Source organism: Zootoca vivipara, chromosome 16, assembly GCF_965207765.1.
Source record: "Zootoca vivipara chromosome 16, rZooViv2.hap1.1, whole genome shotgun sequence".
In the NCBI taxonomy this organism is placed as follows: domain Eukaryota; kingdom Metazoa; phylum Chordata; class Lepidosauria; order Squamata; family Lacertidae; genus Zootoca; species Zootoca vivipara.
This window is the reverse complement of record NC_142599.1, coordinates 41,229,397-41,475,705: the sequence shown is the minus strand read 5'-3', so window position 1 is coordinate 41,475,705 and position 246,309 is coordinate 41,229,397. Positions and strand designations below refer to the sequence as shown.

Genomic DNA, 246,309 nt, shown 5'->3' with positions numbered 1-246,309 from the left:
ACGCAGAAGCGTGCAAATATGAAGAACCAAAGGTTGGCAAAAAGGAGAATCACCTAGCCTATGGTTGCCATATTTCAAAAAGTGAAAATCCGGCACAAAAGTTGTTAGGCTTTTTGGAGATTTTGAAGGGGTTTCCCTGGGCATTTTAACCGGTTTTCGGAAATTCCACCCGGACACTATTTCCGGATATGTCCTGGACATAGGGCAGCCCAAGCCGAACCCTGTGAAACCCTTTTGCTGGTTGCAGTGCTGCAATACCACCTGCGGGTCTGCTGCAGAGAGAAGGCCCATCGCCCCCTCCCTCTGCCTTCTTCAGACCAAACTCAAAAGGCAGGATCCAGTCTGGCAAGAAGCAGTGCCAGATCCCAGGGAGCAAAAGCCTCAATTGAAGCAAGAGTCCCACCACTAAGTTACCCCAGCCTCCTCCATTGCAGCATCCCATTATTCTTCCCGCCCTGCCCCCCCCCTCCAACCCAGCAACTGCTTCCAAGCACTGCGCACACACACACATTCCCAGAGAAAAATATCCCCCTGAATGCAAACATTGTTTTGCTTCCTGGAGATCTGGAAGAGTTGAGACACAATGAGGACCTCTGTCTTATTTGGGCTAGAAATACTGGCACCCCCATCTCTGGGCAGTGAGAGGTTTGGGGGCCCCTCACAGAGCAGTGGTTCCCACACTTTGGGGGATCAGCTCCCCCTTGGTCCCATAAGCACATCCCCACTGCCCCCTACCCTGTTTGCACAGCCTGCTAAGGAAGAGGATAACACAAGAAAAAGTCAAAGCGTTAGCAATTAGTTGCACATTAATTGCACAAACCACTTAATAAATTCAACAAAAAACTTTATCCAGTGACGCCAGTTTTTGAAAGTCGTGGGCATTTACACCCCCTGAAGCCTCCTTGCCTGATAGCATCGTTCCGATTCATGCTTTTTATAGGGATGGGTTTATGGAAGCCAGGGGGCGAAAAGGTTTAGTAAGCACTGATTTAGTCTAACCTCAAGCGCAGTGCAAAATGTACCAGCTTTTTCCGGAGTTTAAGGACAGTGTCCATTCTGAAAAGCAGGCTGGCAGCTCTTATGAATGCCTTGGCTGGCTCCTCTGTTCCCAAGACAAACCCGTCCTCTCCCTCCTGTGGCAGCTTCTTGCCTCTGGGGCTGCTGGGAGGTTCGGACGTTTCCATGGGGACTGAACCCGCTCAACTCAGAGAGAGGAGGAATAAAATGCAGGTCTATGAAGGGCCAGAAGGGAAAAGGCAAGGGAGAGGTGGCATGATAAAGGTGCGTAGAATTGCCCATGGCCTGGAGAGAGGGGCTAAAGAGATTCTCCTAGGAGTGGTGGGCAGCCAGGGGAGCTGAATGCTGAAAGACGCAGGACAGCGACAAGGAAGGACTTCTTCAGGCAGCGCATGGTGAACCCGTGGAACTCCCTGCCACAGGAGGCAGCCATGGCCACTAACTTGGATGGCTTTGAAAGAGAATGGCACAAATTCATGGAGGAGGAGAGGGCTATCGACGGCCATTTGACCTCTGTGTAAAGCCCTCCAACAAAGATCCAAAATCGCAGAATTGTAGGATCTGAAGGGACACCAACGGCCCTCTAACCCATGCAACACCCTCCAAGGTCCTCAAGCAGTCTATTGATTACCCCAACTTTCATTGGAGGTTTATAAGGAGAGAGAGGGTGCTCACCTGTCGGGGATTCTTCAGCTACGATTCCTGCAGGGGAGTTGGGCTAGATGACTCCTGGGGATCCCTTCCACCACTACAAATCAATGATTCTGTGACTCCGGGAAGAGTCAGGGGAGAGAAGGGGAACCCCTTCCTCTCCGTTTTACTCCCTCCACTCCTCTTGGCAAGGTGGCCCAGAGTTGTGGGTCATGTTCCCACTCCATAGTGTGTGTGTGTGTGTGTTTTACTTTTTCCCAGAGGCCTCTTGTGATTCTCTCCACAGCTCAAGGACTTTGGCAAGAGGCATTTAACATTCTCTATGTGTCCCTGACGGCAGCCAGAAATTAGGTCCTTTCTCTCCCCCTCCACCTTGTTCTTCCTCCCTCCCCCCCATTCAGTTATTCAGTTCCAACAAGCCCTCCACTGAATGACAATTGAGGCAGAGAGCATCTCTGCCCCCGCCCCCCAAGCTTGGGATTTATAATGTGGGTCAAGTAGAAAGGGGGAACAGGACGGTGGGTGGGCTGTGTATCCCGGCTTCCTTTATTGCAGGTTTTTTGGGGTGAGAGGAGAAACACTGCCCCTTTGCAGAAGGGAAGGATCCTGGTTTCTCTTGGCATGGCTAGGAGACCCTGCGAGGGGCTCTCAGGGATTTTGAGGGATGCCCTGCCACCGTCTGAGATGATGCAGGTCCTGCTTGGACCCTGCGAGAAGAAAATGCTGAATTAATTGGGGCCCCTTTGGCCTGATCCAGAAGCCAAGATCTTCTGACGTTCCGATGGAACCGCCAGGGCCAGTCTACTAAGACTCCTGGGTTCTTAGGGGCTTTCAGCCTCTGCAAGGACAGGACCCTGGACAAGATGGGGCCCCCTTTGGCCTGGCCCAGCTGCAGGGTTCCTCTCAGGTTATGGTAGAGCTTCCAGGTACCGAGGCAGTCTATCTGGATTCTTTGGTTCTTTGAGGCATTTGCCACGGTGAGAAACTGATGGGCCACTGGCCTGATCCAGCAGCTCTTCTTAGGTCCTGATGTTCTTATCAACTCATGCGCTTTAAGTGCGCTCTAGATGGATGGCGCAGATGTGGCCTTTCTCGTATAGAAACGCGCTCACACGTGCCTTGGCTTACTTATTTGAGTGGTGCGATGTGTGTCTCTCTCATTTACACACTCCTTGAGGTGGAGCTGAAACAGAGACTGGCAAACACGCAGAGGATGTTGCCTTAAGAGCGCCACGTCCTGCGCCACACGGCTCTCTGTGTCCCCAATGCACATTGCGCACTTGCTCCAGGGTTGCCATGGGCTTTGATCTCAGCAGGCGCCATCCAATCACATCAGACTGCCCTCAAATTCCTCTTTGCGGCAATAATTGGCCCCCACTGGGCTCTGGGCAGCCTCGGCCAAGGAGGGGGAGTCCTTTACGCAACAAGGACCTGGTCTCTGCAATCTGTGTGCGTCTCTCCTGCTGACGCTGCAAATCTTTTTTTGCAATTCTTGCTTCAAGCTGAGGAAGGATCAGCATCTCCTGCCAGGGCAGGAAAGGAGCTGGAACCCTGGAGGGCCGGACTCCCGCCAACCTCCGGCCCTTGCTGGGATGGTCAGCTGGTTCTTCCATGACTTGCCAAGATCCGGCCAAGTCCCTGCAGGATCTCTGCGGGGGAGGCAGCTCAGGGCAGATGTGGGGAGAGACTCAAAACTGCTTGTGGACATGCGCTTTGCTCAAAAACAACAGCACATCACCAGCTCTGCCTCTTCTCAGGGGCAGAAGGAACACACAGTTTATCTGCAAACTGGAAGGTCTGTGCAGAAAAGCTCAAGGAGACCGAAATCTTGACCCTTGACCTCTCCCCACCATGCTTGTGGGTGCCTGGAAGGAAAGGATACTATGATGGCCTCCCTTTGGCCTGATCCAGCAGGCTTTTCTTATAGAACCTCCAAGTCCAGAGGCAGTCTATCTAGATTCCTTGGTTCTATGGGGCATTTGACTGCTGTGAGTTTGGGATATTGGACTGGGTGGTCCCTCTTTGGCCTGATCCCGCAGCCGGGCTCTCCTTACGTTCTTACGTTATAATTAATCGTATAGCTGGCATGAGCAAATTGTTCTCAGGTCTGTGACCTCGTTCCTGGTGGTTTGTTACGCAGCCACCCTCTCCGTCCGTCACCCACTGGCACTCGGACTCAACTCGCAAAACGGACAGGGGACATGTAAACAGAGAGTCCTCGTGGGAATCTGCCACGGCTAATTTTAGAAAAAGAAGGGGGTGAGCCGTGGTCACCCTGGCCCTTTCAGTGTCACAACCGGAGGCCAAGAGGAGGGGGGAGGGAGCATGTGGGGTCTCCCTGCCCCAAGGACGCTGAGGGACAGCAGCACGCCAAGGCTTCCAAGCAGAGCCAGACCATTGGGTTTTACTACCATAGAATTGTGGAACTGGAAGGGACCCCCAAGGGTCCTTTAGTCCAACCCACCGCAATGAAAGAATCACAGCTATTTTCCTCCAATTTCCTGTGTGTTTAGCGTTTCCTTATCTCTTACTCTTTATGGGTGCAGAGTTCAAGGAATCATAGAGCTAGAAGGAACCTCCAAGGGTGAGCATGGTGAGCATCAAAAGAGACTGCCAGATCAGGCCTGTGGCCCCTCCAGTCCAGCATCCTCTTCTCAAAGTGGCCAGGTACCCCTAAGGACCTAGGAATCGAGATAGACTGCCTCTGGACCTGGAGGCTCCATAGGAACCTAAGAAGAGCCTGGCTTATGGATCAGGACCCATGAGGCCCACTCTCCCCCCCCCCTTCAAGCATTGCTGCAGAGCATAGCCATTGTGGTTAGTAGCCATCGCCAGATTTCTCCTCTTCCGTGATTTTCTTGTGGGGCCAAAGGGGTCCCGCCCAGGCCGGCCTCCTGTTATTGGTGTGGCCAGCCGGATGTCTTTTCTGGGAACTCCGCAAGCAGGGCAGCAGCAGAGCTCTCCCCACATGGGATTTGCGCCACAGATGGAAGGAAAAATCAGAATTTTGTACAGGAGAGATTTTCAACTTCCTGTGCAAAGGATGCACTGAAACGTTCCGTCATTTTTTGTAGTAAATACAGCCAAACGAGGCTTGTGGCACCTTTTAGAGACCAGCCCAGGCTCATCGCTGCTTTTGCTTAGCTGCCTCCTTGGGAGACTAGATCCGCAATGTGGCCAGCATCCCTTGTGGCGGCCTCAGATATTCGACTGCCTCCTCCCCTTCCCCCCACTTCTCCCTTATCAGTTTTGCTCCAGCTTTAGAAACAGACCTGCAAGGCCTCCCAGAGTTCAAGGGGATTCAGTGCATAATCCATAGAATCGTAGAGTTACAGAGTTGGAAGGGACCCCAAGGGTCATTTAGTCCAACCCCCTACAATGCAGGATTCGCAAGTGAAGCATCCCTGACAGATGGCCATGCAACTGACTGAAGGAACTCACTGCCGCAGGATCAGGTGATGGCACCAGGTTCAAATGGCTTTCAAAGGGCGATGCTAGAGGTTGGAGCAACAGAAGAGGCACAGGAGTAAAACGAAGCCTCCATGACAGAAGCAGTCTACCTCCAAACATCAGCTGCTTTGGTGGGGTGAGGCTCAGAGAGATGGCTTTTGCCATAGAGCCTTTTACTGCATTCTTAGGGAGTAAAAAAAATCTCCCCAAGGCTTTGCAGGTTCACAAATTGGTACAGGAGCTAAATGGAAGCAGGGCATTTTCTCCTTATATCAGCTTGCGAAGAACCTCAGAAGAGCGTGGCTGCTGGATCAGGCCAAAGGCGGCCCAGGCTCCTGTTCTCACAGTGGCCAAACACCCTCAGGAACCTAGGAGTCTAGGTAGACTGCCACTGAACCTGGAGGCTCCATAGGAATGTAAGAAGAGCCTGGCTGCTGGATTAGGCCCAGGGGGGCCCATCTAGCCCAGCGTCTTCTTCTCACAGTGGCCAACCGGATGCCCCAAAGGGAAACCCACAAGGGATCCGAACTCAAGACCACTCTCTCCCCTCCTGCAACTGGCAGCCAGCAGGGATTGAACCCGGGACGTTCTGTATGCAAAGCAGGTGTTCTCCCTCCTGAGCCACAGCAGCCGTTCCTTGCTGAGCTGTTCTGGGCGTGCAAAGGCTGGGAATGTAGGGAAGAAAGGACAAGCGCCAAGGATCAAGGTTTTGGTTTCCTAAGTTACGAAACCCCGGGGGCTGAGGAAGCTGCCCACGCCAAGGTCAGCTCAAGGACTCGGGGAGGGGAACTCGGGCAATAAGCAACAGCTTTCACGGGATGCTTTCGTCCCTCATTGAGCTGTAGAACTGTAGAGGTGGAAGGGACCCCCAAGAGCCATCTAGTCCAACCCCCTGCAAGACAGGAGCCACGGCTAATGATCTCTTTTCTCCTGAGGGTGTGTGCGTTCAGTGTTCCTGTGCGGAGCCGATCGCTCCATTTTACCTTGGGGACCTTTGGCAAAAATCTGTCACCTCTCGGCCTCCAACTGCTTTCGAATCCGCAACACCAGGCTCACGGCCTCCTGACATTTGGGGCAGCGAATTCTGCTCAGGAAGAGGGCTGGGGAGTCAGGCCTGCCCTCTCTTGAAGTCGGGCATTCAGGAGTTTGGGGTGAGGCCTTCCAGCCTGGGGGTGAAGCCACAAGAAGGGTAGAGGGGCGCGGGAAGTTCTCAGAATCAGGCCCTTGCCCATCATGCCCACTCTGACTAGCAGCAGCTCTCCAGGTTATTGCCATTACCATCATAAGCATGCATACCACAACCTCCTGACCGATGGATTTCTTCTTTTTCCCTTGTCTATTCTTAAGCTCTTGAGGGCAAACTGATAGCTGCTTTTCGTCCTCTGTGAATTTGTCCTGTCCTCTTTCAAAGGATTCTGGGTTAACGGCCATCCCTTCCTCCTGTGGGAGTAAGTTCCACAGTTCAACTATGCGCAGGTCCTGGTTTGGTGCTCTAACCACTAGACCACACACCCTCTCTGGTCTCGTTGCAGGGCGGAGGATCTCGGGCGCTTGGGAGGCAAAACCCCACCAGCAACCCACACACCGAGGGAGCAGCACGTACACGCTGAGATCGCTATGCAAAGGATGGAAAATCTTAGCCTTCCCCGTAGCCCTGGAGGGAGACTCATTGCAGCAGGTTTTTCCTTTCCCTCCAAAAGCATATTAAAAAGAGATTTGTGAGAGAAATAATTCAGCTCCTCAATCCCTGCAGTTTAATTCCTTGTGGACCAGCAGGGGAGGATCAGCCTTTCATTAAGGCCAGGAAAACTTCCTTGGCTAAGTTCTCTCGTCCTTTTCTTCACATGAGAAACCATCTCTAGCCCACAGGGTGCCCAAATTTGCCTTCTGGCTATGGATCTTAGCATCCTGCTTATATATGGCCTGCGTCCAGGATCCCTGAGGGACCCCCCCCTTCCCCCCAGAAACCGCCCTGGTTCTTGTGGTCTATTTGCAAAGCTCTGGGCAGGACCCAAGGGACAAGGTGGTGCCCCTCCCCCTCACATGGAGGGTTTTATTCAGCCGAGGCAGTGTGGTATAGTAGTTACAGTGTCAGGCTGCACCACACTGCCTAGGAGATACCAGGGTTCAAATCCCCCCTCGGCCATGTCTCAGTAGGTGACATCACCCGGGGTCATCACAGCTAAAGAATCGCTGGCAGATGGTCATCCTAGCTCTGTTTAAAAGCCCCCAAAGAAGGAGAGGCCATCACCTTCAGAGGTGGCCCATTCCACTAAGAGCGCCTATCCATCTTCCTGGTGTTTGGTTGGAATCTCCTTTCTTGCCACATTTGAGTCCATGGGTTTGGATCCTCTCCTCCCGAGCAGCAGGAAACAAGCTTGCTCCATCTTTGATGTGGTGACCGTTCAGATCTTTGAAGACAGCCCTCATGTCACCAAACAGTCTTCTCTTCTCCAGCTGCTGCCCCTCAGCCTGGCCTAACCCACAAGGCTCTTGTGGGGGCGGAATTAAGTGAGGAAGGGGAGAACCACATTTGCCCCCTGGAGCTCCTTGGAGAAGGAGGGGAGATAGGAAAGCAAAACTAATTAAATCCTACCCACTGTAGACACATCAAAATGAATGAACCCAAGTGAGCCATGCCCATTAACTTCAATGGGTCTACTCTGAGTAGAACTAGGATTGAGCACAACCCATAGAATTCAGCCGGACCGCCAGATGAATAAATGAAAAACCACCTAATTTTTAATTCTCGAACCAATATGTGAACTTTAACACAGCCATCCTTCGAAATTTGCACTTTTCTGAATTTTGTGATACATTCTCCAACCAATGTAGCTGCATATATTTGGGGAAAGTATGCCTAAATATTTTGTTCACACCCTCGTGAAAATTCATCAGCATTTTAGTACGAATTTCTCCTTAACAGACACATCTTCACACACAATTTTGCCTAAGATACTTTTTGCAAAGCAATTTTCCCAAATGCAATGCATTCCTGGCTGTTGTTTTCAATAATACATGCCTTTATAGGCATGCTTTACCCAAGTGGGTGCATTTTCGCACACCTTCGTCGGCAGGAGAACCGAGCTACAAAATTCAGAGCAGGCAGAATTAGGATTGGGCTTTTTTGTGGGTCGTTTTTTTTTTTTTTTTTGCTCCAGCCCTGCGCTCAGTCTCTGGCAAAATACCTCTGACCTGCCTCAGCCGCCACCGCCTCTCACTGCCATTGATAAGGGAGGGAGAGGAAGGATCCCCCTCATCCCAGAGAGAGATAATAGCTTCCCTCAACCTTTCGCAAGGGCCTCTGATTGATGGCTCTCAGTCCTTATCACCCAGGTAGCGTGATTCCCTCCTGACGCACAGTCCTTGGTTTTTGAACCTAATCAAATCCTTTTGGGGTCCTCGATTGCAGATCCATCTGAATTCTACTACTGCCTTGAGGATTAGGCTATCTCTGTGTGAAGCTTTTGATGGCGCTTATCTTTCCCCACGGCCTTGTGGGGAAGAGGCCTTGACACGGACGGAGGCTGCTTCGTGCCTCAAGAGGCCTTCTCAGACGGCTTCACCAGAAGACACATCAGGCTCATCTCATAAGCCCACGACCCTGCCGGGCTTTTCCTTGCACCGGCTGTGTGAGCACATAACACTAAAACCATGATTTGTTTTAACCATGGGTTATTTCACAGATGAGCAAACTAACCATAGTTTATGCTGGTTCAGGCCAATGGCCCATCTAGCCCAGCCCCCTGCAGGGCAGGAATCTCAGCTAAAGCACCCAGGACAGATGGCCATCCAACCTCTGCTTAAAAACCTCCAAGGAAGGAGAGTCCATCACCCTCTCATGGGAGACAGTTCCACTGTCTAATAGCTTTTATCATCAGAAAGTTCTTCCTAATTTTTTTTGTCGGAATCTCCTTTCTTGTAACTTGAATCCAGTGGTTTGGATTCGTGTTGGAAGATTTCCTGCCCTGCTTATATCCCAACTTTGTTGTCTGAAGCAGCATCGAGATACAATCCGTTGATGAACCCAGAAGTAAATGCTTCGGTTTTCAAATGTGCCTCGGAAGTCGAACATGCCACGCAGCTTTGGCTGAGTGCAAGATCCTGAGTTTTCAGTTTTCGAACGTTTCAGAACTCAAACGGTCTTCCAGAACGGATTACATTCGAAAACCGAGGTACCACTGTACTCAGTCTCATTCACTTCACGTAACAAACTGACATTTCTTTATTCCTCTTGCGTGAGAACTTCTTGAGAGCATAAGGGCAAACGTGTGTTCATAACTCTAGCGAAAGCTCCCAAACCTCTCGGTGTGTGTGCGCACACACAGGACAACACTTGGCATGCTGGACACGCATGTGGGTTCAGACGCACGCCTCGCAACAGCAGCTGCGGAAAGGAAAGGTGTGGCAGGGACCAAGTTGCAAAGAAAGTTGGCATCAGTCATGTGCCTTTGAGACCCGTGTCACAGCTCCCTAGCGCAAGGGGGGGGAATAGAGGGGCATTTTTTACACAGCTGGTCAGTTTCTCCTTGGTCAAGGGACTGGGAGGGGGTGCAGCTTGGCAAGCCTTCCCTGGCAGAGCCAACTGCTGGTGGGCAGAGCCCTCCCGCCTGAGGAAGGGAGGTGGGGTTGCACTGCAAAAGGGGGCTGGGCTCATGGGGCAGGGGAGCCGGGGAAAGCAGGAGGAAAAAGAGGGAGGTTTCTGGGAGGAGGGGCCGGCCTCTCTCTCTCTCTCTCTCTCTCTCTCTCTCTCCCCTCTCAACTGAAGATCCAGTTTCAACAAGTGCATTTGTCCAGAGAAGGAGTGGAGGGAGCCAGCCGTCTATTTAAAGACAGGAAAGGCCCACCCCTCTGAATGTATATCTCCTACATGTGCTCCTTATAGGCCCTTTTGTTGTTGTTGTCTCTCCCTCCCCACCCCCTTTTCTCCCGTCCCCTCCGTCTCCTGCACCAGCAAATATGGGGAAAGGGGTAAGTACCACTGCTTCTGTGGCCCCCAAAGGCCATATCTGGGGGGGGGAGAGGTGGGCTGTCAGGGGTGCAAACAAGTACTGCAAAGGAAAAGTAATGGGGGGCACTTGCAGGGGTCCCTGAGAAGGCCAGTGTGTGGGTGCATGCCTTGTGGGGTTTTGTGGGGGGCAAGGAGGAAGGGCCCACAGATAGAGAAAAGGCAAGGGTTGGAGGAAGGAGATTGGAGTGAATTTGTGCAGTGGAGGCCCCCCTTTGGAGCCTTCTTTGGGAGATAAGAAGGTGCGTTTGTTCCCAAATAAGTGTTTCCATATCCCCCACCCACCTTTAAAAGCAGCTCCATGGAGATTAGCCCCACAGGCAGTGGCTGGGCTGGGCAGATTGTGGTCCTCTCTGGGCGTGGTCCGCTTTGGCAGAAAGGGGTGCGCAGGATCGGGTCCACGGATTGCATTTAATAATTTTAGGTATTGCGCTCATGTAGACTAGCTTGGGGCGTCTTGTTGCTTTGAGTGGAGGAGCTGGGCTGTAAATGTCATGGGGCTGAAATTCACCGGATTCCAGCGGGATGCTTTCTGCTGCCCTCTGTCGTACTTTGGGCTCCTGCTTTGAGTTCAGAAAAGGGTTTTTTGCCCCTGGCCAGGAGGTCTGTGCTGTTGTTCTTGCACCTACAAAGTGTAGCCTTCACTTTGAGCATCTAGTGAGAACCTCGTGGCCGGTGGTGGCGGCAGCTGGCAAAATCTGCCACCCCAGCTGTCAGAAAAAGTATTTCGCTGTCAGATTTTACAGGGTGGCTCACTATGTGTGGCAGAGAGGGGTGCAGGAGAACACAGAATGCCACAGAATGTGTTGGTTTCTCACATATTTAACAGACAAATATAATATTCTGTAAGACAAAAGCATCTGTTGGGGTTTCTTTCTTTTAGACTGTTGATAATTCCTTGGGAAAGGTGACTGCCAACTTTCAGCTTTCACAGAACGGTTTGCTGAGTGTTTCTTTTCCCTGATGCAACATTTGGTGCAATTTGGTGGTTGGGGGAACGCTCCCTTCTCTGCACCCACAAAAACAGATAAAAGAAAAGGCACTCACCATCCTCCTCTATAGATCGCTTTTTCCACAGTCATGGTTACCACCCGCAGGAAAGAGAAAAGGGTATTAGCATTTGTTGACCCAACCCCAGATGTTTGGGACACCGCAGAAGATTCATCTTTTACCTGTGATCTAGCGCAGCTGGGACTCCAGGGGTTCATTTTCAGATGTATAATTCAGTCCAAATGACTATGATCCTGTGTTCTTTGTCGGAAAGGTAGATGGTGAAACATCGCTGCGTAGTCACTCTCCATCAGCTTCCAGGAGGGCTTGTTTTCATTCACTTTTAATCCTCTCCTAATTAAACAAGATCTTGTCCCCGTGGGAAAATCTGAATCCATGTCCAGTACAAGCCAGGGGATGGATTAGTTCGTCTGGATCCCATTCAACATCTTCATTTAGAATTGAGCCATGCAGGATAAGATCCCACAACCTTTCAAAACCACAACTGGAGAAAGACAATAGTTTTTGTTTGGATTCTGAATTGTTGAGCATCGCTGAAAGGTTTTTCAGCGTAACCTTAGGGTCTAGAAACTTGAAATACTGTAATACACTATCTCCTGGCACTTCATGAGAAGCCACCAGTGCAGAGAGGGGTGACAGGAGCCCCACTGGCTGCCCTTCCAGAATGGGGACTGGAGCTCAGGGATTTTGGGGCCACTGCAAGGTGTTGTTTTTATTTTAATGCAGTGGAGACAGAAAAGATACAGAGGGAATTGGAAGAGACAATGGCTGATTTCTGCCCCCTACATTCAGTGGAATGAAACATTGGCTGTGATTCCTGGGGGGTCAGACTGGATGACCCTTAGAACCCCTTCCGACTTTGCACATCTAAGATTCTGTGATTGCCCCTTGTCCCATTTCCATGCACCCTTTTGCCACAAAGCAGGGTGCAGCCAGGGCCAGGCTGTGTGAGCAAACTGGACCCCTGTTGCCAAAAATTTATGGGGGCTTGTTCCCCGATAACCCGCGTATCGAGGGTTTGCCCCTGCATTTCTTTGCACAAAGTTTGCACCAGCAGCTCGGAGGCTTTGTCACAAGCAAGAGGAATATGATTCCTGTGAAATAAAACAAAAGTCTGGATTGAGGTTAGAAAACAGTCATCTGTTTATCAAGCATTAGTTCTGATTTGCAGATCCTCCCAAGTGTCCCTATTTTGCAGGGACAGTCCCGGATTTACAGAAGCTGTCCTGGTTTCTGATTAGATCCCGGAATGTCCTGCTTTTCCTTAGGACATCCCTGTTTCCATTGCAGAAATGTTGTCGTTGTGGAAACCCCAAGCCACGGAGATAAATAACAATAAAACGTTTAGAAGAAGACATCTGAAGGCAACCCTGTATAAGGAAGTTTTAAAACGTTTAAGTTTTTATGTATACTGGAAGCCACCCAGAGTGGCTGGGGCAACCCAATCAAATGGATGGGGTAATAATAATAATAATAATAATAATAATAATAATAATAATAATACATTAATAATGGAATAAAAAGGTAAAGGTAAAGGGACGCCTGACCATTAGGTCCAGTCGTGACCGACTCTGGGGTTGCGTGCTCATCTCGCTTTATTGGCCGAGGGAGCCGGCGTATAGCTTCCAGGTCATGTGGCCAGCATGACAAAGCCGCTTCTGGCAAACCAGAGCAGCACATGGAAACACCATTTACCTTCCCGCTGTAGCGGTTCCTATTTATCTACTTGCATTTTGACGTGCTTTCGAACTGCTAGGTTGGCAGGAGCTGGGACCGAGCAACGGGAGCTCACCCCGTCACAGGGATTCGAACCGCCGACCTTCTGATCAGCAAACCCTAGGCTCAGTGGTTTAACCACAGCGCCACCTGGGTCCCAATAATGCAATAGGATGTCCCTATTTTCATTGGTGAAATGTTGGAGTGTATACAATCCACTTTTAAAGCCATCCAAATTGATGGTCATTCCCACCTCCTGTGGCAGGGAGTTCCATAGTTTAACTATACGCTTCATGAAGAAGTTCTGAGACCCTGGAGGGCCAATGGCCATCAGTGTTGTCAGTACTGAGCTAGAGAGACCAAGTGTCTGACTTGGATGGATCTGCTTCCCACTTTCCTGTGTTTGTGCTCCAAAACCAAGCCTCTTTCGGCCCCTGGCATGAGAGGTTTTGCCTGTGGAGCCTTTCCAAAATCAAATGGTCTCATCACACTTCCTCAGTCACACAGGCAGTGGGAGAGGGGTGCCCGACATCGCTGGACCGGGCCCAATGCCTCACTGGGACTGCCTGGGATCGCAAGAACCAGGCCCAAGAGATGCAAATGTTTATTCAGGAGCAGAAAATAAAAAGAGGACCTCATCGCAATGCTCACGGAAAAGTTCCCCCATTGCCAAGAACAACTCTTGTTTGTGAGGGGTCGTGTTACAGAGAGACCTGGGAACAGGGTCCTGTGTGGCAGTGGGGGGGATGGGGGAGCCCCGATCCTCCCTGCAGGGTCCCCAGCTCCAGCACCTTTTTCACGGCTTGCCCCTTGGTTACCATGCTGACCTCTGTTTAAGGGAGATGGGAATCGACTTCCTGATCGCTTCACTTCACCCTTGATGCATTTTCCCTCGTTTAAAAATAGTTGAACATGGGGCTTCGGAATGGCAAGGCCTGGCCTCACAGCAGGAGGAATGGCCATGGGCCTTGGCTGACCGGCGGCTTCTTGTCAGCTTCTCCATGCAAAACGGGGGAATTGTGAGCAGGTAGTCACCATGCTCTGAAAGCACATCCATTGAAACATGCTGGGAAATGTGGCTTGGCCAGGCACGGAGCTGTCATTCCCAGCAACCTTAACAAACGAAAGCAAAAGCTGATGTGGAAATGTGGAGAACTGAACTTGGGAAAACGAGAAACCCAGGGGGAGCATATTTGTCCACCCTGTAGTTCGACAACTGTTATGGAACTGTCGTGGCCTTTGGCTATTTCAATAAACTTATTGATGATGATATTTGTCCATTCCTAGTTTTTACTGATCATAGGGCAGGTGCTGGAAGCATGGAAATGAGCGGTGCCTGGCCTTTTCTCTGGGAGAAGCAACTGCTTTGCTTCCTCTACCACAACCCCCCTATGCTTTGCATCGCATGGGGTTGGGCCAAATGAGGGTTGGACCCAGGCAGCCCAGTTTTCTCTTAAAGCCATCCCTCGTTCTGCACTGTGTCCCCAGCGATTGATATTCAGAAGCATGAATTCCCCCAGTCCTCTTTTAAAGCCATCCAGGTTGGTAGCCATCGCTGCCTCCTGTGGCAGGGAGTTCCACAGTTTAACTCTGTCCAACATGAAGAAGTCCTTGCTTTTCTCTGTCCTGGATCTTCCAGCTTATAGCTTCATGAGATGCCCACATGTTCTAGCATTAGGAGAGAGGGACACAAATATTTCTCTATTCACTTTCTCCATCGTTCTATAAACTTCTACCATGTCACCTCTCCCTCGCCGTTTCCCTGAAGCAGAAACCCCCAAACGCCACAACCTTTCCTCACTCCATCATTCCCTGCATTGTTTTTGTGCATCGTTTGATCCACCACGCAAGTGTCCATCCTCACCTCAGTCAAGGGAAGGGCTTTGCTCAGGGAGTTTCTGCCTGGCCCAGTTCTTTCTCTCCCTCCTTTTGGGCCAGGATGGGGGGGGGGAGACACACATTCTCACTGTCGCCAGAGGCCCAGAGGAGAGGCGTGCCAAGCCCAGATCCCAGCGGAGGAGAGAGAAGATGTCTCTCTGGGCCCTGAATGCCCAAGCAGGCGGAACAGAGGGGTCTTTCTGCCTCCCTGAAAAGCCCCAGAGGCCTGAATAGGCAAGACTTGGAACAGGAGTGGTTTCGCTCTCTCCCAGCCTTTTCTGTCGCTCTCCAGGGTTCCTCACCGTGCCAAGACATGCCCCGAGTGCTAATGACGTTGGTCCCCTCTTTCAGCACTGTGGAATGGTGTGGCTGGCATCCTGCCCCCCTCCCGAAGTCAGGCCCTGGCAGTGAGTGATGGTGGTGCAGGGAAGGAAGAGAGGTCCCAGAGTCAGTGTGGCATAACGGTTAGAGCGTCAAACTGCAAGGACCTGGGAGAGACAGGGTTCAAATCCCCACACGGTCATGAAGCTCACTGGGGGACCTTTGGCCTCTCAGCCTAGCATACCTCACTGGGTTGTTGTTGTTGTTGTTGGGATTAAACGAGGACTTGGCCCGGGGTGAGACCAGAATTCAAATTCCCACTCAGCCATGCGTCTCCATTGGGTATGGCCAAATTTTGCAGGGTATTCCTCCAGCCCAAAGGCAGGAAATAAAATGCATATATTTGGGTAAAGTGTGCCCCAAAATGCACTAATTATTGAAAATAACATATGAAAAGGTATTCTAGAAAATTGCTTTGCAAAAATGCATATGTTAAGCAAAATTGCAAACAGGCATGTGCAATCTAGGAGTAATTTGCATTAAATGCTGATGTATTTTCATGAGGACTCTTAAAAGAAGGTAAGGGTGGGGAAGAATTGCATTTTGATGCAGAAACGTAGACAACTGAAGACAGAAAAGTGAGAAACTGAGAAACCCAAACCTGCAGATTTGCCTGTTCCTATTTTTGCTAATGCTGGAAGCACAGATCCTTTGGGGTTGGCGAAATGAGCAATGCCTGGTCTCCTTTCTGGGAGAAATCGACAGCTTTGCTTCCACCTCCCAAGAACGTATTCTACACAAGCGGACAACCAGCTGTGTTGGCCACTTTCCTTGTATGTCCAAATCTCAAGAGTTTTGCTGAGGTGGGGAGAGAAGCATTTGGCCGACACCTCCTGTACTTCCTGCGTCCCCTCGGTCCGGAAATGCCGTGACAATAATAGCTTCCCCTGGCACTCTGTCCAACACCGACCAAATAGGATTAGTAGCTCAGTCATGGTGGTGATGGAGGAGGAGGAGGAGGAGGAGGAGGAGGAGGAGGAGGAAGACATCAAAGCTTTTGCATCAGGCCCATTGAAGGCAGGGATGTTTGGCAAAGGCTTTTGCCGTGAAGCCACTGCTAACTGCACACTCAGTGTTCCAGAAGGAAGGTCGTTCATTGCCTGCTTTTTTTTTTGCTGAAAATGAGCTAGAGACTCATGGAATTGGAAGGGACCCTAGTGGTCATCTCTTCTGACCCCCTGCAATGCCGGGATCACAAATGAGTCTTCATTCAGGGCCTGTATATCTCAGAAGCTGCTATAAATGTACCAGATTTGTTCACGATGCTTTTATTTATTTCATAAAATCTATACACCACTTGCTTGTTTAAAAAATGTCCCCAAGAGGCTTACCAAAAAAAGAGAAAACAATTAGGTTATCAACAAGATGATAATTCAAGACTTCAAAACATTAAAACAATAGAAAGATTGAAACTCACACCAGCTCTCTAAAGGACATGTTTTGAGCCAAAAAGAGTACAGCAAACGCTCCTGCTTGATGTCAACAGGCAGGGAGTTCCAAAGTTTAGGTGCTGCCACACAGAATCAAGTTCTTACAAATTCAGTGTGTTAAGGACTTCCCCTGTATTTGAAGACAGTCTCTGGTGCATTGAATGGACGAGACCAAGAGGGGGTCCAATAGTCAAGAAGGTGGTTTCTGCATTTGCTGTAGGGGGAAGTAAGGGGCAGACGGGGCGCATCCACCTGGGAACATAGCCCATCTAGGAGAAGGAAAACTCTGAGCATAAACCCACCAGGTATCCCTGGATCTCCCAACTTTGCAAGCAATTTGGATGGGATCTGGTGAAATGACGAGATGCAGGCGTTTGGGGGTTTAGCAACTGTTTTTTGTTCCTGGAATGCAGCAAACTCAGGTGGAATTTCATCCCCCCTCCCAACATTCATTCTTTCATTTATACCAGGGGTCAGTCAGCAAACTTTTTAAGCAGGGGGCCATTCCACTGTCCCTCAGACCTTGTGGGGGCCAGACTATATTTTGAAAGAAAAAATATATGAATTAATTCATATGCCCTACAAATAACCCAGAGATGCATTTTAAATAAAAGCACACATTCTACTCATGTAAAAACACGCTGATTCCCTGACCATCCACGGGCCGGATTGAGAAGGCAATTGGGCCAGATCCGGCCCCCAGGCCTTAGTTTGCCTGCCCATGATTTATACTTTTCAAGTTTATACATTTTGCTAATTTTATACATTTTACTAATTTTATTCATTTTTCTAATTTTACAACCATTTTGACATTTCAAAACTTGACTTCCTTTCCCCTCTTTCTGCAGTTCCTTAAATTTGTTTTTAATATCTTCTGCATATCCAAATGAACTTAATTTTCTCATTTATTCATCTTCTTTAAATATATACTCTTATAAAAAAAAAACCCCTGCAGGTTGTTACAATAATCCTTCCAATGTTTTTTATCTGTTTATAATTTATCTGTAAATATTCAGTAAACCATTTCCATTCTTTCTTTTTAAAAAATTGTTATCTTGATTTCTTATTCTTCCGGTAAGTTTCGCCATTTCTGCATATTCCATAAGTTTTTGTATACATTCTTCTTTTGCTGGGACTTCTGCTTCTTTCCATTTTGGGGCAAGTCACATTCTTGCCGTTGTCGTAGCGTACATGAATAAGTTTCTGTACAGTTTCAGTAGTTCTGTCTCTTTAATTCCCAAAAGAAAAGTTTCTGGTTTGTTTGTTTTTACAAAGGTTATTTTAAATTCATGTGGGATTTCAAGTCACCTACAAGTGAGGCTGGGTCTCCTGGACTGTATAGTGACACATATGTGCAGGGTGGATAAAACTGAATAATTTTTAAAAATAAAATAAAATATTTTTTTTATTTAAATCAGATTTTTTTAAAATTTAAATTGGATTCTTTTTAAAAATGCTTTTGGAGGAAAAATCTTTCTAAAGATAGTTTTCTATTTAAGTTACATTATAATCCAAAGGCTATTCATCAGGAAATAAGGATTTGTTTTAAGTTTTTCATGTGTGCTAAAACTCAGTCTAAGGTTTTTTTAAAAAAAGAACAGCAACAACAACACGTTTAACTACATCAGTTAACAAACATGGATACATATGCTATAATGTTATTATTTTAGTTAAATTGTTTTAATTTTTGTTAAGGAAATGATTGGTTTTCTCCTTCCGATAAAGTGCAGCAGAAAAGTTGTCCAAATATAAACAGTTAAATTCTTAAAACTACTCTTGAAATTTATTATTCCAAAAATGAAACTTCATCTGGTTGTAAATATTATGATTATATAAGGAAGAGTGAGTCTTTCTGTAAAATAAAAAAGAGAGAGATTTAAATCAAGTCTTACTGACTATTGATTTAAATCGTGATTTTAATCAATTTGATTTAAATTGAAACCACCATGTGTGTGTGTGTGTGTGAAGTTCCAGTTGCAGTGGGTGGTGCAGGACAGAGGAGAGGCCCCAGAGAAGTGGGCCTTGTGTTTGTGCTGGTTGAATAATAGAACTGCAAAGTTGGGAGGAAACCCAGCAGTCATCTAGTCCAACCCTCCACAGTCCAACCCCCCCCAACAATTGCCATCTAACTTCGGTTTAAAATCCTATGAATCACAGAATTGTAGAGTTGGAAGGAACCCAAGGGGTTGGCGTCTGAATGAGAAGTGACTTAATCACCCTTTCAAAGCAACACACAAACCAAAACAGCTACGCGGTTTGAAATTGATGCTTCTCCGAATTTTGCAATGCAGCTCTCCGACCGGGGTGTCTTGCCCATAGAGGCAAGGGGCGTGGGGCGCCAGGGAAGAGGCGGAGGCTGGGTACAGCGCCTCCTGGCATCAGCTCGCCGCCCTCACCCGCCTCACTGAAGCAGCGCCGAGCCCAGAGCCTCCACCTCTTCCCCGCCGGAGGAGCTGCCCTCCGGCCACTGCTAGCCTCCTCCAGACCCGCAAAGCTGCCGGCAGCGCCGTAAAAAGGTCGGCAACTCTGGGAAACGCCAGAGGGATCATTGCACCACGATGCCGGATATACTTAAGACAGCCCTGTTCAGACCAAACTTTATGCGCAAAAGTATGCACATATTAGGTGCAAATGGTAGATTAAAACTCATACTGTACATTGAAATACAGTGTTACCTCTAGTTACGAACTTAATTCGTTCCAGAATTAACCTGAAACTGTTCTTAACCTGAAGCACCACTTTCGCCGGCACACGATTTCTGTTCTCATCCTGAAGCAAAGTTCTCAACTCGAGGTAACTCTTCCAGGTTAGCGGAGTTTGTAACTTGAAGCGTTTGTAACCTGAGGCGTTTGTAACTCGAGGTACCACTGTAATGTCCAGAATGTGCTAAAGTAGGGGGAGTTGCTTGAAAAAATAAATAAATGTATATGTAGTGAAATTTGTGGCTATAAGAAGAATTCATCCAAAAAAGCTGGTAATTTTTATGAGGATTTATTTTTAAAATTCACAAACGGAGTTGAACAGAAGATTGGGAAAATGTATTTCTCCCATCTTTGGTGGGAATGCCCTCGGGTTCTCTGATTTTGGTCCCAAAGTACATTGAGGGTGACGAAATTGACAGATTCCCCCATCCTTGTCTGAGAGCTCTCTGGGTCTGCCAGACTGTGCCTTTTTCCTCTTGCCCACTGGGGATGCTAATGCCATCTTTCTGCACTCAGGCGGGACGAGAGTCTGCCCCGCCGGGGGCGACGGCTGAGAATGGAGGAGGGAAGAAAAAGCAGAAGGAGAAAGAGCTGGATGAGCTGAAAAAGGAAGTGAACCTGGTAGGTCAAGACGCTGTTTGGAGGAGTGCTGGGGTCAAGGCTTAGCATAAAGCCATTGGAAGAGACTGGTCATTGTGGGTCCCTCTAGTCCACAGTGGCCAAGTACCCCTAAGAACCTAGGGGTCCAGATAGACTGCCACTGAAGCTGGAGGCTCCATAAGAACATAAGAAGAACCTGCTGGATCAGGCCAAAGGGGGGAGTCATCTAGTCCAGCCACCTCTTCTCACAACCGCCAACCAGGTGCCCCAATGGGAAGCCTCCAAGCAGGACCTGAGTGCGAAAGCAGCACTCTCCACAGGTGTTTTTCTGACGGTGGAGGGAGAAGATAGCCATTGTGGCTGGTAGCCCTATGAACCTCCACGAAAAGGCTCCTCGGTCAGGGATCTGTTAGGGCCCACAGTAGTAGGCGGGAAAGAAATGAAGTTTCACTTGCATTTTAATGAGGGATGACCTTATTTGCACTTCTCAACCAATATGCAAACCAAAACACAACCAACTTTCAAAATTCACACTTATCCGAATTTTGCAATGCACTTTTCTACAAAACAAACCAGTGTGCAAAAATTCATATATTGGGGGAAAGCATGCTGGGCCAGGGTATGTGTGTGTGTGTGTTAACATATATACTAGCATGCTGGGCCAGGGTGTGGGTGTGGGTGTGAACATATATACTAGTGAAAACAGCATACATTAAATTTGGGGAAAATGGCTTGCAAAAATATGCTCCTTTAAATTGCATAACACAAAAATACTGTACATAAAAGTGAAATTTGTACTAAAATGCTAAGGATTTAAAAACCTCTCTCTCAAAACTGCTGCAGAATTGAAATTAATATTGCTAAAAATAAAGAACAGGTTTTTTTCTCCAGCTAAGTCCTGCTCAGTATAGACCTGCTGAAATGGACGAAAGCAAGTTAGTAATGCCTGTTAACTTCAGCAGGTCTACTTGGAGTAGGAATAGCATCACATACAACTCTGAGGGAACTACGATTGACCACCGCAAGCAGGAAGAAGCCAGCCTTTCCCCTGCTGGGGTGAGGAGGCAAAGTGACGGAGGGGGGGGGCATCATGGAGGGGGGGCATCTGCCCAAGGACCCTCTCTCTGTGTGTGTCCGTCTCCTCAAGAGCAGGCAGGAGGAGAAAGAGGCTTTGTGCACTGACAGCGAGAAGGAATGTCTCTCCTCGGTTCCCCAGATCCTCTTCCTTTCCAAAGACGTTCAGCTCTTCTGCCCCCTTGACTAAGAGCCTTTCACTGCCCCCCCCCCCGGTCCCATCCTTCTTCTCTCTCCCTTGCCAGGATGACCACAAGCTGTCGCTGGACGAAATCAGCAGGAAGTACCAAGTGGATCTGTCCCGGGTGAGTCCAATGGGAGGATTCTCTGCTCCTCTTCGCCATGTACCCTCCATGCCCCTCCAATGCATTTTGCAACTCTTTGGTTTCTGCATGGGGGAGTGGGTATCAGGGCATCCTGGCTTTCATTTATTCCAATGGGTGTGTGTGTGTGTGTTATATGCCGGCCTTCTGACTGGGGCTGAGTTTGCACCAATGTCCAGTGGCTAAATATGCCCAAGTACTTAGGAATCGAGATAGACTGCCCCTGGAGCTGGAGGCTCCATAAGAACATACAAAAAGCCCCCTGGTTCAGGTCAAAGGGGGTCCATCTAGTCCACCGCCCTGCGCTCTCCCCCCCCCCAATTTCCAGCAATACTCAGAAGCATTGCTGCCACCAACAGCCAGCACACATGGCTGCCCTAAAGAATCCTAGGAAATATAGTTCGCTTGGCCCCCCCACAGAGCTACAGTTCCCAGGATTCAGGGGGGGGGGAGCTATTTGCTTTAAGTGATTATGCAGTCGGTGCTTCTTGCTTGCTTGTAGGATGGAGATATTTTGTGTGTTTGACGAATTTTGCATGGTTGGAAAGTAAAGAGCTGCAGCCATTGGCCCCCAGGAAGTTGACTACAAAGGAATGCGGCTCTCGGGCTCTCCCTAATTTCATCCCACAGATCCAATATGCCCTCTCTTTCCCCTCCTTTATCTCCTTCCATGTCAGGGCCTGACCAACACGCGGGCCGCAGAGATCCTTCTCAAGGATGGCCCCAACGCCTTGACCCCTCCTCCAACCACACCAGAGTGGGTCAAATTCTGCCGGCAGCTCTTCGGGGGTTTTTCCATCCTGCTGTGGATCGGGGCCATTCTCTGCTTCCTGGCTTACAGCATCCAAGCGGCGATGGAGGATGAGCCGGCCAACGACAACGTAAGTCTTGTGGCCCCAATAGGATAGGATCCCAACCCAGGCCGGCAGCAGCTCTCCAAGGTTTCAGAGAAAGGACATTGCCAGCCCTACTTGTAAAAGAGGATTCTAGTCCTCATGGTTCCGAATAAAGGGTTGAAATAGGAATGTAGGAAGCTGCCTTATATCACATCAGATAATTGATCCATATAGATTAGTTCTGTCTACACTGGCCGGCAGCAGCTCTCCAGGGTTTCAGGCAGAGGGTGTTCACAGCAGCACCTGGGTGATTATTAATTTATTCCACAAATTTTATGTACCACTTGGTTTAAAAAAACCCAGAACTCAGCAGTTTTTTAAAAAAGAATAAAACAGCAAAATTGTAGGTGAAAAACAGTTTAAAACAACTATTTAAAACATTGAAATTTTTTTAAGATCAACAATAAGCTAAAACCCAGGTTAAAGCACATGCCAGCATCTCTACATGTCTAGGCAGGCTTGCCTAAACAAGAACGTTTTTAGCAGAAGAAGTACAGTGAAGGCGTATGGATGATGTCAACAGGCAGGGAGTTCCAAAGTCTGGGTGCTGCAACAGTAAAAGAATGATTTCTTACCAATGCAGAACTAATGCTAGTAGTGCAGATCAAAGCATATATGTGTGAGTGTATATGAAGTAAGGCAAGTTTGCAAACTGGTCCCAAATGGTGAAGGGCTTTCCATCCCATTAGTAACACCTTGAACTTTGCCCGGTATCACACATGTATCACAGATGTCAGGATAAGGGCAGAGGAGGTCCCCCTCATGCCCTCCAGAAGTGGCTGGATGAGTCAACATGGCTGTTGCCCAGGGAGGGGGAGGACAGTGTTGGGAGTTGGCTGTCCAACAAGCTGCCTGATCTTGCAAGAAAAGTGTTGGGTGGGGCTTAGGGGGGCAACTCACCTGTGGCCTCCCAGGTGTTGCTTGACACCAGCTCCCATCCCCATACCTGACCCGCTGGCCATGTGGACTGGGGCTGGTGTCCCCACATTGGCCACCCCTGATTTCGAGGGACTCCACATCTGCTTTTTAAGCATCGCTCAGATGCCATCTTTCCTGGATGCTTTAGCCGAGATTCCTGCATTGCGGGGGTTGGACTAGATGACCCTTGGGTCCCTTCCAGCTATAAGATTCCATGACCCTCCACGCACAGAGTGGCTGCTATGTCACCAAGCTTTGATATTTTGCTCTGTGTGGACAGCAGGCCTCGGAAACGGACAAAGGTTGTGTTTGCTGGAGAATGTCCCGCCTGCCTTTGCAGCCAGGCGGAAGAGCGAGGGATGAGGGGTTTGGATTCAAGCAGAGCCAGGCACCCAAAAGGTCTTGGTCTCTGTCCAGCACCTTGGGACAGGGTTATCCCAGGACGGGCTGGCCACTCCCTAGGTCATGCCAGGAGCCCCAGCCCACCTGCCAGGGAGCAGAGGGGGAGGGTTCATCCTGTCCCCAGGGTGGTATTTGCAACCCTGCATGCTTGGCCCTGTGTAGGGTTACATTGTGAGATTTCCTGAACAGAAAAGGGCCCTGGGCAAGAGCCTCCAAAACAGAGGAGTTCACACTGGGCAAGAATGATCATGCTGCTGGGCCCCACACTTCTTAAACGGTACTAAATAATCTCCCGACCCAGAGTGGGACCTGTTCACCCGTTCCTACTGGGAGTCTCAGGTTTCTCCCACATTGCAGAGTGGGTTCGGTAGGGCGAGACACAAGACTTCTCTCTCTCTCTCTCTCTCCAAAACAGACTCCAAAATAGCATTTCAAAATTAAGGTGAATCTGCCGGTAATGTGAGAAGGTCCCAGACACGGTGCCACCCAGAACAGGGTGAATGAACCCTGGGGTCGCCAGCAAACTCGATTGCTATTTACTGAGGATATAAACATCAATGGGCCTTGCTATGAAATGGGAGTCGGGGGGCTGGCTGGGCAGTGGGTGTGCCCGCCTTTGCCCCCTTGTGCTGCCGCAGGGAAGAAAGGGAAGCCGTCCATGTGCAGAATGCCGCTTTGCCACACGGTTCCCTTCCCCAAGGGGGGCAACGCTGCCCCTTTTCCGTGGCAAACGAAAGAACGTTATTTATTGCCCACCTGTTCCCAAGGCTCAAGGTGGATCACACATATTAAAGCAACACAGATGAAACACTGTGCCATGAGTTTAAGGAGATGGCCTTAGGCTGCCTGCTTGAGTTCCTCCTAATTCCTGGCATCTCTCAGAGATTGGGGTGGCATGCAACTATACGAAAGCTCACGGCATGCAGGAGATCACCGTTTCAAGAGAATTGGACTCTTAAGAGAATTGAAACAACGTCAATGATAATCTACACAGCGGTTTTTCTTTCTTGTATGTTGGTGGTGGTGGGAGTTTTCTTCTTCAAAACTTTAAATGCAATTTATTCCATTGTCAATGAGATATAAGCATGAACAAGAATAGCAAAAAGGCAGAAATAACAGGAATGGCAAAAGGAGGCAGATTCCCGTCCCCTTAATTTGGTGGCATAATCTGAGGAGACACCTCCTGGTAGAAGTGCTAAGAGGTCACTATTTCCTGCACTGGTAGCGCCAGATAGTCCTGGAAATTAATTCTATTTGTATAAATTGTAGAGTCCCACCACACACAGGATAAAAATGTTATTGATCTTCTACACCTTTGGAAACTGGTTCCATACATTCTGATAGCACAGGCCCTGAAAAGTCTTCCATTTTGTATTTCCAAAGTCATATTTTATTGTTAGGCAAATTGCCCTGGAAACATGGCTGCAAGGGGGCCATATAAACCTTAAATTAATAAATGAGCAAGCAGATGAGGAACCTAGCCGTCCACCGTGGGTTGAGTCTGGCCGTTGGCCCAGCTTGCTTCATATTTTTTACACCCACTGGCTGCAGCTGGTTTCTAGCTTTCCCTCAGGAATTATTATTATTATTATTTTATTATTATTATTATTATTATTATTATTATTATTATTATACACCCTTTCCCCAGACTAGGACTCAAGGCTTATGCAAATTAAAGCAGGCTTATACAAAAAGCTAAAAGCATTTTCAGAGCCAGACATTTGTGAATGGGGAGCTCTTATCGCCAGCTTATTTCCTTTGAGAAAAATTCCCTTTTAAAAAGGAATAAAGGAAGGAAAAGGCTTCCTTCTTCTCTTCCTTCTGACAAAAAATTCCCTCAGCGGCTTAAGAGAGACTCCCCTCAGAAGCCATTTTGGGGTCCACTCTGTGGCAGATAGAAAAATACAGATAAAGGGGGCTTATTCCCTGAGAAATTCATTTATTTTATTCATTTCACGAAATTGATATATCTCTTGCCTATATATATATATATCCCCTCAGTCACCTCACATGAGAGAGAGAGAGAGAGAATCATGGAATTGTAGCGTTGGAAGGGACCCCAAGGATCATCTAGTCCGTCCGTCCGTCCCCGGTCGTTTTTAGATTTTCACTGATATTCACTTTTTTCCTTTCCAGCTTTACTTGGGGGTGGTGCTGGCGGCCGTCGTCATCGTCACCGGCTGCTTCTCATACTACCAGGAGGCCAAGAGCTCCAAAATCATGGACTCTTTCAAGAACATGGTGCCCCAGGTAAGAAGGTCCTGCCACGCGTCTCACGGGTTTATTTTCATAGAATGGTGGAGTTGGGTGGAACCCCCAAGGGTCATCTAGCCCACCCACCTGTAATGCTCTTAAAAAAGAAAAGAAATAAGAATTCGACTCCCCCCCCCCAAAAAAAACAACCCATAGGACAAGGACTACAGACGATATACCCTTCTGGATTCAGAGTTGAGCAACTTGACAGCAAATATCACGCCCATCCCCTCCTCGGCCCCCCAGCTGCCCAATTTCTTTTCATGCCTCCCTTTTTTTCACGTCTAGATCTTGTATTTTAATATTTTCAGCGAAAGGATGGCTTTGAAAGAGGGTTGGAGACTAGAATAGGCGTTCAACAGGCCTTCTCCACTGCCCTCTTGTGGTTGAGACAAGGCGCAATGTCGCCTTATTTATCTTTTAAAATGTTTTCTTAAAAACGTTTTAAAATATTGAAGCAGTTTGCACATACAGGCTAAAGGTGATTTTAGGGCAAGTCTATCACTCTGGTCAAGGCTGCCTCTTTTGTGGCACCTTCAGTTCTCCTACGGATTATTGGTTATTGGTTTGTAATGATCGTAGAATCATAGAAATGTCTAGTTGGAAGGGACCGTGAGGGTCATCTAGTCCAACCCCCTGCAATGCGATGCAGGAATCTTTCACCCAACGTGGGGCTTGAACTCACGACCCTGAAGTTAAGAGTCTCACGCTCTACTGACTGAGCTAACCGTTGCTTTTGTTTTATTTTGTAATTTGTGTTCTCATTTTGTATTTTTATATGGTGAGCTGCCCTGTGATCTTTGAGTGAAGGGCAGCATGCAAATTTAATAAATACTACTACTAATAATAATTCAGTTTCTTTATTCTAAAGCATCCTGGTTTTGCCACCGGGAAGGGCAGAGAAAGTCTTCGCAGCTTCACGTTTTGTGCTTTTAAAAGGTGCAAACTTGGGGGGTCAATTACGGGGTGGAGGGAGAACCCTTGAATGGCATTCACCCACAGCCCCGGTTCCCGACGTGGGGCACACACCCCACAGGGGGGGGGGCGTTTAATTTTTAAGGGGGGCAATTCAAGAATGAGTTATTCATCGTGAATGGCCCTTGAGATTTCCTCCACGTGAACAGGAATTCACCTTTTGAATAATAAGAATCATAGGTCAGAATTTTAGAGATGCTTAGGTGGGGCGTGGCCAAAAAAAGGTTGGGAACCACTGACCTACACCTTTAACATCTTGTGCTCACAGCAAGCCCTGGTGATCCGGGAAGGAGAGAAGAACCAGATCAATGCGGAGAACGTGGTGGTCGGGGACCTGGTGGAGGTGAAAGGGGGAGACCGCGTTCCGGCAGACCTGAGAATCGTCTCCTCCCATGGCTGCAAGGTGAGGGTGGCTGAGAGGGAAACGGCATGGGGAAGGCCCCAGGGTGGATAAAAATCCATTTTTATTTATTTTTTAAAAAATCAGATTTCTTTTTTTAAAAATCAGATTTTTAAAATAAAATGCTTTAGGAGGAAAAATCTTTCTAAAGATAGCTTTCTGTTCAAGCTCCATTACAGTCCAAAGGCTATTCATCAGGAAATAAGGATTTGTTTTAAGTTTTTCATGTGTGCTAAAACTCAGTCTAAGTTTCTTTTTTATTAAAAGTTTAACCACGTCAGTTAACAAACATATATATGCTATAATGTCATTGCTTTAGTTAAATAACTTGTTTAAACTGTTATTAAGGAAATGATTGGTTTTCTCCTTTCGATAAAGTGCAGCGGAAAAGTTGTCCAAATATAAACAGTTAACTTCTTAAACCTCCCAATAATTTCATAATTATCTATCTATGAATTTCTTATAGGATAACCAAATCAGTAATTTTTCATATAATAACTGTAAAAACTACTCTGAAAATTTATTATTCCAAAAATGAAACCTTCCTCTGGTTGTAAATATTAAGATTATACCGACAAGAGTGAGTCTTTCTGTAAAAAAAATGATTTAAATCAAGTCTTACTGACTAGTGACTTAAATCGTGATTTAAATCATGATTTAAATCAGTTTGTGCTCAATTTAAATCAAATCCACCCTGGAAGGCCCAGCAGCGAGGTGCAAAATATAGAATCATAAAACTGTAGAGTTGGAAGTGAGGCTCATCTTGTCCCACTCCCTGCAAAACGCTGAAATAAATTAAATCCTCAAACCTCAATCCTCATGTTGGGGCCATGTAAATGATATAATTTGGCATCAGAATGATTGGTATTAGTAATTGTATTATAATTTGGCATTGTTATAACGAGGCTTTTATTGGATTATTGTAATTGAAAACTAATAAAAATTAATATATATATAGAAAATAAATGCATATGTTGCCTCTCATGGAAGGAAGAGCAGGATATAAATGTTAGGGAAAAGACAAAAAAGGCCACATCGTGCAGCTTTTTCTGTTGTCTCGTGCAGGTGGATAACTCCTCCCTAACGGGCGAGTCGGAACCACAGACCCGTTCTCCAGAGTTCACCCACGAGAACCCGCTAGAGACCCGAAACATCTGCTTCTTCTCCACCAACTGCGTGGAAGGTGAAAGGACCGGGGGGGCTAGGGGGGTGGGGGAAGGAGGGGGGAGCTCTTACGGGGGAAAGAGGCCGAGGAAAAGCAGAGACCTGACCCACCTCACCCCTCCTGGAAGGTCAGAGCTGGGCATGCTAATCTTTGCTGCCAGGCTGCAGGAATCCACCATCCCCGGGGATTCCCCACAACACACTGAATTGCACCCAGACCCTGCCCAGCTTATGAATTCATTAATTCATCTATTCATTTGCTAGTTCATGTCAAAATTGATCCAAGAGCAGAGTGGCAGCATGTCAGAGGGTGTGTGTGTGTGTGTGTGTGTGTGTGTGTGTGTACATATAGTGTATATATATACACACACATATATATGCAAATTTAATGAAGAAATTTGCATGTATGTATGTATGTATACACACACATAAAGGTAAAGGGACCCCTGACCATTAGGTCCAGTCATGACCAACTCTGGGGTTGTGGCGCTCATCTCACATTATTGGCCGAGGGAGCCAGCATACAGCTTCCAGGTCATATGGCCAGCATGACAAAGCCGCTTCTGGCGAACCAGAGCAGCGCACGGAAACGCCGTTTACCTTCCCGCCAGAGCGGTACCTATTTATCTACTTCCACTTTGACGTGCTTTTGAACTGCTAGGTTGGCAGGAGCTGGAACCGAGCAACGGGAGCTCACCCCGTCGTGGGGATTCAAACCGCCGACCTTCTGATCGGCAAGCCTTAGGCTCAGTGGTTTAACCCACAGTGCCACCCATGTCCCCTATAGACACACACACACACATGCAAATTTAATGAAGAAAGAAGTGAAAGAGAAAGAAAGGAGGGGAAGGAATAAAAAAATAAAATGAGGGTGGGAGAGAAAGATCACCTCACATTTAAAACACAAGAACCATTGTTACTGTGGTCCTAACTTTCTTTCTTCCTGGCTGATATTCCCCACAGGATTTAGGTAGGTTTCAAACCCGATTCTGACACGTAGCATCAGAATCTCAGGTTTACCTGAGAAACACAGGAACCAGGCATGCCCCGGAACATAAGACTCCTGTATAAAGAGAGTATGGCTTCTGAGTCAGGCCATCTAAGCTAGCATCCTGTTCTCACAGTAGCAAAAAGCCCCTAAGAACCTAGGGAGCCCACCTAGCCCAGCATCCTGTCCTCAGCACGGCTGAGAAAATGCCCCAAAGGGAACCCTGCAAACAGGATTCAGGCACAACAGAAGTGAAAGAGTTTTTAGGGAAGGGAAGTTTGAGTGTTTAGGGAAGTTTTTAGTGATTGATGTTTTAATGTATTTTTAATCTCTGTTGAAAGCCGCCCAGAGTGGAGAAACCCAGCCAGATGGGCAGGGTATAAATAAATTATTATTATTATTATTATTATTATTATCACAACCCTCTTCCTTCTTGTGGTTTCCAGCAACTGGTATTCAGAAGCATCGCTGCCTCTGACAGTGGAGGCAAAGTATAGCTAGCCATCAATAGCCCTCTCTTCCTCCCTGAGTTTGTCCAATCCTCCTTTAAAGGCATCTGATTGGTGGACATCCCTGCTTCTTGTAGCAGGGAGTCCCACAGTTTAACTACATGCTGCATGGAACACAGGGGCCAGGGACAGGGACACCCTAGAAAGCAGTAACCTCTCCCCGATTTGGAGGCAAAACCCCCTCTTCCCTTTCCCTCCTGTCCTGCGCAGGTACCGCCCGGGGCATCGTCATCTCTACTGGGGACCGGACCGTGATGGGCCGCATCGCTTCCCTGGCTTCTGGCCTGGAGGTGGGCCGCACCCCCATTGCCATGGAGATCGAGCACTTCATCCGCATCATCACCGGGGTGGCTGTCTTCCTGGGCATGTCCTTCTTCATCCTCTCCCTCATCCTCGGCTACACCTGGCTGGAGGGCGTCATCTTCCTCATTGGCATCATTGTGGCCAACGTCCCCGAAGGGCTCCTGGCAACCGTCACGGTAGGTAGACTCAGAACTAGGTTCTGTGGGGCACTGGGGCACTGCGAAAAAGGAGGACAACAATATACAGTGGTACTTCCAGTTTCCAGAAGTCCGTTCTTAAACTGAAACTGTTCTTAAACTGAAGCTTGCTTTTCTTAATGAGGCCTCCCGCCAGGGGCGTCTTACCCATAGACGCTAGTAGCACGGGGCACCAGGGCACCAAGCTCTGGAGGGCGCCAGGCGAGAGTCCAGGGAACACCAAACAAGTGTGCTGAGTGAGCGAGGGTGAGTGCACCACTCCTGCCAAATGCCGGCTCGGTTTTTTTCCTTTTAGCCTGCAGGAACCGAATTCTGCAGGGTGCCAGAAGGCTAAAAGGGGGAAATCCAAGCCGGTGCTCAGTGGGAGCGGTGCACACGCTCTCGCTCGGTGCAGGCCCACTCGCTTGGTGTGCTCGCTCACCCAATGGGTTGAGGTGCATCAGCTCGCTGCCTTTGCCTGCCTCCACCATGCCACGCTGAAGCAGCCACCGTGGCCACCATGGCACAAAGCCGGGAGGCACCAAATCCAGCCTCCACCTCTTCCCCGCCAGAGGAGCCGCTCTCCAGCCACTGCCTGCCTCCTCCAGCCCCTGCAAAGATGGGCGCGTCACCGGCAGCGCTGTCCCATCCCAAGAGGCTTCTTTTGCCGCTGCTGGTGTTCCCTCCCTAAACTCTGGGAAATTTTGGGGGGGGGGTGCCGGAGAGATCTTTGCACCACAGCGCCGGATATGCTTAAGACGGCCCTGCCTTCTGCCGCCGGTGCCCTTCCACCATTCGGATTCCGTTCTTAGACAGGGGTAAAGTTCGCAAACGGGACACTACTTCGGTTTTGTGGAGTTTGTAAACCGAATCGTTCTTAAACCGGACTGTTCTTAAACCGAGGTACCACTGTATCTGTAGGGCCATAAAATGTTCCCCCACATCCCTGCCGTAGAGGAATGTTCCCAGAAAGGAGGCAGCATATGCTTCCAAAAACCAGTTGCTGGAAACCACAGGAGGGGAGACGACTCTGGTGTTCATAGCCCGCTTTCGGGTTTCCCAAAAGGGGCACCTGCTTGGCCACTGTGAAGACTGGAAGCTGGACTAGGTGGGTCAGTGGTGTGATCTAGCAGGCTCCTTCCAATTTTCTTGTGACCCCCTTCCCTTTGCTTGCTCTCCCTTTTAAAAAAATCCCTTGCTTGACCCTCTCCCCGCCGCCCGGCAGGTGTGCTTGACCCTGACCGCCAAGCGCATGGCCCGCAAGAACTGCCTCGTGAAGAACCTGGAGGCCGTGGAGACCCTGGGCTCCACCTCCACCATCTGCTCCGACAAGACGGGCACCCTCACCCAGAACCGCATGACCGTGGCCCACATGTGGTTCGACAACCAGATTCACGAAGCAGACACCACCGAGGACCAATCCGGTGAGCGGGGGGCAGGGGGGAGGGCACATGGAAAGAAAGAGCTGCTGTTGGGAAGCAGGATAGAAGGGGAGTTGGGCTGGGGTGTCCCCATGACCCCCCAGCTTTCAAATCAGGACTGGACCTCTTTCCTCCCTACCCCTCCTCACAGACACCCAGGAATCCAATAATGACTGTCTAAAACACAGTGTGTTCTCTCCCTCCCCCCGAAGGTTAACTCAAATATTTACAGCCCCATCCCATGCTCCCACTTTGGGGACTAATTGTTACCACCTGCCTGAGGAGCCCCACCCAGGGGTACCTGCTCACAGTAGGACTACTTCATGACACCCCTTCTTTTCTCTGAAGATGAAATTCTAAATGTTAGAATTTTCATCCTCAAGTAGACCTGAACCACGAACAATATCTTTACTATAACCATTCTAAAACCAAAGATAACCGAAAAATAAGTTACCAAAGAAGAAATATAAATAGCAAAAAAATAATAATCCATAGCACATACTGCAAGATTAAAACACACCAGTTAAAATTAATCCTCGTAATCCACATAGATTCTAGATCAACAGTCAGCAACTTTATTAGCACTTCCTTTTATACCAGGCATAGGCAAACTTGGCCCTCCAGATGTTTTGGGACTACAACTCCCATCATCCCTAGGGAATTGTAGTCTCAAAACATCTGGAGGGCCGAGTTTGCCTGTGCCTGTTTTATATGAACTGTGTCAAAATCAAAATCCTTAAGAGTGAGACTCCACCTTAAAAGCTTTTGGCTGGAATTCTTTTCTCTAACCAACATAACGGGGAATGATCTGTTTCAAGGGTAAACCACTGACCCCAGAGGTAAGATCGTAGTTTATTAAGGGTCCACACTACAGCTAAATGCTCCTTCTCAACTGCAGCATAATTACGTTCTCTGGGCAAGATCTTCTTGCTGATAAATACAACAGGAGGTAGTTGTTGAAGCACGATGACACCAAGACCGGCTTCTGAAGCTTCGGTCTGAACTACGAAAGGCTTCTTTCGATCAGGTGCCATTAACAATTGAGACTGCAGTAAACTCACAGGTTGATATTTCTTACACAAGTCAGGAAGTGGCATTGCAATAGTAGAAAAGTCAGGAATGAATTGCAAATCCTCACCGTCATTAACTCCTGCCCGGAAACCAATGTCCCCACTGTGAAAGGACGTCCGGATCCAGAATCGGCCTCCACAGTCACTTATGGACTCATTGTTAAAACCATGTTTATGGAAGACAATCTTACTCAGCTATGAGGGATTGCCAAAGAAAGAAAGAAAGGTTAGCATGTTGGAATATGACCTGGGAGACCTGTGTTCGAATCCCCATTCAGCATGAAGCTCACTGGGCTTCCATCTCTCAGCCTGCCTTGTAGGGTCATTGCTGTGAGAATTAAATGAGAAGGGGGAGAACCATTTACCCCCACCTGGAGTTCCTTGGAGGAAAAGGTGGGATATAAACCCAATCAACCTAGCAGTTCGAAAGCATGTCAAAGTGCAAGTAGATAAATAGGGACCGCTACAGCGGGAAGGTAAACGCCGTTTCCGTGTGCTGCTCTGGTTCGCCAGAAGCGGCTTTGTCATGCTGGCCACATGACCTGGAAGCTGTACGCCAGCTCCCTCGGCCAATAATGTGAGATGAGCGTGCAACCCCAGAGTCGGTCACGACTGGACCTAATGGTCAGGGGTCCCTTTACCTTTTTAAACCCAATACATAAGACATGGAATTGTAGTGTTGGAAGGGTCTCCCAAGGGTCATCTAGTCCAACCCCCTGCAATGTAGAAATCACAGCTGAGATCTTATTATAATGATGGTGATGGTGACGTTTAATGCTTTTCATGCCTTTAATGCTTGTATTTACCTGGGAGGCAGGATGGAAGGGTGCTGGCAGATCCCAGGCAGAGCAATTCCCCTCATCCCCAGGAAGTGTGCTTGGAAGAAGGAGCGACCCCAAAGATCAGAGGTCGTGGGGAGTTGGAAGAGCCATAGCTCAGTGGAACAGGATCTTCCTTGCAAGCAGGAGGTCCCAGGTTCAGCCCCCAATACAATGGCATTTCCACGGAGAGCTGGGAGAGACTCTCTGCCTGAAACCCTGGGAAGCCACTGCTGCCAGTCAGTGTGGACAGTACTGAGCTAGAGGGTCCAGCCACCTAGCAGCTTCCTGACAGAGACCCATCTGCTCCCCCCTGCTGGTGGTGGCGAGAAGGGCAAGCCACCCGGTGCCATACTCCGCTCTTCAAAAACCTCTGACACCCCACCCCCTGGTTTTCTCTCTGCAGGAGCCACATTTGACAAGCGCTCGCCCACGTGGACGGCCCTGGCCCGGATCGCCGGCCTCTGCAACCGGGCTGTCTTCAGAGCAGGGCAGGACAAGGTCCCCATCTCTAAGGTACAGTGGGGGCAGCAGAGGGAGGTCAGATTCAGCCTCCAGAAAGCCTGGGAAGAACTTGGTGGCCCGAGCAAGGCAGGGCTGGACCGATTGTTAAACCACCCTGGGAATTGTAGCTCTGGGGTCTCCTAATGACTCTCTGCACCCTTAATGAACTACAGTTCCCAGGGATTCATTGGAGAAAGCCATGACTGGCTAAAGTGGTATCATAGCACTTTAAATGTGAATGTGGCCCTACAATTCCCTGGGAAGAAGGGTTGGCTGTTGGGCCACTCTGGGAATTATAGCTCTGGGAGGTGGACTGGAGGGGCTCTTAATGACTCTCTGCACGCTTAACAAGCTACAGTTCCTGGGATTCTTTGAAGGAAGCCATAAACTTTTTCAAGTGGGTTGGTAGCTCTTTACGTGAGTGGTGCAGATGGGGCTAAGACTCCACCGAACCCATACTTACTCTCTTGTTTCAAATTGCACCACTGCATGTGGAGCCAATACAGGAAACTTCCCACCAGGCCACAGTGTGGGGGCCGGTAGACCTCCTTCCCTGACCCCCTTCCTTCCTTTGCCCCCCCTCTCTCTGCCAGAGGGACACGGCTGGGGACGCCTCAGAGTCCGCCCTCCTGAAATGCATTGAGCTCTCCTGTGGGTCCGTCAAGAAGATGCGCGACAGGAACCCCAAAGTGACTGAGATCCCTTTCAACTCCACCAACAAATACCAGGTTGGGTGTGGGTGTGGGTGTGTCGGTGGTGGTGCAGTGGTTAGAGTGTTAGGCTAGGACATGGGGGAGATGAGGGTTCGAATCCCTGCTTGGCCATGAAGCTCCCTTGTTTGTGACCTTGGGGGGCAGCCCTGCCTCTGTCAGCCTAACCTACCTCTCACTGGGCACATGGGGGGTGGGAGTGGGGGTGCTGTCACAGTCTCCATATCCTTGGGGCTACAGGTGGTTTTTGGAATGAGCCTATTCCTTTGCTTTCAGAGTTTCCCAATTTTATTGTGTATGCCCCTATTATTATACTGCTGGGGTTTGGCATTTTTTTAAATAAGGAAAATCCCTAAGCCACTGTAGGGACCTTTCGACTGAACAGCAGGTTTTTTAATAATAATAATAATAATAATAATAATAATAATAAATCAAGTTTGTAAGTTAATAAAGCAAGTCTTTGCTTTGCCTGGAGCTCAGAGGCATCAGTCCCCAAAGGCAGACTCAGAAGAGCTCCATGAAACAAGATCAGAATGAACGATGCCCCCTTTTTAAACTGGGATTTCTCACGCTAACTGTTGCCTGAATCTGTTCATTCAACCCAGTGCTATGAGTGAAATGGCTGTGAGGGTCCACTAGAGGGGGCCAGAGCTCACCTTAATGGCAGAGAGGTGTTCAGGGCCAACAAGAAAGACCTTCAGGAGATGTCTGAAAGTCAAAAGCAAGAGGGTATCTGCCGCCCCTCTGCATGGGAGCAGCAACCCTCCTCTGTCACACAGGAGACAACTAGCAGAGCTCCTTTGCAGTCTTCAGTCCACACATGCATTTTTCTCTCCATGCATTTTCATCTCCTGGATTCAGCCTGAGAGGAATTGCTGAGGTGGCGTTCCTTGCACAGCCGTCACCTCTGAAGCCCGGAGGAAGCCGGGTTCTCCTCACTGGGCTTTTAAGACCCACTGTGAGCTGTGTTTTCACTCTGGGAAAACTCTGTGCTCAAATGCTGAAGTGCAACAGGAGCACAGCCACGTATTTCACGGCAGGGACAAAGGGCATCACGGATGCCGTGCAGAGGAGCTCTGCTAGTTGTCTCCTGTGTGACAGAGGAGGGTTGCTTCTCCCATGCAGAGGGGTGGCAGACACCCTCTTGCTTTTGACTTTCAGACATCTCCTGAAGGCCTTTTTAGACCAACAAGCTCTCTTTTTTGACCACTCATTTTACTGATTGTTTTGTAATGTTTTTAACTCTGCACAGTGCCCTAATATTTCAGTACATAAACAGTAGCATAGAAATCCTTTTACAAATATAAGTTGGTTTTATTCAGGAACCCCAGGTAAAGGATCCCTGGCATTTAGCCACCCAAGAGCCCCTTCCGCTTCAGAATAGACCTCCACTCAGATATCTCTCTTCCCCACTTCTCCTTCCCGCTCCAGCTCTCCATCCATGAGCTTGAAGACAAGCCCAACGGCTACGTCCTGGTGATGAAGGGAGCCCCTGAGAGGATCCTCGACCGCTGCTCCAACATCCTCTTGCAAGGGCAGGAGGTGCCCCTCGACGAGGAGATGCGGGACGCCTTCCAGAACGCCTACCTTGAGCTGGGGGGGCTGGGCGAGAGAGTGCTGGGTGAGGAGGCCTGGGAGGTGGGTGAAGGGAGTGGGGTTTCGTGAGTGAAAGTGCCCCAGCGAGGCAAGGAAAGCACATGATTCATGTATGTGGATCTCTTGACTGGAGTGTGACGACTATTGTGAGAATTTAGAAACTAACAGCAACTTCTGACACCACGTTGCACTATTGCTCGGGGAAATTATGGCAGAAATCGCCAGCATTTGCTGCTTTGTTCTGTGCCTGGAACCGAAATCATTTCGCTGGACACAACCAGCATTTGCTGTTGTTGTTTTCAATCTGAAACAATAAGTCATTGATTATCTTTCCCTGCACTGTGTTTCATAGAATTGTAGTGTTGGTAATCCAGACCAGCCCCCTGCAATGGAGGAATCACAGCTAAAGAAGGATCCATGACAGGTGGCCGTCCGACCTCTGTTTAGCCCGTTCCACTGTTGAACAGCTCTTGCCATCAGAAAGTTATTACTTTGCGCAAAAAACAAAGGGTGCATAACAGAACAATAATGTAACAATAACATATTTAATTACATTTTTAAAAAACCCGCTACTGTCGACATCAAGGCAGATAAAGTCATTTTATTGACAGAAGGCCCATTCTGCCCAGACACTGAGGTCCAGCGCTGAGGGCCTTCTGGCAGTTCCCTCACTGCGAGAAGCCAACTTACAGGGAACCAGACAGAGGGCCTTCTTGGTAGTGGCGCCTGCCCTGTGGAACGCCCTCCCATCAGATGTCAAAGAGAAAAACAGCCACCAGATTTTTAGAAGACATGTGAAGGCAGCCCTGTTTAGGGAAGCGTTTAATGTTTAATAGATTATTGTATTTTAATGTTCTATGGGAAGCCACCCAGAGTGGTTGGGGAAACCCAGCCAGATGGGCGGGGTATAAAAAATAAATTATTATTATTATATAAGGCAAACTGCAGCCCAATGGAAACAGTGCTGAATGTGGAGAACCGCCTGCCACTGCAGACCTCCAAGGACAGTCTGCAAGCACAGGCATATGACCCACAAGAAAAAAGACACCCCCATCAGCAGGCGGGTTATGAGATGCAGAGGGGGGGAAGGGGCTAGGAGCTGGGTTGAGCTGCTTTCTCTGTGTTGGAGAGCAGAGTGTGCAAGCTCTTGGGCGTAGGAAGGGGGGCGGTGGGGGCGGTCCGCCCCGGTGCCATCCCAGAGGGGGGGTGACAAAATCCCCCCCTGGACGGATTGTGCCGCTGCACCATGATGGACCCCCCCGGGTGTCGCCACATTGTGATTGGCCCCCGCCGGGAGGATTGTGCCATCGCGCTGCGATCGGACCCCCGCCAGGAGGATCACAACACTGCACCGCGATTGGACCCCCGGGAGGATCACAACACCATGATGATCACTCCCGTGGGCGGATTGCCCGCTCCCGTGGGTGGATCACCCCGCCCTGGGTGCACGCCGCTCTGGGTGCCCGAGCGGCTAGTTCCGCCACTGTTCTTGGAATCTCACTCTCCCTCGGTCCATCTCCGCAATCCCACAGGTTTCTGCCATTACAACCTCCCCGAAGACCAGTTCCCACGAGGCTTCAAGTTTGACGCGGACGAAGTCAACTTCCCCACCAGCAACCTCTGCTTCGTGGGGCTCATGTCCATGATTGACCCGCCTCGGGCGGCTGTGCCGGATGCCGTGGGGAAGTGCCGTAGTGCCGGGATTAAGGTCAGCCATGCTGGGGAGAGGGGCTCCGTCTTCTGCCCTCCCTCTCCCCACCCCATACACCCCAGAGAAAGCAAAGCCAGACTAAGACCTGGGGGGCGAGGGGGCGAATCCCCCACTTGGGTGTTGGCCAAGGAGGACTTTCTTTTATCTCTCCTGAATCTTGCAACCTTGGGCTTCACTAGATGAGAGTTTTGTCCTGATTGCTGCCTCTGCCCCTCCCCCCCCCGCAGGTGATTATGGTGACTGGCGACCACCCCATCACCGCCAAGGCCATTGCCAAGGGGGTGGGCATCATCTCTGAGGGGAACGAGACGGTGGAGGACATCGCCGACCGCCTCAACATCCCCGTCAACCAGGTCAACCCCAGGTAGGCCGGCTCTTCAGCCCCGGGGCAGCCCCATGCTTCTCCCTCTCCCACCTCCTACAACCAGGTATCTCGTGGGCTTCCTTTGCCAATGTGGCTTCTTCCTCCCCGCCCACCCCCTCCCTGTGGGAATTTTGTGGGTAACAGGAGAGGATATATTGATTCACATTATCCTTCCTAACTCACGCTAGCAAGTTTCTTCATATAGCAGAGTGCAGAGCTGGAAGCTGGTTGCAGGCTCGTTAGAATCTCTTAAGATAATAAGCAGTTCAATCTGGCTTGCCCAGATTGGGATATGTTCTATTATTCTTGGTAAGACCCCTTTGATCCCTCCTAAAAGAATAAAGACACAACAGTCTTATTCATAAGTAGCAAAAGAAGTTTACTCATGATCAGGCAGAGCACAGTGTGATCCCTGAAGGCAGACTTAAGGCTTGAGGTTACAAATACATAGAAATTGATTTACCCCATATGGGAGATAACCCAGAGGGGAAGCAGGAAGCAGGCAGGACGGAAAAGAAGGGAGGTGGCTATGTGACTTGGCCTTTTACCAGGTCTGGAAAGGTCACGCCCACTGACTGGTCACATGCAAAGGAAGGATGTTCCAGCCAGATCTAACAGGAAGTTCGACTGGCTGGGCCAACATCCCCTGCATGTCCACTCTAGCAAAACAAGGAATGTTGTACTTGACTGCTCCCAGTGGATTACATCCCACACTCCCCTCACAGAGAGGCCAAGGCTTGTGTGGTCCACGGATCTGACCTCAAGGACATGACCTCTGAGCACCTGGATGAGATCCTCAAGAATCACACAGAGATCGTCTTTGCCCGTACCTCCCCACAGCAGAAGCTCATCATCGTGGAAGGTTGTCAGAGGCAGGTGAGCAAGATGCTCTATTTTCATTTTTCCCCAGGTACATAATAATTTTATTTTATTGTTTAATTTTCCCACCAATGCTCTTTGCCAATTTGCAATGGGAACCCTCTCTGAGTCCTTCCAGGACCTTGCTGTTACAAGCCTGGATACCTGGATGCTAGTAGAAGAGAACTCATTACAGGTTAAGCTTCAAGTTAATATTTTCTCCCGTCAAAAGATTGAGGAGAGTCAGATCCAGACATTTAGAGACATTTCCCCATGGGATTGCTTTATATGACCCTGTGATGATCATCGGAGGTCTTTCTTCATGTGCCTTCTCTACTAGAGATCAGGAGAGTGGCAACGTGAGAACGGGCCTTTTCTGTGGTGGCTCCCCATTTGCAGAATGCTTTCTCGGTGAGGCTCACCTGGTCCCTTCACTGCATAGCTTTAGATGCCAGGCAAGAACATTTCTCTGTCACCTGGTCAATGGTTCATTAAACCATCTTTGGCCTTTAAAATGTGTTTGTGGAAGGAGGGTTATTGATTTGTTTCTGTTTTATTAGGTATTTTGTGGTCTTATTTTGTATTTTTACGTGTGAACTGGCCTGTAATCTTCAGATGAAGGGTGTAAAATGATGATGATGATGATGATGATGATGATGATGATGATGATAATAATAGGTTCAATGCTTCCTGAGCCACTTTCCCACATGTCCAACACATCAGATAGATCCTAGCATTCTGCATCTTCTCCAAACGTCTACCACTGACCCCCATTCCCCCCTCCTGTTCTTCAGGGGGCCATCGTGGCAGTGACCGGGGATGGGGTGAACGACTCACCCGCCTTGAAGAAGGCCGACATTGGCATCGCCATGGGAATCGCCGGTTCCGACGTCTCCAAGCAGGCTGCAGACATGATCCTCCTGGATGACAACTTTGCCTCCATCGTTACGGGGGTGGAGGAAGGTGGGTGGAAGGGGCCAGGGGGCCCTGCTGCCACTCCTTTGCCCATCCCTCTAACCCCCTTGCCCCATATGTGCCTACCCAACCGATATATCTGCAGAACTGGCACTGCAGCAGGTGTGGCACAAGACCCTCCTTTCGCTTGTGAGAACTCGGCCTTTAGAGTGGTGGCCCCAGGGCCAGATTTATGTATAAGCCAAACAAGCTATAGCTTAGGGCGCCACTCTCTTGGGGGCCCCAACAAATTTAAAGGGGGAAAACCTGGATGTACATTTCCAAAATATAAGATAAAAAACAAATAAAACCAACATAGAGCAACAGTGTTTTGAGTTGTGTAGGCTCCATACAGCATATATTCAACACAAAAACAGCCACAATTTGTTGTTGACAAAGGAGTAGCTTAGGGCCTCATCAAACCCAAATCCGACCCTGTGTGGCACCCACACTTTGGAACTCCCTGCCTATTGATATCAGACAGGCACCTTCACTGAACTCTTTTCAGCACCCCCTAAAAACATTTTTGTTTAGACAAGCCTGTCCAGGCTTGTAGAATTGCTGGTGTATGTTTTCATTCGTCTTTTGAATGTTTTAAAGAGTTGCTTTTACTGGTGATTTTATTATTTCGTTATCTTTGTAAACCACTTTGACGGTGGTTTGTTTGTTTGTTTACAATTAAGTAGTTTATAAATTTTATGAAACAAAGAAACAAACAGCGCCTGCATCCTCTGCCTGGCAGGTCGCCTGATCTTTGACAACCTGAAGAAGTCCATTGCCTACACCCTGACCAGCAACATTCCAGAGATCACCCCTTTCCTGCTCTTCATCATCGCCAACATCCCTCTTCCTTTGGGCACCGTCACCATTCTCTGCATCGACCTGGGCACAGACATGGTGAGGCTCACCAGGCCCAGGGGGGGGGGGCAGGATAAACCCACTCGCCTGGACTTCTCAAAGAAGGCTGCATTTAAACAAAAACTTGTGACACATGAGCCAAGGAAAGGTGTACGATTCTATACATAACCTGAAACAGTGGTTCCTAGAGTGGGCAGAGTGAGCCTTTTAAAAGAGGCCCCGTGGAACATGTGTACTCTGTATCCACGGGGCCTCTTTTAAAGGACTCACCCTGTATTTCATAATAGCTCATTCCGGTCATCTACAAAACTCTGAAATCGAACCCTAGAGCTTGCAGAAGTTCCTGTGGAGGGTGAGATGCTGCTCAATTGCCTGCCCTGAAAAACCCTGTGTGGATTTTCAATCAAGAGCACCTCTCTCACAAAGATGGGGACCATCACCAAAATGTTATCTGTGGGGCAATGGAGTTGCCCCCCCCTCCACAGCCTTATTCCTGTTTCCAGTTCTTGCTGCCCCACTGAAATTCACACCCTGCTGCTGCTCCTTCTCCCTTAGGTGCCGGCCATCTCTCTTGCTTACGAGGCTGCCGAGAGCGACATCATGAAGAGGCAGCCGAGGAACCCCAAGACGGACAAGCTGGTGAACGAGCGTCTCATCAGCATGGCCTACGGGCAGATCGGTGAGGGAGGAGACCAGGGTTCGAATCCCCACTCGGCCCTGAAGTTTCCTGGGTGTGAACTTGGCCAGTCACTGCCTCTCTTAGCCTAACCTACCTCACAAGGTTGCTGTTGTGGGGACTAAATGAGGAAGGGGGCCAGGGAGAACCACCCACGTCACCTTGAGCTACTTGGAGGGAAAAGGGTGAGGTATAAATGTCACAAATCAGTGGTTCCCAATTAGCTAAGTGTTGCAGACCCCCTGTTTTTTAAAAGCCAAGCCATGGACGCCATACTTTGGGGGGGAGGATTGATATTTCTGTGGTAGCCACAGACCATCCCGCTGGGGTCTGCAGATCACCAATTTTGAACCACTGTCCTAAATCAATATTGCAGATGGGGCACTACAGAGTCAGAGACAGCTGCCAGTAATACAACAACATTGTGTAATAAAAAGCATAATATCACTAGAACGTAACACTATGACCAAGCTGTTAATTTAGCATCTATCAACATTTAAGCAAAATAGGGCAGGTCAAGAAAAAGAGAGTCCAAAGACTTCACACCCAGGAGTAGCCCCAAAGCTGAATGCCTTCGTAAGCTGTGATTTAGCTGACTCCTACATTGCAGAGGAGGGTGGACTAGATGACTCTTGGAGTCCCTCCCAAATCTATAGTTCTGTGATTCTATGAACTTCCACACACACACACACACACACACAACCCACCACACACACACAATATTTTATGCTGAGCCAAAAACTTGTTCATCTCTTTCGAGTTCCTTATTAACTTGAATTCGCTTAATGATTTGTTTTTATATTTTTCTTGTCAACTCCTTACTCAAGGTTCCTAGGGCTTGCTATGGGGAGGCAGGTGGAAGCAACCCTCCACCGCCCACCCCATAGCCAACACAGGCAGCCTGTGTCTCTCTCTCTCCTGCTGCCACTGTCTTCCCCTTCTGCCGCTTGTGCCCTGGCCCAGAAGGGGCAGGCCAGCCCTTGAGTTCCCCTTGCGCTTCCTGCTGCCAGAGCTTTGCTCAGGTGCCCCTCGAGAGGAATGACTCTCTCCCACCCTCCCTCTCCCCTCTCCCCCCAGGGATGATCCAGGCCCTTGGGGGCTTCTTCACTTATTTTGTCATCCTGGCCGAAAATGGCTTCCTCCCCTCCACCTTGCTGGGCATCCGCTTGGACTGGGACGACCGCTCCAAAAACGACCTGGAAGACAGCTATGGGCAGGAGTGGGTGAGTGGGGAGCCCTCTTCTCGTTGGGGGGAGCCTCTGCGTGAAGATGCAACATAATCCCTGTCCCTCATTTTTAAGATTTTTTTTTATGCAGCAGCATTTACATTCTGGAGCTCCCTGCCTATTGAGACCAGGCAGGTGCCTTCTCTCTACTCTTTTTGTCACCCGCTAGAAATATTTTTGTTTAAGCCTATCCAGATGTATAGAAAGTTGATGCATGTTTTAATCTGTTTTTTTCTATTGTTATTTTTAACTTTTTGAAAGTTTTAAATCAGGGTTGTTGCTCTTTTATAGTGATGATTGCTTTGTCTTTTTTGGAAACAGTTGGGAATTTTTTAGCTGTGATTCCCGCACTGCAGGGGGAGTTTGAACTGGGTGACCCCACAGTTCTGTGATTCTTTCTCTCTCTGCAGACCTACGAGCAGCGGAAGGTGGTGGAGTTCACCTGCCACACGGCCTTCTTCGCCAGCATCGTGGTGGTGCAGTGGGCTGACCTCATCATCTGCAAGACCCGGAGGAACTCTGTCTTCCAGCAAGGCATGAAGTAAGTCCCAGCCCCACCAAAAATAGATACACCTCTGAACTTGGAGGTCCCGTCTACCTCTCTTGGGATGTGGGTGGCGCTGTGCCTCTTGGGCTTGCCGATCGGAAGGTCAGCGGTTCGAATCCCTGCGACAGAGTGAGCTCTCATTGCTCTGTCCCAGCTCCTGCCAACCTAGCAGCTCAAAAGAACACCAGTGCAAGTAGATAAATAGGTACCACTGTGGCGGGAAGATAAATGGTGTTTCCGTGCGCTCTGGCTTCCATCACAGTGTTCTGTTGCACCAGAAGTAGTTTACAGGGCCGTCTTAAGCATATCAGGCGTCGTGGTGCGATGATCGCTCCGGCGCCCGGCCCCGTTTCTCACCGCAGTGGGCAGGCGGGCGCAGTGTGCAGTGCCGCTGCAGCAGGCGCAGCCACGTGGTGCCCCCCTGGCGGCGCAGCACCCTGGCGCCCTGCGCCACCCAGGCTTGCCTTAGAGCCTGCCCTGGTAGTTTAGTCCTGCTAGCCATATGACCCGGAAAGCTGTCTGTGAACAAACACTGACTCCCTCGGCCTGAAAGCGAGATGAGCGCCGCAACCCCATAGTCGCCTTTGACTGGACTTAACCGTGCAGGAGTCCTTTTTTTTACCCTGGTTCATAGCCAACTAATCCCTGATCATAGAAACCTAGAACTGTGGAGTTGGAAGGGAGCCCTAAGGGTCATCCAGTCCAACCCCTGCAATGCAGGACTCGCAGCTAAAGCACTCCTAACAGGTGACCATCCATCGGAATATAGGAAACTGCCTTATCCTGAGTCACACCCTTGCTATACATCAAGCTCAGAATGGTCTGCACTGACCGGCAGCAGCAAAAGAAGATCTTTGGGGCTTCACGATATGAGCAGGACCAAGCTGGAGGGTGGAGCGTGCCTCTAATGGTCCTCAGTCCTCCTGAGTTCCTTCCTTGTGACCACCCCCACCCTCCTCTCTCTTTTCCCCTCCAGGAACAAGATCCTGATCTTCGGCCTCCTGGAAGAGACAGCCTTGGCCGCTTTCCTCTCGTACTGCCCTGGAATGGGGGTGGCTTTGCGCATGTATCCACTCAAGTAAGCTCCCTGTCCAGACCTGGTGGGGCTGGATCAATGGGTGGGGAGGTGGGGCTTTGTCTCTGCCCCTTACCCCTCCCTAGAGCAGAACTCAGGCTTGTGGAGTTTACTAGAGCCCATTTATTTATTTACACAAATATTAGTATACCACTGCATCATAAAAAATGCATCAAAGTGGTTTAAAATGCAAGACCACACAATAAAATCCATTTTAAAAAATTAACAACAGACATCAAATAACCATCGTGGAAAGATGTCTTCTTAAGCGCCTGCGTTAGGTCCTGGCGGAATAGAAAAATGTTTTCAGTAGAAGATGTTAAGACAGAAGGCATGCCTGCTTAATCTCTAGTGGCAGGGAGTCCCACAGGTCCAGACTGATGACGGTGCTAAAAGGCTCGTTTCCCTTGTTGCCACATACAAATGCCGGAGAAATTTGCGCAGAAGTGGTAACAAATTTCCATGGAAGATTCACAAATGTGGAGGGAGCTGAATTTAAGATTGGCCAGAGGAGAAAGTGAGAGGCTTTGAAACCGGCAGATCTGCCCGTCTCCTGTCCTGCCCCAGCACTGCGCTCAGGAGCTAAATCCTCGGCTGGACCCACTTCTGCCCACTAATCCCTTTAAGAGCCAAGTTCTTGAGGCAGCCCCACCTGCCAAGCTCTGGCAGGGCCTCAATGCCAGGAGGAGGCAGCTTAGCAGCCGCTGATCACCGGCTGTCGGCCGGGAGAAAGCAAAGAGAAAAGCTTGTGATAACCCAGGAACTCACGGGTGCCCATGGAAGCTGAATGATGGAAATCTCAGGGCCGATAAACGAAAGTTATTCTCCATCCCGTGTGTGGTGGAAGTGTGGAACTCCCTCTCGCAGGAGGTAGTGATGGCCACTGACCGGGATGGCCCCAAAAGAGGCTTCGAGGCTTCAAAGTGCTTCTCTCCCTCCCTCTCTCCTTTCCAGGGTCACCTGGTGGTTCTGCGCCTTCCCGTACAGCCTCCTCATTTTCATCTACGATGAAGTCAGGAAGCTCCTCATACGCCGCTACCCTGGTGGTGAGTGTCTCGTCCTGGACCCCCCCCCCCAAGGAGGATGTGCAGGCTTCCCTCATGGGCTCCCAGGAGGCCGGGCTGGATGGGTCCCCTTCTTAGGCTCCGATGGGCAATTTAAGGGAGGATAAATCAACCAGTGGCTACAAGCCACAATGGCTACGTCCTCCCTCCTCTGTTGGAGGCAGGGTGCCTCTGAATGCCAGGGAACGCTCAAGTTGACCTGATCCAGCAGCCAGGTGCTCCATACGGAGGGCTCCTGTGACAGCAGAACCTCCATGCCCAGTGGCAGTCTGCCCTGAAAATCAAGATAATGGGAGAACACAAATGGAGAGGTGCTGTTGCCCTCACCTGGTTGGCCTCTGTGGGAGCAGGAGTCTGGGCTAGACGAGCTCCCTTGGGCTTAATCCAGCAGCTCTTAGGATGTTCCTATGGAGCCTTCAGGTCCAGAGGCAGTCTATCTCAATTCCTAGGTTCTTAGGGGCTATTTGGCCCCTGTGGCACAGGGCTGTGGGGCAAATGGGCCCCCTTTGGCCTGATCCAGCTGCTGCAACACTCTCCACACACACTAAATAACTCTCCTCTCTCTCCCCCCCCTCTTCCTTTCCCAGGCTGGGTGGAAAAGGAGTCCTACTACTAAAGCCAGCAAGCCAAGCCCCCCTCCCACTCACCTGGGAGGTCACCACCCCTTACAACCTGTAGTCGAAAGCAAGACGATGTAGTCGGAAAGAGGCAATAAAAGTTAATTTAACCTGTTCTCCAGGCCTTGCCCTTGCTGTCCCTTCGGAAGAGGAGACCCTCAGGGTGCCAGGAAAAGTGGGGAGTCTCACACCTCTTGCAGGCTGGAAGTGGGGGCTGCGGGGGCAAATCAAAATAATCTGGCAGGTGTCATGTTTGGGGTCACAGCGATGGGCCTGTTGAAACCCAGTGGGTGGGGAGCTCATCGAATCGTAGGGTCATCTAGCTCAACCCCCTGCAATGCAGGGATCACAGCTACTGATTCTGTTCCTTAGGCAGGCCAACTGCATCCCAGGTGAATGCAGAGCAGTGTGTGCCTTCTCCCCGCCCCGCCTGCCAGCTGCTGTTGGCCCCAGTCTCGTTCCTAACTGCCCCAGGTGCTAATGGCACAGAAAGGGAATCTGGGCTGTCGGTATAAAAATAAGACTCTAGATCAGCAGAAAGGGCTGAAATAGTGTCAGAGCTCACTTAAGCTGCAGGGGCCCAAGGCGGTATTTGTGGCTGATTAAAATAACAGCAGCTGTCCCCGGCCAAGTGCTGCATCGAGAGTTAAAAATAGCCCAACCGAGGCTTCACTGGCCTTAAGGGCTACGTACTGCAGGATGGAACAGCCAAGGCGGCAGCGGCAGCAGCAGCAACAGCAACAGTGGCCCTCGACAGGTCCAGGCATCTGGGCTGCACTCCACAGGGTTCCCTCCAGACATTGTGCAGGGTTGGGCTGGATGAGCTCTGGGGCGCCTCTTCCCACGCCACTGTTGTGTGATCCAAGGAAGAGGAAAACCTCTCCGTTTGAGGGGAGCAAAGGGCTGTAGCTCTGTGGCTGAGCAGGTGCTGTTTCTGAAACCCCCGAGAGCCACCTGCCAGTCAGTGCAGGCAACATGAAGCTAGGTGGACCAAGCTGTGTTTGTCTCCTTCTGTTCCAAGGTACATGCACCCCCACCCTGCACAGAAACAATTAAAATCCTTATAATGAGATACAGAGGGGGGGGGTTGCATCATTTGCAGAGCTGCAAACAGAATTGTTATTTATTACGTTCCTTTCTTGCATATCTCTGGGGAAAGCATTCCGCAGTCAGGGAGCCACCATTGAAAAGGCCCGGCCTTCATCCTGCCACCCTTTGGGCCTGTTTGGAGAACTTAGTAAGGCCTGGGACCTGCCCCCCACCCCCAAGGTGGCAATGATGAGGAGCCCAACCAAAGTGTTTCAGCAGAGCTGCTGGAAACTGACAAATGGCCCCAGATACAATCTACAACAATGAGGCCTAGCATCATGTGCGACAGATTTTAAAGAAAAGCAGTAAACCCTGTGGATTTTACAGAAGGTGTCACTGTGGCCAGAGTGTTTGCACTGTGCAAAGCGTCTCCCACCCGAGTGATTTGATTTCTCATAATTAGAGAGGTGAAAGGTACCCAAAGGGCCATCTAGCCCTGGAACGCAGGAGTCACAGTTTACCAGCTCTCGAACGCCGGCCTTTGTCTGTTAAGACTGAAATGTATCTGCTGTCTTCAAAACAGCAGGAGAAGGAATTGCAGGAGCCAGGGGCCTCCACCGAGAGAGGAGGAGGCTGAACTCCAAAACAACGCTTATTCCACACAACCCAAGAGCCCCTCGCAAAGGGATGGCAGGTAGATATTGGCAAACACCAGTGCAGGGAAGAGTTTGTTCCCCAGGCTGATAACAAGACTAGCCAGGAATGTGGCAGGCTAAGACAGGCCGGCGTGGCTAGAATCAGCAGTCAGCATGTGGTCAGGAACAAACTGCGACCAAACCTTGCAGGCAAACATCAGCATAAATATTGGTACCTGCCACCCCAATCTCCAAGTGGTGAGAGATTCCAGGGGTCCCAGCGCTTACTCAGGTTCTGTTTCCTTGGAATGAGGTTCAGCAGAGACTGTGCTGTCTTTAGAATATCTGGTTTTCTTTACATATATATATACCACCCAAGCGTAAGATGGAGGGGCTGGTGCTTTCTCCCCCAGGAAACACAACCCCACTTCTGACACCAGCGATGCGCACCAGCCCAGTCTCTGAGCAGCGAGAAAGTTCAGGGGTTCCAGTTACTTACCAGGTTCGGTTTCTTTGCAATGAGGGACAGTGTGTGGTGTCTTTAGGATGTATGGTTTTATTTGCACATATATACAACCTGAGCACAGGGTGGAGGGCCTCACAGCATCAACACTCGAAAAGAGCTTGCTTCTCCATTAGTCACTGCTTTGGAGCAAACAGGTCTCTGTGTCTCCAGTTTCCAGCCTGCTCTCTGCTCAACTCTCACACACAACACTGGCTATCACTCTCCTACTCAGCAGGTAGGTTAGTGGAGGGTGGGGGCAGGGGAGGAGAAAGACCCATCCATTTCGCCCTGTGGCACAGAACATTTTTGGTTATCCTAGTCTTGGTTGCCTAGCTAACAGGGCCAGTGGTCAGGGATCAAGGGAGTTGTAGTTCCAAAACATCTGGAGAGCCAAGGTGGTTGCCTATGCCTGGCCTAGATAAAAGGGCTGGACATTCCCAGCCCTTCCTGGAGATCCTGTAGGATATTAACCTGGGTCCTTCTGCGTGCCAAGCTCTCCTCCTGAGATGTAGCCTTTACCCTAAGCATAAAGCAAGATTCTGGTCCTCGTCGTTCTGAATGAAGGGTTGATTTAAACAGCCACTTCAGAAGCTGCCTTCCCCGGAGTTTGGCAGACTGGTCCTTCTAGCTCAGTACTGCCTGCCTACACTGGTTGGCAGCAGGGGCTCTGCACCTGGGACACACTGTGGAAAAGCCACACACCCCAGGCCACCAACTCTCCAATCCCCACCCCAAAAAACAAATCCGCTTTGGGTACAAGATGTGCTCTGCAGCCAGGGAGGGGCAGAGGGGGGTGCCTTCTGGAGCCAGGAGCCTTGGAGGTGCTGACTGCGGTGAGCCCAAAATAGAGAGGGTGGCAGGGGTGGGCCTGCAAGGCAGAGCGAAGGTAGAGGGAGAGAGAAGGAGCCAGGCAGGAGGGGGCCTTGCTCAGGTTTCGTTTGCTGGAGGGGCTTAAATATCCACCTGGGGTTAAAAATAAGGATGCTCGGGCTCCTGCAGGTCATTTGAAACCAGCCTTGGCTCTGCAAGGTGTGGAGGGGGGGACAGAGGGGTTGACAAATTTGGGGTGGGGGTTGGATGGGAGGGCCTAGAGCCTGCCGGGTGGGTGGGTGGGTGCTGGACATTTCCAGGGGGAGGGTATTATTTATTTTCTTTGGGCACTCTCTGTGGCAAAGGCACCCCCTCCCCAAAGTCCCCAACCCCAGTTTCCTGTCTCAGTCTTGGTTGGTTGGTTGGTTGGTTTCATAAAACTTTTAAACCTCCTCATTTAAAAAACAACAACAACTCTCAAAGCAATTCACAAAAAGAATAAAGCAGTGAAATTGTCAATCTGAAAAACAGCTAAAAGCAAGTATTTTTAAAACATTTAAATAATATATGCGTTAAAACACATGACTGGATATAAAGGTAAAGGCACCCCTGAACGTTAGGTCCAGTCACGAACGTCTCTGGGGTTGCAGCGCTCATCTCGCTCCATAGGCCAAGAGAGCCGGCATACAGCTTCCAGGTCATGTGGCCAGCATGACAAAGCCGCTTCTGGAGAACCAGAGCAGCACACGCAAACGCCGTTTACCTTCCCGCTGTAGTGGTACCTATTTATCTACAGTACTTGCACTTTGATGTGCTTTCAAACTGCTAGTTTGGCAGGAGCTGGGACTGAGCAACGGGAGCTCACCCCATCGTGGGGATTTGAACCACTGACCTTCTGATTGGCAAGCCCTAGGCTCTGTGGTTTAGACCACAGCGCCACTCGTGTCCCTGCCACCCACATGATTGGATATAGGCTTTGCCTAAACAAAAAATGTTTTCACCATGCACCAAAAAGAATACAGCAAAGAAGGCGTCTGGCTAGTGTCCACAGGCAGGGAGTTCCAGAGGGTCATGCAAAAAGATCCGTTTCAAAGAAGCGTGGAATGAGGCAATCTTGCAGGTGGGCCAGTCCCAAGCAGTTGAGGGGTTTCTAGACAAACACCTTGAACTTGGGTGGCAGCATTGGGTAATGGGAGGTGGCTGTCCAGCAAGCTGCCTGATCTTGCAAGAAAAGGGTTTTATGTACGAACTCCTTGAACTTGGCCTGGTATGGCACATGCTTCACGCATATTGGGAGAAGGTCCTCACAACTACTATTTAAAACATGCAAAAATATTAAGATCAACAATAAGCTAAAACCCAGGTTAAAGCACATGTCAGGATCTCTACATGCCTAAACAAGAACGTTTTTAGCAGAAGCAGTACAGTGAAGGCGTATGGATGATGTCAACAGGCAGGGAGTTCCAAAGTCTGGGTGCTGCCACACTAAAAGAGTGATTTCTTACCAATGCAGAACTAATGCTAGTAGTGCAGATCAAAGCATATGTGTGTGAGCGTATATGAAGTAAGGCAAGTTTGCAAACTGGTCCCAAATGGTGAAGGGCTTTCCATCCCATTAGTAACACCTTGAACTTTGCCTGGTATCACACATGTATCACACATGTCAGGATAAGGGCAGAGGAGGTCCCCCTCATGCCCTCCAGAAGTGGCTGGATGAGTCAACATGGCCGTTGCCCAGGGAGGGGGGAGGACGGTGTCGGGAGGGGGAGGACGGTGTCGGGAGTTGGCTGTCCAACAAGCTGCTTGATCTTGCAAGAAAAGCGTTGGGTGGGGCTTAGGGGGCGACTCACCCATGGTCTCCCAGGTGTCGCTCGACACCAGCTCCCATCCCCATCCCTGACCCCCTGGCCATGTGGACTGGGGCTGGTGTCACCACATTGGCCACCCCTGATCTCGAGGGACTCCCCCATCTAGCTTTCAGAAAGGGGTCCCCCGCCCCGCCCCCTACCTGCGAATGCTGCCAGCGGGGCCTGAACCTCAGTTTTTCTGCTTGTGAGGCAGGTGCTGCACCATGGAACTACAGCCCGCCCCTGCTGGCCCTGCGTCACACCACCAAAGCGTCACTCTTCCTGTCCAGCCCAGCGCCAGGCGTCAATCAACGCGGCGGCTGGGTGCAAAGAGGAACAGGGCGAGGGCCCAGAGGCAGTCAGCTCCCTGCGTTTAGACCTTTGATTTATGGCACCCTGGATTCCCAGGCCTGGCGGGTTCCTTGTGCTGCTTCATCCCCCGTCCACTGAGGGCCTCGAAGTCACGGGATCTTGCTCTCTTTAAGGACCAAAGAAGAGGCCAGGGCAGAATTAGTCTGCATTGTATATCTGTGGCTTGCAGCCAGACTGGCTGTCACCAGAGGATGGGGAGAAATGTGGGACTTTTTTCTTAGTGTCTAGTTTAAGAAGGCCTTGTTTATTTCAAGGGAAACATTGAGTCATTCGGTACAAACAAGTGGACATAAGAGCCTGCCGGATCAGGCCCAAGGGGCCCCATCTAGTCCAGCCGCCTGTTCTCTCAGTGGCCACCCAGATGCCTGTGGGAAACCCGTGAACAGGATCCAAACACAAGAGCAACTCTCGCCTCCTGAAAACTCTGTTTTCCAGCAAATGGCACCCAGAAGCATGGCTGCCTCCGACAGTGGCTAGTAGCCTTCGATGGCTCTCTCCTCCTCCATGAATTTGTTCAGTCCTCTTTTAAGGTCATCCTTGGTGGACATCACTGTATGCTGGGAGATGGGCTTCCATAGTTTAATTGTGAGTTGCACCATACCTGCCAAGTCCTGGACGGAAAGATCCGGGATCGGCAGCGCGCGAAAACCGGAAGTTGCGCTTTGCCCTTCTATGGGCACCAGAAAATGGTGGCGGCAGCGCCGGAAGTCGCTTCCACGGATGACCGGAAACACGTAAAAGCGACTTCCGGCGCCGGCGCCACCATTTTCTGATGCCCATAGAAGGGCAAAGCACCACCGGAAGTCGCTTTTACGCGTTTCCGGTCATGCGCGGAAGCGACTTACGGTGCCGGCGCCACCATTTTCTGGTGCCCATAGAAGAGCAAAGCGGCACCAGAAAAATGGCCGCCGGCAGAAGCCGATTTAAGGGAGAATATCGGGATTAAAAACTAAACGGGAGACCGCCGGCAGCTATGGAGTTGCACAAAGAATAACTTTATTTTATCTGTCCTGAATCTTCACTTCATTTGATGTCCACCAGTTCTAGTGTTATGGGAGAGGGGGGAAAACTTTTCTCCGTCTGCTTTCTCCACACAATGAACTTCTATATGTCATTTCATTTTTCATTTCACTTTTAATTTGCATACCGCCTTCCTATATTGCTATACAGTGGTACCTCGGTTTACAAACACATCGGGTTACAAACACATCGGGTTACAGACCCCACTAACCCGGAAGTAGCACCTCGGGTTAAGAACTTTACCTCAGGATGAGAACGGAAATCGTGCGCCGGCGGCAGCGGGAGGCACAATTAGCAAAAGTGGTACCTCAGGTTAAGAATGGTTTTAGGTTAAGAACGGACCTCCGGAACGAATTAAGTTCGTAACCTGAGGTACCACTGTACACAAGGCCATCTACAAGCTGAAGAAACAACAAAATAGACAGCAAAGACCACACACCTCACAGCAATAACAATGTCACCTCTGCGAATTTGATTTTATTTGGCACTGCTTGCCTGTGTACAGCCTTTGCTGATAGCCCTCTTTGCTTCTGTAGACACGATATCCCCATTCTCTGCACGAATCTTGCATCTTTAGATGATCCGAAGTAAGATCTAGCCTTGCATTATGGATCTATAATGGCAAACCGCCACTTGCTTCGTTGTGAAATGCTTTGATTTAGTCAATAATTTCTCAATAAAGGCCTAAGCCACGGGTGAGAGCGCCCACCGCGATGTCATTTCGCCACTTTGCACAGAAAGAATATGGAAGCACCCCAAAGCAATTTGCAGGTGCCACTTGTAGGAATGGCCACGACGTACCAGGACTCCAGTTAGCCTTCAATGCTGGTGGCTTTGCAGAAATAAAATGGATCAGGCCCGAATGCTTTGCTACATTCTCAGATGGCAGAGCAAACAGGCACAGCTGTGAAACTGAGGGGGGGTGGAGAAAGAAGGGGTGCTGGCACCCAGCCACGCTTCTCCCCTCTCGCACCATCCCCCCTGCTGAGCACCCAGAAAGGCCCCCCCTCCCTCAGAGAGAGGGGGGCTCATCACTCTGTAATCTGAAGGCAGCTCCAGTTACCTTGGCATCTGCTGACATGCCAGCCTCCGTCTTGCAGACTGGGATGGGCGAGGAGAGGAGCCAGAAAGAGATTCCTTTTCCAACCATCCCCTGCTGAAATGGAAGGAATGGACAGTGTGTGTGTGTGTGTGTGTGTGTGTGTGTGTGTGTGTGTGTGTGTGTGTGTTTCAAACAGAAAAAATCATAGAGTTATGCAGTTGGGGTTCCAAAGGCTCATCTAGTCCAACCCCCTGCAATGCAGGAATCACAACTAAAGGATCCCTGGCAGATGGGCATTCAATCTCCAATGAACTGGAGAGTTGAAAGGGACCCTGGGGGTCAGCTAGTCCAAGAATACAGGCCTGGAATATAGGAACCATAGGAATATAGGCTCCTTTTTATTTTTGTGTGCAAGAGAGGGGAATAATCTCAACATGCCTTTGCAGAGCTGAGATCCGGCAACTTGGATAAAGAATCTCCCGTGAACTTGGTGATCTCCTTTCCTGGTGAGACCAAATATTCACATGCGCTGTGCCGTCATTTCAGGCTCAAGTAACTGGTTAGGATAATCCGGGTTAATTCAAGTAATTTGGGTTGTCGTACATTATTGATATTCATTCTTCTTGTTGGTAACTTTCCTGTTTCATTCCCCTCCCCCTTTTTTTTTGTAAACCACTTGGAGATTTGTTCATGTTTTGGCAATCAATTTGGTGTACAAATCTGACAGGGGAAAATGAATAAATGAACAAAACAGAAACAGGAGAGGTAAATGGACGGTGTCTGCTTCTTCGTCCCCCTTGTTCGAAACGGAAATCAATCTGGCGAATACGATAAACATTCACTGCTGTTGCTGCTTTGCAGCCCACAAATATCATGCAATTGATTATGTTCCACTTGGAATAATGTAATGAAAATGTAAGTTATGTAATCACTTGCAATATTTTTCAGTCCCCTTTTCAGCAGCTGCAAGTTGAAAATTTCATTCTTAATTTTTTATAAAAAAAAAATGTGGGGAAATTGCAGAAATGTATTCTAAGGGGTGGTTAGGTCTGTATTTTTCCCAAAAAGTATGTGCATGTTACATTGCAATCCTATGTGTGTCTACTGAGAAGTAAATCCCATTGACCAAAAATTGTCCAAAGGCGCTGCCCCGCCCCCACCCTCCAAAAATGCTTTTATTTGCAATTTCTCTGGATACCTTTAAGTTGGGCGGTAATTCTAGGCGATACCAAGACCTACTTCTTCTCTGCGTGAGAAACCTGCGCCTTTTCCAGCAGGCCAACATTTCCCTTTCTCTGGCTCAACTGCCTGAAAAAACCGCAGTCCTCAAAGCCAAGCAGCTAGACCTCTTGAAGGCCCTCTCCCCGCCCCCTCCAATGGAGCACAAGATGGCTTCAGCCGCAGGAGGGCTGACTTCTCACTGTGCATGGTGGCTCTGTGTGGGGACGTTGCCTGTACAGTAGCCTCCCCTGACGCAAGCGAGGGGCGCTCTCCAACAGAGCGGATCCCTTTACACCCCTGGCTGAGGACATTGTCCCTGAAACCTGGCATCCCTCCCCATGGAAGAGGTGACGTCGGCTGGCTGGAAGAAAGGGAGGAGGAGGAGGAGGAGGAGGAGGAGGAGGAGGAGGAGGAGGAGGAGGAGGAGGCTGGTGGTGAGAGGGGCTGCGGGGAGACCATTCTCAGAGCTGGATGTATACCCAGCGCACAGCCTTATCCGACCACCCCTCCGTGTAATTCAAGAACGAGAGAGAGAGAGAGAGAGAGAGAGAGAGAGAGAGAGAGAGAGAGAGAGAGAGAGAGAGAGAGAGAGAGAGAGAGAACCTTCCCTTCTGGGCCCCGTACAGTATCTCCCCCCCCCCCCCCCCGCACCCAACACTCTCTAATTTCCCTGCCATCCGCATAAGTCCATCTTGATTTACCTCCGACTCATCGTCTCTTATTTTTAGACCTCCTCCAAGCCTCCAGGCCTCCGCCTTCCCACCCAGCCTCAAATACCTCCCCTCCACCCCCCTCCTTAATATGGCAATAAGGAAAGGCCGTCAAATATCAGCCTTGGAGAGAGGAAGACCTGGCCAAGGTGAGGCCCTGATAATAAACCAGAGAGTGAACAGAGGCAGGTGGTTCGGTCGGGCAGGTGAGGGTTCGGAGGCTCCCCGGACCGGGATGCAGGTGGCTGTTGGGCAGGGCGGGGCCCCTCCAGCTCCCATATACATATATAGGCAGGGAGCAGAGGGGTGGGGTGTCTCTTGCGGGCAGTGCCAAATGCCTGGGGATAAGACAGCCCTCCATCTCCGGGGCACCTCCCCTCCCGGCTGCTTTTATGGGCTGCCCGTTGGTCCCTGCCTTTGCTTTTGACACCCCTCGCCCCTCGGAGAGGTTGTCGCCACCCTGACGGAGCAAGGGCCCCCCTCGGCCAACTCTCCGGGCTGCCTGCCTGTGTCAGCAAAGAACCCAGACGTCCTTGCCCCCCGGAGCCCCCTGCCCTGACAGCTGCCTTAAAGGCAAAGGCGGGAGAGGGGGAGGAAGGGAGGAAGAGGAGGAGAAGAGGGCCACCTCTCCTTGCACAGCCATCTTCCAGGGGTCAGGTTGACTTTCTGCATTGCCAGGGGAAGGACGAAGGACCACTGCCCCCGGAGAGCCCAGAGGGACGTCTCTGCTATTCAATCTCCTTCTCTCCTCCTTCAGTTTGGGGCTTCCTCTCCCGGGAAGGTCAAGCAGGATGAAGTGGCTCGGGGTAGCCCTCGTGGCCTTGCTGCTGGCCGCTTTTGGCCCGCTGGGCCGGGGCGATGACGGGCTGGATTTCCCCGAGTACGATGGCATCGACCGGGTCATCGACGTCAACGCCAAGAACTACAAGAACGTCTTGAAGAAGTACGAGATCCTGGCTCTGCTGTACCACGAGCCCATCGGGGACGACAAGGCATCCCAGAAGCAGTTTGAGCTGGAGGAGCTGATCTTGGAGGTAACGACCAGGGATGTGCTGGAGGGAGGCGGCTGGCAGGGGGACACAGATGTCCCCCCCCCAGGAAACTCTTGTCCCAAAACAGCCATTTAGCAAGGAAGGGCAGCAGGCAACTCAGGTTATGGAAACGGGTGAGGTCAAGGAATTTCAGGAGCTTGGAGAACTCTGTGATTCCATATCTGTGAATCTATGGCTTGGGTGGTGCAAGTGCTGGGTGGCAAAGGGGCAGATGTCCCGGGGGTATTATATTGGGGGGGTCCCCATGCTGTAGATCGTGGGGGAGGCTACCCAAAAGCAACAGCATTCAGCTGGTTTGCTGAGTCCTCTGATTCTGCAGGAATTTTGCACCACCTGCCGTGTTATGTGGGAATTTCTACCACGACAAAACCCAGCCTTCTCCTCTCCCCCCCGCTCCCTCCCCAAACCCCAATGATGGGTGGGATGCAACCCCTCCTTCTCTGATCCTTTCCCTGAATCCGTCTCAGGGGAGGAGCGTGGATGTGTGGAAGGAGTTGCAAGATCAGGGGAATGGGCAAAGAGGGACTGTCCCTCGTGCTCGGCTAAACTTTTGGGCTGGTTGTTGCTGGGGCTGTGATGCTGGCGTCCGTGGAACTCCACTGCCTGACCCACCTTGCAAGGTTGTTGTTGGGGGGATTCCATGAGGAAGATGGAGAACCACACAGGCCACCTTGAGCTCCTTGGAGAGAAAATGATGGGATACAAATGCAATAAATATATACTCATAAACCTGGGTCAATCCAGCAAGGGGGTTCTCTTCATTGTGTGTCTGCCTTGTGAATGGAAGGCAGGGGCAGAAAACCTCTTTATTATTATTATTATTTCATAAGATTTATATGCTGTTTCATGGGTTTTGTTTTTTTTTAAAAAAAGAAAATGCTCAGACAATCCTGACGACTGTTTGCCCTCTGCAACCTGTCCAAGCTTAGGGCTACAACTTCACGTGCGATACACAAGCATGCCCACCACGTGCGCTGCTGCAATCGCACCTCTGTGCAAATCTGGGGTGCAGAACCAGGCGAAAGAGATTGCCTCCCCCCAGGCCCAGATCTGCAAAAGCCTGCTCAGGGCTGCATCCCCCTATCCCAGACAGAGTGCCATGCACTTCTCTCCCAAGAGACGAGAGCAACAGCCGGGGCTAAAATTGCCATCTCCTTAATTGGCGCCTTCGGAGGGCTGCAAGAACCTTCTCCTCCTCCTCCTCTCCAGAAAGGCAGCCCTGGAATAGTTTCCTTAGGAATCTTGCCTGGGGGGCAGGAAAGCAGGGAGGGGCTGAGGCCAAGGGCTGCCCAGGGAAGGGGCTGCAGAGGCAGCCAGCGCAGGTCAGTGGAACTTTCTAAAAATGGCCCCAAGGAAGGAGGAGGGAGAACAAGACACATTTCAGAGATGGTCTCCATTCGGGAAGCGTCATTTTGGCATTCCTCAGACTGCAGCAACTTAGCGGGGGGGGGGGCGTGAAGGTGTTGGGTGACCCAAGGAGGGAGGGGTGGGGTGAGAAAAGGAGGTCAGTCAGAAGTGGGGACACTTAGGAACAGGAAACTGCGGGCAATCTGGTCTGCCGTGCAGCTGGAAGGGATCGGAAGGGTCTGGCTTAGTTTTGCAATAATGGGCCATTTAGAGACAGAGGGGGAATTCAATTAGGTGCCCATTTAATTCAGTTTCTCAACTGAATTCTCAGTTGTCAATTCACAACCTGAAAAGAAAGCGTCATATTGGAATTCGCACTGCTCTGAATTTTGCAACGGGTTTTTTCCAGCGAAGCAATGGTTCTGAAAACCACATTGACTGGGGTAAAAACCAGAGGAAGAAACGCAGAGAGCTAGTGTGGTGTAGGGGTTAAACAGCTAGATGAAGACCTGGCAGGGTTCAAATCCCCTCAGTCAGGAAGCTCCCTGGGTGACCTTAGGACAATCACAGTCTCTCAGCCGAACCTTCCTCACAGGGTTGTTGTGAGGATAAAATGGAGTGGGGACAGCTATGTACACCCCCTTGAGCTCCTTGGAGGAAAGGTGGGATAATGATAATGATAATAATAACAATAGTAATAATAGTATGCTGCAGAAATTCACACTGAAATTGGGGTGAATTTTCAGAAATTCTTTTTATTTTATTTTTTAAATGACATACGGAGGAGGAAATGTGAGGAACAGAAATTAAAACGAGAGAAAAATGAAAAAGTTATAAAAACCAAAACTGACAAGCTGCAACACCACCACTTAGTGCTGTTTTGTAATCCCCAAGTGAAAAGGATGACCACTTAAGACGTCACCCCCCTCCCCCAAAAAAGGAATAAAAACTACACAGATTTGCATCCAATGTGCATATGCTAATGTAGCTATAATTGCTATAATTTAAGAGCCTGGCTGCTGCCAAAGGGCTCCATCCAGTCCAGCCTCCTCTTCTCACGGTGGTCAACGAAATGCCTCAATGGGAAACCCACAAGCAGGGTCCGAGCGCAAGAGCAGCTCTCCCCTCCTGTGGCTTCCAGAAGCTGGCATTCAGAAGCATCGCTGCCTCTGACCATGGGGAGCAGACCAGAAGCAACCGGTGGCCCTCTCCTCCTCCATGAATTCCTCCATTACTCTTTTAAAGCCATCCAAGTTGGTGGCCATCCTTGTCTCCTGTGGCAGGGAGTTCCACAGTTTAACTCTGTGCTGCCTGAAGGAGGACTTCCTTTAAAACTTTAATAGGGAGACAATGCACTTCAGCCCAGGGATGACAAAGGCTGCTGTCCAACTGCTGATCCGGGTTGAGGAGCAACATCAAGGAAAACACACACACACATACAGCTGTTCCCTTTCTTAAGGTCCATTTATCTTTAAACGGGACTTCGACACAGCTCTTCAAAGACAGGGGTGTCCTCCGTCAAGCAGGACACAGGGCCTCCCTATCTAGGCTGCTTGGGGAGGAAGGGAAGGGTCTAAATTCATAGAATCATAGAGTCAGAAGGGACCCCAAGGGTCTTCTATTCCAGCCCCCAGCCATGCACTAAATAATAATCTTGGCCACAGGGCTTTCGGCTGTACTGGCTGGGATTTTTCTTCTCCCAGAGAGTCAAAGGTGCTTCGATGTATAAACCCAGGCATCCCCAAACTGCGGCCCTCCAGATGTTTTGGCCTTCAACTCCCATGATCCCTAGCTAACAGGACCAGTGGTTGGGGAAGATGGGAATTGTAGTCCAAAACAGCTGGAGGGCCGAAGTTTGGGGATGCCTGTATAAACCCAATGCTTCTGTCTCAGTCTAATCCAGGGGTCAGCAACCTTTTTCAGCTGTGGGCCGGTCCACCGTCCCTCAAACCATGTGGTGAGCTGGGCCAGACTATATAAAAGCACACATTCTACTCATGTAAAAACACCAGGCAGGCTCCACAAATAACCCAGAGGTGCATTTTAAATAAAAGGACCCATTCTACTCATGTAAAAACACATTGATTCCCAGACCGTCCTCAGGCCGGATTGAGAAGGCGATTGGGCTGCATCCGGCCCATGGGCCTTAGGTTGCCTACCCCTGGTCTTAAACCATGACCAGATTTCGAGGGTTTTTTAAACCCTGCAAAAAAAAAACCCACCAACCCTGCAGGACCTCATTCTCATTGGTTGTGAAATAAGGTGAGGTGACAGTTGTCCTTTGCCACCAGATGATGATGATTATTATTATTATTATTATTATTATTATTATTTATACCCTGTCCTCCCTGGCCAGGGCTGGGCTCAGGGTGGCTAACACCAAATATAAATTACAATAAAATGTAATACAAAACAACAACAACAAACAAACAAACAAACAAACAGTTAATTAAAATGCAGCTTAAAATGCAGCCTCATTTTAGTAGTAGCCCATAAATCAAGACCATAAAGGGAGGAAACATCAGGTGACATCTCTGATTCAGACCGGCCCCCAATGGAGCAAACAAACAGGAGAGTGATGGTTGGGAGACTTTCTGGACACACAGGCAGCAGCCCCCAGGTGGCACCAGGGAGGAACACAGTGCGAATTCTGAGCAATAGAGTTCTGATTCTCCTTCATTGCAGCTTTGGGGGACAAACAAAGGGCTAGGTGGGTCTTTTGTGGCTCACAGGCACTGGAGATCCCTGTGGCTGACATCTCCAGACAGAGGGGCATTGAGTGGCAGCCAGAGGCAGCCAGAGGTGAGGCCTAATCCCATCTGACTTCTTTGTTTATTGAGACAATTTATATACCACTTAATTGCAAAAATCTCTAAGTGCGTACAAGGGATGAAACTCAGGGGAAATGGAATTGGCTAAAATTATTAAATCAGGCTTCAGTTAAATTGCCTGACATTTTCTTTTCTAAAGTCTTCAGTAAGAACCAGAAGTTCAACAGGGAGAGTGCGCCAGTGTGACCTCGGCTAGAATTTAGTCCCACAAAGACAATTGCGGTAGCTGTGGTTCCTGCAAGGGGTCGGAATACGATTCTATGGTTCTATGAGTGCACAGGGCATCTGAGGCACAGTCTCCCCCAAGAATCACAGTGATTGGCCAAGGATGTAAGGGATCGGGTGGTCCTTGAAGTATCCTGGTGAATTAACACAAGACTCTTGAACCTGGCCTGGTCCCCTATAGGCAGCCTTCCATGGGAGCTGCATGCTGTGGGCAGACTGTCTCCCCCCACTCCAGGCGCAGCTGGGTTCCTCAGGCTTTCCGAAAGGACACCCTCTCCTCCCCTGCCCACCTTGAAGCCTTCTCCCTGCAGAGAGACATTCCAAGACAGCTTCCGAACGCCGTCATTGCTTCCATCCCTAAATATTCTCCGCTCCCTGGCACTAGCCTTCAGAGGAGAAGGACGATATTAATTCCGGCTGGGTTATTGGAGTCACCTTTAACAGGCTTCCCAGAACGAGGCCTGCAAGGTGGAGACAGATCACCTCTGCCTGGGCTCTGGACAGGGCGGATGTATTCAAGAGATGGAGATCATACAATCATGGAGTTGGGAGGTATCCCAAGGGTCATCTAGTCCAACCCCCTGCAAGGCAGGAATCACAGCTAAAGATGGCAATGCAAGCCCTGCTTAACCCCAACGAAGGAGAGTCCGCCCCCTTCTGAGAGAGGCCCTTCCACTGTCGAGATGCTCTTACCCGCAGAAAGTTCCTCCGAATGCTGAGCCCTTTCCTGTAATTTGAATCTGTTGGTTCGGGTTCCACGCTTTGTTCCTGCTATTCTTTGATTTCTTGCAGCGCTGCTGCAGGGTAAACATGAATTAATATTTTCCTAATAGACTCTCAGGGAGCCAATGTTGGCCAAAGACATTTTCTGCCTGAAGCCCAGTGCTAATAATAATAATAATAATAATAATAATAATAATAATAATAATAATTTATTATTTATACCCCGCCCATCTGGCCAGGTTCCCCCAGCCACTCTGGGTGGCTTCCAACAAAACATTAAAATACAGAAATCCATCAAACATTAAAAGCTTCCTTGTCATGACTTGGCACTAAGTAGCTTCCTCTGCCCATCAAGTTTAGTGATGCCAACACCGGCTGGAAGCAGCTCTGCAGTGTTTCAGAAACAGGGGACATCCTACTGGATCGAGCCCAAGGGAGGCCTTCTAGCCTATCCTCCTGTCCTCATCACAGTGGCCAAATACCCCAGAGAACCTTGGAATTGAGATAGACTGCGTCTGAGACTGGAGGCTCCATCAGAACCTAAGAAGAACCCGGCTGCTGGATCAGGCCAGTTACCTGATCCTGTGCTCACCATGGCCACCCAGGTGCCTGCAGGAAACCCCCAAGCAGAAAACCCCAGTCTCAAACCCCAACCCTATAAGAATCTTTACATGGTTGCCCTTTTGGATTCCGAGCTGCCAAGCATTTGCAACATGTTCTCTGTTTGGGCGGAGGCATCTGGGATCCAACACTTACTGCCTTCAATATTTGTCAACCTTTCAGAGCTGATATTCAGCAGGATTCGATATCCAGCATTTTGTGTTTGACGATAGCTGCCTTCCCACGGAATTCAGCGTTTGAAAACGTTTGAAACCCTGACAGATTTTTATTTTATTTTATTTTATTTTTTGCTAGTTGATTGCTAGTTAGTAGATATATGACACTGGAGACTGTGCCTGAAAGGAAATTCCTGCTCTCCTTTTGAAAACAGGGGTTGAAACCGAACAACCAAATAACCATGTGCAGAGTGTGTTTTGCGCATCCCTGGGTAACGAGTCCCTCCAGCCAAAACACACACGTGGGGCAGCCTGTGAGGCTTCCGAGTCAAGTGGTATGCGGCTGCCTGACTCCCTGAGCCCCAGAACCTGCCTGTTGAGAGCTTAAGCTCCCTGAGGAAGATGGACTTGGCAAGGCCAATCCATTTGCCGGAAGGGTGTCCTGCCTAGCTTCACAGCAAAGGGCCCAGCCTCTCCCCTTTTCAGAAATTACCAGTGACTCTCGGATTTTGTTGCATTCGCTAAAAAGCTTTACGTAATTGCATTTTGAATAAATGTGTAGTTAATTCTATTCTGTTTACCTTCCTTAGCGGCTTGTGCAAACTGCTCCTTTTAAAGGGTAGGGTTGGGGGATTTTTGGAATGAGTTCATGGGACCAAAAGGACAGATTTGGACCCTCTGAAAAGCAGCAGCTTCCACAGCTCGCAAGGATGGCAAAAGTCCAAAAGGGCGGCAAGTTTTCCTGCAAAAAGCCTTTCCCTCCAGCGTCCGGGAGCTTGTTCATTCCCATCTTCTCCCTCTTCTCTCTCTCTTTCTCTCTCGATTCGTCTGCCTGCCCTCCTGTTGACTCTTTCTCCTAGTTAGCAGCCCAAGTCCTGGAAGATAAAGGCGTGGGGTTTGGCCTGGTGGACTCAGAGAAGGATGCAGCGGTGGCCAAGAAATTAGGTAAGTGCCTGGCAGGGAGGGTGGGCTGCAAGGTGCTGCTGGAAAGCAGGTTGAGGTGGTGGGCTGGGTGCGGGGAGGTTTGCTGCGGACCAAAAGGGCGTCTGGCTACCTTTTCCTCCAGGAGGGCAGCCTTTTCTACACTTTCCAGATTGGAGAAACAACATCAGCAACAGGCTGACAACCGGGGGGAGAAAGGGGGTGAAGCAGGAAGAGCCATAGCTCAGTGCTAGAGCAGCTGTTCTGCATGTAGAACATCCTGGGTTCAATTCTGAACAGCATCTCCAGGTAGAAATCCCTGGTCCGTGCAGACAATCCTGAGCTGGGCAGCCACACCTGTCTCCTCTGAGTATTAATCTCCGGGTGGTGCTGGGGAAGAGCGCCTGCCTGGAAACCCCGGGAGGTGCTGCCAGGCAGTGTAAGCTGTACTGAGCTAGAGGAGCCATGGGGCTGGCTGGCAGGAGAAGGCAGGTTCCTGTGAAATGTCAGTGGTATGCCAACCACCAGGGGGCGGCAGAAGCTCAGAGATCCCTGCAGAATACCTTGAGCCATTCATATACAGTACTGTACTTATAAACAGGATTCTTGCTGCTTTATGGAATTAGAGAGATGAGTCCCCGACCCAGAGGTGGCTGTCAGCTTCAAGCAGTCCTTGCCAAGCTGGCGTCCCGCAGATGTTTTGGACTACAACTCCCATCAGCATCTGCAGCGCCTGATTTATGGCGCAGTTCCCCAACAGAAAACAAAATTGAGATGATCCAAAATTGAGAAGATCCATTTTGGCTCAAGGGCGCCATATTACCACAGATTACTCCCAAGCCCCTGGGCTGATGGGAATTGTAGTTCAGAAGTTTTAGAGGGAGCTGGGTGGGCAAAGACTGGCCTAGAGTATGTGTCCCCATGGTATATGCAAGGTTGAATAGCCCCCCCCCTTGGCCCCCAGCTCCTCTCTCTCCCTTTCTCTCTCTCTCTCCTCTGCCCCCTATACCTTACAGCGGGGGGTTGGGCTAGATGGCCATTGGGGGTCCCTTCTCAAGCAACAGTTCTGTAATTCTATGTCTGTCTCCCCTGTGCAGGCCTGGGGGAAGAAGACAGTGTGTATGTGTTCAAGGATGATGAAATCATCGAGTACGACGGGGAGTTTAGTGCCGACACTTTGGTGGAGTTCATCCTCGATGTAAGTCCTGGGCCTCCTCTTGCCCTGCTTTGCCCCACGGCCTGTCCATATTGGCTGAAATGCCCCCCTGCCTCTCAACGCCTGGGGGGCTAGGGAGTCCTGCTCGCCAGGGTGGAAAAGTAGTGTTTGTGTGTGGACAGAACCCTAGAATTATTTGCGTGGCTGGAGCGTAACTCCCTGGCTATGCACACTTTGGCCTCCAAGCCTGCCCACTGCTGCCCCCTGGAGGGTTGGTCATGAAGGAATGCTGCCCTTGAGCCCCCAAAAGGCTCCCCACCCCACTGCAAAGCCTTAAACGGCTTGATCGCTGAACAAGTCCACCCTCCCTGTAGGAACTAGCCAAGTTCTGAAATTGACTTTGAGGGGGACCCTGTTTTGTGGATGGGGGGGCAGTGGATTGCTGGGGAACAGCCTTCCAAAGATGGCCTGCCTCTCTTGCTCCATCGCTAAAGCCACAGCACTCGGATCATTTGGATAAAAAATGCTCTGGTCTGTTGGACAGTGGAACAAACAGCCTTGGAAGGTCAAGGGGTGGGTTTTATTTCAATACAGGGGGTTAGACTAGATGACCCTGGGTATCCCTTCCAACCATGATTCTGTGATTTTGGTGCTGTGATGCCAACGGTCTGATCCTTCCCTTTCTCCTTCTCTCTCTCCAGGTGATGGAAGACCCAGTGGAGTTCATTGAAGGGGAACGTGAACTCCAGGCGTTTGAGAATGTTGAAGACGAGCCCAAATTGATTGGCTACTTCAAGAACGAAGACTCGGAACGTAGGTGCCTCTTTGGGCCAATGGGAAGGGGGGTGCTGGTCCCCCCAAGAGGCTCTGCTGAAATGCACCCCCCCCAACACAAACACAAACACACATGTAGAAGCACTGGACAGCTCTACCAGTTGGACTGTGCAGGCAGGCCATCTCGGTTGTGGTGGCAGGAGATGGAGGCAGAAATGCTTCTGAATCTCAGCTGCTGTGAGCCAGAGGAGAGGAAGAGAGTTCTTGTGCTTTAATCCTGCCTTTGGGTTACCCATAATGGACATCTTCTTGGCCAATGTGAGGCCAGGGTGCTGGGCTATATGGGACCTCCTTTGGCCTGATCCAGCAACCGGGCTCTGCTTATGTTCTTATGGGGCCTCCAGGTCCAGAGGCAGTCTATCTCGATTCCTAGGTTCTCGGGGGCATTTGCCATTTTCAACAGGTAGACTGCAACTGGTCCTGGAGGCACCACACGGCTGTATCTGCCCCCTAGCCATGGACAGATCAAGCTTCTCAAAGCACAGCCAGATCTCATCATAATGTCAGCCTTGCCAGTCACACAGAAAGGCAGCTGTCCAAGACATTATTATATTTATCTATTAAACCAATTAGTGACTTCTCCCCGCTACCCTCAAAAAAGTAACTCAAGATGGCTTACAACCATGAGATGAATCTGGCTGCTGGAACAGAGCCCAAGGGGTGGGGCATCTCGTCCCGCAGGACAGTGGCCAACCAGGTGCCCCAAATGCAAGCAGCACCTGAGCGCAAGAGTGGGAAGGGACCCGAGGGTCATCTAGTCCAACCCCCTTCTGCAATGCAGGAATCTCTGCTAAAGCATCCCCAACAGGTGGCCATCCAACCTCTGCTTCATACCCTCCAACATTTCTCCAATAAAAATAGGGACAGCGGGACATTCCAGGATCAAATCAGAAACCGGGATGGTTTCTCTAAATCAGGGACGTCGCTGGAAAATAGGGACACTGGGAGGGTCTGCTGCTTAAAGGCCTCCAGTGAAGGAGATTCTGCCACCTTCCGAGGGAGTCTGCTCCACTGCTCCAAGGGAGACTGCCCCTGCTCCACCATTACAGATCTATCCTTCTGTTGGTTCTGCTCCTGTGGGTTTTCTCTGGGAGAGACACAGCCCGGAACGAAACACACAGTGCTGCACATCCACCGTCTTGCTGTGATGGAAAGGAGTGGAACAGAAAGGAGTTCTGTTTTTAAGAAACAGAACGCAGCCCGGAGTTAAAAGTTTGCAGATTTGCACTGATGCCTCGTGTGCTCCCAGACAGCTCCCATCACCCCCCCCCCCCGTCTCCCGCCAATCCCTGCTTCGGGGCCGGAAGCCCCGACCAGCTGACACCCGCATTAAACCAGCTTAACATGTCAGCCCTGTGACCCATCACAGCTCAGCAGCAGAGGGAGAAGCAGCCACTCTCTCGCCTGGGCGGCAGGCCTGGTGTGCGACTGGGGACACAGGGCTGCCCTTGAGGGCCTGGTCTGGGGGCAAAGCTCTGCGGCTGGACGGCTGATGGTGACAGGCAATTGCAGGACTTGAGAACTGGGAGGGACCCCAAGGGCCATCTAGTCCAGCCACCAGCAATGCAGCAATCCAGTGCTCCAAAAACTGCCCTGCCTGCCTGCCTGCCTGCTGCTCAGCTGGGCTCAAGGTTCTTGCATTAATTCAAAGTTTGGGTCCAGGATGCTTCAAGGACTGCCTGCTCCAGGGGTTCCCAAGCCTTTGGGGGAAACTCCCTGCAATGTCCTATAAACTCACCCCCAGTCCCCCCCCCACTACCCTATAAGAAGCATTATTCAGAACAGCGGATTGCATGTCCCACTAAGGCAGTGGTTTTAACCAGTGTGCCGTGGTACCCTGGGGGGCTTTGAATGGTGGTCAGGTGTGCCGGAGGCAACATTGACCTCTGTCCCTCTTTCCTCCTCTCCCCTCCCTCCCTCCTCTGACGCCCTCTTGCGTCTCTGCCTCCTAAAGACCTACACAGCTGTTTTTTTTCCCCCAGGCGAATAGTGCCTCTGGGGCTGGCCAGGGGCTGCTTCCCAGGCCCCTGTGGGGCAGTGTGAGGAGGCATCTCTCTGGGGCGGGGGCCAGAGGACTCCCAAGGAGAGGGGAGAGAAGGCAGAGGGAACCCTCCACAAGGGAGGGTGTTCAGAAAAGGGTGAGGGGCTGCCAGCTCTGCAGGCCAGGGGGGAGCTAACTGGGCTCCTGAGCCCCACAGGGGGGGCTACAGAAAGAACGCAGTGGGTCAAGGGAGCCGTGGACTCAAAAAGGTTGAAAACCACTGCACTAAGGTAATAACACAGTAAAATTCAGCAATCAATTGTACATTTATTCAAAACCCGATTCAAATGATTTAATTTGCAAAATGGATGGACTGGGTCCTGTGAGGCCAGCTTTCCAAAGTCTGAGAGTCATTTAAACCTCCAGTAACACCCCCCACCCCACTGGCTCTTAGCTCCCCCCACAGGTAATCCCACTTCCAGGTTCTTAAGGGTATTTGGCTACTATGGATGCTGGACTAGAGGGGTGATTGCAGGGGGCTGGACAAGAGGACCCCTGGGGGCCCTTCCAACTCTATGATGCTACAATGGCCTGATCGACTTATGTTCTGATCATAGATATTAATAATAATATCAGCCAAAAGCAGGCAGGATCCCCTCGCTCACACACACACCATAGCAACCTTTCAGCCTTTGCCACCCCGGAAACAAGGGGCTGATCCCATTTGTTGTTGTTGTTTAGTCGTTTAGTCGTGTCCGACTCTTCGTGACCCCATGGACCAGAGCACGCCAGGCACTCCTGACTTCCACTGCCTCCCACAGTTTGGTCAGACTCATGTTCGTAGCTTCGAGAACACTGTCCAGCCATCTCATCCTCTGTCGTCCCCTTCTCCTTGTGCCCTCCATCTTTCCCAAAATCAGGGTCTTATCCAGGGAGTCTTCTCTTCTCCTGAGGTGGCCAAAGTATTGGAGCCTCAGCTTCAGGATCTGTCCTTCAGGGCTGATTTCCTTCAGAATAGATAGGTTTGATCTTCTTGCAGTCCATGGGACTCTCAAGAGTCTCCTCCAGCACCAGAATTCAAAAGCATCAATTCTTCGGCGATCAGCCTTCTTTATGGTCCAGCTCTCACTTCCATACATCACTACTGGGAAAACCATAGCTTTAACTATACGGACCTTTGTAGGCAAGGTGATGTTTCTGCTTTTTAAGATGCTGTCTAGGTTTGTCATTGCTTTTCTCCCAAGAAGCAGGCGTCTTTTAATTTCGTGACTGCTGTCACCATCTGCAGTGATCAAGGAGCCCAAGAAAGTAAAATCTCTCACTGCCTCCATTTCTGCCCCTTCTATTTGCCAGGAGGTGATGGGACCAGTGGCCATGATCTTGGTTTTTTTGATGTTGAGCTTCAGACCATATTTTGCGCTCTCCTCTTTCACCCTCATTAAAAGGTTATTTAATTCCTCTTCACTGTCTGCCGTCAAGGTTGTGTCATCTGCATATCGGAGGTTGTTGATATTTCTTCCAGCAATCTTAATTCCGGCTTGGGATTCATCCAGTCCAGCCTTTCACATGATGAATTCTGCATATAAGTTAGAGAAGCAGGGAGACAATATACAGCCTTGTCGTACTCTTTTCCCAATTTTGAACCAATCAGTTGTTCCATATCCAGTTCTAACTGTAGCTTCTTGTCCCACATAGAGATTTCTCAGGAGACAGATGAGGTGATACCAGCAAGTTTGGAAAGCTCTGCAGTGGCCAGAGGATTGGAGAAGATCAGTCTACACCCCAGTCCCAAAGAAGGGCAGTGCCAAAGAATGCTCCAACTACCGCACAATTGCGCTCATTTTGCACGCTAGCAAGGTTATGCTTAAAATTCTACAAGGCAGGCTTAAGCAGTATGTGGACCGAGAACTCCCAGAAGTGCAAGCTGGATTTCGAAGGGGGAGAGGAACCAGAGACCAAATTGCAAACAGGCACTGGATTATGTAGAAAGCTAGAGAGTTCCAGGAAAACATCTACTTCTGCTGATCCCGTTATTTCCCCCTTTCCAGATTTCAAGGCCTACGAAGACGCGGCTGAGGAGTTTCACCCATACATCGATTTCTATGCCACCTTTGACAGCAAGGTACGTAGCTAGCAACAAACACCATCTTGCTTTTGCAGACAGCAGGGGCAGCAAAGGATGGGGCAGGAAACTTGTGTTGAAAGGAAGCTTGCAAGTTGGGGGGGGCATTGTGGCATGAGAAGTTGTGGGGGGGGGGCAGTTTGCAAGTTTCAAAACAGGAGCAGCCAACCCACCTGAGAAACTGATTCCTGCATTGCAAAGGGTTGAGGTAGATGACCTCTGGGGACCCCTCACGACTCTGCAATTCTAGGATTCCACCCCTTCTGATGCTCCTCTCTCTCCCCATTGCAGGTTGCAAAGAAGTTGTCCCTGAAACTAAACGAGATCGACTACTATGAGCCTTTCATGGACGAACCAGTCACCATCCCAGATAAACCCAACAGCGAGGAAGAAATTGTCCAGTTTTTGGAGGAGCACAAGAGGTGAAGAGAAAATGAGGAGGGGGGAGGGGGCATTGGAGGAGGAGGAGCCCCCCCCCCATCTGCCTTCCTGGCTCTAGACAGAGGCACACACAAGCACGCACATGCATGCGCGCGCACACACACACACACACTCCCCACTGAAACAGGCAATTCTTGCTCTTTCTCCCGGCTGACTGCTGTGGATGGAGAGGAGAGTCATCCGTTGCCATGGCAGCAGCAACACCAAAGTCCTTCTCCTGCTGCCATGGCAACTGCACATTTATTGGCTGAGATTCCAAACCCCAAACAGAGAAGTCTTTGCAAACAGGGGCTGGGCTGCAGGGGGGGGAGATGCGTTTTACGGGGTGGGGGTGGGGTGGCATTGCTGTCCATCAGAAGCATCCCCCAGCCAGGCCTCTTGCAGTCAACACTGGCTGGCAGCAGCAGTCAGGCGGGGAGGGGGGCCAGTCCCAGTCCTCCTTGGAGATGCTGTCAGGAATTGAGCTACTGGGCTGGCTGCTGAACTGCAGCATCGATGAGGCGTCGCCCTTGGGGTCCCCTGAGGACAGCCGGCTGGTTTCTGGAGCTCAGGAAACAGGTTGCACCTGCAGCTCTGGCGCCCAGTGGAGGTTCCTGTCCTGAGCTACAGTTCCTGCACTGCACGACCCTCGGGGTCCCTTCCATCCTGCAATTCTGCGAGAGGAATAGCCCAGGGCTAAAGGGGAATAAGGCAAAATGGCGATCAGTTGCCCTGGGGGGTGTTTCAGAAGCCCTAGGAAAAGCCAAAGACCTAGGAGAAAGATCCTCCCTCAAATCACCCCCTCTCTTCCCCCTAACTGCCATCCCCACCACCGCCAGAGCACTTATGGGGAGGCATACGCCCCACCCAACCTCCCCTCTGCTTTGCTGCAGATGTTTCCGCTGACCCTAATCCCCTGGGATTAACCGGGAGGTTTCCTAACCCCAATCCCTCTCCTTCTCTCTCTCCCTCTCAAACCTGGCACAAACAAGGAGCATTTTGTGGCATAAACACCCTTCTCTGTCCTGGGGAGGGAAAGGGGCTGTCTCTCACTTTTGGGGAAGCAGGCCCTGCACCCCTTTTCCCCTCCTCATCTTGGGGGTCCTGTTGGTATGCTTCATGCCCCTGTTTCTCACGCACTCCCCACCACCACCACCACCAATGGCATCTCCATCCAGCTGCTTCTAACACTGGGCAGACGAGGGGCTGTGCGGTTGCTATGGCAGCCTGGCCTTTGCGATTCGCTCACGGGACCAGATTAGGCCTGTTTTGCACGGGGGATGCTTCTCTGCCTCTCTCTTGCTCTCATCCCTGGCATTATCCCTGAACCTCGCTCTGACCCCAAACTGACTCCCCCCCCCCCGGCTACCTGCGTCAAAAGGATTTGCTCAGACTTTTAAGGCTGCATACTCACCCAAATGCATTTTAAAAGCACATTTTGCAGATACAGTATGGGGTCTTTTGTGAGAATATAAGAAGAGGCTGGCTGCTGGATCAGGCCAAAGGGGGCCCATCTAGTCCAGCCTCCTGTTCTCACTGTGGCAAACTAGATGCCCTAAAGGGAAATCCGGAAGCAGGACCCGAACACAGGAGGAACTCTCCCCTCCTGCGGTTTCCAACAACTTGTATTCAGAAGTATCGCTGCCTCTGACTGTAGAGGCAGAGCAGAGCCATCCTGGCCAGGAGCCACAAATAGTCTCCTCCTCCATAAATTTGTCTCATCCTCTTTTAAAGCCATCCAGATTGGTGGCCATTGCTGCCTCCAGTGGGAGGGAGTTCCACAGTTTAACTATGTGCAGCGTGAAGAAGGACTTCCTTTTATCAGTTCTGAATCTTCCAACACTCAGCCCCCACTGAGCACTGGTGTTATGGGGGGGAGAGAGAAACTCCCTTCTCATCCACTTTCTCCAAGTCACGTATAGAATCATAGAATTGTAGGGAGTGACCCTGACGGTCATCTAGTCCAGGGATAGGCAAACTAAGGCCTGGGGGCCAGATGCGGCCCAATCACCTTCTCAATCCAGCCCGCAGATGGTCCAGGAATCAGTGTGTTTTTACATGAGTAGAATGTGTGCTTTTATTTAAAATGCATCTCTGGGTTATTTGTGGGGCATAGGAATTTGTTCATTCCCCCCCCAAAAAAAATAGTCTGCCCCCTCACAAGGTCTTAGGGACAGTGGACCGGCCCCCTGCTGAAAAAAGTTTGCTGACCCCTGATTCTAGTCCAACCCCCTGCAATGCAATAATTTTACCAGGACTGGCCCACCCATGAGGCAAGTTGAGGCAAGAGCCTCAGGCAGCAGAATCCACAGGGGCAGCAGATCCAGCCTCCAAGGGATGTATTGCCTCCTCCTCCTCCTGCTGCTGCTGCTGCCTCCTTAGTCATTGTTCTGAATTCAGGGCTGGTGGCCTAGAGATGCAAATTGTACCAGGGAGAACCGCTGAGCTGTGGCCTCTTCTCTCCCCGCCCATGGCTGATTTTTGGCCTTCTCCAAACTCGCATGCATAGCCGCCTATCCAAACAGCTTTCCGGTCCGGCAAAGGTATTTGCCACCCACTCACAGCCCCAAGATTTTTGCTGCCATCTGCAGATTGGGTTAACTGAAAGATGAGGCTCTGACAGTTCCTTCCGATGATTAACAGGATTTTGCAAGGCAGAGTTGGAGGGGAGTTGCAGGATTTCAACAGGAGCTCCACTGAAGATCATTTGGACCGGGAGCATGAAAGGAGTTTGCGTGTGTTTCCCCCTCTTCCTCAAACTCTCTCTCCTGCCCCTCTTGTCTTATAGGCCCACACTGAGGAAACTTCAGCCAGAAAGCATGTATGAGACTTGGGTACGTCTAGGGGAAGCCGGGGGGGGGGGGGGGAGGGCAGGAGGGGAGAAAGAGGAACACCTCTGGAATTCTCTGCATCCAAACCTCTCCCTGGATTTGGGGGTTTCAAATTTCCTGGAGTGCTTCTGCAGATGTGTTGCTGATGCACCTCACACACACACACCCCATATTAGCTGGAAGCAGAAATAATTGAGAGGATTTCACACAGCATTTATATCATGCAGCAATGCCCTTCCCTGTGGCCAAGATATTTCTAATAATGTCTACTCACAAGTATAAACAGAACTGTTTTTCTATTAAGGAATGGGGTGGAATTGAGCAAGACATATGAGTGATTAAGTATTCCACTAGCTACCTAACTCCCCCCTAGGTGACAAAACGGACATGGGGCAATTCAGAGAAAATATTTTCAAGGGGAAATTGACCACTAATCCCCCAGCCAGTACAAATGCCAAACTTTCTTTGCTTTTATAATTTTATGATGATTTTAATGATTTCATTGTATGGCCCCATGCTATTTGTTTAATGAGCTGGAAATTTAGAAATACCAAGATGTCTCTTTTCGTGACTTTTGTTCTCTGTGTGTGTGTGCCTTTCTTCCGCCGCTACACCACCAAGGTACATTGATAAAACACGGTGATCTCGAGGCCATTGTAAGTGAGATCCCTGCAGCCTCGTTCATTCAGAAAAACGTATACCTTGCCACCCCACCCAGCTATTCACAAAGACACACCAAACGGCCTCGCCATAAATAATTCACCCAGGTGCAAACAGCACAAAAGCAGCAACTTTTGTGCAAACTGATACGGCTGTGTTGCCCAGATGAAAATGACCAACTTCTTTTTGTTTTGAACTCATGGACGTTTGTTCCAGCTCTTCCTTTGCCCTATGGACGTAGGTGACAAAACCTTCCCGGAGCTTGTCATCAAGTTGCAGATGTGTCCCTCAAAAAACCTCCTTGCCCTGTTGGTGTGGGAAAGTGCCCTTCATCAAGGAGTTCTCCTGCGAAGGAGAGCTGTACTTGAGAGTCACTGTGAAGAGCACTGAGTGGCTAGTGCCTGGGATGTCACCGATTACTATGCATGCTCCTGCCCAGCTTGCGTTCCTTGCAACAGGACTTGCGCCATGGGGCCTCGTGGTCAGTGTCTTTACCACTGGTAAGACAGAGGCCATGAGCAGGGATGCTGGAGAATTCTGACATAGACAAAAATGGGAGCCGAAATTGCGAATGTTTGGTGGAAATTTGTCCGGCAAATATGGGAACAGAGTTTTGAGTCCTAGTTGGGATTTGAACTCTGGTCTCCCAGGTCCTCTAACCTCCACACCACATTGCCTCTTGATACAAGAACAGAAAGCTATGCTTTCTTACACCCCCTGCTAGTGAGTAACATCTCTCTCTCTTTCCCCCTCTCTTTGTCCCTCCAGGAGGATGATATGGATGGCATCCATATTGTTGCTTTTGCAGAGGAAGACGACCCTGGTGAGTTGCCCCGACAGAGAATGGGGAGCAGAGCTTCATGGCCGGGGGGGGGGGGGCTTGCCTGCATTCCGGCATGGCGCCGTCTCCATTCTCTTCCCCAATGGTTATTTTCCCATGTTTCCACATCGACAGTAACTAAAAAACCAGGAAAGGAATGTGGTAAATATTACATTAGAAGGGGGCATTCAAAACATATCATAAAAATGCATCCAAACTAACAATTGAAAGAAACAGAGGAAGAACTGATACACAAAACTTTAGCTTGCTGTGGCTACAAAGGTAGCACTCATCCTACACCCTAAATTTAAAGCACTCTTATTCCACTTTAACAGTCATGGCTCCCCCCCCCCCCCAAAGCCCTGTCATGTGGTGAAAGAGTACTCTAAGCCCTTGGCATGGATGTGGAAACCACAGCAGCCTTCCAAGAGAGGAAATGATTTTGATGGAGAAGTTTGATCAAATCTATCAAGTGATTCTCCTGTCCGTAACTGGGGCAGATTTTGCCACGAGACTCTTTGGATTCCTGCCGTCTCTCTTTGCTGTTATCCTACTGGAGCCCCATGGATGCCACGTGGGGAGGGAGGAGCCATCTCAGCGGTTGCCTGAAACTGGGTTGAAATGGTGACTCTCTTTAGGAAGGGCAGGAGATGGGTGGGGAGGGCCTTGATTTGTGGGGGGAGGCCTTTGCACGGGAAAGCTGGCAGACAGGACACTGGCTGCCCTCTGACCTCCCTCTCTCCTCAACACTTTCTTGCCACAGATGGTTATGAGTTCCTGGAAATCCTGAAGGACGTTGCCCAAGACAACACAGACAACCCAGACCTCAGTATCATCTGGATCGACCCTGAGGACTTTCCACTGGTGAACAGGCAATTGTGCTCTTTAGCGGGGGTGGAGGCGTGGCTGCCAAGGGCGCCATGGCTTATTCTTGCTGCTATGGCTGCCACCAACGCCCCCCTAAGTTGGATTAGACCCATTTCTTGGAAGAAAGCCACTACCAATGGCCGGTGTCCCCACCACCGCTTTGTGACCCACCCACCCTCCACAAAATCTGCCTGCAAGTCTTTGTGGACCCTCATTCCCCTTTCTCTCTTTTTCTCTCTCAGCTGGTCCCCTACTGGGAGAAGACTTTCGACATTGACCTGTCCCGGCCTCAGATTGGCGTCGTCAACGTAACGGATGTAAGTGACCACGGGCACAGGAGAGACGGGCACCTCTGCCGCTCTTGCAGAGCCCAAACCGGGCTCATGCCTCTTGAGAACGCCTTTGTAGAATTTGTAGGGAAGTGTTTCTGAATTCCAAGATGGGAAATTCACCGGTTGTATGGCAAACAAGCTGTTTCTGGAAGCCCCCATCAGAAAAAAAAATCCCCAGTACGCAACGAAGCAACATTTTAAGGTTCCTGCCTTCAAGGCTGTGACTCCCAGAGCTCCCCCTCAGCCCTTCTTTCAGATAGCTCTGTTATAGACAGCGACAGAGGTCAAGACATTCATGCAGGCAGAGGCTGGGAAGTTATGGGGAAAACGTTATCTGAGAAAGAGCCCGGGAGCCACCTCAGTCACCTGCTGTATGTTTCCCTTGACACCAGGGATGAACTGGGCTGGATTTAGGTTTGATGAGGCCCTCAGCTACCTAAGGTAATGGGGCCCTTGATATGCCCAGCTGTCCTTTGTCAACAACAAATTGCCGCTGTTTTTTGTGTTGAATAGATGCTATATGGTAATATAATTTATGGACCTAATAGGTATCTAAACCCATTTGCACATGTGGGCCTGCAACCAGTTAATGCAGAATGTAGGCACCCTATATATAGAAAGGAGCAAACCAGTGATATTTGAGGGAGCAGGCTAGCAGGCAGGGCCCATAACTTACACCACAGGAGGCTACACAACACAAAACACTGTTTCTGTATGTAGGTTTTATTTTATTTGTTTTTTATCTTATAGTTTGGAAATGTACATTCAGTTATTTTTCCCTTTAATTTTTTTTTGGGGGGGCAAGAGAGTTTAGCTTATATGTAACTTATATGTAGCTTAAACAAAATTAAAAAATTATTCCAGTAGCACCTTAGAGACCAACTAAGGGACCCAGGTGGCGCTGTGGTTAAACCACTGAGCCTAGGGCTTGCTGATCAGAAGGTCGGTGGTTCGAATCCCTGTGACGGGGTGAGCTCCCGTTGCTTGGTCCCAGCTCCTGCCAACCTAGCAGTTCGAAAGCACGTCAAAATGCAAGTAGATAAATAGGAACCGCTACAGCGGGAAGGTAAACGGCATTTCCGTGCGCTGCTCTGGTTTGCCAGAAGCAGCTTTGTCATGCTGGCCACATGACCTGGAAGCTATACGCCGGCTCCCTCGGCCAATAATGCGAGATGAGCGTGCAACCCCAGAGTCGGTCACGACTGGACCTAATGGTCAGGGGTCCCTTTACCTTTTTAAGTTTGTCATAGGTATGAGCTTTCGTGTGCACAAAAGCTCATACCTATGACAAACTTAGTTGGTCTCTAAGGTGCTACTGGAAGGATTTTTTAATTTTGTTTAAGCTACATATAAGTTACATATAAGCTAAACTCTCTTGCCCCCCCCAAAAAAAATTTGTTTTGACTGTGTCAGACCAGCACGGCTACCTACCTGTAACTTATATGTAGCTTGTTTAGTTTATATGTAAATCCGGCACTGGGATGAATCAAACACAAACTGTTTTGTGACTCCTGCGTTGCACGACCTCCTGGGGTGCCTTGCAATGCTATGACAAATACAAACTTTTTCACAGTCTTGGGAAAGTTCATGGGAAAGCTCAGGGGTGGGGGGGAAATCAAAACATCATACATATTTTACCCCCAAAAAATATCCTTCACTACACCCTATATCCTTTCTTATCTTCAGAACAGATAAATGTAAAATATTTAACCTGCACAGAACATCACAAATCAGTAGGATGATCTCCAGCTGAATTTTGCATTCCCCCCCCCACCCCAGGCTGACAGCATATGGCTGGAGATGGACGATGAGGATGACCTGCCCTCCACAGAGGAGTTGGAAGACTGGATTGAGGATGTGCTGGATGGAGACATCAACACAGAAGATGACGACGATGACGATGATGACGACGACGATGACGATGATGACGACGATGACTAGAGGCTCCCGTTCTTTGTGGAAGGCAGAGCCTGCCTGTGGAGGTCCACCTGTGTCACACCTGTCCCCAGAGTGTCACTCAGGGGGCCACAGGGCCTGGCGCCTCTGGCCGACACGAAATTCAACGCTTTGCCACCAGACCCTAGCAAGAACGTATTTTTATATTGATCCTATTTAAGTCAAGGGCCCCCATCCTGTACTGAACCCCACGTGTTCCCACCCTCCCCCGAGGACCCCGCTCTGCCCTCTGCCACTGTAGGGAGAAAACGGGGTGCCCCATTTTCTCCCTACAGGGGCACCCCCTGAGCCCTCTCTCCCCTTCCCGCCTTAGGCTCGCCAGGTGTCCTTCAGGCTCTGGTCCTGAAGATGCTGCTTCTGCATGGACCATCCGTTTTCCCTGGGATGCTAAGCCCAGCTCAGATTTTCCAGGGTGGATGCCAGCAAGGAGCAAGGCTCTTTGCCTGTTCCTAACCCTCAGCATCCTGGTTTATCAGGGAACTTGATGGACCCCCAACTCAGCACAGGCAGAGATGTGTGTTGTCGGCCCAGTGAATTTCCCATCATGCCTCTCTGTGTGCTTCCCCTGTGACATCCACTCTGACTGCCAAGGGCTGTCCTGGCAGGGCATCTTTTCTGCCCCTGGGTGTGGGTGGGTGTGAAACCAGGGGCCTTCTGGATGCAGAGCAGATGCCTTCTTTACCATCTCTTCCCAAATGCCTTCCTCTTCCTCACACCATGACACAAAGGAATAGCTCCCGCCTTCTTTGCTAGCATCTCTCTTGGACTTCGTTAAATCTATCACTCACGTGGCTCTTGAGTTTCTGCCAGGAAATGCCTCCCCAAATCATTTCATCAGTTAAACTGAAGAAGGAGGGCAGAGATCAGCCAATAACATTTTTGGGGGGAAATAGAAACAAATGTAATTCCTGGGCTTTGGAGATGAATATATTTGGGCTAAAACTGTCTTGTTAATATTTCTGGAGCGGGGAGACAATCAGGGAGGGTGGGGGGACAACCTGTTCAGCACTCGGTGGGGGTGACACAATGTACAATTTGTATATTTTTCAACAACTTTGTACAGATCAACCAAAGCGATTAAAAAAAAATCAAATAACAATGCTGGTGAAATATTATTTTCTGCCCACCACTGCTACCCTTCTCCCCCACCCCCCAAAATTGTCATAACAATGATGGCATACCATAGCCGCCCATCAGTTATTATGGAGAGCAAGGGCTCAAAGTCCCGAAGGCAAAAAGGACGAAGGAAAGGAATTTATCCTAGATAATGCTTCTTCATAAGAAAAAGAAAAAAGAAAAAGAAACAGCATTATTCAGAACCACGGTTTGCACGACCCACTAAGGAAGATAATAACACAATAAAATTCAAAACAGAAGTGACAGTACATTTATTCAAGACCCAATTAAAATGGTTTAGTTTAATCCATTTAACAGAACTGATGAGCTGGGCCCAGTGATATTAGCTTTTCAAAGTCTGATAGTCCCCTACTCCTCCAGCAACCCACCCTGGCCTCTTAGCATCCCCCTAGGTCAAGGGGGCAATGCCACCCACTTGGGGAGCCCCTGCTCTGGTCCGAGTGCCCCTTGCGTTCGGCACCAGCTGACCCTTATGGAAAAGATAAACGCAGAGGGATCACCATCGTCAGCAAAGGCAGTTTCGTGCGCACATTGATGGGTCCATATGAATAATGTATGCTAAAGCAACGGAATATTCAGGCTCAGAGTCCCAAGTTTGCATCATGTGCTCCTTGGAAATGAAGCAACGATCCATCATTCCTACAGCACACTAAAAACTGTCTCTCGCTCACAGCAAATAAATAAATAAAACTTTATTCGCATTAGCCAATGGCCATAGCAAAAATAAAACATACCAGTATACACAGAAAAGGAAATTTGATATAAGAGCACAATTTAAAGTCCTGAATCAGCAGTCAGTTAGTGGCCCTTATTCTGATTGCCCCTGCTATGAACCTAGCAACCTTTGCTGCTATCTGCTCATTTTGATCTGATAGAAGAAAGGACATTGTGGCAGTGGTTGAGCCCCTGGAAGATGGTCACTACGAGTGGGGTGATGATCTCGTTCCTCAGGTCTTTGTAGAGACTGCAAGACAGGAGGACATGTGCCACTGATTCAGTGCTACCAGGCGGGATCTTTTGGAATCGACCCTCAAGTACAGCGGATGGCAAAACATCCAGTCTTGCAAGTGTAAAAGCACGTCTCTATTGTGGGATAATAAGTTTGTGCAGATATGGGGCCAGAGAATCAAAATGGAAGGGTGGAAGATGAACATACCCAGGGCAGAATTTCCTTATAGTGGCCAGGTTGTTCTGATGCTCGGTATCTTTTAGACGTTGTTGGCCAATTAGACAGTTTGCTTTGGTAGGGCCCATAGTGAGTAGGTGTTGTGGGGCTAGGCCAAAAGAGTGGAGTTTTTGATAGACGGTTTTAAGCCAGGCACTTTAATGGGAGTCTTGAAGTACATACTAGGGATAGTAAACCTGGGGGGGGGGTGAATTTAGGCGGAGCCAGAAGTTAAAAGTTCTTTGCCAGGTCTGTACTTCTATAGTCATACCTCATGTTGCGTCCGCTACGGGTTGCGTCTTTTCAAGATAAGAACGCGGCAAACCTGGAAGTGTTTACTTCCGGGTTTCGCCACGCGCGCATGTGCAGAAGTGTTCTGCGCGCTTCGTGCATGCGCAGAAGCGCCGCTCTAGTTATGGACTTTTCCGGGTGCGAATGGCACCCCGGAACGGATCGAGTCCGTAACTAGAGGTACCACTGTACTGAAGGGAGACTTGCCTCCAGTCGCAATGATGTGTTTGGAACGCATGGCGGTACAGAAAAAAAAATCTGCCTTAGAAACTTTGATTGAACAGCTTCCAAAGTGCTAAGGTGGTTCCCAGTCCAAATCTGAGCCCCGTATTCCATAGTAGCTGTGCTAGGGGTTTAGCTTGGAAGACTTCTAGGGCTGGTGGTATATGTTTGCCACCCTTTGTATGGAAAAAGCGAGACAAAGTCTTGACACTTTGGGATGCTTTTTCTTTTGCACATTTTTGGTGTGCTCCCCACACCATGACTCTGTGGACTGGAAGATAAGGCCCAAATATTTGAAAGCTTTGACCTGTTTGATTGGCTGATTGTCCATACGCCAACTGTGGGGCCTATATTTCTTGAGAAAACCATAACTTTGGTTTTCTGATAGTTTACGACCAGGTGTTCTCTCTGGCAATACACTGAGAATTCTCTTGTCAGTCTTTTTAGGCCTAAGAGGACCGCATCATCAGCATATAATAGTACAGAGATTGGTTTTGAGGCCAGTTTAGGGGCATGGAACTCTGGAGATGTTAGACACTGGACCATGTCATTTATGTATAGGTTAAAGAGTGCCGGAGCTAAAATGCATCCTTGCTTGACTCCCTTTGTGGCTGGTACAGATCCTGTAAGTTGGCCATTTGTAGAGCAACACACTTTCAGCTCAGTGTCTTTATAGAGGCAGTTAATCAGATATAATAATATTTTGTCTATGCTTGAGGTGTTCAATTGAGCGCAGAGTCTTACTCGGGAGATTGAGTCAAAAGCAGCTTTCAAATCAATGAAAGCAGATACAGCACACTGCAAGATTGCTTGGCATACTTATCTATGAGGTGGGCTAGGACGAAGCAATGGTCTATAGTGGATCTGCCTTGCCTGAATCCTGCTTGCTCTTCCGCAAGGATAGCCCCAACATCAATCCAGTTGATTAATTTATTATGGAGGTGTTTTGTGTATAATTTACTAACTATAGGTAAGAGACTGATAGGTCTATAGCTAGCCGGATCCAATGTAGGGCCCTTTTTGACTCCCTCACAGCAAGATGCTGTGGGCTACCCTGGTGGAGGCGGTGGGTTGCGGTTACCCCCATTTCACAGACGGCTAAAAGAAGGCAGAGATTGAGAGTGAGGGGTGGTCTTCAACAATGTGCAAGGGACAAAAGAACATCAGAAGAGCAGCTGGATCAGGCCAAGGGAAGCCCATTGAGTCACAGTGACAGGACCTAATAGGCAGGGCCGGCCCTAAGGCAAGGCTGGGTGGCGCAATGCGCCAGGGCGCCGGGCCGCCAGGGGGCACCGCGCTGCTGCACCCACCAGACAGCCGTGCTGGGAAACAGGGGGGAGGGCACCGGATGGATCTTTGCACCACGGCACCAGATATGCTTAAGATGGCCCTGCTAATAGGTATCTCAAGCCAATTGCACATAACAAAGTATGTATTTTATCAAAGTAATTGTTGAACTGAAATACAATTAAGAAGTATATTAATAGTGAAATAATTATTAAGCTCCAACTTAAAATGATTGGGGGCCCATTACCGGTACTTACATCATAGGAGCCTACACAACACAAAACACTTGCTGTATGTAGGTTTTATTTTATTTGCTTTTTATCTTCTATTTTGGAAATGTATATCCCGTGGTGTTTTTTCCCCTTTAAATTTTTTAGGGGCCCCCAAGAGAATGGGGCCCTAACCTATAGCTTGTTTAGCTTATACATAAATCCGGCACCTGTTTATGATAGAATCTCTCTCACACACACATACCCAGGTTGGCCTCCCTAGGGCTGGGGCAGACCGTAACTCAGAGGCAGAGGGCCTGCTACAGACTCAGGTTGAGGAGGAGGCCTCCATCACTTGCACACAGGCAGCAGGCAAAGGGCATCCTGCCCCTCGCTCTTTTCAGGTGGGATTCAATCACATCCAGGTAAACTCAGGTTGAGCAGTTAAAGTTGCCTTGCAGCCCTTAAGAACACAAGGAGAGCTTGGCTGCTGCTGGGTCCGGGCCAAGGGAGCCCCATTGAGTTCAGCATCTCATTCTCACCATGGCCAAAGACCCGTGAGAATCCAGGACTCTAGATAGACTGCCTCTGGACCTGGAGGTTCCATAAGGAGAGCCTGGCTACTGGATCAGGCCCAAGGGGGGCCCATCCAGTTCAGTGAAAGAACCAAAAGTGATATCCTCTCCCCTCCACACCGTTCATTGCCAACTCTCATTTAATGTAAACTTCTCTCCGCCCCAATGACACTACAAATGAACATAATGGTCAGCGGTCTGGACATCTTTTGCTGCAGCCACAGAATAAGGTCTGTGGTTTTAAAAAGAAGTCATTTGAATCTTGGGGGATTTTTCTTCTGTTCTCTATTCTGCAGCCCGCCCCCCCCAACAATGTTTACATTAAAAATGCATGTGAAACATTGCCAGTCTATTAATACCAAGCCTTGTAAAAGCCTTTTATGCCCTTAATCTTGTGGTGTGCCGGCGAGGCGCACAGAGGAGCTGAAAGATCCCCCGAGATCTATTTCCTGGGGAAGCGGGGAGGGCTCTGGAATTGGATTCCATCCTCTTTTTTAAAAAACAGAAGAGTTAAACTTGGGAGACATGGTTTGTGCTCTTTGCCTAGGGAAAAGGCATCACCTGGCAAAAGATTCTTACACCAAATTAATTTGCAGGGCTTCTCCACCCAACCTTCTTCCCAATGCCAAAAGGTTTGTGGGGAAGGGGTTAGCAACATACCCAACATGCCAAAAAAAAAAAAGGACAAAAGTCCAAAGCCCTAAGAAGCCCCTGGTAGCTGTCATCATTTCTACACTTGCCTCTGAAATAAAACCACCTTTGCAGTGACTTTTCTGCAGGTGTGTAAAGATGGAGCAGGAAAGCTGATGGAGAAACATGGTCCTTCCTCTCTCTTAACACTAGAACTTGAGGGTGTCTGGCGAGGCTGGATGTGGGGACATTCAGGACAGGCAAAAGGAAGTTCTTCTTCACGCAGCACAAATTTAAACTGTGGAACTCACGCCTGCAGGAGGCGGTGGTGGTCACCACCTATGTGGCTTTAAAAGAGGATTGGACAAACCCACGGGGGCGGGGGGGGCTATGAATCTTGAAAGGTTCTTGAGAATCCCTCTGTGGATGGAAACTTGCCACTTGATCTCAGGAAGTGCAATTGTAAGAGCTGATCTCATCTCAATCTCATGGCCAGCCACAGGGTGATGTGCACAGGGAAAGAGTGGGAGGGAAGAGGCCCAGGCTCACTCAGATCTTGAGTTCCTCCTTTCTTTCTCAAGTCACACTGAGGAGGTTTCCTGGCTGGCAGCACTGAAGGCAATAACTTAACATGGGAAAGGTCCACTCACCCCCGGCCCCTGAAGCTGCATCAGCTGATGGGAGAGGGAAATAGCCCTCCTTTACTCACAGACTCAAGACCAAATGAAAAGGATAGGTTGGTTTAAAAAATAAAAATGATCTGCTTTTCATTCCTAATGGCATTCAATTCCGGCTGCTCTGCAATGTGTGATTTCCAGATTTGAAATGAATTGTAAATCATTTGGGCTGAAATTGCATTCAGAGGTCAGAATGAGGCCCATCCATTCACCAAAGTGTTATTTCGATCTAGGAGGGCAAACTAGGGAACAGCTCCAGCTATGACCACCAGGCATCCCAGGCCAGGGGAAGCATAAGGCTATCGATGGCTATAAGCCACAGCGGCTCGGCTCGGCCTCCACAGTCAGAAGCAGCAATGCTTCTGAATTCCAGGTGCTGGAAACTACAGGAAGGGAGAGAGGAATCGTGCTGGCGGGCTTCCCATTGGGACAACTGGTTGGCCACTGCGAGAACAGGATGCTGGACTAAATGGGCCATTGGCTTGATCCAGCAGGGCTCTTCTTAAGGTCTTAACTTTGAGATATATCAGGACACACTACAAATGGAATATGGTTTCATTCTCCTAGCTTCCTCCAGCTGGTGGATTTTGAGCAAGCAAATGGAAGCCAAAATGAAACTTGTGCCCAAGCATTTGGGGGTCACATGTACGCCTTGACCAAAGATGGGGGAATATCTGTGGCCTTTTGAATGTTGCTGAACTCCCAACTCCTACCGTATTTGACCATCCTGAAGCTGCTGGGAGGTGGGAGTCCAACAGTATCAAAAGATTCATAGGCGTCCCAGGCCCACACATTCACTCAATCAAACTTTTACTGAATATCCAGCAAATAAATTGTATTTGACGCCCAATGGCATTTTAGTTCAATACTGAATAATACTGCACAGAGGCCATGCCATGTTATTTGTGAAAGTTAACATGCAACAGCATTCAGCCACCTGACTGTGTTTGACAGCTGGCATGCATTGGTATTTAGTATTTATTTATTTTACAATTCTCTTTCCTTATTTCTTAACAGCATGTTTAGGCTGGTGTGAAATAGTATTTGGTATTTTTGACTATATTTATCTACAGCAGTCATTTGCTGCCCAAACACAACGTGCTCTTTGGATGCCAAGCAACAAAGCATTAAAAATACAGTAACTGTCATGGAACAATGGAAAACAGTAAAGGAAGCCCTGCATGAAAAATTTAGCAGCAGGGAGCGGAGAACCATAGAAGATGCAAAGAGGTGGCTAAAAGCATAGAACAGATCTAAGATCAGGTGGATTCAGAAGTCTCTCAGTAGGCTGGGCATCTTCACCTGGAGTCATAAAGCCGCTGGATCAGGCCCAAGAGGTGGTGGTGGTCCTGGTGGTAATCTACTCAAGCATCCTGCCCTCACTCACAGCGGCCTTGATAACGATCAGCTCTTCAGGCTTGACATCAATCAGAGCAGATGCTAAGTGGTTGAATGCGCACGCTAAAAACGAGGTACCATTTCACGCTCGGTCTTGTTCAAGCCACTTCTGCAAAAGTTGGGTTTCTCTTGGCGACCCTGAACTAGATGCACCCCCAGGGTCTGACTCGGTATATGACTGCTTCTGACGACTCTGTCCCCAGCAGAGGGCAAAGGGGCCGCCATCCGAAAGGACCAGGGTCGTCTTCCCTAACTGTTTACGGCTTATTATTATTATTATTATTATTTTAAAGAAGGAGGGATGGGGCGGCGGGAGGTGATGCCCGCTGGCTGCACTTCTTTCTACCGGCCAGGTTGGGGCGCCTGCCCGTCGCCTGACCCCTCCAAAGAGCCCTTTCGGCTCCGGGGGTCGTTTGGCGAGACGCGCGCTCTGCTGCTGCCGCTTTCCGGAGCGTCACGTGTGAAAGGGGCTGGTTTCGGGTTCCTGCTTTTCCAAGCCTCGCGCATCAGCACAAAAAGCCAGCCCGCCTCCTCCTCCTCCCCGCTCTCCGCGGCTCCCCCCGCTGACATCACTCGGCGCGGAGGAGGGCAGAGCAGGCGGAGGGTGGGGTGACCCGGAGAGAGACGCCCAGCGCAAAAGAAGAAGCCTCGCCGCCGCCGCCGTCGCCACAGCCGCGCACAGACAGACGCTCGCCCGCCACTGCCGCTGCCGCCGCCGCGACGCCCGGCTAGAGGGGCGCGTCCCGTCCAGGAGGGCAGGAGGACGAGGTCGCCGCCGCCGCCGCCGCCGCCCGCTGTGCCCAGGGGGACCGATCCTGCTCCGGCGCTTCCTGCCGCGGGTAAGTCCAGCGCATCTCCTCCGGCCAGCCATCCCTCGTGATGGGAGAGAGAAAGAGAGAGATCCCTCCGTGCGCTCTGCACATGGCCAGAGGCTCGCCCGCGCGCTGGGGGGCTGAGCGACAAGGTCGGGGCGGTGCGGCTGATGGAGGGCTGGGGCGATGGGGAGCCCGGGGCGATGATGGGGACACAGAGAGCCCCATTTCCGGGACGCGCCCAAGGCGGGGAGCCCCCTTCGCCGCCCGGCTCTCCTTCGCCCGCTGAGGGTGACTCAAACCCAGATCCCGGGCTGAATCATGGCTGCTTCCTCTTTGGACGGCTGCCCTGGCAGATTTCTGGACAGACCTCAGCAACCTTCGCCGGACTCGAACCAGCGAAGCGCAGGACTGTCCACACTGGCAGGCAGCAGCAGCGGCGGCGGCTCTCTCAGGGCAGGGAGATGTCGATGGAGGGGGGACAAGGGGGGATTTGAACCCGGGACCTTCTGCATGCAAAGCATTTGCTCTCCCGGCTCCCAGGCCATTGCCAGCCACCTCTCCCCTTCTCCCCCCCCCGTTAAAAAAAAAGCCCAAAGTGAAACACATCGTGCAGACAAAACTCTCAAAGTACTAACAGCCTTGAGAGCAAGCCAGAGCTCAACGGGGCATTGTCCCTGCTGCCTAGTCTAACTCTTTAGCTCTTTCTCGCCCCCCTCCATTTTTTTTCCTCCCCCTGCAACCTAACTCTGCCCAAGGTGCTCCAGAGCCACCCAGAAATTGAGAGAAACCAAGCATAGGGTGGGGCTCCTCCGAGTTTGCCACTTTCTCCACAAATCTAGGAAACGTAGGTAGCCGCTTTCTAGTGAGTCGGGTCACTGGCTCCACCTGGTTCAGTGTTTCCTACACGGGCTGGCCTGGCAGCCCCAGCTCTGCAGCCCTACCTGGAGATGCCAGTGGGGATTGAGCCTGGCATGGTCTGCAAGCAGAGCAGGGGCTCTGCCAGGGAGCCATGGTAGACCTTCTCTACTCTAGAGAAGGCCCAAGAACAACAGTGATTCCTGCAGTACAGGGGGTTGGACTAGATGACCCCCGGGTCCCTGCCAACTCTACAGTTCTATGGCAGGCTAAACAGAGCCATGGAAGAAAACTTCACAAAAATGGAAATGAGCCACCAGCGCTCTCAGCTGCGTGCAGATATGAACTTTGGAGTTTCTGGTACCTAAACTCTGATGATAAACGGCCAAGCAAAGTCCTTCTGTAACGGGGACCAGCCTGGGTATGGCTGTGGAGTGTGGGATGTGGGAGAGATCCGGGTTCACATCCCCCGCACTTAGCCTAGCCTACCTCATGGGGTTGTTGTGAGGATGGTGCTCTGGAGAGGGGAGCCACACACAAGAGCACCTTGAGCTCCTTGGAGAACAGGCAGGATATAAATGCAGTCAGTAAATGGGGGTGTCCACCCTGATCAGAAGGAACAACACCCAAACTTTCCCTCCGCTCTCCATGCCCACAGCAGAGCTCAGGGTCTCTTGGGCCTGGATATCCCTAGCCAAGAGAGAACTTGAAGCAGATCAGATGGCCATCCCTCAACTGGCTTCAGAGTATTCAAGGGACTAGTCCTCAAGCTGTTCATTCAGATCAAGCTTCAGTTCTTTCCCTGGCACAGCATTCCTCCTCCCCCACCCCCAGGAGCTCCTCCTCCCCACCCTGACACCCTCCTGAGCATCTCCTTGCCTTCTGAGGTACCAACTGAACATGAAAAAGCCTTTGTCTTTTGACATCCTGTCATGGGCAGCCCTGAGGTGGGACTGTTCTTTATCTAACCAACTTTTCAGTTATCTTATGTTCATTTTCTGTTTTAGCTGCAATTACGTGTGTGCGTGTCAGTGTCTCGGTGTCCTGCTGATTTGCAGATTTGTTGCCTCCTTTTCGATGCTTAGTTGATATTGATTGACAGGGACGGTGGTTACCGCTTTGCTGGAGTTTTGCTGTGGCGTTGCAAGCTATGTTTGGATACTTTTGCATCTCAGGGAGTTGGCCCGGGTCACACTTTTGGGTACCTTCCAACCCCACAATGCTATGATTCTGGGATGATACCTTGTGCCTCGGAGCGGGGAAGGCAGCCACCGCGATGTGCTCTCTCTCCACATAGACGGAATAAATAAATCATGTTGGGTAAATGCACCCTGCTCTGGCTGAAATGGGCTCCTCTAATAACGCTTGGTCAGAAGCCAGGGCCTTGCAGGATCAGGCCAAACGGTACATTTAAGCCAGCATCTGGTCCTCAGGAATGGCTGGACAGGTGCTTCTGTGATGCTTTGCAATGTGGGCCACCTTAGGCTCATTTGGCAGGAGACTCCCTTCCGTGCTTGGAGAAAGTGGATGGGGAGAAGCTTTTCTCCCTCTCTCATAATACAGTGGTACCTTAGGTTACGAACTTAATTCGTTCCGGAGGTCCGTTCTTAACCTGAAACCGTTCTTAACCTGAGGTACCACTTTAGTTAATGGGGCCTCCCGCTGCCGCCACACCACCGCTGTGTGATTTCTGTTCTCATCCTGAGGTAAAGTTATTAACCCAAGGTACTACTTCCAGGTTAGCGGGGTCTGTAACCCGAAGTGTTTGTAACACGAGGTACCACTGTACTAAACTCAGGGACATCTGAGGAAGCTCAATGTTGGGAGAATGAATTATGGGAGAGCTGAATTATGGAGTTCACTCTCCCAAGAGGTAGTAGTGATGACCCCCAGCTTGGAAAACTTGGAAAGAGGATCAGATCAATTCCCAGAGGAGGAGACCAGCCGCAAGGGTGGCTGCGTTCTTCCTCCACCATCGGAGCCATCGTGCCTCTGAATAATACCAGTTGCTGGGATCACACAGCTCTTGTGCTCATGTCACAGGAACATAGGAAGCTGCCTTATCCTGAGTCAGACTGTTGGTCCATCTAGGTCAGTAATGTCTACACGGACTGGCAGTGGCCCTCCAGGGTTCCAGGCCAGGGTCTCTCCCAGCCCTACCTGGAGGTGCCAAGGATTGTACTGCTTCCAGGCTTCCCATGGGGGAATCTGGTTCTTCGCTATTGGAACAGGATGCTGGACTAGCTGCGCCCCCTTTGGGCCTGATCCTGTTGGGCTTCCCCCAGGGAATGTGGTTGGTCACTATAAGAACAGGGTGCTCGACTAGATGAGCCCCCTTTGTCCTGATCAACAGAACGGCTATTCTTACATCTGTAGTGCGAGGGTCAGTAGCTGATGTTGATCTTCTCAGACTCCAGCGCCCATCGTTCCTGACCCATTAGCCAGGCTGGCCGTGGCTGATGGGAACTGGAGTCCAACAACATACAGAGTGGACCATGCTGGCTACCCCTGTCTGGAGTGAATCACTTCCAAGGACCGTGGCACAGTCAGGATGGAGAACATCATGGAGCCGGGGTGGGATGTCCCAACAGAAGAAGAAGGCCACTTGAGCCATCATGGCTACAGGCAGCAGAGGAGAAACACAAAGGATGTTAGCAGAGCAGGTGGGCTTGCAAAGGATTGTCTCGGGTGCGGCTCAGGCTGCCTCGCTAGCATCCCTTGAAGTCATAAAAGCATAAGGAGAGCCTGGCTGCTGGATCAGGCCCATAGCCCATCTCATCCAGCATCCTGTTCCCACAGTGGCCAACCAGATGCCTGTGTGTGAAACCTGATTTGAGCACAAGAGCAGCTCTCCCCTCCAGTGGTTTCCAGCAACTGGTATTCGGAAGCATTGCTGCAAAGCCACCTCTGTGAATTGCCTTGTCCTCTTTTCAAGCCATCCAGGTTGGGGACTGTCCTTGCCTCCTGTGGGCCCACGTGGGTCATTTGCAGAGTTGGGGTGGTTTTGCCTCTCCCTTGCTGCGCCGTGGCTTTTGACTTTTTCAATGTCCGCGCTGCAAAATCCACGTGGAAGCAGAGCTTCCCAAGCAAAGGGGCCCATTGTGTCCACTGAGTCCAGATACCATCACGCTTCGGACAGCGGCGTTGGAGTCTTGCTAGACAATGGGCCCCTTCAGACAACCCAGTCCCACGAGAAGCTGCTGCTGCAGAGTCATTGCTGTATGTGTTGTGGGGGGTGGGGGGGTGGGATCTGCTGTCATCTGGGTCCTCCAGAGAGGGCACACTTTGTCTTAGTTGCCATCTGGGACCATCTTAATAAACTGACTTGCAAGTTATCACTGTGGCTCCCTCCTGCCGTCCTGCTGGAGGCTGTAAACGCCTCTGAACACTGGTTTGTAGAAATCGCAAGGAGGGGAGACGACTGTTGAACTCCAGTTCGGCTTTTGTGGACTTTCCCTTAGGGCAGCTGGTTGCTCCCCTGGGAGAACTGGACTGGATGAGCCCCCTTTGTCCTGACCCAGCCCCCAGCCTTTTCTGATGTTCTTATATTGACTTCTGCTTGCAGGACATAGTTTGGGCTTTATTGCTTAGTGCTTAGTCTTCATTTAGGTCTGGAGGTAGTTTTGTGGGGGCTGTTGTTGTCACACCCTCTTGTGAGTTTGGTGTTCACCGCAGGGTGCTGAAATAGGTGGGCCTTTGATCTGAGCCTGCAGGCCTCCTTTTATGTAAGGGCTTTTGTTTAAAAATTTTCACACGATGCACCAAAATTCTCCAAAATGGTATCTTTAAGGAGTAGGCCAGTTCATTTTTACAACAACTTTGTTGGGTGGTAAAGTTATCACCCCCATATTACAGAGAAGGACAAAAGCAGACAGATGCAGGGTTCAAACTACGAGCATCCTGGTTCACAGCTCACACCCTTAACTCGCTTTCCCTCAAATAATTTGTGGCCTTCAAGTTTTTAATTGTGCTTTCCCAAATGCTGTCCTGCCCTTCTAAAGCCAAGTTGTTTCAGCTTCTCGCACACCCCTGGCAACTTGGGGCGACCACTCTCAATCTCTTCTGCCTCTCTCTAATCTGCCCTTTGAGACTCTGTAGGCCACATGCGCCCCTCACTAGCCCCCAATATTTTTGTCCGGCTGGGATGTGTCCTTGGGCACTGATCATGCCTCTTTCTGGACTGGATGGAGGATGCAGAGGGAGGGATGCCAGAGTGTGTATATGGAAACTACCTTCCTATAGAAGGGGGACATTCACATTCCTTGCCCCGCCCACATTCACATTTCCATCTGGCTCCACCCACCCCTGGCATGTGGCCCTCAGAAGATTGCCCAGAAGAGAATGTGGCCCTTGGGCTGAAGAAACCAAGAAGCATTCAAAACTGACCCTACTTGTTGCATGGGGACACCTCCCTTCTGATGCGCCAAGGCCAGGTCACAGCCTACCTGTCGCCTACCTGTGCTCTCCCCAGGGAGGCTCACCTGTTCCCTGAACTGCATATTTCTAGGTGCAATTGATGGCCTTTTCAGTGTGTTTGCTGGAGGGGAGGGCCACTGGTTTTTGTTTCATATTTATTACGTTACGTACTTTGTGTTTTCATTTTGTATGTTTATGCTGTTCTGCCACTTGCTCTTCAGATGGGGATCGGAATATAAAGTTGATAAATAAATAAATATCTCCTTTCCTCACCTCCGTTCCTTCATTCGAAAGTTACTGCTTTCAGGTTAAAAAAAGGGGGGGGAGGCAGCCTTAAGATCTCTCCACTTGATTGACACCAGCCAGCTCAGAACACCACTGATAGCAGGCAAATAGAGATGGGTGTGTGTGTGTGTGTGTGTGTGTGTATATATTCCCTGTGTGCGTCATTCGGCAATTATCCTTCCCCCCTCAGTTGAATTTTATCCACATCCTTCTTACGATACTTCTGAAACCCTTCTCTCTCCCTGCATTGCTTTGGACTCACATGGTTTTTGCATCTCATGGCAAAGGCTGTCATCCTTTCTGCCTTGCCTTCCTTCAGATCCTTGGTGGATGTGCTGGGAGGTGCAGGTGGCCGTGTGTGTACCGGGCAGGTTGGCTGCTCTCCAAAGTAGGAACATCCTTGATCATTCACGTTCAGCCTCTTCCCTTTCCACACACACCCCAGGCAGTTTTGTGCCTATTAAAAGGCTCCCAGTTACTCTGACGGCTTCCAGTAGTCTTTCATCCTTCCTTCCTTCCTCCGGGTTCTGATAGTGGACAGAACGTTTTCACCTCCGCTTGGCTTTCAGAAGAGCTCGTTCCAAGACCCCCGTGGCCACTTCTGCAAGCGAACTCCACTGTGCAGGTAACTCAAGCACACTAAAGCCCTCCCTCATTTCTGAAATTCATAGAATCATAGAATTGTAGAGTTAAAAAGGTACCCCCAAGGGTCATCTAGTCCAACCCCCTGCAGTGCTAGAATTGCAACCGAAGCATTCATGACAGATGGCCACCCAACCTCTCATAAAAACCTCCAGTGAAGGAGAGTCCTCCACTTTCCAAGGCAGTCCCTTAAATAAGTTTGTTTTCTGTTGCTGCAGAAGGCAGGACCTGAACCAGTGGATTCAAATTGTAAGAAAAGAGATTCCAACTGAACATTATTAGGAAGAACTTTATGACGGTAATGGACAACCTTGGAAGGTGGTGGACTCTCCTCCTTTGGAGGTTTTTCATCAGAGGTTGGATGGCCATCCTTCAGGGGTGCTTTAGCTGTGATTCCTACTCTATGGGGGTTGGACTAGATGACCCTTGGTGTTCCCTTCCAATTCTACTATTATATGCTTCTGAGTTGTGATTTATATGATGCAGTGTGGATCAGCTTCATTGATAAGGAAAAAGGCTGAGGGGCAGCTCTGTGTGTGTGTCTTCCTTTGGATCAGACCCCCATCAAAAATACATCATCACAGTTAATAAACGTGCTTGCAGAATCCTAAAAAATATTCCAGGGCATTTTGCGAGATACAACTTTACAAAATGTGCATGGTCTCCCCCCCCCCGCCCCCCTTAACTATTAAGGCACTTGCATCATCTTGACAAAATACTAAACTAGAATTACTTACTTACTTCCGACCTCATTCGTTCCCCAGATTTTGGACTAGGCGCACAATTCAGATGTTCCTGCTCCTGGTTCCCCTAATATTCCAGGACAGGGGTCAAAATTTTTGGGAAGAAAAACAAGCCAGTGTGTTTTGCCACAGGAGAAAAATGAAAACCTGGGTGGCAGGGAGAGTAGAATTCAGTGTCCTTCCCCCCAACCCCCATTCCTAGTGCTTAATACCTGTGGGATTAGAAATGTCTGTGGCTGAGAGGGTGTTAGCACCCACGAAACCTCCTCTTGCCTGGCAAAACCAGGATAAAATGATGCAAAAATGAGAGGGAGGCCCTGCAGCTCAAAGCTAGCTCAGAAGGTCAGCTGGAGGCTGGAGCCGTCTTGGGCCAAAGTGCTGCCCTTCCTGGGATGCAGCCTCTCAGTTGACAAAGCTGCGCATCAGAGCTGGGTTTTTTCTTCCTTTTAATGGGAGTGTGCCAGATTGTTTGAACTGAGCTCGTCCATTTAAAAGTCAGCTGCTTATCTAAGTCCAGTTAATAATGCTGAGCCGGACTTTATATGCATCCCAAAGCCCTTGACATATATATACAGTATAATGACAAGCTGAGATAGGCCTCTTGCAGAAGAGGAGGAGGACGAGGAGGAAGGAAGGAAGCCATCATAGCTCAATGGGGAGAGCATGAAGAAGACCCCAAATTCAGTCCTTGAAAGCTTCTTTGGGTAGGGCTGAGGGTGTGTCTTCTGAAACCCTGGCGAGCCTCTGCCCATCAGTAGAGACAAAACTGAGCTAAATGGGCTCAAGGGCCCTGACATGGTACAGGGAAGGTCCCTCTGTTCCTGTTTAAATTAGCCCTTTCTTCAGAACCATGAGGACTACAGTCTTAGTTTGTTTTTAAAGGGAACAGCTGCAAACTCAGTGACTTTGCAGGCAGAACACCACATGTTCAATCCCCGGCTTCTCCAGGCCTGAAACTCTGGCAAACTGCTGCCAGTCAGTGTAGACATTACTGAGCTAGATGGAGCAGTGGGTCCAACTCCATATAAGGCAGCTTCCTAGGTTCCCATTTATGCTTCAGGTCTGGGTGTGAGGCTTGCTGTCACGTTCAGTGTGGCGGGGGTGGTTCTTTGCACATCTGGAAGATGACTGTGTCACCTCCCATCACCCTGTTGAAGGTGCTTTTACAGCTCAGGGAAAAGGGCAGGCAGCCACAGCATCTGTAGACTGTAGCATCCTGAATTAAGGGAGGGAGGGATTCCCGTTGCAGCCAAGGGGTTGTTTGAGGCCACCACAAAAGAGCTGATCTTAAGCTTGAAACCAAGACTTGCTCTTTAACCAGGCTGCTCCTCCAGTTGTGAATGCCATCCATGTAACTTGTGTGAATATCAAGCAATGGATTCAAACTTCAAGAAAGAAGATTCCACCTAAACATTAGGAAGAACTTCCTGACAGTAAGAGCTGTTCGGCAGTGGAATTTGCTACCAAGGAGTGTGGTGGAGTCTCCTTCTTTGGAGGTCTTTAAGCAGAGGCTTGACAGGCATATGTCAAGAATGCTTTGATGGTGTTTCCTGCTTGGCAGGGGGTTGGACTGGATGGCCCTTGTGGTCTCTTCCAACTCTATGATTCTATGGCTTGTGTCCAGGAACCTGGGAGGATTTCTTTCATGTGTGTGCATGTTTTCGTCTTTAAATAAACAGCCCAAGTTTCTAGCTCGTATGGCCATCGAGATTAGCCTGGCCGTCTCAGATGAAATCTGGGGAGGCTGAAGCGAAGTTTCCAGTGGTCAAAGTGTGGTTGTGTCTTCCTGCCCTGCATCTATTTGCTGCCCCCTTCCCCCCACCGCACCCCTCTTTCTCTCTCACACTTGAACCTGAATCCATAAGTTGTGCAAAAGGAGCAAATATGTGCAGTGTTCTTGAACAGTTGCAGAATCTGGTTTCGGTTTATTTTCATTTTCTTACTTGGGGCTGGGAGCAGGGCGGGAAGCTTTGATGCGCAGTACACAAGCCTTCCCAGCCCTGCCTCGTGCAAAGCACTCTTCTTCCAACCACATGCTGAAACATTTTGATGCCGTCGGGTGGGTTTCGAAGCAAGACCGCCCCTTTTGTGAGCCTAGAAATCACAGCAGCAGCCCTGCTTTGAACCCATTTAGTTGCAAGCCCGTCTCTCCTCACCAGTCTTCTCTCCCCCCCTTCCATGTTCTTTCTCTCTCTGTGTGTGCATCTCCGCTCCTCTCTGTTCCCTTCGAGCGAGCGAGTGTCACCCCTCGTCAGAAGCCCTTTGCATCCAGGTGCCTGTTCTGCCCTCCCAATAGTCCCTGCGGAGCTGTCTCCCGGACTCCTTCCTTCCACATCTGTTTGCTCACCTCCCTGGCTCCCAGACCCAGCTGTCCCTAAACCTTAGCGGAGCTGCCTGTCATTCATGGGGCTGAGTTCATTTTGCCAAACAGCGACTGGCGGCTCGGGCAGAGACCGCTTGCCATCGTCCCAGCCTCCTGCCACAACTGGAGTGTTGCATGGATTTTAATCTACCCTCAAATACATCCCTTATCATGTTTTATTTAGATGGAAACTAGTGTCTGCCTCTCAGGACAGGCCAGCTTCCTGTTCTCACAGTGGCCAAGCCGGATGCTGGCCACGGGAAGGCAGCGAGCAGGACCTGAGCACGGACGGGAGCAGTCTCCCTTTCTGCAGTTTCCAGCAACTTATGCAGAAGCATTGCTGCCTCTGACAGGGAGACAGAGTAGTCACTGTGGCTGGCAGCCATCACTAGCCTCAACCGCCCCGTATCCTTTCCTTCAGGCACCCTCTCCAGGATTTCTTGTATTTTATCAACCATTTGCTCTGTACAGCAGATTAGCCAACAGATGCCAGAGAAAGAATCTCGTACATGGCAGAGCATCTCCAAGAGCATCAGGCCCTTCCTCCTTCAACAGCACTTGCCTCACGCTCAAGAGCCATTTGATATAAGGGCAGCCACCTGGCTTCATCTGTTGTCATTAGCAGGAGGCTGTATGAATACCAACAAAATGGGCTTGCTTGTCCTTGATTGGGTCTCCTAGAGAGTGGTTTGTTGTTTTTTTAAGATCTTCACTTGGCTCATCAAATATTTGTTTTTGGAGATTTTCAGGCTCAGAAACTATAGGAAGAATCCAGAGCTTAATTCTCTTCATTTAAATGAGGATATATATATATATATATATATATATATATATATATATATATATATATATATATATATAAAATCAGGACTGCCACACATAACAGAATGAGAACACATAGAAGTGCAAGAAGGCTCTCTTACCCAATTCTTCCTTCTTTTTCCAGTTCAATCCCAGAGTCCAACTCAAAATGCACGTCACTCACCCAGAAAGTGTAGTATAGTTCAGGCTTTAAGCCGATTGTTAAGTTGGTAAGCAACTTGTGAGAACATAAGACTCCATCTACAAAAGCTGAGGCTGCTGAACAGGCTCTTGGGCTTGAGTATTGTTTGGGGCAGGCATCGCCAAACTGCGGCCCTCCAGATGTTTTGGCCTACAACTCCCATGATCCCTAGCTAAGAGGACCAGTGGTCAGGGATGATGGGAATTGTAGTCCAAAACATCTGGAGGGCCGAAGTTTGGGGATGCCTGGTTTAGGGGTTTTTGTTGTTCCTGTTATTGATATTAATTTTTTTGTATCTTTATATTAGATGTTGTTGTTAATTATATGGAAATTCTTTCAGTTGGTTTGTGTACTTTTTGATGCTTCACCTGTTGTTCATGACTACTTTTTATCTTTGTAATTATTATTTTTACATTGTAATCTACCTTGAGCATGCTTTTAACTATAGGGAGGCGGCGTACAGACAAAGTTATGCATGTGTTGTCCTGGGTAGAGCTGAAAGGGCCAGACAGAAAGGTCTCGAGGGCCACATTTTGGCCCAAGGCCTGAGGCTTCTCCACTCCTGCACTACAGAATGAAGGCAGATTGCATTTATTTCACAGTTACACACACTTGGGGTTTGTTGCAGAAGGCTTTGCGGAAAAGGGGTATAAAGGAGGGATTTGAAGGAAGTCGCAGAGGTGATGCCACACAGATGCTCCTCTGGACCGGTCCAGGCATTGGGAGGGGGGTGGAGAGGGGAACCAAGGAGAAGTGTGCAAGTTTTACATGTTGCATTCAAGAAATTTGCAATTCAGCAGGTCATAACCTGCTTTCAAGGCAGCCTCACCACCCCCTAAAAGCTCACAGAATACCCCAAGGGCAGAGGCTGGCAGAAAAACCGGTTGATCCCCAGGTTGAAGTTGACCAGCAAGGATGCCTGACTTCCACTTGTTTAATAAGAGTAGCAACAAAATAATCATTTTCTCCCCACACCTGCAAATTATATCACTGAAATGAAGAAAGCTTGAGGGGTAACCAGGAGTGGACTGTTTTTTTGTTTGTGAGTTCCATTCGTCTTCTTGTGCTCAGAACAAATTCCTGGACTTCATTTGGGGTTGTTGTTGTTTTTAAGGATGTATGTCTTTTGCACCTGGCTCGGGTTGGTGGATCCTGAGATTCTCTTGAAAACAACAAAGCAGATTCTGCGAGCCTGGAAGCTGTACTAGGGAACCCGGAATTGCCATTTTGAGTTGTGGCCCAGCTATCTCGCTTGCATCGCTCATTCCTGAGCTGGCCTGTACACACACAACACACACACTCTTTCCTACTCCTCCCCCAGCAACATCCCCCTCCCTCAGTTGCCAGGGTGGAAAACAGCTGGACCATTCAGCATATCTTCTGAATTGCGTCTGTCTCTGGGTGTCAGCACCATCAGCCAGCCGCTTGCCATTGTCTCGGGATTTGGGTGCTGGGGCGAGCTGGACAAAAGGGCTATTGTTTGGGCACTTACCCTGGTATCCCCCTGTCCTGCCTCGCCTTTGTTCCATCCCTGAATATTCCTCTCTCTCTTTTGCACACACCCCAATGGCTTCACAGCAGCCAACCGGACATTCCATTGCATTTCCAGAGGTGGGGAGTGGAGAGGGGGTTGAGAGAGGACAGAAGGAAACTGCTAGGGTGCAGGCACAGCCTGGGTGCAGGAGGTGGGCTTGCTGCTGCAAAAGCAAGGAGCATTAAAGGTGCAGAAGTTAAATAAATAAATAAATAAATAAATAAAGGCGGGTAAAAGGAACTGTGGAAGTAATAAAGGAGACCCCCAGGAAGAACAGGCTCTAGTGCATAAAAGCCTGATGCGATTCCCATCTGTGTGAAGGAAATGTGAACTTGCCATTCCTTTCCCTCTGCAGAATGCTGGGATCTTGCCGCTCTGGGGTTGGGTTGAAATGCTCCACATCTGTTGGGAAAGGAATTCTGAGCAGGGAGTTTGTGTGTGTGTGTGTGTGTGTGTGTGTGTGTGTGTGTGTGCATGCGCACATGAAGCATTCTCTCTCTCTCCCCCTTTGGGAAGGAGCCCATCTTTTAACAGCCCAGCTGTGCAGAACTGAAAGATGCCTGCCGCCTGGCGCCAAGCCAGCCCCAGAAAGAGGAAGCGTGGCTCTCAGTGCGCCCAGCTTCCCATCAGATCGCTTTGCTTGGCTGTGTCTGAGGGAACCGACTTTGCAGAGGAGAGGGTTTGTTTGTTCTGTTTTATTTTTAAGAGTCTGAAAACAGGATGGGCGAAAAGGAATGGCTCTCTGTTGAAACTTTGGGCTTGCTACAAGCATACATTAAGAGAGTGTTGGACTTGAGTGGGGTGTATACAACCTCTCCTCTCTCACCTGCCTAAATTCTGCCACATGCAGCCCTGATGCTGCACACCTTTAAAAATGTTCCTGCTTTGCATATTTTTATTTTAGTATTTCATGCGTTTTTATCCCAACTTTTTCTTTCTTCAAGATGCTCAAAGTGGCATACAGTATATGGCTTGTCTCGCCTCCTGAATGCATCACCCACAACAATCCTGTGAGGCAGGTTAGGCTGGGAGGCAGGGACTGGCCCAAAGGTACCCAATGAACTTCATGGTGGAGCAGAGATTCGAACCCCTGCTCTCTCAAGTCGTAGTCGAAACTCTCACTGCTACACCCCACGGGCTCTCTGACGGCACTGATTCCACCAGAATCACAGGGCAGTATCAACATATTGCAGCTATAATCCTGTTTATGAGAGATCTCAACTCTTTTCTCAGTTCCTGTATGGGGTGCAGAGGGGTGTTTGTGTGGGTGTCTTACATCATAGATCAGGACCAGATAAATGGGGTGGGGGAGAGAGAAAAGGCCTGGTATGTGAATGCCCTGTGCCCCCCCCTCTCAAGCCCCAGAGCCAGCCCCTGCCTGTTTTGCAAACAAGGATGCTGGGAGGAGGATACGGCGGGCCGGATCCACAGTGGCTCAGCATCCTTTCAACTACATAGCTTTTCCCAAGTTTCTAATTTTAATGATGGGCGGCGGAGAGGAAGTGCAAATCTTATTCAGGAAAAATAATGGGTCAGCTAGGAATGGGGTGAGGTCCAAGAAAGCTCAGGCTGGATTTGCAGAGAGGTGAAAGTTCTGGTTGCCGACTGGAGATCTGGACAACAGTAGGAGATTCCGGGGGCCTGCCTGCTTACACTCGGGGGCCGCCTCTGTCTTGAACCAAACTCTGGCAGCCCTGTCTGTCATTCCTGGAGTTACTTTCTCCTCCCTTCCAGGAGGTTTTCAGCGATTACAAGGAAGTCTTTCTTCACTCAGCACAGAGTTAAACGATGGAACTCACTCCTGCAGGACGCAGTGGTGGCCACCAACTTAGATGGCTGTAAAAGAGGACTGGGCATCTGGTTGGCCACTGTGAGGCTGGGCTAGATGGGCCCCCTTTGACCTGACCCAGCAGACTCTTCTTATCTTCTTACAATGATGGATTTGGATGTGGGGAATCCAGCTGCAGTGCCTCATTCTGGTTTCTCTTGGCCAGGCCTACCTCACAGGGCCATTGTGAGCGTAAACAGCACTCACAAAGAAAGCAGAAAACAGCAGAGATAGGAAACGGACTGAAACTCAAGGCACACAGAGACCGCCACGGGGAAGGTTGCCAGAATCAGTGTGTGCCAAACACTTTATCGTGGTGCCTAATAGGATACGGCACAGAACTGGGCACATTTGTGGAAATTAGTTGTGGATGAGACACAGGCACTTTGGGGCAGCAAGGGGTCTGCGCTGCCATTGGCACGGCCTGCCTCCTAACCCAGATTTCCTCAGAGGCAAGATGCAAACAAGCATAGCTAATCCCAGGGGTTTCAAAATGTCATAAAAACGAAGCCTCGGAAATTTATTAGATTGCTTGAGAGCTGTGAGATTAAACACACAAACAAGGCTGGCCTCCTGCCTCCTGATCTTAATGGGTGTTCGTTCGGGTTTTTTTAAAGGGGGGATCTCAACCTACAACCCCCCCTCTAGTTCTTCTTCCACCTGACACCTGTGGGTAGCAATGGAGAGGGAGAGGGAGAGAACAAGGGAGCTGGACAAAGACAGGATGAGGCCAGAGGGAGGGAGGAAGGAAACTGGGGAGGGGACAAGACCCAAAGCTGTCTGTTGGCGTTCCTTGTGCTGCAAGCGGGTTTCCTGAATCCCAATTCCTGTCCTGACATCCTGGGGTAGATTGTGGGGTGGGGGGCTGTGCCGCACCCCAGCCTGTGAAGGAAGCCCCTTCCTTTCCTTGCTGCTGTCTCCCTCTTGCCGCCGCCGCAAACATCTTACGTGAGGAGTCTGGTCCAAATGGGTCATCTTGTTGCGGAGTGACTGGCAGCTCTCATGGTAACATGCTAAGCAGACTGACTGACTGAGGTACGGATGGACGGAAGGCTGTTTCAAGATGGCCATGCTTGTTTCATGGAAGGAGAGGCCGTCCGTCAGCATCTTTGAGGGATAGGGAAATACGAAAGGTGCCTTGGGAGGAGTAGATATCGGCTCCATCTGGCTTAGTTTCACATGGCCAATGCAGTGCCCTCTCGTTTGATTGTAACAAACAAACAAACAAACTCAAAGCAGTTTACTAACAGAATAAAACAAGAAAATCATCGGCAAAAACAACTATTAATCATTTTTATATTAAAAAAACTGGAAACAAATTAAAACACACATCAACATTCTACAGGCTTGTCTAAACAAAAATGTTTCTAACAGGCACCAAAAAGAGTCAATAGGCAGGGAGTTCCAAATTGTAGGTGCGGCTGCACTAGAAAATTGGTATCTTAGCAATGCAGTTCCGGTTCTGCAGATCAAAGCAGTTGAGTGGGCACATTTGGAGTAAGCCGATCTTGCAGGGTAACTGGTCCCAAGTTATGGGCTTTATAGACTAATAGTGACATATTGAACGTCTACAACAGGAGTCGGCAACCTAAGGCCCATGGGCCACAAGCAGCCCATGGGGGGTCGTTTAACCGGCCCATGGACCCCCGCCGCCTGCTCAGGGACCCCGCTGCCCACTCAGTCGGCTCCTGTGCGCTGTGCTAAACCGGCATGGAGCAGAGCGGGGACCGCCTTCTGCGACGCTGGCCGGTTTCCCATTGGCTGAAGGAAGCTCTTGCAGCCAATAGGAAACTTTTTACATATCCTCCGCACCAGAAGGATCACCGGAAATAGCATTTGCGCATGCGTGCGTGCGCACTCCAGCCCACCGTGGTGTCTGCAAGATCGTGAACCAGCCCAAGCCACAAGAACTTTGCCGACCCCTGGTCTAGAAGATGGTGACGGTGGTGATGATGATGACGACGAAACCTTCATTCCCTACCCTTACTGTCAGCATCCCTTGGAAGTGATACACAACATTTAAACATTCTTGCGTCGGATTAAACCACCTCTGGTTTCAGGAAAATGCATGGCAAAATCAATTTGTCAGTCTTCAAGACTCGTGGCTTCCTCAGTGGTAAATGACGCTTTTTGTTCCATAGCGTGGTTTGTGATTTTCTTTGCATTCAGTCCGGCTTGTGCCTCAGTGACCACGTGCAGACGCCTGCCTGCTTAGGAAAGAGGGCAATCTTGTTAGGCACCCTCAAAGCCCTGGCAAACAGACAGCAGCCAAAGGGTTAGGAAAACTGACCACTCTGCACTTTGACAGAGAGGCCACTGTTTGGGGGAAAGGCCGGAGGGGGGTTGCTGATTGTAATGGGGAAGGGTGGCAGGGAGAGGGGTCAAAGGCCGGCTTGTTTAACAGTCATATTGTGTCTCAGATTAAATTACTGCTTCATGGAGAAAGGTCAGAGGTCTTCACCCTCCAGATAAGGCCAAGGGAATGACCCCTGCCCCAGGGATGGTGGCCAAGGACTCAGCAACAGGGGTGGGCCAATTCTCAGCAGAAAAAGTGCCATCCTCAGCAGAAAAAGTGGGTGGGGTGGGTGGGTGGGCTTGGTGTCTACCATAACAGACCAGTAGAGATGTGTAGTTGCTTCTGCCCTGCTGCATTTATGACCTTGTGGACATCCTATGAGGCTGAATGCTGGAATATTTGGGATAAAAGTGATTATTATTTTTACACAGCACATAGTTAAACTATGGAAGTCTCTCCCACAGGAAGCCATGAATGGCCACCAATCTGGGTGGCTTTAAGAGAGGATTAGGCAAATTCATGGAGAATGGTGGGCCTTTTCTGTGGTGGCTCCGTTTGTGGAATGCTCCCTCCAGGGAGGCTCACTTGGCACCTGTATTACATATATACAGTACTTAGCTGCCAGGCAAAAACCTTTCTCTTCTCCCAGGCCTTTGGCCAACAAACAATGGCCTTTTAAACTGGGGGGCGGGTATTGTTTTTGTTTGATATCATGGTATGTTTGTGCTTTTATATTGTAAAACTGTGATTTTCGGATGAAGGGCGGCATAGAAATTTGATAAACAACAACAACAACAACAATAAAAAGTAATCACAATAGCCACGATGCCCTGCACAGTTGGAAGCAGCTTTGCCTCTGAATGCCAGTTGCTGGAAACTACTGGAGGGGAGAATGGCCATTGTGCTCTAATCCTGCCTCCTGGTTTCTCTTTAGGGCACCGGAGTGACCACTCTGAGAAGAGGACACTGGGCTGGATGAGCCGTTGGCCTGATCCAGCAGGCTCTTCTTATGTTCTTGACTTTTGGCATTTTAAAACTGCTTACACACCCATCCTGCAGTCAGTGGGAGAAATAAAGATGGGGAACATCTGTAGCCAGCCAGATGTTGGCCCCCAATCTCCACCAGTAGGTCCAGTGCTCAGAGATGAGGATGATGATGATGGGAATTGTAATCCAAAAATGTCCCTGACTCCTCAGGATTTCAGATTTAATTGGAAATGAGATGTGCTTTGAGTTGAGAGACGAAAGGGAGAGAGAAGGAGATTGGGGGGGGGTAGGAAAGGCAAAGCAGAAGTGAGAGTCATAACCATGTCAAGCTTAGCTGTTGCCATGGTGATTTCTCTTGTTCTTATAAATTCAAGCTGTATCACTTTCATTCCCCTCCTCCCCATCCTGCACTGCTCCTTACCCCACCCCGTTTCCAATTTATGCACACTCTTAATTTCTGGGCACGCATGCTCCATCCTTTACCAGTACCAGTTGCTGGAAACTAAAGAGGAGGGGAGAGTTGCTCTTGTGCCTGAATCCTGCTTGTGTTTCCCACAGGCATCTGCTTGGCCCCTGTGGGAACAGGATGCCTGGGCTAGTAGGGTCTTGACAGGGCAGTTCTTCCATTCCTTCCATGCGTAATTTGGGACTAGCAGTTTTAAATCCACTCTCCAAATTGCCAAAGGGGAAAAGGGGGTTCAAGGCAGAGAACGAATGGTGCCTCTCCATGCCCACATTACGTGCTGGCTTTTGTCCCACCCCTCTCCCCCTCCATTCATGTGTCAGTTAAATCCCCGGCCTCATTTCAAACCACCATTCTCTATATAACAGGGTCTATTATCTGCCCTTGCATCTGCAAAACCCTCTTCTTCTCTCTCTCTCTCTCTCTCTCTCTCTCTCTCTCTCTCTCTCTCTCTCTCTCTCACATACACACACACACACATGTCCATAGATAAATTTTCTTTGTGATTGGTCTCCAAACTTCCCCTCTTGCTGCTGGTTGTCTGCCTGGCTTCTTCTCTGGGCATGGATAGCTCTGCCCTGCCTGCCACAGTCAGAAACCCTATTACCTCTGAATACCAGTTGCTGAAAACCTGCAGGAGGGGAGGAGAAAGTGCTCTTGCCCTCAAATCCTGCTTACAGGGCTTCCCTTTGGGGCGACCGCTGTGAGAGCAGGACGATGGACTCTGTGGACTCTCATTGGCCTAATCCAGCAGGCTCTTCTTGTGTTCTAGAGTTCCTGTCTGTAAAATGGGCGCAGCTTTTATCCCCAGCCCTCACCCCCTTTATAGAAATTACTTTGACTGTCCTGTGTGATTTGGAAACAAACTCCTAGTTCTTTACCCATTTGCCTGTCCTAATCACAAGAGCAAAAAGTAAACAAACAAACATCCCATGCAGATTCTTGCTAAAGACATCCAGCTCCCGAAGATGGTGCAATTTTTTTTAAAAAAAAATAATTTTCATAAACCTTAGATTTGTTCCAAATCAGTACCTTCTGAATACCAGTTCCGGGAAACTGTCATTGTGAGCTCTCAGGTTCTTCTTGCAGGCCTCCCATTGAGGCAAATGCTTGGCCACTGTAAAAAGGATGCTGAATTATGATGGGCCCCCTTTGGTCTGATCCAGCAGGCTCTTCTTATTACTTTAATGACGATGGTGGTGGTGACAATTATGATGTCAGGAGGGAAGGCAGATTATATTCAACCTAAGCTATGAAAGCTCCTATTTCCCTACCCAGCCACCCCCAACTCCAGCTTTCCTTCTTTTCTCTCAAGTCTGTGAGAAAATATTCTTGGCAGGACACAGGGAAAAATAATTGCTCTCATCACAATTCTTCCCCCTCCCTGCGCTGCAGCCCAGCTGCTGTGTATGCAAAACTACTTCTTTTCATGAATGAACCCCCTCATGCATATTGATGAACTGTTTTGCATATGAGCCATGAATGGAGGCCAATTTTGGTTTTTTTGGTTTTAAATTGCAAATGTCTGGTTGAGTCTTCCCATTTGCTGGCAGCTCCTGGCTGCCTTGGTGTTGAGCCTGTGAGGGTTGCCTCCCCATGCACCCCATAATAAAAGGACTTGGGTTACGTCCACACAGGACATTTAAAGCATAGTGCATGCACAAATGCACTCCCAAAGTATCCTGGGATTGTAGTTTGTTAAGGGTGCTGAGAATTGAAGCTCTGCTAGGGATAAGCTACAGGGCCTAAGGAATGGGGGGTGGGGGGAGACAGCTATGTGTTCTAAATGTGCTGTGGGGAAGGGACCTTGTTCACAGGTGCTGGAACAAGGCACAGTTCTTGATAAACCATCTTACCAACTGGAAAATGGATGAATAATTGCAGCTGTGTTGTGAAGGGAATAAAAAGACAGACAACACCTTGTGCACACTAAATATGATAAAGAATTTTGGGAACTACAGCGGTACCTTGGTTCTTGAACTTAATCCATTCCGGGAGTCCGTTTGACTCCCAAAACCATTCAAAAACCAAGGCGCAACTTCCGATTGGCTGCAGGAGCTTCCTGCACTCAATCAGAAGCCACATTGGATGCTCGGCTTCCGAAAAACGTTTGCAAACTGGAACACTCACTGCCGGGTCTGCGGCATTTGGGAGCCGATTTGTTCAGGAGCAAAGCTGTTCAAGTATCAAGGTACCACTGTATTGTGGCCAATAAAAAAAGAGGATGTATGAGACCGAGTATAGGACGGTATATAAATTCAATAAATAATAATAACATACCGGTAGTCAGGCTGGGTCCAAAACTTGCCCGTGGACAGAACATCACTCCCCAGCACTCTGTGACGTTGCAAACAATTTAGCAAGCCCTGTAAGCCACCTAGCTGGTGGCTATCATGTTTCCTTTGCCACTCAGAAGCATGGGGGAAGAGCTGTGGCTCAGTGGGGGAACATTTGCTTTGTACACAGAAGGGCCTGAGTTCAGTCCCTGGTGGCATCTTCAGGTAGGGCCGAGAAAGACTCCCTTGCCTGAAACCTTGGACAGCAGTTACCAGGCAGTGTAGACCAGGGGTCAGCAAACTTTTTAGCAGGAGGCCAGTCTACTGTCCCTCAGACTTGTGGGGGCCAGACTATATTTTGGAGGGGGGTGGGAACGAATTCCTATGCCCCACAAACAACCCAGAGATGCATTTTAAATAAAAGGATACATTCTACTCATGTAAAAACATGCTGATTCCCAGACCATTTGCGGGCCAGATTGAGAAGCAGATTGGGCCACATCCGGCCCCTGGGCCTTAGTTTGCCTACCCATGGTGTAGGTAGACAATGCTGAGCAAGATGGACCAATGGTCTGACTCAGTATAAAGTAGCTTCCTTATGGATGGGTTTGTAACAGTGACACAGCCGTGGGAAGGAAAAGGCGCAGCAATTAGCCGCAGAAAGCTTCGTTCACGGAGAGAAAATGAGATACTTCGACTGAGTTTTGCTCGTGACTTTTGGGGCCTTTGCAAGTCATGGAAGCAGCTGTTTCGGTCCCAAAAGAGTGTGTGTGTGTGTAAAGCAGGGAGAAATTTAATGCATCATCTTCTCCTTTGCAGACTTCTAAGTTTAGAAACTCACCAAATGCCTTATTAAAAGAAGAGAGTGTGCATGAGAGTCTTGCAGCACATTATTAAAGTCTAAAATTGCAGCAGAATCTTCCTTGCTTCCAAGGATGCAAATTTTAAAGCTCTGAAATTTGCCACCCCAAATCCCTTGCAGGCCTGTTTTTGCCTCTTTTTCAAAAAGCCCCCACCAGCTGGTGGGAAACTTACAGGCCAGCAGAGAAACAGACAGACAGAGAGGCTTAATTCTTCCAGATCCTCTCAGTGGCTGCTCTACTTTACAATGAAATTGAGAAAGCCAAACGAGAAAAGCCAATTCACACTTATTTTTAACTGAAAAGGAAAAAAATGGCCCTATCAGGACAGTGTGTTAAGATTGTCTGCCTCCCTTTGAAATGTGCGGAGATCTCATTATCCATCTCGAAAAACTAGAACTGCAAACCAAGAACTAGAACTGCAAAAGGGGTCCTTACAGGGAGCCACACGCAAGTAACTCAATTCCTCACCAACATTAGGCTTGCGGATTTAAGGCTGTATACAAAATTATCTCGTGGACATCATTGCATGTGTCATCATTCTAGCAACCTGCCTGGCCAGGGTTAAAATATTTTTCAAATAGCCCATTGCGAAGTATTTTACTCTGTGAGAACCTGGCAAATGATCAATGATTGATTCTTAGGTAGTTCTATTTAAGGGGTGTGGGGCATTTTAAAAAACAATTCCCTATGACTGCTATTATTATCACTCTTTTAAGTCTGAGGCCATTCCACAGGCAAATGCCTTGAAGCTCTCAAACAAATTAAATAAGGTTCTTTAAAATTAAATTATCCAGTCGTGTAAGACGATTTGTATCTGTCTTTTAGTGTTTTCCATTGACTCACAATGTTCCCTCCGCCCACAACATTTCTGGCTGCGGGCCAAGTTAACTAAATGGATGCTAAGTAATTGAGCATGCAAGAATATTTTGCTCCACATCCAGAACAACATACAGGGCCTCTTATATGACTCGGAAACATTGGTATCTCTCAAATTAAGTGAGCTGAGTCAGGACACTTCCGATTTGCAACTTGCTTTAGCTCATGAGAGCAATTACAGACTGTCCCCTGTGTGAGCGCTGATGTCTGTTTATATCCTCCTTTGCTGGTGACTCTCCTCCACTGACCTTCCTTTCCCATGGGGGATGCATGGTGTCTCCATTAATTAATGCTACGGGATCCTTTGCAGGAGCTGAGGGAGGGTAGCTCAGAGGCTCTTAGAAATCCCCTCATTCAGAAATTGTTGGTGTCTGAGCGCATGGTGCTGTTGGAGGCAGGGCCGGCTTTAAGGCAAGCCCAGGTGGCGCAGGGCGCAGGGCTGCCAGGGGGGCACCGCCTGGCTGTGCCCGCTGTAGCGGCGCTGCGCCCGTCCGCCGCTGTGAGAAACGGGGCGGGGGGGGCCGCCGGAGTGATCATCGCACCACGGCGCCAGGGCACCCGACATGCATAAGACGGCCCTGGTTGGAGGAGTAGGAAAGGGGAGGTGTAAAATCCAGGCTGTGGAGCAAGAAAGGTCTGGGTGAGACAATAATTATTAATAGGGCTGCTATATTTGCAGGGTACTCCCCTCCCCTGAAGATTAATATATTCCTGCTCTGACTTTCAGGGGCCCTGTAGTGCTTAATTAGACTATGAAACTCACTTCCACAGGAGGTAGTGACAGCCCCCAACTTGGATGGCTTTAAAATAGGATTAGTCTTAGAGTGCCCCCCCACACACACACTTGGGGGTCAGGATGCAAACCCAGTTAAAAGATCTGCAATAAAAAGAGAAGTGTCCCAGTCAGCTGAGGGTAGCAGCAAGCTCTACCACTGATCCTGCAGGCAGCTTCATCAAAAGAACCTCATCCAGAAGATAATGGGCAATGATTATGTCACTTGCTTTGATAACAAGCCATGATAGCAAATGACATCCGTATCACCAGCATTGTAAACCTAGATAGGGCTGCAGTTTTACCATACGTTACATTGACTGTGGTTACTGGCACACAGATTCGTTTCGCAGCCTTTGTGTACTTCGTACAAGATCACACATCCTACAAGCTGCTTCTGTCGGTGGCCCATCTTTTGTTGGAAGAGCTGGGACAGATAAAAGAATTTCATCAGACACAGTACATAGTTGAACTGCGGAACTCCCTCCCACAGGAAGCAGTGATGGCCACCAACCTGGATGGCTTTAAAAGAGGACTGGGGGGGGGATTCATGGAGGGGAGAGCTATTGATAGCTACTCTCCATGACAACTAGGCTCTGCCTCCGTGGTCTCAGGCAGCAATGCTTCTGAGAGTGCTCTTGAATCCTGCCTGTGCATTTCCTGAAAGAGACATCTGGTTGGCCTCTGTGAGAACAGGATGCTAGACCCTTTGGCTCTTCTTATCTTCTTATTGCCACAGCCTGCCCAGGAGTGGGTTTAACAAGGAGTAAAGCTGTGTCGCAGGAGGGATGTGAAACAGAAGGAGGAGGAGGAGGAAGAAGGCACAGCTTGTCTGAAAGCACCAGCACTTCCTCAGTAGCATATGACGGGCTGATCCTTGAGTTGCGGCTTTCTCTCTGTGTGTGCCTCAACTGTGGCGTGTTAATAGATCGGAACTGTTAGAAACACATGTTTAAACACACAGGCGCGCACACTGAGTTAATTGGCTGCATGGGGGACACAGCAAGCAAACATGTGTTCACCAGGCCACTAGTGTTTCTGTCAACGTAGGCATCGGAGCGTAGATTTTATTACTACAGGAAGGGCCTGACCTACATACAGGCTCCGAAACCCCAAATTTAAAAAGTGAGGAGGAGGATAAATAGTTATTTGGTCTATTGTTACTTGATGCACTGCATTCACCAGCCTTTGCAATAACTGGCTTCAAATAGGTTACTGACTTGAAAATGACAAACATCTGGAGTGCTGAAGACATGATTATTATTCTGTACGGAAGCAACTCAGTATTTTCTGCACTGACTTGCTGGTGGTCCTCTGGGGTTTGAGGCAGGGGGTACCGTAGTTCCAGCCCTACCTGGAAAAGCTGGGGATTGAACCTGGGACTGGCTGCATGCAAGGCAAATGCTTTACCACTGAGCTACAGTCCTTCCGCCAAGCTGGAAGGACCAGCTTTGTGTATCTGGCATAGCTGTGATTCCTGCATTGTAGCAGGTGGGACAACATGACACTATATTCTATGATCTCTAATGCATTTTGAAAACTCTGATTTTTGTCTTCCAGTCTCTGTGTTTTAGTCTGTGCTAATATATATTGTAAAAATCTGTGGCTTAGGGCATGACATACTTTGGGCTGCTGGGTTTAGAGCACCTTCTGGTCCCTTTACGATTCCTCCCTCTCCTCAGTAGCCCTGGAAGGGGAGACACAACAAATCAGGGTCTTACACTATTTGGAGTTATTTCATCAATATCATTTCCCCTTCTTATGGACTTTTGGGTCATGCTACTTGTTCACATATACATAAGCGGCATGCATGTAAAATCAACTGAGTGTACAAGTAAATAAAATAAAACCAAGCAATGCTTCCTTTCCCCCCCCCGTCCCCCCCCCAATGTACTATTTCCATCCAGATATGCAGCAAGGTTACTGGAACAAGCTTTCTGTAGTGAAAAATGCAAAGAAAGCATTGGATGCACCCCTCAGGCCTTGTCCTTACTCAACCTCTTAGTATTTCCTTCCTCCTCAAGGCATGAGTGTGTGAGAGAAATTAAAGTTGCAGGGGCCCCTAATGCAATGTGACTGGGAACTAGCCTCCCCTCAGACTGCATTTTGGAACCACCGTGGAGATGTCAAAAGGAGCCCTGCAGACCCCTTGAAAGCTAGGATACTTTGTAGGGTGTTTTCCTGCTTTCTAAAGAAAACCCTTGATTTGCAAAATGTCTCTAAGCCAAGAGAAGCTGTTTGTCCATATCTACAAGCCAACGGCTGCCCTCAGTGTTCATAAACTTGCTTTTAGAACAAAAGGACTTGCATGTCATTTACCAAAAGGAAAAATATTTGCACAGAGCAAATATTGATAATAAAATAAATAGTTATTATTTTTCTCCTGATTACAGAAACGTTGGGAGTTTCCCTTCCTGGAGTGCAGTTTTCCCTCATGAATTTAGGGGAAATGGCCTTTTCCACAAGTCATAAAGTAAGGAAGCCTGGCTAGAAGCTAGCCTTCCCTCAGAATATATATTGGAGCCACTCTGCAGATGCATTTATTTCTTTATATACAACAGCCTTTCTTCCAAGGAACAGGGAACTATATTGCTATCAATACAGGGTGCCCCCCCCTGCTTCCTCCTTTATGAGAAATCTGCCTCTCTTTAAAAAAACAAAACAAAACACTTCTTGACCAACAAAATAAACCCCCCTCAGCTACCTCTCAATGGCATCTGAGAGAACTATGGTAAATACAGTAGTGATGTCTGGCACGTTGTGAGTGGAAAATAACCTCCCCTCAGAATTCATTTTTGAACCTTTCTGTAGATAAAGGAACATGAAGCAAGGCCGCTGCTACTTATTTCCTAAGAAATTGCAGTCTCAATTTTTTATCTCCTTCCAACAAAGTTTTCCCCTTCTATAAATGGCTTCTGAATCTTCAGCCCTTCATGCTCTATCAATTAGTTCATGTTCATTAAGGGCTAGGCTGCTGCCTTAAGAATTTGCAATACTTTTTATAAGGAGGAAAGTGTTCTTCTCCTTTTGAAAATACTCCATCGAATCTACCTGTATCTACAGTGTGGATAAAATAGCAGGAAGCAAAGCCACCCTGGAAACTGCTAGAACTGTGCTGCTGTTTTCCTGAGGAATCCCCCCCTCTCTCCCCCCTCTCAACCGAATTCCCCTCTTTCCCTCAGTCTTAACAAAATCCCCTCATCTGCCTCTCCCATCTGCCCTGAGTGAGGGAGCTTGCATGGCAAAGCCTGTCGCCTTCTGTCTGGGAATTAACCTCTCCTCAGGAGCCTCCATGTTGCATGGAGCCCCCTCTGCAGAGATGCAGGAAGATGAAGTCAAGTTAGGCTGCTCTCCATCCCACCCAGCTCCTCTATTTCTCCTTTCCTGAGGAAATGTCCTCTTTTTAAAAGCCTCTTTTTAATGTCCCTAAGCTGAAGGAATTTGTTCCCAGGAGACTCACGATCACATGCATCTAGAAGAAGGCAGGGAACTTGCTGAAGGAAGTCTAGGGGCGCTGAGGGAAGCCATTCTATGTTGTCGCTGGAAGGCAATGTTTTCCCTCACCCATCAAGTGAAATTGCCACTCAAGTCATGAGTGTGTGAGGGAAACACTCTAACAAAGCACTGTGTGGCCAGCAAATATGTGCCTCATTTGTAGATAAATAGTAATATAAATAAATTGGAAACAGGCCAAACAATCCATCCACTACCTGCTTGCTGTTTTCTTGAGGGATTTCCTCATTCTTTTCCTTCTAATCCTCTAAACAGAGGGGTAAAATGGCCTCCAAGGGCTGAATAAGGAAAAGCCATCTTGAAAACAGGCTCCCCACCCCAGCTTCTTATTTCCTGGTAAATTATCCTGCTTTTTGAATAAAATTTCCTCTGCTCTTCAGTCTAACAAAACACCCCTCAGCTCCTTCTCCTTCTCTATGTTATGAAATTTAAACTGAGTAACTGCGCTGCAGAAAGCATGCTGAAGAGACTACATGTTCTGCACATAATAAGTTACATCAACACTACAAAACACAACCCATCCAGTGACCCACCCACCAGGGTCCTGAGAGAGGTACACAATGCTCCTTATATACTACTGTATATCCAATTGCTGGCGCAGCTTAATTTACACAACCTTAACATCACCTGCTGGACTGCCCCACAGCTGCAAGACTAGGTCATGACATTTACTTCTGGCTTTTAAAGAGATACATATCTTGTGAAACAATAATGAACCTTAAAACTTAAACCATTCAACACTCTATACTGTATGTGCATTTGAGAGAAGAAGAAAGTGAGAAGCCTGGTGTCTCTCCCCTCAGCATCCATATTGGGTGCCATGCAGAAAACAGGATCATAGAGTGAACTAGGCGGCTGTTGCTGCTTGTTTATTAAGCATAAGTTCTCCCTTTTTTTAAAGGGAAATTCCCTTATGCTGAATAGGCTTCCTCGCAAGAAAAGGGAAAACTTGACAGCTATGACAATCTTTGAAAACGAGAAGGCGAAAAGCCCTCCTCCTTTACCATTTCCCCCTCTAAGTAAATCCCATCCCTGGCTCCACCTTTTCAAGCATTCCCAGCTGATTCCTTTCCACAGGTAGCCTAAGAGTCAGTTTTGTTCTCAACACCTTTGCATCCTGCCAACACCATTTGGCGACTTGTTACATAATATCGCACCATCAAAAAGTCAGGAAGCTGCCCTGAGGAGGTTGCAGGTGTAAAACTGGGCACAGGGGAGGCAACAGAGAGGGACTTTGTCCCTTCCCCTTCATGATTCCCTCCATTCCTACAGTGTGCAGGTGTGTCACGCAAATGCTCTTATAAGGGGTTAGTTTAACCTCCGGCTTGCTAGTAAAACTGAATTACTGGTCTCACGAAATGATGCATGTCTAAAAAGTGTGTCACCAATATGAAAAGTCTGGAAAGCTCTGATCTAGACTAGAGCATTTGTCTGGTGGTCTGGAACAAGCAAAAGCATTGTGATGGGACCTTCAGTGGGCTGCACTAGGGCAATACCACCACTATTTTAATTTTCTGAAGCTTCTTTTAAAAGGGGATGCAACAATTTCCTTGAGAAGCAAAGGGGTTGATTAACCATGATGGCTCCATGTTCAGAGGAACCTGCAACTCAGGCATGTGTGGGCTAGCTGACTTCTTGTGGTGGGCTTCTTTGAGAACATGGTGCTGAATTAGATGGAAACGCTTGACGCCCCTCTAGTCTAATTCACTGTTAACGTTGGTTTCATCGGATGCAACTTTTCATCTCTTCCTGACCTGGCACATTATGTGTGCTGAAAATTCCCCCATTGCTCACAGAATTGGATGAGTCTTCCCTTTCTCCAGGCCTGGTCACCTGAGACCAGGTGTGCCTAACCTGGAGCCTCCAGATGTTAGGGGAGTCCAGCTCCCCTCAGTGCTGGTAGCCAGGGATTGGGGGAACTGAAGTCCAGCAACATCTGGAGGGCCACAGGTTAGGCACCCCTGTGATAGAGAGAGAAGGAAAAAAAGAGAAAGATGGATGCACACACTAAAATAATTTTAAGTGGGTCCCCATGTTGCAAGTTGGGATTGAGAAGTGGGTTTTGGGTCTCGTAAGTCCTCAGATGACCTAGAATTATTTTTTCACCCACAATTCCACAAATCTCTCCACCCCACCCCCCACCCCGGTTCCTGACAAATCTAGGCCACAAATCCCCCAGTACTCCACATAGACTAGCAAATTATGTCAACAAGAATCCTAAGAGCTGAACGTGGAGATTTGGAGGCTGCATATCAGTATTAAGTACAAATCCAGTATGCACATGGACATTTGCACGATGGGGTTGTGCTGAATTTTAATCGTCATTGTGTCACTTTGGTGCCTCAGGGCAGAGAGGCAGCTTAAAAAAAATACCAGGCCGAAATAAACAACAGCAACAGGATTTCCTCTTTGGATCAGAGCACTAAACACTCTGCCTACAGCAGGGACCTCTAGGAACATCACCCACATACCATTTGTTTTAATTGTTTATTACTTAAAAGAAAGAAAAACAACCTACCACCCCACCTTCAAATTTGCTCAGGATTATATTCATGGCCTGCCCCATCTTCTTTTATCCTCACAACAACCCTGTGAGGTAGGTTATGTCAAGCCTGCATGACTCTGGTCTCCTCCCTCTCCAGCTCACCACACAGGAGCTCACTGGGGGTTGCTAGGGAAAGGTGCTGTTTCTGTTAACAATCCTGTAAGATTTAGTTGTGTGAATAAGGAGGTGAGAGAATGAGCAGAGCTGGAGAATCTGCATTGCTAGAGGTGGCAGAAACTCGCAGTGGCAAAGCTGCACATTCCCCCAGACTGCACCTTCTCTAGGAAATAAGCCTGCCTCATGTCAACGGCTCTGGCATGCAGCCGCTGGGAATCACAGCTGCTGTGCTCAGGTCTTGTTTGTGGGCAAGCTCCCTGGCATCTGGCTGACTACTGTGGAGACACAGGATGCTGGATTACGATGGGGGGTGCCCTTTGGCCTGATCCAGCAGCCAGGCTCTAGTTCAGGTGGGTAGGACTCAAACCAAGGGATTCGAATTATAAGGAAGGGAGGTCCAGACTAAACTTTCTGACAGTGTAATGGACTCCCACAAGAGAATGAGCTCTCCTTCCTTGGAGGTTTTGAAGCAGAGGTTGGATGGCCATCTGTCCTGGATGCTTCAGTTGAGATTCCTGCATTGCAGGGGGCTGGACTATTTGACCACCAGAGGTCCCTTCCAGCTCTATGGTTCTGTGTTTCTAAGGGTCATCTGGTCCAACCAACTCCCTCCAGTGCAGAAGTACCTCCCAGGTAGCCCTCCCATCCTCTTAAACCAGTGTTGTTGTTTTTCTGCCCATGCCATTAGAAAGCTTCAACTGCTGCTTCCAGCAGCCCCTTCTAGGCACAGGAGCTGTCTGTAACCAATTTGTTTATTGGCAAGTTGGTAGCCCCTGGGCCTTCACTCGCTCCCTGCCATTATCCCCAGCTTGCTTCCTCCTTTCTTCATGCCACCCAGCGGGCCTGGGAAATGGGCAGCAGGCCCAGTGTGGGCAGTTTGTTATTCTTGAAGGGTTGCTGAATGCCCGTGGCACAGAAAGAAAGAGAGAAGGGGGGGAAACAAGAAAGGTGAGGGAGCCAGAGAAACGGCATGAATAAGCAAGGGAGGGAATATACATGCCACCCCTACCCCCCCCCCAGCCCTTGGAAAGGGCATAAAGTGGGGCAGGCAGAGAAAGGAGCAGCCCCACACCACAGCACCCCACTTGCTTGCTTCCTCCCTGCCTGCCACCCAGAGTGCAAAGGGGAAGGCGTAAATAAGTAGCATGGAGTGAGGGGGGAAGAGTGGAAGGACCATTTGAACCTGCTGGAGCCAGGATCTCTCCCCTTTTCTATCAGTGATTCATTGTTTCGGGAAGGGGTAGCCATCTGGGAAGGCTTCTTGCTTCAAATGAACAGCTGGAATTTCCTCTTCCTAAGGGAGGACGACAAGAACCCCAAAACAGGACAGCCCCCCCTCTCTCTCCAACAGGGGTCCAGAGGGTAGGATGATGGCCCATCTTTTCACCGCCTTCTCCTGCCCAGTGGTGCCCCCCACCCACCTACAGCAGCCAGATGAACAGAAAATGGTTAGGGGTGAAAAGCTCTGCCTCTGATTATTATCTGCCATGAAAAGCTCTGCCTCTGATTATTATTTTTTAAAATTAAAACACACACTCACACACCCAGGAGCGGGTGATGCTGGCTTTGGCAGGCCCACAGAACAGAAGAACGAAATTCACCCCCAAGGGAAGATCAGTGGGAGTGGACTGGCCCTGCACACAGTTTGAACTCTGACAGAGGAGAGAGCAAGAGCAGAGACTACGAAGGGAACCATGTGGTGGTGGTGGAGGCAGCAGCAGCGGCCAGTGCCATCATGGTCATGTCTTATTGATATTGCCCACCCTGGCTGGCAGCATCTCTCCAGAGTTCCAGGCAGGGTTCTCTCCCAGCCCAACCTGGTGATGCCTTCAGCATCCAAGGCAGATGCCCTTTGTCTGAGCTGTGGTCCTTCCCCAAGGGGAGGGGGAGGAAGGGCTGTAGTTCAGTGGCAGAGCACCTGCCTTGCATGCGAAAGACCCCAGCTTCAATCCCCAGGGGCATCTCCTGGTAGGACTGGGGAAGCCCCTTCCCAGAAACAGGAGAGCCTGTGCTGACAGCACTGAGCTAGATGGATCCCAAGGGTCTGACTCTCAGTATAAGGCAGCTTCCTATGGGGAAGGAAGGAACAACACACCAGGGGGCTGAGGGACAGGAGTAAACTATGCCAGCCTCCACTGTGTTGACAGGGGCTGATCCAGGGAGCTCTAAGTCCAACCCATCTGGACTGGCAAAGGCTGCTCTAATCAGTGGAGGTGGCAGTCTTTTTGCCTGCAAACCCCTTGTGCCCAGAAGGCTGATTTATGACAGACCTCTGGCCCATAGGTCCAGAATGTGTGTGGGGATTATGTGTTGTTATCAGTGTAGATGGCCCTGCCAGGGTGCCCAAGGCTGTTCAACATCAAGTGGTGATCACAGGAGGAGAACTCACAGGAGAAATACAGGCACGGGCCATTATGCAGAGTTTAGGGTTCATTTACAGCAGCCCAGGTCCCAATTTGGCCTGTGAGGCTGTTCCCCACAAACCACTGCCATTTGCAATGTCTCATGTACAGCAGGAACAGAAGTGGCCACAAAGGAACAAGCGAGAGCTTAAAGTAAGTTTCCGGCGGTCCCTTTGCAACCTGCTCCAGTCTCAACCCACTTCTGCTCCTGTCCAGACGTTGCTTCTCATTCATTCATTTGTTCACTGCATTTACCTATGGCTTTTCTGCCAAGGTGCTTAGGGCAATCTTCAATTTGAAACAATGGTGACTTCAAACCAATAGTCACAACACAAGATTTAAAACTGGAGGGAAGAAGAGATAAATGGGCCAATTTATTCAGGTACCAATTTAATGGTCTCTTTCTCTGCTTCCTGGGCTGCTGTTTGTATGCACATGTGTGCTGGAGTGGCGCTGAAGACACATAGCTCACATCCTTGAGAAGAGTTGGGAAGATGTGGGAGGGGGCTGCCTCTGGGAAGCACTAATGGAGAGAGAGCTTTTGTTGCACTCGTCTCCTGCTTCCCATCTGTATCTGGTTGACCATAGTAAGAACAAAAAGCTGGACTAGATGCCCCACCCCCTTGGGTTTGATTCAGCAGCCAGGCTCTTCTTAGGTGCTTACGTTTTCAATAGGGTGTTATAGAAATGACTACAGAATGTGCCCCTTGAGGGAAACACTAACCAGGGGGTGGCACTCTGGAAAACAAAACAAAAAAAAGGAATAAAATTTGTTTGTGGTTTTGTGTGTGTTGGAATGATTAGCTGTGCCCAGGGCACGGGCTTAATTGCGCAGCAGAGAATTAATTAATGAGTATGTTCTGGTCGGAAAGGGCTCTGAAGATGCAGGAGATTGATGGTGCATGTTGTGTCGCTGTGCAAATACTTGAGATTTGAGGCTTGCCAGCCAGCCAACAAATCTCATACAATTGGTTGTAGATTTGGGTCACTCATTGAAAAGGGTGGTGCAATTGTTCCTTGGTAGGCCAGGGTGCCATAGCTCTGTCAGGCTAATTTGTGTGAATGCTTGGGGGCAAAGAATGTGTGCTTTTGTGTGGGGGTTTGTCCATGCATGAATTGTGCTTTTTATAAGGGTGCAATAATACCATCCTGTATTTTTATCGTACACAGTGATGAAGTTTTAGGGGATAATCACATATAACATGGCTTTATTCCTTTGTTGTGTAAGAATGTGGTTCTCCAGAGAGGTGCAAAAGCTTGTGTAACTAAATTCGTTCCCTGCAAGGTGATATGCATTCTGGAGCAAGGCCCTTTAGGCTGTGATAATCCACTTTTCTTACTACTCCAGATCTTCCCTCACCTGCTGAACAAAAGCTTCTCTATCTAAGTCATGGCGGCATTTGTTTTTTATTTTATTTTTATTTTTTTAAAAACACCCTCAAATGTTAGTTAATAACCAGAACGAGCATTGAGGTCGGTGGATTGAGAGCTTCTGCCTTAATCTGACAAACACTGTCTGGAAATCCAGCTGCTGTATTTCCCAAATCCCTGGATAATTAATCACTGGATTTGAGCAGAATTAACAAGCAACAGCAATGAGATAGCAAACAACAAATTGGACTGAGGCAGGCGGGGGGGGGGGGTTGGGGGAAGTGGAAGGTGTGGTTCAAACCCATTCTTTTCATTGTATACTATAGAGTAACAAATCAATTACAGTACAGTAGTTCCTCCTGTACCAGCAACTTTACAACACCCAGAGAGAGGGGGGGGGGGGAGAGAGAGCGAGAGCACAAAACCTGCTGGAAATACGGTAGTAGTGACAGTCCTGAATGCTAAAAAATCTATGTTTTCTTCTCTCATGGTAGTGGAGGAACCAAAATCATTTACAGTCATAACTTGGTTTTCGAAGTTTAGTTCTTGAACGTTTTGGCTCCCAAACGCCGCAAGTGTTCCAGTTTGTGTTCCAGTTTGTGAACTATTTTTGGAAGCCAAGCGTCCGATGGGGCTTCCAATTGGTTGCAGGAGCTTCCTGCAGCCAATCAGAAGCCGCACTTTGGTTTTCAAACGTTTTGGAAGTCTAACGGACTTCAGGAACAGATTCCATTCGACTTCCAGGGTACGACTGTAATTTCCATTCTACACTTCAACCAGCTGACCTTTGACTCCTGAACCATTCAGCTTGTCCTAGACTACTCCTCTGGTTTCTGTCTCCCAAATCAGAATCGGATTTGGGCAGAGTGGTTTAGTTTTCCCTTCAGAATTTGTCAGCACCCTTTGGGATGTGTGGTTTTTTTCCCCGAGGAGTGGGGGTGGCAGGAAGCATTGATGAAATTAGGAGTGCATGTGCTATGAGTAGGGACTAGCAGTTTGAAAGCACATCAAAGTGCAAGTAGATAAATAGGTACCGCTCTGGCAAGAAGGTAAACAGCATCTCCGTGTGCTGCACTGGTTTCACCAGAAGCGGCTTAGTCCTGCTGGCCACATGACCCAGAAGCTGTCTGCAGACAAATGCCAGCTCCCTCAGCCTATAGAGCGAGATGAGCACGCAACCCCAGAGTCGTTCACAACTGGACCTAACGGTCAGGGGTACTTTTACCTTTACCTTATGCTAATGAGTAGGGGCAGGGAGAGGTGATGCTTGGAAGGACCACAGAGTTCTCCTATTTGAATGCAACTAGTAAACACTTCACAGTACCTGTTGACATTTGTGGCACTAAAGGCATTTGAAGGGTAGCAGTTTATTTCGCTCCCTTTCCCCCCCTCCCTCCACAGTTCCTTCCACCCTGAGGCCTGTGGCTGGAGATCCCTGGTAGAGACCCAGCTGTTGCTGCAATAATACCTCCCGGCCCCCTCCTCTTTTTGAAATAAGTTCTCATTATCCACAGATGAGCCCCTCTCTCCAAATCCAAGGCCAAATTGCTCATTGTCCCTGAACTGTCAGGGATTCTAGAAAGCCCTACAAAGCTGGGTGATGTCTCTGTCTGGGAATTATATTTCCCAGTGCCCTCATTTTTTAAATGAGGAGGAAACACACACACTAATCTCCATTACCAAGCCATTTATGCAAACAAGCTCAAAATAGGGAGGGGAGAGGTATTCTGCCTTTCATACAGATGCAGAAGTGCTTTTCTCTAGCTAGGAGGGCAGAGTCCAAGGCCTTGATGTCCCAGCAAGCATTCTAAAGCTCTGTGCTGTGGTTTGAGTCTTTAATGCATAATAAAATCACAACACATGCCAAGGGCTGTCCTTTTTAAAAATAAAAGCAGGCAGCAGAGCCAGCCCTTCCATTAGGAGGTTGAGTGAGGTGGCTGCCTCTGGCGGCAGATGTTGATGGAAAGCAGTGACATGTTGGCAAATAGAGCTGCTTTTGCCCCCAGAGCCAACCCTTTGCCCTCTGAGGTGCAGTGGGGAGAGTGCTGTCCGGTCATAAATGTTGAAACAAGAGCCAGTGGTCAGTCTAGTTAGCTGCTGAAGGGGGGAACATTTGCCTCCAGCAGAAAAAATGTCTTGGGCCAGCCGAAATCGCAGTCCATAACAAAACCCTGTTGGAAAAAACGTTAGTGGTATTTTTATGAATTGTCTTCAGGATGTGAGTTTGTGGGAAGCTTTTTGGTTCTGTTATCTTAGAAATTCTCCCAGCTCTTTCCAGTATTTGTCAAAGGAAAGCAGATGTTCTTGTTTTGCGTGTAATAGAGAACCAGGAGCACATGCATGCAGGGGGTGGGTGTTGACATTCCTTTTTGGGGCCTGGTGGTTGCACATTCCAGTCTCCCATAAACCACCATTCCAGAAGGGAAGTCTCTCTTCCACACCACACTAAAAAGTGCATGCTTGCGTCAGGACGCCTCATAAATGGCAGGACTTTTCAGAATGGCTAAAGCTTCACAGATCAGCAGCAAATCAATCTGAAACGAAAACAAAAAACCAGGCAGCCGGTATTCTGCCTGGCCAAATAGTTCCACTGGGAGGATCAGCATCAGTTTAATGATATTTGTTGTGTGCTCTACACTTGACGGAGCAGCAGGGAGTGGGGGAAAGATGTTCCAGGGCAGAACAACCTGAGGTTGGTTTCCTTTGGGTGAGAAACAGCCAGAGGGAAAGACTGTGCGCTGGAGAAACAAAGTGTCTTGGGTTGCCTACCAACCTTAAACTGACCTAAGCCATAGCTGCCAAGTTATCCCTTATTTTAAGGGATTTTCCCTTATGCTGAATAGGCTTCCTCGCGAGAAAAGGAAAAACTTGGCAGCTATGACCTAAGCAAACACTTAGGGCTCATCTAGATTTTTGTTGGCCCTGCTGTTTTCCCTTCGGGGAAAACCAACTCCTTACTGCTGAATCGAAGCATACATTGATTGGGTTTTTTCCCGGATTGATGCTTGCTCCGATTTAGCGCTAAATAGTGGGTTTTCCAGGAGAAATTGTTGGGGCATGTGACAAGTGGGAAACGTCTGGGCCCTGTGCTTTCGAGGCACAGAACAAGAGGAAGTGTGGACAATCCCTTCAAAAGGCTAAAGAGGAGGAGGAATTTTATCAGAGAAAGTAAAAAGACCTGCCACCAATTCCAGGCAGGGTGAGTTGCGGATGACTCACCACCCCTTACCACCCCGGAGAGGAGGCAAAAGGTTTCTGAGGATCCAATACCTAGTGTCATTCCTATCAGGAACATCCCACAACAACATCTGGCAAACTAGTGTACCACTTCTTGCAGAGCTACATTTTCCAGCTTCCTTACAAGCCACAGTTCCCAAGATTCTTTGGGTGGGGAGCCGCATACTTCAAATGAGCTCTGCAATGCGCGTGGTCCACAGCCTTCTGCAATACTGTGGTATCTTGGTACTCAAACAACTTGGAACCCAAACACTGCAAACCTGGAAGTAAGTGTTCCAGTTTGCGAACCTTTTTCGGAACCCTGTTATGCTTCCAATTTGAGTGCCACACTTCCATTTTGAGTGTTACGCTAAGGTCTGTATGTTTTTGCTTTTTATTTTGTGTTTTTGTTTCTGCTCTTTGTTTGTTTGTTTTTGTGATTGTGTGGAACCCAGTTCAGCTACTGATTGATTAATTGTGTGACTGCAGTACATTGTTTATTGCTTTCATTTTATGGATCAATGGTCTCGTAAGATAGTAAAATTCATGTTAAATTGCTGGTTTAGGGGTTGTTTTTAAAAGTCTGGAACGGATTAATCCATTTTGCATTACTTTCTATGGGAAAGCGCGTTTTGTTTTTTGGAATGCTTTGGTTTTGGAATGGACTTCCGGAACAGATTAAGTTTGAGAACCCAGGTACCACTGTACAGTACTTGATTTATTTACAAATGCAGAAGCATAATGAGCTTGGGGTCTGTGCAGTTGTATGTCCTTTCTCTCCCAGACTTGGAAGGGGACGATTGCCAGCTATCTCCCAACAGAGAAAACATAAATCTTGAGGCTGCTAACAAACCATCTCCCTAGCTAAGGAAGGTCAGTTGAGAACACACTAAGCCGGCTGCAACAATTGGCACACAAAGTAGAACAAAGAAGAACCTACCTGGTTTCCAGGCACACTAGGGAAGAAGAACAGAAACACAGTATTTGATGATAGAAAGCCAGATTCCAGGGTGGAGCACAGGAATTCATCACTGGTCATTCCAGGGCCCTTTGACTCCCTCAAGTTGTGGACTAGGGACCAGAGAAGGATCAGGATTCAAATCTCCACTCGGTAACAAAGCTCATTACCTCACAGGATTGTCATGAGGTTAAAATGGAAAGGGGAGAACCAGGTATGCCACCTCGAGCTTCTTGGAGGAAAGATGGGATCTAAATGAAATAACAATAATAATAAACAGCTGCATCTGCAGCTTCAACTGAGGGATGTGCAGAAGGTAGTTAGGGATCTACTGGTGGGTCTCTTGGGTGATTTGCACCAAGTCAGCAAGGGTTTCTGACTCCCAGTTGTTTCACAATGACTCCCCCACCCCACCCAAATGCTGCAGAACTGAAGAAAAGCTGGGTAACCATAAGTGGATTTTTAATTTATTTTTGAATGCTGAAGGGTTCAAGCTCTGTTCACTTCCGGCAGTCCAAGCCCACTCCTGGGCTCAGGGTCCTTTCATCCAATGTGTGTGTGATTTGCAACTGGCTCCAGTTGGTAGATATCAGGTCCTAGTAGACAGATCCTGCAAGCGTGACGTCTTGCCTACCCCTTTATATAACTTGCCCTGTTCCCCCTTCCTCACACCTTGCAGAGATGGCAGAATACAGCAGCCTTTTGGAGGAGCTGGCTGAGAACATCACCAACGAAGACCTGGACCAGCTGAAGTCGGCCTGCAAGGAGGACATCCCCAGCGAGAAGAACGAGGAAATCACTACCAGCAAGGACTGGTTCAGCTTCCTTGAAAAGCACAAGAAACTGGACAAAGGTGAGCAGGGCTACTGGCCACGATGACTCTGCTCTGTCCCCACGGAAGGAGGCAGAAATGATTCTGAATGCCAGTTGCTGGAAACTGCAGGAGGGCAGAGGGCTCTTGTACTCAAATCCTGCTTGCAAGCTTCCCATTGGGGCATCTAGTTGGATGCTGGACTAGATGGGCTGATCCAGCAGGCTCTTCTGCTGCTCTTATGAGAAGGAGAAGGAAATGAGGAGGAGCAGGGGAGGAAGAGAGTGTGCTCAGCCCCAGGCCCCTTCCGCACCAGCCTATCACTCAGGATGGGAGCCCAGGAGCCGGGGGGGGGGGTTTGCTGAGGTGCGGGAGAGCAAAGATCACCCTCTGCGTGTCCCGCACATGCTGGGTGGCATCTTGTGACACATCACATGGCCAGGTCCCCTCAATGTGTGGGGGGGGGCAAGTTGGCACCCCTGGCTGCACCCTAGCCTATATCTGAATCTGTGGGATCAAAATAAACATGGAGAAGAGGGGCAGGGGAGAATAATTTGTACACCTAGACATGCCTATGTATCAATAAGCAGCTCAGCCCTCTCTCACCCCCACTTTCACCCTGCTTTCCTTCCAAAGGAAGGAAGGTAAGAGCAGCGGAATCAAGTTGAGTGACTCAGAGCTGGCAGGCTTGAGGTTCCATGAGGGTTGGGGAGCGGGGAGGAGCAGCCTGCCAGCCTGCCTGCCTGCCTGCCTGGCCGTGACAGCTCCAGGCAAGAGGAACGGATGGATGGGCTCCTGGGAGAACCAGTGACTCAGCAAGGCAGGTCCGCTCAGGGTTCAGATCTCATTCAAGGGCTTGACACTTCCAGACCAACAAACCACTGCATTCACTTCTTTGTGTTCCCAGGAGGGAGGCTGGGGGTAGGGAGATGAATCCCTGGCACCCGGCACCATTTGACAGGGCAGGAGCGCAGTGAGAAGGTGTGGATGCCGTGTCCTCGCAAATGAGTTGTGCGACAGAACCAGGAGCCCAAACCACCACCTCTTTCAGGGGCCCCAGTGCAACTGTGGGGGTACCCATTACAAAAATGGGTGCATGTTTGGGAGGTGTGCGTATGGCTGTAGGAATGAACAGCTCTCAGAAGAGATTACGCCAGGTGTCACACACACACACAACACTCACCAACAAAGGGGGGGGACACCCTCTCATGACCCTAGAACTCATGGATGAAGCTGAACATTGGAACATTCAGGACAGATAAAAGAGAGTCTTTCACATAGTTAAACAAGGGAACTCACTCCTGCAGAAAGCAGGGATGACCACCAAATTGGATGCCATTAAAAGAGGATTGGACAAATCCACAGAGAATACAACTACTTATTACAACATTAAAAACAGTTTAAAATCCTCTACAGTGGTACCTCTGGTTATGAACTTAATTCGTTCCGGAGGTCCGTTTTTAACCTGAAACCATTCTTAACGTAAGGTACCACTTTAGCTAATGGGGCCTCCCGCTGCCGCTGCACGATTTCTATTCTCATCCTGAGGTAAAGTTCTTAGCCCAAGGTACTACTTCCGGGTTAGCGGAGTCTAACCTGAAGTGTATGTAACCTAAGGTGTTTGCAACCCGAGGTACCACTGTAACTGTGAAGAATGAAATCACACAAAAATAGGGTGAGCCCTAAAAATGCACATCTCAGGTGTCAAGGGCCAGGGTAAAAAGTTGTGTCCTCAGCATTCAACAAAAATAGTATGGTGACAAACAAGAGCAGGTAGCATCAGAAGCTGCTCTGGGCACAGGAGGAGAAATATTGAAATATATCTAAATATCGCCCTCCCGCATTAGATGCTCTTCACACCCAGACCCAGCCTGCAACGCCCTGCATCCCAGCTCTCTTCTGCTCTTGTGCAGATTTGCTGGTCTCTCCCCCCACCCATCCTGTCCACTTCAGCCTTCCAGGTTCTTGAGCTGAGATCACCACCCCCCAAACACACACACACACGCATGAACAGCCACAGAAGCTCAGGAAGGCTGAGCCTTACCTGGGTTGAACTTGCCTCTGCCCAGCCCCTTGCAGAGCCAGGCAGAAGCCCGGGCCAGGTAGATAATGTGGCCCTTTTTTACCCTGTGTTACTTTTTTTCATTTTACTGATTGTGAATATGCTGACCGAGGCCCCCTTTGGAATCGGAGGCCCAGGTCAAGTGGACCATATGCCCCCCCCCTCTGTCTGGGCCTGCCTCTGCTCTTCCCCTCCCTGTGGTAGCTGTGGAGGAAGACTACAGATGGTGCTGTGTGGAGCTGGATGATGTCATTTTGTGCTGCTTCTTTTTTTAAAAAAAGTTGTTTTCTCAAGGCAATGCAACCTGCTGTTGGTTGGTTGCCTTCCTCTCTCATATACACACACATACACCTCTGCACTGGTCTATCTGCCCACGCGCCAGCATCATCGTGAACAGACTCACACTGGCATGCTGTGCCCACGCAAGGCAGCCCTGTGCCTCCAGAGAGGTTCACAGTCGTCAGTCACACCTTGAGGAAAGCAGCACCAACACACACACACTTACACACATGGTATGTTACAGACACAAAGAGTCAAGTTAAATTCACACGTAGAGAATGGAACAGGTGTGGGATTAAGGTGACGATTAGCATGAAACAGTGGGCTGCTTTTGACATGGTGCCATCTTGGGGGGGGGCTGGGGGGAGAAGGAGAAAGAGAGAAGTCCCTGCGCTGATTGTCTGCATGGAAATCGTGGAGGGGTGCAAGAGGCAGGGCAACCCAAGCCCTTTCAACTTTGCGGGCGGGCCAAGGCAGGCACAATTCAGCCGATTTAACGGACAGGGCACTTGCTGCTGCTTCCCTGCTTCCTAACCGCCTGCACCTGACAACAGCTGACCTCCTTCCCTGTGCTTATTCCTGCGCAGACAACCTCTCCTACATCGAACACATCTTTGAGATCTCCCGCCGCCCTGACTTGCTCACCATGGTGGTCGAGTACCGCACCCAAGTACTGAAGATCACCGAGGAGGATGAAGTGGACACAAAGCTGACCCGTATCCCCAGTGCCAAGAAATACAAAGGTCAGGGGCCTCTCTGCTCAGCACCCACATGCACTCAGCCACCCCCTTCCCCCACCCCACCCCGGCAGCTGCACCTGGCTCTCACCACACCCCTCCTTCTTGCATGGAGACCCTGGGGCTGGGGGCTGGTTGGTCCATGTCTCTGGCTGGGGGGTTGCCCATCTTTCTCTCAGCCTATCTCAGTGGGATGCAGCTGCTCAAGAGGCTCAGCAGGCTGGTTTTTAGGAAGTAGGAAGACTTACCTTTCTCATCCGACCTTGAGGGGAGAACTTGGTCCCCTCTCCCTTTTTCAGACCCATTTTGAACAGCTGGAGAAACCTAGCTTCAAATATCTAGCCTGAAGAGCAGGGACATGCTCCCCACATCTACCCAAGGGCGATGGGTGGTGGTGGTGGACAGAGGACTGTTTTGTCCAGAGTCCAACAACAACACCATCCCCAAACCTCTCTGGCTCACAATGGGCAAGATGCAGCAGTGGGGGAGATAAATGGTTGTGCAGGAAACCTTTCAAGGGAAGAGTATTTCTACTCTGAGGTTGAAGATGGGCAACTAGGCAAAAGCAGGTAGTGTAACTGTCCCTTTCATGACTAAGGGCGCCAACTGTACAGCTTTCTAACATGTTGCATTGTTTACAGGAAGAGGATGGGAGAGGAAGCAACAATTTGCGTTTGCTCTGCTCTGTTCTGAGGCAGATTTGTATGCAGCCCAGAAGTAGGGTTCTGTGAGGCTGAGTGGCTCCTAGTTGCTAGTATACATCATTAGCTGAGAGGATACCTTTGAAATATTGAGTTTAATAATAGTAAAAAAGATAAGCCATTCTGTTAATAGTCACGTGTATTTAAGTGAACAAACAGGCCCCCCAAAGAGGGCTGCATGTAGGGTGCCTCGGACCCTAAGCTCTCCACTGGTTCCGTCTTTATAGGGACTGCATTTAGGTATTAAATCTGTTAAATGTCACTTGGAGACCTCAAAGTCCTAATACTAATCATAGAAATTAGACTGGGTAGTAGATTCAGGCCACAGTTTCTTCACAGGTCCTAACAAGCTTATGGAACTCTCTGCCACAATATGTATTTCTGGCCACCAACTCAGATCTCTTTAAAGGAGGATTAGGTGAACTCCTGGAGGATAAGACAATCCCACCAGGTGACTCATAAGTCGTTCTCATGTTGTCTCCTTTCCTTTTCTCCTCGCAGACATCATCCGGCAGCCCTCCGAAGAAGAGATAATCAAACTGGCTCCGCCACCCAAAAAAGCTTAAAGTAGGGGGGAGGGGGGAGGAAGGGAGCAGCTGGGAGGAGGATGACCCCCACCCCCACCCCCTCTGCTCCACTGTGCCCTGACGTTTCCAGCTGCCCTTCTCTCCTCTTCTGGCTACATCCTGCCCTTTCTCTGTGACTATCCGCATGTCTTGTGGGACTGGGGTGGGGAGCAGCCTTGGCCACTAATTGAGTCTTAATTCCAACCCCCCTCTCCCCAACCACTACTCCCAACATACATATCCCCACCTTCCCACTGACTGGTGTGGGTGAACCCTCAGGAGGGCTGCTGGGACGGGGGGGGGCAGGGGGCTGGAGGACTGTTGCTATGCAAACATGGAGCCCACCTCTCCCCCAATGCTACTCCCTCCCTTCCACGCCCCCACTGGGAAGGGGCAGACCCCCAAGTTTAACACCCCAACAGAATCAAGAGCCTTGGCCTGTTGTTGTTCTTGTTCTTGTTGTTGTTAAGCAGGAGGTGAGGATGGGCAGAGGAAGTTGGATAGGGGAGATGAGATCAGGTGGGTGGGTATTTTGTATTTAAAAAGCCACTGGGAGCCCTCCAGTGCAGAACCAGCACCAGGAGCTGGCATTAAGGCATCTCTTTGCAGGGGAGAGATGGGGTGTGTGTGTTAGAAAGGACTGGGCAATGGGGGGGGGAGATGGAGAAGGGTTAGGAAGAAGTCACAGCAGCTTTCTATTCAACACTTTCCTTGTGAGGCTGCAGTGGAAAAGTGGGGCCTGAGGGGGCCCCTAGTTGCTTAGATGTGCTGGGGGCACCCCTAGGGCCACAGAACAGGGCCCTGCAGCTCCTCCCTCCAGAATTGTCGCCCCGGCCACACCCTGCATTGCTCTTGCCAGTAACCCGTGAGGCTGTGCTACCACTCTGACACCTCCAAAGTCAGCCAAGTCTGGCATTACGGCAGTTTAAGATTTTGCTGACATCCCGGCTCAATGCACACACAGAACGAGCGGGGCACTGGAGATTTGCACAGCTCAGGCCACGGGACGGGAGCCACACTCCTCTTCAGCCATGCAAACTGCCAAGACTTATTTTGGCTGAGCCACACATCCTAAAAGGGTTGGGGGGTGGGGCAGCTGGTTACAGAGGCGAGCTGGGGAGGGAGGGCATTTTAATTTTCTCCCAGGGTGTTATCTCTGAGGTGGAGAACTAGGGTGCTGGGGTCCCAGGGCAGGGAGAGGGGGACAAGCAGAAGACAGGAGTTGGGGGGATACAGCCTGAGAGAGAGAGAGAAAGAGAGGAGGGAGAACAAAAGTTTGTGGGGAGAGAGCTGGGTTCAGTTCAGGGGTCTGCTCCTTCCCTGCCAGTCTGTGCTAACGCCGGGGTGGAAGAGCAGGCCTTTCGCCAGGAGGCAAGCTGGGGGGGGCACACACACACCAGCCCACTCCCACTGGCCTGCCAGCCTGCTTTCCTGCCCCCCCCATTGACTTTGTGCCTTTCCTTGGTGTTGGTCGTGCGGCCGCCGCCTCTCCTTCAACTTGCTCCGTGGGTGCCTCTTCCTCCCTTGTCCGACCTTGACCCCCCCTTCCTCCTTCCTCAGGGGACTGACTTGGTACCACTTCTGCCCCATTCAGTCCACCCACCCCCTGCCTGCTGGCTCCCCTTGAGTGGAGGGCTATTTCCACAGGGGGCATGTGGGCAACCCTTAAACGTCGCGTCTTTTTCTTTGCCGTGGTTTCTACTCAGCTCGTGGACCGCCTTGCTGTTCTGCTCAGTGGCTGCATTGTCATAGATGGGAGTGGGGGCCTGGAGGTTTCCTCTTACCCATGGGGATGGGGGGGACCGTTGAGGGTTTCCCTGTGGAATTGCCTGCCTGCCTGCCTGTTTGCCCTCCACCCACCCAGGATACAGCCTGATGTGGAGGGTGGGCCTCTTGATGCTCCCAGGTTGCAACAGGAGCATCTCTGAAGCAACCAAGTCTACCAGCACCCTCCCCCCCTGCCTGGACCCAAGACAGCCGGTGACACTGCTTGCATGCACTCATCCTGCATCCCTGCATACCATCATCAAGACACCCATGTCTTAAGTAAATCAGGGAAGTCCGGAGGGGCCTGGCCACATTTCTGCTTACAGAGAAATATGTGTTGCCTCCCCCTGCAGCACCTGCAGCCCCCTTGGGTGCCAAGCAGCTGCCTTGAGTACGTGTGTGTGTGTGTGTAAGCGGGCTAAAATGTTTAAGGAACAAGTGTGGGGGGGGGACAGAAATCCACTTGCACCAAGGAGGAAAGTGGGATTTGTCGGCCTCTCTGTCTCCCCACACAGTTTGTTTCCAGATGGAGCCAGATTAAGACAGTCTCCCTGCCTCACATGGCTGCTGGGGGTGTAGAGGAGGCGGAGGGAGGGAAGCGGGGGAACGTGACTGTTTCTGGGCGCCCAAAGCTGTGATCCTGGCTGCTGCGTTCGTCTCTCTGCTGCAGCTTCCATTGCACATATATTGCCATTAAACTAACTGCACCTGTTCGGGGGGGGGGGAATGCTTCTCAGTTGTTGTTTTTAAAAAGAGACCCACCACCACCCAAACAGTGGAACTTGCATCAGACTGCAAAAGGAAAATATATATATATATATATTATTTAATTAATGCTGAAAAACTGCGCTGTGCATCCTGGTGTTGTTGGCCAGGTAATATTTCCTCCTCTTTTCTCCCTGGCCCCCTACCTTCAACCTTAAAGCGAGACCACATGTTCCTGCCCTTCCCCCTTGCAGGTAGTATTGTGTTCTTTTGTGTTATGTATCAACAGGTGGGCTAGGTCTGTGTTTTTTACAAGGCATCTTGTTTAGGTCTCCCCTTCCCCACCCCCCACCCCGGCAGTCCCGCTGCCTCTCTACCCACCACACACAGCCTGAGCCTTGCCTTCAATCCCCACCCCCCCACTCCCTGGGTCAGGATCTCGGCTGCAGTGGCTCGTTCCTGCCCGACCAGATGCATTCCTGGCACAAAACTCCCTCGGTGTGTGTTGGTGTGCAATGACTGTTCAGAAGTCCAGAGAGCTGGCAGAAAGGGGGAGTGGGGGGGGGGAAGGTTCCTCCGGAGCAGGGCAGGGGGTCAGCAGCGGAAGAGAGACAGGCAGTGGCCCCAGTTCGAGAGAGGCAAGCTGCCGTCACTACAACCACTCTGCACCCCCCTGCCTTCAGTTTGGCATGGTGGGGCCTTGCCTCCAAACGGCATCACAAAGCACCTTCTGGCAATTTGAGGTTGGCCATGTAGATCTGGACGCAACTCCAAGGGCGTATGGCAAACTCAGCTGGGCTCTCAGCACCCTACTTGTTACGTTTCTGGGGTGGGCCAAGCCTAGAGAAATGGGCCAGAGCACAGCTTCCTCAGAAGGCGGTGGACTCTCCTTCGCCGGAGGTTTTTAAGCAGAGGTCAGAGGGTCATTTGTCCTGGATGCCTTAGTTGCAATTGAGATGTAGGGGCTTGGAGTGGGTGTCGCTTCTCATTCAGCAATTCCATGACTCTGTGGAGGGGGCTTCTTAAAGCTATGAGGAGCATTAGCAGAGGGGAGTGCTCACTCTCAGCTAGGGGCTTCAGGGACACTGGAGAGGGCTCTGGGCTGCTTGCACTTGCTTGGTGCCCTCCTAAGAGAAGCCTTTGTGTGAGGAGGCGTAGAAGCACTTCAGCAAATGCTGCTAGAGGTGCAAAAATTGCACAGGAAGGGAAGGGGCTGCTACTGCCGCCTTTGCCTTCTTTCTCTCCCCCTGCGTCCTTCCAAGGTCCTACAGTAACAAAAATCAGCTCCAGGAAGCCTCTGCCTTCTCAGCTGTCCCACCCCACCTGCTGCAAAAGGCCCCAAAGCCAAAACCTCGGCAGAAGGGTGGTCTCTAGTTCAGCTGGCCTTAAGTATCCCCACACACCCCTAATACACACACTTCTGATGTTTACAGCTGAACAGTTGGTGGTGGTGATGTCATTGCAAATTAGCAAATTGGCAGAGGGTAAAAATAGTGTCAAAAAGAAACAGGGCGGGGGGGGGGGAGGTTGGAATTTAAAAGCGAACAAACAGCTCAAAACAAAGCGAAGAACAAAGGAGCTGATTAGGAGGCAGCTCAGAATCACAGGATGCAGAAAACACTTTTTTGCTTTGGGGCTAAATGCCCACCACCCTTGGCATGGCCAAGTCCTTCGCTGCTCGTAAGGGCAGCCCTTGCTTGGTCTCCAGCTGAATACGCCTCAAATGTTTTGCAAGCCCAGTGACATTGCCAGAGAGAGGGAGGCTCTCTGCTAGGTCAGGGCTGGGGGTGCGGGTGGAGACACACATACACCTGTGTGGCCCTCCAGCTGTGGCTGCACCACACACACACACACACACACACACACACACACACTGGCTCTCCAGGATTTGAGGCAGGGGAAATTCCCAGCCTTACTGGACACTGCTGGGGATTGAATCTGGGGCCTTCTGCAAGCCAGGCATGTGCTCTGCTGCTATGCCACCTATGAGCAAGGCCCTGCACTGCTTAAAAGAACCTCCTCCCATAAGCCACTCCTATATAAACACACACACAAAAGCAACTTTGCACACAATGTTAATTTAACCACAACACTTTCTTACCTCCAAGATGAGCACAAAGAGGCAACTTCCATGCAGACTGAATGTTACCAGTCAAACCACCTCTGGTGTCTCAGATTCAAAATTCCAGGACACGGTCAGGGTTTTTGTTTTGTTTTAATAGTACAAACCCGCCCTCTGTATTACGTTCAGGTGCATGAATTGTAGTCCGCTGCAGCAGGAACAAACCTCCAGGAGCCAGAACAGGGGAAAGAAACACCCAGGCACAAATCCTGCCTCTCTGCCAGCTCTCTCTACTTCCTCCCTCCCCAGCTGTCCCTGACCCCTGATGCTCAGACCGTGCTAACTGTGTGTACATATATATTATAAATATATGTATATTAAATATAATATTGAGTGTTTAGTGTTAACTTATTCTCTTTTTTTTGTCAAGTGGACCAAAAAAAAAAAAAACCCACAGCAAACAGGAACTGTTAACAAAGTATTAGTTTCTAACTCAACACAATTTTTGATTAAAGTAGTATTTTTTTGAACAAAATGATAAATAAGCATAACTTCAGTATAGCTGAAGTTGGCTGGCCCAAGGTATTTAGCTTATATACAATTTGGCTAAGCCAAAAATACACAGTGGAGGGATAAGGACTACCTCGAAGGGTTGTTGTGGGGATTTACTGAAAAAGGCAGTATTCTCTGTAAAGTCCAGATAAAAAACAGGCCTCTCTTGTGTTCACTCGAATCAAGCAGACCTATGGAAAGTATTTACCACCACCCCCTGCAAGTAAATGAACTTGGCAGGTTGCGGTTCTTTACTCGTGGGCTGAGATGCCCCTGAGCCTTGTTTGCACCATGCTCTGCTATGGATTCCTTCCTTGGAGGTTTTAAAAGAGAGGCTGGAGGGCCACCTGCCAGGGATTCTTCAGCTGTGACCCCTGCATTGATGGCTATTGGGGTTCCTCACCACACTATACTCTGCTAATGAATAGCTTTTCCTTTCCTTTGCCAGTCTTCCTCACACACAGCCAGATAGCCCCCCTCCCCCCCCGGTAACACCACCCTCCATCACTGTAGCCACTGGCGAGAAAAAAATCTGTTCCAGACTGCCATTCATTTCCCGCTGCCAGGCATAGGCAAACTCCAGCCCTCCAGATGTTTGGGACTACAATTCCCATCATCCCTAGCTAACAGGACCAGTGGTCAGGGATGATGGGAGTTGTAGTCCCAAACATCTGGAGGGCCGGAGTTTGCCTATGCCTAGGCCAAACACTGCCAACTTCAATAAATGAAAAATGTACGTTTAAAAAACGGGGAAAGCCAGTACTCCCAGGATGGCCAATGACAAGGAAGTGTGCCATGGGTGCTAAATAAATGCCAGAGTTTTGTGGGTTAAGTGTTCCCAATGAAATCCGGGTTGGGGGGGGGGCAGGGTTTGCTTCCACTGTGCTGGATTGGGGCAATTGTCCAGATTCAGAAAACCACTGAAGCGAGTGTGTTTTAACAGTCGAGTGGAAGTGATGGATGGCAGTCTCACTTTCTGCCCAGCAGAAGGGAAGTTAAAAAGGAAGCAGCTCTCAAGGAGAGCCCAAGTCCTGCATTGACAGGGGGTCTGGACTTGGCCGCCTGCAACCCACCCACCTGCTCTCCAATTCCATGTTTCCAAGTCAACACGAGGGGTCAGGGGTCTCCACAGCTCCCACCCACCCCCCCAAGATCTTGAGTTGCACCCAAATTGGTGCCCCTACCCCAAGAGTGGATTGCTGGCTTGCACTGTTCATTCCTACCTTCTCCTGTAAGTGGCGATGTTCTTCGCAACTTTTTTTTAAAAAAAGAAAAATGTTTCTTTAATCAAAACTTGTCATAACGGGAAAGTTAATTTTTTAAGGGTTTTTGTTTTGTTTTTTTAGAGTAAAGGAATAAAATCTCTGGCTTTGATTACTCTCCCCTGATCCCCACCTTCGAATTTTCTCTCCAAAATGTAATGAAAGTCATTGTGCTAATCATGGAAATAAAAGTCAAAGGTATTGTGTACGTGATGACTGTGTTCGTTTTTTAAAAAACAAAAACAAAACACCTTCTCCCCTCTCTGTTAAGCAGGTGGAGGTTGGAGGAGGAGAGGGAGACAAGGGAAGCGATTGTTCCTCCGGAGGGCTCCCTTGCAGCCAACAGCAGGGAAGCCCCCCCCCCCCCAGTTCCTGGGTGTTTGGTGCAAGTAAGCTAAGCTTCCCCCCTACACTCAAGCTGGAAGAGGAGGAAGAAAATGCTAGGCAGCTGGCAGGCACTGGGAGGGGTGTGTGTTTGTGTGTAGGAAGAACAGTTCTCACAACCAAAGGGGCCACATCACCATCCCTAAAGATAACTTTTGGAGGGTTGAGGGCTGCATCTGTTGGATGGCTGCCTGTCAGGGATGCTTCAGCTGTGATCCTTGCATTGCAGTGGGTTAGACTAGATGACCCTGGGAGGACCCCTTCCAGCTCTGTGATTCTAAAATTTGATTGAGGCCACCTGCCACACACTCCTTCCTTCGCCTTTACTGTTGGGCATTAATTTATTTTGGGAATGAAGTTGCTCTCTGGATGAAGCCAAAGTGTTCAAGGCATCTTACTCTGATAAAGTGAGGCAACTCACTCTTTCACTCCCAAAAAAGCCGGCCTGAGGCTCTCTTTAAAATGAGGGGCTAGTCTGTTTGACCCCGTGAAGTCACTGGATCTTATTTAGTAGGTGGGCATGGCTACTGAATCCTCCCCTACTATTCAAACTCTGCACTGCCCCTATGGGATGCCATCCCCCCCCCCAAGCAAAACCAAACCAGGATTTGAGGCTTAAGAGTTCAACCCCTGGCTGCCTGCCTTTGGAAAGAAGATCTTGATATTGCTGATGCCAAAGATGCCCTTATCACAAAGGGAAGATGCTTCAGCAGTTTGGCTGACTCAAGGAGCTGCATGGGGGACACAGAAGTGCTGGCATAGCCAGCAAAGCAAAAAATAAAAAGGTGATTTGGGAAAGATGGGACAAAGGCAAGGAAGGGTCAGGAGGAAGCAATGAGGGGCACACAAGAGCCCCACCTCCTGTCCCAAGAAGGGCAAAGGCAACCAGCCCCACTAAGCCAAAGCGGAACCAGGCAGGCCAGGAACCTCTGGCCATGCTCCCAGGGGACCCTTTTCACACACAGCCAGGCCTGTCTCTCAATTCATTTATTGCATTTATATAATATATATATATTTAAACTTTTACAATAATTTTAACTTGATAACATCCAAGTTTTAATTTGGTTCTTGTCTTGTTTAATACATATAAAATTAGGCCTCTAAACAGCGATGGGAGGGGGAGGGCAGTTGTTTTCAAAAACAAATAAGATTATTTTTTAAAGGAAAGGGAGCGGGGGAAATGAAACACAAAGAACCTTCGGGCAAATTGATGGGATCCCACGAGAACCCCTCTTCCTCCTCCACAGGGCAGCAATGAGCCCCCCTCCCCACCGCTTCAGGCCAGAAAGGGGGGGGGATCTGGCCCATTCCTCTTCTCTGCATTTAAACCTCTCCAAAAAAAAACCACCAAAAAACCCTTTACTCTCTGAAAAGGTTCGGCAAAAGGGCGTCCTAGGCGGCCAAGGCAAGCTCTAGACTGCAAGGGGGGGTGTCTTCATGGCGCTAGAACTCTGCTGAAGGAAGAACACAAAAAACAGGAGGCGGGGGGAGAAGAACATCCCCCTCTAAAAAAAATGTAATCAGAAATAAAGCAAAGAGTCCAAGTTTGCTCATCCTGGAAGCAGGCAAGCAAGGGTGCTCCTCAAAAACGGGAGTGGGGTGGGAGAAAAAAGCACAAAACCTCCAAAAAAATGCCCCTTTGGGGCTCACACCAACATCTTAAAGGAAAGGAGGAGGGAGGCAAAACCCAAACTCGGCTCACTCCAAAGGAAGCTTCACAGGGAATGGCGGGGTGGGGTGGGGCAGCAACCAAGCCCCTTCCCTCCCACTCCCCCCACCCCATGCCTCTGGGGAAATGGGGTGGTGGAAGGGGGCAGGCCTCCGTCCTCCCCATGCCAAAACCAAGGCAGAGAGAGGGAGGAGGGGAAGAGCAGAAGGGAATCCCAGCATGTCAACGCTGGGCATCCCGTGTGTCGTCGCCCCCCCCACCCCCCGCTGGTCGCTCAAGCAAAGTCCAAGTGCAATTAATGCCAAGCAGGTTGCCCCTGGGGGAGGGCAAGCGACAAGGAGGGTGGGTGGGCGCGAGGGGGGGGACTTTCCTTGGTGTTTCAGTAAAAAGCAGGGAAGGGGGATAGATGAAAATTCAAAGTGGTGGGCATTTTGTTGCCGATTTAAGTCTGCACACTCTTTACACCCCCACCTTTTCCTCATCCTCGGAGGGGGGTCTCAAGAAGGCATGCACTGCACCCGATCCGGGCCTTCCTCGTCATCGTCCGACGTATCAGAGGAGCTGGGGGATTCGTCCGAGTCGCTGTCTGTCGCCCCTGTGCCTGGATCTCTTCGGCGCTGAGGGGAAGAGGGGGTGGGGGGAAGAGTAGGGGGCTGTGACCATATCCCATATTGGAGGGGGTGGGGAAGAGCAGAGGGGGCTCAGCGCACTCAGTATCAGCCCGTCACCAAAACAGGCTCACCCACGGCTGCGTCATTCAGGAATGGACTTTAACTCAGCAGCAGGACACCTGCCTGCATGCAGAAGGCCTCGGGTCCAAACCCCTGGAGAGCAGCTGCTGCCAGTCAGGGTAGACAGTGCTGAGCTGGATGGACCATTGGTCTGACTCTGCATAAGGCAACTTCCCGTCTCCCTATCACCCATTGGGGGCAGTGAGAGGAGCCCCATGCCCTCCCAACTGACCAAAACCCCCATGGGGTGAACTTCAACACCCCGTTCCCAGTCTTCCAACACACTGTCCTCCCCCCCTGCCCCCCCCCGTTCAGCCTGGCTTGTCCGCCCTACCCGGTGGTGCCGCCTCTGTCGGAAGTGGTGCATCAGGAACCAGAGCAGGTGGCTCTCGTACATGTCCGTGTGGTGCAGGCTGTCCTCATCCCGCTCCCGCTTGTTCTTCTTTATCACCTGAGGAGGAGGAGGAGGAGAGGGTCACTTGGCTGCCCAGGACTCATTAAGAACCTAAGACTCCTGCATGCAGGGGGTTGGACTAGATGCCCCTTGGCATCCCTGCCAACTCTATGATTCTAGGCCAAGAAGAGCCTCTGGATCAGTGGCCCGTCTAGTGACGAGGGGCTGCCTTTTATCTGTCCTGAACCTTCCAATGCTCCGCTTCATTGAATGGCCATTGGCTCCAGTATTGACAAGCTTCCCACAAGCACAGGAAGCCACAGGAGGCCTCCCAGAGAGGTGTGGAAGGACGACCCAAACCACCTCCTTCCCAGCCAGCGTCCGTGGCCCTCCAGACATCATCAACCTCCTTTATTATATATACCCCACCCATCCAGCTGGGTTTCCCCAGCCACTCTGGGCATCTCCCAACAGAATATTAATAATATTAATATTAAGAATAACAATGCGATAAAACATCAAACATTAAAAGCTTCCCTAAACAGGGCTGCCTTCAGATGTCTTCTAAAAGTTGGGTAGTTGTTTATTTCCTTGACATCTGATGGGAGGGAACCGCCAGAAGGCCCTCGGAGCTGGACCTCAGTGTCCTGGCAGAATGATGGGAGTGGAGACGCTCCTTCAGGCCTACTGGGCCGAGGCCGTTTAGGGCTTTCAAGGTCAGCACCAACACTTTGAATTGTGCTCAGAAACTGGGAGCCAATGTAGGTCTTTCAGGACCGGTGTTATATGGTCTCCTCTGACATGCACCATCACCCTCATCTCTGGCCCCACTGGGAGTCCAACCAAAACTGGAATGCCACCCCCACCCCCCGGCCATGCTAGCTTCCCCCAAAATGCAGGGCAAAGGAGAGAGGGTCTTGGCCAGCAAGGGCCCTGAGTCTCCAGGGGCTGAGAAGGCGGCCCTCACCTCCTTCAAGCCAGTGAGCTGGGTGGGCACCTCTGCCGTCGGGGCCCAGACCTTGACATCGTGATCCAAACCGCTGGTGGCCAAGACTGGGAGGTGAGGGTGGGGCTCCAGGCAGTTGACCTGAAAGAATATCCAAAAACTTTTTTTCTGGAGGGGGGTAGAGGGAGTTGTGGCTGTGGGTTGCCCCAGAAGCAGCTGAGAGGGCAAGAAGATAGCAGAGTTTGCTTCAGGAGAGAGGTGGGCTCTGAACCCATTTCTTCCAGGAGGAAACAGGACAGGCCTTCTGGTTGCCACCCCCCTGAATTCTACCCACCCCCTGAACAAAACCTGCCCAGCTGTGCCCCCTCCCAGTCCAAGCAGCCCGCCAGCCAGCCAGGCCCCTCACCACGCCTCCTCGGTCGCCTTCCATGAACTGCACCACCTGGCAGGATGACTTCTCCCACAGGAAGATGTGGCCACAGTCACTGCCGCTCACCACAAACTCGCTCTTGGGGCCGTAGAAGTTGACGCCCTTCACTGGAGGCAGAGAACTGGTCTCGGTGAGTGCCCAGCAAAGCCGCTGCCCCCCCAGTGCCACCTCCTGGCAAGAGCACAGCAGCCCCCCTGCACTAAGGGGACCAGGAGACCCTTCCTCCCCCTTGCATTTCCCTTCCTTCCCTCCTTCCCAGAGGAGCGAGTCTCCCTTGCTCAGGGGGCACCATGGAAGCTGTGACTCTGGGCCCTGCGGCCATCAAGGGGGCCATGTGGGGAGAGAACAGGGGCAAGGGCTGCTTGGGGAGAGGCAATTTTGGAATCCGCTCCTCACTTGCTTATCTGCTTGGTGCCTGGCAAAATCCATCTCATTTTGGCCAGCACTTAGAGAGAATGCATTTATAATTACATTTACAGGAACACTACAACTCACATGTGATTTACTTATGAAACTGCAGCTTTGTGTGGGTGGAGGGGAAGTAAATGTGGGGAGGGGGGAGAAGTCAGAAGGGCCCCCCTGAGATTTCATGGGAGCCACCTACAGCCTTCCAGAAACCTCAATCTACCCAGAGTCCAGGAAGGTTGCAGGCCATTCTGGGTCGACCCGACTTTGTGCGATTTCCCCTTTGCATGCAGCCCCTCGCTCGCTCTCTCCACCCCCCAGAACATAACCCTCACATAAACTGTGAGCCTACTGCCTGCATGCATGCATATATATATATATATATATATATATATATATATATATATAAAATCAGACTTGCCCCTTCTTGGAAGTTTTCAACGTTAGCAAAAGCGTGTGGGGTTTGAGCAAGTCTAGGCCAGGCGCTCTGTCAGCCCCACAGGCCATTAAGGTCATGGGGCCATTTCCCCCTGCCAGGGGTGGGGGTGGGGGGTGGGGTGGGGAGGCTGCTCCTGCACCTGTGGCGTTGTTCCGATGCCCCTTGTATCTCTTCAGGTACTCGGCTCCGTCACTGTGGGCCGAGTTGAAGAGATAGATGTCCTCGTCGTTGTAGCTGGCCACGAGCTCTGCAGCAAGACACATTGGGGAAAGCTCAGTTGCATCTGGGAAATGGCAGGAGGCACGATCTTTGGCCTGGGGGTGGGAATGGAGATGGCAGGGAAAGGCTGGCTAGAGATCCTAAGATACGACCTCCAAGCCTTCCCTGGGGAGGGGGGCACTGGGCTCCATTGCGCTTCCTTGGCCACGACACCCTGGACGGTTCCTCTTCCAGGCTCTCCTGGTCAAGGGCTGTTCTGGCACCCCACACAACGGAAGAAGAGCCACCCAAGCTTGGTGGCCGATCCCCCCCCCCCCCGGGAGCTCCCCTTCTGCCCCACGTACCTGACCCATCGTGGCTGTAGACCAAACAAGTGATGTTGGCTTTTGAATCGCTGTTCACCTAAGGAGGAATTGGGGAGCAGAGAAAAGCTCAGCAGAGCGCCTTCCCAAAGACCCTCCAGCCATCGCTGGATGGCGAAGAGCCACGTGGGCTGAGCACAGAGGCAGCTTTTGCACATGGGGCAGGCAGGCCAAGATTTCAGAGAGAGGCAGCCCAATCCAGCATCCCATTCGCTATGGGGGGGGGGGTGTTCCGTGGGTGCATCTGACCAGCACCTATGATGATGACACGAGGCTGGACTAGGTGGGCCTCCCTTCAGACTAATTCAGCAGTCAGGAGCTTCTTTCTTGTGTTCTTAGGGACCCTCCAGTGCCAGGGGCAGTCTGTCCAGATTGCTCAGCTCTTTGGAGCCTTTGGCCACTGGCAGGATGGGATGCTGGACTGGGCGGGTCCCCCTTGGCCTGATCTAGAAGCCAGGCTCTTTGGATGCCCTTCAAAGACTGTGTTCCCGCTACCAGTACCACCACAAGGCAGGGGAACGAAGGACAAAGACCCTGGCAGGAAAGAAGGAGCCTGGACCTCAGGAGGGCCCTTACCAAGTGGTGAGGGCAGAACTTCTTCAGCACACCGTTGTTCTCGTTCTCATTGATCTTCCGCTGGTCGTAGACCCTGGGAAAAGGCCAGAAGGGAAAAGGGGGTCAGCTTGCACTTTTAAGAAGGAAGGCCCTACGCAAAGCAGCAGCCTCGTCTACTCCTACATGTGTCCCCCCACTTATGCAGGGGTTACATTCCATGGCCCCGTGCACTTAACTGAAATCATGTCATGTGGCCTGTCTTCCCCCACCTAATAGGGAAGGCGCACTCATGTGCGGCGCCAGGGCTGTTGTCTGTAAGTTGCTCAGGGCTGCTGCCCGGCTTCCCTTGCTCACGGCATCCCCCCCCCATCCCTCCCATTGCAGTGAGCAGGTGGCTGAGAGCGACTTCCAGGCAGCCACCCTGAGCCATTTCAATTTATTTATTTAAAAACAAATAAGGCAGGACTGTATTGGGAGGTTTTTAATGACTAATGTTTCATTATGTTTTTATATGGAATGGAAGCCACCCAGAGTAGCTAGGGCAACCCAGTCATATGGTAAAGGTAAAGGGACCCCTGACCATTAGGTCCAATCGCGGATGACTCTGGGGTTGCGGCGCTCATCTCGCATTATTGGCCGAGGGAGCCGGCGTACAGCTTCCAGGTCATGTGGCCAGCATGACTAAGCCACTTCTGATGAACCAGAGCAGCGCATGGAAACGCCGTTTACCTTCCCGCCGGAGCGGTACCTATTTATCTACTTGCACTTTGATGTGCTTTCAAACTGCTAGGTGGGCAGGAGCAGGGACCGAGCAACGGGAGCTCACCCTGTTGCGGGGATTCGAACCGCCGACCTTCTGATCGGCAAGCCCTAGTCTGCAGAGGGCACGGGAGGAGGGAGATGTGGGTGGCCAAGAGGGTGGCACAATGGACCCAACAACCAGCCAATAAGCTTCCCTCCCCTCAACCCTACAGGCCCCAGACAACCAGAACCCCAAAGTGGGCCAATGCCTCACCGCAATGCCAGCCATGGCAACGGCCTCCCCTGCCTTCACTTGAACAGCGGGGTTCTGGGGGACGGGGCGATGGGCTCAGTGGTCCCTGAGATGTTGCCAGGCGAGAGGGGGTCTCCCCCAGGGAAAAGGGACAGGCTGCCAGCTCACCTGACATACTCGTCTCTGCCCCCCACAGCAAAGTGGTGGGTGTTGGCCGGGTTCACGTAGATGGTGTAGAGGCCAACCTTCTTTTCCTTCTCTTTCGTCACAACCAGCTTCCTGAAGATGCAAATCAGAAAGAGAGGGGCGGGGGCTTGAGTTCACCTCAGTGGCAGGGTGGAAAGAGCCTCCTCACCCCCCTCCTCGCAAGTGGTTAGCATGTTGGACGAGGAGCTGGGAGAGACCAGGGTTCAAATCCCCACTGGGCCATGAAGTTCCCCAGTTATGACCTTGGGCCACTCACTGCCTCTCAGCATAGGCTACCTTCACAGGGTCCTTGTGGGGAGAAATTAATGTCTGCCACCTTGAGCTCCTTAGAGAAAGGTGGGCTATGGAGATAGAAGGCTAGAGATACACGCACACCTCCCCCCACAGCTTATGAGTCCCTGGTGTAGAAAAAACTACCCGCCCCTTCAGGCTCCAGCATGGAGACCCCAATGGACCCAGCCGTCTCCTAATCAAAAGTGGCAAGGAGTTGTTTCCTGGCTCCAGGCTTCAAGGAAGAGAATCCGGGAGGAGGGCCCTTCTGCACCAGTTCCAGTGGATCCAGGAAGGCAGAGCAGGAGAAAGACAGCCGCCACTCCAAATGCTCGGCAGCCCAGAGGTGGAAAATCTGAACCCAAATCCCCCCCACCCCGGAGAAGAGCATCCCTAAAGAGATGCGGGACATGGAGGATCTGGCTCATCTCAATGGGAGCACTGAAATCTGAGACAAAATTTTTTAAAAAAAAACCACAGGAGAGGGGCGGTGTGGTGAGGGGGGTGGTCCTCATCTGGACAACTTATTGAAATGAAACCAGCCCAGCTTTAAGACAGAGGAGCCCAAACCGTGGCTCAAGAGAGGAGAGCAGGAAGAGGTTGGGTGGACTGATCTAGAGAGGGAGCCCCCCCCCCAATGAGTGTAGAACAAGGGGGGGCTGGGGCCAAAGTAGGGAAAGGGGCAGGAGAACTACTGAGGGGGGGCAGACACTTACGAAGCTGGCCGGTCTTGTCTCAGGTCGATGGTGAAGACCACAGCGTCTTCGCCAGCCGAGAGGAAAGTGCAGGGGGAGTCTGGCTCGAGGGCCAACTGAGAGAGAAAGAGAGAGAGGGGCTGGTTTGAGGGGGGGAACTGCAGCGAGGCCTCTCTCCATCACCCCTTGTGTGCCCCCTCACAGCATTCCCTTGGGAAGCCCCTTCCAGGTCCAGCACTGAGTATGAGGACCCACTGGCCAGCCTATCCCCAAGAAGCTGCCAGGCCAGAGCAACTTGAGGGCCAAAGACTTCCTGGCAAGATGGAGGCACTGTGGGTGAGCAGCTCCTGGGTCTGAGAAATTGGCCAGCTGCCTACTCTGGATGGGGCTCCCCCTCCCTGAAGGAGCAGCTTCGCAATTTGGGGATCCAGCTTCTGGATCCAGCACTGTCCCTGGAGGATCAGGGAGCCTCGGTGGCCAGAAGTGCCTTTGACCAACTGCAGCTGGTTCGGCAGCTACGGCCATTCCTGACCAGGAAAGCCTGGCCACAGCAGTTCATGCACGGGGCACTTCAGGACTGGATCACTGCAAGGCAATCTTTGTGGGGTTTCCCTTGCACTTCATCCGGAAGCTGCAGCTAGTGCAGGATGCTGCAACACAACTGCTGATGGGGTGAGGCCTTTCCAGCATGTACCGCCTGTGCTCTGAAGTTCAAGGTGTTACTTGGGACCAGTTTACCTGCAAGATCTGCCCACAGGTGCCCACACAAGCGCTTCAATCAACAGAAATGGCACTACTAGACGTGCCACATAATACCAACACCAGGTTTGTAAGAAGTCAATCATTTAGTGTGGCAGCACCTACCCTTTGGAACTCCCTGCCTATTGATCCCAAGCAAACACTTTTGCCACCCTCTTTTCAGGGCCTGCTAAAAGCATTCTGTTTAGACAAGCCTACCAGGTGATTAGAAATTTAACCCTGTTTAAGTATTTCAACTTTTGTATGTTGTACTGTTGCAATTCTTTTTATTTTATTGTTTCATCTTTTTGCAAACCGCTTTGAGGTAGGTTTTTTGTTTGTTTGTTTTACAATCAAGCAGTGTGCAAATGTTTATGAAAGAAATAAAAATAAATAGAGTAGGGAAAATCACCCTCCAAGCTATAAAAACTTCTCTGAAGCCTTTTTGCAAGGCTAGACTACATCCCTTCCCAGCCCTCAGTGTCACTGACATCAGGCAGGGCCTGATAATTTAGGGCTCCTGGGCAAATGGCACCTGTGAGAATTTCCCCTGGCATCCATGATGCCCCATAGCACCCCACATCACTGCTCCCTTGCTCATGAGCCCCCCATCAAACACTGGGGAGACCTGAAAGAGGAAGATGGAAGAGTGCTGCTCTTTCCTACTCCCTCTTTCGTCTCTAAGGGGTTTTTTCCAAGGCTCACAGAATTGTAGAGATGGAAGGCACCCCAAACTCCTGTGATGCGGGAAATCTCAACTAAAGCATCCATGACAGATGGCCGTCAGGTCAATTCTACTGGGTTGAACCTTCCTCACCATCCCTTAGGAAAGCAAAGTGTGCAGACGGGCCCAAGCTCTAGCCCTCTCACTTTCTGTGGGACTTTCAAGGGCTCCCTGAAAGAGAAGCCTGTGCCACCTCCCCCAGGACTAGAAGCCCACTGTCCGGCTGCCTCACCTCCCTCCACCCCAGCCAGCCCACTCACCTTGTGCGACGCCCCTTTGTGCTGGGCCACCCGCTTGGTGGTCTTGCAGCACTGGGTGGCGGAGAGCTCGGCCACGCGGACCTGGCCGTCCCGGGCGCACATGGCGAGGGTGGAGTCCCCGCTGTTGGGGAGGAACTTGGCCTGACAGGACAGGAGAGAGAGGAAGAAAGGAGGCCCTGAGGCTGCAGCTTATAGACGAGACACACACACACACACACACACACACACACAAAATGACCCGGGAGTGCCTCCACCCCCCAGCCAGCAAGGGGTCCTTCCAGGTCACAGGAAGCACAGCAGGGGGAGTGTGACACCCAGGGAGGCAGAGCTCAAGGCCTGCCCAGGAGCAGCTGCTAGAACAGGGAAGGCACCTAGCAGGAGTGTCAGCCCGCGCCCTCTCCCAAAACCCACCCATCAGCAGTCCAAATGCCTGGAAGTACTGGTTGATAAAGGAAGGGGCCCCGTGGGCTTAAGCCATGGTCAGATTGAGCCCTGCCCCACTGAAGAGCACAGGGCTCCCTGAACGTCATGGGAGCTGTATGCGAAGCTGCCTCTGAAGATGGCTTGGAAACTTTAACTGGTGCAGAATTTGGGTGCCAGATTGCTCACCGGAACAAGGCAGTCTGAGCATACATTCAAAGTGCTGGTTTTGACCTGCAAAGCCTTGAGAAACTCAGGACGCCAATACGTCATGGACTGCATCTCCCCATATCGACTGACCCAGATCCTCCTTTGCGCGCCTCCTCCATGAGAGGCCCAGAGGGTGGCAACACAAGCACAGGGCCTTTCCTGCAGGGGCTCAGGCACCTGGCAAAAACATTCCTCTTCACCCAGGTCTTGAGCTGCTAATTCATCAACGGACTTTCAAATGGCCTGCTCCCCCTTTTACTATTATAATACTATGAATTTTTTGCTTTATGCTGTAACCAATGAGTCACAAGGTTGGGCGAAGGAGCCCCCCTCACCTGGAAGACGTTGCTCTTGTGGCCGCTCTCAAACTCCAGCACCGGCCGCCGCCGCACCCAGTCCCAGACCACCACCTTGAGGTCGTCGCTTCCGCTGGCCAGCCAGGTGCCGCGCTGGTTAAAGTGCAAGGTGTTGACGCAGCCCGTGTGGCCCTCCAGCCCATACTGGAGCCGGAAGCGCTGCACAAAGACCTGGGCGCCGCAGGCCTCGTGGACGAAGCGGGCGCAGGAGCCCAGAGCCCTCTCCCGCAGCGCCTGGACCGCCTGCCAGCGCGGCCGGGGCAGCCCCGTTGTCTCCGAGGCCACCCAGTCCTCCAGGGCCCGCTCATCGTCCGAGGAGTCCCGGTCCCGGTTGGGGCGCTTGCGCTGGGCTCGCCGGCGGGACCGCTGGGCCTCAGCTGCCTCCACCTCTTCTTCCTCTTCCTCCTCCTCCTCTTCCTCCTCCTCCTCCTCTGAGGGGGAGCGGTCGTAGGTGCGGTTCATCTCGTTGATGGAGTAGTGGCCCGTGTCGTCCATGCTGTCCGAGTCCTTCTCCTCCGCCGAGCTCTCCGTGTAGGTGCGGTTGGGCCCCACCTCATCCCCTGTGAGACTCAGGCTCAGGTCGGAAGCCTCTACCTCGACCCCGGAGGACGTCTCATGCCCCTCTGTGGTGCCAGACATCTCTTCCGGGCTGCTGGATAAGCTTCCTGTGCAGGGAAGAGAGGCACCTGGTGATGCCGCAGCAAAGTGCCCTCCCCACCCCAGGTTTCCGTTCCTATCGGAACTCCTGCTAGACTGCTTCAGGCAGCACAAGTCTGGGACTGCCCCCAACACCACAAAGGGTTATCAAACCACAAGGGGATAGCTCAAGAAGCAGCAATCATATACCCTTGAAAACATTCCTTCTATCGGGGATGGCCGTCCTCTTCCACCAAGCGCACAGCTTTGGGAGGGACGCGCATGGAGCAGGGAGGGGTCACCCGCCAGATCAGCCGAATCCACCCTGGTGATCAGTGGGGTGACAGATGCCACAGCCACATTGCTCTCACATCCGCTCAAGATGCAGTGACAGTTCTTTTTCTGGCATCCTGCCTACCCCTCTGCACCTCAGCTTGGAGAAAACCGCACCATGCTCAATATCTGTGGATACTCACAGAACTGTAGGTTTGGAAGGTACCCCCATGGTCATCTAGCCCAACCCCCGCCAATGCAGGAAAACTCCAAATGGAACTGAACTGGATTACCACCATGTCTCTAATGTGGGGCTACCCTCAGGGTTGGTCCAGAGGTCTCAAACTGTGGAGAAAACCAACTGCCAGCATGTAACACCTGACTTGTGGGATTTGCCCTGGGTGCCGTTCGTCTAACAGGCCAAATTCAAGGTGCTGGTAATAACGCATGAGGCCTTATACAGCCCAGCACCTGGTCATCTGAGAGACTGCCTTATCCCTTATCCACACAACAAATCAGGGCAGTCTGTGGGTGAGTTTCTCCTGCAAACTTGGAAGATCTCAGAAGCTCCTTCAGCCAGTACCTCAGAAGAGCAGGGCCTTGAGAGTGGCTGCCCCCATTCTGTGGCACAACATCCCTGCCTAGGTGCTCAGTTTTTGCCCCAAGAGCCTTTCCTTGCAGGATAAATGGGTCTTTGTCATGACTATCCACCTGTTAGTCTTGTTTTAAACATCTAAAACTGTTTTCTGTTACCTTCTGTGTCAATCGAGAGGGTGGTTTAGAAGGCGATCAATAAATCATTGCTTTGCCTTAAAGAGGGAGTCATCTCCACACCGCTTGGGCTGAGTCAGAGTCCCAGCTCCCCAAGTTGGTCAGAAGGGGCTGAGCTGCAACCCAGACCTTGCCGGGGCGGGGGGGCGGGGCTAACTCAAAAACCTTCCCCTTTGCTCCGGCTGTGGGGAAAAGCTGCTGGGGGAGAATGGATCCACTCCCTCGCTGCCAGCTGGATCCGCAGAGCTGCCAACACTCTTCCCGCCCACCCGAGACACGTCATGCCGCTCTGCTTGCTTGCCCTCTGTGCCACCAGGCTCCATCTGCTCGGCACGAACTCTGCTGGGGCTGACACTCAAGAGCAGAGCAAGGCTGCCTCGTGCACCCGGTCGGGTCCATCCAGCTCAGGACTATCTGTCCTGACAGGCAGCAATGACTCGCTGGGGTTTTAAGCGAGGAGATCTTTCCCAGCCAAGTGCTCTGCCGTTGAGCTCCGAAGCTTCCCTTAGAAAATAAGCATTCCCGTTCTCGTGGTTCTGAACAAAGCTCTGACTTAGCTGACACTGCCTTAAACTGAGTCGGGGACTCTGGGGCTTCAGGCAGGGGGTCTTCCCCAGCCCCAGCGGGACTGAACCCAGGACCTTCTGCATGCCGAGCAGGTGCCCTGCTGCGGAGCTACGACAGCCCTTCCCCAAGGCAAGAGAAAGAGCTGCACAAAACTCTCATTGTGCTTGCTGGAAGGTGGGCAGAGGAGGGTGACCGAGATGATGAAGGATCTGGCGACAAGGCCTTGGGAGACGATGTGATGATGAAGCCTCATGAGGAGCGGCTGAGGGAGTTGGGGATGTTTAGCCTGGAGAAGCGAAGGCTGAGGGGTGGCATGGGAGCCATCTCCAAATCTTTGGAGGGCTGCCATGTGGAAGACGGGGCAAGCTTGTTTTCTGCTGCTCCAGGGGAGGAGACAAGAAAGGTGATTCTGACTCAACGCTAGGAAGAATTTTCTGTTTGATAGTGGAAAGGGCTCCCTTGAAAGGTGGCAGACTCTCCTTCGTTGGAGGTTTTGAAGCAGAGGCCAAGGAGGGGGCACCTGTCAGGGGGTTGGACTGGATGACCCTGGGGGTCCCTTCCACCTCTAAAATTCTATGATTTGTGGAAAGGATGGCAGCAAATGGAGTACTAGAGACAGAGGGGTGCTGCCTGCCACAATTCCAGTGGGGAGGACCACCAAGATTGAAGGCCAGACTGTGCCCCCTATCAGCTGGAGGGCAGATAATAGGACAGAACTGCTTTGGGGTGGGTTTAGGCACAGGGAGTATGAGCAAGGGGACCCACTGGTTCAGTGAGGGGGATATACACGCCCCTAGGTGGGCACCTATTGCATTCACCACCTCCACTGTGGAGCCAGATCCAGCAGCTCTCCAAGGACCTAGCTCAGGAGCTGCTGGTACCACCACACAACTTGGGTTTCGAAATCCAGAGCCAAAGAGATCATGTTGCGCTGCCCAGCCCTGGTCCTGCACTCAGGAGTGGGCATGTGCCAAGCCCAAGGGAGGGCTTTTCTTTTTCCACCCCAGCCTTTGCAGTTCTGACTTCTCCTTCCAACTCTGCATCCACAATGGCCTGAAACACGAGCTCAGAACCTCCCTCTGGGCAAGCTGCGAGGAATCCTGAGCTCACCGTACAAGGTGGGTGGGAGGGCTCTTCTCCTGTGCCAGAGACGCACAGGCAGGCGGCACTGCAAGCATGTGTCGGGAGTGTTTGTGGAAATCTAGCCCATGTGCAAGTTGTGGGTCGTGCAATTCAGGGGCCAGCATATTTAAGAGGGAGGGAGGGTGGGGAGATTGTTTCTCCCCTGCCCTCCCCCCCCCCCGCGCTCCCTCCACCCTGCTCCTCTTACCATTGGGTAAATCTGTTTTCCCATCCGTGCTACTTCCTGCGTCTGACATCGTGTTTTCTCGTGAATTCGCCCTGAGAGGTTTAGTAAAGAGAGAAAAGGAGGAGGCTGTAAACATCGAAGCCAACAAGGGGTACCCAACTGTGTGGAAGAAGCCTCTCTGCATGGGGTTGAGCCTCTGCTGGGAGGAGAGAGGGGCACAGCCTGCTGAAACTGCCCCCCTAGGCAAGGCTAAGAGGTGCTGGCCCCCAATGGAATAGAGCAGGACCCCAGAGGCAGGCTGATCTGTGGCCCCAAGGAGGATCTGGACCCTCTCCCCCCTCCAGCTGGGGGCCATCATCTGTGCAAGGCTCCCTGGTCAAAATAAGGGCCCCGGCTCCCCATTTGTTCCCAGGCCCCGATCCAAAGGCCCAAGGATGGCCTCGGAAGCGCTTGGGCATTGTTTGGGGGCAGGGCATCCCCTAAATAAACTGGCCCACCAAGAATTTCAACTCGGGCCTTCCTAAAGCACCCTCAGAAGTACGCCTGCTTGGCGGGGAAGAACTGACTAGCTGAAAAGCCGGAGCAACGGTTGTGAACGTGAGGAGGCCAGCAGGAGCTGTGACATCGCAGCCATTCCCCCTGAAGTCCCCCCCCCCAAGACCCTGGGCCCAACTGCCCTTCCCCAACGGTCACTCTGTCTGGCACGGAATGCGAAAGACCAAGGGGGCCTCCAAGCCTCTTGGAGCAGGACGTTCCCTCGGCACACACACAAACTCTCCCATTATTTCTCTGATGAGATTGTTTCCTCTTATGTGGTGAGGCAGCCAAACCCCACCCCCCACCCCCAGCACTCCTGGAGTGCCCCTCCAAGCCCCCTGGCTGGTTCAGCAGAACTTCTCTCTCCCAGAAGCCTTCTCACACTCAAGTTCTCTCAGCAATAGAAATGTGGAAGCTCCAGGCCAGAAGGTCCCAAAGTGGGGTGGGGGTGGCACCCCCCTCGGGGGGCAGTGGGATTGCCTAGGGGGTGCTAAGAGGCAAAGGGAGGTGTTAGAGGGGCAAATGACTTTTGGACATTGAAAAGCTGAAATCACTGGATGAAATTAAGCCAGTTTCAACTAGATATTGAATAAATTGTGACTTTTTATTGTGACGTTACCTTCCATAGCATGTTGTGCAAACCAATATTCTGAATAACACTTTTCTATAGGGCAGGGAGTACTGGGGATGAGTTTATGGGCCAAGGAGGTTTTGGCCTAAAAACATTTTGGGTCCACTGACTGCTCTGAAGCTTCCTTTCTTATTCAAGACTTCGGATACCTAAGATGCGTGTTTGGAAAACCCTGGAAACTGAGTCAGGCCCTTGACCCGCCTTGCTCAGGACTTTCTGTGCTGACCCACGGCGACTTCCCTGGGTCTCTCCTGGTGCCACCTGGAGGTGCCAGTGGCAGCTGACTCTGGAGGACCTTCTGCCAGAAAAGTAAATCTGCTCTGCGCTTATGCGCCTCCCCTGAAAGTGCACCCTGTCAGCTGTCACTTTTGCATTAGCATAGCAGAGATGACAAGAGCCTGGGAGGGAGCAAGGCTGAGGGCAGGCCCTGTGCCACCACCTCCTCCTCCTCCTGCACCCGCCCACCCCCCACAGCAGTTTCCCACAAAGCAGGGGGTCAGGTGAGTCATCACAGCTGCCCATCTCATCTTCCTTCAAAAAAGGCCCTGGTGGTGCAGACCAAGTGCCAGGCGCCGTCTGCAAGAAGAGGCACACACGGTGGAAGACACAGGCCCATGGCCACCTTGCCTGGCACAGTTCCTCGCATTCTCCAAAGGGAGGACATGCCCCAGCTCCTTCTCTTTGTGGGGGGCTCTGCAGGGAAGGTGTTGGGGGGGATACCTGTGACCAACTCCACAACTTCCAGGAACTGCCTGAGAAGAGGTTGAAGGCAAGAACTCCCCCCCCCAGCATATTTTGTTGTTTAGTCGTTTAGTCGTGTCCGACTCTTCGTGACCCCATGGACCATAGCACGCCAGGCACTCCTGTCTTGCACTGCCTCCCGCAGTTTGGTCAAACTCATGTTCGTAGCTTCGAGAACACTGTCCAACCATCTCGTCCTCTGTCTTCCCCTTCTCCTAGTGCCCTCAATCTTTCCCAACATCAGGGTCTTTTCCAAGGATTCTTCTCTTCTCATGAGGTGGCCAAAGTATTGGAGCCTCAGCTTCACAATCTGTCCTTCCAGGGAGCACTCAGGGCTGATTTCCTTAAGAATGGATAGGTTTGATCGTATAACAACACAAGAATGGAAGAAGGGCCTGGCTGCTGGATCAGGCCAAGGAGGCCTACCTAGTCCAGGCTCCTGTGCTCTCAGTGGGCAAATACCCCTAGGATCCTAGGAATCCAGATAGACTACCTCTGGACCTGGAGGTTCCATATGAACATCAGAAGAGCCTGGCTGCTGGATCAGGCGGGGCGGGGGAGGGCGACGACATCTAGTCCAGTGTCTGACCAGATGTCTCACAAAAGCAGGACCTGGGAACAAGAGCACTTTCCCTTCCTGCAGTTTCCAAGAAGATGTTCAAACAAGCAGCTCCTCAATGCCAGACGCTCTGAGCTCCAAGTGCCGGGTGTTACCTAGAGAGCCCTAAGCAGCTATGAGCCAGGCTACCTGGGACCTCCGCATGAGCCAACCCGAGTGTTACATTCTGCCACAGATGCTCCCTCTCCCACCAATATCTGAATGACCAGAGGGTGGCACCTTGCCATGCACTGTCTGCAAAAGAAACCCCCAAAACAGCTGCTCTCTCCTCTATCTTGCTGGCCCCAGACACAAACGTCCTTTGCCCGAGACTTCCGGCATGCATCCTAAAACAGCCAGCTTTCATTCTTTCATTGCCAACCTGGTTTATGAGGAGGCAATACTGCTGGTGCAGCATTTATTATATACAGGAGTACCTCCGCTTAGGTAACCCTCTGGTTACATAAACTTCAGGATACGTAAGCAGCAAACCTGGAAGTATTTTACCAGGTTTTGCCGTGCACGTACGCGCAGAAGCAGTCCTCCAGTTGCAAAAATCCCGGGATCCGGCCAGATCTCCGGAATGGATCCCGTCCGCAACCGGAGGAATCACTGTATTGAGATTTTATCCCGCTCATGTACAAAGAATGCTCCTACATTTGCCAGCTAAGTAAATCCATAGCTGGCAGGAGAAGCACTATGTTAAGCTACGAGGCATGGGGGATTGCTTGCTTGTTTTCTGAAATAAGAGGCCCACCAGCAATCGAGAGCAGGCAGAGGGAGCAGCCCAGCTCTTTGGTGCCTGGCCACAAACTCTGGAGACCGGGGGGGGGGGGTAAGTTCAGAGTGAGGTCTAAGGCAAGTAACTTGGGCTCAAGAAGACAACAAAGGAAAGGAGGTATCACCCGGCTCTGAAGAGGCTCCCGCTGGCCTATTTGCCAGAGAAAGTGGCTACTGTCTGGCTGATTCACCCTCTTCTACAGGCCCGGCTGTCACGTGGAAATGAGACTAAGATGGGCATTGGATGGACAGAGGCTGGCTGGAGGGCAGGTGACTAAGGGGCAGCACAGAGAAAGGCAAAGCAATCATAGAGTTGAGAGGGCCCCCAAAGTTCGATTAGTCCACCCCCTGCCATGCATGAATCGCAGCTTCCACCTTCCCTGGTGAAGAGCCATGTGGGTCAACAGACACATGTTTTTCCACAGCCAATGCTGGGGGGAGGGGGATGAATGTCACAGACAAGATGAAGTGGCCCTTTGTTTCAACTGAAACTAATCCAAAGTCACAGCATCCGAAGACGCCAGGACCCTCTTGAGCTGACCTGCAGCTCCTCCTTTGCCCCTCCCTCTTTTTGTCTGGGAGGGGGCGGGATCAGTGGAGCCAGTCGGCCAATCCCCACAGCGGCTGGGTAAGCTGGGACCCTGGACACCTTCCCTCTGAAGAAGTGCCAAAGGAAAGCCCAGAGGAAAGTTGGAGGGGGGGGGAGGGAAGCTATGGCTTGCGCAGAGAGCGATTACAGGTGGTGAGGCATCCTGGCTGGGCCCCAGAACTGCTCATAAGCAGATAAGGGAGGGAAAAGGGAGGAGGAGGAGGATGGCCACTCAAGGTCACCAGCCGCTCTGAGGGCTTTTGGCTGCTGGAAGAATTAAAAAGGCCCAACCAGGAGCCCTGGCCTGAGGTGAAGGAAACAGGGGAGAAGGGGAGCATCCCACAAGGCAGCAGAGGCCAAAGCCACGCTCCCCTCCCCAGAATCAAGGGCAGGTGGGATTCAAAGCCCCCTCTCTCCTGAAGGCTCCCCCCACCAGGGGAGGTAGAAGCCTGAAATCCCTCCGCCATCACCTCCACCAGGCAGCAGGAGAGGGAAAAAGAGACAGGGATGGGGAACATTCTCAGCCCAGGGGCCGCATTCCATTCTAGGGAGTCTTCTGGGGGCCACGTGCCAGAAGTGGGCAGGGTCAGAAGCAAAAGTAGGCGGAGCAACAAACGCAAATTGGCCTTTAGCAAATACTCACCGTGATCAACTCCCACCCAGAAACCAATGTCCCCACTGTGGAAGGACATGTGGATCCAGAATTTGCCTGTACAGTCACTTACGGATTCACTGTTAAGACTGTTTTCATGGAAGATAATCTTACTCGACTACGAGGGATCGCCAAAGACTTTCTACATGCCCACCTTTCTCTACCCTCCATGCAGGCAATCGAGAGGCCTAGGGCATATTTCAACCAGGCAAAGACACTCAAGGAGGGTGCAAAGCACAGGTCGGTGAGGGCGGAGTCCCAGGGGCTGGACGGAGAGGACCGGGGGGGGGGGTGTCCCTGAGCCTGAGGTTCCCTATCCCTGCTCTAAGGAATAGCACCGGAGTTTGCTTTCCCCCCTCTTCGCTCCAAGTTCCTTTTCCTTTTGTGAATTTTAGATCACAAGCCTGAGGACAGGGGCCATCTTATCACCAGTATTTGTAATTCACTCTGAGAACCCCCTTTGCTGAAGATTGGGATATAAATGCTTTAAAAAGGTAAAGGGACCCCTGACTATTAGGTTCAGTCACGGACGACTCTAGAGTTGCGGCGCTCATCTCGCTTTACTGGCCGAGGGAGCCGGCGTACAACTTCCAGGTCATGTGGCCAGCATGACTAAGCCGCTTCTGGCAAACCAGAGCAGCGCACGGAAACGCCATTTACCTTCCTGCCAGAGTGGTACTTATCTATCTACTTGCACTTTGACGTGCTTTCAAACTGCTAGGTGGGCAGGAGCAGGGACCGAGCAACGGGAGCTCACCCCGTTACGGGGATTCGAACTGCGGACCTGATTGGCAAGCCCTAGGCTCTGTGATTTAACCCACAGCACCATCCGCATCTTACATAAATGCTTTAAATAAGCAAAATAGGGAGGAACCCTAGCAAAATATCACAGAATTCAACACCAACAGAATTAGTGGATTACAGAAAACATGCACCAACCTGGATGGCTTTAAAAAAGGACAGGACAAATTCACAGATGAGGAGAAGAGGGCTATCAATGGCTGCTGGCCATAACAGCTGCGTCCAGCCTCCACAGTCGGAGGCAGTGATGCTTCTGGATACCAACTGAGAATGCTCTTGTGCTCTCATCCTGCCTCTGGGTTTCCCACTAAGGCATCTGGTTGGGCTAGATGGGTCACTGGCCTGATCCAGCAGGCTCTTCTTACACTCATATGACTCTACTGACTCAGGATTCGGTAAGAGCAGCATCACCAGTGATGGGGCTTCTCCTGAAGGACACACTTATCTGGAAGGGATGCCAGGCCTACACCCAGCAACACTGGACACTCAAAAGTTCTGCTCACTGCTTTGTACTCTTGGGCAGGGACTAAGGAACCTCAAGGCAGAAACTTACCTTTCCCCGACCCCCTTTTCGAGCAGGACTAGATCCAGGAGCTCTCTGGGAACTGGCGCTGTAGAACTGACGTCAGACTGGGGAGGAAAGCAGAAGATGGAATTTGAAGTGGGGCGGTTTCAATCCTGCTTTCCTGAAAGGTCTCCACATGAGTGCAAATGATCTCTTTAGTACCAGGATTAAGGGGGGCTGGTGGAGAAACAGGTAAACAGTCACACATTTATTTGTCTTTGGCAAGCAAGACTGGCCTCCAGGCAAGAGAGTGGAGTTGCCTCTCTCAGCTGGAAGACTCCTCCTGCATTGCAGGAGGTTGGACTAAATGGCCCTTTGGGCTCCTTCAAAAACTACAATTCTACGATTCTATGACTTTCAAGGCTCAGGCAATTGATGAGCCACCAATGATGCACCTTAGCACCCCTGTTGCTACAGGGATCAAAAGCGGCTGTGAGGGCTCATTTTGCAAATAAAGACAGGAGGAGAAAGGTAGAGAGTGAAATTCATACATATGGTTAGAATGAGTCTTGTGACACCTTTAGGATCAATAAATTTACAGTGGTGCCTCGCTTAACGAATGCCCTGCTTAACGAAATTTCCTCTTAACGAAAGGTTTTTTCTAGTGGAGGTTGCCTCGCTAGACGAATTCGTTTTACGAAAAATTCGTCTAGCGATTCGCGGTTTCCCATAGGAATGCATTGAAATTCAATTAATGTGTTCCTATGGGCAAAAAAAAATTCAAAAAAATTTCAATGCATTCCTATGGGATTCGCTAGACGAATTTTTCGTTATAAGAAAAGACCCGTGGAACGAATTAAATTCGTCTAGCGAGGCACCACTGTACAACCACACCTAATTTACCAGAGTTTTATTTTGCCTGTGTATTAATAAGTTTGGAGTAGCAGATAACGGATTCTCTTGCTCCCTCCTCCCTCCCTTCCTTGATACTTGGTTTCACTGTTGCATTGCTTTGAACTTTTCCCTTTCTTAAGCGTACAGTACTGTAAAAGCAACAGACGCAAACACACAGTTTTTATATATAAGCATGTGCAAGCAAAGACACGTATGTTTAAATATCAATGCTCACTTATGGAAGAGTGGCTGGAGTAACCCAATCAGATGGACGGGTTATAAATAATAAAATTATATTATTAATACTCTGGTTTCTCTTCAGATCATATAAATCTTTTGCCTTGTTAATACTATTTGGTAACATCTGCACAAAACGAATCGGTTCAAATGAACTAAAGGCCCCACTGAAAAGACTGGAAATTTACTGCCTTCCAAATCATTTGAGATGCACATTTGTTTATTTTTAAAATAAATGGCATTTCAAAAATATTAATAGTCTGATTGACATGCAAAAAAATATTGAAGCAGCGTGCAAAAAAAGAAAGAAAGGAAAAGAGGCATGCAAGTCCCAGCAACCAAAATAAATCAGCATGAAAATACATTCCGGGCTTCACAGGACATGCTCAAGAGCAGCGTTTCTCAACCGCTGTTCCGCGGCACACTAGTGTGCCGCGAGACGCTGACTGGTGTGCCGCGACGTGCGGCGACGAGAAGGGCGATTTGCATTGTCACGTGCCTGGCGGCCGCCAATATACAACACTAACCCGCCAGAAAGGAAGCCAGCCGGGTCACGACACGGAGCGAGCACAGCTCTCAACAGCCACCACCACGGGAGACAAACTTAAAGAAGCTGGCTGGATGAGCTCAACCTGAAACTTGCTGAGCAAAGGATTGTGCTGGCAGAGAAATCAGCGGCTTGTGAAGCCTTATTACAGGAGTTTGCAACCAACACAGCAATTGGCAAGTGTTTCTTACAGTCATAATTATATAGTCAATATAGGGTGGCACAGAGTTAAATTTTTAAACTTTTTTAATGGTGTTGTGCCTCGTGATTTTTTTTCATGGAACAAGTGTGCCTTGGCCCAAAAAAGGTTGAGAAACACTGCTCAAGAGGAACGCTGGACTGGCCCTCCCAGTGGAAGGAGTCAGAGACCTCCTAACAGATGGCACCATTTGGTGCCAGGGTGCCACATAAAATGATTATTTATCTAAATAAGTTATCTATATTATAGTGTGTGCACACGCTTTTTAATGTATCCATAATTGAACTTTACAAAGAAGTGCAGTGAGAGAAAGACAGGATTATACAGTTCATACAGTGTCAAACTGACTGACCATGGGGACCAGACCCTGCCTCTCAGCCTGACCTACCTCACAGGGTTGTTGTGAGGATAAAATGGGGGAGGAGAGGCCTTAAGCTCCTTGGGTGGAAGAAGGTGGGATAGAAATGTAATAAATAAGTGTATTTATGTAGGACATAAGTGTAATGAACTAATTAAAAAGATAAGATAGGAAAAAATAATATAAGCGGACTTAAGCTAAAGATAAATACAATTAAATATGGAAAGCTAAAAAGGTAAATATAAACCTATGATAAATATAGAGAAATGATAAATATAGCTGACAGAAAGATAAAATATAAATGGACAGCTTTAGCTAAAATGATAGAGATTAAATACAGGAAGATAAGTACAGATAAAGAAGACAGATGAATAGATAAACAGAAACTAACAGAGATAAACAGAGGGAGGTGGCATAGATAAACATAGATATCAGTGAATAAATATAGATATAAATACACAACAGAGATGAAACATAAACTGAGATAAAGTTAAGAGGACTGATGAAGAGAGACTGGCCCTGGCTTATTAGCAGAGATGTAGCTTTTTAGGCCCCACCTCATTTTGGCGACTGTAAGTGGCTGTATCCCGTTGTGTTTTAATTGTTGCGACCTTAAGGGCAAGTGAATAAGAATAGCGACCACGGATAACCACACGCGCCAACGGAGAGAAGGGGCAAATGCCAGGAAAAAACACAAGCCAGGGAAGAAGAAGCGAAGCAGAAACGGGGGCAAACGCAGAAGAGGCCCAAAGGAGCAGGAAAGGAAGGCAGAGAGAGGCAGGCGAAAGCCAGGCGCCCCGAGGAACCCCCAGGGCCACGCAGGGGGGGCACCTCCGACGCCTAGGGAAGAGAGATACGTATAAACGGGGGAGGCCCCTTTTCGACTTCCCCCGGCCTCTTCCCCCTCCTTTTTTTGGGGGGGGGGCTCTTCATGAAAAACGCCTCTTCTCCTCCCCTGCCCGCTTCCTTCACCCAGGAGCGGCATTTTCTCAACCCATTTGGGGGGGAGGGTAAAAGGAGGCGGGGGGCAACACACCAACAAACAAACAAACAAACACAACCACCCTCCTCCTTTTTGCAGGGAATCTTCTATGGCGGGGGAGGGGGAGGGGCGCCCCCCCCGTTTTCTGCCCTTCCTTCCCTTCCCCCCCCCGCCTCAGGGGAGGCCCTGGTTCTTCTGGGGAGGGGTGTCCCGGTCCCCTCAGTCGCCCTCTGGGGGTGCTCTGGGCCTCCCACGGGGGGGGGGGGACAAGTGTTAGACACCCTCTCCCCCCTCACCTCTGGAGGCCGCTCCACCTCCCGCCTCCAGGCCGGGGGACCTCCGCCGCCACAACCTCCGGCGCCGCCATCGGGCCGCCCAGCCGCGGATGCTCCCCGGACGCCGCAAACCCCGAGGAGGGTTGTTGTTTTTTTCTTTCTGCGCTTTACGGTCCCCCCGGCGGCGACGACACTTTGCGACACTTCACAAGCCACCGACCCAAAAGGAGGCGGGGGAGGGAGGGAAGAGGAACACGCACGCGCAAGGGAAGTACTTCCGGGTTGGAAGGGGAGAAGCGCCGAGAGGAGCGCGCAGAAGGGCTCTCAGGGGGAGGGAAGGAGGGACATAGAGAGGCGCGCGCAGAGCGGCAGCTCCTCTTACAGAACACTGGCTGGGTAGGGACAAGAATCAAAATAAAAATATTTGGTCCTAATCAAGATCCTGCCCAGGTGTGGAATATTTGTTGTTTAGTCGTTTAGTTGTGTCTGACTTTTCGTGACCGCATGGACCAGAGCACGCCTGGCACTCCTGTCTTCCACTGCCTCTCGCAGTTTGGTCAAACTCATGTTCGTAGCTTCGAGAACACTGTCCAGCCATCTCGTCCTCTGTCGTTCCCTTCTCCTAGTGCCCTCAATCTTTCCCAACATCAGGGTCTTTTCCAGGGAGTCTTCTCAGGAGCCTCAGCTTCAGGATCTGTCCTTCCAGTGAGCACTCAGGGCTGATCATTAGCGGGTGCCATAGCAGAACCCAAATGTATTTTGCCTCTTTTTATTCATTTCAATGCAGTTATCTCTGCATTTACTAGAAATCATTTCATTCGGGTAGTTACAATCTAGGTTTTGTAATGTCCTTTCCCCCTCTTGCTAAATTCCCACCTGGTAAAGTTTGCTTAGTAACTTCAAATCGCCAATGAAATAGTATGTTGAAGTGAAAGAGTGATATTTACAACATGAGTATCCTTGTTATAGAAACGGGGGTTGGCTTTCATAGCCCAGCTCTCCATCAAAGGCCTTAGGATCCCTTGAGGTCTGCCATTGGTCAGAGGAATAGAGACAGGAATCAGGCAGAATCAGGACTGGCTGCTGAGCCTGACCCAAGGCATGCGTAGTGTAGGGTGTGCCATGGGGCCGTGGCCCTGGGCACACAATTTTCAAGGGAGGCGTGAACCAGGTGCCCCCCTCCAGGTGCCCCTAGAGCGACCCAGCCTAGTGCTCCCCTCTGCCTGCTAAGGACTGTGTCAGCTGGCTGGGCTTCCCCCAGCGTGGGTGAGCAGTCAGATCAGCATGGCCCCGCTTTGCTCCAGTGGGTGGTGAGGTCCCTTCAGCAGTGTTGGTGACAATGGCTGAGCTGGTGCCCCCTGCCCGGTGCAGCCCCCGTCCCGCGTGCCTGGCTGCCCAGGCACTGGCAACTGACGCTAGGCTGCTGGCCTGATTCTTCTTGATCTGCTGCAACAGTCTCTTCTGAAGGGAGAAAAACTGTTCTCTATCCACTTTCTTCATGCCATGTATAACTTTGTAAACTTCTCTCATGTTGCCTCTTTCTTGCCTTTTCTCTAAACCAATAACTCCCAAGCACTGCATCCTTTCCTCCGAGGGGAGTCACTCTACCTCCTTGATCATATGAACGGTCCTTTTCTGAACCTTTTCTAGCTCTGCAACATCTACTTCAGAGGTGAGCCTAACGTCATCCAACTCTGAAAGCAGGGAGGGAAAGGAGGAGGGAATATTAGTCTCACACAAAACATGGTGTCTGGAGTAAGCCTCGACTACACACACACAGTGTTTCATCAAAAGAAAAAGCAGGCAAGCAAAAAGAGGTCCAGGATCAGCTCTTCCACCTTTATTTTTAATAATTATTCTTACATACACACATACACCCCCCTCCCTCTGAGGTTCTGCCAGTCTCAGGAAGGAGAGCAAACATAAACCCCAGAGCCCACCCCACCAGTCCTGGCAGGGATGAGGACGACATCACCCACCCGACTGGCCTCTCCTGGCTTTCTCTCTGGCCAAGCCCAAGTTCCCAGTGCCAAGATGGAGAGGCAGATCCCCCCTGGACCAAGAGAGGGGCAGTCTTAACCAGAGGGGCAGGGAGGGTTAGTATTAAAAAGCAGGAGTGGGAAGAGAGGGCACTCAGCAGCTGTTTGGGGAAGGGGCGTTTTCAATGTCCCCATTTAAATCAGTGCTTTCCGAAAATTGGCATCCCCATTGGGGTCAGGTGGGGCCGCTGGACACTCCCTCTTCTGCCCTGCCCAGTGTGGAGGGGATTCTGGTCCAGCGCCTACCACTTCTTGCGTGGCCCAAAACCGTCACAGAACTTCGAGGGAGCGGCACCGGCCAGCTTCCAAAAGGCAGCTTCCGAGGAACTCCAGGCAAAAAAAGTAGGACCTGCTGTTAGCGAGAACTGTAGGCCTAACACGGTGGCCCCTTGGCGGGTGCTGTCTCCTCTGACCCCTTAGCACCCCCGCCTGTCACCTGCCACCTGCCTGGCTCCCTCAAGAGTCAAGCAGGGGAGCAATTGACACACACAGCGGCTGAGCTCAATCTGTTAGTTGGTCCAGGGAAGGAGAGGGAAAGTGGGGGTGTCTCTTGCACCCCCACATACACACACACCCCAGGACCCCAGAGACGGCAGCAGCAGCAGCAGGCCATGTCCATTTACATCCCTTGAGACTTTCTGAAAGCCTCTAACTTGTATCATCCTATTTGGATTTTTTGTTATAAAGTTCCCCCGCACACATACAGAGACATATTAACACAGTCAGCCCAGCCCTTTTTAGGCACCTGGTGATTGAAGAAAACCAAAATAAAAGGAGGTGAGGGGGAAGAGAATCAGCCCCCCCCCAACCCCTGACACAGTAATGCTCTTCTGGGGACCCCTCTGCCGCATTCCTCCCAGTCCACTCGCTCTGTGGGGAGGAAGTCACATTATCTGGCACTGGTCTCCTCCTCCCGAGCTGGCTGTGTCTGGCAGATTCATTCCCTCTAGGTCGAAGTTCAGGCCAGGTGGCTGCAGGAGGAAGATGGAGAGAAGGGGGAGATTAGCTGGCATCCCTGCATTGCAGGGGGTTGGACTAGATGACCCACAGGTGGCCCTCACAATTGTACGATTCTATGGAATATTTCCTGTTGTGCCGGAAGGCAGGACGTTAACCAACAAATTGCAAGAAAGGAGATTCTGACTAAACCTTAGGAAGAACTTTCTGAGAGCAAGAGCCGTTTGACATAGGAATGGGCCCTGTCTGAATGTTGGCTCTCCTTTGCAGGAGGTTTCCAAGCAGAGGTTTGTTGGCCACCTGCCAGGGATGCTTTCGCTGTGATTCCAGGGGGCTGGACTAGATGGCCCTGGGGGATCCCTTCCAACCCCACAATTCTTTGATTAGCTTGCAGGAAGGAAAGGCGTGGGCAGAATTAACAAGGGAGCTGTGGTCCAAGTACATCTGGAGGAAGAATGAAGGAAATGCAGGCAAAACAGGGGAGAAGGAGAGAGAAAGAAAGAAAATGGCCGCCACCTGCTCCCTGCCCAAACTCACCGATTCTCCCGCCAGTTCTTTGGGGGGGTGCCCGAGGTCTTGGAGCTGGAAGGCAGACAAAACAGGCAGCGGCATCAGCAAGGAAACCATGGCAGGGGGCTCAATTTCCTGCCCCCCACACCCTCTCCCCCAGCCCCCCTACCCACCTGCTGCATGAGGTCCAGGACCACCTCGAAGCGGGCCTTGTGCTCTGTGTCCCCGTCGGTGGGCAGCTCGGCCTCAAACTGCTCGCAGATCCTCCCCATGATGCTGTGCTGCTCCTGGTACTTCTCGAACTGCTCCTGCGGCAGGGAGTCACGGTGGCTCTGCAGCCATTCCGGGTACTGGGGGAGGAAAGGAGGGGAGGTGGGCCAAGCTGCTCCTACATAGACGGTAGGAAGCCAGCCTTGGGCTCATCTTTTTCAGGACTGTCTCCACTAAGTGGCAGCAGAGGCTCTCCAGGGTTTCAGATGGGCATCTCTCAACCAGCCACACCTAGAGAACCTGGGCCCTTCCACTTGCTCTTTAGCACTGAGCGATGGCCCCTTTCCACTAAAAATGGAGCAGGTCCCCAGTGCTCATGGTTCTAGGTAAAGGTAAAGGGACCCCTGACCGTTAGGTCCAGTCGCGGACGACTCTGGGGTTGCGGTGCTCATCTCGCGTTATTGGCCGAGGGGGCCGGCATACAGCTTCCGGGTCATGTGGCCAGCATGACAAAGCCGCTTCTGGCGAACCAGAGCAGCACACGGAAACACCGTTTACCCTCCCGCCGGAGCGGTACCTATTTATCTACTTGCACTTTGACGTGCTTTCGAACTGCTAGGTTGGCAGGAGCTGGGACTGAGCAATGGGAGCTCACCCCGTCGCAGGGATTTGAACCGCCGACCTTCTGATCGGCAAGCCCTAGGCTCTGTGGTTTAACCCACAGCGCCACCCCCGTCCCTCATGGTTCTAAAGTTAGACCATAGAGCCCATCTACACTCCTCTCCCATTCCTGCTTAGGATGCCAGGGGCTGATCCTGGGACCTTCTGCATTCAAGACAGGTGTTCTGCCACGAGCCACGTCCGTTCGCCCCCCTCCCCCGCTGTGTGCCCTTCCGCCTTACTTTCTCCGTGATCTCCTTCAGGGAGGGGTAGAGCACGTCTTTCGACAGGAGGTTCTGCATGATGCTTTGCATGATGGGCAGGAGGCTCCCTTCGCCGTCTCCTTCCTCCAAGCCGAGGCCTTCCATGGTCTTCGCAAGCTCTTCCTCAGAGACGCTGGAGTTCTGTGGGAGAAGGGGGCGGGGGGGAGCTGTTAAGAAGGTGGGGCGAGGAAGCCAACATCTTCGCGGAAGGAAAAGGCAAGCGGTGGCCTCCAGCCCTGCCGGCTGTGTACTAAGCCCACTGCCAGAGGGTGCCCCATAGGAGGCAGGGATGGCCACCAAGTCGGATGGCTTTAAAAGAGGATCAGGCCTATCCATGGAGGAGGAGAGGGCCATTGAATGCTAGTGGCCAGTCAGGGTGCTTCCGATGGCCAGTTGCTGGAAACCCCTGGAGGGAAGAGGGCTCTTGTGCTCGGATCCTGCTCTGGCTGTTTCCCTTGGGGGCATCCCAGCATATATATTCTCAACAGTGGCCAGCTGGGTGCCCCAAAGGAAATCCCCCAGGTGGGACCCTGAGCACAACAGCAGCTCTACAGTTCCCCACCACCTGTTATTCTTGCTCTTGGGCATGGAAGTTCTGCATAGAGAGCCTGGTCTTCTGGATCAGGCCAGCATCCCATCTGCTCCCAGACTCCTGTTCTCACAGCAGCCAACCCAATGCTCCAAAGGGAATCCTGCAAGCAGGCCCTGAGTGCAAGAGAAGCAGCAGAGCTCTCCCCGCTTGCAGTGAGGGCAGCAACTGGGATTTGCTGCTTCTCACGCCCCGAACAGACGTTGACGAAACGGGGTCTGCAGAGTGGACCCGCCGCTGGAAATGCAGAGGAAGCGTTTAGGAGAAGCAAGGGAGGCAGGAAAGGGTTCAGGGGTTTACCTGGAGGTCGTCTGCGTTCTTTGCCAAGCCGCTGAGCGTCTCTTTCAAGCAGGAGGTAAACTCCTGCTGGGAGCTGGAGTCACTTCCTGCAAGAAAGCGAGGGAGAAAGTGTTTAAGAGACCCTGGGAGAGGAAAATGCATTTTGTTTCCAAATGAAAAAAAAAATTATTTACTTATTTAGACCATTTCTGTACCAATTAATATGTTTTCTTAAATATTTAAATCTCTTAAGTGGTGTACGGAAACCTAAAGCAACGATTGACCACTTGAACGACAATTTTTACAAAAATATAAAGCCACACACACCTTTATATATGCGATTCCTTAGAAAGTTGAAGCAGTTTTAATCTGATCTGGTATTTTAACTTACATATGTTTTAAAGCACTGTTGTAATTTTTTTCTTGATTTTGCTGTTTTATTTTTTTCAGTAAATCGCTTTGAGGCTGTTGTTTGTTTACACAATCAAGCAGTGTACAATTTTTATGAAATAAATAACCCAGCGCCAGTTCCTTCCGTTTCTGACACACCTGCCCTCTCGGCCTCTTGGTCTCACCCAGGAGCCTTAAACGGGATGCAACCTCACCGCTCCCCCTTTCTTTATTTTGAAAGGGCACCAGAAATCCTGCAACAGGAATTTGGAGATCCCAAGGGGCTGACACTCTCTTGAGGGAAGAGGGGGTTCCCACAAAACATCCATGAACTGCCATGGCAAGGGTAGCGATTCTGTGCTGGCTTGCCCTGATGCCCCCAAATCCATCCATTGGGAAAGTTGCTTGAAGTCAGGCAATGCCGCCATTCTGACTCAATGTCAGGAAGAACCTTCCAGGGGTGAGAGCCATTGGATAGTGGAGCAGGCGACCTCGGAAGGTGGCGGGCGAGATCCCTTTCACTGGCTGTTTTAAAACAGAGGCTGGATGGCCATTGTGCCAGGGAACCTTTAGCTGTGATTCCAACTATACAGTTATGCGATTCTACGTGTTGTAGCAACAACAATAGCAGCAGCAGCCGCTCCTTCATTGGAGGTTTTTAAGCAGAAGTTGGAAGCCCACACAGCATTTTCAAAGCAACACTAGTTTGAACTCACTCAGCTGAGGCTGCGGTTAGAAAATGCATGGATCTCTTTGGGGCGTTGCGGTATTTTTAGCTAACCAGTGGGAGTCCGGGTATATGTGTGTGTGTGTTTTGAAGAGCATTCTTTTCAAAGAGCCCCTTTCAAAGTGTCAGTTTTAACACATTTTTTTGTATTTAAAAAACGACATAGCGGCAAGATCTCTTGATTGATGTAAAGCATCATGAAAGTTGCTGGGTCTAATGTTTAGATGTAGGCCCCTTAGCTTTGCTTTACAAATGTGTGATGCTTAGGGTGGGTGGGAGAGCACCCCCTCGTTGATTTCGAGAAGCGTGGAAGTCTTCATTTTGAGAAGACCGGGGTGTGAGTGTGGGCTGCTGTCCTCCAGAGGCGGTGGAACTGCACAACATTTTGGGGCGGTGTCTCATGGAATTGTGGAGTTGGAAGGGAGCCCCAGGGCTCATCTAGTCCAACCCCCTGCAATGCAGGAATTTCAGCTAATGCATCCCTGACAGATGGCCATCTAACCTCTGCTTAAAAACCTCCAAGGAAGGAGAGTCTGCCACCTTCCGAGGGAGACCGTTCCACCGTCGAGCAGCTCTTACTGTCAGAAAGTTCTTTCTGATATTTAGTCAGAATCTCCTTTCTTGTAACTTGGAGCCATGGGTGCGAGTCCTACCCTCCAGAGCAGGAGAAAACAAGCTGGCTCCATTTCCCATGTGACAGCCCTTAAGATACCGTATATTCCGGCGTATAAGACGACTGGGCGTATAAGACGACCCCCAACTTTTCCAGTTAAAATATAGAGTTTGGGATATACTTGCCGTATTAATAAAACGACCCGGCGTATAAGACGACTCCCGACTTTTGAAAAGATTTTCCTGGGTTAAAAAGTAGTCTTATACGCAGGAATATACTGTATTTATTCTGCAGGCTAAGCATCCCCAGCTCCCTCAACCATTCCTTGGTTTCCAGTCCCTTGACCATCTCAGTCACCCTCCTCTGCACACGCTCCAGCTTTTCAATATCCACCTCCAACAGAGGTGCCCAGAACTGGACACAGGACTCCAGGAGGGGTCTGACCAAGGCAGAATAAGCAGGACTATCACTTCCCTTGATCTGGGCACTACTCTTCTCTTTCTATCAATGCCCAGCTGGAGGGACCCTGCCTGGCTTTCCCCTAAGAAGAGGGGTGAAGAAAGAGGAACTCAAGAAACTCTCTCCTCTCCCCAAAAGCCACTCGCTCACCGACTCTGCCTGCTGCTTCGGAGAGCTTCTGGAACTGCTCCACAAGGTGGGGTTCCTCCTCGGCCAACTCCTTCATGGCCTTCTCGAACTCGGCAGTGGCCTGGGAGGCCAGCTCGCTATCAAAGAGGTCCTGGAAGAACTTCTCCTGTGAGGCAAAGAGTGAATCCTGGGAGGAGACCAAGTGAAATGGGTGAGACGAGCAGGGGGGCTCAGCACCCCTTGGATTTAAACCGACAGGAAGCCCTGAGTCTTGCCACCAACCCACATTAATAGCCCACAAAACATTTGCCTAGGCAGCTGGCTAAGTCCAGGGCAAAAAGGAAAATAAATAAATCTGTTCTTAAGAACTTTCCTGTCCACTCGCCTGGAAACAAAACTCACTCGCCAGAGGAGAGCAAGGCTAGGAGCTTTTTAGGAGCTCAAATCAGCGCCACACTTGGCCCTCTCTGACATCCACACAAGTTCTCGTGTGGCCAAATGGGCCCATTTTACAGAGTGGGAACTGCAAATTGTTCTCAGGATCCAGCTGCGGATTCAAGAAGCTCTAGGCCATTTCAGCCATGGGGAGAAGTAGCAATGGGCAGTCAGAGGTCCTGTCCACCCCCTACCCCTGCCGAGCCAAGGCCACCAAGATCCATCTCACTGGGAGCAAGGGGCTGCCCTCTCTTCCCAAGCTGCCCCACACGTCCCCACATTCCGAGGTGGGCACTCAGGTTGCCTGCCCTACCTTGGCAGCATCGCCAGGCGATTTCTCAGAGACGGCGGCAGTTGAAGGGGGCGGCGGTGGGACTGGCTTGGCCTTATCAAAGTCATCGAGGGCACCTAGAGAGAGGGGGGGGAGAGAAAGAAGAGTGATGATGCAAGGCAGCTGGGGGGCATTATTGAAACAGCCACCCACTCACGAGGGAGCGGACGTGAGCAGGTCTGCACCTCTCCTAAATCCAGAAGGCAAGAGAAGGGCTTCTGTGCTGGGGAGCCAGGGGTGGAATTCCCCCAAGGACAAGGCACTTTCTGGGGGCTTCCCACCACACAATGGTGCAGGAAGATCACCCCCCCCCCCCCGTGTTTCCCCAAATGGGCGACACCACTCCCTGGGGTGCACTGTAATGATCCAGGTGGGCAGGAGCAGTCTTGGGTGCAATTAGGGAGGGGCTGTGTATAAAAGTAAGGGGGCGGTGGAAGAATAAAGAAAGAATAAAATTTCATCTGTTGCGTAATGACACTTACCGATGTAACATAAAGTCAGTGGTTACTTTATTTTCCAAATGAATACACAAAATGCAAGTTATAATGGATCAGTGGCCAAGTTCGCCGAACGTTGCCACGTTTTAATAAATAACGTTATAATTTCAAGCTTCAAGGTGCCTAATTTACAACGTATTTCTTCACTACATTGTAGGATGTGGGTGGAAATATAGATACATAAAATAATTTGTCACTGCATCTCTGTCTGTTCGTTTAAAGAAGGCAGATTTCAGGGCCAAATCCGCTTCCAACCTACTCCTGAAAATGCCCAGTTCCTGAGCAGAGTCTCCTTTTCCAGACTCCACCTGGGAAGGAAGGAGCAAGTGCCAGGAGCTGTTGTGGGATCAGGGAACAGCGACACGGAGGCAAGGATCCTGCCCCTATGGAGCTCAAGGCAGATCCTGGCTCCTGTTTGCCTAACCAAAGTGGGGTTTTTTAAAGAACAGAAAGCCCAATCATTAAATTTAGCAGGGCTGCTAAATTACAGAAAGTCTGCCACCATCATCTCTGACATACTAAAGTCCTTATGAAAGGAGATAAAAGTTCAAAACAGTGAGGCAACTGACAGAAGAGAACCACCTCCACACTCTTGCCTCACCGAAGAGGATCGCTCCACATCAAGCGTTATGTCATTAAGTTGAGTAACATCAACAATCCGTGTTGAATAGGGGCAGGGGGCGCTGGGCGAGGTCCTGGGAGAGGCCAGGGTTCAAATCCTCCCACTCCGCCATGAAGTTCGCCAGGTGTGACCACAAGGTTGTTGTGGGGAGTAAAGGGGAGTGGGGGGCAAGGCACGCCACCTTGAGCTCCTTGGAGGAAAGGTGGGTCTAAATGTATACCACAGCAAAATGTTGGCCCACAACCTGTTGCACATCGTATTTTACAAAGAAAGGGCAAGGCACAAATGTCAGAAAATACACGCCCAGATGGCATTGCGAGTGCCAGTTGCGAATGAGCCCCCCAGCCAGGAGGGTCACCTGCCGCTGCAGAGGAGCCTGAGTGCAGCCTCACCCCCCTGTGCCAGCCCATGCAGAAACCCTAGAATGGTAGAGTTGGAAGGGACCCCCAAGGGTCATCCAGCCCAGCCCCCTGCAATGCAGGAATCTCAGCTAAATCATACATGACCGATGGCCATCCAACCTGTGCTTAAACATCTCCAGGGGGAGTGCAGCATGTGGGGACAGGGAGGGGGGCAGTGTGTCCAGCGATGAGAGGGCATTTATTCTCATTTGGGGAGGCGGGGCAGCGTTTTCGACTCTACCTCTTCCTGCTGGGATACTATATAGTATAAGAGATCATCCCATGTGTACACACACCTATACAGGCTTCTAACCAGGGGCATATGAAGTGGGCAGGGGGGAGAAAGAGAGAAATAAGCAGCGTATGGGGCAGCCCCTCTTAGGGAGAAATGTGGGGAGTCTCTTTAAACACCCCCGCAGCAAGGCTTCTCTTTGGGATGTGTGAACAGGGGAGGCATGTGCGGGGGGGGGTGAGCTCCCCTTTCAGATACTTGGGGGGGTGGAGAATTGAGGAGGCAGAATCTCCCCCCACCCCCATTTACACGCAACTGCTCCTCCAAAGCAGCAGGGGAGGCCTCGCAGGCAGCAGCACCAAGGTCAAGGTCCTTTGCGGGGTGGCTGAGGAAATGCGGGGAGGGGGAGGCTCTCTTTCTACCTCCTCCCCCTCTTCATTGCAGGGGGGAGGCATGAACAGACCATTCTCATTGCACGGCCAGACACGGGTGTCGCGACCCTGGTCGTGTGAACGGGGGGTGGGAGGGAAGAGGGCAGCTCCGGGGTGGGGCTTGGGTCTGCGTGTGACTTGGAGGGGGTCCCCCTCCACCACCCCCACCTCGGGGTCTCCCCTTTCCTTACTCTCGAGCAGCTCCTCCAGCTCCGCGTCCTGCTGCTGCTGCGGCTGCTGCTCTTGCGGGGCGGGCGCCGCCATGTCTGCCGGGAGGGAGGCGGGGAAGCCGGGCAGGAAGCCTCGGCCTCCTCTCCTCCTCCTCCTCGGGCGGAGCCAGCCGGAGCCTCGCCTTCCCTTCCGCCGGCCCTCCCTCCGCTCCTCCGTCGCAGCTCCGCCCTCCAGGATCGGGGCCCTTCCCCCTTCCGCTTCTCCAGGGCTACATCCAGCCAGCCCAATGGGATTACTCTGAGCAGGGCTTTGGGCCTGGAGAGCGCGTGCGCACACCCAGCCTGCAGCTTCTCAGGGCGAGCCAAAGTGGATGATTATACTGGGAAGGAATCGTAGTGTTTGCAAGGGACCCCCAAGGGTCATCTAGTCCAACCCCCTTCAACCGCGGGGGTCGCAGCTGAAGGATCCGCTTGGACCAAGAGGCACCCGGAGGGAGGGGCCCGTGTCTCCCCACGTTGCAAGGGGGTGTCTGGATGGGAAACACGCTTATTTGCAGTCAAGCCTGAGTTGGGGGAGGAGGGTCAAAACCTCCCAGGACTTGATCCCAGGGCTTCTCCGCTTTCTTCTTTCCTTGCCTTTCCTCTAAGGAGCTGGGGGAAGAAGTGGTAGCCACATTATATATTCCCAGCAGGGGCACCTTCCTCCTCCTCCTCCGGACAGCCCTTTGCCCAAGGCATCTTCATCACCACCTTCATCTTCATCACAACCAAGAGCTCAGGGAGAAGGGAGGGACTCCCCCCCAACCCGCCTTTGGGCACCTCCAGCTGTGTGCTTTTAGGGTCACCCCCTCTACCCCATTCCGCCGCTGCAAGTTACTTCAAAAGTGTTTAAACTCCTGGTGGGGCGATGGAAGGAATCCTGATTGAAAACGCATTTGTTGTGGTTCCTTTTCGGCGCCCCACAACGCACCTCGCAGGCAGGGGGGATCCCTGCAGAGAGAGCACCCTGGAAGGCTGCTTTGGCAATGGGCAGCCCACCCTGCAGGGGTGGTGCTGGGTCCTTTGGAAAACAGGCAAGGGTGCTGCTCCCGCGCCCTCCGACAGCCAGCGGGGCTTCCTGCAGCCGCTGCCAAGGCTTGGTTGCCACGGCAAATGCGGCCTACTACTCAAGCCAAAGCCTGAGCCCAGTTTGGAGGGGGCTGCCCCGGGTCCCCTAGCTGCTGAGGCAAAGGGGGGGCCTGTCACCTGCTCCCCCCAAAGTGGGCACAGAGCCCCCAGGCTCCCTCCTCAAATCCTTCCCCTCCAGGGAGACCCTCTCACTTATCCCTTAGGACTCTTCCTAACAGCCCAGTACACCCACGTTGAGCCCCCTCCCTCAGTTAGGGACCCCACTCCCACCTCACATATCCTCAGTTGCCCAACGTGCATTTCCGGCCCCCGCCCTCTCACTGCAGTCCCATTGTACCCCATTGCACCCCCAACCCAGAACAACCCCTAGAGAAGAGCTCCCCCTTATATTGCTTGCCTCCCCACTTCACACTTGGAGCCAAAGGCAGTGGAGGGGGTCCTGTTACTGTCCTTTCAGCTCTTTACCCGCTGGGATCCAGCTTCCTCCACTCCATTTTTGGTGAAAGGAAAAATCCGCACAGACGGGAGGTCAAATAATATTTTACTTTCCCCCAACTTTTCTTAAAAAACAAAAAACAAAAACCACAAACCTTTACCATCGAAAGGAAGAAAATAAAATTGGCTTTTAGCGGATTGAACAGCAAACAGTCTGGCATCTTTTTTTAAACATATATATATATCTATATATATATATCTATATATAATCTTCTATGCCTCATCCACCTGTTTCAGCGAGCGGGGGGGGGGGGGATTTCCAGGGGTTGCAAGGGACTTGCAGCTGGAGCCAGGAAGGCCCACCAGGAATCTGCACGGCCCGGCTAGGCTGGGTTGGGGGGTGGCAAGCCTGAGAACTAAGAGGGTCGCCTGCCCTCTGCTTCAGCCCAAACCCCTCCTGCACCGTGGCAAAGTCAGACTGGCCACGGGAGGAAAGAGGCTCCTCCGGGCGACTGGGGAGAGAGGCAGATTGTCATAGCACCAGCAGGCGCCCCCTCCCCAAATAAAACGGCATGAGGACCCAATTTGCAAGGCAGGCGGCCGACCTTGGCGTCACCACACCACAGCCCAGCCCTCTCCCACCTCTCACGAAGAGAGTGCCAGAGCGAAAGACAGCGATGCTTGTGGGGTGGAAGGCAGCCACTCTGCCCTGAGAGGGTTTGGTGTGGGGGCGCAGGGGAGGGAGGGAGGGAGGCCGTCGCCTGCCTGATCCCTTTGGGCTGCCATGGCTCTGAGAGTTGCAGTGGTCTTTGCTGCCCCCCACCCCCACCAACCCAGTCTGGGCTACAGGGGCCATGGGCCTTCTCCATCTTCTAGATATCCATCAGGGTATGGAGGCATAGCTTTAAAAAAAAACCCAACAACTTTTTCATATATTTACAATAACTCAATGCATATACATACATATTTATATCAAATAAGGTCTGGAAGCAGCTGGGACCTCTCTCCAGTGGAGGCGGGATCTTCCACACCATGGAGAGAAAAACAAAATAAACAAAATGGAAAAAGTGCAATTATACAGAATATATTTCCAGCTTTCATATACATTGGAAAAGCCAGTCTGTGGGGTGCATATGCAGGTGTGCATATGTACACGATTGATTCAGCCGGGCGGGGGGAGCAAATGGAGGCTACCCCCTACCCAAAATGGAAGAGACATGCAGGCAGAGAGAGAGAGAAGCGGGGGGCTCTCTCCACCTTAAGCCCCCCCCTCAAAAAAAAACCCTCCGGGAGCTTGGCTGTCCATCCTGGGAAGCCCCTGACGGGGAGAACTCCACAGATAGTCTTTTTTTCAGGGTTCAGATTAATCCAGCATGTGCTTCCCAGGGATTCCAGTTTGTCTTCTGCTCCATCACAGGTTTTGCTGCTTTTTACGTTGGCTGCTACAGGACCCCGACCGCCTCCTCAGTTCAACCCAGAGACCTCGAAAGTGGGCAGGGAAGAGGAGGGAGCAGTGATCTGCCCGTGAGCGAGTCCGCCTGCCTGCCTTCAGTCCATCCAGTTGCAAAATGCCCCTTCCTAAAGGGTCACCTCCTGGGGGCTGTCTTCAGAAAGGGAGATCTGGCCTGGAAGGGAGAGAGAAGCGGGGGGAGGGGCACTTAAGAACTGCCAAGCACAGCAGGAGTATCTCCCCCTGGTCGCGGAGCCCCCAATCTCCTCCAGGTGGAGAGAGGTGTCTGCAACAAAAGGGGAGGGGGAAAATGGGGTGCTTCTTACCAAAGGCAGCTGCTGCCTCCCCCGGAGATTGTGGGAAGGGCAGAAGGTCCTCACTGCTGGCCCTGGAGACTCGGCGGCTGTCAGGCGGTGGCTGGCTCAGCTCCGGTGGCACGCAGCCCACTGGCGTGGAGCTGTCTGTAGTAGAGCTGCCGCTCAGGGACTGCAGCAGTTCCTGGTGGGCCTTTTCAACATCCTACAAGAGAAGGACCCCAAACCGAGAGAGGGGAAGGGGCCATTAGGGATGCCTGAGAAGAAGGCCCACTGGGCTTATTCGATTACATGTTCCACGTCTTTTCCCCCATGAGGTCCTCAGTTGGGGCAGGGGGCTCTTTTTCAGCCCAAGGGCGACATGACTGGCAAGGCTAGAGACCACCCTCTGTATCAGCTTTGATGCTCCCCCCGTCCCAATGCACATAGGATTCATTCGCCCAGCCCATTTCAACCCATTGCCCTGTCTCTCACAACAGAGGCCACATGCAGGTGGCTGAAAGCTTTCCTGCTGGTGATAGAGCACCAAGGGTTTCCTTCCCACCCCCCAAACCCCACCCTCTCACCTTTAGCCTGGTGAGCTTCAGGGAAAGCTGCTCTATTGTCTGGAAGATGACGTCCACATCCCGGACCACTTGGTTGGAGGGGGAGAGATCTGGGGCAGCGGGCGGGCCTTCCAGGTGGCCAAGCCAACCTGTTGCTGGGCTCTCCTTGGCACGGTGCCACTTGTGTGGCGGCCTGGCAGGAGGGGAGCTCTTTGGTGGGCTGGAAAGACAGACTGGCTCCACGGGGCTGGGGCTCCTGGCGTCCGGCTGGCATTCCTCGGGACCCGCCGGCAAGCTCACGTAGAAGTAGTTCCCTGGGGGCAGGGAGATGGAGGGGAGCCTTAGTTGGAGGGAGACATGGAGGCACAGAGCAGATAAGGGAGGGGGAGAAAAGAGAAGGAATGCCCACACTGGGGAAGAGCCACCATGGAGGGCAGGCAGAGAGCACCTGCTTTGCATGCAGAAGGTCCCAGGTTCAATCCCTGGCAGTATCTCTGAGTAAGGCAGGGAAAGATTCCCTGCCTGAAACTCTGGGGAAACATGGCGGTTCATGTGAACCAGTAGCCTGACTCGGTGTAAGGCAGCTTCCTATTTAAATCACCCCCTCTGGACTGAAATCTTACATTTGTTTTAGAGAAGGAGCTGCCACAATCTGAGTTGTAAGGGGACCTGCTTAGAGTGCAGAAGGCCCCAGGGCCGCTCCCTAGCCAACATCTCCATGAAGAGTTGCAGGCTGTCTCAGTTCTGAAACCCTGGAGAGCCATTGCTGCCAGCCAGTGTGGGCAACACTGAGCTTGATGGACCCCGCAGGTGTGCCTTGGCCAAGAATCGCTGCCCCCCCCATCCCATACAGAGAAGCAAAGGCCAGCGGGAAGAAGGTTGAAGGACCTTCCACACATATCAGCCCAGCCACAGTGCCTGTGTCTGACTTCAGAGGGATAGGAAGGGGGAGGGGGAGGCTGCACTTGCAGAAATGGGGCTGGTGGGGGGAGGACAGAGGGTGGAAGTGACAGGTGGAATTGGGCTGGGGGACTTAGTGGGATCTGCCTTTGGAAGGATGTAAAAGAAGTGGGAAATGGCTAGGACGTTCTGCTGCTTTTGGTACACGCAAAGTTGTGACACGCAAATACTGAATAAACAAAGGCGTCAGTTCAATACTGGTAGTATAAGGAAAGTGTTGGGGATCCTGTCAGGCAGGGATTCGGGGGGTTGGGGGAGTTTGGAGTGTTGATGGCAAGTGAGGATTGGCTGGCAGTATGAATGTTGAGTGATGGGTGCCAGTTGGGAGTTGGTGGCAGTTGGGAGTTTAGGTGGAGCCGGGTGTTCAGAGAGAGAGAGAGAGAGAGAGAGAGAGAGAGAGAGAGAGAGAGAGAGATCTGAGAAAGAGATCCTGCCAGACCACAGTCCCACAGGGGCCGAGCAGGGCCTCCCTGCACATTGCGGCCACCCCCCAGACACACACGCGGCCCCAGGATCCCCTCCATCTCCCCATGCCCTTCCCGTCACCAGGCAGGGGAAGAAGGGCTTTCTTTACCATCCTCATGAGCTGCGCCTCCAGCCTGGCTGCCGTCTGTCAAAGGCAAAGCACCGTTAGTTCCCTCCACCTCTGCTGCGCAAGAGGAGACACCAGGGGTGGGGGGCGGGGGAAGAGAGAGGGGGGGGAGAGAAGCGTGATCAAAACCTTGAATCACAGGAAGTGCCCAGAACCCAACAGAGAACACCCAGGAGGAAGTGCCAAGATGGGAGGGCCGGGGTGGGGTGGGGGGAATAAGAGAAACCTAGGAGTCAAGCGCATGCAGGTTAAAGCTAAGAGAGGTAAGAGCAAGCTGCACCCAGGAAGGAGAGGAGAAAGGAGGCCATGATCCGCAGGCCCCCTGATCCCAGCCCCATCACCCTTTTGCGATGTCTTCCTGCACGCTGCTGGTTCAGGGGCAGGGAGGTTGGTTACTCTGCAGCCTCTCAGGCTCTTGGCGGATGGATTTTCCCTAGTCTTCGCTTCTACAGTGCTCAGGAGCTCCCTGGCTGTCTGAGGCGGCACAAACCGCCTCCATCCTCCAAGGCGGCCCAAGCAATCCTAACGGGCCAGGAGCTGGCACAGGGACCGGCTGGCAGCTCAGTGCCATGCTTGGCCCTGTTCTTCAGTCACAAATATTCACCCTGGACCTGCATCAGCTCTACCCCAGGCAGGGGAAGCTCAGGGAGGACACCCCACCCCACCCCTCCCATCAACCTCTTCACCAGGCACATACTCACACACATCCCACACCCCCGGGCAGGAGTCACAGACGTACCTTTCCGCACTACTTTGTAGCTGCTGCTGCCGCCACCCTGTCTGTCACTTTCTGCAGCAGCCCCTTGGCCGGAGGAGGGGTCTGTCGTCCTCTCATCTCCATGAGGCTCTGACCCTTCCCCTTCCTCGGTGCTCTGGGAGCCTTCAGCCTCCGGCCCAGCACTGCCCCCCTCTGGATCCGCTGCTGAAGATTTGGGGAGTTCCACGGCTCCGCTGCTCTCCACAGACTCTGGCGGCTCCTCCTGGCTGCCCGAGTCCTGACTGGCCAGCACAGAGTCCCAAGGCTGGCCAGCCCCGACCACAGAAGGGGTGGGGGTCAGGTCCTCCTCGGGGTCAGCATCCCGGCAGGGGAGGAAGCTGCGCAAGAGGAGGTGCCGCAGGGTCTCCACTGCAAGGTGAAAGAGAAGGGAGAGAGGCTCGTTGTTTAAATCCCCCAAGTGGGCTGAAGCCAGCCTCTCCTTGGTCCAGGGAGGAGAGGGCCTTAATCTTCCGCCACCATGTTCAAGGACCCTTTCAGGGCTGAGAGGAAGTAGGACGGCCAAGGAGAACAGTTGCAATGATACTCAAAGGTAGGGTTGCCATAAAAACCAGGACATCCCCGGAAGTTGTTGCGCTTTTTTATTTACAAAACTTGTCTAAGATCTAGGATGAAGCGCAGCCTTTCACAACCGCCCCGCCCCCCGGATGTCAATTCCACCTTTGAAATCCAGATATGTCCTGGAAAATCCAGACATATGGCACAGGATGAAATCAGGCCAAAGGCTGCCCACCCACCCCGAGCCTCTTCCATCCCCCAATCCCAGTGCAAAGACAGACACATAAAGGAAGAGAAGCAAGCTGGCTCTCACCGTCCTGCAAGGCTGACTCTGCCAGGCACCCGGGAAAGGCAGCCTCCGGAAGTGGCTGCAGCTGTTCATCAGGCCCAGGAGGAAGCTCCATCTCCACAGTGGGGAATGGCGACAAAGCAGGACACAGGCCTTCCTCATCCTGCTCCTTCTCCTCACTGCCTCCAACCTCTGGCTCTTCCACCAGTACCAGGGGCCTCTCCTCAGCCAGGGGGTCAGTCGGGGTATCGTCTGCTGGGGGGAGGAGGGGGAAATGGGAGAGAGAAAGGAAGTTTTGGAGCCCTGAAACAGTCCCCCCATACATGCCCCAAAGACAAAGAAGCCTGTTTGTGTGTGAGGGGGAGGTCCTGGCAACCAACAGAGAAGATTCCCCCCCAACATCTTCCATAGGGAGCAGCTGGATACTCCCAGAATGCCTTGCAACCTGCTGGACCTTGGCTGCTGAGGCTGAGACTGCCCCCATCACCACCTCCACCCCAGGGCAACCGCCAACCACTCACCTGAAATGTCCTCCTCCTGGGTGGACACAGAGGTGCTTGGTGCCAGGTTTGGGGAGATGTCAGCATCCTGGAGTACTAGGCTGAAGAAGGACAAAGATGTCCATAAATGCAGCAACATGGGGTGGGGGAGGAATAGCCCATCTATAAAATCCCCATTTTCATATCCCAAAAGTTTGCCCAGAAAAGCTGGAGTGAGAAAACAGCTTTTGACACACTATTGGCTGCAACTCATAGGGCAGGTGTGTTTATTTGAGGTGGGGAAGAAGATGTGGATGTTAACGAGGAGGTACAATTGAGGGGCATATTTTGCTCATTTAATAAGGATTCACAGCCTTTTTTTGTTTAAAGCACATGCTAAGTGCATCTAACTCAGCCTCCCTTTGCAGTTCCCTGCAAAAGGTCTTCTGTCTTGAGGAGCTGGGGGGGGGGGTTGTGGTCCACCCTTACCTGGAAGGAGTCGCTGGGTGCAGCGGGAGCTCCTGGGAATGCCGCTTGGCAGGCTGTGGGGCGTTCCGGGTACCACTCTTCACCGCTTCTTCCAATAGTTCCATCCACCTGCCAAATAAAGGTTTTTTTGGGGGGTGTGAGGGACAGAAGTTACAGGCAAGTCCCTCCCATCTTAAGTAGCAGCTCGTCACCCAGCGCGAGTGCTAGTGGAGAGGGAGAGGTCTCCAGCGGAGACTCAGGAAGTGGTGACCGAGGCTCTGGCAAGGTAGCGGAGCCCATGCCCAGTGTGGGAAGGGAAGTGGGAGGCAAGGGAAGAAGGCCGATCCCGCCAACCCCGGAATTGCGCAGGAAACGACGGGGGCGGAGATTCAGTATGCCTAGACTACTTTGCTGGAAGAAAACACGCGAATCTCCATTCGGAGGTTCTGACCCCTAACAGACACCATGTACATAGTACTGTTCTGCACTGTAAATAATCAACACTAAATAAAAGAATGAAAAGACAACGCCTGAAGGAGTCGTTACTCTAGAGTAGCCGCTACAGCGCCTGTGACAGGGGGGAGGGGAGAAAAAGAAAGACTCTCTAAAAGCCCCAAAAGAGAACAGAGTGCCTTTGATTTGCCATCTTGAAAGGCAGGGGGACCCCACATTTATTTCATCAGCATCTTTTAATACAGAACAAACGTTTCCTAGAAAGTGGGACATTTACAGAAAATATCTTAAAGAACATTGTAAAAATGTGAATTCTCTGGCTGGCTTAGGATGACCCCTGTATGAACATAGAAAACCTTATTCAAGCAAAAATTTGGGGAAAGTTTGGAGTGATAATGAAAAGTGTGCTACTCGAAACCTGGGACTGGAAATCATAATAGAAGTTGTATTGTAAGAAGTTAACTTTTTGTAATTTGTATTATCCTTTGGTCTTTTCTTTGTTGACCGTTTTTTCTTTTTATATGTACAGATATATATATACACACACACACGGGCAGGCAGGCAGGCATGTTTTAACTGAAACTACTTTTAACTGCTTTTAACTGTAGTTGTTTTGAGGGAGGGGGTGTTTTGTTGCTGTGGGGGAATTTAGTGTTGTTACATTATTTACTAAAACTCAATTAAAACTTCTTGGGGGTGTGGGGTGGAGACAGTATGTTAACTGTTCTGGAATGCTTTGGTTTGTAGAATCATAGAATTGGAAGAGACCACAAGGGCCATCCATTCCAACCCCCTGCCAAGCAGGAAAGACCATCAAAGCATTCTTGACATAAGCCTGTCAAGCCTCTGCTTAAAGATCTCCAAAGAAGGAGACTCCACCACACTCCTTGGTAGCAAATTCCACTGCCCAACAGCTCTTACTGTCAGGAAGTTCTTCCTAATGTTTAGGTGGAATCTTCTTTCTTGTAGTTTGAATCCATTGCTCCGTGTCCGCTTCTCTGGAGCAGCAGAAAACAATCTTTCTCCCTCCTCTATATGACATCCTTTGATATATTTGAACATGGCTATCATATCACCCCTTAACCTTCTCTTCTCCAGGCTAAACATACCCAGTTCCCTAAGCCGTTCCTCATAAGGCATCGTTTCCAGGCCTTTGACCATTTTGGTTGCCCTCTTCTGGACACGTTCCAGCTTGTCTCCTTCTTGAACTGTGGTGCCCAGAACTGGACACAGTACTCCAGGTGAGGTCTGACCAGAGCAGAATACAGTGGTACTATTACTTCCCTTGATCTAGATGCTATACTCCTATTGATGCAGCCCAGAATTGCATTGGCTTTTTTAGCTGCTGCATCACACTGTTGACGCATGTCAAGTTTGTGGTCTACCAAGACTCCTAGATCCTTTTCACATGTACTGCTCTCAAGCCCAGGTGTCTCCCATCCTGTATTTGTGCCTTTCATTTTTTTTGCCCAAGTGTAGTACTTTACATTTCTCCTTGTTAAAATTCATCTTGTTTGCTTTGGCCCAGTTGTCTAATCTGTTAAGGTTTTTAAATTGTCTGTTTGCCCCCCTGGGCTCCCTGACTCCTGACTGATCATGCTGCCCACAGGCCAGTTTGCATTTTAATCTCCTGCTCCTTCCCACCAAAAGGAGATGGGGGTGGGTGGGTGGGTGGGAGAATAACAGATAAAAATATTACGTGTTTTTTTCTGAAGAGCTCGAAGCTACCAGTTCGTAGATCTGGGGTCCCAATTCAGAAGTGCAAATGATGAAGAGGGCTCGCTTATCTGTAGAGAGGAGAGAGACAAGCTGGAGGGAGGGTTGACCCACCAGAGCTGGCATGTGTAGCTTCCCACCTCTGAATGAGGGCTAATGGGTTTATGGCCTGCTTTCCTACCTGTTGCCACAGAGCGGATGAGGACTGCGTTCAGTTTGAGGACAGGGCTGAATGTTTGTTTGGTGTCCGAGGAGCCCAGGGCCATCTTGCTGTGGCACTTGAGAACCAGCTTCTCGTCCTGTTTTTGCAGAAGTACCAGGAGGTCTTCAAGGAGCAAGACGTGAAGATCTAAGAGAGAGGGAGGGAGGGTTGGGGTTGTGAACCGGCTTTGCGCATCCTGATAAGGATGATGTTTTTCTGGAAGATATTCAGGATTCATTTAGTTATTTGATTTTCCACTCTTTATCAAAAGATCCCAGGGCGGTGTACAACATTAAGAACCCATTTTTCGGAGCATAATAATAAATACATAATAAAAAGCATAATAATAGATAGCATAATAATAAAACAATAATAATAAAAAGTTGTTGTCCCCCCACAGCTTTAACAGCCCATAGATTATATAATGGCCAGAGGCCTGGGTAAAGAGGAATGTTTTTGCTTGGCACCTAAAGACATGCAATGATGGTGCCAGGCGAGCCTCTTTGGGGAGAGCATTGTGCAGATGGAGCCACCAAAGAAAAGGCCTGTTTTGTTGATCTGCTAATAAGTAGGTGGGTGGGAGGACCACTTTGCCTTTTGTTTTGAGAGTTGTACCTCTAGTTTGAGCTTAATTCGTTCCATAGGTCAGTTCTTAACCTGAAACTGTTCCAAACTATTCACTAATGGGGCCTCTTGCTGCCACTGCGCCGCCAGCACACAATTTCTGTTCTTATCCTGGGGCAAAGTTCTCAACTTGAGGTAACTCTTCCAGGTTAGCAGAGTTTGTAACCTGAAGCGTTTGTAACCTGAGGCGTTTGTAACTCGAGGTACCACTGTATTGCTAATCTTGTTCATTACAGTACTGTTTACAGGGCTTCTGTTTTTCCGTAAGATCTACATTATATGAAATTTTAACATACTGTATTATATGATCCACCACTTCCCTCCCTGCTACAGCATTATACATGTGCAGATACTTTTCTTTGATGTAAGTCTGACAAGGCCTGTCTAGACATAGGACAAGGGAAGGTCTATCTAGCTCAGGACTGTTGCCACTGATGGGCAGCAATGGCTCCCCAGGGCCTCAGGCAGGGAGATACTGCCAGTGTGGATTAAACCTTCTGCATGCCAAGCAGGTGCTCTGCCATGGAGCTATGAGGGCCCTTCTGAAGGCTGCTGATCTGGGAGAGCCTTTTAATCTGTGGCCTGTTGTCCTATAACTTTAAATACTATTATGTGTTTTTAGTTTATGAATGGTTTAAATTTTTTAAAAGACTTCTATTGTTTTAGTCTTTTGGTAAACCACTTTTGAGCTTTTTACAACCAAGCAGTGTATACATTTTATTAAATAAAACAGCTAATTTTATTAAATTCAACAGCTAAAGCTTTGCTTGTTTTAGGGACCATGTTCCAAAATTGCTTGGTTCTGTTAATCTTTTCAGAAGCTGTCTCTTGACCCCTTCGCTTGGTTGATCTAGTTCAGTCTTGTCTACTCGGGTTGGCAGCAATGGCTCGCCAGGGATTTTCGGCTCAGGGATCTTCCTACAACAGAGCCACAACTCCTCTGCACTTTTGATTACTGTTTTAATCGGAAAGTGGGATATAAATTAGAAAAGTCAGCTGCAGAGGAAGCGCACACAGGCTTTCACTCTGAGAGAGGCTATGCCACATGCATGTGAGCACATCCATGGACTGAGAGGAGCTGTTGTTTTTGCCAGCCACATACCCACAGTCTTATCCTTGCTGATCCGCCAACTCAGAGGGCCCTCGTGGATCATGCGACGGCTTCGGAGGTCGAGGTTCTGGACAGCAGGGGCAGAAAAAGGCAGCATTTTGAGGAGATGAGCAGGATAAAGCCAGGGATTCAGGTGCAGGGTGAAGGGGTTGTACCTTGAATTCCGCTGCCAGCGGGTTGCTGGTCCGCTCCAGTGAAGTGGCATCTAGGCGCTTCTGGTAGACCTCCAGGCGCTGCTGGTTTTCTGCCCGCTTCACCGCCTCATTCACATACCGGAGGATCTCTCGGCACTGGTCCCGGGCCTGGCAAAGCTTCTTGTGCTCCAAGGTCTCTCCTAAGCAATGAAGGTGCAGAGTGCATGTGAGAGAAAGATGGGCTAGCAGCCACTGGCAAAATTTGTTTCTATTTTTGGAAAACCTGGGAGGCTGCGTTTGAAACACACGGGGTGGTCCCAAAGTGACTTCCACTACAATCTAGAAACAGTGCTGCATTAAAAAACAAAAGGATGCCTGAAAGACAGATCAGCAGCAGCAGTAGCACTGATACATGATGCAAAATAATCCTTGTTGGTTAATATGAAAACTGGCTTCTGAATAGCACCCATGCTCTACAGACACAGCCCCACAGGGCGCTGATGCACAGTGCACACACACCACCATCATCTCTATGTATGCTGACTCACAACATCAGAAAGCTGACACAAGTTTAAAAAATGCAGTACGATCACATCTTACATGGAGGGTTGTTTCCAATAGCTCCATGTATACACAACGATCGTGTACGCCCAAATCCTTGGAGCTGTTCCCGCAGCTCGAGTGAGACAGCAAGAACCCCCTTCTCCCAGAGGCCACAGGGCAAGTGGGCCTTGCCCAGCAAACGAGACACAGAGCTGAAAAGCTATTTTCGTGCTGGGTAACCCCAAGCAGACCCGGCCTTGACTGGATTTAATTTGTGCAATTTCAAACAGCAAGTTGAATGCGCTTAAGAGGAGATTGTAATGTGTGACATTTGAATAGGAAGAGACGCGGGGGGGGGGGGGGGAATGGACTGCAAAAGATTCCAATGGGAAAGAAAAATCTACTCAATTACAAAATAACGCAAGAGATGGAATATGCAATAGGTCAAATGAAGATAGGTAAAGCACCAGGACCAGACGGGCTCTCAGCAAAATATTATAAAGTTTTGAAGGAGTGGCTAGTAGAGCCATTGAAAGATGTGTGTAATAACATTTTAGGAGGGGACCAAACACCCGATACCTGGAAAGATGCTTTTATAACTCTGATACCGAAGCCAGAAACGGACAGAATGCAAATGAAGAATTACCGCCCCATCTCCCTGTTAAATGTGGATTACAAAATTTTTGCAAATATATTGGCTGCAAGATTGAAGAAGGTATTGAAAGATTAGATTCATCAAGATCAAGCAGGCTTTTTGCCTGCGAGGCATATGAAAGATAATATTAGAAATATTATTGATATTTTAGAGCGATTAGGGGTAAATATCAACACCAAAGCAGTATTAATGTTTATCGATGCAGAGAAAGCTTTTGACAATGTTTCTTGGAGTTTTATGATACAGAATATGGAAAGCATGGAGGTGGGGCAGGGCTTTATCAATGGTTTAAAAGCAATTTATTCTGACCAGAAGGCAAAGATTATAATAAATAACATAGTTTCAGAGGAAATTAGAATTGACAAGGGCACCAGGCAAGGGTGTCTACTTTTCCCCTCTACTTTTTATAACAGTCCTGGAAGTTTTATTGAATATGATTAGGGAGAATGGGGAAGTGAAAGGAATTATAGTAGGTTCAAAGCAATATAAGTTAAAAGCCTTTGCTGATGATCTAGTATTGACTTTGCAAGATCCAGAGACAAGTGTAGTTAGTGCTTTGGAAGTGATTCAGGAGTTCGGACAGTTGGCAGGATTTAAATTAAATAAAATAAAGACTAAAGTCTTAGGCAAAAATTTATCAATAGAGGAAATTAATAGATTACAGAACATTACAGGGTTGACATTTGTGAAGAAGGTGAAGTACCTGGGGGTGAATATGACTGCAAAGAATATTAATTTGTTCAAAAACAATTATGAAAAATTATGGAAAGAGATAAAATATGACCAGAAGGATGGTCAAATTTGAAGTTATCCCTTATGGGCCACATTTCTGTTATAAAAATGAATGTATTGCCAAAGATGTTATTTCTATTTCAAGCATTACCTATTGTTGATAATGTTGGTTGTTTTAAAGAATGGCAAAAGATATTATCAAAATTTATCTGGCAAGGGAAAAAACCAAGAATTAAATATAAACTTTTAACGGATGTTAAGGAAAGAGGTGGTTTTTCCCTACCAGATCTGAAGTTATATTATGAAGCAGCAGCCTTTTGCTGGTTAAGAGAATGGTTTGCGTTAGACAATGATGACATACTTGACTTGGAAGGACATGATAATGCGTTTGGATGGCATGCATATCTATGGTATGATAAAGTTAAGGTTCATAAAGGATTTAAAAGTCATATTATTAGAAAATCCTTGTATAATGTATGGATTAGGTATAAAGATTTGTTAGAACCAAAAACACCCAGGTGGATTTCACCGACAGAAGCTAAGACGCAGAAAAGATTGAATATGTCAACAAAATGGTTGAAATATAGTGATATTGTAATGGAGGAAGGTGACCAGATGAAGTTAAAATCTTATGAGGTGTTGAAGAGTAAAATAAATGATTGGTTACAATATCATCAAATTAATGAAATGTATAAAATGGATAAAAAAGTTGGTTTTCAAATGAAAAAGTCTAAATTGGAAACGGAATCGATAAGATTCAAAAAGTAAGAATTTGTCAAAAATGTATAACCTATTGTTGGAATGGCATACAAAAGATGAACAAACAAAATGTGTTATGATTAAATGGGCAAACGATGTAGGACATAACATCATGGTGGAAGATTGGGAAAGGTTATGGAAGCATAATATGAAATTTACCGCATGTACAGTGTTAAAAGAAAATTTGATGAAAATGATGTATAGATGGTATCTGACACCGGTAAAAGTAGCAAAGATTTATCATAAACAAGATAATAAATGCTGGAAATGTAAAAAGCAAGAAGGAACCTTCTTCCACATGTGGTGGATGTGCCCCCAAGTGAGAGACTTCTGGGAAAAGATTTATAATGAATTTAAAAAAGTGTTGAAAAGCACCTTTGTTAAAAAAAAACCAGAGGCCTTCTTACTTGGGATAACGGGAAATGAAATACCTAGGAAGGATGTTACTTTCTTTTTGTATGCCACAACAGCTGCAAGAATTCTACTTGCAAAGAATTGGAAGAATGAAGAATTACCAACAGTGGATGAATGGCAGAAGAAGTTGATAGAATTTATGGAACTGTCTGAGCTGACCGGGAGACTCCGGGATTGGAGTGAAGTAGCAGTGGAAGAAGACTGGAAGAAATTTAAAATTTATTTAAAGAATAAACGTATAATAGATTAGAATTAGTGGAAGTGAGGGAGATAAAATAGAGGTTGTAGATAATACAATGGTGTGAAATAAGTATTGATAGAAGTTAAGGACAATTTAATTAAGAAGTAAGATCTAGATAGAATATAAAAGGATGAGATATAAAAGATTAAAGAATTAAGGTATAGTTAAAGTAACAATTAGAATTTATATAAGATTTAGAGTTTACTACGGAGGATATGTAAAGAATCGCAGAATGAGGTGGAATGAGGAAGTCAATAGATTGGAAATAAGGTTTGTTAGAATTTTTGTTTTTGCATTTTTTGTATTTTTTGTATTCTTGTTTTTTCTTTTTTATGTTTTGTAATTTTTTTGTGTGTTTTGTATTTTTGTATGTTTTGTTGTTTGAGAAAATCTTTAATCTTTAAAAAAACAATAAAAAAACAAACATGAAGAGAGAGATACCATCTGTGTACTTGATGATGTTCTCCAGCAGCAAAGGGTACTTAGTCAGCCGCTGCATCTCTGAGATGATGAGGTCTTTCAACTGAAGGCGGCGGCACTGAGGGTTGCTCTCGGCTTCCTGGGAAAGGCAGGGAGAGAGAGAGACAGCCTGTGTTTCTCTGGCATGCAGAGACAGGAGAGGGCTGGCCACTGAAAAGTCCCTTCCTCTCCCATCTCCTTCCTCCCCCTCCATTAGCTGCCTCCTCCACATGAGGGTGGCAGAGGCCCCACCATGAGGATACCTGCATGAACAGCTGGAAGCGAGTCTCCTTCCGCTGCTTGGTTTTGATCAGCTCAAGCGCCATGGACTGGTATGCGCAGAAGCGGGCAGCCATCTGCTGGAACTCCTCACGTGCAGCCCCGTCAAACTTGGGGGCGGGGGAGAGGGCAGGGAAGAGAAAACACTCCTGGGTTAACCTCAGGCAGGTCAGGAGCTCACCTAGTGGCCCCAAGGCAGCTGCCCCCTGGCCAGCCCACGAGGTCTGGGATCCTCACCCGTGAAAGCATGAGGTCCCCAATCTCTTTGACGATGGGCCCTTCCTCTCGCAGCCTCTTCATCGATTCCGAAAGAGAATCTGGAGAAGGGACATGTGGTGGGGAAGGATGGTGAGGAAGGGAGAAAAGGTAACAGAAGGGGATGGAGTACGGGCCTAGTTTTAAACTCCACACAGTCACTCTCTAGTTTCAGTGCCAGGCTCTCAGCAGTGGGCAGACAGCCTGCCTCAAAGCCAGCCATTTGGGGTCCAGCCAACATCGCAAATGGGATCAAGACCACAACCAGGATTTCCCTGCCCCCTCCGCCCCGTGAGATTTAGCAACTGCAGGGCTCTTAGGCTTTGTTCCAATTCTCCTCCTGAGGAGGGGGCTTGTGGAGGGGAGACCCACTCTGCCTGCTGTAGAAACCACAGAGGGGGGGGGGCTGGTCCAAAGGGGCTCCAACTGAGCAAGAGAAGCAGCCTTACTGTGGATCTCCAAGACCTCTGGGAGGTTGGGGAAGAGGAGGGCCAGCTCCTCCCGGGAAAGAAGGCTCTCCTTTCTCATGCGTTGGTAGAAGAGAACGTCCAGGACACGCAGGATCCGCAAGTGAGAGCCCTCTGTCACAAACAGCTCTGCGGAAAGAGCAGGAGAAAGGGAAAAGTTTTGATTTGTTCTTAAGAGATTTGGGTTGTGACGTAAACCTGCTCTCCTCCTGAACAAAAGTGTGCCATTGGTGAAGTGATGCATTGTTCAGTCAGACCCCTGGTCCACTTGGCCTGATGGTTCCACTCTCTGCTGGCTCTCCAGGGTCTCAGGCAGACCCTGTTCCCTAGGGTCGACCCTGGGACCCTTTGCCACTGAGCCATGTGGCTCTTCCCCAGCCCGGGCGCCAGTACAGAGCTAATGGCTCTGGTTACCAGGGCAGCACACACACCCCTCATTCGTCTAGGGATTCCTCTTCTTTCTGGAGACATTACAGCACCCCTGAGGGCCAGGAAGCCCACCTCCCTGCACTTGGCTGCCTTGGCCCTACGTCAGAACGTTAGAGCTCACCAGGAAAGCCCCCCACTGCCTTAATTTAAGCAAGTGTAGAGCCCCCACCCCCACGTCTTTCTGATGGCGGCCACAGGGAGACCCTCCTCACCATTGATGACTTCCTGGCGGTCGATCTCCCGCTGCGTCAGGGAAGACACGACTTCACGGCCGACGGTGTGTTGCCAGTTTTGAGAGTCCAGCTCCAGGTCCAGGTCCGAGAGCTGGATGAGGTCGTCCTCCAGCAGGTGGGGCAGGAAGGAGTCGGTGCTGAAGCCCAAGTTTGGGGACTCGATGCTTCTGCACCAGTGGGTTGGAGAGAGACAAGAAGGGATGTCAAAAGACGGTCTCTGAGAAAGGTCCTCCAGCCTCATAAACTGGGCCTTTCTGGAGCTAATGGTGCATAAGAGCTTCAGAGTTCGCTTGCTGATGCAAACGAGAGCCTAGGGATGCTCCTTCCCACTTCATCTTTTAGCTCTGTGTGCTTTTCAAGGCTCAGGTTAATTCTGCTGGATCTGAATTGTATCCAGAGCCTTTGGGAAAGTGAAGTTTGCACATGTGCTCATTTTCTCTCGTCCTGTCTCTTGCAGTTGGGTGTTCTGATCCAGGGAAGGAGCGAGGGAGGTGCCAAGGGGCTCACAGGCCTAAAAAGGTCGGTGACCCCTACCCTAGTTCCTTCCTGGCAGCCCATCAGTGGCAGCCATCTTGCAAGAGGGCCTCTCTCCCAACACAGGGTCTTTATAGCCCCATTATGAGCCAGCTGGACCCAGAAGTCTCTTTCATGTTGCAGGACGCCTCAACTGTGAGACAGAGAGACTCTTTTTTTTTTTTTTTAAATATTTTTATTAATTTTCCAATTAAAACCAATTATATCACATTCAATATTTCAAATTATACACATATATATATCAATCAAACCGAATGTTATGCCAAATCATCTAAATAATTTATTTTTGGGTTCCCATGCTTCAAGAAATTGGGAATTCCTCGCAACTGTCCACTGCCGTCTTATTTCTAAAGTTCAAATCGTCCTCCAAGCTCATAATATTCCAAATCTTCCCCTTACAGTCACCTAGATGTTTTCCACTTTCATCCGATTGTTCCAGCTGCTGAGATAAATGTCAAACGAAGTTTCACAGATGTTCTTTCTCCTGTGTGAGTTAATCAGTCCAGCCTCCCCATAAATCTTCTTAGTGGAGCTCCCTGTTGCGACGGAGTAGCAGCGCCATCTTAAAAGGCTCAAATCACTTTCATTTTCTCTCATAGCCATGAAGATTTACGATTTATTTATCTTTATAGAATTTACAGCTTTTTCAGGCAGGAGACCCAAACATCCAACCATGAACTCTTGGTAAATTAATGGATCTCCTTGCCCTATAGCTGAACTTAGCTTCAGGTCGCTGCTCCAATTTAAAGTGCGTCACAGCTCATAAATCCTCCGAACGCGTCCAGAACTCCTTCCGTCTGACTAGGGGGGGGCTTTTCTCATCGGCAACTTCACATCTTTAAGAAATATGTTCAGTAACAACAGCTAACAAAGTTCAACTCACACAGTCTTTTGCTTCTCTTTCACTCCAAACAAGCCAGGACATCGCGTCCGGGAAGATACGAGGCAACAATATGAAGAAAAAATAAAAACTTGCTTCCCTTATCGCTCCGTCCCCATCAATCCTTCTTCCAGATGCCGTACATTCTTTGACTCCTCTCGCTCAGCAGCATAAAATTCTCAGCAGTAAACAGCGCTTCTTCCCCTCCTTCTGAAGTATGTCCATAGATTTAAGCCTAATTATCTTCTTTAACCATGGAAATCCCCGCCATGCAGATTAGCGTCCGGGAGTCCTGGCCGTCGTAAGTGCTCAGCCCAAGCTCCCCCCACTCCAAAAACAGTCGGAGTGGGTCTGGGGGCATCGCGGGCCAGCGGCCCCTCTCCGTAACCCCCGGAGAGGGTAGGGGGTTGCCATTTACTCCCCTAGCAACCGCCAAATTCCTTACGAAGGTCAGAGAGATGGAAAACAGGTCCGCCATTCCTGCAGGCGGAAACCGGAACCGAGACTCAACTAAACAAGCCTCCAGTTCAATTTCTGCTCTGGGGTCTCTGCCCCGGTCCAGCGATGAGAGGGAATACCCCACCCATGCATACACAGGACCCCCATGACCAAGCACAAGACAGTCATGCCCTCTTCCCCCTGCTCCTTTGGGTCACCAACAATAAGAAGATGAAGAAGAAACACCTAGAAAAGACATTCTTCCTACCCCATGGAAGAATGCCCGTTTCTCCTCGCCCTGGCTGCAAGGGTAGCTCACCTGCGCCCCATTTTGGGAGTGTACGGCGGTGTGGGGTTTTCCAGAGACCTGGAGGCACAAGAAAAGATTATAAATGGTGAGCCCCACAAGCTCTGTGTTTAACTCCCTCACGGCTGTGGGAAGGGACCCATCCAGCAAACACTGAAGACACTGAGCGCAGACTTCCCCAACCAGGTGCCCTCCAGGTGTTTTGGCCTCCAGCTCCCATCAGCCCCAGCCAGCAGGGTCAAATGGCACAAGGACGATGGCTGGGCTGATGGCAGTTGCGAGTCCAAAAGACCTGGAGGGCAGAGAGTGAGAAGAGTGACCACTTTCCTTTGCAAACAGACAGAGGGCTTCTCAAAGGAAGAAAGGCAAGGAGGGGAGGGGGAGAAAGGCACCCGATGAAGACAAATGCTGCACATCTTAATTAAGGACCACCTTTCCCCATATAGGCCCACTTGATCGTTTTGATCTGCATAAGGCTCATTCTGCACCTTTAAAGAACTGGTATCTTACTGTGGCAGCTCCTACACTCTGGAACTCCCTGCCCATTGAGATTAGGGAGGCACTTTCACTGTGTTCTTTTTGGGGCCTACTAAAATATTTTGTTTGGGCAAAGCCTACCAAGACACATAGAAACTGAAATGTATTTTAATCAGCCATTTTAGCTTATTAGGCACACTTTTAACTTCTTATTTCATTAAATTTGCTTTTTGTAAACTTGTTTCTAACGCTGATTTTTTTTTAATGGGCCATTTTAAACGTGCATTTTATACTCTTTGTAAACCACTTAGCAGCTTTATTTTAAGTTGGGCAGGATGCAATTTTTGCAAAATAAAGTAAATGAGAAGAAAGCTGCCTTAGCTGCTCGGTTAGTAATTTATTTACTTTATTTATTTAGCAAAAACTGCATCCTGCCCACCTGTAAATAAAACACTGGTTTACAAACAATATAAAAGAGGCTGCTTAAATTGTGTCATCCTGGATGCTAATGTTCTCTTAATGTTGAATGTTAATATTGGGAGACAGATAAAAAAAGTCCTTCATGCAGCACATAGCTAACCTATGGGATTTGCTCCCATTTGAGGCAGTAACGGTCACCAACTTGGATGGCTTTAAAAGAAAGCTCAACTAATCCATGGAGGAGAGGGCTATCAGTGGCTCCTAGCCAGGACAGCTCTGTTCTGCCTCCCCAGTCAGAGGCAGCCATGCTCCTGAATCCTAGTTGCTGGAAACCACAGGAGGGGAGAGTTGTTCTTGCCCTCGGGTCCTGCTTACAGGTTTCCCTTTGGGACATCTGGCTGGCCACTGTGAAAACAGGAGGCTGGACTAGATGGGTCCAGCAGGCTGTTCTTATGTTCTTAATGCTTATGTGCCAAACTTGATGCATGGCGCAGAACAGCAACCTTCAAGATGGAACAATGATAAGTCACTTCTAAAAAGATGCCCAGCAAACAACAGAATTTATCTAGAAAGTGTTCAACTTTTGCAAGGTGTTGGAATGAGTACAGAAGGTGGCATTAGACCTTAAGGAGCTCTCCCCCCCCACCCCGCCCACCCAAGGTGCTCAATTTTCACCTGGCAGAGAGGCTGGACGCAGAAGATGAGGCCGACTGGTGGAGGCGGGTGGCCTCAGCAGCGGCGTCCATATCTACATCGCTGCGGGAGCGAGGCACATTCTCTGCTTTCCGCAACCTCTTGAGCTCCTCCCGGCCCTTCAGGCTCTCCGACCGGCCGAGTTTGACCTCCGACCTGGAACTGAAGCCATGAGGGAGAGAAGGACAGATGAGGACTGGGAGCCCTGGAGCGTCCTGTGCCCACCCACCCCTTGCAGGGTGTTCTTGGCCCCAGAGGAGATGAGTGGAGCCCGTTCTCCTACCTGTCCGACTCCAGGAGGTCCTCAGGGAAGCTGCCGGTGGAGAGGCGCTGCAAGCCAGGCTCCTGCGAGTCGTAATGCTGGTTGTTCTCAAAGTGCTGGATGATGTTCCTCACGTTGCCGGGTTTAACTGGTCAGAGCAGGAGGGAAAGTCAAGATGTTAGAAGGCCCCAATCCCCACATAGCTGCAGACTTAACTGGGGGATGAGGGGGCAGACACCAGGGTCTGGCCCAGGAGAAGGTCCAAGGCAGCTGACTGGTGGCACTGTGTAAAGGGAACTGAAGCATGACACTTTTTTGTGGGGGGGGGTAGACTTGTATCCAATGCCAGTAGACCCTCTGCAACTAATGGACATGAACAACTTGGGTTCACTAATTTCAACTGGTCCACTCTCAGCAGGCCTTGCCTGGATAAAAGCCTGGAACTCCTTAATTACACAAACACACTCCGCTTCTACACAGCTACTCATGGGATGAGAGGGCCCTGCCTCTGCTCTCCCCTTCACCTGGTTGCTTCCCTTCTCACCATCCTGAAACTCTCTCCCCACTTGAAGAGGCTCGGCTTAGGGAGGAAACCTAGGTGTGACTATGGATTCCCGCAAGGGATTCCCACAAAGGAGGAACCCCATGGCCTCAAGCCCAGCCCAGTTCCAGGGCCCCCCAAACACCCATTGGCAAGAAATCAAAGGGGAAGAAGGGCTGTAAGCAGAATGACATCAAGGGGACATGATCTGAATGACCAGCTCTGAAGGAGATGGGAGGGGAAGGGGGAGTGCTGCCTTCAGTTCTGGGGAAGAAGGCGCAGTCTCCCCACGGTGAATGCAAGGGATGGTTTGCACACCTTTTCCCAGGCAATCTCCCACAGCAGAAAGGGCCCCCTGAGGGCAGTGCCAAGACCAGGGAGGAGAGGAGGCATCTGCCCAGCCTGCCATGTTCCTCACAATTGCATGGCAGAGGAGGGGATGTGACACTAAGCCAAAGTGTGCTGTCCTGGGCACAGAAGTTAGGCAAGAAAATGGAAGTGTGGCTTTTGCATGGGGATGGAGAAGGAGATCCTGAGCGATTAAATCCAACCCATCCTCACAGAATAAGCGACAACAACAATTTCAAAGGCCTTTTCTGGAAAAAGATACTTCCTCGCCAATGTTTTTTTAAAAAAACAAAAACAAAAAACGACAACACAGCAGCAGCAGCAAGGTGGGGTGGGGAGGGGGGATGAGCTGGGAAGGGGGTCAGGGAGAAAAACCAGCAAGGGTGTGTGTTCCTTTTGTTTTTACCTTCAACAGGGGACAAGGGGACATGAAATGCTGAAAAGAAAAACAAAAAGAATGGAATGTCAAAATCAATGTCAAAATCACACTGATGAAAAAGACAGAAAAAGGAGGAGTAGTAGCAAGGAAAGAAGGAAGGAAGGAAGGAGGAAGCCCGGCTGAATCCACCCCCAGAACACACTGCAGGAGGGGGGGGTGCTTAGCACCATCACCCCATGCCCTCATGTGCCTCTGCCCCTGGTACTCACTGCTCTGGGAGGAGCTTTTGGGCTTCCCAATGTACTTGAGGATGGGGTTCCGCTTCTTGTCCTCCATGGCATCTTTATCCTTCTTGGTGCTGCTGCTCTGTTGACCCAGGAGAGAGAGAGACACACATACATACATACACACACAGAGTGTGTATTAGGAGAGGCACAGGACACACACACCCTCCGCCCCCCCCCCCCCAGCCTGACCACCAGCTCACCTTCTTGGCCTTGGGGAAGAAGGGCAGCCACTTGTCTTTTTCTTGTGCCTGTGACTTCTCCACGACGCTGACTGGGCGTGCCTCTCGCGGACGGATCCCCACATGGCCCATGTAGGTGTTCAAGGCGAAGCTCATGGGGGCGCTGGGGGAAGGGAGAGGTGTCAACTGAGCCCCACAAGGGGAAGGGAAGAGGCTGCTGGCATCAGGGCATTGCAGGCCAAGAAGGAAGCCAGTGGGAGGGAGAAAGGCAGAGAGAACTCAAACTAGAGGGCACTAAATGGTGCAAGACCCCTAACATCAAGAGTGTGACAGCTGTCCCTGGTGTTGGACAGGCTGGCTCTGCTCTCTCCTGATCGCCTGTGGGGACACAGAAGAGAAAAGCCCTTCCTAGAGAGAGGGTGGCACAGGGCTGGTGCTCTGCAGCTCTTTCCTGAAATGCTATGACTTTACTGAACTGTATCCATTGTTTTGATGAATTTGCTCTTGATATTTGCTTTATTTATATGCTACTGTGTTTGATATTGTAGCGATTGCAGTGTTTGTTTTTTGAAAGCTATTGTGGTCATTGTTGAGCTGCTTTCAGCTCAATGGTTGCTGTTGGAAAAGAGCGCTGCAAATATTAAATCAAGTCAATGTTTTAAAAAGTGTGTGTGCGCAACTGCAGCTCCTTCCAAGGTTGCCCCATAAGGACACCCAATGCATTCTGGAAGGGCACCCAGGAAATGTATGTACAAACACTTCACCAGCGACAAAAAGAGCCATAGCAGCTCCATGGCGAAGTACCTGCAGAAGCAAAGTCCCAGGTTCAGTCCCCACTGGCAGCATCTCCAGGTAGGGCTGGGAACTCTGCGGAGTTGCTGCCAGTTAGTGTGGACAATACAGGACCAATGGCCTGACTCAGCAGGAGGCAGCTTCCTATAACGGAAGGGATGCCTGAAGAGTTACTGAAGAATAAATGGAATGAACTTCAGCAGGTTCACCGAGAGAGGCTCAGTTCCTAACTGATGTGTGGGTACCCAGAAACCTAAAAGGTGGAACAAACCCTATTAACTAAACTTTGTGTCTCCTGGGTGCTTTTCAGCCAAAGAAAGCCTCAAGGCAGCTGACATGACACATACGTAAGATAAAAACCCAGAAATAAAGCAATATGCCATATGAAAAGTAAAAGGGAGCAGGAAAAAGCAGGATCACTGGCAGCCTCTCAGGGGGGCCCTTGGCATTCTTCCCACCTCTTAAACAGCCTGACCTAGTAGCCCTGGGGGGCTGAGGTTCGAGGGAGACACTCACCTCCTGTCCTCTTCGTATTTCGATCTGGAGGAAGGAGACAAAGGAAGGAGGAGGAGGTTAAGATGCATCTTCACTTCCTACAGCCTCTCCTCCTCTGCTTATAGCCCAGTCGCTTCCAAGAGATGGCTCACAGGGGGTCCACATGCCCAGGCAGGAGAGCCTCTCTTGCCCATTAGTCTATATTGCAAATCTGCCTTCTTCTCTGTACACTGGTGCCCTCTGGATGTTGCTGGGACTCACATCACCACCACCACCACCACCCCTGACCACTGGGCCATGCTTGCAAGAGGTTGGGCAAGCCACAGGGTCAACCATTCCACTCACCATGGGAAGGCACATTTTTTATCCCCAGGACTGCCCTATCCTATCGTCTCCCACCTTGAGACCCACACACAGGCACATAACCCTCTGCTGGCAAGTCTCCCTGGGGGAAGATCCCTGCCCCCCGTTCCTGAGGGGCCCAGCCCCACCCTCACCCTGCAGCCAGAGGGGCTGCTTGTCCCTGTAGTTACACAGAGCCTCAAGCTTGGCAGAGCACCACATGCACAATCCTTCAGGCAGGAGGGGGCTGTGGGGACAGCACATCCTATGCCCAGCCACTATGGCTGTCCCAAATTGGAGCAGGACCCTCTAGAAAACCCACTGGTGATTCCAGGACCTGACAAGATTAAAGGGGTCACTACTTTTACCCCTTTGTGTTCTCCAGTCAGAGGAAGGCCTCGGCCACCAACCAGGGCAGGATCACTCCTCTCTCTCTCTCTGAGGACACTCCCAATACACCAGCCACAAAACAAGCCAGCCTGGCTCTGAGCCACAACTTCCAATCACCCTTCATGATTCCCTCCTGCTTTATTGGCATTAACTCAATAAAAACGGGTCCTTAAAGAAAAGCAGAAGCCGGCTGTCAAAGTCTCCAAGAGCAGATGATGAGCAGAGCAACAGGCAAGAGTCCCAGAAAGTTTCCTATATGATATCTGGAACCTTGCAAGGCCCTCGACACACACATACTGTATACACACACATTAATGCTGCAGGAAAGTAGTCTCAGGTGTGTAATCTCAGATTACACACACACTCACAGAATGTCTCCAAGCTGAGCGATCTGCTTCTCGGCCACCTGGCGCTCCTTCTGGGGGTCTCCATCAAGGTCCATCAAGTCATTCTCCCCGTACAAGCTTCCCAGGCCCATAGTGCGCTTGGTCCTGCAAGGCCATAGAAGAGTCCCAGGGCAGGATGAAGACACTCCTCACTCTGATCTTTCATTCATAACTCTGTATCCCACCTAACCTGCCCCCGACCCAATTTCCCCAGAACTCAAGGCGGCTTAGAAGATCTAGAAGTAAAGTCAAGTGACCCAGAGGAAAGCAATGCGACACCTGAGATGATGCCGTTTCATTCCATTTGGCCTCTCTTTTAAAGCACAGAAGAGGAACATTTGCTGAACAGTTTTGCTTTTTAAAACAGCTCCAGCTGGCTGGAAGTAATCGCTGTCAACTTCCTGTCTTAGAAAGGGACACTTCCTCTGGGATTCCCGCTTGCATGAAGGAGCATCAACCCCGAAACAAAACTTTCTTCTGTTCTATTGCAGGTGGAAGTGGGTACCAACTAAGGGGTTCACGTAAGACACACAAAATCGCATCAAAACTACTCAAAACTGGAGCAGTGGATTAAACAAGTGAGCTGAAGTCGACAGATTAAATTAATCAGCATACAAATGCACTTCACAGTAATTTTATTTTCGTGTTTTGGAAACTAAGAGGGAAATGCACAGATAAGTGTGTGATGATAAATGGCTAATGGGAAGATGTATAACCACCCTACACACACACACACACACACACACACACACACACACACACACACGGATGAATGCTCATTGCCTCAAAACTGCCCTGTAAACAAATCCAAACGAAGGCTCAGTAAAGACCTAACCCTGAAAATCTCAGCTCCGCCATGTAAGCCTTGGGCAAGCAAATCAGGCCGAAGGTTGAATAAACTATTTGCCTATAGGAACCTTCTGATTCCCTTCTGATACGGTGTGTTAGTTCTGCCCTCCAGGCCTTTGGGCTCGCTGCCCACAATCCCTTCACCTCTGCCACCTCCAATTTTTCTTATCAACATACGGTACTTTCGCAGCCGTAGCCAAGGAAGGCACTGGGCCATCTGAGCTCACCTGTAATCCTGGATCTGCTCCTGGATCTCAGGCATAACGGCCTCCTGGGCCTCTACAAAAATGCTTCGGACATCCTCCCCGTTCCGCAGACAGGAGTCTGGAGGAGCCACAGGTGGGGGGGGGAGGAGAAACAAGTCTTATGAAGGTGCGACAAGGGGGAGGCCTGGAGGCTTCTATAGACAGGAGGAGGGAGGAGGGAGACTTTACAACAGGGAAGAACATCTCTGACCCTCCAGGTGCTGCTGGACTCCAACTCCTAACAGCCTTGGCTGATGATGATGATGGGAGCTGGGAGTCCACAGCTGCTCCCCCACCCGCTCTACAGCCTCCAAGGAAATGCCTTGAAATGCCTCATAAGAACACAAGAAGAGCCTGCTGATCCACAGGGGGCCCATCTAGTCCAGCACCCTGTCCTCAGTGGCCAGCCAGGTGCTCAGCAGATCCTGAGCACAACAGCATAACATAAGAACCACCCTGTCGCTGGATCAGGCCAGTGGCCCATCCAGTCGTTCTTGCAGTGGCCGACCAGATGCCCCAAAGGGAAACTCTCAAGCATGACCTGAGTGTAAGAGCACTCTCTGCTCTCCTGAGGTTTCCAGCAACGGGGTATTCAGAAAGCATCACTACATGCTACAGAGCACAGCTTGTTTCCAAGGCCCTTTTGGGTATGGGCCAGTGACATTTTGTTCTTGGGGCTGATCTGTTTGCCCTGACTCAAGGGGCACACAGGAAGAGAAGGAAATTCCTCACAAGCCATCACTACATGTCTCTGCTCCTAGATTTCTAAACCTGAAAGGGTCACAACAGCCCTTTTGCTCATGTGCAAAAGAGGTCAAACTCACCTATCTCAGCCAACAATTGATCAGAGACCTTGACTCTCAGAGGCTGAGGAAGGGAAAGAAAAAGACAGCATTGACCCATCAGCAATGGGTCTCCCGAGGCCTCTCACATTCCACAACACCAGTGCAATCTGGTACGTGATGTGGCTGGGGGTGGGGGAAAGGAGGAAGCCCTTGGCTGCCACCCGCCTGATCACTCACCGCAGTTTTCTCCAGGAAGATGTGCCAAATGTCCTTCCCAAGACCCCGGGCTTCCTTGGGGCTCATCTGCTGGCAAACATCTGCGCACAAGTATAGCAGCTGCCGAGGAGAGAGAGAGGAGGAAGGAAGAGGAGAAAAAACACCGCATCAGAGTGAGAGGGAGAGGATGAAGAAATGCCTACAAGAGAGCCGAAAAGGGTGGGGGGGAGGGAGGAAGTGGGCCTGGCAGGGCATCCTCGGTATGGAGTTGCCATGGGAGCCCCCAGGGAAGACACCATGCCGAGTCCAGGATAAATGGGGGCATCTTGCCTGGCTGGAAATCGAGGTGGGATTGCGGGTGGGGAGGGTGTTTCGTAATTCTTGCACGAGCAGGAACTAACTGTGGCAACCACAGCAAAGCTCATTTTACAGGCTGCAAGAATTACGAAGAGGCTGCTTTCTACTGGGTCTGACCAATGGCCCATCTAGTTCAGTATTGTCAACACTGATTGGCAGCAGAGGCTCTCAGGGAGGGGTAGCCCTGACCTGGCAAAGTCAAGGATTGGGCCTGGGATGTTCTGCATGTACCCCCCCACCGAGCCTCCAGAAATGAAGGCTGCAGTCTTCATGGCTCTAAATAAAGAACTGATTTGAAGGGGAACACAGAAAACTGCCATCTACCAAGTGGTTCTCTGGGGTCTCCATCCTCCTTTTTAGTGGGATGAATCCTGCTCACAAGGCACCCCATGTTTCACTTTGGTCTCTTCATAATGTGAGAAAGAAAGTTATCTCCCAGTCTGAGGCAACAGTGAGGGCTGGGAATATCTTAATTTGAACATACACCTTATAAATACACAGGCTTAAGGCACACAACTAGAAAACTGCTTGCCTGTCCATCAGCCCCCAATCTTCATGTCGAGAGCATATTCCACACATAGGTTCATTTGCCCTATGGAACCTGATGCCTGGCATGCAGGACACCAGGAGCCAGATTTTTACTAGCTTTCCTTTGAAAGACAAGCATCTGGGTCTTCATGCCTGTGGGAAAAAGCTGGCAGAAAGCTAGCTAGCTTCTTTCCTTCCTGTTGTAGTGCCTGTTCCTGAGAACACAGGCTGGATGAAAAAAGTCTGACACAAACACCAGCAAGCTCCCTCCCACCTTCCCGACACATCCCAGGACCCCCCCCCCCAATCTCCATGCAGCCCAATGGCACGTTCCCCTCATCTCTTCCCACTGGCTCTGGCCCTTGCCTTGGGAAGGATGAAGGGTAAAAGGAAGAAAGGAGCCCCCTTTGGATCATACCAGAGGACTCGGGTCAGCCTGAGAGAAGATGTAGCGCAAGAAGACGCCCAAGTGCGCCAGCCGCGTCTTCAGCCTCCCTAAATCCTGGAAGAGGGAGTCACACTGTGGGGAGAAGAGAGGAGAAGAAACACACTCAGTGGTTACTGGATGACAACACTGACCCTGGCACAGGGGCCACACTGACTGCCTATATGTTCCAGAGTCCACCTCAAAGTGCTTGTTTTGGTCCTGCAAAGCCCTTCATTGCTCAGGACCTCCAACATCTAATGGGCAGCCCAGACTTTGTGTTCATCATCATCATCAGGCCCTTCTCTGTACCCCCTCTGACTGAGATCCAGAGGCTGGCCTTTTCTGCTGCGCCATCTGCCCTCAATCTTTGCCCAGGGAGGTCCTCCTGGCACATACCTTACCTTAACATCCTATCAGATCCATCCTATCAGAGTCCCATTCAGACATGCAGATTCTCCAGGGCTTGAGAGGGGTTACGATCTGACATTGGGGGGGTGGCCTTAGAGAGGTACTGTATTCTTAAACCTGATAAATGTCTTTACATAGTGTATGTCAGTTTCCTAGAGGCATTTTGCACTTGGCAGCTAAAATTAATAATAATAGTAATATTTTAAAATTCTGAATAGGAGATGCCTTGGGCCAACCAGCCAACCCCATCCTACCCTACTATTAGAAGGCCTGTTACCGCCCCCACCCCCCAACCAAGAAAGCAGGAGTGAGCCAGGGATGGTGTTACTACCTCATTGTTGAAGTATCCCGGGTCGTAATCTTCCTCTGGACCAATGATGAGCGGCCTCAGCATCCGATCCGAGCCCTGCAAAGAGTCATTTATCAGGGTGAGCCACATCATAAACTGCGGAGGAAGACCCACACGACTTATTTTTTTGGGGGGGGGGTGAGAAGCTGAGAATAGTTATGTCTCAGCTTCATTATCTAAAATTGAAGTTTCAGAAGGAGAGCAAGCTAGTGTGCAAGCTATATGTGTATTTAATGGTCTCTGATGGGTAAGGTCTGTATTCACTACTGTTGTTTTAGAAATCTGAAACGGAAAAAAAAAACCCACCCAGAATAATACTCCCCCCCCCCGGCAAAAAAAAGAAATGGAAGTTCCTACCCACCTTGTGATCATGGGGTGGGTGAGAATCAAAATCCCAACTGAAGGGTTGAGAAGCTCAAGAGGCTCAGAAAAGCAGGAGAGGCAGCAGGGGTAATTTTTCAAGGGGTGCTTTTAAAAATGGGGAAGTGTGTGGGGACAGGAAGTCTGGATCCTCACCTGTTCTGCGGAGGGGGAGAATGGCGTGTCTGAGCCCTGGCGCCGATGGTGCTGGAACATTCTGGAGGTGATGACTGGGGAGGTGTGGGGGCTGTCCAAGCCGGGGTCAGACAGGACCGAATTCCGATTCAGGGAGATCTGCTTCAGGAAGAGAAATTACATGACTGAGACCACACACACGCACACACACACACACACAACTTTCATTACCGGCCCAATGAAGCAGAAGCCCAAGCAATCCCTTCAGCACTTGCCTCGCTGACAGAGGGGAACCGCTCTGTGCCAGAATCCATGCCGCTGTCCCCGTCCTGAGAGTCCAAGGAGAGGCGCCCTGGAGAATGCAGAAGGGGGGCGGGCACAGTTAAGAGCTCTGGCAGAAACTAAGAAAGCTTGAGGTGGGGCCTCCAAACTGTATTTGGCAGGAGAGATTCAAGAACATACCAGAACATAAGGAGAGCCTGGCCGCTGCTGAATCACGTCAAAGCGGGTTGGACTAAATGACCCCTGGGGTCCCTTTCAACTCTAGAATTCTGTGATTCTATGATCTAGTCCAGCATCCTGTCAACACAGTTCCTTAAGAACCTAGAAATTGAGACAGACTGCCTCTGCACCTGGTGCTTTCTCCTTCTCAAACCACTTCCATCCCAGAGAGGAACTTTCAAACAACAATGAGCAAATGACTTTGCTTATTTCCTCTTCCCTCCTAATCCATTTTCCTTTTGTGCTGAGTCTTTTTAGATGGCAAGACTGAAGCGGGGCAGAGACAGACAGTCTTGCCTGTAAGGTGTTCTGCAGTGTGTGTGTGTGTGTGTGTGTGTGTGTGTGTGTGTGTGTGTGTGTCTGTTTTGGGTTGAAGAGTGGGATAAAAAAATGTATAAATGAATTTTGCACACTTGTCTTCTATGCCAGTGTTTCTCAACCTTTTTTGGGCCACAGCACACTTTTCTATGAAAAAAAATCCCGCGGCACACCAACTCTGTGCCGCCCTATATTTAGTTTAGTTTGGAGGGGAGACGTACCGGTAAAGCATGCCGCTGAAGAACTGCTGCGCGGTAGCCAGGCGGACCCACCAGGCGCAGAGCCTGCGGAGCGAGCGGGGACAGACCCCAGGCGGGCAGACACGAGCGCGCAGCTGCCGCCGCCTCCCTCCCAGCCACCCCAGGCAGCCGCCGCCGCTCTGGCCCAGCGAAGAGAAGCCCTGCGCAGCCTTCCCCGCCTGCCTCCTCCTCCCCAGGAGGGCGATTTACATTGTCACGTGCCTGGCGGCCGCCAATGAACAACGCTGACCCGCCGGAAAGGAAGCCGGCCGGGTCACGACGCGGGCACTCGCCTCGCGTCGTGACCCGGACGGCTTCCTTTCCGGCGGGTCAGCGACGTGACAGTGCAAATCGCCCTTCTCGTCGCGGCACACCAGCCAGTGTTTCGCGGCACAGTAGTGTGCTGCGGAACACCGGTTGAGAAACGCTGTTCTATGCATAGGAAATTTGTTGTTTTTTCCCCCCATTGTGTTCCCTAAATGTAAAAGAACAGCAAATAAGGGAGAAAGCTCAGCTAGCCCCGACCCCCTTGACACACACAAACACACACCATTTCTGAAAACAAGGCCCACAAATCAGTGGAAACCTCCTTTGCTGCTTGGGAGGAGGTAGGGACAGTGGCTGTCTGGCCCTGGCATCAAGTCCCACAGGACAACTCACCATCAGTGACTCGGGAACTGCTGAAGTCACCGAATAGCCGGGTGGTGGAATCCTGAAAAGGAAAGAGGTTGAGAGCTCAGCACCAGATTGACCCTCCCTGTAAGAATGGGGGGGGGGGGTGAATGGAGAAAAGCAACACTGGGATCAATCCTAAGACTATCGTAAGGGCCCAGCTTCCAAAGGAGGCCTGTCTAGTTCCGCCTCCTGGTCTCACAGTGGCCAAATGCCCCTAAGAACCCAGACTGCTTCTGAACCTAAGAAGAGTCTGGCTGCTGCTGGATCAGGCCAGCTGTCCTTGTGGTGGTTGACCAGGTGCCCCAAAGGCAAAGCAGGACCTGAGTGCAACAGGAACACTCTCCCCAGGCATTTCAAAATTATTATAGAATAATTACTTTAGAAGGGACAAAAACCTGATGTGGCAAGACGCATACCCCATTGGGGACTAAGCATATTGTTCTGTGGCTGCAGAATGCCAACTGAAATTCGGGGGAGAAAAGCAGGGCACCAGGAGGGAGGAGAATGGGATGGAGGAGAGTGTGGCTGGCAGCCGCCTGCAACAGGAGCACGGCATCCCACTCTGTTTGGATGGAGCATGGCGTGCTCTGTGGGTGGCACAGGAACTCTCACGTAGTTGGCAAACAGCACCAACTGCCACTGTCCACTGAGCATCGCCAAGCTCAACCTGTCACAACCTTCACTCATCCTCACAGACAGTCCACGCTGCCCCAAGCAGCCAGCACCCCTGCCCCCTCTGCAACATAGCGCCCACCCCCCAGCCACTCACTCACCAGAAACCCTCCTGTCTCTTGGCGGATCTTGAGCTGTAACTGATTGACTCTCCGGCGAGCACCTTCAATCTGTTCCTCGATCAGGGAAGCTGGATTCCGATTGTAGGCCTCGTAGCAACGCTGCTCCAGGGTAGAGGGCAGATACCAAGATTATAGGCTGCTTTTTAAAAAGAGAGATCCAACTGGTGGCCGCCATCCCCCCCCCCTTGACTGACAGGGAGCCAAGGTTGTCCAGTAGATTTTGCAAAGGGCTAGCAAAACATAAAGCATTGGCCAACACCATCAATTCACAAGAGTGATGGCCGCCATCCCAGTTGTTAGAATTGGTTGAGACAAGAAGGGCAAGGGCTGGCTTCTGCAGAGACAGAAAACCCCTCCAATTTGCAAGAGCGTGGCAGTAAGAGAAGGGAAACGGCAACATGGTTTGGCTGCTTGCTTCAAACTGGGAGAGATCAGGCAAGTTGTGGGGCTCCAACTCCCAGTAGCAGCAGCAGCAGCCAGGATGGCCAGTGGTCAGGAAATCCAGCAACATCCAGAGGCCTCAATCCTGCCTGTATCCCATCACCCCATAAGCACTGACAAAGCCCAAAAGGGCACTGTGGCTCCACAAGAGAGCTCAGTGCAGCAAACAAGGAAGGGGATCCCATTCCACCACAATGAACTGCTCTGCTGCGGGCAAGACTCCAGGCTCAGGAGGCAAGCAAAACCACCATGGTAGGTCCAGCAGAGCCCCGCTGCACTCCACTGGATGGACCACCTGCCAGAGATTCTTCAGGTGTGATTCCTTCACTGCAGAGGGTTGTAGTAGATGACCCTTGGGGGGCCTTTCCAACCCTTCAATTCCAAGATTCTATGATTCCTACCTGCAGCTCTGCCTCCTCCTGCCTCAGCATGTTCCGGAGAATCTGTGTTGCGTGCTTCTGGACTTCTGGATCCTAAGAGTTTTCGAAAAGCCCGAAAGGGGGGCGGGCGAGGTCAGCTAAGGCTGCCTACAGCCTCTGCACTGCCCTCCAGCCCCTTGCACAAGACTCCCCTCTCATACCTGCAGTGGCTTTGGCCCTGTGATGCGCTGCGGTGGAGGAAGTGGGGGCGGAGGGGGCGGAGGAGGGCATGCCGGTGTGACCTGAGGAGCCCCCGGCTGGTGCCCATCCTGCTGGGAACCCAGAAACCCCACGGAGGGAGGAGGGGAGCCCAAGAGGGTGAGAGCGACGTAAGCACCAGCTTGGGAGAGCAGTGAGGGGGGGAGATCAGGAAGAGACAAGACAGACAGAAATAGTGTGTTAAAAACATGAGCCGTTTGGCGGTCTCCGTTTCCCTGAACCATAATCCCCAAATTTCATTTCATTTCAAGCATCTGTAGAACTGAGATACGAGGCAAAATGTGTGCAAACTAAGCATTTCACAACAACAAGAGTCTGTTGGATCAGGACCCTGGCTCATCTAATCCAGCATTCTGTTCTCAGTGGTTGACCAGCTGCCCCAAGCAGGAACTGAGCACAAGAGCCGTCTCCCCTCCTGAGGTTTCCAGCAACTAACATTCAGAAGCAAGGCTGCCTCCTGCAGCAGAGAGTTCCATAGTGGAACTATGCACTCATTTTTTCACGAGCCTGCCCCCCTTTTCTGTCCCCCAAAGAAATTCCCACAGGTGCCCATAGGGGTCTTCAGGACCCTTGCTGGGGAGTTTATTTAACCTTCTTGCCAAGGGCACCCACACGGGCACTCCCTGCCCCCAGAGGAGGGATTCTCCAGAAGGGCTGGAAGCCGGTGCTTTAATTCAGGGCCTGCCGGCATTACCCACTCACATTTTATGAGCTTCACAACTTCCAGGTGGGAGCTGTTGGTCACCATCGTCCCGTTCACCTGGCACAAGAAGGGAGGGAATCAGAGGGTGCTGGAGAGACAAAAGGCTCCCTCAACCCACCCACCCATATGCCCCTGACATCTTAAGAGAGATGGAGGTCTCCTCTTGGACACCCAAGACCAGTCATGTCCTCAGAGCCAACCTGGTGCTTGCTCTGGGGAGCAGCTGGTTCAAATCCCTGCTCATCCATCGCAACCCTTTCTGGATGACCTCGGGCTGGTCACTCCACCTTGCAGTGCAGTTGTGAGGGGAAGGAATGGGATTAAGGCAGAACAGACACCACCTTCAGCAACTTGGAGGAAGGATGGAGAGCAAATGAGATGCAAATCATTTATCGGGGTAGTAATTTTTAGGAAGGGACGCTTGCCCAAGGGAGGGAGGTGCTCAGGAGCATGGCAGAAGGGGTTGTTTTTCTACTTGGGTAAGTTCAGAACTACTCACTTTGACAATCCGGTCACCCTCCTGAACGCCGGCCTTCATGGCGGCCCCCCCTGTAGAAACAGCAGCATAAAACATGATACAGGAGACAGACAGACAGACTTTTGAGATTATGCCATAAATAATCTGCAGGTGTTGTGCTTTTTTTTTTCCCCCACACCATTTGGGTGTTTATTTTGCTAGCCACGATCTTAAAACAGCAGCTGAATTTGAGTTCATGATCCTGGCTGTAAAATGGACATTAAACCATAGTCCTTTAAGGTAGAACAACAGGATTACTCCCATGTTGATTACTCCCATGTTGCAGAAGGGGACTGGCAGAGGCTGCCAGCTCATTTTCCAAGTTAAATTCAGTTCCTGTTTCTGTGGAGGGTTGAGCCAGGGGAAGGAGGCAGGGGCATATGAGCAGAGGCCAGGGCCCAAAGCCCACCCCCAACCCCACTGCTCACCTGGCCGTACAGATTGCACCAAGACGATTCTGTCCCCACTGACAGTGAAGCCAAAGCCATGCTGGTCTTTCTGGATAATGACGCAACGCTGGACCAAACCTTGGAGGAGGAAGAAAACAACAGAAGACCAAGAATTATTAGGCTCTTCCTCCGGCAAGCGCAGGCAGTTCATGTGGCTCCCTGACATTTTACTCTCATAACAACCCTGGAAGGAAGGCTTGGCTGAATGGCAGCGACTGTTCCAAGATCAGCAAGGCAAGGCAGGTCAAGGCAGACATGGAGAATATAGGATGCCGACATGTGTTTTAATTGGTTTTTAGCATATTATTGATTTCAGTCATTTTCAAAATGTTTTAAATAGCTGGGGGAGGGTTAATAATGGGTTGTTGTTGTTGCTATATTTATTTATATGCTGGCTTTTTCCTTAACATGGGGTCAGGGTGGCTTACAGCTAAAATAGAAACAGCTAAAAACATACAGGGTGGGGGGAAGGGGAACAATCATTAAAAACCAAACTTCACTAGAATATATCTATATTCAGTGCTTTTTTTAATGGGGGGATGCAGGGGTACGCATACCCCCAAACATTTTGTGAATCTTTGTACTTTTGTCCATTTACTGCATTTATTTTTCCCGATTTGAACTACAAAATGCTGATTTTCTTGAGTCAAAATGAGAGTATCCCCTAAACATTTTTTTAAAGAAAAAAGCACTGTCTATATCTATATACGGTATGTATATTTTCTTAGCTCTATTAAAACATGCAGATCATTACAATAAAAACAGCACAGCACCAGCTGTGTCAGTTCCCATAAGCCTCCCGGAATAAGAAAGGATTCACCTGCCAGTGAACTGACGACAAGGAGGGGACCAGTCTGGCTTCTTTAGGGAGGGAGTTCCAAAGTTTGGGAGCAGCCACCGAGAAGGTGCCCCCCCAAGTGGGCCTTTAAGGGTGGTGGGATGGAGGGAAGGGCCTCCCCCAAAGATCTCAAAGCCCAGGCAGGTTTGTATGAAGGAATACAGGCCTTCAGATAACCTGGACCTAAGGCTGTATAGGACTTTATAGGTCTTCACTAGCACTTTGAACTGTGCCCAGAAACAGGCCAATAGCCTGAGGAGCTGTTGTAACGAGGGAGTTGTACACTTCCAAAAGGGTTACAAAGGGTGGGTGTGGGTGTGCCGCCAGCAGGCGTATTCCCATGCTGGGGTGGCCCTGCCAAGAGCCAGACTGCTTGAGAGCCATGGCACCAAGCGTGGCACTGAAAGGCTTCCCGGGGGAACAGACCTGATTTGGTGCAGCTCTGAGAAGCAGCCAAGGGAGACCAGGGAGACCCTCACTGCTGCTGCTCTTCTTCCTGCCTCTCCTCCAGGAGCAAAAGGGCTCACCTGTTGTTTCGCTGGAGTCAGATGGCTGGCGGCGGTGGCCAGGAGAGCGCCGTTCTGGAGCTGAGTCGCCCAAGGAAGACAGGCTGCTCAACCTGCAGAGAGGCAGAGAAAGAGAGAGAGAGAGAAAGAGAAGGAAGGGACTGAGAGAAGGAGCAAAGCAACTGGGAATGGGTTGCAGCAAGCCAGCGACTGCCATCCTAGCGCCCACCAGATGTTTTGGACTGGGCTGGTGGGAGTTGCAGTCCAAAACATCTGGCTGGCCATGGTTGCAACAGGCCACTTCTGACCCATTGTATATACCTTGGCTGAGGGATACGTGAGACGAATAGGAGCCTAGTACTTTGAAATAAGCAGGTCCCGTTCCTCCTGAGCAGAACCCCTGCTCCCTTAAATTCAGCACTAAGATCTCCTCAATGCTGCAGGAAATGTGCCAGCCCATGTGGAAACAGGGACTATGCAGTTTTCATCACTGGGGCCGACGCTTCTCCTCTCACTGCTGCCCCAAGAGCAGATGATGGAAGTGGCTATCCCCAGATGCAAGGCCCCCCCCCCGCCCCAGCCCCTCCAGAACATGAGAGAAAAGAGGAGGTTCAAAATGCGTCCCCTGGCCGGCCCACAGAGCCTTGAGATCACCAGCCAGGGCATCTCAAGGCACCTGAGGATTCTTGGTTCTTTATGGAAGTTTCTGAGCCACGTGGGGCCATTTGGAATGGCCACCAAGACACCCAGCTGAGGGATGGTCACCTTCAACCTCTGCTTTCCCTCTGACGTCCTGTGGCCATGGCTGCCCTTCCCTGTTGTTTTCTGCCTCTGGCCTGGCCAGGCCTGGCCCCTAGGGACAACCAGGGCCGCCCCAGCATTCATGGCCAACCCCCACAGGGAGTTGATGCAATGCAGCGGACTTCAAAGACCAGTGGAAAGCGGAAGGGGCAACCACACGCACGCACACTTCTGATGAACAGAGGGGAGCCATTCCTGGTGGTTTTACATGGACAACCAGTGGTGGAGGGGTCGAGGAGCCATGAACATGTAACAACATGAGCAGGAGGAGGGGAAGGGGAAGGGCGTGCAAGCAGCCACATTAAACACACACACACAGCAAGAGGCAGAGGAACATCTGACATCTTACCAGGCTGCAATGGGGCTGATGAAAGGACACATGACAAAGCAGCGATGGGTGGAGACAGACAAAAACAGACAACAGCGGAAGAGTTAAGTCCAGCGATTGTTCCCCTCTTATCAGCTCTGTGCTGGTGGATTTAAAACCACGGCCAAAGGACCTGGCTGCTGGGCTGGGAGCAGGGTGGGACCACTGCACCTGCCCACTTCAATTGTTCCCAAAAGACCCCCCGAGATAGGATCATAAACAGCCCCCTTCCCATGTTGTTGGGACTCCAGCGCCCAACATCCTCATCATCCCCCAACCGTTAGCTGCCTTATGCAGAGAGGCTATTGCTCCATCAAGCTCAGGACTGTCTACCTTGACTGGCCATGGCCTCCCAGGGTATCTCCCAGCCCCACCTGGGGACTGAGCCTGGGACCTTCTGCATGCAAAGCAGGTGTTCTGCCCACTGAGCTGCGATGGCCCTCCCACCAGCCACGTGGGCTGCAGGGGATGATGGGAGTTGGCATCGCAGCTACATAGGGCAGGGGTCGTAGCTTCCACAACCCTGTCCGAAAAAGAGCATGGCAACCAAGGTCCTCATCATCATCAAGGGCACCCCTTCCCCCCCCTCCATGTTGCCATTTGTGCCTATGTTTCAAAGCCACTTCTGGCCCCAACTCTTTCTCCCCATTCCAAGCTGCCAATACCTGCTGAGCTCTGGAAAACAATACACATCTAGTCAAATGAAGCCAATTGTTATATGCATGCTCTGAAATCTGCGTAACTGATGTTCAAGAGGACATTTTAGGGAAGAGAGAGACACTCACACCTCAAGTCAAGTCTTGGGCTTTTAGGGGGTCGTATGAGAGAGCTAAAAGCAATTCAGGCCATACACGGAGATGATTTTTAATAATAATAACAACAACCACCACCCACAGTTGCTACACATCATAAAACAGGGAGGAGGGAACATCTGTGACCAATCCAGATGTTGCTGGAACTCCATCTCCCATCATCCTCATCCCTGACCATTGGCAGGGGGAGGAGGGCTGATGGGAGTTGGGAGCCCAGCCAGTTCCCCCCCCCGTCCCTGCCTCAAATCGTTCTGCATCCCAGCTGCTCCCATCTTACCTGGGCAGGTGAGGGTGCTTTTTACTGGCTGGTCTGTTGTAAAGGAGGGGAAGACAGAAATTGACCCAAAGACAGGGATTGGCAGAGAGACCAGGCAAGGCGAAAGGAGAGCGTGAAGGAAACAGAGAAAGAGAAAGAGAAAGGAAGGAGATGTAGACATGAAAAGGGCACAACCACAACAACCACAACACAGCAGCTTCCAAGACACCAGGCTCAAAGGCCCAATCCCTTTGCTTTAAGGAAAAGCTCCTTTTCCAGCCCGAGGGCCGCATTCCTTTCTGGGCGATCTTCCAAGGGCCGTATGCCAGCAGTGGGAGGGGCCAGAGGCCAAAGTGGGCATAGCAATGCATTTCAATTGTGCCTGTGTGCAGTAGCCTATTTTCTACACACACTCACAATCACACTGCATCCTGGCAAGCAAAAAGCATTAGGAGAGTTCAAGGTCACAATTCAGGCTAGGGAAAACACCCAAGCAGGGCACAAAGCAGGGATAGTCAGAGGCGTGGCCTAGGGAGAGTCCTGAGGGCCAGAGAGAGAGTACCAAGGGCCACAAATGCCCCTCAAGCCCTTCTCTAAGGGAAACACTCCCTTTACAAAGGAATTACCTTGGCTTACGAACTTAATCCGTTCCGGAAATCTGTTCTTAAACCAAAGTGTTCTTAAACCAAGGCGTGCTTTCCCATAGCAGCGGGGTACTCAATTTACAAATGGAACACACTCAACAGGAAGCGAAATGTTCTTATTTGAAGGCAAAGTTCACAAACCAAAACACCTACTTCCAGGTTTGCAGCGTTGCAGTTGTTCATAAAATAAGGTGTTCTTAAACCAAGGTACCACTGTATTTAAAAACAGACTGACAGCCAAAATGCCTTTGAACATGTGGAGGTTCCTTGTTTGCACCTCTCTCTCTCACACCCACACACACCCACACACCCCTTACTGTTTCCCGACACTCAATTAACACAACATACAGTTAGGTCCCTGTAAAACCAAGATTGACAGCTGTTGTTTATTCCAGTGCTGAAGTAACCACACATGTCTACGGTGTAAAGATGTTTTTTTGGGGGGGTGTTCAAGGCAGCTCAACACACCATTTTTCTAATTGCTACTTCTGTCCACTGGGCAGCCCTCTGCAAGATCAGGCATGCAAAGGAGCTCAGTTTCACATTCTCCTGCACTGCAGAAAAAAGGCTCCCTGCATTGGGCTGCATCTTCAATGCTGGCTGGTAGCAGGGGGTGGCGGTGATGGAAGTTGTGGTCCAAAGCATCTGGAGGGCACCAGGCTGAAGAAGACCGGGCCACCACACACAGCAACCACCAAACACAGCACAGGAAGAGAGAGGCAGAGAGAGCCTGGTCACAGTGATTCAGGAGAACTTACGATAAGCCCTGGTGGATTGGGCCAAAGGGGGCAAATCTAGTCCAGCATCCTGTCCTCACAGTGGCCAACCAGGTGTCTATAGGAAGCCCACAAGCAGGACCCGAGCACTACAGCACTCTCTGCTGCTGCAGTTTCCAGCAACTGGTATGCAGAAGCATTGCTGCCTCAGCCATGGTGTCTTGTAGCCATTGATAGCCTTCTCCTCATGCATGAATTTGTCCAGTCCTCTTTTCCTGCCATCCCTCGGGAGGGAGTTCCATAGTTTATAACTATGCACTGCACAGAGAAGGACATTATCTGTTCTGAACCTGCCAACATTCAGCTTCACTGGTCTGCAGGTCAAAACTACCCGTGTTTCTCATATTATAAGACATGTCTTATATTTATTTTTTCCTCAAAAAAACACACTATGGCTTATTTTCAAGGGATGTCTTATTTTTTTCCTCCTCCTCCTGCCGCGGCCGGCATTGCTGCTGCGCCTATCACTATGTCTTATTTTCGGGGTATGGCTTATATTCCTTGAATGCTTAAAAATCCTGCTATGGCTTATTTTATGGATATGTCTTAAAATATGAGAAACAGGGTAGCACAGCTACACTTCCCCTCAGCCCCAGGACAGGTTGGGGATTTCAAGTCCAGAAAACCTGGAGGGCACTGGGTTGGGTAAGGCTAGTAGTCTCCAGCAATAGAGGCAGTGATGACCAGCAACCTAAAAACCTCTCTCTGTGTCTGCTCTGGTGGCGCAGGAAAGGGAATGGATCCCCTTGCCAAAAATGCCAAGGGGCTGCCAGCCTGGGTTGGCTTTGAGATCTGGGCACAAGAGACTTTGACAGAAGCAGGAGAGGGTTTTTAGCAAAAGAGAACAAGTCTTCCAGCAATCTGTGGTTTGAGCCTGGAGGCCAGGAATTCCTGCTTTTGCTACCTGGGTTTGACCCCAGCTTGCTGTGTGGCCTTTGCAGGGGGTGGAGGGGGAAGGGGGAAGTACCTTTGCTCTTATAGGGGGGGCAACAACACCCCCACCCATCACCTCCTGTGAAAATGGGAGATAAAGATAGGCATTATTTCCTGATCTTAGAAGGAAATAATTACCATCTGGAGAGAGAGAAGCCAATGCAGAGATTGCCACTTGAGAAACAAGCTCCAGTATAAACACAGTCTAGGTAATTCCAAGGCTTCCACAAGCCTCTCCACCCTCACCCTCCCCAAAAAATAATTATTATGATATGTAAATGAGCACAAACGAGAGCTTATTTGGGAAAACACATGGTGGTGGGAGACAAGGCTGGCAAATGCTAGATCAGCAGATGCAACCGCCAACAGAGGCAAAAACAGAAGCAAAAATGGGGGGGGGGCAATGCCAAAAAAAGAGAGAGAAATTAGCAGGGTTTGAGAATCCCCTCCACAAAAGGACAGAGAACCAAATCAGGGCAAAACGGCAACATCCCAACAACCAGTAAGAGTCTGTGTGTGTAAGAGAGAGAGAAATCTCTCTCTCTCTCTCTCTCTCTCTCTCACACACACACACACACACACACACACACACATGCCCCACCCCAAGGAAAGGAAAGAGGCGCTCAACCCTCTTGCTTCAGCAAGCACATTTGCACAACACGGAATGTCTTTCCGAAACCACAATTACAGGCATGGAAGGAGGCAAAGGAAGGTAATTACATCCTCGTTCCATCAGATCAGTGTTCCCTTTGGACCACCTCCACACACAAACACACACATCTCCCCCGTTTTCCTCTGTGCTTTATTTTTCAAGTCTGCCTTTGCTAAGAAGCTGAGGCCACAAGCCACTGCACTGCGATTTCCACTGGCTTCCCAGCCGGCAAATATTCACTACCAGCCCGTCCCTCTGCCACCTCTGCAGTGTTGGTGCTCACAGCCCTCCCTCTTCTTTTCCCCTACCTCCCCGGCCCCCGGCAGTCACCACATTGGACCTGAGAGCACATCAGCACCCCTCAAAACACTCAAGAGCAACACCCAGTCACCCACCTATGGAGCAGTTTGGCAGGAAGGGAAAATAACAGTTCCCCAAAAAGAGGAACTCCTTCTTGGCACAAACACAGAATTTACTTCTGGAACTCAATGCCACAAGATGCAGTGGTGATCCAATGGCCCTAAGGAAGGTATTGCCCTAAATATGAAATTATCAACCGGAAGCCCCTTTTGGGCAGGGACCTGCCCTCCCATACTTCACACATTGCTGGGACTGAAAGAATGAGCTGCATAATTGTGATGATGATGATGATGATGATGACGATGTTCCTTCTCTTCACTTCAGCTCCTCCTCTAGGCCTGCCCTGTATGTTTCCTTTCCACCAAAGAGGCAGCTGTGTGGGTGTCTGACTGCAAGGGTTGAAACTGGCCCACAACGAAGGGCAAAAATGGAGCCTCCAGCTGCAGGGGCAGTGTGCTGCAGAGAACCTGGAGGAAGGCCAGGGGTCAGAAACAGGATATTGCCCTCAGGCACAGCAGGACTACAGACGTGTGAAGAAGGCCAGTCTCAACAGAGCAAGAGCCTGAAATTGAGTTGAGGGGCTGCTAATGTCAAGTAATCGCTGCCCCCTCCCCCAATTGACAGATCCTCCTCCAGCTTGTTCCCATAGAGCCTGACTCGTTTTCAGTGGCAGCCCCAATCAAGGCAAATATTTTGTAGCAAGCCCTACTTTCAAATTACACCCCACCACACAGACACAAAAGCCTGCTCTTTATTTACAAATAAATAAATAAAAATTTATAGATAAATAAATAAATAAATATTTATTTATTTATTTACAGCTTTTAAAAATCATGCCCTGGCAAAAAGACCGGGGACCTGAGAACAGTTTGCAAATATCAGTAGCAGGACAGTCCGTGCCCACATCAGGCTAACAAACCTAAAAACACACAACACAAAAGTAAGTAATTTTTATTTATACCCCGCCCTCCCCGGCCAGAACTGGGCTTAGGTCAGCTAACACCAATAAAATTACAATAAAATGTAAAAGAAAAAGAAAAAAACAGTTAATTAAAATACGGGTTAAAATACAATTTAAAATGCAGTCTCATTTTAGTAGTAGCCCATAAATCAAAACCATAAGGGGAGGGAAACATATGGGTCAGACTGAGTCCAAACCAAAGGCCAGGCGGAACAGTTCTGTCTTGCACGCCCTGCGGAAAGATGTCAAATCCCGCAGGGCCCTGGTATCTTGTGACAGAGTGTTCCACCAGGTCGGGGCCATGGCTGAAAAGGCCCCGGCTCTGGTTGAGGTCAGTCTAATCTCCCTGGGGCCTGGGATCTTCAGGGTGTTATTATTTGCAGACCTTAAAGTCCTCCGTGGGGCATACCAGGAGAGGCAGTCTCATAGGTACGAGGGTCCTAGGCAGCATAGGGCTTTAAAGGTCAAAACCAGCACCTTAAACCTGACCCTGTACTCCACCAGGAGCCAGTGCAGCTGGTAAAGCACTGGAATGAATGTGATCCCGCGACCAGGACCCCATAAGGAGCCTCGCCGCGGCATTCTGCACCCGCTGGAGTATCTGGGTCAGCTTCAAGGGCAGCCCCGCGTCGAACGAGTTACAATAATCAAGCCTGGAGGTGACAGTCACATGGATCACTATGGCCAGATCGGGGCGAGAAAGGTAAGGGACCAACTGCTTAATACTGCAGAGATGGAAAAATGCCACCTTTGCTGTGGGTGCAACCTGCGGCTCCATGGAAAGGGAGGCATCGAAGGTTACACCCAAGCTATTGACAGAAGGAAAAGAGATTGGGGAAAGAAGAGGGGGAAAGCCAACTTGGGTATTCATTCTTAGTTCTTGGAGTGACCAGCCAGAATGGAAACTCTGCTGAGTTCAACTGGAAATGAGTAAAGCTGCAGGGAGCAGCGATAAAAGGGCAGATTAAAACCAGCCCAGGTAATGCAACTGCCTGGTCATCTTTCTCAGGTGTGCATCCCCTCCCCCCACCTCACCCAGTCCTCAATTTTCCTGCATTTCCTCCCAGGGAGACGTGTCAGGATGGGGGTGGGGGAAATAGGGAGACCCACACCGAAGGACCCTAAGTTGTCTCCAAAGGGCAGGCAGAAACTCTCTCTAGCTGCTCTGCAGCCAAGAGGGGAAAAGGACAGAGGCACCAAGGGCACCTCATGGAAGATATGGCATTAAAAGATGTATGTATGTATGTATGTATGTATGTATGTATGTATGTATGTATGTATTAGAGAAGGCTAATAAAGCATTGCCATCTCAGAAGGCAGAGTGGAACAAAATGCTGCAATTAGGAGATTATAAGGGGGGGGAGGCAGGATCAAGTCCTCAAAGTGGGTCAACTCAGGGAAAGAGAGAGAGAGAGAGAGAGAGAGAGAGAGAGAGAGAGAGAGAGAGAGAGAGAGAGAGAGAGAGAGAGATTTGCAAGTGGCTAAATGTAATCTTCCAGCTCACCACACAGAACTCATGCCTCACAGAAGGGGAAAACGGGGGGGGGGGGAGCACAATTTCTCTAACTAACCGGGGTTGCCTCGCAAGCAGAAATAGACCAGCCTGTCAATCTCCAGACCAAGAGGAGTGTCTTACAAGGCCTATTAATAGGGTTTTAAACACACAGACACACACACCTACCTCTGAGCTTCTAATATTCTAATCTTGTAAACAAAATTAGCTAAAATTGGCTGCTTTAGGGCTGAGAAGAGTTTGGAGACTACCAGAGACACTAAGAACGTAAGAAGACCCGGGCTGCTGTTGGATCAGTCCAAGAGCCCGTCTAGTCGAGCCTCCTGCTCTCACAGTGGCCGGCCAGATACCCCAATGGGAAGCCCACATGCAGGACACAAGCACAGAAAAGCACTATCCACACATTTGCAATACTTTCTGACTACAAAACCAATCATTCCTATGCATGCATACGCAGACAGGCGGAAGTTGGGTTCGAGAAAGCAGGAAGAGGGGAAACTGCCTTATCCAGTTACAGTTCTGGGTCTGTCTAGCTCAGTGGTCTGCAAAGGTTCTGAGAATATCCAGAACCCCTTTTAATACTGTTTTAAGTTGCTGGCCATCAACACAATTCACGGAAGCAAATGCCAGTTTTAACTGTGTGCTTTAGGATGCATTTCGCAGTTGCGACGACACACAGCCAAGCCTAAGAACATAGAAGGGCAAGAAGAGCATGGCTGCTGGATCAGACCAGTGGCCCATCTAGTCCTGCATCCTCGTCTCACGGGGCAAACCGTGAGCCCCTTTTGGAAATCCCTCTCGCAGGACCTGAACACAAAAGAAAACTCCTGCGGGTTCCAGCAACTGGTAGCCAGAAGCACGACTGTCTCCAAGGCTAGCAGCCTTCTACAAGCCTCTCCTCCATGAATTTGCCTAGTGTTCTTCTAAATAAATCCTGTGGGAGCAGGGTTAGAAATTCAGATATATAAGCAAGGCGCCAAACGAATCCTTAAACCCGGGTTACAGCTGCTGAAACAGAATGCCTAGCTGCCATTTTGGGGCCAGGTGGGTCAAAAGTCTTCCTTTTCAATAGGACTTTTTGGTTCCCGAAATTCATTCTGATTGAGCAGTTAGAATATCTATACAGTATATATAAAAATGTAGAAGGTCCATGTTTGTTAGGCCGCAACCTTCTCCGAAACCACTTGCTCAATCGCGTTCAAATTTGGCCACAGCGTCACATGGGGATATCCTAGTGTTTTCATGCGCTAAGATTGCCCACACCTGTGCCACGAAAACCAGGTAAAACCCACTGGTTTGAAACCCTGAACTCAGAGGGCTGGGGAAGCTGGGAAATAGAAGGCAGAAGAGGTTGCAACACAGCACCCTCTAGCGGTGGCTACACTGGTACTAAAGCTAGAAAACCTTGGTTCTCTATCGGAGGCTACACTGGTACTGCAGCTACTAACTAGGCCGAATGGAGGCTCGTCTTTACAGACTAGGCCGAATGGAGGTGGGGATTCGCCTGGGTGTGGGTTGGGGGCAGGAGGGGACGGGATAGGTCATGGATCGGGACAGGGTGGGGGGAATCACAGGGATGAGCCCCAGCAATGCGTGGCCTAGCCAGCTAGTCACAAATAGAATTCTACAGGCTGTGTTGCTAGTGTGTGGAAATATCCCAGATCCAAGGCTCCCCAGGCAGGCACTTGCAGACGGTGGAGGCGCCAGGTGGCATCCTGGCACCCGGGCATCTTCACTTGGTTGCAAGCGGCTGATAAGCCAGGTCCAAAAGGTGCCTGGCCAATGTCAAACGCTGCGTGGGAGTGGGAGGTGTGGAATGGGGAAGCGGCTTGTGTGGAGTGATGCTACGGCTCCACCACGGGAAATAAAGACAAGATGGTGAGGAAACCGGAGCTCCTGGCCGGAGAACGTCACTGAACTCTCGCTTGCTTGGGTGGAGGGCAGAGAGGGGTGTACGACTAGGTGAAGGAAATAGGCTACAGTACACAAAGAGGGATGGAATCTGTGGTCCCACGCCCTTTGCCTCTGGCTCCACCCACCATGGCCCTGTGTGCCCCCCCCCCCAAGAGAACGTGGTCCTCCAACTGCAAAATGGATCCCTATTAGAATACGGTTGCTGGAGAAAAGTCCATGCGACAGAGAGGGTTCCTCCACGTGTGCATGGGGCAATGGATAGAAAGAGGAATATTTCCACTGGAGGCCTCGGCCAGTAACTGAGACAAGAGAAGCGGCCCTAGTCGCCAAGAAGCTTCTGTCCAACTCCGCTTGACATTCAGAGAGATAAAGCCGCCCCCTTCAGCACCACTGCCCTTGTCCAGACAGTTAATCTGATTTCCTGTGCGGGATGGACGGGGGCTGATTCCGCTGTGGCGGAGGCTGCTGCTTCCTGGGAAGGTTTAACTCCTGCAAGGGCAGGCGCCTCAGCCCAATCGCTTGCTGTCAATCATCTGAGAGAGACTGGAGGAAGGAAGGGGGCGGACTCCTCTCCCTCCTCTGCCATCATCCTACTGTCAGATGAAGCACCCGTCAGCCACGCACATAGAGGGGATTCCGCCACCCCCTCCGTCAGAGAGCCTCTCTAAACCCTACGCCAAGTTACCACAACTTTTAAACAGACAAGAGACACAGCTGTTTATTTCTCCTTCCACCGGGGGGGGCACTTTCTTGTTTCACAACGAGTGCAGAACGGATCCCAGGGGCTGCTCTCCTACAGATAACTATAAAGGGTCCACTTTCCACATTAGACAATAATTAACTAGTTCTAGCCACTAATGATCAGGGCCAGGACAAACTCCTGACCAGTGGCCCAATATGATGTTAAATTATCTTGTTTTTTAAGGCATCAAACCTTCCCAAATCTGGTGACCTCCAGTTGTTGCTGCAGGACTCCCAACTCCCACCCTCCTCCTCCCTGACCCCCTGCTCCAGCTGTCTGGGACTGGTGGGAGTTGGAGTTCTGCAACATCTGCAGGACCCCATGTGGGCTACCTGCCCCCACCATCCAATGGCTGCAGCTCTAGCCATGTCAATTTCAACCTGGTGGTCCCCAGATCTTGCAGGCCATGCTGGCTGCTGGGGGCAAGTGCAACTTGCAGTCCAGCAACATCTGGAGGGCTAAAGATGTTCTCCGTACTCCGCAAAGAAACATCTGTAATTGCCAAGCCTCAGCACAAACCCTATCCGTGCAACCTTACAAGCGTGGTTTGCGGAGATCTGAGACTTTGCTTTCACCTCTTAAGCTGGTAAAATGCACATCAGATTATGCAAATATACACAACGCTCAGTTCACAATTCTATACCCACTAAACTGGGAATGAGTGCCACTGAACTTAATGGAGCTCACTTTTGAGCCGATCTATGAGGTCCCAGCACAAGCTACAACCACATAAAAATCACAGAATTATAGAGTTGGAAGGGACCCCAAGTTATCTAATCCAACGCCCTGCAATGCATCCATGAAAGCATCCATAACAGACGGCCATCCAACCTATGCTTAAAAACGTCCAAGAAAGGAGAGCCCACCACCTCCCGAGGGAGACCATTCCAGTGTCGCACAGCTCTTACTGTCAGAAGTTCTTCCTGATGTTTAGTCAGAATCTCCTTTCTTGAACATGAATCCATCAGTTTGGGTCCTAACCTCCAGAGCAGGAAAAAACAAGCTTTTTCCATCTTCCATGCCACAGCCCTTTAGATATTTGAAGGTGGCTACCATATCTCCTCTCAGTCTCCCTTTTTCCAGGCTAAACATACCCAACTCCTTCAACCATTCCTCATGAGGCTTGTTTTCCAGATCCTTGATCACCTTGGTCCCCCTCCTCTGCATACATTCCAGCTTGTTAACATCCTTCTTAAATTGTGGTGCACAGAAGTGGACATGGAACTCCAGGTGTGGTCTGACCAAGGCAGAATAGGGTGGGACTATTCCTTCCCTTGATCTGGACACTAGACTTCTGCTGATGTAGCCTGCAATTGCATTAGCATTTTTTGGCTGTTGACTCATGTTAAGCTTGTGGTCCACAAAGACTCGTAGATCCTTTTCACATGTACTACTGGTAAGCCAGGTGTCCCCATCTTATATTTGTGCAGCTGGTTATTCCAGACGAAGTGTAGACTCTTACATTTGTCCCTACTGAAATCCATTTTGTTAGTTTGGGCCCAGTTCTTCTATCTGTTAAGGTCAATTTGAATCCCAATTCTGACATATGTGGCATTAGCTACCCCTCCTAGTTTTGTGTCATTTGCAAATTTGATGAGTGTCCGCTCAATAAAGGAACACTGAACAACAATGGGCCCAGGACAGAACCCTGCAGAACTTTTTTCCAGGATGACGATGAGCCATGAATGAGTACTCTTTGGGTGTGGTCAGTCAACCAGCTACAAATCCACCTAACAGTTACCTCGTCCAGCCCACATTTTACAGTGGTACCTCGACTTACAAACGACTCAAAAACCGAATTTTTCGACTTACAAATGGGGCGAATGGCCGTGCGCTTACGATTTTTCCGACATCCGAATGGAAACTGTGGCGGTTTTAGATAAAGTTTTTCAACTTACGAATTTTTAGATGGGGCTGCTTCAACTTACACATTTTTCCATTTCCAATGCATTCCTATGGGAAATCGCGTTTCCAATGGCGCTTTTCGACTTACGAATTTTTCGACCTACGAAGGTGCCTTCGGAACGGATTAAATTCGTAAGTCGAGGCACCACTGTACTAGCTTCTCCGCAAGAATATCATTGAGGACTTTAACCTTACTGAAATCAAGATACACAACGTCCACAGCATTCCCCTTATCTACCAAGCTTGTAACTCTATCCAAAAAAGGAATGAGATTCGTCTGGCATGACTTGTTGATGAGAAACCCATCCTGGGTCTTAATAATCACAGCATCCTTTTCAAAGTGCTCACCTGTTTTAGGACCTTTCCTGGGATAGATGTCCAGCTCACCAATTGGTAGTTACCTGGGTGTTCTTCCCCCCCCCCTTTTGAAGATGGGAACAATATTTGCCTACCTCCAGTCTGCAGGAACCTCACCTGTTCTCCAATAATTCTCAAGATTATAGGCGGAGGCTTTGAGATTACACCCGCAACCTCCTTTAGATTAAAATCAGTGAAAATGCTTGAAATATCAGAAGAATAGGGTGGGTCAAAGGCCAGGGTAAAAAGAACATTATGTTATTATTACAACGGAATAGTAAAAAATGCTGAAGCAGGATTGCTGACAGGAGTCACAAGTCTGCCAGTGGATGGAGGACTCCACCTCTGCTCTAAGATATGCAGTCACTGATGCTTTGTTACTGATATATATTTCCCCCAACAAGCGGTTTATTAAATGTTCTAATAAAAATGAATGATTTCATTTCTATGCCCCTCTATATTTTAAAGGGGGGGATTTCAAAAGTGGTTTAAACTCATTAAAACATAAAACATCCAGAATATAACCTAGTACATTTTGCTTTCTCCATATTTACCTACCTATTTAATTTATATAGCTGCCCCATAGCAGAAGTACTGCAGGAAGCCAGGGTGCTGTAGTAGGTAAGAGTGCAGGACCAGGACCTGGGAGATTATTACTATTATTATTATTTCATTATAAAAAATTGTCACCTAGACATTCTGTTATGGCGACCCAGATTTAAGGTGCCATTTGGTGTTTAGCTTCTATATCCACATTTCTAACACTGCTAACTCTAAAGGAACCCTCTCCATCTAAGGACTAAGACTGGGCTGATGAGAGCAAGCGGTATCTGGTGTTTCCAGTCTCAAAGACAGAGCAAGGAAGTTGGCCAGGGTTAAGGAGGGCCCCATATAATTAAGAAGGTGGTTCCTCCACTCCCCACCACCACCAAAAAAACCCCCACCCATATAGGATGCTTCCAGTTGCTGGAAACCAAAGGCAGAGAGCTCTTGTGCTCGCATCCTGCTTGAAGGTTTCCCACAGGCATCTTATTGGCCACAAGATGCTGGACTAGATGAGCCCCATTTAGCCTGATGAAGCAGACCCTTCTTGTGTTCTTATGAAGATAGGAAGCTGCTTTTTTCAAGTCCCTCTAGCTCAGCCTTGTCCCCACTGACTGCCCTTGGCTCTCCAAGGTTTCAGGCAGGAGTTTTACACAGCCCTCCCTGAAGATGCCCTTGGGGACTGAACCCGAGACCTTCTGCAAGCAAAGCAGATGCTCTACCTACCACTGAGTTACGACCCTTTCCACTGGAGGATAAATACTACTGGAGAATACATAATTGGGATTATCATCACTCTTTAGGACCAGGCCTCACAGACATGTTAATCCTCAGATCAGCTACCAAAGCAGAAGGAAAGCGCAGGATGGGTCCTTCTGCCATTGGTCAAGGACTAGCAGCCCTTGGGAGACTGAGCCCACTGTCTCCCAGGGAAAATGTCACAGCAAATGGGAGACCAACCTAGCCCTCTCCTTCAGCCAGAGGAGTCTGCCTCCCCATTTCATGGGAGAAAAGACATGGGCCACTTGTCTTCAGACCATGGAGAAGAAAGCCTGCCGCTCTCACCATGTCCATCAGCCAATGGGATGTGGATTTGTGCATAGAAGTTATTACCTACAGCCTGCATTTTTTTTTATTTTCTACTGTGCTTTTATGGGTACGAATGTTTTACTGCAAGTTTTACAATATTGTTAAATTATGTTGTACACTGATTTGTTATGTTGTGTGAAAAAGCAATATATAAATCCTTCTAAAAAAAAACCAAAATTTTAAAAATCTATTATACAGCTGCATGGAATCCTTCCTCAAACAGACCCATCATGAGCGGGATTAAGGCAAGATGGGGATCTCATAGGGTACTTGGCACAGCAAACTGCTTTCTGGTTTCAAGGGAAGTCATAGTACCATGGGCGTAGCCATGGGGGGAGAGAGGGGCAGCTGCCTCCCCCATCAAGTAAATAAACAAAAATACTTAACTGACCAATCGTGTCACAGATAGCTCCCTCCCCCAACATAAGGCCTGGCCACGTCCATGCATAGTACCACTCTTATCCTGCCTTGGTCAGACTCCACCTGGAGTCCTGCGTCCAGTTCTGGGACCCCGTTTAAGGATATTGAGAAGCTGGAGTGTTTGCAGAGGCAGGCAACCAAGATGATCAAGGGTTTGGAAACCAAGCCTTATGAGGAACAAGTTGGGTATGCCTTAGAAGACAGAGAGGATAGGATAGCCATCTTCAAATATCTGAAGGGTTGTTACATGGAAGAGGGAGCAAACTTGTTTTCTGCTGCTCCAGAGAGCAGGTCTCGAACCAATATATTCAAGTTACAAGAAAGACAATAGGAAGAACTTTCCGACAGTAAGAGCAGTTTGACAGTGGAAAGGAAGAATGTGGACTCTCCTTTGTAAGGTTTTAAGCAGAGGTTGGATGGCCTTTTGTCAGGGATGCTTTAGCTGCGATTCCTGCGTTGCAGGGGGTTGAACTAGATGATCCTTGGGGTCCCTTCCAACTCTAGAATTCTATGATTTCTTGCACCGCCCCTTTTGATGCTGACTTTGCAGTGCTGATGTCACTTAACCACGTCTTTTAACGTGACTCACTGCTGTAAAAAAACCATGGAAAAGCAGGGTACAGAATATTTGAAATAGAAGATATGGATCTGCAAACACTTCCGCCTCCCGTTTGCCAACACTGACCAACATCAGGTGGGTGTGGAAGAAGAGTAGAAGGCAAACCCCCAAGCCTTACTTTTAAAAAAAGCCTTCGTGCCTTCCCACCCCCAAGGCATTACAGCGTCACAGACCAGGGGTGGGGAACCTCTGGCCCACAAGCCAAGTTTGGTCCAGCTGCTCCCAGACAGTGTCCACCTATCCCTCGCCCGAGGTGAGGTGTGGCTGGATCCATGGGGAATCCAATCGCACAGCAGAAAGCAGGCCTGAAGTCACCACCCATCAGATGTCATGGTGACCATCAGCGAACAAGCGGGCAGCCCAGGTAGCCCATCAAACATGGCCCACGAGGGCTGCCAGTCTGATTAAGGTCCCCACCCCGCCAAAGGCAAACAGACGTTTATAAAGGTGAGTAGAAATGTGCTAGTAACATTACCACCAGCAACCATCAGAGGCATTCAGAATTACAGTTACAAAAACATAAGAGCCTGCTGGATTAGGCCACAGGAGGACCACCCTGTCCAGCCTCCTGTCCTCACAGGGGTCAACCATCATGGGAAGCCCACAATCAGGACATGAGCCTTCCTTTCCCCTTCAATTACTCATTTGTGGGGGCTCTTTCGGTCATGATGGTGGGGCAGGATTTATATACTCATTGTCCTCATATCCCGATCTTCCTCTTGCCAAGGTCCAGCGAAGCCAAGAACCACCTTGAAACACAATGCAACTATCACAAAACAACAGCTAACATTATTACAAATCAATCAGTTTGTTAAAAATATTTATCACTAGCTGCCAAAAGCCTGTTGGAATAAATACACTTTAATATCCTGAATGTTGACATAATGGGAGAGGGGAACAACTGAACCTCAGCCAGAAGCGAGTTTCACAATTGGGGGGCCTCCACAGAGAAAGCCCTGCCCTACACCACAGGCCTCACTCGCGGGCAGGACCTCTAGTATAGACTGAAAAGCAATGACAGGAAGGTATTGGGGGAGGCGTCCCAGGAAGCATGTGGGTCCCAGTTCCTATTGCATTTGTACCAACCCCTTAGATTAGGGCAGGCGGCTAACTTGCCACAGGCGACAGAGGAGCTTTGTGCAGCTGCATCAGGCCAGTGCTGTCTAGCCCAGCATCCTGCTTCTCACAGGTGTCTCCAAGAAGCCAGCAAGGAGGGGGTGAGGGAAAACACCACACGGGCTTCAGAAGTAGACTGCCCCTGGATTTGGACATTTCAACATAACCATCACGTTTAGGAGCAACTGATGGGTCCGTCTTCTGTGAATTGCCCCCGTTTTGTAAACTCAGGCCCATTAATTCCAGCTGCTGATGTTGCTTGGTCGTGGTTCATGGGTTCACACCACCAGCCACACGCTGATATTTAGGGTGATGACAGCCAGGCTGTTGCAACTCCTCTGGCGCATACATGGGATCACACCAGGGTGCTGCTTTGTCAGTGAGGTTTATCACAAAGTGGGCCCTACGTGGGGTGTTGGGCGTTCCAGACTCTCTACCTCCAGGCTGGATGGTTCCCACACCACTGACCTACCTGCCAGGGAATCCTTGTGCATTGTTAAGGATTCGGGGGGGGGGGGCTCAATGGAGCACCCTTAGTTAATGCAGAGCTCTGGCCACCCAGATCTCAACATAACTCCAAGTGACTCAACAGGGCGCCCCAGAACACACTCTGTGCTCAGCTATGGCACCCACATTATGCAGCAGGGGGTGCCCTCAAGATGTTGGAACTACAACTCTCATCACCCCTGACCATTGGCCGTGCCGGCCGGGGCTGATGGGAGTTGCAGTCTGGAGGGATACCACACACCCACACCCACCCCGCAGCATAGAGGGTTGATAGGTAGCAGAAGACAGGCTCTTCTTGTCCCCCAGGATTGATCTGCCCATCTCTAGACACCTCCCAGAATTCACTGGCACTAAGTTTGAAAACCACCATAGCCTCCATGTACCAAACAAACAGAGGAAACTGGAAGGCGGTGGGGGGGGGGCAACTCGAATAAAGTTCAGCTGCTTAAAGGCACTGAAGGATCAACCCAAAAGAATCTGCAATAGAGGCAGAGAGAGAAAGCCAGACAGGGCATTCCCCCCTCGCCAGGGCCAAGTCGCATGACCATTACCAGCGTCTTGAGCGAAGGCCAACCCACCAGCCATCTGGGCTCAGGCCACGCTTCCTTCCCCTGCACGAGCTTACGTTCACCCATTCATAAACTGACCAGCAGGCACCGAACCTCAACCACAAGGAAAGGCAACTTTGAGGGAAACCAGCACCACCACTAACCCCCCCCCCCAATAAAACAACCACCATCACCTACCTGTCCAGTGCAGTCTGAGGTGGCCTCATGTTCATGGCTTGCAGTCAAATCCAGCACACCAGGGGGGTCACCCTGGGTCTTTGGCTACCTGGGAGGCGTCGTTTTCTTCCTTGTGAAAATGATTTCCTCTGTGAAGCTTCCTTCCCCCTCCCCACAAAGAGAGAGACAAGAAGGCAAAAGTGATTTCTCCTCCTGCAGTCAAGAGCCTGGGTTCTGCCAGTCCATCACCTCCCAGGGTTTATATTCTTCTCCAGGCATCCTCCCCCAGCCCTTTCAGGACCTTGCTCCTCTTCTTCTTCTTTTTCCTCTTCTTCCTCTTGACAACTCTCCTTTTCAAATTGACTGTCCCACTCTACCCCCCCAAAAAAACTTCTTCAAGGTTATGAACGGGATTGGAAGAGCCAACTGGAATAGAGGCAGAGATTCCCATCCAAATATTAAAGTCTTAACTGCAAAACACAGATCAAAACATCTTTATAATCCAGTTTTACCAGCTGTTCTTCTGTTTGCAGTGACACACACACACACACACACACACACAACACAGACAAAATAAAATACAGTATAGGGCTTTTACGCTGTGGCCTTTTCTCTTTAAGTAGCAAAGAGAAAGAGAGAGGTAACCAACTTATCCTCTCAAATCAGTTGCTTTTTCTCTTTCCTGTGCTTAGGTTTCCTCGCTCCTCAGAATCTTGAATAAATAAATTAAAAATGTGCAGCGCCGATGTCCAGTTTGATCATTTAAATAAAAAAGGGGTTCTTAATTATTTTGGGGGGGGGAACACATAATCAAGAAGCCGGGGATATATATATATGTATGTATATGTATACATATATACTCACACTCACACACATATCCCATAACACAATGCTGTCGTGCAGAGCGAGGGAAAGACAGAGAGGGGAATAAATTAAATAAAGAAATATACACACACAAACACAGACTGTGGCATGGGGGAGGGGGTGTTGAAAAGGAGGGGAGGGAGGGGGAAGGGGTGGGGTGGGAAAGGGGAGCTTTTGGGTCCTTGTTGTGAAGAAGCCTTCTTGCAAAAAAAAAAAAAAGGAAAAGGAAAATGTCCTCCGAAGTTGTTTTCCTCCTCTCCTTTCTACCTCTCGCCCAGCTTTCCTTGGAAGGGGAGCAGCCTCGTTTTGCAGCTCCTGAAATGCAGCTCCCGAAATGAATGAGGAAAGAAGGGACCCTCCATGGAAGAGGCGGGCGGGCAGGCGGGCGGGCGCGTTCCCTTTCCTCTCCTCCTCTTCTTCCTTTTTCCTCCTTTTTCTTCTTCTCAGTCCTCTGGATCTTTGCAGGGCAAGAGGAAGGACAAACCCATCAGCCCAGAGGGAGGCGGCGGCGGCGGCAGCAAGCAAAGCCCCCCTCCTGCACCAGCCACCATCTCTGCTGCTGCTGCTGCTACTGCAGCGCCTCCTCTTTTTCCTACCCCTGGAGGGGGGATTCTCTCCCTTCTCTCTCTCCCTGCATTGGCCTAGAATACCCCTCCCTTTGCAAGCTCTTCCTGCCTTCCAGGGATTTTATTATTATTACTACTACTACTTAAAAAAACACCAACACACCACCCTTTGGCTGTCCTTCCTCTCCCTCCTCCGGCAAGCTTTTTCCTCCCTTTTCCCAGGGAAGGCGAGGCCTAGTTGCAGACCTCCAAGCCCCAGCCTTTCCCAGCCCAGCTTCCCCACCCCTCTCCCTTCTCTCTCTGGAGGCAGCCCTGCCCCACTCCCCCTGCCCCCCCTTGTCCTAAACAAGAGGGAGGGGACGCCAGGGAAGGAGGGAGGAGAGGGAGGGAGGAGGAGGGTGCAGAGAGCAAAAGGGAAAGCAATGGGAACGCAGCAGCAGCAGCAGCCAGGGCGCAAGCGACCTCGCCTCCCTCCCTTGAGCTCCTTGCCTCTCCTTCCTCTTCCTCCTCCTCCTCCTGCTTCTCCTTCCAGCTCAAGGCTGCTGCAGGAGGGGGGTGCAAGGCTCCCTGGCTTAAGCTTCGCCCTCCCTTCGCCTCCTTCCCAGCTAATCCCTCCCCTCTCTGCCTTCTCCTCTCCTGCAGGAGGGATCCTTCTGCAGCAGGTGGGAGGGAAGAGGAGGAGAGACCCCCCCTTCTTCATCATCATCATCATCGTCAATAACAACATTATGATCAATGCAATAGCGTTGCACGCAGGAGTTTTGCTCTCCTGGGGAGCCTTTGGCGCTGCTTTTTGCAATGCCTTCCATGGAGCGAGCGTGGATCATTAATTCATTGATTAATGATTAATCGTTCATAGCCCCCGTCTATTTCCGGCAGGAGGGATCCCATCACCACCATCATCATTAATGCCATTATTTATTGTGTTAATAGATCGTGGACTTGTAGATTTGGAAGAGGTCCAAAGGGGCATCCAGTCCAACCCCTCCTGCAGCACAGGAATCCCACATAAACAATCCCCAGCACTCTGCGCACACTAAGGTTAATAATAATAATAATAGTTTTCTTTGTCACTGTATTTATTAGGGGTGGAGCTGGCCTGATATCAGCGCACAGGATCAGATTCCCAAATGTCAGTTCATCTCCAAGAAGGGGAGGCAAGGGATGGGTGGATGGACAAAAGTGTCAGCTCTGGTACTATTATGAATAATACCTGTTGTTGTTGTTGTTGTTGTTGTTGTTGTTGTTGTTGTTGTTGTTGTTGTTGTTGTTAGCTGCCCTTCACTAACAGGTCCCAGGGCAGGTTACAACCATTTAAAATTCAGAACTGAAAACAGTTAAACAGTCACAGTGATAAAAACTCAACCCCCCTAACTGTGTCTACTCAGAAGTAAGTCCCAATGAGTTCAGTGGAGAATGGTAGGCAGGGAATGTGATTGCAGCCTAACACCAGTGCATTTTTTCTGTGGGGGACGCAGGGGGTCGAATACCCCTAAACATTTTGACATATATTGCTTTGCATGTCATGCATCTATCTCATATATTGGTTTCACCCTTTAAGTTGCATTACTGAAATAAATGCACTTTTCAATGATATTCTAATTTCCCAAGTTTCACCTGTATAAAATGGTGGTTTTCTTGAGTCAAAACGAGAGTACCCCTAAACATTATTTTTTTAAAAAAAGAACTGCCTAATACTATTACTCATCCATCACCACATATACGTAGAGAAAAGTGCTTGATGTGACTATCGCATAGACACCTGCTTTTTGGGAATCGTCCATAAAAAAGGTCGTTGCTACCTTTACAATTACTTCAAGGATATCACCTCGGACTCCTGCAATTTGGTAAAGCGTCCGTAAATAAAACTGTATTATTACTATTGTTCCTATTATTTCAATGTTATCACCTCAGTCTCCTGTTATTTTGTAAAGCATCCATAAATGAAACTATCTGATTATTCTTATTATTCCATGTCCAGAGATCCATGGGCCAGAACCCTCGTTCCAAAAGAAAAGTTTCCCTGCCTTCATGAACTTACAGTTTTGCTATGTGACAGGGAGGAGAAAACAGAGGGAAGAGTTTAAGGAGGATGAAATGTCCTTATTCCTGTTATTTCCACAGCCCTGTCTGTCCCCCCCCCCAAATGAGGGGTGGTCTGGCTATATCCCTCTCTGCCCTCCAGGGGCTCAGCCTGGGAATCCCTTCCCAAGGCCAGCTCCTATGAGGGAAGAACGAAGGAGGCCACTCTCCCTCTGAGCATGCACAGAGTGCCTCTCCTGCCCACCCCTAATCCGGCCAGTTATATTATTGACCTGCGTTCATATATTTTCACCTGAGTCCAGAGACTTAAGGTTCTCAGCATCATCTGCCACAACTCAGCTTAACTTTTTGAAAGTCTTAAATGGTTATTCATTCTTCTTATTCGTAATTTTAATTTAAAAAATAAATATCTGTAAACTGCTTTCAGGGTTTGGGGTTTGTTTTCGATCAAGCAGTGTATAAATCTTATGAAATAAGAATACCATAAGAACAGGAATAATTCAGTTGACCCCTCAGCCCCCAAAAACATGAGCGCTGAGGGGACTGAATTGAGGGGGTGGGCAGGAAGGGCAGCCAACCCCAAATATTCCTCACAGAGTGAGGGGAGTTTTTGTCAAAAAAAAGTCACCCGTTTACCCCTCCAGTATAGCATTATTCTTATTATATTACATTTTTCACCCGCCTTTCACCATGAGGTCAGGAAAGGGCAGGTCAAAGCAGCTTTTAAAATACAATATTAAAATGAAAATATTCAAGAGAATAGAGAAGGCCCTAAAATATCTCTTATGAGGTGTCAAATGTTTGGGTAAGGGGGAAAAAGTGGGTCTCTTCAGCAAGGCAGTTTCTGCCCCCCACAAATGCCCCAATCCTGCTCCACCCCCATTTCCTATGTCTATGTCTATGTCCCAGCGTGATGGCCGCCCCAATCCCCTCAGAGACAGCCTAAGGACAGGGCCGGCCCCCAGACATTTTGGGTTGCCTTAGACAAAGGAAAATATATCCCCCCCCAAAAAAAAACCACCCCCAGCATTCCCTTCTACTCTTATTGCAATCTTTTCACTCCTTGTGAATCGTTCACCGCCTATTACTATTAATATTATATTTATTACATATAATATTATATTTTTTAATAATGTGACAGGGACGCGAGGCAGCTTACAGCTGAAATAGAAACAGCTAAAAACATAAGGGAGGGTGATTAGCAATCAGTTTTTTTAAAAAATATATAAATTAAACAAATGTAGTGTTGTGAGGTGAAAATATTCTCCGGAGAATCTTCTCGAGAATGAAAATAATCTCGAGAATATTCTCTGCTAGAAAATTCTCTGGGGAATATTCTCCACAAAATGTTACTTCAAGCCTATTTTTTTAAATAAATGTCTTTCTTGTGACAATTTATCAGTTATAATTTAAATACGTTGTGGGTTGCCTTACTTGTCTAAACAGATAGTAATTGGCATTTCTGATGTTATGTAATTTGTCATTACTGATTATTTGTGTTTTATTTTCTGGAAATAATAACATTTGTTTTAAACTTCATATTGATTTTATTAGTGTTGCATTGAAAATACTGTACCATGTTGTTGTTGTTGTTTAGTCTTCCACTGCCTCCTGCAGTTTGGTCAGACTCATGTTGGTAGCTTCGAGAACACTGTCCAACCATCTCGTCCTCTGTCGTCCCCTTCTCCTTCTGCCCTTCTCCTTGTGCCCTCCTTCTTTCCCAACATCAGGGTCTTTTCCAGGGAGTCTTCTCTTCTCATGAGGTGGCCAAAGTATTGGAGCCTCAGCTTCAGGATCTGTCCTTCCAGTGAGCACTCGGGGGTGATTTCCTTCAGAATGGATAGGTTTGATCTTCTTGCAGTCCATGGGACTCTCAAGAGTCTCCTCCAGCACCATAATTCAAAAGCATCAATTCTTCGGCGATCAGCCTTCTTTATGGTCCAGCTCTCACTTCCATACATCACTACTGGGAAAACCATAGCTTTAACTATACGGACCTTTGTCGGCAAGGTGATGTCTCTGCTTTTTAAGATGCTGTCTAGGTTTGTCATTGCTTTTCTCCCCAGAAGCAGGCTTCTTTTAATTTTGTGACTTCTGTCACCATCTGCAGTGATCAAGGAGCCCAAGAAAGTAAAATCTCTCACTGCCTCCATTTCTTCCTCTTCTATTTGCCAGGAGGTGACGGGACCAGTGGCCATGATCTTAGTTTTTTTGATGTTGAGCTTCAGACCATATTTTGCGCTCTCCTCTTTCATCCTCATTAAAAGGTTCTTTAATTCCTCCTCACTTTCTGCCATCAAGGTTGTGTCATCTGCATATCTGAGGTTGTTGATATTTCTTCCGGCAATCTTAATTCCAGTTTGGGGTTCATCTAGTCCAGCCTTTCGCATAATGAATTCTGCATATAAGTTATACTGTACCATGTAGATATGCTTATTAAAGAACGTACTGACTTAGCGGACCTGAGGTTTTTTTTAATATATTCCTTTTACTTTAAAAGCTACATTTCATACATACACAACATAATTAGAATTCAAAATATACAGTTAGTGGCAGGCTTAATGATTAACGTGAGTCATTCACATTGAATTTTCAAGTTTGGTGCAAACAATTCAAAGAATGTGAATTCCCCTCATTGCCCCATTGAAGAAAAGTATCTGTACAGTTTTTGGTTGTCATCTGAACAAGTTTACCCATGAATAAACATGTATCTTAACTAATTATATCATTTTCCATGCATTAAAATTTTATCATTTTCAATGCATTAAAATGAATATTCTCCTACTTTAAATGAAAATTCTCTAATATTTCATCAATCGAGAATATTCTTGAGAATATTCTCCAAAATATTATTCTCGAGAATTTAACATCACTAGTCCCCTGACACCTGGCCGCCCCAGCCTGCCTGACCCCTCTGTGTTCGCCGCCTGAGGCACTCACCTCGCTCTGCTGCCTAATGGCCAGGCCGGCTGGGCCTAGGGAAAGCCTTTCCTTTGCCCAATTCTCCCTGTTTCCCATGAGGAGAAAACTTGAGGGACTTCCATTGCTTTTCCGCCCAATATCTTCTCTGGGTTGGTGGGATTCACACATCAGGTTTTTTAAATGTGTTATAAGCGTGAGTCGCTAGGGGTGTAATTCTTTGGGTAAAGGACCACTTATAAACACGATCTCCAACTCCTCAAGATTCCATCAACGGTGTCTCCGAAAAATTTTACACATCACTTGGGAAGATAGGCAAACTAATGCCAGTGTACTGGAACAAACAAAGATCACCAGTGTTGAAGCAATGATTCTTCAACATCAACTTTGTTGGACTGGTCATGTTGTCATCACTCCTGGGAAAACCATAGCTTTAACTATACCGTTTCAGGGTGCATTACAACATAAAATTAAAAAATAGCTCAGGGCCGGCCCTCTCATTTGGCAGCCCCAGGCAGCCACCTCAGTAATCTTCTAGAGGCAGTACTGGTGAGAGTATTGGACTAGGATCTGGAAGAGAGCAGGGTTCAAATCCCCACTTGGCCATGAAGCCCACTAAGAGACCTTGGACCAGTCACCCACTCTCCACCTAGCCTACCTCACAGGGTTGCTGTGGGGATTAAATGAGGAGGGGGCAAGACATGTATGCCGCCACGAACTCCTTGGAGGGGTGTGTGGGGAAACAGGATATAAGGGCAATAAAAAAATTTAACTCATTAGGGTGTAATGAAAGGGCAGCAGCTTGTTTATCATTTTTTGCATTATTCTTGCTGTTGTAATTTTATTCCCAGAGAGAGGCGACTGAAGTACGACTTGGTTTCTTGCTTTGTTGCCTCAGGCAAAAAACAGTCGTGGGTAGATGGGCATCTGAGCAGACACATCCAGACTCTTAACACACAGTGTGGCATGAATTGGTTAGTGTGCCAGACTAGGACCTAGGAGACCAGGGTTCAAATCTCCCCCCTCAGTCACATGGATGACCTTGGGCCAGTTGCTGTCTCTCATCCTGGCCTACATCGCAAGGTTGTTGGGGGGATAAAATGAGGAGGGCGGAAGAATCATGTAATCTGCCTTGAGCAGCTTAAGAGGAAAGGTGGGACATAAAGGTAACAATAAATAAATACATACAGGACCTGCTGCCATTTTCCACGTGCTATATAGTGACAGAGTTTCTTTGGAACTGCCCAACTTGGAGAGTTGTGTGGCAATTTGGGCGGTGAATCAACTAGGGGTGTTACAATGCCATCACCACCACTTCACCTGTGGAAATATTGGAAGTTTCCAGGTAGGGAACACAGGAAACTCAGATATTGCAGCAGGTGTACCAACCACACACACACACCCCCAACTTCCAGTACTGGATTTTCTCCAGGAATAGTAAATCTGTATTAAATGGGAGAGAAATGTGGGCTGGCATTCTGATGCCAGTAATGTTGTGTAGATGCTACAAAAACAAAACAAAATTAAACAAAATAAAAAGATGGCGTGCGTAAGAAGCAACCACCCCATAATAAACCCCAATCTGGAAGCCCCCTCAGTTCCTGGCTGAACCTGGTATGATAACATCTGCACAGGCTCTTAAACTGGTCTTGGAGCTCCTCATTCTCCCAGGGGAACGCTGGGAACTGAAATCTATTTATTAAGAAAATTTGTAAACCAATAAACAGCTAAAATCCACAACCAATTAAAAATGAATACGCATAAAACCATCATAATTAAAACAAAGATAAAATCAGTGAAAAGAAATTAAAACAAATATAGATAACCAGAAGCATGTGCCTGGATAGTTTTGTGATAGGTGAGACTCACTGTATGGGTCTCTGATAGAGAATTCTTCCCATGTGTCTCCAAAATACAACTCCCAGGATTCAGGGCGGGGGCAGAAGAGCAGTGGCAGTTTTGTTATTCATTTAAATTAAGTTTTTTACTCCACTCCTCAGATGAAAATGTTTCCGGAAGGACCTATGTACGATAAATACAAGCAAGGCTGACAGTCTCTGACCACAGGATTACAATCGAAGAGATGCGAAACAAAGGGGGGAAAGAGAAGTGAAGAGAAAAACAAGCAAATTCAGGTACTAGCTCCTAGAGTCACATGGCAGTTTTTATAGTGACCAACTGGAATGGAAACAATTCAAAGAGCCCGGTATAGTAGACCACTTTGCTACACTTTTAAGGAAGTGCAGATTATAAATGATTCAGTTAAATAAATATATCAACCAATCAATCAATAGCCAGAGCTGAAGACAGTCCACATTCCCATTTAAAAAAAAAAAGGCATGCAACCAGTGGAACAAAGCAGTTCCTTTTAGTCCTCTTGGACTGGACATTGGGGGATGAACCCAGCTGGGACTGCAGTGTGGCTGAGGGCCTGCAGTGTAGGAGGGATGGTTCCCCAGCTCTTTTGCACGCTGCTTTGCAGGCCTCCCTCACCTCTGCCCGGTGCCCGGGAGCCATGTTTGCAGTGACCCCAGATGGTCACCAGGGGATGGCCTTCTGCCCAGCGGTCTAGTTGCTGTGACAGGTGACTAGCCTCAACCACCCCTCAGAAACTCCCCAGAGGTAGGCTATGGGAGAGCTGCCCCTCGGTTATATAGGGGCCTACAAGGCTAGCTGCTATCTTGCTTAATTGGTTCTTAGTCGAAATGGAATTTTCTCTCCCTTTTTCACAGGCAACGTATAAACAGCTACTTTTGTACCAGAGTGGGGGGGGACCTCTGGTCCCAGGGGCTAGGGATGTGGCCCTTTAAACCTCTTTCTCTGGCCCTCCAAACTCTCCCCAGGATGCACCTCTCACTGTCCCTGCTTTGTACCCTCCTTGGGTGTTTTTGCCTGCCCTGAATTGTGACCTTGAACTCTCATAATGCCTCTTGAACATAGATCATAGAGTTGGAATCGTTTGCCTGGATGGAGAATAGAGGCATAGGGGTGTGGGTGTGGGTGTGTGTAGGCTGCAGCACAGGTGTAAAATTTAAATGCATTGCCTCATCCACTTTGGCCTCTGACCCCTCCCACTGCTGGCATATGGCCCTTGGAAGGTAGCCCAGAATGGAATGCGGCCCTCAGGCTGAACACATTTCCCTGCCTGAAAGCAAAGTAACTGGGCCTTTGGTCTGGCATCCTGTAAGCTTTGCTGTCACAGTTGTGGCCTTTTCATGTCTATCTCCTATCTCTCACTTTCTCCTGTGGCCTTTCCAATCACTGCCTTGTCTGTCAATTCATTCCTTAACCACCTTTGCAACAGACCAGCCAGTAAAAAGCACCTTCACCTGCCCAGGTAAGACAGGAGCAGCCAGGATGCAGGATTCTATGAGGTGGGGAAGGGGCAACTGGCTGGACTCTCAGCAGTGATGAGGCGACTTCTGCAAAAAGACAGCAGCTGCATCTCCTCGGCTGTTCTAAAAAACCCTCTTGACAGCCGCTCTTCCAAGAGGCAAGGCAGAAAACAGGCACATCTGCCTTATACTGACTCAGATGATTTGTCCATCTAGCTCAGTATCATCTACACACAGACTGGCAGGGGGCTTCCCAGGGTTTCAGGTGGGGAATATTCCCAGTCCTACCTGGAGATTGGGGATTAAGCCCAGGGGCAGAGGCTCTAACCACTGAGCTATGACCCTTCCCCAAAGGAAAGGCAGTCCTGTAGCTATGTTGGGGGGGGGCTCCTGCTTATTCTGCTGACTGGGGCCCACAAAATCCTACCCTGCTGGCATCAGTAGGAATCAGGTGTAACTGAGATGAACCTGTGTACTTCCCTGTTTACCCTCAGAGTCATTTTCTTTCCTTCCACCTGTCTCTCAGATTTTAAACTGTAAGTTCATGAGAGCAGGGAACTGTCTTCCTGTTGGTATTCCATGAATATTATGCACATCAACAGCTTTCTCTTGCCTTCTCTTTCATAATGTACAATTTATGTAAAATATATCAAAGAATAATTCCCGTAAGTGAGTGGCCAAACAAAGAGAGGTTTAAGGCTCTTTAAGCTAAGTGTTCTGGTTTACTCAGTTAAGCAGAGCAGGGATTTCAAATAGATGACCTATATATCTTTTGCAGTTTGCTACAAGGAAATATAAATAACATGCAACACACACACACATGCTCAGAGCGCATTAGTTTACAGAAGGCTGGGTGGCCGTCTGTCAGGGATTCTTTACCCATGATTCCTGCATTGCAGGTGGTTGGACTAGATGACCCTTGGGTGTAGCTTCCAACTCTGCAATTATATGATTCTAAGAGGGAGGTATCCCTCAGCCCCTGCCCCCCTGCAGGGCCTTGTCATATTAGGGCAACTTGGCAACATTCTGGCTCAGAATTGTAGAGTTTGGAATGTCCCTCCAAGGGCCATCTAGTCCAACCCCCTGCAATGCAGAAATCACAATCCTACACAGGGCAGTTGTGATGCAGGTGCTCCTATTCTGTTGGCAATTTAGCACCCAAAAAAGGTGTCCAGCAGGGGCCGATCAAATCAGGAATGAAAGGCCGTCTCATGACCCCAGAATCATGCTGTCAACTGGATCAGGAATGTTGTCAGGTATTCTTTATTAAACATGCACACCTAGATACAGGCAGCTTAGCAAGGAGGAATGAACTTTGCTTGGTCTATGCAAACATCCTTGGTTTATTTCTGGGAGCTTTCAGACTTTAGTTCGCTGGGCAGAACTGCATTCCACCACCCTCAGTGACACAGAGTCCTGTTTTACACCCCGTGGTCATTCCATCACACACGTCTGCCCAGGCAAGTGGCTTTGGGGATCAGGAAATTCTGTGCTGTTGACTTTGCAAGGAAATGAAACCTGAAGCTACGACTGATTTGGAGTAGAGAGGCAGAGGGCGCTGCCAGGCAGGAGTTCAGCTGTGTTGGCGCGGGAAGATGGGGGTTCTTCCATGAAGAAAGAGAGAGAAAGGAAGACCTTTGCTCAGACTTGAGGAGAGGGCATCACCCACTCAGGTTTCCCACCAGCCACTGGCCTAAAACCAGGGCCAACAGTGTTTGGGGCAGCTGCTGGCTGGAGATTGCTGAGTTGTAAGGAGCTGGGCAGACCTTTCCCTGCCACATGGGAACCCACAAACAGTTTGCCGCAGGACCTGGCCTCCACCAGTGCCAGCTCAGGCTTCACCCCAAGGCAGGCCTCGCCAAGGAGACTAGCGCCATGATGAACCTCCTCCTGCAGCTCTTCTTCCTCCCAAGATGACAGGGGAGAGTCAGGCAGGAATTCCAGCCCAGGAAAAGCTCCTCTTCCCGACTTCCTAGTGGGAGAGTCCATGGCCATCAGGATGTTTTCTGCTTTGGGGATGGCCAGTTGGCTTGGGAACAGCGCTCTCTCTTCCAAGGGCATGGCAGGTTGGCCTCCTCGGTGGAAAAAATGACTACTGGCAGCAGCAAAGCAAGGCGGATTAGAGAGGGGGTACTGCTGGGGTAGCCCTGGGCAGAGCTGCCGGCCAGGATGGGAGGCAAAGCCTGGGTGAGGGAGGGGTGTGGGGAAAGCGGCCAGAGGGTGGCATTTCTCTTGGGCTCGGAAGCAGCAGCAGGAGTTGAAGACACAAGGTGGGATGGACCCAAGACCTGGAGAGGAAGGAAGGAAGGAAGGAAGGAAGGAAGGAAGGAAGGAAGGAAGGAAGGAAGGAAGGAAGGAAGGAACAAGAACAGTTCCCAGAACAGTTAAAAGCAAAAAAATGTTAAGTTATTTGGATGGCTTTAAAAGAATTATTGAATTGTAGAATTGCATTAGGCTGCCCATGGTGAGAACAAGATGTTGGACTAGATGGGCCAATTGAGCCATTACTAGCCTGATCCAGAAGACTCTTCTTAAGTGAAAAGGCATCTCCAGGCCTTTTTAAATGACTGTTTATTTGTAACATTAGTCTAAGGGCTGCAAACTTTAACTGATCTATCAATTGAAGACCAGTCCCCCCAGTTCATCTGGTGGGAGGTAGTGCTGTTTGATTAATACAAGCATGTGCATTTGTGTATAGGGGGCATAGCTCAGTGGCTGAGCATCTGCTTTGCATGCATATTTAAATCAGCACTTTATTCAGAATCATGAGGACTAGAATCTTACTTTATTTTAAGGGGAACCACCGTATCTCAACAGCAGAGCATTTGATTTACATGCAGAAGGTCTAGGTTCAATCCCCAACATCTCCAGGTAAGGCTGAGAATGTTCCCTTCCTGGAACCCTGCAGAATTACTGTGGCTTTATTGTTTTGTTTTTTAAAAAAGTTGTGTTTTGCTGTAATTCTCGTACACAGCCCCCCACCCCACCCCACCACATCCCATGATTTTGTAAGAATGAAAAAAGATGCCAGTATCACTCAGTTTCCATGGCTGGAAAGGAGGTGGGACAAAAATGTGAGAAATTGGGCTTCCGGTTGACCACGCCATCTTGCTCAGACGGGGGTCCGCACAGCGGAGCGGACCTCGGCGCTTCAGAGGTGGAGGGAATCGTTCCAGCGAAACGAAACCTCCTTAAAAGCCCCAAATCGTGCTTTTTGGGGACAGATTTTGCCTGGCGGCGCCAAAAGCGGGCTCTCTCCTCCCCGGATCGGCTTTGTTTAAGCCCCCGAGAGCGAGGAGGTGAACCGCGGCGGACAGGCTGACATTGCTGCTCTGAGAGTGCGAAGCTGCGAGTCTGGGAAGTGGAGGTGGCCAATTCTTCAAAGAACATTCAGCAAATGAATAGACTGTGAGTAATTTGGATTCTTTGGAATGTAAATTAAGGCAACAATTTGGACCTGGGAGAGAGGGGAAAAGAGGAAGCCACCCCCCCCCCCCACGGTAACATAAGAGACAGTAAACAGAAACCCGAAGCCGTAAACAGAAGATTTTAACTTAAAAGGATTCCTCAAAGGCATCAAAGAGAATCTCCCCTAAATGCAGGGTAAAAGGGGAGAGAGACTGTTGTGATTGCCCTGCAGAATGAAGTTAAGACTAAGAAAGACCTTTCTTTTTCTCGGGAGCCGGCAGCCCAGAAAACCCAGTGAGCTGACCAGGATTTATAGTTAAATTTTATTTCTATCTTTATCTCTGGACTTTTTGGGAATTTTTTTTTGGTTTATATGCTTTTGAAATGTGAGTTCGAACTTTATTTTTAAGAATGCAGCCAGCTTGTTAAAATGGAGTCGAGAAAATAGACTGCGATCATATTCCACCCCATGTGACAAGTTTTGACCTTGACAGGACTGAACTATGTCAACAAAAAGGTACCCGCCTGAGTTTCAGCGGACTGTTTTGACCTTAATGTGGGAAACAAGAATAGAACTATGTCAAGAGGAGACACAACGGCTAGTGTTACAGCAACAATTCCAGATTGTGATGACAGAATATGATTTCCTAGAAGATGAAGCTTTTGAAACTGAAGAAGATGAATGTGAGAATGACAATGATGACGACTGTGATGATTTAACACAAAATGAAGCCCATCACGAAAAAAATGATGATTTTACTCTACAAAAAGTTGGATGGAGTGCCTCCCCTTCGAGGGGGGCACGACTGGATTTACTGGAACTCCAGAATGACCACAGGGAAGAAGGAAAAATTAAGCAGAGAAGAGAAGAAGCTCAGGGGTCTGATATGGAGGCCTGGATGGCAAAAGACTGCAAACAGGGGGTGGGGTGAAGGGAAAGTGAAGTGGTGATTGTAAGGATGGGTTAATAGGACTATAACTGGACTGCTGACTATGGAACTTGCTGGATTGGAGGGGTGGAGCAGGTACTCGGGGGGAGTAAGGTTAGTTTGGGAATAGTTATAGGTTTAAAAAGTGAATTGATTCTGGAAAAAGGTGAAAATATGGAGGCCTATAGAGGGGTAAAAATTAGGCACGGGAAGAAAAAATGGGAGTTTGATTTCTCAGTGATTGGACAATAGGCGAAAATGATAATAGTTTAAAAGTGGTATAAGATATAAAGGCGTATGTTATAAAATATGAACTATGAAACTGTTGAAGATGATAAATAAGGGAGGAAAACCGGGGAAGGGTGGGAGGGTGGGGAAGCCCACAAAATATGGTTTAACAATTATGAATTTAACAATTATGATGAATTTTTTTTTTGTCTTTTTTCCTTTTTGTCTTTTTTTTTCCTCTTCTCTTTTTTCTCTTTTTCTCTCTTTGTATTTTCTTTTTTTTTTTGGTATGACAATAGATGGTTGGATGGATGAACTCCTGCGTACTGCCCTGGTTCACTGGAGCTCCCTGGTGGCAGGGGGGGGCTTGGGGGGCAGGGGAGGGGGAGGAGGACAGAAACCCAATCATAAAATGGACCACTTCTGACTGATCACCTGCGTGGGATACTTCTGTGGCAGGGGAGGACCCATGGAGGGGGGTGGGAAGAAGGTGGAAAAGGTGTTTATGTATGTACCATCTTTTGTAATTTGTAAAAACCAATAAAAATTATGTTAAAAAAAAAAAATGTGAGAAATTGTTGTTGTTGTTTATTTTTTGTTTTAAAGGAATGTTTTGACCACAGCAGGAAACTGAAGTTTGGAGCTGAAAGGGAAAGGCGACTTAGCATGTCAGTCGCAAAGAGGGAAGTTAAAATTTCTCCTCATTCCTTCCATGCTGGACTTCCTATAATTTCAATTTGTATGCTCTCCAGTACATGGAAATGGGGCTGGCAGATTAAGCGTAAACTGAGCCTGGAGAGGTTGGACAGGCAACCACCACAAGGGGGCGCAAGAAGACCACAAGTCCAGAGCCACCGACTGGTCACTCACAGGTCTCATTTGTTTGTGGTCCTTTCCAAGTTGACCTAATGAAAGAGCCACATGAGGTCACCTTGGAGCAACTGACTCGCCAGCCAACAATTTGCCAATCCAAGCCGGCTGTTCAGCCTCCAAAAATGTAATTCACTCTGATTCACAGCAGGTGATCTGGCTGAAATGTTACATTATCACAGCCATTTACAAATTCTTTCAGATTAAAAATTGTTTTTTTTTTACACTACTCTTGTTGGATTAAAATAATAATAATTAAATATCCATTACCAATTCTGCAATCTTTTCAGAAGGTTGTTTTTAACTGCCTGTAGAATTGCATTGTTTCAGTCGTGATTTGTTTGCTGCCCTGGGCTCCTTTGGAGGAAGGGCGGGATAGAAATAAATTACTCAATTAATCTAATCTAATTAATGTCCCTGTCATCCTAAATTAATACTTTTTTAAAAGCTGGACATTTTTCTTTCTTTTAATTTCATAAAAAAAATAAACACCACCTGATAGTAAAAAAAACCCCAACCAACCTCAAAGCAGTTTACAAAAAAATATAAAACAATAAAATTGGTAATAAGAAAAACTATCAACAATTTAAGGTTTTCAAAAAGTTAAAGTAACAATGAATTAAAAACAAATTCTTTTGTTACTTAAAGTGGCGACTGTTCAAACACCAAGCCTGGTGCTGTCTAGACATGCTAGAAAACGAAACAAAGCAAGTCCTTGCCTGGTATTAAAACCAAGGACAAGGCTGGCACCAGGCGGGCCTCACTAGGGACAGCATTCCATAAATGGCATGTGTATGTGAGTGGGCCACTACAGAGAAGGCCCTGTCCTCTCATCACCACCTTCTGGACAATCTCAGGGTCCGGGTATCAAAGGGGACCCTGCCTTTGTAACACCTTGCACACTTACAATGGCTGGTGGCTACTGATCCCATCTTCTCCCTGGGGTCCTCCAGGTCAAGTGTCTGGTCATAGGCGCACCTGTGGAAGGCCAGGTGGTCAGGGCAGGTCCTTCGGCCAAACATCATATTCTGTAAGAGCTGGAAATGAAAGAGAGAAGGGCCACGTGGCAGTTTTTAAAGGGATCGCCCAGTATCTTTTATCTTAAAATGTATACAGACAATCTCTTATTCAAAAATGCATTTCAGGTTGGTGTATGAAGAAATTCAACATTTTTAAAAATCACAACACAGTGCAACAATACAACATTGTAGGGATATTTAAAAATAAAAATAAAAAATCTTTAAATTGAGCCCGTGTGGTGGTTAGAGTGTCAGATTGGGAGCAGGTACAGCAGAGTTCAAATCCCTTCTTGGTGTTGAAGCCCGCTAGTTGACATGGTCCGATCACTGCCTCTCAGCCTAACCTGCCTCGCAAGGTTGTTGTGAGGATTAAATGGGCAGAGGGAGAACCACGTACACCACCTCGAGCTCCTTGTGTGGGAAAGGTGGGCTATAAATGCAATAAATAAAGAAATAATAGGAATTAAAATATCATCATCATCTGAAATTGATGGGGCAAATAAAAAGTTTTGCGCCTGTCGCTGAGAAGGACACAGTGGGTGCAGCCTAGGTGCAGCACTAGGTGTAGCCTTGGTAGTGTATGTGGAGGGGACAGTAGGCAGTCGGGGCACCACCACAGAGAAGGCCCTGCTCTCTTCTCATGTACCTACGTGACAAACTTCTGCTGAAGGGCCTCCGGAGGGTGCTGAGGGCTCCTACCGTGCAGCTTGTGTAGAGGAATGGTGTGGCTTTCAAGGCCCCTCCAGGCATCCTTACTGTGCACCTACAATGGAGGGGCCCTCAGGGTTATGGCCCCTTTAACATGGAATGCTTTTCCATGGAGGATTAGGCTCTCAGTGTGGAGGAGCCAATGCCGGAGGAGGCAGAATTCCACACAGCTGCCAGAGCCCACCTCTGTCTGCGCACTGAGACTCCCACCACGAGGCCTGTACATCCTGGCCGCCCCCATCCACATCGGCCGAGAAGGAGGCTGGACGCCCCACAGCGGGTAGTTGATGAAGATCAGCTTGCTGAAGTTGAACCTGTAGGTGAACCTCTTGCCTTTCGTCTTGTGGAGGATGTGCTTGTTGTAATAATACCTGCGAAAAAGAAGGAGAAAGGAGAACCAACGTAAGAAAATAAGAAGAGCCCGGTTGCTGGATCAGCACCTTCTCACAGTGGTCAACCAGAAGCCTCAATGGGAGACCTCAGATAATCGTCCAATAACAAAGCAGACAGAGCAAAAGACAAGCAAATTGTCTTGGAAGCTCACATGCTTCAAAAAAAGCCCACCCAATGCTTCCTAGCCAGCTAGTATAGATGAATAAGTAACATGAGGTGAACCACTGCCTTCTGGGAGTCATTGTCTCCTGAGACAGATGCCAAAAAGGGGCAACAGCCACTATGCACTTTGCTGGAAATCAAGCATCATCATCATCATTAATAATCACTTGTTTGCCATTCAAACAAGGAATGGTTGCGGCAGTTGGGTCTGTTTAGCCTGGAGAGGAGAAGGCTGACAGGTGACATGATAGCCAACTTAAAACACCTGACATGGGGAAGAGGGAGCAAGCTTGTTTCCTGCTGCTCCAGAGGAGAGGAGCCACACCAATGGATTCAAATGGCAAGAAACATCAGGAAGAATTTTCTGGTGGCCAGAGCCGTCCCACAGTGGAACGGGCTCCCTCGGAAGCTGTTGGCAAGTTTTTAAACAGAGGTTGAGTGGCCTCAGCCTTCTTTGGCTGTGATTCCTGCATTGCAGGGGGCTGGACTAGGTGGCCCATGGGGGTCCCTCCCAACACGACAGTTCCATTATTCTATATCCATTCCAGTCAAATCCAAGATGGCAACACCCAAAAGGCTCACAGAAGAAACACCTCCTGCTGCTCTAACCCACCCTAAGAACATGGTTGTCGGGCGCGGAGTAAACTTGTCAACTAAAGAAAGCGCCCTAAGAAGAGCAGGATGCATTGCGAAGACCTGTGTTGGCTGTTCTCCTCACCTGAGGGCCCGGCTGAGCTTGTCGTAGTTCATCTGGGGCTTGCACTTCCTCCGGCCCCACAGCCGCGCCACCTCGTCGGGGTCCTTGATGACAAACTCCCCGTACTCCCCCTGCTGCCAGGCAATGACATGCCGGAACTCCTCCTTCTGCAACAGCTCCAGGATGAAGTGCCAAAGCTGGATCTGGCGGGAGCCTGGGCTGGATTCAGCCTTGTAGGCCCAGTCCAGGAAAGCCAGACCTGCATATGCAAAGCAGAGGGAAAAACAACGAGGAAAGCTCTTGGGCAGACTTGGGGGCTGCCAGCCTTTCCCCCTTTTGCTCCACCCCAGAGCTGAGGCATGCCCCTCCCCAGATACATGATGTCACACTGCGCAAGCCCCTTCCTCATCTCACCCAACCCTCACCTGATATCCAGTAGGAGCTGGGGAGAGAAGGGACCCCCTCAGGGATGCATCCACAGTGCATCTTACCGACCTGTCAAGGGGCAAAAAAAAGCCACCCAGCATTAGGACAAGGAGAAGCACCAAATTGTATTCATTTTTATTATTATTATTATTATGGTAGCAAACTTCTTCCTCACAAAATGAACTAGGACGATCAAAGGGATAGAGTGGTTCCCCTACGAAGAACATTAGGAAGAATGTTATGCTGGTAAGAGCTGCTCAACAGCGGAATGGATTCCCTCAGAAGGTGGCAGACTCCCCTCCATTGAATGTTTTTAAACAGAGGTTGGATGGCCATCTGCCAGGGATTCTTAAGCTGTGATTCCTGCTTTGCAGGAGGTTGGACTAAATGGCCCTCCTGGTCCCATAAAGGTATCCCTGACCATTAGGTCCAGTCGCGGATGACTCTGGGGTTGTGGCGCTCATCTCGTTCTATAGGCCGAAGGAGCTGGCGTTTGTCTGCAGACAGCTTCCGGGTCATGTGGCCAGCATGACTAAGCCGCTTCTGGCAAACCAGAGCAGCGCATGGAAACGCCGTTTACCTCCCTGCTGGAACGGTACCTATTTATCTACTTGCACTTGACGTGCTTTCAAACTGCTAGGTGGGCAGGAGCTGTGACCAAACAACGGGAGCGCACCCCGCCGTGGAGATTTGAACTGCCAACCTTCCGATCGGCAAGCCCTAGGTGATTCTATAACACTAGAATTCGTGGACATCCAGTGAAGCTCATTCCTGCAGGAGACAGTGATAGTCAGCAACTTGGACAACTTTAAAAGAAGTTTAGACAAATTCATGGAAGAAGAGAGGGCTATTGGTAGGTAATAGCCACAATGGCTCTGCTCTGCCTCCACAGTGGGAGGCAGTAATGCTTCTAAATACCAGTAGCTGGAAAACCACAGGAGGGGAGAAGGCTCTGGTGCTCAGGTGTTGCTTGAAAGTTTCCTAAAAGAGGCATCTGGTTGGCCCCTGTGAGAAAAGGATGCTGGACTAGATGGGCCCCTTTGGCCTGACCCAGGCACCCAGCAGGCTCATCTTACGTTTTTACAGGGCCTTCTCATGGGGGCCCTGCATTCAGGAGGCTGGCCAAGTTCTTCCTCTCTGCTAAGTTGTTGTTGCTGTTGTAACTGCCTAATTACCTTAGAGGTACCTAAGAGGACAAATGGAAGTGGACAGATGATTTCTCAGCGGAATGTCTCCCCCACCCCTCCCCACTGTGTGTGTTTGAGAGAGAATTGTTCAGCGGTGGAAAGAAAGGGCTACCAAGTTTCAGCCCAAATTGCAGTAAAACTTAAGAGTTCAGTAGTTTATGGGAAACCATTTCACCTTGGTAACATCTGGACCGTTGGTGAAACTGGACAAGATTTCACCAGTGGAGGGAGATGGCAAAAGCCAGCGTGAGACATGAAGTTTGCTGTTGGGATTTTAAGGAACCTCATGCTGGTTTGCAGAGGGGTCTCAGCCGCTGAATCAGTGCCTAGGCTCAAGTTTGGAGGACCGTGAAAATGCCAGAGATCTAGGATGTGTGGCGGGGGTGCAGGTGCTGTTGGACTCAGGGACGATGCAAGCCTTAGTCCACCAACATCCAGAGGGCAACACATCCCCCAACAATCAGCAAGTGGGGCGGAAAGAACAGTATTGTATAAGTTTCCAAGGCTTTCCTTTGTGTACTGCCTCCCAGAAGCCCCTCTAGGGCAGGAAGATTTTAAAAAAGCACTGCGTGTTCAAGCACACAGTGTAACTTGCAATGGTTCTGTTCCCAGTGAAGCTGGCCTGGCAATATCCCCACAATGGCCAAGCCACAAAGTCCAACAAGAATGGGCCATGATCCTCTGGGACATGACAAGGAATGCTCCAGCACACACCTCTTGGGATGCAGGTAGCTTTGCCCATGCCTAAAAATATTCCTGCTTTTAAGGTACAAGAAGGATGGAGGGGAAGTTTGGCCTGACTGCTGTTTTCATGTGATGATGACCATGTTGATTGTTTATCTGGGTGTGAATCTTGTGAATCTTTGTGAGTCACTTACGTCTTCCTAAAGCAAGACGTGAAAGAAACATAAACAAATCAACCACAATAAAAATAAAAAATTCCTTACAGTAGCACCTTAGTAGCATGCACACGGAAGCTCATACCTATGACAAACTTAGTTGGTCTCTAAGGTGCTACTGGAAGGATTTTTATTTTTATTTTGACTGCGTCAGACCAACACGGCTACCTACCTGTAACTAGTACTATGGAAATCAACCACAGCTATCCTTAAAAATCCACACTTCTCTGAATTTTGCAGTGCTGTTCTCCAACCCCCCCAAATCTGCACAAAAATATGTACAATAGAGAAGAAAGAATGAACAAACGTGTGTGTGTGTGTGTGTAAAATAAGCATACCAAAATTGGGGAAAACACATGCTAAAAGGTATATCTTTTTAAAAAATGTCACTAAAGCGACAGGAAATTCTTATTGAGATATCTTTCTTTTAAAAAGCACAATTGTGATTAAATGCAGCAAACTGAATTTAAGATTCTAAAGATGGTAGTATACAAAATGGGAAGATTCGCCCATCCCTTAGACTGACCCTGCAATGTAGGACAACAGTGGTGCCCTGGAGGTGGCATTCTCAGACCTTGCAAAAAGGAGGAGGAAACTCCAGATCTGGTTCTGCTCCAGTTTCCCTGGGGAAGGAAGTGCAAAGAAGCAGGAGAGGCGCCAATGTTAGGAGGGATGGAGAGACCTCTATGATCTTAGGAAGACAGATCAGCCTGCCTTGCTGCTCTTTCAGAAAGTTCCCTGTTGCCAAGGGGGTTCCTGAGCCCGGTCTGCCCAGCTTTTCATAGTGAGATGGAGCAAGCTTGCTTTCCCCTGCTCCACAGGCTAGAACCCAAACCAAGGGATTCAAGCGAGAAGAAAGGAGATTCAGACTAACCACCAGGAAGAACCTTCCCAGGGTAAGAGCCGTTCAGCAGTGGAACAGGCTTCCATTGAGGTTTTTAAGCAGAGGTTGGTGGCCACCTTTCAGGGAGGCTTTAGCTGAGATTCCTGCATTGCAGAGGGTTGGACGACACGACCCTTGGGGTCCCTTCCAACTCTATGATTCTGTGTGAAAGAAGAGCCCTATGGGGGATACGGGTGTGGGAAGGGGCCGCATCCAGACCTGCACAGTTGGTCCCCTTCTCACTTACCGTTTGCTTCCTCCACCTCTGTGGTGTCCTGAGAGGTCTTGCTAGCCAGAAACCACAGCAAGGAGAAAGAGAGGGAGGGCGAGCAAGAGAGGCCACCGTCCTCTGCATGTGAGGGTTTGGGGACACCCACCTCCGTATATAAAGGAAAGGGAAAGGGGTTAATTTTTAAATCTTCTTACCCCTCTCCCTGTGAGGAGGAGGAGGAAGGGCCTTATTCAGTTGGGGCTCAAGGACAGAGATTTGCCTTCCTTCTGGGGGAATCACTTTTGGGAGTGCTGGCGTTGGGAGGGGGGAATCAATTAACTTGGCTTTTAAAGACCTAACAAATGTGGCCAAGGGCCAAGGTCACAGTTAGGCCCTAAATGGATTTTCTTGCCTTATTTAAAAACAAAACAACCCGGGGATTCATCTGCAGTTGACAGGGAGGGGTGAGGAATTAAAATTCTGGCTTGCTCAAGGCAGAATCTGCTATTTTGCATCCTCTCTAGCAAACAAAGCAGTTTGTGGAAGCTGGGGGTGGGGGGGAGCGGGGCCAGACTGAGCCATAGTGTCAGTGCCACAGGAGTCAAGAACAGTAGCAACAACACCCTAAACCAGGATCTGCTCTCAAGATCTGAAGGCTATCCTTCGGAAACGGTCCC

The 246,309-nt window shown here is 49.9% G+C and overlaps 6 protein-coding genes and 2 long non-coding RNA genes across 23 annotated transcripts; 3 read left to right on the top strand and 5 right to left on the bottom strand.

The window, feature by feature from the left end:
• Positions 1 to 9,890: 9,890 nt before the first annotated feature.
• On the top strand, positions 9,891 to 46,410 carry LOC118075785 (sodium/potassium-transporting ATPase subunit alpha-2). Its single transcript, XM_035098025.3, has 23 exons — positions 9,891 to 10,089; positions 19,761 to 19,865; positions 21,164 to 21,223; positions 21,919 to 22,122; positions 25,594 to 25,707; positions 26,954 to 27,088; positions 28,151 to 28,268; positions 29,957 to 30,225; positions 31,451 to 31,649; positions 33,941 to 34,050; positions 34,632 to 34,766; positions 36,180 to 36,369; positions 37,877 to 38,052; positions 38,283 to 38,419; positions 39,145 to 39,295; positions 40,072 to 40,240; positions 40,974 to 41,128; positions 41,645 to 41,768; positions 42,843 to 42,988; positions 43,402 to 43,532; positions 44,515 to 44,616; positions 45,568 to 45,659; positions 46,265 to 46,410. Exons 1-23 carry the CDS (start codon positions 10,078 to 10,080, stop codon positions 46,291 to 46,293), a joined length of 3,063 nt encoding a protein of 1,020 aa, XP_034953916.1. The 5' UTR covers positions 9,891 to 10,077; the 3' UTR covers positions 46,294 to 46,410.
• A 9,123-nt stretch (positions 46,411 to 55,533) lies between these two features.
• On the top strand, positions 55,534 to 78,438 carry CASQ1 (calsequestrin 1). Of its 3 annotated transcripts, none has more exons than XM_088659622.1 (12): positions 55,534 to 55,634; positions 56,243 to 56,519; positions 63,300 to 63,384; positions 64,458 to 64,558; positions 65,218 to 65,329; positions 69,380 to 69,453; positions 69,745 to 69,875; positions 72,662 to 72,707; positions 74,133 to 74,187; positions 74,948 to 75,048; positions 75,294 to 75,368; positions 77,163 to 78,438. In XM_088659622.1, the coding sequence occupies exons 2-12, from the start codon at positions 56,277 to 56,279 to the stop codon at positions 77,322 to 77,324; spliced, it is 1,185 nt and encodes a 394-aa protein (XP_088515748.1). In that variant the 5' UTR covers positions 55,534 to 55,634; positions 56,243 to 56,276; the 3' UTR covers positions 77,325 to 78,438. The 3 variants fall into 3 exon arrangements, with proteins under 3 accessions (XP_088515748.1, XP_088515749.1, XP_034954141.1); XM_088659623.1 differs by having other exon boundaries at positions 55,597 to 55,691; XM_035098250.3 differs by lacking the exon at positions 55,534 to 55,634 and having other exon boundaries at positions 55,796 to 56,519.
• A 7,106-nt stretch (positions 78,439 to 85,544) lies between these two features.
• Positions 85,545 to 133,780, top strand: PEA15 (proliferation and apoptosis adaptor protein 15). Its single transcript, XM_035097757.3, has 4 exons — positions 85,545 to 85,769; positions 122,748 to 122,921; positions 125,808 to 125,963; positions 127,160 to 133,780. Exons 2-4 carry the CDS (start codon positions 122,750 to 122,752, stop codon positions 127,222 to 127,224), a joined length of 393 nt encoding a protein of 130 aa, XP_034953648.1. The 5' UTR covers positions 85,545 to 85,769; positions 122,748 to 122,749; the 3' UTR covers positions 127,225 to 133,780.
• On the bottom strand, positions 100,679 to 109,635 carry LOC148683235 (uncharacterized). The gene is made up of 3 exons (XR_015947457.1): positions 109,570 to 109,635; positions 104,192 to 104,276; positions 100,679 to 101,620 (listed from the first exon to the last, which is right to left on the bottom strand). It is a non-coding gene; the product is annotated as an uncharacterized LOC148683235 (long non-coding RNA).
• LOC148683234 (uncharacterized) lies at positions 119,713 to 122,187 on the bottom strand. The gene is made up of 2 exons (XR_015947456.1): positions 122,051 to 122,187; positions 119,713 to 120,065 (listed from the first exon to the last, which is right to left on the bottom strand). It is a non-coding gene; the product is annotated as an uncharacterized LOC148683234 (long non-coding RNA).
• Positions 133,781 to 134,928: 1,148 nt separating the features above from the next.
• DCAF8 (DDB1 and CUL4 associated factor 8) lies at positions 134,929 to 158,096 on the bottom strand. Its single transcript, XM_088659621.1, has 14 exons — positions 157,884 to 158,096; positions 154,419 to 154,495; positions 148,558 to 148,628; positions 144,960 to 145,645; positions 143,995 to 144,135; positions 142,294 to 142,388; positions 141,269 to 141,379; positions 140,128 to 140,200; positions 139,534 to 139,591; positions 139,110 to 139,217; positions 138,103 to 138,233; positions 137,718 to 137,837; positions 136,691 to 136,807; positions 134,929 to 136,242 (listed from the first exon to the last, which is right to left on the bottom strand). The coding sequence occupies exons 3-14, from the start codon at positions 148,604 to 148,606 to the stop codon at positions 136,123 to 136,125; spliced, it is 1,809 nt and encodes a 602-aa protein (XP_088515747.1). The 5' UTR covers positions 148,607 to 148,628; positions 154,419 to 154,495; positions 157,884 to 158,096; the 3' UTR covers positions 134,929 to 136,122.
• Positions 158,097 to 159,680: 1,584 nt separating this feature from the next.
• PEX19 (peroxisomal biogenesis factor 19) lies at positions 159,681 to 168,904 on the bottom strand. Of its 2 annotated transcripts, none has more exons than XM_088659619.1 (8): positions 168,828 to 168,904; positions 166,436 to 166,530; positions 165,709 to 165,874; positions 163,391 to 163,476; positions 162,481 to 162,642; positions 161,542 to 161,718; positions 161,396 to 161,440; positions 159,681 to 160,872 (listed from the first exon to the last, which is right to left on the bottom strand). In XM_088659619.1, the coding sequence occupies exons 1-8, from the start codon at positions 168,898 to 168,900 to the stop codon at positions 160,786 to 160,788; spliced, it is 891 nt and encodes a 296-aa protein (XP_088515745.1). In that variant the 5' UTR covers positions 168,901 to 168,904; the 3' UTR covers positions 159,681 to 160,785. The 2 variants fall into 2 exon arrangements, with proteins under 2 accessions (XP_088515745.1, XP_088515746.1); XM_088659620.1 differs by having other exon boundaries at positions 165,709 to 165,853.
• Positions 168,905 to 170,458: 1,554 nt separating this feature from the next.
• On the bottom strand, positions 170,459 to 225,932 carry ARHGEF11 (Rho guanine nucleotide exchange factor 11). Of its 13 annotated transcripts, none has more exons than XM_088659613.1 (42): positions 225,805 to 225,932; positions 223,907 to 225,206; positions 205,895 to 205,986; positions 204,509 to 204,607; positions 204,063 to 204,112; positions 203,563 to 203,620; positions 202,803 to 202,981; positions 202,624 to 202,695; positions 201,761 to 201,880; positions 200,973 to 201,024; positions 199,530 to 199,606; positions 199,276 to 199,416; positions 198,742 to 198,816; positions 197,994 to 198,095; positions 196,712 to 196,810; positions 196,514 to 196,556; positions 195,672 to 195,768; positions 194,578 to 194,700; positions 193,499 to 193,522; positions 192,212 to 192,353; positions 191,994 to 192,090; positions 191,752 to 191,781; positions 190,478 to 190,604; positions 190,177 to 190,356; positions 188,617 to 188,664; positions 186,425 to 186,612; positions 185,766 to 185,912; positions 185,299 to 185,378; positions 185,046 to 185,171; positions 184,765 to 184,882; positions 181,001 to 181,179; positions 180,837 to 180,912; positions 179,090 to 179,257; positions 178,892 to 178,979; positions 176,761 to 176,868; positions 176,314 to 176,393; positions 175,817 to 176,047; positions 174,970 to 175,356; positions 174,213 to 174,287; positions 172,700 to 172,992; positions 172,146 to 172,338; positions 170,459 to 171,994 (listed from the first exon to the last, which is right to left on the bottom strand). In XM_088659613.1, the coding sequence occupies exons 2-42, from the start codon at positions 223,939 to 223,941 to the stop codon at positions 171,948 to 171,950; spliced, it is 4,746 nt and encodes a 1,581-aa protein (XP_088515739.1). In that variant the 5' UTR covers positions 223,942 to 225,206; positions 225,805 to 225,932; the 3' UTR covers positions 170,459 to 171,947. The 13 variants fall into 13 exon arrangements, with proteins under 13 accessions (XP_088515739.1, XP_088515741.1, XP_088515734.1 ...); XM_088659615.1 differs by having other exon boundaries at positions 199,276 to 199,413; XM_088659608.1 differs by lacking the exon at positions 225,805 to 225,932 and adding an exon at positions 208,131 to 208,163 and having other exon boundaries at positions 223,907 to 224,256.
• Positions 225,933 to 246,309: the final 20,377 nt, after the last annotated feature.

Excerpts from the sequence above, each read along its gene's own strand:
- LOC118075785 (XM_035098025.3), top strand. Across the intron at positions 28,269-29,956 it reads CTCCACCAACTGCGTGGAAG|GTACCGCCCGGGGCATCGTC; the intron begins GTGAAAGGACCG and ends TGTCCTGCGCAG. Across the intron at positions 38,053-38,282 it reads GCCGTAGTGCCGGGATTAAG|GTGATTATGGTGACTGGCGA; the intron begins GTCAGCCATGCT and ends CCCCCCCCGCAG.
- CASQ1 (XM_088659622.1), top strand. The coding sequence starts at position 56,277 with ATGAAGTGGCTCGGGGTAGCCCTCGTGGCCTTGCTGCTGGCCGCTTTT. Across the intron at positions 72,708-74,132 it reads AAAGCATGTATGAGACTTGG|GAGGATGATATGGATGGCAT; the intron begins GTACGTCTAGGG and ends TTGTCCCTCCAG. Across the intron at positions 75,369-77,162 it reads GCGTCGTCAACGTAACGGAT|GCTGACAGCATATGGCTGGA; the intron begins GTAAGTGACCAC and ends CCCCCACCCCAG.
- PEA15 (XM_035097757.3), top strand. The coding sequence starts at position 122,750 with ATGGCAGAATACAGCAGCCTTTTGGAGGAGCTGGCTGAGAACATCACC. Across the intron at positions 122,922-125,807 it reads GCACAAGAAACTGGACAAAG|ACAACCTCTCCTACATCGAA; the intron begins GTGAGCAGGGCT and ends ATTCCTGCGCAG. Across the intron at positions 125,964-127,159 it reads CAGTGCCAAGAAATACAAAG|ACATCATCCGGCAGCCCTCC; the intron begins GTCAGGGGCCTC and ends TTCTCCTCGCAG.
- DCAF8 (XM_088659621.1), bottom strand. The coding sequence starts at position 148,606 with ATGTCAGACGCAGGAAGTAGCACGGATGGGAAAACAGATTTACCCAAT. Across the intron at positions 144,136-144,959 it reads ACAAGAGCAACGTCTTCCAG|GCCAAGTTCCTCCCCAACAG; the intron begins GTGAGGGGGGCT and ends CTGTCCTGTCAG. Across the intron at positions 136,243-136,690 it reads GACAGAGGCGGCACCACCGG|CGCCGAAGAGATCCAGGCAC; the intron begins GTAGGGCGGACA and ends TCTTCCCCTCAG.
- PEX19 (XM_088659619.1), bottom strand. The coding sequence starts at position 168,900 with ATGGCGGCGCCCGCCCCGCAAGAGCAGCAGCCGCAGCAGCAGCAGGAC. Across the intron at positions 163,477-165,708 it reads CGAAGCAGCAGGCAGAGTCG|GAAGTGACTCCAGCTCCCAG; the intron begins GTGAGCGAGTGG and ends GCTTTCTTGCAG. Across the intron at positions 162,643-163,390 it reads AGAACGCAGACGACCTCCAG|AACTCCAGCGTCTCTGAGGA; the intron begins GTAAACCCCTGA and ends CTTCTCCCACAG.
- ARHGEF11 (XM_088659608.1), bottom strand. The coding sequence starts at position 223,941 with ATGAACATGAGGCCACCTCAGACTGCACTGGACAG. Across the intron at positions 199,607-200,972 it reads CAGTTCCCGAGTCACTGATG|GGCGCCTCTCCTTGGACTCT; the intron begins GTGAGTTGTCCT and ends TGCATTCTCCAG. Across the intron at positions 190,605-191,751 it reads CCCCTTGTCCCCTGTTGAAG|TTAAACCCGGCAACGTGAGG; the intron begins GTAAAAACAAAA and ends TGCTCTGACCAG.